Below are 240,190 nucleotides of genomic sequence, written 5' to 3' on the forward strand. Positions count from 1 at the left end.
GAGCCTCTCGAGCCTGTGAGAACACTCACGCTCATCCCGCAATCTTAACCTCCCTTTATGCTCTCCTACTGTCTTTGCTATGGTATGAATCAAAGGTTCGGATGTGAGTGAAATGACTTCCGCTAAAGTGTGGTGAGTGTCTGGAATTGCTGCGCCGTCTCTCTTCTTGGAGAGCTGCACACACAGGCGTGGGCCCTGGCCCGATCAATGGGATCTACAGTGCCTGCTTCTGTTCTGCTATGTACAGAATTGCTCTTGCTGCACCGACGTCTCGAGCCTCGTTCGCTTTCGCCTAGGTTCTCTTGCAGCCCAGCCCATTCATCTTTCTCTCCCTCACACACTCTTATTCATATCCCTACCTTCATCATCACCGTCTCCGACCAATCGGTGCCCTTCACAGCAGACATCGCTGGGCGAACAACACACCTTTCCTGCAGCCACCACGCAATCTCAGAGCTATCCGGCTTAGTTCGACCACCGATAAGGAAACGTAACGTCAACTTTCTTTCGAGATCCGCTGCACTGACTCGGCCATCAGCTTCGTCCATCTCGCTTGCTCTTTAGCAACAGGCCTTGCGTAGCTCGACATGACCACCTTGCAGCAGTCCTCAAATGGTGCCTACTCGGGCGGCAGCGGAGCTGGCTCTCCAATGTCGTCTTCTTTGGCTGAGGGCAGCGGTAGTCGCGACCGGAACAACATGATGGGCAAGAGGCTTACCGCTGCCAGTATGAGCAACCGCAACACCAACCGTTACTCTGTCACTGCACTCTATTCCATGGCGGCAGAGCAGGACGTCGAAGTCGAGGATGACCTTGCTCGCGCACAGAAGCGATTACGAGAACTCAAGGGTCGCATCTCGGCTCAGTCCAAGAAGAACTTCGTCCTTGAACGTGATGTCCGATACCTTGACAGCCGTATTGCCCTTCTCATCGCCAATCGCATGGCTCTCGACGAGCAAAGCGAAGTCGCATCTACACTCGAGGAGACTGACTCTACCGCCATCGGCACCACACTGGACGACCGCAAAATGCAACAGTACGGCAACCTCTTCTTCCTCCTTCAATCCGAGCCAAGGCATATCGCAGCGCTCTGTCGTCTCGTCAGTCTGGCAGAGATCGACACTCTCCTTCAGACCGTCATGTTCACCCTCTACGGTAACCAGTACGAAAGTCGCGAAGAGCATCTCCTCCTTACCATGTTCCAGTCCGTCCTTTCCGCCCAGTTCGAGACCGCCACTGAGTTTGGTTCACTGCTCCGTGCCAACACACCGGTATCACGCATGATGACCACATACACTCGACGCGGTCCCGGTCAATCTTATCTCAAGAGCGTCCTTGCCGAACGCATCAACAGCCTCATCGAGCACAAGGACCTCAACTTGGAGGTTAACCCGCTCAAAGTGTACGAGCAGATGATCAATCAGATCGAGGAGGACACCGGAAGCTTGCCCGCAAACCTTCCGCGTGGTGTCCCAGCCGAGGTCGCAGCTGAAAACGCCGACGTTCAGGCCATCATCGCTCCCAGGCTAACCATGCTCATGGAGATTGCGAACAGTTTCCTCCTCACCATCATCAACTCCATCGATGAGGTGCCCTATGGTATCCGATGGATTTGCAAGCAGATTCGCAGTCTCACCAAGCGCAAGTACCCTGATGCCACCGATTTCGCCATTTGCTCTCTCATTGGCGGTTTCTTCTTCCTCCGTTTCATCAACCCTGCCATCGTGACACCACAAGCCTACATGCTCGTCGACGGCCCACCGGCTAAGCACCCCCGCCGTACGCTTACGCTCATCGCAAAGATGCTTCAGAATCTTGCCAACAAGCCCTCGTACGCCAAGGAGCAATACATGATGTCTCTCAACCCCTTCGTTGAGAACAACAAGACCCGCATGAACGCTTTCCTCAATGCGCTCTGCGATGTCGGAGACTTCTACGAGACTCTCGAGATGGACCAGTACATGGCGCTCTCCAAGAAGGACCTGCAGATCCAGATCACTCTCAATGAGCTGTACAACACCCATTCGCTCGTAGCTCAGCACCTCGACATCCTCGCACCGAACGACAAGCACCACCTTCGCATCCTCATTGACGAGCTAGGAGGCTCTCCGGGTCAGGTGCCCCGCAAAGAGAACCGCACCCTCGACCTTCCGCTCTTCTCACGATGGGAGACGCCCATTCAAGACCTCACAACGGCCTTCATGTCTGAGAACAATGTCACGCAGAACGACATCTTGTACATGGAGACCAAGTCGATCTTTGTCCAGCTTCTACGATCCATTCCAGCACTCGCCGAGAAGCGACCCATCAACCTTCCGCAGATCGCAGAAAAGGCTGCCACAACCAAAGATGCCACGCTGGTCCGTAAGGGTATCAAGGTCAAAGAGATGCTCCGCGAACTCGAGGAGCTCAAGGTCGTCGACCGAAGGGATGGCTACAGTCTCATGACGGATGAAGTCGCAACAGAGTTGACGCATCTCGGCAACATGCGCGAGAAGGTCATGCAAGAGATGCGCAGCTTGGAGGCTGTCTACAAAACCATTTGCGAGCACAACAACTACATGCGCAGCCAGCTCGACACCTACAAGAGCTACCTGCAGAATGTACGAATGACCAGTGGCAGTGCCAAGGACAAGAGCGCCGGTGGTGTTGGTGTCATCTCGGTTGGAGGCAAGGAGAAGAAGACTCCCAAGTCCCAAGCACTCGGTCCTTACCGCTTCACACACGCCCAGATGGAGAAGGACGGCATCATTGTTGAAAGCAACGTGCCCGAGAACCGACGTGCCAACATCTTCTTTAACATCACTTCGCCTTCGCCAGGTACCTTCATCATCGCGCTCCATTACAAGGGTCGTGAGAAGGCCATTTTGGAGATGGACCTCAAGCTTGACGATTTGCTCGAAAAGCAGAAGGACGATGTCCAGCTTCTCGATCTCGAATACGTGCAGCTCAACGTCTCTAAAATTCTTCAGTTGCTCAACAAGACCTTCACCAAGCGACGATGATTTGTGGCCTCTTCGAGCACGCAATCGATCATATGTTTACCCGTTCTGGATATACCCAATGTTTCCGCCCTAATCTCTTCCAACATACTTCCCTACATCTTCATCTACTTGCCTTGACTGTCGCGATCCCGTGTATTCGAGATCTCGCTCATTCTCCCTTCATGTTGTAGCTTTTAGCTTCTATCTCTGCTTTGAACCAATTGTACTCGATACGGAAAATCGATGCTGTTTCATCTCAGCCTGTGGTGCAATCATCTACCAAGCTGCAGTCGAGATGTGGATTGAGACGAACTGTTATACAAAACGAGAACAAGGTGGCATCATGATCCAGAGCGAGCTCGTTGAATCAGTGTGAGCAACAAACAAAGCCTATGATCGCTCCTCTGTCTTGACCGAAGTGGATGCGCCGTTGCTTGCATCCTGCGTCATCGTTGAAGAGTCTGCTGCGCTAGCGTTTTGCGCTGTACTCGACGCATCACCTTCCACCGCTGCGACCGAACCATAACGCTCGCCCGCGCCCTTATTCGGACTATTCATAGCCGCAGCAATGCGCTGTTTCGTAATCCTCAGTTCGGCATTGACCCTCTCCAATTGCTTTCTCAACTCCAAACTCGTCGTTACGGCACCAATCAGGTTTTCCCACTTCTCAACATTCTTGCTGGTGGGGAAGATGAGACGTGGTCCAACGGGTGGTTCTGACTCGGCAAGCATCTGGGTTGTCTTGAGGACCAAGTTGGGTCGCGGTGCGAGCATGCGTGATGAACGAAGGTAGACGCCGTGTCCTGAAGAGGGGTTCGAAGGGTTTGTGGTGACAGGCGGTAAAGTTGAGGCTGTGCCGACAAGGTGAGCGTACGGTGGACGGGTGGAGCCGGTTGCTGTGGCAGCCGCTGCTGTAGCACCTGTGACGGCACCCATGACTGGATCTGTTGAAGCAGCAGAGACGTTGGATGCGAAGCGTGTGATGCATTGCATCTCGTCGAATTGCGCCTGCCGCAACTCGGCACGCTGTTTCGAGGTGAGATTCGCCGAAGGACGTGCGTTTGTCGGTACAGCGCCAGTCGAGCTAGCTGCATCCTCAGCACCGGGGGTACCGCCATCTTCGATCTGTTGCAACTTGCGCTTCTTGGTGCTACTAGCTCGACCTTTGGCCGTTTGGTCATCGTCGGCACCCAGCAAGCTCGCAATACCCGAACCAGCTGCTGCCACAGCATGTGGGCTTGAGCTGGGTAAACTCTCCCATCCGCCCAGAAGCCGCAGCAATTCTTCGCGTTCTGATGCGTATTTGGCCTCGTTCTGTTCGATACGTCGAATCTCGACGTATAGCGCCTCTTCTTCTGCCAATTGCTCTGGTGTGCGGGTGTAGAGGCGCACTACGGCCTTCTTGCGTTCAATCTCACGCTGCTTGTCGAAGGCGTAGGTGCTGAGCAGCATTTGCCGTGTTTCGACATCATCACTCGAGATGCGCGAGCGAATGAGTCGACGACAAATGGAATAGTAGCGTGCCTTAAGATCCTCCATGCTACGCTCTTTGACCGTTGTGGAAGCAGCTGAGGTCGTGCCAGCGAGATATGATGATTGTGCAGATGCCCAGTCGTAACGATCGTGGATGACAACAAAGCGGAGGTCGTAGGCGGCACAAAGATCCATCAAGTAGTCGGTTTCTTCTTTCGTCCAGTCGTCATCGCGCAGATGCTGGATGTACTCGTCATTTGAGTAGCTGTAGACGCCAGAGTTGGTGTTGAAATCTGCATACTGATACTTTGTTTCCAAATCTGAATTTGCTGAAGTAGAGCCTTCTGCTGAAGACTGTGTTGGTGCCCAGTGGTACAATACTAGACCAGTGTTGATCTCTGGTGTGTCATAGTCGATATGGGTGTCATCGCGTGCCGAATTGAGGAACGGCGTCCATCTCCATTGTTTGGCCTTCTCCTTTCTCTTCTTGAACTTGGGTTTGAAGAGACCTCCAACGCCGAGTCCGTGTTTTCCTTCGGCGTCAAGGCCCTGTGCCATGGCGAGAGTAGGCGCGTTGTCGCCAAGCAGGGCGAAGAGCTCACGAGTCATGCCATCGTACTTCGGTTTTTGCCGTGACGCCGCTGCAACTGAGGAAGGATGAGGGTTGCTGTTGTGAGAGCTGGACGACTTGCGATTGCGGGATGAGGAGCCGGATGCCTGCGCTGAGGACGAAGGTCGAGAGCCGGACCTCTCAGGAAGCGAGAAAATGTCTCGCACATCGTTCGACGTCATATTGGCCGGACTGGTCTCGATGATAGGATGATGCGGATGGGGTTGAGAGATGAGAGCTGCAGATGTTCGCGTTGACCCTTGAACCTTTTGAGAGCAATAGATGGGAATCCTGAATTTTGTGACTTAAACGAGAATCTCACACACTCGATGTGGAGGACGAACGCTCAATTGAGCCTCGCGTGTCTTCCAGGGTCCATGCTCTGTGCAGCTTTCGCACTCTGACTGTCCCCCTAACACTTGGCTCGTTCCGCTCCTTCTTCCACACAGCGACACAGTCTTCAACGACTCCCAGCGCCTCGGCATAGGTGTAGCCATCGTCTGGACTTCTGCTGTAATTTGCCGACTCCGTCACCGATCGCATAGCAGGAAGAAGAACTTCGCAAGGGGAGATGGTGGGCTTGATCGAAGCCCAAACGTGATCATGTCGCTACTGGTGGACCCCGACCACCTCATACATTCGCTGAGACTGGCCTACCTGAAGCGAATCGACGATCACTACGGAACGAGGATCATCACCTTCCCATCGGTCGCGACCAATCAGCAAGATGGGACTTTGGCAACCGCGAGCCAAAGAGATGCGGTACCCTCACTGACCACATCAGCATCTTCGACATCATTGTTCGGGCCCTCGTCCACCTCTGCTACGAGAGAGGACCCCTCGAGTCGTGCTGCAGCCTCAATGTCGCACTACAGCCCTTTCAGCACAGATTCGCATGTGGTCGTCGCAGGGTTGACCGACCCTTCGCGTCACCCAGAGCTTGCAACTGTGTACTCGCCAGTCCCGACAGTAGGAGAGCTTGGCCCGTTTGGAGGCTTCGCGCACAAGAATGCAAGGAACAACTCATCAGACGCTGGCGCGCTTGAAGACAAGTCTGGTGCTTTCCATGATGGACACAAAACAAGCAATCTATCTTATACCCAGACCATCTACGGCGCAGGGCGAAGCGGTGCTCTAGGGATGCGAGTCAATGGTCGTAGAGCAAGCAAACGCGTCAGCATCAGTACTGCCAACTCGCCCGCGCCACCAATGGACGAAAAGGAAGCTGTTGAGGAAGACGCCAACCGGACTTTGCAGGCGGCGGACTCTACGGCCTCTGCTACAACCGTTCCAGGAAGCGCAGAAGAGTCGTCAACAGGTCTGCCTCGTCCGGGCCCAACTCTCTCGTGTTCTCCTCGGGATGCAAACGAAGAGCATGACACCTTGTCAGCAATCGAGAAGGAAGACGGGCGAGGGCTTGTCATGGGCAAGCGGGTCAACTTCGCTGAGCCAGACGACCGTGCTGAACTCGGCAACTACAGATCATCTCTCGAGACGGCAGCGCTATCAGAAGCACAGTCCATCTCACCACAACCATCAGCCCAGGCAACTGGTCGACATGGGTCCATCTATGCCGAAAGCTCAACGGAGTCCAACAATGCACTCTCCAGTCTTGACTCAGTTGGCTCTCTGCAGGATGGCAGTCTGGGCTTGACAACGATCAATGCAGCGATTACTGGTGGGCCGCACTCGCCACACTCGTCAGCAAGTCAAAGCATGGACCCCGCGCTCACCGCTCGATCCTCTCCAGTGCTTTCGCGACCGACTGTTCCGACGCTTGCAAATGAGTCTCCGATGCCAGCGCCGCCCAAGATGATCATCTCGGGCAGCGATGATGACAGCGTCTCCAACAAACAAACATGTGTACACAGCAGATCCAAGCGTCGTAACAGCCGTAGGATGAACCAACCACATAGTTCACGAGTCACAGCTCAGTCAGACTACTTTGCGTCGATCAAGGCAAGCCGTGCCCAGGTAGAAGCGCAGCACGCAAATCGCCCCAAGGGGTCTATACTCAGCTCAATGCTGCAGAAGCAGGATTTCGGGCCCGAGAATCCGTTCGCTGCCTTCTACGCTAGCATCGCTGGTCGAGCAGCCACGGTGCCGAGCATGACGGTGGACATTTACTTCCCATGGGCCGACAGCCGACGGGTATCGCCATCGTCACCTCCATCAAGTGGTGCTGTATCCGTTCATCCAAAGACCAAATCGATGAAGCTCAACATCCGCAAGGATGCTACAATGGAGGAAGTCATCGGCTACGGTCTCTACTGCTATGTCGAAGAGAAATGGAAGCCAGAGCTTGACCCAGCAGATTCATCACGCTCGGAAACAGAACGGGAAGCCAGGACTACAACGATAGGCTGGACGCTGATGATCGTGGAGGATGGCGAAGTGGACGACGACTTCCCTGCCATTGATCAGACACTGCAACTCGGCAAGTTTGGTGGAGATGAATTTGCTATCTGCGAAGCATCGCCGAATCAGATTCGACAGCATAGAGACGCATATGCCAATATTGCGAGACGCACCGTCCGCGCACCGACAGTGAACAAGACGGCAGCAAAGGGTGGAGCTGGTGCGGGAGAGTCGGTGGCTGTTGGCACCAGTGCGTTGGATGCAGGTCAGAGCACACTTGGTCCAGGAGCAAAAAGTGGCGGAGCCGCCATCTCGGGCAACCCTGCACTTACAAGCCGGCTTGGAGCTCCTGGCACAGGTACGCAGGGCCCAGCTGGATCTGTGAACAACATCCAAGGAACACCCATCTTTGCCTCCGGCGCATTGTCTCGTAATGCACTCGGCTCTTCATCACAGTCGATCTTCTTGCGAGTGCTTGTAACGCCGAACCCAGAGGTGCGATACAAGACAACACTGCAAGTGCCATCAGATATGTATCTAGCCGACGTGCTCGAGATGATCTGTCGAAAGCGTCATCTATCCAATGTCGATGAATGGGCGCTGATCGTTCCGGACAAGAGCATCGTTGTACCCCTGGACAGAACAGTCGAGTCTTTGCAAGGCAACCACGATCTTGCCCTCGTGCGAAGATCGAGTCTCGGTGCATTGGGAGGTGCGGGTGCTCTGAGCAGCTCCTCGACCAACCCGCATGCTTCCATCTTCAAACGATACTCGGCCGCCTCGGATAGGAACGCTCCATCGGGCCAGCCGAAGTACACCAAGGCGCTCGACATTGCTGCGGCATACAAGAGCTACACGGTGTATCGAAAATCGCCCATGTTTGGTGGCCGACACAACGAACGGAGTCTCACTTTGGACGGTGACTGGCTGCACATTATGCCCACGGACATGAAGACGTTCGGTAAGGCGGCGTCGTTCCACGTGTCTAGCGTGGTGGCATGCAAGCTTTCAAGCAAGCTGGCTAGCGGATTCAAGCTGGTGGTTTGGAGAGAAAGTCCGCGAGACACCAAGAGGTATGACTTTGAAGCCGACTCTGCTAGGATAGCGGCAGAGATTGTGCGCGAAATCAATTTGCTTCGCAGTCAGAATTCGTAGCCTAGCAGCAGTAAGAGCTTCCTGTGGCAACGAAAGAGTAGCTAGTCGAGCATGTCCACGCATCCTTGGAGCGAAAAAAATTCACAGTCCGCAACGCTTTTTTCCCACACGAGGCCCCTATCTCTGTTTCAAATTTTTATTTTTATTTTTTATTTTTATTTTTTATTTTTATTTTTTGATTTGAGGCTGGTGTGCCGTAAATCATCACTTTGGTTTGGGTCAAATCTCACATTGATGCTGACCAAGGTCTTGCAACAGTCGCTTCGTCAGCCTGTCTTTGTTACTAAGTTAACGCAGGCGGCGAGCGGCATTCGAAGTTTAACACACAGCGGCAGCCATAGCATTCTGTGCTGAGTTTGGGGTTTTCAGATGAGATCGAGCATGGAACGGATCGCTAGCCCGGCTAGATGCCAAATTGAGCCAAGTTTTCCAGAGCTACAAACCTCTCACGGGATCGGGAAGAGTGATCAATGGACGGGAAGAGTGATCAATGGACGGTAAAAATGAATGTCAGGTTGGATGCTGGTTGGCAGCGATTGAGGGTCTGCGACCGTGCGCGATCGTGAACGGAAAGCTTTGTTGCTCGTACTTTCCAGATGCAACCGAAGGAACTTGTGTGCGCAACACAAGCTAGCTATTTGTCCAAAATTTCCTCCAATATTAACTAATTGGTCACACTATGAGCCGACAATGGGCAGCCTTTGCCTGTGCCTTGAATAGTACACCGCAGTACAGCACAGCTTCGAACGTGAACTCTTCCCTGCAAGGCCTCTCTGATGTCTGGCTGCAAAAGACAATCGCGGTGATCTGCCCTGGATCCGCCGGAAGAGGTCAGCTCTGTTTGACTCAATTCTCCTCATGTTTCTGCCAGGTGGAGAGCGGTTGAACCGAAAGTTCCTGGCCCCCTTTGCCTTGACCTCCTTCTCGTATCGGCCGGTGCTCCGATGCTTCGAGACGAAACCGCTCTTCTGCAAGACGGTGCCTGGACAGAGCCGATACAGTGTCGAGAGCTGAGAGCCAAAGCTGCGGCTTGGGCGAGTCGAGAGGATCTCGCAGTCTGATAGTGCTGCGACAATGCAAATCTGTCGAAGGAATGCCATATTCGACATTTGGACAGACAAGACGCATTGTCAGATTGACGTGATGCAATTTTTAATTTTTAGTTTTATTTTGCTTCCCTTTCAACTCTGTCGAGCTCGAACGTGGGAAGAAGGATGGATGCACTGGTTGAGCCGCCGCGGAAGCTTGATTCCGAAGACCGGGCCCACTTCTACTCTCTTTCTCTAGTGTTGCTGAACTGAAGCATGTTCGGACCGGTCTGTGCGTCACAAGTGGCGGTGGGCGAAAAGTTGAGCTGTCACTCGCTGTTCAATTGGCCGTGGAATGAAGTTTGGATGTGACTATAGACCAGGTCACAGCAACAAGACGATCCAGGTTGCTCTTTGCCCACACACCGGGATGCAGACTGGATGAGGCTTTGACCAATCGGTTTACTTCATTTAGTACCCACTCCGATCCCGCATTGTTTTGTACACAGCAAAGGTGGGAACTTGATCGGAATCGCCGAGGCCGGTCAGGTTGTGTGCTGTGTGCCATGACCGTCGTTGATGAAGCTTGATGAGATCGGTATCGTGGCTGACAAAAACGTTGAGGAGAGGAAGAATCGTTTCATGGGCCGAGCGACAGCGTTTCTAGACTCTTTTGGCTGGTTGCATGATCTCACATTGGCAACGGTTTGCATCCTTGGCTGCAGCAAAGGCTGCTTCCCTGGTATTCACGTGACAGAAGTCATGTGATGTGATCCGTGATCCGAGATTCTGCCAAGTCAACGCGCAGCTACAGAATGCTCTCTCTCCAATCACCACCTTTCTCGCAGCTGCTCGCTTAGCAGAAACTCGCCGTTTTTTTTATTTTTTATTTTTTTTATTTTATTTTTTTTTCAGGTGTTTTTTTCCCACTCTGTATTCCCCCCCTTGTCTTCATGTTCTCTTGCGCTCATCCGGCCCCCCTTAACGGCGGTCCGGGAGCCTCTCGAGCCTGTGAGCACACTCAAGCTCATCCCGCAATCCTAATCTTCCTTATGCTCTCGTATTGTCTATGCTATGGTATGAATTGATGGTTCGGACGAAACGATGTTTCAAGGCCGAAACCTGGAATGCATGCTGGATTGACCGACCCCGACCTAAGCGCTGACCCGGCGAAAAAGCATCTATCACGCTCACTTCAAGATCTCGAGTCCTTCCGCGGCTGTCTCTTCAACATCGACCGGTGGTAACAAAGGACTGTGGCGTCAACGAGGCCTTTGTGTTCTGTTCAAAAGCGTCTGAACAGCATAGCTATCATTTCTCGGATACGAGGTTCGTCTAGGTAGTTAACAATTTCAACCGATATGGTGTAGCGCGAGGTTGCAGCTGCTTTGCAGCAACTCGATTAGCACCTTGAAGGGTTGCAAAGCTGACAGGTCCATATAGTCGTTGTCACAGTCGAGGGTCGAAGAGGATACTGGCTGTCGGTGTGCGTGTGCGTGTGCGTGTGCGTGTGTGTGTGTGTGCGTGTGCGTGCTGCAGTGCGATTCACGATTCTGTGGGAACGTGATTCTGCGGGAAAAAATGGGCTGGAGGCGAGCAGCGTGCATGCTGGACAAGCGCATACAGGAAAAGACGGAGGGAAGCAGACAAACGCAAGCGAGACAGGTCAAGTGCTAGGGTCCGCAAACCGACAAGTCTAAGCGAGACGAAAAAGGTCTCGATCCCCGATGTCAGTCGGTTGTCGTTTTTCGATCTTTTCTTTATTTCCACACAATATCAACTCGACGACAAAAGCCACCTCCATCGTATCTCAGCCTTTCCCTTTCTCCCTCTCCGTTGAAATGAAGCTTGACGAATCCTGATGCGATCGACAGCAGCCTCCAGCATGTCGTCATCGTCATATTTTGACAATCGCTGCATATGCTTCCTGTTCACTTGCCATCAGGAACTACAGGGAATGTGCCATTCGAGGTGTCAAGTGAACTTGGATCTCGTTCGATCCCGCGACTGCCAGCCACATGCTTGAGTCTGTAGAGCTAGCTTGTCGACCCTTCGGTGTTCTTGAGTTCTGTGTGAATGTGCTTGTGAGCGCAGGCTTGAACTTGGTTCACCCTCTCGATCAGGTTCTTTGGTTCTTGTAGTCATGCCATGCCGAATAATGCTGCTGCCACCCACTCACACTGCGTGGCACTGTCGGGTTCGGCCACCAAATTCCACCACCGCTCAAAGCAGCCTACTGTAGCGTTTGCCTATTTTGTTTGACCCCGTTCGCTTTGATGGCGACCCGTTCTCTCGCTTATCTATTCTAGCCGACGCTATGCTACGACGGCCATGTCACGGTCCTCCTTGTCCTAGTGACTTTGCCAAGCGTCTCCGCTCCGCTCTCCGCTGCGCCATCCTTTTCCAATTTGGCACATGCATTGCCCTTTGAGGCAGGTCATTCGCTATTCGCTTTGCCTTTGAGGAAATATCCGTAGTCAGCCTGCTATCCAACTAATATCAGCAAGCGAGAAGAGGTTTTGCACATTGCCGCCATTGTTTGCAAGCGCTTCATTAGACGCATGCACACACACATCGACCTCTCGAACCTCGGAAGTTGAGATGAAGCCAAAAGCTGTTGAAAACAGCTGCTACAGCCGCGGCAGCAGCATCAGCAGTCATGGTGATGAGAGAGCAGCAAGAGCATCCAGCTTCCGGGTTCGAGAAGCACGCCTTGCCTTGCGCGTTCAATGATAGAAGCGCTTCCCCTGATGCGACTTGCATGGGAAACAGAACACTACACTACTGAGCTGTCCTTTTGTCCAGCTGAAGCGCGGGACGGTAAAAGGAGAGCCAAGCGACTCTGGGAAGGTCTAGCAACCTTTCGGCTCTACCGAATGTGTGTGTGAGCATTTTGCGTTTGACTCTTCGATCGATGCAACTCATCCGTCGGATTTTGCACAATGACGATTTTATTGATTTTATTTCCTCACTTTCCTTTTTCAGCTCTGCAGAGACTGACTGACTGACTGACTGATTGACTCTGTCACTGCTCTGAACTGAGAAAGAGGACTTGCCCCTTACGGCAGCTGACTGACAGAGACCGGTCCCTTGTCCGCTCTCTCTGCTTGGCTATGCGATTTGCCTGATTTGGGTGCTCGTCGTGATCAAATCTTTCTCTTCTACCATCATCTACACAACCACTATCTCGTCGAGTCTCCTCCTCATCTATCATATTCCGTTCGGTTAGATCTTAACACGCCTTTTTAGGCTAACGACCTTTTGTGAGTACTCGCTCAACACGAGCCTAGCTCGCCTAGCCTTCGCGCTCATAGCGTCTCGCAAGTTCCAACGCAGGGGCCGCCTTTGACATGGCTGCGCCAAGGCAAGCACAATGATTTGACATACTGTAGCACCATAGCTCACTTGGCTTGCAAGTGTGCCTGGTGGTCCAGCCCACACAACCATGTTGCCGAGTGTTGGGTCCTCCAGCCAACAGTCCGTTCGCCATTTAGATCTGGACTATATTGTATGCAGGGTACCTCGAGACATCCATCGACTGCTTCGCCCTTCAATGCATCCCAAAACTGTGGCTCTCGCATCTGTCTACATGGTCGATGGTCTTGGAGTCACTCGGATTGCCGACAAGCGCCCTCTTGGGACCTGCCTGTGCATCTATAGGTCATCATTCTCTCTTTCGCATTGACCTTCATTTGTTGGTCTCTCTGCGCGGTTCAAACGATCCAAATTTCTGACCATCGCTTCTTCTCCCGCCTCTTTCATCTCCTTCTTTCATCTCCTTTCATCTCGTTTTGCGATCCGTTCAGTTAACGACCCTTTAACGACCCAGCTCTCAATCAATCAACCCGCTAACACCATCACCGCCCTCTAACACATCACACCCCACCTGACGCCACGCTCTGTCACAGATCCTCAAATCATTCCATTGACTCGCAACTCCTTGCAGCGCCGGCAAGCACTTTTTTGTTCTCCACGTGCAAAAGAGCCGCTTTTTCCCTTGTCTACCTTGCCAATCGGCATCGCGACAGCCCAACACTCTGCTTCTGCATGCCATTTTTTTCTTGACGTGCACCGCTTCCCTTGTAACGACCTTTTAACGACCTCCAGCTAGCCTTATCGAGAGCCTTTTTTACGACCTTCACGCCAAACGATCCGGCGAATCTTACCCTCCCCTACGTCTTGTTGACCTCCCCCTCTCGCCTCTCTCGACCATCTCAGTGACGACCATATCTCGCGTCATTCTCACGACAACTAGCCACTCTGCCCTGTCAATCCCTTCTTCATCACCACAATGGAGGAACAACTTTTCAGCCCCAACGCCGCCGCTCAACTCTTCGACCTGCCTCTCTCTTCCGGCGGTCCCATCGGCTTCTCCCCCTCCATCGACATGGCCAGCTCTCTGCCGCTCACCTTTGGTGATGGTCTCGAGACGCCTGCTTTCATGCTGGAGGTTCAGCGCAAGCGCGCCGACACTATCACCACCCTCAAGCCCGACTTTGAGTTCAGGGACAACTTCAGCCTCGAGGATACTACCTTCCCCAATGACCTTCCTCAACGCTCGCGTGCTGTTCAGCGTCTTTCCCTCACTCCCTCTATGTCCAGCTCTGCTGCTTCCACCGCTGATGAGTTCGACTACAACAGCGGCTTCGACAGCGAGGCCGACCACAGCAATGTTGCTTCCCCCGCCACTGACGACGCCAATCACGGTCCCTGGAGCGATGCCTCCTTCACTTCCTTCGACGCCTCCGACTCGATCCAGTCTGCCTTTGACCGCATCGACTTCAACTCCCCCGACAACTCAGACAGGTTTGCCACGTTGAAACAAGAGCACTTCACCTCGGTCGACTTCAGCATCCACGACTTCATCGACGACTCTGCACAGGCCGCCGACGCCGAACACTTTGCCCCTCGGTTCCCAGCTTCCGCTAGCATGGACTCCATCGCGACTGCCACCAGCACCATGACCCCACAGGTGCCCCTCTCGCCTCTCAGCCACAGCGAAACGTCGAGCGAGTACGGCTACGGTCACATGAGGTGCAGTGCTAGCGAGTCGAGCCTTGGTCTCTTTGGAGGTTCGCACGCTGGTCCCATGCCCATGCCCATGCCCGTGCCTATGCATGCCTTCCCTAGCAACTCTTTCTTCGGCAATGCTGGACACTGTCCCATGGTTTTCTCGCAGAGCGCCCCCGACAATGCGTGCTTTCACCCGCACGGCTCGCCCTGCCCTTCGTCGCCCAACAGCGCTCGCAGCACCTCTCCTTACCCCACCTTTGCCATGGCTGGCGACATTCCCTCGGTCCTCGCCTCGCCTTCCTCGCGCCAGATCCAGATCCACCACATCCCTGCTCAGGCGCCTGGCCTCGCCATGCTTCCCAAGGGCATGAGCCTCTACAATCACTTTGCTCACCTCGCCAACCCTTACGCAGGCCTCATCACCAAGCGATCGCGCGGTCGTCGTGTGCCCAACAAGCCGGAGGAGATGAACAACCTCGGCAAGAGCGGCAAGGTCTACACGTGCAAGGTGCCTGGCTGTGGCAAGTGCTTCAAGCGCAGTGAGCATCTCAAGCGCCACGTCCGCTCTATTCACACGGATGACAAGCCCTTCCTGTGCCCTTACCCTTCGTGCAACAAGCGCTTCAGTCGACACGACAACCTTAATCAACACGCTCGCGTTCACACATCCATGGGCGGCGTCTCTGGTATCGCTGGTGGAGAATTCGATGCATCTTCGGTCCACCCCATATCGCACCTCAACATGCCTCTGGCTCACCCGATGGTTCTGACCGCGGGACCACAGGTCGGTATTCCTCTCGCATCCGGCTCGAGCCACCAGATCAAGCAAGAGTAGGCAGTTATAGCCTTCCTTCCCTTATGGACACAATCTTTCCATCCGTGATGAAGCCAGCCTTCATCTACAGTCTCTTCTTGCTTCTTTCTGGATCCGTCTCTCACATGCGATACCCAGGTGTCCTCCGCTCTCATTGCGGTGGACTACCACCTCAACGATACCACTTGCCTCGTTTTCGCTTCCGATATTGATTACCACCTTCCTCTCCTCAAAGGTTCAGGATTGTGGCGCAGGAGGCCTTCTGCTGCTTTGGCGACGCTGTCTGACCTCAGTCGTCGGAAGAACTCTCTTTCTTTGACTTTGACGGTCAAGCGTCGCGCGAACTGCTGATCCGGCCGCTGTCACGTCGGCTGGGAACCGCTCAGGCTTCTTGTGCTCCTCAACGGACTTTACCTTTTCTCTTTCAACGTCAGCCCCAGCAGTGAATTAGGAGCCTTGACTCTCTGTTCCTGCTGGACTCACATGGACACTGCCTCTCAGCATTCTCATCCTTTCCTATCCTTCATTCTGTAAGCTTCTTGCATCGTTCAGGGCAGACATTCGATCCCTTCTGCCAATGATGCCTGAAGCACCTTTCCGTTCCTGTATGTAATTTGCGCACCTGTTTTCAGATCCCCGTCCTCTAATTTTGCTCCTATGATGTCGAAATTCAAGATCATACTCTGTGCATCACTGCGTGCTTTTGTGCTGGTTGTGCAGCGATGTCGTGTTGTCGTCGTTGCAAGAGAGGTTATGCAAAGACAAGCAGGAGTTCCACATAAACTTTTGGAAGGTGTTGAGACACTTAAAACGGTCAACGTGTTTGTTGAAGCGATCGCTGTCCATTGTTCCAGCAATGCACGGAGACGCACGATCATAAGCTTGGAAGCTGAGACACATACATGGCAAGGTGAATTGACTTTGATCAGGTGAATAAAATGATGAATAGAATGTACACAAACCAAGATGATGAAGAAGAAGTTCAGGAGCTGTACGGAGGAGCCATGTCAAGTTGCTACAAGACTCTACTTGAGATCTGGAATACCAGCAGTCTCCTCATACCCCAGCGCGATGTTGAGGTTCTGCAAACACTGAGTAGCGGCGCCCTTTAACAAATTATCGATAACACCAACCACAACTACCCTTTTACTCTCTGAGTGAACTTGGAAGCCACCAATTTTCAACCCGTGTTGGAGTTCGATATCCTTAATCTCTGGAACCTTATCTTGCACCTTAACCAGTTTCTCGTTTGCGAAAAACTCTTCATAGAGAGCCTTGACCTCTTTACTGCTCATCTTCTTGTTCAGCGGAGCAGAAAGTGTTGAAATGATGCCTTGGAACCAATGTGCGACATGAGGAATGAATGCCACTTTCACTTCACCTTCTTGGCCGTTGGCTTTGAGGAGCTTGGTAAGTTGATGTCCGGCTTCACGTTCGTGAATGTGATCTGTAAGAGAGTAGGGTCGAATTCCACCAGCAAGGTCTTGAGGAGTGATCTTTGGGACCGTCTTGCGCTCTCCACTAGGTGTTTCGGATGCTTTTGTTCCAGCACCGGAATATCCGGAAACACCGAAAAGGGTAGGTCCAGCGGAAAGATCAAGAACAGGAAGAAGTGGTGCAATGAGTGCTTGGTTGTTGGTTGCATAGCATCCAGGGTTGGAGATTAGCTTTGCGCCTTGCACTTGCTTGCGGCCGTAAATCTCTGCAAGGTCGCAAAGGAGAGAAAGGTGTCAGCGGCGACGATCCAAATGACAAAGTGAACGACACAGCTTCCGAATGGGTCTTTGACGCTTCTCAGTCTCATAGAGAGGACTCAACAGGATTCGGGGTAGGGAGGCTTGCTGCTAATGCTGCACACAGACCTCCGAAAGACGTGGTGGATATCGATTTGGTGTTATTGATTTCCATTTATTCTTCTTCGGGTTCTGTTACATGCATGCATGCATTGCTCCTTCACCCTCCCCTCACTCCTGGGAAACGCGCGCAAAGACAGATTGGTAAGCTACTTCCGTGAGGATTTACTGACCTGGCAAACCATAAGTCCACTCATTCTGGAAACGGTAATCGGCAGAAAGGTCGACAATAGTACCATGACCGTTGGGCTTGTTCTTACCACCTTCCTGAACAGCCTCAACGAAAGGCTTGCAGATCCCGTTGGGGAGCGCCATGACGTAAGCGTCAGGAGGAGCACCAGGACCTTCACCACGCTCGAGCTTCTTGAGGTCCTCGACGCCAATGTTGGTGTACTTGACCTGCGACTTGGTATACTCCTTAAGTGGGAGACCGGCGAGCTCTCGCGACGAGACATGAGATAGCTCAATGTGAGGGTGGTTGTTGAGAAGTGCGATCAGCGACTGACCGGTGTAGCCACGAGCGCCAATAAGGGCAACACGCTTCTTGTCGGTGGTAGAGCCAGGAATTGGACCGCTGCGCTCAACAGCAGTGGCGTAACCACGGCGAGCACCGCCCATCATGCGAGAGGAAGTGAGACCGGGACGAGCCATGGTCGAGTAAGCGCGGGTACCGCTCGGTGCGGTGGGCTTAGCAGGCTTGAGGGGCAAGTAAGCACGCTCGATGCGGTTTTTCTCTTCAAGGTTGCGAACAATGGTCTCAACCTCGGCAACGTCATGGATGCCGTAGTAGAAGAGCGAACGGCCGTTTCGGGTGAAGGAGCCGTCAGCGCGCTCGTAGTGCCAAGCTCGCTGGTCATCGTCAGCACGCGAAGTCCAGACGAGACGCTTGTGGTCCTTGCGGATCTGCTTCCAGATGTTGTCGTTGACGCCGTTGAGCACCCCGTTGCGGGTGGTGACGAGCTTCTGGAGAATAGGAACCTCGCGCTGGGGCTGCGAAACAAAAGCAACGCAGTCGAAGGGCTCGTCACCGTAGACAGTGTAAGGATGCTGGGAGATCTCGGAGAAGAACTCGGCAACCGACTTGCGGCCGTCCTTGATCTCTTCGTCGTTCTCCTTGAGCACCTGACGGATGCGCTCAGCACCGACCTCTTCGATGCTGTTCTTGCGGTAAAGCTTGTAACCACGTCGAATGAGCGTACCGGCACCGCTGTCGGTGAAGAGCTCCTTCTGGAGCTGGTCGACTGAGATGATAGCAACGGACGAGGAGCGGGGGAGGTGGTCGAGCAACTCCTTCATCTCGCGCAGCTTGAGCTTGGTGCCGTACTTGACCCACTCCTCCTTCATAAGATCGTCGTACTCCTCATCGAGGTTGATGACTTCCATCAGCTCCTTGGTCTTGCCGTGGTAGAGACCGCCCTTTTCGTTGAGGTAGACGATCTTGAGCGGCTCGAGCGTCTTAGAAAGCTCTGAAGCAGCCACATCGGCGTTGACGTTGAGGATCTGGCCGTCGTTAGTGATAGCGAGAGAAGTGAGAATGGGCAAGCAGCCGGCTCGGATAGCACTCTCGATGGGCTCCTTGTCGACCTTGTTGATCTTGCCGACAAGACCATACTTGTCCTTGTCGAGGTATTCGGCGGTGAAGGTACCGATGGGAATGGGTCGAGCACGGCTTCCCAACGACTCAAGCTTCTCAACGAGACGCATGTTCTCCTCGAAGAAAATGCGACGAGCCACCTTGAGGGTCTTGGCATCGGTGATTCGGATACCGTCAATGTAGTCTGGCTCGACACCCTCCTTCTCGAGAAGCTCGTTCAGCTGAGGCCCAGCACCGTGCAGAAGAATAGGGTAGAGGCCGATCCTGTGAAGGAAGGACAAGCTGAGAGCAAGTTCTTCGAGCTGGTGGGTGAGAATAGCACCACCAACCTTGATGACGGCGAACTTGTCAGCAGCCGAGAAGATGCGGAGGTAACGCTCGACCTCTTTGCGCGAGGCGAGCGAGTACAATAGCCTGGTGATGGTCTCCCTGTCGTAAACGTTCTCGCGAGCAGCGGCGCTCGAGTAGGTGCGTCGAGCTGGAACAGAGGCAGTACGAGCCTTACTAGACTCGACCTTGGTTGCGGCAGTGGAAGCAGTCGCAACGCGGGAGGTGGTGCTCAACCATCGCTGAGCGACGGCAGCGCGAGCAAGACCGCGAGAAGACGATCGCTGGGCTGCAAGCACACCCATTGTAGCGGCGATTTTGTGTGGAAGGACGAGGCGGAAGTAGTAGGAGCTCGGTGTCTTGATACAGCTGCCCAACGAGATTGAGTCGACGGCAGAGGTTGATGAAAGGGGATGATGGCTACCCTTCAAAGCAGCTGGACGGCGAGTTCCACGTCTAGATGAAGGATGGGAGAAGTGTTTCCAAGCAGACAGAACAAGGGCGTCGATGGTGAGAGGAGAGAGATGGTCCAAGCTGCAACCCAATCGCCTAGCGTCAAGCAACCCAAAGTGAAACCCTGATCCCTTCACCCTGGCGATTAAGCACGTACGGCCAAGCTCCGAGAGAAAATCGCCAAGATTCCATGATTGACTCGCATTGGCCTTCCCTTCTTATCAGTTTGACGGCTGATCTTTTCGTAAAATTTAATCTCTTGAATAGAAAAGCTGCATGAGACATTCAAATCCTCGACTTCAATTGTATTGCCCCCCCATCTTCCACGCATTTCAATCCCAAGGTGACAGACAGTGCGAGCTCGGCGGTTGGTTGCTTCTGACTCGACTCATCTTTGCTCACTTCTTCCTTGCTAAGGCTTCGAATCGAGGCGCAGCTTCTCTTTGCCATGAGACTGTTCTTCGTGTCCTGGCCGATGTGAGGGAGCAGCATTGACATGCTGACAGGATGCTCTCTAACGTCGAAGCCAGCACGGTCACTTCACAGTCGTTTGGTTTCGGAACTTAGTACATTGAGCAAAGGAGCGACAGGTGAGAGAGTCAGACGATTGTCGAAGCAACCGTACTGCTACAGAATACATGCGATGACAGAAAATAGAGACGATCGAACAGAAAAGAAGGAGCCAAACCGGCAATCGAGTCGATGTAAGAAAGGCATCAACGAGAGAGAGAAAGAGAGAGACAGATAGAGACAAGCTCCAAGCGATCTGACCTGAGACCTGGCTTCGAATAATGATCATCTGTTATGAGATGTATGTGGACGGGCAGTAGTGGAAGATGCCGCGCAGCATGCTAACTGAGGTGCAAGGCATCATCAGGAGGAGTTTCCAAGTGCCTTCGCCGCTTCCATCCTGCTGCTGATCGACAGTCAGAGCTGAATTGAGATCCGTGAGCTGCTCATGAGCCAGGAGGAAAACGGCGCAGAGAAGCGTTAGAGCTACCGAACTCGCGCTCATACTGCAGTCAAGAAGTTAGCAGACTGCAGCGGCGCAGGTTCAAAAAAAGAGGACGGGTTGTACTGCGCATAGGTGGCAGCTTGCTGCTGCTGCTGCTGCTGCTGCTGTTGTTGTTGTTGTTGTTGTTGTTGTTGTTGTTGTTGGTGGTGATGGTGGTGCTGCAATTGAAGCTGGAACTGGACATGCTGCTGCTCAAGCTGCTGCGTGTTACGAAAGGTCATGTAGTTGCTGGCGTCCATCGAGAACATGTTGGACTCTCCGTTCTGAGCGAGCACTGCAGGAACAGAAGATATGTCAGAGTTGCCAACTGAATGAGAAGGCGACGATTGAGCCATCAGAGCATTGTTTGTTCCGGCCGATGAAAAGGCGAGGCCAGCGTAGGTGAGGTGCTCGGTAGAGGCAGCTCCGTTCGTGCCATGAGCAGAGCCTGGGACATAGGCTTGGGGGTGAATCCAGTGACTCGCAGCGTCTTCAAAGCCAGCGCTGCGTTCCCTGGATCCGAGGTCGCCAGAGTTCGAAGAGGTGCCAGGCGAGGTGCCGCTAGCAGCAACAGAGCTTGCAGGTGCAGCCAAGAAGTTGGTCTGTTGGCCGAAGTTGTCGTTCTGCGAGATGGGGGTGAAACTGGCAACACCTGTGGGCATCGAGCTGGCGAGCGAGGCGTGGATGCTGGAAGCGCCAGAAGTGGTTGATGTAGGACTAGTCTTTCCACCCTCTCCCTCGCTGCCGGCAGCGAAGAGTCCGTCATCGTCGTCGAGATCGTACATGTCAACGAGGGGTCTGGGCGCATTGAAGCTATTCTGGCGCTTCTTGTTGCGCATCTCGGCAAGAGGGACAGGCAACTCGTCCACGGGAGGTTGAGCAAGCGGTTCGAGGCCTTCCTGAGTCAAGAACTTGTTGAGCTGCTCACGCAGCTGCATGTTTTCCTGACGCATGTTGTCGATCTTGAGGCGGTAGATGACCTCACGGTTCATGGCATCGGCGACAAAGTCAAGCGACTTGTTGACAATGATCGACTTGCTTGGCCTACGCATATCCGAGATCGAGGGCAGCGTGGCGGCAAGCTGAAGGAAGCGACCGTTGAGGGACTTGCGACGAGCTCTTTCAATGGCATTGTGCGTGGCTCGGCGCTCGGCGCTGGTGCCCTTCTTGTTGCCTCCTCCACTTCCGGAGGGGCGTTGGAAGGCGGGGGCGGTGGTAGGCTGAGTGCCGGCGGTGGCGGTGTTGGCTGACTGCATGGTGAAAAGCGGGTGATAGGAAGTCTGAGCAGTAAGGAATGCTCGATGTGTCAAGAAGAAGTAGGAGCGGCTGACAGCTAAGGCAGGCTCCGAGTTGGCTAAAGACACGAATACGAGTGCAGCGACCAATGGCGCGCGATGTATCAATGACTCTTCTAGCGGGGGATGACGGACGGTGAGGATGGGCTTCGAGCGTTGTGAGACGAGGTCGAGGGCGTGATCTTGATTCGAGGTCGAGGAAAAGATGGCGAAGAGGCGTGGAAGGTAGAAGGCGGTAAGGCGGAGGACGAGGTGATGCGAGCTGGCTGTTTCGCGAGTAAAACTCAAGCGGACTAAGCTGTTGGGTCGGAAACATCACAGAGAATGTTTGGTCGAGACAGAGAAAGGATAGGTTGTCAGTAAGGAGAGTGTGTCACAGTATGGCTAAAGGCGTATACAGATTCGAGGCTTGGCTAGCCAAAAATCGACCGCGGCCTTGTTGCAAGTAGCGAAGCGAAGATTAACCAGGCCCGGCAGACATCGAGGCTGGCGGCTCTCCAAGTGCGAGAAAAGTGGGACATTGAGAGGGGATGAAGCCGAGAGCCTTAAAAGGTTGTCTTCCATGTGCGACCTATGGCTGCGCCCCACCGATAGCTACCTCTCTTGGCCAACCGTCTGCTTTGTTTCACCAAAAGAAACACCACTTCGAGACTCTTGTTTGCGAGAATGACAGCGACATCGAGAAAGCGTTCCGGACAGCTCGACAACCGTTTGCAAACCTATGCAGTGGAGGCAGGCGGCTTCCAAGCCGCACGTCGATGACGAACACTTGGGCAATCCGTCAACGGTTGCGCGAAGGTTCGGATGAGATTCGAGCGTTCGAACTTGAAAATGCTGAAAGGGCGAGCGAGGACAAGGCTTTTGGGCAGTATCTCGACATTGCGAACGAGTCCGCCGGACCGGGCTTTGGCGCTTTAGCAACTTGTCTTCTGCGAGCTAAATGTTGTCCCTCGGTTGGATTAAGGACCTCCAAGTCTCAAGTTGCGATTCATCATGTCGAAGATGCTAGGTACTTACCACAAGCTCTAAGGAAGGAAAATGGCGGGGAGGGAGGGAGTCAGCAGCAGCAGCGGAGGGAAAGGCGAGGACGGTGGTGGGAAGAGATGGTTTGGTGGGTCAACTTTCGGTTAGCATAGCAGCAACAGCAAATCCGAATTCATCGTGCACACCAGACAGGGCACATTTTTCGCATCACTGCTCGCTCATGTCACCGTGATACAATTGACCCGACAGAACTTGCTGTACTGTAGGGCATGCTTCTGTTGGCTACACGTCTGCAGCAATGTTTGGTTTTTCGATACCTACCGACGGCGGAGCATAGCGCCACGATATTGTGTGTAAGAGGCATCGTTCACGAAGAGCCTTGACTTGGTTTCTCACGAATTCGACAGCAACAATCGAGGGCACAGTCGTATCGAGGGCACTGTCATATCGAGGGCACTGTCGTATGGAGGGCACTGGTCGTATCAGTCACTCAGCGCTTCAGGCACGGCGACAGCAAGAGTTGAGCGGACTACTTTGCTTGGGCGAGGTGCCCGTGCAACTGTGCTTTAATCGGAAATACCGAGGTGTTCTTAGATCCGTTGCGTGAGGGGGAAAGCAACTTCACCTCCAGGTTTCCGCCGAGGGCGGTGCAGCTCGACTCGAACACTGGCGCAATCCCTGTTGGTTCTGCAGTTTGCTCTCCACACACTGTCTGAAAGTGATACACAAGCGAACGCTTACTCCAACGTTTGCTCCTCTAGGCGAGCAAGTTTGACACCCGAACCTGAAATTGAAATGACCAGTGTCAGAGCTCTCTGTCTTGTGCCTGACCAGATGCGAACGACCCTTGACTTGTCCAGCCGCGCTGCCCAAGCAGCAAACAAATTTGGCTCACCCTCAACACCGAACCTCATTTCCGTTCCAAGGCCACGGCAAAGCCGAACGAATGGATAAAAGACATTCCGCGACAGACTGAGGAGCTCTGGTGCAACCAGTCTCGTAAGTTCCGGCCTCTCCCTGACGAGATGGCTCAAATTTTTAAGGTGGGAGCTTTTCTCGATTTCAGGGTTGCCAACGGTGTTCCGTGGCGGGTCGGAGCCTTTCTCACATGGATGAAGGGGTCCAAGACTCGACATGATCGAGTGCAAGGAAGAGCGCGAACACGATGGACGTTATCAGATCTCTTGGTCCTTTGCATAAATGAGAGCAACGTCGTCGCTGCTGCGATGGACTTGCTGCCTGCCTCCGTTGAAAAGGCCGAGTAGCAAAGGCTCTTTAAACTTGTCGCAGATGCTTTCTCCGCCGGACACAGCCTCGACTCCATGTGGTCGATTGCTATCACACTTCCCATTCGTGAGCTCTTTTGCACTGCCATCGTTATCAAGGACGCCGAGGACCGCTTCATGTGGTTGCTCCTGCAGCTCGACGATGCGCTATCCCCACGAGGTCAGAAGGCATGTTCCAAACCGCCGAATTGCTCCCTGACATCTGGGCAGGTGCGATATTAATCCATCTCAAGGCTCGCCGATCAACAGCATGTTTGTGAATTCCAGCTTTGCCTGCAAAGCAAAGCCTGTCTACAGTACTATCTGCCCTCCAGTTGCATCGGGATTGCTGGAAACACTGGAAGAAGAGAGGTGCTCAGATTGTTGTTCCAATTTCATGGCTGTTAGACCTACAATATACGCACAGCAAAGTCTCTGATCTGAGAAAAGATCGAGGCCGGCCGAGGTGGCTGAATCACGTGCTCAAACTTCTTTTTTATTTTTATTTTTGGGCTTGGAAGCCTCATCTTGAATCGCACGACTGCCCCGCTCTCTGACAACCTCACCGATTCGAGGTCTAGAAACCGTTGGAGTGCGTCGTCGCTATCGAGACTCGCTGGTACTCCTGCTCCCTGTCGACCAACTTCAAGATCATCCATACATACCGTCAAGGTAAGAATATCGACAGACACTAGCCTGGAGCATCGACAATATCAGCAAGCTCCAAGCGGCAGCCACATCAGCATCTTTACATCTGACCAGAAACGCTCACCAATTCCAACACACGTCACGTTTATTACCTCCAACTTATTACACCACAACCATCACCATATTACCACTGCACAGATGAAGGTCGAGATTTGCGCATTCTCCCAGAGGAAGATCTACCCGTAAGTTTACAAGCCGTTGCTTGTTCGTCATCCCATGGGCCGCTACTTTCAGACAAATGCTGCAAAAATGCATAGACAAGTACACTTTCGGCAGCACCAGCACACGACACATGAAAGGATTCGCTGGATGCTGTACTACCCTTACGGGTAGGCACTGGACGTGCAAAGATTGGAAAGATTGGAAAGATTGGAAGGAGCAGGCAGGATTAATGACAACGAAGAAAGATCATACAGCGTTGGCGTGGACACGGACGTTTACCAAGTCCAGGCGGTCGAGTCATTGCTCAGGACTTTTGAACATGGACGATTGTCATATCTACAGTATTCAGCATGGCTTCAGCATCAGCACCTATCGGGCATTATCGAAGACGCACAGGTCACTCATCCAACAACATCAAAGGCTGTCAGCACGGGAAGATTGCAACGAAGTTGAGGCATCCAGGAAAAGTCAATACCGGAGGTGAAGCGGGGCCTACTGTAGAGTCGCATCCAGTTTCTTGTTTCTGGAAGAGTGATCCGTGTCAACTAGGTCCAATAAGAACTGTCCGAAAGCAAGGTTGGATTATCACGAAAGTAACTTGTTTTGGGGTCTGTTTGTCGGGACGGTGTTTGACAGCCGGTGACGACACTGTCGAGGATGCTGCATTTGGAAGATTTGTCCGGTCAATGAGTCCAGGACGACATCAGGAAGGGCCTTTAGGCCGGACGACACACATGCAGAGGAGATCTCGACGACATTGTTTCAGCAGCCCATGGGAACCCATAACCTATGTGCGTTCAGTTTATACTAACCCTCCAGCACGCATCATTTCGACATCTTGATCATGCCGCATTTACATCCTACAGTGGCAAGGGTCGTCTTTACGTCCGTGGTGACAACAAGGTACGTTTTCACGAAATGGTTGGGCCGGAAGAATGCAAGGCAAGCTTCCGTCGTACAGATGGTTAGAGACGCATAGATCGTTGCTCAGCAGGTTGTGATAGTCAGCGACAAAGTCGACTTGCCTCATATCTTTGTCTTGGAGACGTTCGCCTTGCCTTCCTTCGTTGCTCGACCGCACAACATCGTTGCTGCCTGAACAGCTCCTGACTGAATCGAGTCTTGAATCACCACTACAACCCAACAGGTCTTCCGCTTTGTGAGCTCCAAGAACGAGTCTCTCTTCTTGCAGCGCAAGAACCCCCGTAAGATTGCCTGGACTGTTGTCTACCGTCGTCTTCACAAGAAGGGTGTCACCGAGGAGGTCGCCAAGAAGCGCTCGCGCAAGACGGTCAAGCACCAGCGTGGTATCGTCGGTGCTTCGCTCGACCAGATCAACGCCCGCCGAAACCAGAAGCCCGAGGTCCGTGCTGCCGCCCGCCAGGCCGCCATCACCAAGAGCAAGGAGGACAAGAAGGCCAAGGCCGAGGTTCGCAAGGCCAACAAGATCAAGTCGGTTGGTGCCGGTGGTGCTGGTCCCCAGGTTTCGCGACAGCAGATGAAGGGTGGGGCCGGTAAGGTCCGTGTCTAAATGCACGTCCTTCCATTCCCCGCACACACCATCTTTGGACCGTACATGCTGTCTCTTAGCCACCCCGCATTTGTTACATTAGCCCTATGGAACGCATTTCGATCGCGGCTTCATCATGCACGTTGACGATCTGCATCCTACGCAACCCATCACACGCTCACATACACACACATGTACATGACCATCGTCGATTGCGGCGGTGGTCTTGATCGACTTTGAGTGCCCACAGCGCTCATGCAAGCCAACCAAAAAGCAATCCTATGCACAATCGTGTTGATCCGATATGCCCCCTGTTTTGAAAGCGTTGGTGATTGTGCTGCAGTCAGATGGTGAGAGGATAGACGGGCCCAGTACTGGGCAGGTGTTCTTCCACGACCTGCAATGGATGCACAGCGAGGCCAGGATCAGCAATTTCCGTTTGCGAGGCAACTCAGTGAGAAGTCAAGATTGCAGGAGGGAAAGATTGCACTTCCATGGCCACCTGTTTCCGTCACGGAGTGTTTTGTCACTGAGGCTTCGAGTTGTCAGCAGCTTCGAAGCCAAGGTTCGACGTGCTCATATCTAAGATGTGTCAGATCGGGACACTTAGACAATGCTCTTCCTGCCGGCCGACTGAGCAGTGCCTCATGTAGGAGCTTCAGATTGGCTGATTATGTTAGGGTTTTCCAAATCGAGGAGCGCGTCACCATGCTGTGTGAGTTGGAAAGCTTACTTCCGATTTGCCGTCGACTTTCGAAATTCATCGTCGGCTCAACAAAAATCAGAGAAATATTGCCGCGGTGTTGAATGCGAGTGTGCTGCTCTAGAGCCTCTTGTCCTCGGAAATCGAACCGTGTTTCTTTCGCGAGGCTGTGTCTGTCATCAAGATGATCATCCCCGAGGATACGATTTGCAACGAGCGTGTGCTGACAGCGCGGACTTTTGAACGAGCTTCGGAGCCACTTTCCCGTGATCTTGGTGGCTCGCTTTGCTAGTTTTCCACCATAAACAGCATAGGCCAGCTTCAACGTCCTTGCCATCAACAAAGATGCGAGAAAGTCTATTTGGATGGCTCGAAAGGAAAGGTCAGAATTGGTATCTTGGAGATGGAGGTGCTTTGCAAATCTTTGAACCATGATAGCGCTTAGCCGTCAGCTTGTACACTGTACGTGATTGTCGACCCTAGCACGAATCAAGATGAAAGCGCCTGTTGTGCTGTTGTTGCTGATTGTTGAATCGCTGGCGGTGATGCAGGCGCGTATATGTGTGTGTGTGTGTGTGCAGCAAGTTTTCTTTTAGGAAGCGCGTGTGGGTTTCGAGTTTGCGAGATAGTGGATTTGCAACTGCGTTCGAAAGCGTGTTTCCCTAAGCGTCAGTGCAACTTTAACGAATTTTGGCTCGGAATTCGCCCCAGCACGACGCTCGACCTTCAGGAAGCAGTAACCGGAAAAGGATCACCGTTGTGTCTCTCGCTCGCCTCATTTTGACCCTGGAGCTGAAAACCGTGACTTCGATCCGGCTCAAGCCTATCTCACGCCAGCTTCTTTCACCTCCAACACCACCAACGTTGACACCAACATCAAAAACCTTATCAACCTTTTCGATCAAGACACGCACTTGACCTTATTCCTTGTCGTCGAAAAGCTCTCTTTTTTGCCGTCGCTCGCACAAATCTCACCCCGCTCGCACCAACTCTATCCCTGACGAACTGGGTACGGTTTGATAGTGTCATAGAGGAGCCGCTTGACTCTCGTATCAAGCTTTTCCGCTTCGCTTGGGCACGCTTCGTGTATCCTTCTTGTTCAACTATCTTTCAGTTGCTGGCTTCGACCGAAACATTTCCCGTACCACGACTGTCGACCTACTCGATTGTCGTTGACGATCCCTAGTCGACCTTCGCGGCTTCGTACACTTGGTGGCACTAACAGATCATGGCGCCTGCCCTCACAGAGATCGATCCTCGTCACATCGCGCCAAACCACAGCAATAAGAGGTCTAGCCTCTCCGCCAAATCACCACTTGCGTCTTCGCCGTCACTCTCTGCCTTTCTGAAAAAGGGCGTACCTATCGTTGCCATCTCGCCACCCGCTCATTCAACCCACAACATGGCGCCCAACAAGCTCGATTTGCCTGCGCACCAAAATGGCTGGTCTGGCTACTCGTCCAGTCCAGACAGTTCGCCTGATGTCGAGTCGCAAGCACCAAGTCTCACAACAGGCTCCACCTCTGCTTCCGTGGAGAGCCTAGAGTCTGTTCAGGACGCTCACCACCGCAGTCTCAGCGCTCGATTCCAGAATGGCAAGCGCGACGTTGCTTACGGCGCTGATGGAACCCTTGTCTACGGCTCAGCTCACGAACAAGCTCCCACTAGCTTCGACAGTAGCCAAGATGGCGCAAAGCTCATTCATTCCGAGTTTGGCTACTGCGCCAACCCCGACTACCGTTACACATCCGAACACCGTCGTGGCGATCCACTTCCCAACCCAGTTGAGGAGGAACCAAGCTATTTCACCGTCTTGACCACATACATCAGCTACATCATCCTCATCCTTATCGGTCACATGCGTGACTTCGCCGGAAAGCGCCTCTTCCCTAAAAGCTACCACCACCTCATGGAGCGCGATGGCTACGCTGCCCTCAACTCGGACTTTGACAGTTTTTACACTCGTCGTCTCAAGGCTCGTATGGACGACTGCTTCAGCCGTCCCGTTACCGGTGTTTGCGGCAGGACTGTCGTCTGCCTCGACCGTGTCGCGCTCGACTACTACCAGACCTTCCGTTTGACCGGCGAGAAGACGCGTGCCCTCAACATCAGTGCTTACAATTACCTCGGTTTCGCCCAGTCCCACGGTGGCTGCGCTGACGCAGTCGAGACTTGCTTGCGAAAATACGGTGTTAGCAGTTACGGTAGCCGTCTCGGCGCGGGTCACCTTGATTTGCAGCAACAGACCGAGAGACTTGTGGCCAAGTTTGTTGGCAAGGAAGAGGCTGTTGTCATCAGTATGGGCTTTGCTACCAACAGCACCACTATCCCTGCCATTGCCGGTCCCGGTACTCTGATCATCTCCGACGAATACAACCACAGCTCGATCCGGTTCGGTGCCCGTCTCAGTGGCGCTCACATCCGACAGTACCAGCACAACGACATGAAGAAGCTCGAGTCACTGCTTCGCGAGTGCATCAGTCAGGGTATGCCACGAACCCACCGACCTTGGAAGAAGATTCTCTTGATTGTCGAGGGTCTCTACTCTATGGAAGGCACTCTGGTCAACTTGCCTGAAGTGATGCGTCTCAAGGAAAAGTACAAGTTCCACCTGTACATTGACGAGGCTCACTCCGTCGGCGCTATCGGCCCCAAGGGTCGTGGTGTATGCGACTACTTCGGTGTCGACCCGGCCAAGGTCGAAATCTTGATGGGCACTTTCACCAAGTCGTTCGGTGCTGCTGGTGGTTACATCGCCGCTGACAAGAGCATCATTGACCGCATCCGATTGACCAACCACGCAAACGTCTACGGTGAAACTCTCTCGCCTCCCGTTCTTACCCAGATTGTTGCCTCTATGGCCTCGATTATGGGTGTCGGACGTGACCCGGAAGAGCTCGCCCTTCTCCCAAGCTGGGTTCAGCTCCCTCACAACCTCCTTGACGGCAGTGAAGGTCGCGAACGATTGCGTCGTCTTGCATTTAACGCACGATATCTTAGCAGCGGTCTGCGCAAGCTCGGGTTCATCATCTATGGTCACAGAGACTCTCCCATCGTTCCTTTGCTCATCTTCCACCCTGCCAAGATGTCGCTCTTTTCACGTATGATGCTCGATCGATCTTCGGTACTGCCTCCATCGCAACGCTTTGCAGTTCAAGAATCGGATCTGTCACCAGAGCAGAGGAAGGAGATCGAAGACCCAGCATCGCCCGCCAACATCGACCGTCCCGCACGACCACCCATTGTTGTGGTGGTGGTTGCGTACCCTGCAACGCCTTTGATCTCTTCGCGTGTGCGATTCTGCGTCAGTGCTTCGCATACAAAGAAGGACATCGACGATGTATTGAGGGCTTGTGACGAGGTTGGTACCTTGTTGCATCTCAAGTACGGCTCAGGTGGTCCAGGTGGCAGATGGAACGTTGAGAAGGTAATCGACCGATGCTTGGATTTGGTTCACTGGAACGGTGAGGACCCTATCAACTAGATTGTCACGAAAGACTGTCATACACATGTAGGCACTTGCTAGCTTTCACTCCATACACACAAATATCTCCCGACTAGTAAAGCTGTGATGCTTGCTTCTGTTCGCGGTTTGTCGTTCGTTTCTTGCTTTCCCTTGCAATGTATCATTTGGTTTCATGTCAGCACACGCATCCCCCCCCCCCCCCCACCGACGAAGATGAGCAAGGTATAGTGCAACGGGGTGGAGCGGAGAAGGGAGAAGTGGTTGTTAGAGAAGCAAAACAAAAACGAACTTGGCTATGCTATACAGTGAGAAACGATTCTTTCATCCATTACCTCTCCCTTCCTCTTTCCGCCGACTGCGACACGGCTCCCGACTTATACACTACTCCAACCGCCACCAGGCGCACCCCAGACTTGACAGTGGTTAGCTTGAACACCAACCCAAACGCTCTCGATCTCCACGTCTCGTACTCGCTGCTCTCCCTATCTCTCCACCCCTCTGGTCTCTATATCTGCATCCAAACCGGCGACCACACCTGGCCTACATGGCGCGCGTCCACGTCATCAAACACGGCTGGCTCACTATCTCGGCTGCTGCTTCTCCCGCCACTAAGCGGGAAAAGAGCAGCAACGGTGTGGACTGGCGTTGCAACCAGCTCCTACGCCGTACCTAGGCATAGCTGGCTACCAAGTGGAAGAGCAGTTTGGTTGAACGGCGAAGATGGAGTTGTCAGTCTCGTGGATGTCAAGGGTCGAACATGAGCTCGCGTTGCTGCGCACGGAATCGCATCAAATCCCGATCGAGGCGAGAGACAAGCAGCTACCAGTTGGACTAGAGGCGGAAATACAATTGTCAAGGACTTGGTTGTGTTGGGCGAAGGAGAGGTAGCTAGTTGTGGTTTCGACCGTACTGTTCGAGTTGTCGCTATTGATTCTGGTGTTTTAGCATAACCTCTCTCGTACAGTACAGTACATTCATCACGAACGGTCTGGTGTAAGAAATGTCGTTGTAAGCAAATTTTTACAAGTCGTGAGCTGAGGAGCGAGGGGGGGGGTTGGGTTTAAAGCTTGTTAGAAGGTTCTCCAGGCATCCCAACGGCAGTGTGCAATTTCTCATAGATCTGATGACCATGGCTAGGGGGAGTAAAGTTGACATGTGTAGCCAAGGCTCTAGCATCGACCATTTCGGGGACTACATCCTTGAGTGTCGCAGCTCCCAACAATCTCATATTCATCTCCATTTCGGCTTTGAGCAATTGAATCGCATGAACGACGCCATCACTAGCGTATGCTGAGTAGGCATACAAAAAAGGCCTTCCAATTCCGACGGCGGTAGCACCGATAGCTAGAGCCTTCAACACGTCGGATGCACGCCTGATACCGCCATCGACAAAGATCTGGAACATGGGATTTGGGAACAACCCCCTTGCCTTGAAAGCCTCTACGACCTCGGCTAATACTTCGATTCCGGAGCGGGCGAAATCGAGTTGTCGACCACCATGGTTGGAGAGTACAACACCGGAAAGACCAAGTTGGGCGGCTCGAAGCGCGTCTTGCCATGTCTGAACGCCTTTGAGCACGATAGGCATTCGAGTTAGGCTTCGAAGCCAAGTCAGGTCGTCCCAGGAGAGAGATGGGTCGATGAAAGAAGAGATGGCGCGGGCAGCACCTTGGGAGCGATCGACGTTGTCTTTGTTCTTGTTTTGCATGTCGCTTCCTACGTCGTCGAACTTCATCCTCATATCCTTTTCTCGACGACCGAGCTGGGGAGCGTCGACGGTAACGAATAAAGCTTTTACACCTGCAGCTTCGGCTTTGGCGATGATCTTTTCAGTGATGGAACGGTTCGAGTTGACGTAGAGTTGCATGAATTGAACTTGCTGCTCGTTGACTCGTGCACCGATGATTTCGTCCAAGCTGCAGGAAGCGAGGGTGGGGATCATTTGAATGATTCCTTGCTTACCAGCGGCAACGGTTAAGTTTTTCTCTCCGTCCGGATGACCGAGCTTACCGAGGGCAGTGGCTGTGATGTAGACGGGAAGAGTAGATTTGTGACCGAGGATGGAAGTGGAGTAATCGATCTTGGACACATCTCTCAAGATACGAGGTCGAAACCAGATGCGAGCGAAAGCAGAAGTATTCTCTCGCATCGTAACCTCATCATCGGCACCTGAAGAGTAGTATGCCCAAGCAGTGGGCTTTAATACGCGCTTAGCAATCACCTCAAAGTCGTAGAGGTTGAGGCATTGAGAGAGTGGAGGGATTGCACCATGGTCCTTTTGCTTGGCGAGTTGTTTGGCGGGATCAGATTCGTTCTTGATCTCTTTGGTGATCGTGGAAGGGTCTACGGGACCAAGACACTTTTCTTTGGCAAGGTTTTCTTCGAGTGTACCGGGTGGATGGATTGGGTCATATTCTTCAGTGGCGTCCTTGCCAGCGTATTTGAGAATGATACCTGCTCCCCCGGGATGGTCGGGAAGGAACTCGGTAAGGTCGTATGCCTTACCGTGAACAACAACCCAGCAAGAGTCTTTGGAGTTGTGCTGCTGCACTTCGGAGAACTTTAACATTGTGAGTGGGGAGTAAGGCAGAGGTGAGGGTGAGAATGAGGGTGAGAATGGGGGTGAGGGTGAGAATGGGGGTGAGGGTAAGGGTGAGGGTTGTGTATATATTGGTGAGATGGGAGGAGGGTAAAGGTAGAGGTCGAAGCGGTGCTTGCTGTAGCCAATCCGAGTTGGAGCAATTCCAAAAGAAATCCACAAAGAGAGTCGGCGAGCGGCAACACAAGATGGTTAGTAAGACACTCTTTTCTCACACAGTACCGTTGTCGTTCAGTCGTTCAGAAGAGTGTCGGCGACTTAGAACATCAACTTTCAAGAGAGAAGTGTGGGGAATCGGCTATCCAACCGCCAAGCTTGAGCCAATCCTCTGCCACTTGTCCCCTTGCTGCTTCTCCCACTTCTTCCACTTGTCCCCGCTTAAGAAGTGACGGATGACGACGGAAAAGGAGATTTCGGACGAAACTTTTTTCTTTTTCTTTTTCTTTTTTCATTTCATTTCATTTCATTTTTTATTTTTTATTTTTTATTTTTTTATTTTATTTTATCCTGTGTCTATACTTGCAATGCTAAGCACTACCAAGCACTACCAGACATAACAGCTTCGTTAGCGTAGTTCGATTATCGCATCCGTCTAATAGGAGATGCCTCAGAATGACTTGTCTGAGATCGTTACAACGGAAGGTCACTGGTTCGAGCCCAGTACGGAGCATTCTTTTTTGGCGAGGCTCAAGGTGCGATATCAATGAAAGGAGAGTTACTGCTGCTATTGCACCTGGATGCTATCCTTCAGCAGACTACATCTTGGGCAACAGCCGAGGGTCAAGATAGGCGATGTGGGAGAGTTCAACTCTGCGGCGTCAGGTGAAGCAAAGGTAGATCTCTCTATCTGTAGTTTTCGTTTTTGGTTTGGTTTCATTCACAGTACCATACAAACATAAAACCCCACACATCCTGTGTTGTGACACTTGTCTTCCTCTCGAGCATGTAATAATACAATCCAGGCGATGATCCGATACATCAACGTCGCTGGTCACTTGACTGATACACAATGTCAGAGATGGGAAAGAGAATTGATTGCCTAACTCGGGTGAGTCGCTTACGAGCTCCCAACCGTGGCCGTAAGGGCTACAGATGGTCGAGCGTCGTGTGAGAGTGAGGCGGAACGCGCGTGAGACCTAAGTAACAAAGAAAGTGGGTGGGCGTGGTGGGTGAGACAGAAAGCGCTGCCTGTGGCCAGCGCGAAGAGAGATGATGGTCGTAAAGGAAAAGAGATGTTTGAGCGAGCGTGCGCTGAAGTTGCGCTCCCGCTGGGTGACACGTGTACCGATCACATGCCTGATCGCGAATGCATTTGAAGTCAGTGTCCGAGACCCGACACTATATCAGACACTGTTGCAAATGACGGCGAATGTGAACTTAGAAAGCCTTGGTGAAATCATACAAATCCGCCATCTGAGAGTTGACCGACATGTTCCCACCTCCTCCTCCTTGCTGTTGTTCCACTACTTCTCCTGCCTCAACTTGAGCCTTTGCCTTTTTGGCAGCAAACTGTTGTCTAGCTCTCCTAATGTGACCTAACCTCGAAACCCAATTACTCGAATACGGCTGCATCGCCTCTCCTGTATCCAAATAGATCTGACTAGCCATATTACTGTGCAGCGCTAAGATCCTAACAAAGCTCGCCAATGCATCTGCACTCAGTAGCTGCCCATCACCAACGGGCGAAAACTCTGGCATACCAGGTCGACGTTGTAATGTGACCTGATAAAAGATCGCATCGTCCGGATTGGCCGATCCGAGGTTAACTCCGCCACGGGTCGTGGGGCTGATGCAGACATTGACGTAGTTAAACTGACCAGCGATAGTGCCGAACTTGTAATCACGGCCTGACTCGTTGAATACGATATGAACAAAGTCGTTACCGATGAGTGCCTTTTTGGAGCGTCGGATAGGATCACGTTCGTCGTTAGGCATCAAAGTGGCCGTGTGGTAGACAATCTGACAGATCTCGTCGGTCCAAACGTAGGCGTGCTTGCCATGTTCGTCGTTGTTGCGGTCTAACCCACCGGTGTAGACATCTTCCTGACCTTTGAGGGCGACCAGATGTCCCAGGCCCTGTAAGAAGCGGGTGTAGGCTCGAGAGCCATGTCGATTGCTGAGGATCTCGACCTCATCTTCCTGGCCTGGTCCAACGTACAGGACGCCAATCTTGTGGAAGTCGACCACTGGAGTCAGGTCCACAGTGCGAATTAGCCTATCGGTTGCTGGCTCATCGGGAAGCAAGATTGGCGCAGTGTCGTGCAGCATATCAGGATACGTCGAAAGTTGGAGCGCAAAGAAGCTCGGATCAACCTCTGCTTCCTTCGACGTTGCTTTTGGCTTGGTCGTCGCTGTTGAGTCTTCGGTCAATGTCTTGTCCGTGCCAAGAATGTCGCGCATGACCTGGCGCATAGCAAGCGAGCTACCTGCATGTTCATCACTCAGTGCACCTTTCTGCAAGTTCGAACTCTGAGAAAGAGCTCCTGAGAAGGACGAAGATCGCGGGCGCGCAGCCAAGCCGAAGTGTGCAGGACCAAGGGGTCGACGAGCACGCAAACGTTCGCTGATCTCGAGTCGTTCCTCAACACGTCGGCGAAGGCTGCTGCCGCCCTCCTTGCTTTCTCCGTCGCCTTGTTCGCGCTGACCTTCTATCAGCATCTCTGCGGGGTCTTCTGCAGGTGCAGGTGCAGGTAGCGTTGGCGAAGCCATCGTGTCCGGGTGGCGGTTCATCATCAGCATGGCCGGCAAATGGTCCTTCTCTCCGTTCTCATCCGGGAAGATGCCCGTTGGCATGTTCTCCAACTTGCAAAGCATCGTCGCCGTACCAGAGGGACGACGGATGACAATCTCAGCCCATCCTGCCTTCTTTGCCGTCGAGACTGTGAGAAGACCGTTACCCATGAGCCAAGTCTTCGAATGTCGACCTGCATCTTTGCCCTTGACGGGGCCTGCAGATGGAGCACCCATGATCAGCTGATTGACAAACGACTTTTTCGGCTTGCTGTCGGCATTCGAGTGAGTGAAGCGAGCTAAGAAATCGAAGCAGACTTGAGTCTGATCTGACAGAGCTTCCATTCCTTCATTGGCTTTCAGCAAGCCACGCGAGATGTAGGGAAGGTACTTGGGTCGGTCACCGATCTTGAGAATGACAAACCAGAGTGAGATGTTGTAGAACGCCATGAGCATAACGTACTGGTGCAGCGAGAAGGTTGCCGGGCTAGCGCGGTAGTCGTCACGCGTCGCAGCTTCAGGACTCTGGTGATACTCGATGTACTGCAGCACGATACTGAAGACGCGCTTGTAGTCGGTCTCGGTGAAGTTGGCATAGCAAGCCGGATGCTCAGCAACCGTCGCAATGAGCTCGAGAATGTGGACACTCATCGTCATGTGCGAGCGAACAGCAGTGAGAGTAAGTAGCATATTGGAGAAAAAGCGCGTGAAGCTCTTCTGCATCTCGTAGCATGCAATCGATAGAGCCTTGATGCAGGATCTTGCTGTCGTATGGGACTTCTTCAGACCACGGATGAAAGCATCTACCATCTCGTCCTGCTCTGCTCGCGAGAAAAGTGTACGATAGCTGATGAGCGTGACAAGTGTGTCGTAGACGACGGCTGTCACGTCGGTCTTCTTCAAGTCTTCTGGTAGAAGCACTTTAGGCAAGAGTGCGTCGTCCAAAATGCCTTGGCAGATCTCTTTGCGCAGGTGCAGCACCTCTAGCTGCGCCTTGGGACCGCAGAAAAGATGCTTGTTACTGAGCTGGTGCGGCAAGTGGCAGAGCAAATACGACACCACCTCCCAGTCTTGTTCGGAACGCAAGATGTCGATCGCAACAGCCAAGAACTCCGACACAGGGATGGGGGCAGGTTTGTTGTCCTTGTCGCTATGCAGATAGGTGTTGCCAGCACAGCACTCCATGTCGTTTCGCTGATGGATATACGTGTAGATGATGTCACTGCGGAGCGAGATAGTTGGCATCTCGAACGAGATCGTCTGAGGCAGACGCCAGAGATGCTCATACACCGCAGGTCGAGCAGACCTTTGCTGGCTGCTACTGCGATCGCGTTCACCTGCTGGACGCTTCGAGGTATCTGTGCTGCGCTCTGACCTTCCTCGCTCACGAGACAGTTCGCGGAGGCGAGACTTGGATCTGGCAGTGGCGTCGGCACTGCGCTGAGCATCGCGTCCCGCGCGCTCCGTGCGAGCAGTGACTGGAGCCGCCTTCGAGGCAGCGCGGGAGCGTGTGTCGGTACTGTGAGATGCTTGGCTCGCCTGTCGTCCAAGAGGCGCTTGTTCTCCTTCGGGCTCCTTGGGCCCTTTCATGAGGATGGCAGCGCTTGCGTGCACAAGCTCATCGAGGTCTCCGGCGAGATACACGCGATGCTGGCGATCTGTACGGAAGCGTAGTAGCCATTCAAGGACAGCAAGCCTTGTCGACGTGCAAGCCGAGCCACTGGACGACGATGCGGAAGACCCTGCCGCAAAGCCTGAGACTGATGGAGGCTTGACTTTAAGCAGCTCAAGGAGATCGCGGAAGATGGCGATGCAGCCTGCACGCGTTTTCTTTTCCCAGCGCTGTCGAATCGACAAGTCAACTTCTCGGTCGACCGAGTTTGCGATCCAGGGAGTGCTGAAGGCCATACGGTTGAAGATAGCAATCATGTCGAGCGCTGCATTTCGTGCTTTGTTCTCGGTAGCAGTGATACCACGACGAGCATGCGGCGTGGCATGAGCTTGCTGATTTTCTGGCTCGTCTGCCGACACGTCAAAGGTGACAGCCTTGTGCGAGGGACCAGAGCGGGCAAGCCTGCACAGCAGCTTGCGAATCTCCACGAAGACCTCTTCGAACTCCGAACCCGACTGATCCTTCTGAACATCATCCACGTTTTCGGCTTCTGGGTCGACTGGGCCTGGGATCTGAGACCCACTGAGGACGGCGGCGTGCACCAGGACAGAGCGCAGCATTGTTTCAGTTCTGACGTCTGTTTCGGACGAGAGCGTCGAGTTTGCCAATGGCAACACGATCTCTGTCATGAAAAGGTCACGCTCTGTGTTGAGGTCCTGTACAGCGTTATAGACGTGGTCGAATACGAGCGAGACGAGATCGCGTCGTCTCCTCTCTTCCTCCAGACTGTCCTGAGTATGAGACACGTTGCGGTAGAAGAAGGCTTGCAATAGGGCTCGAATGTTGAGAAGCCAGTCCGGATTGCTCGGCAGACAGAGGTGCTGGGTCCAGTAGTATTGCACCAACTTCGAAACTGTTGCATCTGGTAAAATAGGCGAAAGAGTGAGGAGGAAGGAGGCCAGCTTGGGCGTCCACGGAGGTGAGGGTGACAAGGCAGAGTCGGTGGTTTCCGTGGCGCGCTGCTTCTGCTCCGCGTCTTTGAGGTCCGATGGAGCCCTCGGTGGGTGCGAGATGCTGAGCTTGTCTAGCAGCTTGAGCATAGCAGAGATGGGCGAAGTCTGACCCGTGCTGAGATTAGGCAAAGCTTGCGAAGCTTCAGCCTTGGCATGCAAAGACGTGGTGCCTTTGCTTGAGGATGAGCTGAGGAAGGAGCTGCTGAGCTTGAGACCGTCGAGATGTCTCTTCGCATCGATGGTAAGATCAAGCAGTGCGTCCCAGTCTGACTGAGCAAAGATCTTGTCGCGGGCTGTTTTGTTGTGCAACGAGGCTGCGTGCTCGGTAGAGCTCTGCTTCTCGCCTACTGTACGCTTGGCTAGTGGTGCTGGTTCGGCAGCAGATAAGGCGGAAGGAAGAAGATTTGAGATAAGGAGAAGGACTTCGAGATCGAGCACATCGCATTGGCGTTTCAAGGCGGCTCGCAAAGCTGGCGTGATGAGTGCCAGCGTCAGAGAAGGAGCAAGGGCGTCCTCCTTTTGGGCCTTGCTCAAGGCGGTAGAGCTGGATCCTTGACCGTTTTGAGCTTCCTGCTCTGCAACGTGATCTAGTGCAAGGTGGAAGAAGTTGACAGCGCCAACCAGAACCGCTGGATCTTCGAGTTGGGAGACCTTGGCAGTGTCGGGAGCGCCTGTGAGTATGATTCGAGCCGAGCGAATGGCGGCATTGGCGCAGTGGCTGCGAAGGATGTTGGACAGAATGGGCAAGACCTCTGGATGCCAATCATCTTGGCGGTCTTCGGTCTTTGTTCGCATGAAGCCGGCTGAACTGTAGTCGATGCGACAGTAACCAAGAAGTCGACAGAGCATCTTAATGACGACATCAATGCAAGCAGGCGGGAGATGACCGTATCGAAGAGTAGCGTCGAGCAGCTTGAGGCAGCTGCGCACTTCGTCCAAGTGCAGTTCTGGTCCAGCCCAATAGCTTGCGTGATCATCGGGTGCAGTACCACTCAGAGCCGACTCGCGGCTGGGCACCAAGGTGGCCAAGGTCATGGGAGCGGCGTTGGAGGGTTTAGCTGATGCTGCTGCTGCGTGAAGTTGGGAGGTGACCGCATCGATCGAGATTGGCTTGATGGAGGAGCGAGGCGTGACAGAAGGTGATGTCTCATTGCTCCCTCGTGAGGGGCTGATGGTCTCCAAGCCATAGTACGAGTAGCCAGTCTCCAAAGGTCGAGCGTCACGAGAGCGAGATCGGCGTGACGCTGGTGTCAGAACAGCTGAGGTACGCTGTGTACCCAGCAGAGGAGTGCTTTTCAGAGGCGGCGAGTTGATGGTCGAGCCGGGGAGTGTGATCGCACTGGCGGTAGCTTCACCAATGACAAGCTCAGCGGCGCTACGGATCGCCATCTCGGCATGCGAAAGACGGATTCTTGCAAAGCTGTACTTGAGAATACCAGTAAGCAGCTGCAAGCAAACTTGTACGTTTCGTTCTGCAGAGGAAAGCTGAGAGATGGCGGCTGTCTGCGGCGTGATAGCCTCTTCGACCTGATCGCCAGATCCTGCACGGCCGATCCTGCCGGCGTCGTCGACGAAAGGATGGAGTTGTGCACGAAGGCGCTGAACTTCTGCCCAAGCCACATCGAGCCATCGAGTCAAAGTGACAATCAGCCCGGGGAAGCCAATGACATCTCGGCCATCTTTGGTGAGCACCTCGAGGGCACAAAGCTGGACTGGCAAACCTGCTAGGATCACATGTGTGTTGTCTTGGGCACCTCGGTCGTCGATCTCACTGGCGGATAGGCTGAGGACAAGTCGGTAGAAGAGAGCGCGGTCGATCGAAGAGAGTGGTTGGTCACTGTCGGGGATTTTGGATGAGAGGGAGCCAGGAGCACCATTGCGAAGCTCGGTGAGTGCGGGAGATGCGCTTGCTGCACGCTTGTCAGCCAGCTTGACAGACAAGGTGAGAAGATGGCACGTCTCGATGCGGAGTTTTTGAGGTTGCTCGGCGGTGAGGAGGAGGGTGCAAAGACGAAAGACGTCGGCCAGAGGTACGTCATCTGTGAAGATGGGTTTGGAGCCGCTTTGACGCTCGACAGCAGCTGCTAGAGCACGAATCTTGGGTATACGCTGTCTTACAGCTTCATCGCGTGCTCTGGAGGTAGCTGGAAGAGGTCTTCGCAGATCTTGGATCAAGGCATCATATGCTCCGCCTTCGGGAGGCTCAACCTTGTTGAAGTCGTAAGGAGAGAGGGGTTCCAGGGTTGCAGATGCGCTGGTGTCATGAGGGTTGCGGGAAGTAGGAAGGGCAGTGGTAATTGGAGCCAAAGGTGTACTAGGAAGGAGACCATTGCCAGATGTGGATGACGATGCTGAAGATGAGGGACGTCCGCCACCTCGAATGGTGCGAAGAATGTGATTGAAACCACTGGTTGCTTTTGATGTGGACGCATTTGAGGGAGAGGAAGAGGAGCCGGCAACAGCAGCTGTTGATGGTAGCGGCTGCTGTGCCGACGACGGCGACCGCAGTCGATTGGGGTCCATATTGGAGGTTTTGTCAACAAAATGGCTGTCGCTCTTTATCAATGCAGACTGCCACTTCGGATGCAGTGCGACGAAGAGTGATGTGCCAGGCGCCGTGGCTGGGAGTGGTGATAGTTGATGGAGTTGAGACACGGAAGGTCTGGGTGGGATGCGTTCAGAGCATAGCGGCAACGTGATTCGTGGCAAGTTCGGTTTGGATCGTGAGCGTGATGAAAGAAGGTGAGCAATGGGGGGGAAGCAAGTTGCCCCTCTCAGAAATAAAACAAGAAAGGGTCTTTCTCTGCTCTGCTCTGCTCTGCTCTGCTCTGCTCTGCTCTGGCTATCGTCATGGTCCATGCATATTTATAGCTGGGCCCTTGATTTCGGTTGGTTCCGATGAGAAGAGTCATCTTTCGGCTTGAATGCCGACTCAGCTTGTGCTACCCTTTGAGTGCGCTTAGTCAATTTCGGCTTGGCTTCCGTCTTCCTTGGTGTGGAGGGGAATCGGGCCATCTGCTCCTATTGCAAGCCGATACGGTCGTGATCGGATCGATTCGTTTCGCCTCTCGTACGTCTTCGAAAATTGGCTTTCGTTTCCGCTCGTTTCCGGTTCGAGGCGCGCTCAATTGGCAAATTGCACATTACAAATCCAAAAGAAGAAAAAAAAAAAAAACCAGCAGCTCGCACTGCCCTGAAATTTGAATTCTCCAGGAAAGTGCGGATCGCTTTGGCCGGAGAAAGGCAGAGAGAGAGCATGGAACTTCTTCTTGGCTCGCATCGCTCCGTTGTGCTGAGCTGTCTATCGGCCGTCTGCTCGAAGTGACCGACACCTCCTGCTCGTCACCGAAAGTCTGGAAGAAGTCAATATCGATATCGCGCTTGATCGTCTCTCTACACCTTTCTCCACGTCTTCCCCTACCTTGTTCGACCCGTCCACACACCACACATTCGCCATGCCATCCTCATCCCCATCCGTCACAGTCTTGTTCCCCGCCGCGGGTGACGATTCGGTCTTCAGCTCCGTTTCCAGCTTCTTCTCGTCGCTTCTGCCAGTCGTCTACGCCGAAGAGGTAAGTTGACACTCTTTTGATTCGTGTCCCTGCCAGCCACAACAACAATATGCAATGCACCACCCATCGCCGCCTACCCACTTCGAAGCCGCTCCAGCGAAGCAATCCAACTGCTTCGCCTTGCAATGCCACCGAGCAAACAATCGACACACGTCTGGAACCCATTTGGATGCTTGAAAGCAACTTTGACACTACAACCCGCATATCAACCAATATGCCATCGATGTCCCACTCGCCTTCGTCTCTGTATGACACAACGCGAGCACCTGCAGCATACTTGCCAACCAAAAAAAGCATCGTCTATCTTGCACATTCTTGGGAACAAATTGAACACGTACAACTCGACGTTCGCATCGCGACAAAGTTGCGCTGCTTGTTGTTGTTGTGGCTGTCACTCTCCGGAAGTTATCGCTTGTTTTGAACCGACCTCTGACCTTGCCAATCAACCAAATCTCATTTGCTCGCTTCAATCTCAAACCGCGCACACTTGACATTCTTGCAGGCGCCTTCCGAAGACAACGAGTCCCAAGATAACGAGTCCCAAGACAACGAGTCCCAAGACAACGAGTCCCAAGACAACGAGTCCGAGGAAGAGTCCGAGGAGGCAGAGGAGGAGGAAGACGAGGAAGACGAGGCAAGTAGACGACCCAAAGGCCTCAGACTGCCTTGCTTCACGTCACTCGGAACAGCCGAAGACTGATCACAGACCCATCTCTTGACGTTTTATGTTCTTTCTTCAACCGTCATCAGGATGAGCCTGAGGACGTAAGTAAACAGCACCAACGCACACACTGCTCCACATCGCTACAAACACGAATGTCCTGACCAACATCTTTCCGATTCGACTCCCTAATTCTGCTATGTTCCCGATACGATTCACCATCTTCAGCCCGCGCCTGCCATCTATGAAGGTTCGTACACTTCATCCTACAGCGACACGCCGACATACTTTATAGAGCAATTACGACTGACACCAATATCTTCTCATATCGATATACGAATTGCTACCTACAGAATGCGAGAAGTCGAAGGCCTGCGCTCCATTCAAGCACCACTTTGACGAGTGCACCAAGCGTGTAGAGGAGGGCAAGGGTTTCGAGGGCGAGAACTGTATCGAAGAGTTCTTCCACCTCGCTCACTGCGCACAAGAGTGCACCGCACCCAAGCTTTTTGCCAAGCTCGTCTAAATAATCCATCATCCTTTCTTTGTCGCTTCTGCAACTGCGCATATCCTAACCAGTTGCAGGAGATGACTCGGTACGCTCGCATGCTGAAAGCAGAAATCAGAGCATGTGGGTTTGATGCCGTATAGCAGTTAGCAGATCACTTTTTTTTTTAGATCTCTTGCCCAATTGCGAACTCTTCTCTGATCCAACCGGGATATCATTGCAGTTTGTTTCGCATGTGTGTTGCCAAGCTTCGGTCATTGGTTATGTCGACCACGTTCTGCTCAAGGGCTTGTCTGTGCTTGTCAACGAGAGACTTGTCGATGGAGTTTTCCGATACAGCTTCGGATCTCGTACACGTGCATTGAACATCGAGAGCTGAGGTCTTCACAGTCAAAAACCTTTCAGGCACGGTAGGGGGAAGCACGGATGAAAAGGATGCTTTCCGGGTTGGTTTGCGTTTCCTTTTCCCACACTTTCACATATCGTTCTCCTTGCAACTCCTCCGGCTCTTGCTCTTGCTCCTCTTGCTCCTCTTGCTCCTCTTGCTCTCCTTGCGAGGCAGCAAAAGCGGTACGTTTCGTCCGTCGGTACACAACTACTTTCTTATCATAACCAATACTAGCCAAGTACCCTCCACTACCACTAAACGCCACTTTAACAACAAATCTACCATGCTCCCTCAACACCTGCACAACTCTTCTCCTCACAACATCCCACACCACCACCCTCGCATCCAATCCTACTGATGGTCTGTATGTGCGTATGTGGAATGAAGTGACACATGTAATCATAAGCAATCGCAGTAGGGGTGAGGAGTGTTGGTGGGTGATGAGCAGCGTTGGTGCCGATGATCAACGATCGGCGATAGTCAGAGCACAGTACCGCTGCTATTTTGGGCAGAAACACTTGTACTCAATTGACTGATCGAGCGTGGTGAGAGCCTAGAACTATCAGCTGGATATACAGTACATGCATAAACTGTCCCAAGATTTTACATGTCACCATACATCACTCTAATGCTCAATAGCTATAAGTTGTATTGCCACACTGTCTGATATTGTCTGAAAGTGCTGCTTCTTCTCTCCAAGACTGTGGAATTGATATTGACATTGACTAAAAAAATTGTGCTATGAAGAAGAGCCAAATTTTTTTTTATTGTGGGACAGTTTATGGAGCACTCCTCAAGAACACCTTAGTACTTTGTATTCCCTCCTTTGGCCTTCAGAACCACCTTGATGCAGTCTGGCATGCTCTCTATTAGTATCCTACATGTCTCTGGAGTGATTGCTTTCCATTCAGCTTCACATCTCTTGAGCAGTTCATCCCTGGACTTTGCAATTGTACTATACTGTGAAAGTCACAATTTGAGATGGTGCCAGAGGTGTTCAATTGGGTTCAAGTCTGGCGACTGCCCCAGCCATTGCATAACCTTAATGCTATTGCTTTCCAACCATGTTTTTGTCTTCTTCGACATGTGTTTCAGGTCATTGTCTTGCTGAAACATGATGTTGGTGTATGCATGCTGAAGCCACAAATCTGAGATTGTTTTCAAAAGCTTGTCATTCAGGATATCAATGTATTGGTCTGAATTCATTGATCCCAGCACCAAGCATATACCTCCAACCCCTTCCCATGTCATACAGCCCCAGATCATGATGGAGCCACTGCTGAACTTGACTGTTGGCCTGACAAGCTTGCTGTTGAAGCCAGCATTCTTAATCCAACAGAACTGCTTCCCATCCAGTCCAAAGAAGTTGATCTTTGTCTCATCAGACCATACCACATTCTTCCAATCCTCAACAGTCATGTCCTTGTGCTCATTAGCAAATTTGAAATGGGCTTTGTAATGTCTCTTGAGTAGCTGTGGTTTTTTCACTAACCTTCATGCTTTGTAATGACAGTAATGAAGTGCTTTTCTTACTGTCATTGGGCATGCTTTGATGTGAAATGTCTCCTGCAGTGCATGACATGCTTTCCTGACTGTGGACATTGAATTGAGCTTGAAATAGTGGTCCAGGAAGTGAACATGACAAGGCTGGAGTTTTCTTGGCTGGCCCCCCTTTGACTTTGGAGCATTGGTGGAGGCACTTTTGCTGATGTGAGACACCATAGACTTGCTCAGACTGAGTTTCTCAGCAACTGAATGGGTAGATTCTCCATTTTGGAGGTGAAAGAGTGCTGATTGGCACTTCTCAGGAGTGGTTTTCATCATGATGGTATAGATATGATGGTGTCAGACTGGAAGTGCTGCCAGATTGCTCACAGTCATCTGATTGAGCTGAAACTTTCCACATCACTACTTTCAATGTGTATGAAGGTGCCCACCAAGTTACATTACAAGTTTCATTGTAGTCAAAAGCCCACAAGGTCAGGAATGGAGTGGTGTCACTATTTGGGAGCATGCTCCATAAACTGTCCCACAATAAAAAAAAAATTGGCTCTTCTTCATAGCACAATTTTTTTAGTCAATGTCAATATCAATTCCACAGTCTTGGAGAGAAGAAGCAGCACTTTCAGACAATATCAGACAGTGTGGCAATACAACTTATAGCTATTGAGCATTAGAGTGATGTATGGTGACATGTAAAATCTTGAGACAGTTTATGCATGTACTGTATATATATCTGGGTGGCACATGCCGAATGTGGGTGTATCCTACTTAATCACCAAGTCTGGCAACGAGGGGGACTAGGTTGTACCCGATCTCTGATCAAATCGACTTTGCCCGATCCCTTTCGTATCCGCTTACGTCATCCAATATCATCATATTGGATCGTTATCTTGAGTAGAAACACACACGATCTGTGTCTGTCCGCCCGTCTGGGCTTCCCTCATGATTACCTCGAACATCGATACACTGATTCAGGGCATGGTTGAGCCAGCATACGAACCCATCTATACCTATCAAACAACTAGAGCAGCTGCGAACGGTAATCAGGCTACTGTTCGTCTTGTTGCTCTGCTTTTCTCTGTTGCCGTCTCTTCAGTCGTCTTGCTTTCGCTGAGGGACTACGTTCACTGGTTGCAAGTTCGACCTCTCTCGCACGCCATCTCTACACCTTCTGCAACGCAAAAGGCGCCCAATATGTCAACATATCCCACCCTGGACGACTTCCTAGTGCAAGCAAAGCAAAATGCAATCACTCACCTCAAAGCCGGCTCTAGCTCGCAAGGCAAAGTCACGCTGATCATGGGCAACGAAGCCGGCGATCTCGATTCGGCCTCGTGTGCTATCGCTCTTTCTTACCTTCTGACTCGATTCGGCTCACCTCCTGGATACCAGCTTTCACCTTCCAACTACGTCCCATTGATCCAGAGTATGCACGCTGACAAAGTCTTGCGAGCGGAAAACACAGCTGCCTACCATGCATCCGGTGTCAACCCCAACAAGGTTCTCTTTCTCGACGATCTCCAGCAATACTTGGGCTTACAGTTGGATTCCGAATCGTTCTCACCCTCGTCCAACGTCGCACTTGGTCTGGTCGACCACGCTTCGTTGACAGGACCATGGGGCGGGGCAAAAGCACAGAACAGACAGGTCGAAATCATACTAGACCATCACCAAGATACTGGCGCTCACCCCAACGCAGCGCTAAGGATCGTAAAGTCACCAAGTAAAGAAGCAGTGGGAAGCTGTAGTAGTATCGTTGCTCAACTCTTTGCTGAGTCCTTCGCAAAGGCACCAAGTAACGATGTGGCTTTGCGACAAGTTTCGGATCTCTTACTCAGTGCGATTGTGATTGATACGGACAACTTGAAGGGCGCACCGAGGGGTAAAGCAACAAAAACCGACTTTGAAGCGGTAAAGATTCTCTTGCCTACCTCGTCGTTTGGCAAGCCAAGCACTTCGGAAGAGATCAAAGAAACTGCATTCTCCTTTTCCCCCCTTAAAGCAAGCCAAAGGCAAGATGCGGCAGTGGAAGCAATCGAAGCCATCAACCCGTCCGGATCCGAAGAAACGGATTCAGCCAGAGAAAGCGCAAAAACCATCCTGGCGCCATATTGGACCATCCTCATGCGTTCCAAGTTGGCCGTCTCACATCTTTCCGGACGAGACTTGCTCCGACGTGATTACAAACAAGTTGACTTGTCCGCCCACGATTCTTCCAACAGGGACATCTCTCTCAAACTCGGCTTTGCTTCAGTGCCCATCTCACTGGTCGAATGGCTACACAAGGACCGACGCTACGCTCGAATCTCGGACGCGCCGCATGCGAAACAAGAAGTGCAAGAGGCATGGAGTGCATGGTGGAAAACTCTCGACTTGTTCATGACGGAACGCAAACTCGATATTGCAGTTATGACCGGCAGCTTTCGTGTCCCAGAGGGCCAAGTTGATGCAGGAAAGCACAAACGTGAACTAGTACTAGCTTTCGCCCCGAGGGGGATGGGGCAAAGTCAAGCGGAAAAATTGTGGCAAGAACTGACAAGAGGCTTGGAGAACGATGCGCACGTAGAAAAAGATGATGTAGATAGCAGGTTGATGTTGCAAGAGCCGTGGAAGGGGCAGAGGATGCCAGAGATGGAGGGTGGGAAGAGGGAGAGGGTGAAGGGGGTCCGAGTTGATGGCAGGAGGGAAGAGGATGAGTGGAAGTGGGGGAAAGTGTATAAACAGGCAAATGCTAGGGCGAATAGGAAGATTGTTTTGCCTGCCGTGACGACGGTTTTGAAGGCGGCGGTTAGGAAGCTTTAGCTACACATTCCCTCGCTTGCGTCCTGACCGTTACAGCATCGATTACATCTTGAAACAGAACAAGGTGGACACCGAGTGTCGAGAGTTGAGTTGGAGCGGAGTGATGACATGGACATTCTACATCGAGTCATGGTCTCATTGCCGGGTTGCGAGAGGTGGGTGGGGGGGGGGGGGGGAGTCTGGTCAGCGCTCCCTTTCTTTTCCCGCATCACTTCCAGTGTACACATGTAAGTGTTGAAGTTTGGTCCCGATAACTGGCGATCGGGTAGAGTCTGAGTACGATGTCACTGCTAGATTTAGACAGAAACAAATATACTCAATTGACTGAAAGAACATGGTGAGAGCCTAATACAAAATCTGAGATGGGAAAGGAAGCAAGGCGAGCAGAGAGAAAGGTCCATCCGGATAACAATGCGTGTATGAGGTATGCAGATGGTGGATAGAGTGGTGGTGAAAAGCAGAATGTTGATCGCGGTTTACTGAGCGTGTATGGAGTAAGCCGAAGGTTGTTATGATGGTGATATAAAAGCCAAGTAGAAAGATTGTGCGAATCCTAAGTTGCGATGAAAGTGGAAGGTGAATACGATGAGGTACTGCGGTGCCGTTACATGTGATAGAATGGAGTAGAATATGGAAAGGGGTTGAGGCGAGAGTGGAGCTGAGGATAGGAAGACAGCTGAGAGTAGGAAGGGACAGTTGAGGGAGCGTAAGATAGAAGCGGAGGCAAGGGAGATCAGGGGGCCGAGATGAGGTAGGAGAACGAGGAGCCGATAACCAAAGTGGGCAAGCGAAGAGGCTGAGAAGACGACAGAGTGCAACTACTGCACGAACAAGTTCTTAACGTGAACCATTTCTTTGGCCTTACGCTTAGCGACCCTGTTCTCGTATTCGCGGTTCTGCATATTAGCGAACCATATCCCGAGTTTCTTGACGAGCAGCACAAGCCTCTCTAACATCGGGACAGGATGAGTTGCGTTGACGAAGCACGACATTGTAAGCTACATCCCTACCCAAGGTCTCGTCATCCCGGCCGCCAAGAGGGCAGCTAGGCCCAGCCTCTTCCTGGCTTTAAACTTGACTCAGCAGGTTGAGATCGGAAGTAACAGTCTCGACAGCTCTGAAGGGGCAGGAATAGGTCGGTGGGTAGGAGCGAAGCGAGGTTGAGGTCTCCAGACTCGATTGCCGTATTGTTCTTGAATGTTAATGGTGGGCTCACTAGTGGCAGAAGTGACCCAGTGAGGGGAACAGTGGCAGTCGGGGGACAAGTATCCACAGCCGTGGCAAAGAATACGAGGGTGGTGCGTGATGGGGGAAGCAAGATGAGTTTCATCGCACATGTCGACGGATGGGGGACATTCGTTTGCGCGGTAACCAAGAGCGCGTGTGCCACGTCCCTTCAAGCGGAGAGCCTCTCGCTGGTCATCTACATCGTCGACGGTGATGCCGGGAATGGTAACGGTGTTGACGATGAGAGGAGCCATGTTCGCGTGGGTGGCAAGGACAGCATTAGCCACGGTCTCGATCATGCCTTGAACAATGGAGTTCACGGGCTCGAGAGTGCCCTCGGGAGTGGTAGCGCTGGTGTTGCAGACAGCGTTGTTCTCAAGGAGAGAAGAAGTGACGGTGGCTGCACTAGTGGCCAAACTAGCAATAGTAGCGTTGCAGCTCTTGATAGAGTCCGTATCGCCACGAGCCTCAGCTTCAGCTTGGAACTTAGCATTGCGATCAGCGATAACGCGGTAGGGTTCGTTAAGGCTAGTGTACTTTGCATCAAATTCGCGCACACGCTGTTCCTGCTGCTCTCGCTCCAGCTTGGCCGTCTTGCCAGTGATACGATTGAGGATGGTCACGAAGCCGGCAGTTCAGATGCGCCAGAAGGTGAGAGTGGCAACGACAGGAGTAGGCTGAGCGTAGAGATGGCTGAGGAAGACCTCGGAGGGCATGCCAAAAGGGAATAGGCTCTCGAGGCTTGCCTTGCGAGCTGCTTCCAGGTCCTGTAGACCACGAATACGGAGGAAGCATTCAGCGCAAGCTGAACTCATGTGCTCAGGGCTGCCGAGGTATCCTTCGAGGATGGCATGGCAAGAGAGTTCGCTGTCGATGGACTCAACCGAGGCGGGAGGGAGCGGCAGAAATGACGCGGTAACCCCTGTTGATGATAGCCATGGTAGAGCTTGTTAAACTGGAGCTTGTTGAACTGGAGCCGGTAGAATAGATGATGAGCAGAAGATAGGTTATGAGGTAGAGGAAGACGAAAAGCGTTACAGTACGATAGCAAAGAAGAAGCAAGAAGTGGAGTGTGTAGACGATGATGATTAGTGTGAGACTTCATGGTCCTAAACTCGCTGTATATGTACTGATAAGGGCTCGTATGAGCGAGTGAGGAAGTTGCGTTGCTTCTGTTGCTGCTGAAGGTACAGAAGTAAGAGGAAGGCTAGCGTAGTGCGGCAGAGTAAGGAAGAGAATCATGGTGGTGGAGATGCTGAGGAGGAGGAGGACAACGAGGTGCCAGAGGAGGCTGCTGCTGCTGTAGGCTGTATCTTCTGGTAGGCTGCCTCTTTCTCCTGGTTGATTTGGAGGTCAAGCAGTCGTTTACGCTTCTTCTCTGCCTGACGTTCCTCGTCGCGTTCCACGCCTCGGTACATGACTTCACGCTCCCTCTCCTGCATATAGTGGACCCCCCACACGGTCAGTCCCGAGACCAGGACAGAAGCGGCTAACGTGAACTTTGCAGGTCTTGACATTATCGATAAGGGCGAAATCTTTCTGTCGAGTTTTGCGCTAAAGAAAACTCCGTGCCAAGAGAAAGTGCCGAGAAGAGAAAGGCCAGACGAGGATTCGAGGAGGACGAAGAAGAGGCGTCGTGACGTGCGGTCGCGTAAAGCTGTGCAAGCAGGTCGCGAGGAGGAGGAAGGCTGTTGGGCAGAATGCCTGTCTTTCAGATCTTGGCTTTCGTATTCTGGTCGTCTGAGGCCTCACAAGGGGAATCTTTCGAGCTCGAGGTGGCTTGAAGCGGAGGAGGAAGCGAAGGATGCGAGCGAGCTCCTGCGTCTGTGTCTGAGGCGTCTAGCGTGGGAGACCGTGTAGCTAAGGAGCTGTGAGAAGGCACCTAATATGCAGTTGGACAGCCAGCTTCGTTGCGGAGCGAGGGTCGATGTTCTTGTAGCAGTTAACTATACGATTAGACGAAGTGGGTGTCATTTTGTAGATGATGGCCACAAAGATAAAGTCGGAACTCGGAAAGTGTTACTTTTTGGTAACCCTTCTCGAAAATCGATCACGCCAAGTCTGAAAATAATGCAACTGCAGACAGCGATTCCCGAGACGCGAGCTCTGGGTGTCAAAATAAGTATAAAAAAAAATCAAGGCAGCAGAGCAGCAGTACCGGAAAAAATCGATTATCGCGTAAAGTGGAACGCGCTTAGGTCCCGTGCGCAGAGCGAGGTCAACCACATGAGTTGCAGCAATTGCAACTATACCTCACCTTTGTATTCGTCGCCAAAAAAGAAAGCTGGGTAGCGAGCATACATCCTCCTGACCACCAACACCTTCCCCAAAACATCGAAAGAAGCCCAGACAGTCACACTCAGTCTGCAAGCTTGAATCTACGCAAACCACTTACACACGAGCTCAAACAGCAATCAGCCTGTCTCCAAGCTCAGCTCTGGATTGAATCGTCTGCACAAACACACACAATCATGTCGTCAACACAGGCGCAACAGCAGCCAAAAACAGGCAGCCCTAATGACTTCCTCAAAGGCGTGATTGGAAAGAACGTCAACGTCCGTCTCAATTCCGGTATCGACTACCGCGGTGTCCTTTCCTGCCTCGACGGCTACATGAACATTGCCCTTGAACAGACGGTCGAGTACGTCGACGGCGTGCAAAAGAACTCGTATGGTGACGCTTTTATTCGTGGAAACAATGGTGCGTAAGATGCCCTCGATCTCAAAACTAGTTAGGAGGTTGACTATATGCTGATGATCCAACTTTTCCTTCCTTTCACTTCGCGCTCTGCTGCTGCAACAAACCTGGTCCTCCTTCGTGTGACCCCTAAACGGATCTTGTCAATTCAAACCTCGCTCCTCTCTTCCTTATCGTCGACTCTTGGCTGGCTATTTGCCTCCAACTTGATGTTGTCGCGCTGTCAATCTGCAATCGCCTGATCCACTGCCCCGAATCGCTGGCATACCACTGCCTTGGTCCAACGCCTCCTCGTGCTACTGTCCCACCTCCTTCCGGCAACTCGATCGATCAACTGCATTCCTTCACCGCCTGCCGCACCGCACCGATGCTCGCCTATCGCTTGCACTCTTCCGCTCCCTCTTCCTCCGACAATACAGTAATGTACATCACCGCACTAGAAAAGTAAATCACAAAGACGCAAACTGCATAATCACTACCCCCGCCGCTTCGCTTTCATCACCGACATCGCCGCCACCTTTTCGCCTGCTCTCTCCTTCCTTGGCGCCAGGCGACCCAACCTCGCCTTCCTTGTCACCTTCGATCGAGCTGGAGCCTTGATTGCTGTACGTGCCTCGCTCCACGCTGCCCGCCTCCCACGCCGCTGTATGCAACGCCACTCCGCTTCCTCTTCCTCATGCCTTGCACTTGCATACGATGTCAGCCTCCCGTTCTCACCTTCCTGATTCGGCTCTTGATCTGATGATGATATCGAAAACGACGTTTTGATTCTCCGGACGTTGATCTCTTCACTGGCTATGATCGCTGCCGATGGAGTTGTCGGTTCCGCTGAGAAGGAGGCAAGATTTGACGAGCAGGCAGCAGTGGCAGCAGAGCTAGCAAAGCCAGCAGAGCACGAAGTTTCTTGTCTGCCTTTCCCCTTCCTCCTCAGCCGAAACGCGACAGCGACAGACGCTCCCTCTGTACCGCGTAGCGCGCTGGCCAGGCAAGCAACCGGTGCATCTGGCTCCCTAGTTCGACCTCTGCGGTTGCGACTTTGATCTGATTACTGATTCAGAACGGAGTTTCCTCATCCTTTGCTACTAAACCTATATTGCTTTCCGTTCCGATGTCTAGCTGTGCAACCTGTCAAACCGTGCAATGGAAGGTAAGTTTGCAGTCAAGCTTGTCTTCTCTCGCGAGACAGAGCGTTTCACCCGCTTCCTCGGTGCTCTCTCAGCGGTTGTTCGTGAGCTTTGCGGAGTGATTTCCTTTCCCCGCACCTTCCTCCTCAACACTTATCGTACAATCCAGCTGTCCACTTATATACACCCCCGCAATCGTCGTCATGAGTAACCTCGACCCATCATTCTCGACATCTCGCTCTACTCTCCTTTCTCGCTACTCTGAACATTTCAGCCCTTCATAACCACTCCCATCTACATCCACCATCATGCCAACTCCTGACTGGTACTACCAAAAGAAAACCCCCACCATCCGTATTTACCCCATGGAACGTACCTATTCCAACCCCAATCCCGGATACGTCTGGGTCGAAGAAGGGTCTAAACTCCACTCGTTACTTTTATCTTGGTTGGATTGTTCAGTATCTGAGCAGACATTTCAAGGAATGGTGGAGGGAGAGGACGATGCGGAAGCCTTGTTATTGTTGCGAACAGAGAGAGTGGAGGAGGGCAGAGAGAGAGTTGAGGAGGGCAGAGAGGAATAGGGCATTTAATTCGAGCGGGTCGTTCTAAGAGCTTGCAGGAAGCATCGACTTTGAACGAGCAAACATTCATCCAGCTCGGTACATTCAAGGGTGACTATCACTCAATCAGACTTTCGCACTCTACTACTCACGTGTCACATTTACGACCTTCACGATTCACACATCACACTTTGTACTTGTCGCATATTACACATGTTCGTACTTCACATCCACACATCACACACTTGGCTTTTCACTACTGCACATCGTATCTTGTATGCTTTTGATTTGGATCAAGTGATAATGAGCACAAGCAAGTTGAGCCAGCGCCTTAGCTTCTAATAAAACCACTTGCTTCAACCTGCTCCCTCTCTATCTCTTTGCATTTGTGTGATAGTTGTCAATGAGGTCTAGACTGAGAGGCACCGCTGCTTCTTCCCGAGGCTGGGTTGGGTCCAGTCGATGGAGGTCTTCGAGGATTCCATTCTTGCTGCTGCGGAGGAGGAGGTGGAGGACCACCACCCTGCGACCGCATCTGCATTCTCTCTCTTTCCCATTCACGTTCTCTTGCCCTTTCTCGGTCGGCTATCTCTGCATCGCTAGCTCGAGACATGTACCCTGAGGGTAGCATGCGGTCGTAAGGTGGACCTACCGAGTCGCGGTCACGGGAAGCAGCCATCTGTGCTTCTCGCTCGCGTTGCTCTCGCTGACCCAAAAAGGGAGAAGCAGAGAGTGGTGGCAGCACGGGTCTCATCCCATGACCAAATCTGTCGGGTGGAGGAAGATCGCTTGGTCTGGACGCGTCCTCTCTTGCATACGGGTCTGACATGGTCGAAGAGGGAGGAGCACGCATGGTGCGGCGTGAAGCATCTGGACCACTGCCGTTGTTCGGGTCCATATCATACCGGGGTCCGTGCTCGGAAGGAGGGTAGCCTCGACGATGAGGATGGTCAGCGCCGATGAAGGCTGCTGGTGGAGTGGCGATGTTGCGATGCGGTGGTGGGAGAGAGGGCGACCTTCGAGTCATGAAGTCTCGATCAATCGCAGAGGCTGTTGCAGAAGGATAGTCGTTTGGACCTCTGCGCGGGCTTGGCGGGCCGGATCGCCAAGGCTGTGAGCCCGGCGGTGGTGGAGGAGGGAACGCCACTCTACGACTGCCGTATTCGACATTTCTGCTAGGTGGGGAAGGAGTACTTCGGCTTCCTGACGGTGCAGCTTCACGCTGATCATAAGGCGCGCTGTATCGAGGTGCGCGTCTGGCTGCTGCAGCATAGTCGTCGTATTCGTAGTTGCGAGCGGACTCGTGTTGCGGAAGATGATCCGGCGGTCCATACGGTCGGGAGTGGACACGTGGAGGGCGGGAAGGTATGCCTGCCGCCGCCTCCGCCGGCTGGGGCTGATGGTCCATCCACGGACGGTTGTGAGTCGGCAGTGCGGGCAGGTTGCCAGACGGATCTGCGTGGCGGTATCCTGTGCTGGATGGATGCGATGATCGCGATGGTGGCCGTGGTGGCGGCGTTGCTGATGGGTGTCCAGGTGCAAACATGGGACCTCGAGAAGGTTCCTCGCCGCGATAATAAGCTGGCCTTCCATACTCGGGATAGTCCGCCGGACCTCGGTTAGGGGGTACGCCGTGATGTGGCGGCACGGGACGGTCGTGTGGCAGGGGCGGGGGTAGCGGATGGTCGTCCATGTACCGTCCTTCAGAATACTCGCGCGATAGCTGCTGCGTCCGCCCTTGTGTCATTCTGTTGTCTCTTGGATGGCGGGCGTAGAGACCCGAATCAAAGCCAGTCTCCCTAGTGCGCGCTTGCCTAATGCGCATCGCTTCCTCTTCCTCCCAAGCAGCGTATCGATGCGGTTGATCCTGAGGCGCAGAAGCAGTCATTGCTGGAGGTTTTCGATCGAACACGGCGCGTTCGAAACGCGCATCGAGGGAACGCGGCATTTGGGATGTCGGCTGCTGCGGTTGCTGAGACGGCACCGGAAGGCCCGATGAAGGAAGAATGTCGGAAGCTCGTGCACGTTTGGGACTGCGGTCTCGTGCGAGAGGAACATCTGCATCGGATCCATCGCTCTCGTCCTTGGTACGCTTTGAGCTTCTGCGTCGCGACCTGGGGTGTTTGCGAACACGCACTTTGAGACCTTGCTCGGCGAAAGACTTGGACAGCTTGGTAGACTCCTCCATACCTGGGAAGCGCTTGGCGGTGTAGACGTGGAAGGGGTCTGAGTAGATCGACTTGCAGTGGTGTACGGAGTGACCAATGGTCTCGAACAGGCAAAGCTTGAGACGGTATCGTCCTTCAACACGGATGCTGAGGTCGGGAAAGACAAAGAAGCCTTGGTGGGAGCCATCGATGTCTTTGAGGTGATAGAGGCAGGAGACGCACGAGCCGCTGGTGTACCTCGTCTTTCCATCGTTGAGCAGGTGAAGCTCTTCATCAGTTTCGGCGTGGCAGAGCATGGCGTACATGAAGAAGTACGGATTCTCGAGATACCAAGCTTTGTCTTCCCAGCCATCTCCAAGGGCAGTGCTGACGGGCAGGCCGCTTCGTACCGCCGGCGTCCTTGGTACTTTGGGGCCATGACCCGATCTCCTTTCCACGGGTGGTGTTACGGACGCGCTCTCGACGGTATTGGATTGACGGATGGGCTGATCGTGAGTGATGACGCGGAGCTGGACGATGGGAGCAGGGTCGATAGGACGTCGATCAGCTTTTTCGCCAACTCCGCACATTCTTGATTGTTTGGGCTGCTCGCGAACGGTGAGCTGGTATTCGATGTGGTCGCGGCAACTGGCCATCTGTTGCACAGCGACATACTGGTAGGCAACACTGTTTTCGGGAGCGCCTCCAGGCGTTTTGCTCGAGCCACTGTCGTCGGTCTTGGACATAGAGAGCGCACTTGCGCTGCTGTGCAACGGCGGTATTGATGCACCACGACCATCTGGGCGGCTCATCTTCGATATCCTGTGTCTAGATTGTTCACGCCAATGTTTTGCGATGGATTTGAGCGATGCGAGTATTCAAGCCCGTGCGAATACTTGGGATGGCTCGAGGCAGGCGCGCGAGGCCGATAGGGAAAGGCGGGAAAGCGACACGTCGACGACCGGTGCCGTAACAAGAGCTTATGTTTTCATGCTAGTTGAGCTGTGGTGGGCGCTGGGATCAGCCAGAGGGGGTTGAGGTCCAACGCTGTGGGACCGTCGAATCAAATGACTGCAAAAAGCTGATGCTGTAGGAGGCAATCGCTCCGCAAGCAAGGGTGACTGGGTATTTTACCGCTGCCAGGAGCTCAAGGCTCGAGAAGCTTTAGAGGTGGGGGATGTAGTGTTCCCTCCAAGGTGTGCTTTGCCAGGCGAGGCGACAAGTTGGCCTCGGTCCGAATCAGTAAGAAGCGGGATGGGAGAGCATCGACGAGTGAGACAGATGAAACGACTTCGGAAAGTAAGTTGGTCTCCTACGGAAGAATCCAAGTGAGGTCAAGGTCAAGAAGGTCGATGGAGGATGTTCACGGCTTGATGGTGTGGAGGGACCACGATACGCAACTCGAAGCCATCCAAGACGTCGGTGTCGATAAGGCTCGGTTGTGAAAACGCAGGCAACGGTGCTGACGGGAGGAAGGCAATGTCAATGGATTCGGAGCGTAGGGACGGATGTAGGAGGAGGGAAAGATGATGGCAAGTGAAGGGAAAGAAAGTGTGGGAAAGAAGGTCTCGGAACGGGAGATGTTGGCCTCTGCACGAATGGGTAGGTAAACTAGAATAATGAAACACTCGGCCAGTTTGGGGTGGGGTTTCGACACGCTCATGAGAGAGGAGAGATGAGAGAGGAAAAGAGCGCTGGTTGACAGGCTCCGGAAAAGAAGAAAAGGGAAAGCAAGGAAAAAGCTGAGAGGACGAGTTCGGTATTCCAAGCATCAATTCCAATTTGAATGAAGCGATGCTGGAGATCTGGAAGCTGGAAGCTGAATAGAACAAATGTCGCAAGATTGAGTGGGAGTTGGATCGACCATCAGGCGGGAAAGTCAACGGAAGAATTGGGAGCACAGGTACTGTTGTACAGTAGAGGAACGAGAAAGCCACATGCAAAAAGCCAAATCCAAAGCCAGAGTTAGGGCGGAATGCTGGGAACTGAGCAGTGACTGCAGTTGGCCTTGACGCGGTCGTTGATGGCGTAGCAGTGGATAAAACCGATGCAGCCCCGTTCTCGCTTCCGTCAATTTGGCTCAACTGTTCCTCCTGCTCTTGTTTGTGATTCTTCCCAGAGACTATGCTACGTCGGTCCAAAGTCACGTCTCGGGTACTGGACTTGTGATTGTTCAGACAGTTGCACATGTATTTGCGATTGCTTTTGCTCTCGAGAAGGCAAGAACAGCTCCATTTTCAGGCGGTGGACCTCAACTCAAAAAAATAAATAGATTAGAATTGTAAAGAAAAAAAAAAATAAAAAAGAAGAAAAAAAAAAATCCACCCGTGAAGCCTCTGCTCTAAGTCCGCCTAGAAGAAAAAGAAAACTGTGAAAAATAAATAAATAAAGAAATTTAGTACATGTTGGAGAACCCTGCCCCAACGTCGGCATGGGTCCTTAGCCTCGTATCGCCCAAAGTCAACCAAAGCCAAGTTACCAGACTCCTGGACATTCAACCACAGTTGGGGACCAAAAAGAAAGGTGTATTTCCAGTCGTCTGCTGCCCATTGCTTTTTCTTTTTCTTTTTTTTCTTCTTTTTTCTTTCTTTCTTTTTTTTCTTTTTCTTTTTCTTTTTCTTTTTTTTTTTTTTTTTTTTTTTGGCTCCCGCCGCGCACCTCCGCTTCTTTTTGGCTGTCCTCGACCCAGAAATTTCAATCTCTGCACCTTGCTTGCAACGACGAGCTGATACACACGCTCATATGATTCGAACAGCGCGATACTGTGCTGGGGAGCGTGATTGCTGTTCATTCGAACTTCACATGACGTGCTCACACCTCTGAACATTATGTTCAAAATGTTGCATCCATTGATTAGAAGGAGCAACCGAGAAGACAAGGCGGATTGAACGACTCTGAACAGATGCGACAAACACGGTGTTGAGTTGGGGCTCCTTGTCCTAGTGTCAAGGGCTGTTTGTACTATACTGCGGTTCATGCATGGCGTTCCATCTGGTGGGCTTGACTTCAAAGATAACCAAGACTCGCTTGGTATTCATTTTTGCATCGGCCTGGTGTGAAAGCCTGTTGATTGGCGCTCTGCTGAGCAACACGTGGACGATGAACAAGTCATTTGATTCTCCCGACCATGAATTGTGGCGGCAGATTCGATAAGGTTTGGTGGGGACGCTCTTCAACTATCAGCCTACTACTCACAACTGACAAAGCCCTGAGTCCAATTGTCGGAAACTAGACGACCTTTCCCACGCCAGATATTGCTCAAGATCGATGATCGGAAGTTGCCACATGCTTGTCATTGTTGTCTCCGAAGCACTGTAGAACCGAACATCCGTGTTCTATACAAATTTGCCGAGGCCGTTTGAGTGCAAGCCTGAAGTAGGCTAGCTACGGTACATAGCAGACAGTCCATGAACCAAGACAGTCCATGAACCAAGACAGAAATCACCGAACGGACTTCGAGTAAAGACATATGCATCGACCGGCTTGTGATGTTCCGACCGGTCAGAGAGGGTGGATCAGCCAGAACCTTGAACCATTCTGTTGGGCTTGTGTCGTGTGTAAATGGCTGAGAGTGTGAGAAAATGCACGTCCAACTATCTGGATAAGAACGGGGTTCCAGGTTTTGGGAGGCGCTATAACCGGGTTCGCCGAGTCTGCACGCTTTAAGTTAAGCAGCAAAGGTCCTTTCGATTCGTCAGATTCGATCATTTAAAAAGAGGTGCTCCGATCCGAGAGAGGCTTGCAGATAGAAAGAGTCTCTCCAACGCCAGGGCCGTTCCAAAACACAGCTGAAATGCAAGCCGAGCCAAACACCGAAACAAAACCCCGCAGCCAGCCTCGCAAACTCCGACAAACATCAGCAAGTGTCATTACAATGAATGACACCCGTGACAGCCCCTTCATTCGTTCCAACGTTGCGATCACTCTCTTAGTGCGTTTGTCCGTCAAGCCCAAACGCAAGCCGCTATTCTACGTTCCAGATTCTGTGTTCCACGTTCCATACCGTCTTAAAACGTGGCCGCTTTCCCCAAAAGTCGGTCCGATACGACGAAATGTGGAACACACGATAGCTGAAAAGGCGCAGGCATGCAATCCTTTTTGGGGATTGTCTAGCTGAGCTTGTGCCAGACTACAGGCGGAGTTGGAGGGAAACAAACCGTTCTTGACCAAGCCGAGGACGAGTGAGATTGACAATCGAAAAGACACTGTTGTGCCAAATCGTCAGTCAACCGGATGAGGCATACTTGGCATTCCAACCTCACTCAACCACATGCCGCTGCACCAGAGCGGTCCTTAGATCGTCTCCAGTCCGAACCATCCTCGAAGAAAGGCGCACCATCGATGAGCCTCTCTGCTACAATATTATCACAATAGAAACCATGTATCCTGAAACTCAGCTGCTTCCCGAACAGACCCTCACACACTTTCCCTCACTTTTCACAAGAAGCCCAACCAACCTGTCGGACCGTAAAGCGGATAAGTGAAACTCGGCTCTGTACCCTGGTATCGTTGTGTGTGATTCTTGGCTCGATTTTCAAATTCGCCGGTCAATTGAAGTTCGAGGTGGCCTTCACTGAATCGCAGGCAAATGAAATAGTTCAACGAGAGGCTCGTACGTGCGTTGGTCTCATCGTAGAAGACGACAATCACATGCACAAGCTGGGGCAAAGCTAAGCAAATGACTGTAACCTGAAACTAGGTTCTTTGGTTAGACTTAAAGCCCGCCGATCATATCACGTGGCAGCAGTGTCGCAAAAGTAAGGTAGCTGGTGTGACCTCTCATCTGCAACCGTTGACAGAAGCAAAACAAATATGCAAGTCAGTACGTCATCCTAGTCGGTAAGGGTCTGGGATCTGGATGAAGATGGTGAACACACCTCGTAGTAGGGCCTTGAGTAGACGCTAGCTGCCTGCATAGGTTGGCTTTGTTGTGTCTGTTGCTTCAGCATTCGAGCCTTCTTCTTGGTGACAGCGATACCTTCTTGTACACCACGTTGGTACGTGCCGTTTGCCACTTCCTTGGCTTGCGAAGGATCATTGCCCTGATTCCCTTCTTGCTCATCTTCATCATTATCAAGCTTACGTTTCCGTGCGTTGCCAGCAGCGTTGTGAGAGTTGGAAGCCATGCTTGTATCACCCTCATCATTGCCATTTGCAATGGCTGCCTCCGCAGTCTTTCCAGCCGCACCTGCTGCTTGCGCTTTTGCGCTTTTCGCCTTCTCGATCTGAATCAACCTCCTTGTCTCCTTCCTCTTCTCTACCATCCGAATGCGGTCGATGGCTTCGTCAATGCTAGCTTCCGATCCTGCAGCCGAGTGACTTTCGTGGGTGCGCACCAGCGATTCGAATGTCTCGACATCCGTAAAGCCATGTTCAGTGAGCGCGGTGACAGTCTTGAGCACCTGCTCGATGCATGGTGAGAAGCAGCAGATTCGCGTGACTCTGTCCCTTCGCAGTGCTTTGGTAGCATGGTCGACGGCTTCCCATGGTGCAGGCAGATCGAGGAACACAGAGTCGGCTGCATCGTTAAGGCCGAAACCTTCCTTGCATACGTTGCGGTGGTTGAGAACAATGACCTTGTCCATGCCGTGAGCGGCAAACTCGGCTCGTGCCTTTTCAGCACGGGGTTCGTGGAACTCGAAACTCCACAGTCGACCATGCTCGGAGGGTACGTGAGGGTCTGTGTCGGGTTTCGTGGATGAGCTCGCCTCGGCCTCTGGTGTGTTGCTCTTGGTGGCATCATCATTGGACTTTGTGGAATCGTTGCCATCCTCCAAATCGCGTGGTTGGCCTCTGCCTCTGGACAGGTTCTGCTGAAGGTGGTTCGGCAGGCCTCCCCAATTTCTTGGCACTTGCAACCCGCTCTTCTCTCGATCCTCCTTGACATCAGCTCGTCCAACCGTGCGAGCAATAACGTGACTGAAACTGCCTGATCCAGTTCCTGCCTCAATAACACGGCTCCCTGGTCCCATGCTCAACTTCATCGAGATGAACGACATATCCGGCGCATATAAGATCTGCGTTCGGTGGGGCAGCGCCAATGTCCAGAGCTCAGGTGTTGGTCGAAGAAGGTAGACGTAACCTCGTCCATTCTTGGAAACCATCTTGCTGCCGTATGGCATACCGACCATGTCGTCGTGAGGAAAGTGACCAAACATGTTGGAGACGTGCTCTCCGGGAGTGACTGTGAGAGGTAGAGGTGTCTTATCGCGAGAAGCAAAGACAATGATAAGGTCTCCGGGCTGAATGTATGTGTCTCTGTTGTGGGTCTTGCGAGAGCTCGAGCCTTGAGTTGAAGTTGAAGCTGACGGCATGGCGGTGGCCGAAGTGGAGGCGGAGCTGACGGTCGACATTATTCAAGTACGTCTCTTCTCGTGTTGCTGCTTGCGACCGTGTACAAAGCAGCTGCGGGCTCTAGTTGTGATCTTTCGCTGCCAATCTGAGCGGCCAAGAAGCCTTGTTGGTGGATAGATGAGGATGCTGAGAACAAGGGTAGCTGGTAGGTTTCTTCTTTTGCGAAGCAAGCCAAGAGTTCCAACTTTCTCACTTTTTGTATAGCTACAACTCGCGACTTCCGAGATTATTTTCCTATCGCCGATACTCAGCTTGCCCAGCAAGATTGCGATCTCAACTGTGTAAGGTCGCACTTTTCAGGGTCGCGTTGAGCTGTTCTCAACTTTCTTTTCGCTTCAAATCCTGAGTGACAGGGCAGGCCGCGCCAGCCTTTTGGCGGTAACAATCCGAGGCCAAGAAGAAAATTCATTGAGAACTCGTTCTGCTGTGTCTGCTGCATACTGTACTCCAAATCTTCCCAAAGCTTTCGACCAAAATTCGGCCTGGTATCCTTGATCACAGTTCCTTGTCTAATTCGATCTCTCGTCACGATCACTCCCCCGCATTTCTTCAAAAAGCGCCATCCCCACGCTAGCTAAGCACAGGTCAGATCTTGGATCAACGGAACTCGGCGTACTGGTCAATCAGGGCAGCGCAAACTGCGTTGCAAGGTCGTGCTTGCAGAAGGCCGAACCCCGTCCTCCTTTCCTCCCCTTCTCTTCTCCTCGCCGTTGGCAGGCGAGCCAGGCCAGCGGCGGCCTAATCGTCATCGTCGTCTTCGACCCGGTCAGTAGGACGTAGGACTGTCCTCATACCCTTCCGCGCCGGCACCCCACGCTCAAAGCCGCCGTTTGCCGGGCAACCCGAGGAACCCAACAACTTTAACACCTCGAGCAGCGTCCTTGGCCTGCGACATCATCACGTCAATATCCTCGCTACCGACCACCGGCCATCATCCAGTCTGTCGATACATAGACTTGTTGGTCGTACCAAACCTTGCACTACGTCGCCGATCATTGTGCATAGTCCGATCTCACTAGCTTCGAATGCGTTGTCAAGCAACGTTGTTCATCGTCTTTTCCCTACATCGATCGACATAGTTTCACCAGGGTTGACGGACCCGTACAAACACCGTTACCACGTCGGTATCATCATGTCGACCGATATAGCAGATGCCATGCTGCTGGATGCATCTTCCTCAACCTCTCCGATGCAGTCAGCATTACCAACAACCAACAGGACACAAGATACTGGCCTGAGTCCTGCGCCGCAAACGCCGTCGATGGATTCCACAGCGCAGCCAGAGGCTTCAGGAGATGATGAGCTGGCCAGTACAGTGGACAATGACGTCGTGATGCCTGACGAGGCAGCACTGGCCGCAGCTGCAGCAGCAATGGCAGCTGCCGCTCAAGGTCATGGCCAATATATCGACCAGCATCAACCAACAGAAGAAGCCATGCCCGGAGCGGATGACCTCGATGCGTACCTTCTTGCAGCAGCAGCAGCTTCCGTTCACGCGCAACAACAGATCAATGGCGAAGATCAGCAAAAGGCCCAATCGGAGGAGAGCTTTGACTCCAGCGCAACGCCTGTGCACAATAGCGTACACACCAATGGCGCTTCAGTCAACGGATCCGACGAAGACGATGCACGAGCTGCCGTCCATGAGCAGTGTCGCAAATACACAGGTGACAGTGCACCGTATCCCCTGGCCATCGGCAAGCGCACACCTGGCGGATCTGCTGAACTTCTCGCAGACTGCGACATTGCAGCAAAAGAGCTCGACCATCTACCTTTGATCGAATCGCACGTCGAACTTGGCAAGACTCGATGCTACTGGGCACTTCTCTCTGCCGACCACTCCAAAGGCAATGGGGCAACGGGCGAGAAGCTTCACTTTGTCTACCTCGATCCTGTCTTGCAACAACACATGGCTGAACAGGCTCGAGGAATGATCGGATCTGACTTTTACGACTATGTTCATCCGGAAGAACGAGACCGCGTCTCGGACGACATGCAGAAGATTGTCGAGAGTCGAACACTTTTTGGAAGCGTCACACGGTGCCGATACTCGCGAGTTCCACGCATTCGTGAGCTGCTCGGTGCGGTCAACCCACCACGAGACCCCGACGCAGACCGGTATGTGGAGGACGAAAGCTTCGTAGCCATCGACATTGTTATCAACTGGATCGGCGACGGCATGCTTCTCTGCTTCTTCCATGCCATCATCGACAAAGGTGCCGAAGACAACGATGAGGAGCACAAGTCAGACTGGACCAACTGGTGCGGCACTCCGCCAGGCAGCTTCACGTTACGGCAGTGTGATACCATCTGGAAGCAGGTCAAGGCTAGTCCACGCGAAATAGTGCCAGAGAGTGGACCAGTTCACGTGTTCCAAGTCATCGAAGCAGGTGGTGATGGAAGATTATTGCTTAGCTGGCCACCTCCTCGGCTCTTCTCGAACGACCCAGAGGCTCAGTTGATGACGCAGTCCGATACGACCGTCTTCCGAGACGGCTCGTACTTTGCGGATGACTTTGCAAGGCTTGCGCAAGGTGTCTCAATTGCTCCTGGGTCGTCTACGCTATCGGATGCCAACACGAGTTGTACTCGACGCTTCAGGGCCAAACATACACTGACGACTGAGGGCAAGGTCCGAAGCATCGAAAGCGTTCTCATTCCTTATGGCGGTGTGATCTTGGCTTGCTTCCACACGACGTTCCAGCAGCAATTGCCGCAACCTGATCCGAAGATGGTGTTGCAGGCACGTACGACGTTGCAAGCTCAAACCGAAAGACGCAAGGCCGTGGACGATGCGCCGCAGGGCTCGCCGAACAAGCGAGTTAAAACAGACGGCAGTGCAGAGCAAGTCAAGCCGAATGGCAACGCTTATCAAGCGCCAGCAAGCCCCACAACGCCTTCGGCTCCGACACCACCGACGGCTTCCCTACCCAAAGCTGCCACTTCAGCTTCGCCTCAAATGCCCTTGTCGACGACCAAAGCACCCGCAGTCAATGGATTTCAGCCGCCCTCAAGCCATCACTCTGCCAAGGCCGCGAACGGTCACACCCCGAAACCGCCAGCAGCTAGGTACGTCAAGCCTGCCGTCAAGTCTGAATCCAGCGGCCTCTCAGCGCTTGCCAACCCCAGTCTCTTGTATGCCAATGCGCCCACCAAGCCCTCCTCCAACCCCGCTAACTCCGCTCGCCCAGCAACCACCGAGCGCACCACTCCCTCAACACCGTCCGCCGCAACCAACGGTCAATCAGCCCCTACCCTAGCCGGCGATTCACCAGGAGCGCACAACCCCAACAAAGCCTGTACAGGCTGTGGCAAGGTTAACTCGCCCGAATGGCGACGTGGACCCTCAGGCCACAAGACACTCTGCAATGCGTGCGGTTTGCGCTATGCTCGCTCGCTCACACGCCGAAAGAAAAAAAAGGGCAAAGATGGCGCAGTCGAGTTCATCGAGCCTACTGGTGATCCAAGTATTGTGCCAAAGAGTCGAGGTGGTGGAGGAGGAAGCTTGCCTGGTGTGCATAGGAAGAATAGCAAGAAGAGGAAGGAGGAGGAAGCTGCGAAGGCTGCTGCGGCGGGTGGAGTAGCCGCTACACAGGCGTCGTCCACTGCAAGTCCTAGCTCGACCTCTGCTACACAGAGTCCCACGCCGGCTGCAATGTCTGCCTCTCCGGCTAAGGAAGAGGCTGCGAATTCGACGCCTGCGAGGGACACACCTGCTGTGGTGAAAGCCGAACCAGTCGAGCCGAAGACAGAAGCTGTCAGCGGCGCTCTTCCTACTACCACACCGGCGTCGGCTGACGCAGCAGCCTCAGCAGATCCAGCACAATCACTTGCCGTCTCTATCGCTCTTGGTGCTATCTCCTCCACCATCCCGGCTGCGGTCAGTGCTGACGCTGAAACACTCCCGCTCCCTGTCTCGAACGCCATTTCCCGCGCCATCGCCGCTACAATCGGCAGCACTAGCACGGAACCGACCGAAGACGCTACCGCGGGCAGCTTGCTCACATCCCTACCCTCGGCTGCAGCAACTGACGTCGACAGTGCAGGCGAGTTGGACTCAGCAGTCAGCGCAGCAGCACTCAAGACCATCGAGTCGGTGGTCTCCGAGGCGCTGTTCAAGGACTTTGTCTCCGATTCAGCTGAGGGCAAGACTGATGCTGTAGCTGAACCAGCCGCAGTCCCCGATGCTTCAGCAGACAGTATGGATCTGTCCCATGAACTGACAGCAGACGCGATCAGAGCTGCTGCTCAAGCTGCCATCGCTCAGGGAGACGCGGCTGTCGAAGATCCAGCTGAGGCGTAAAACTCACTCAGTTCATCTCAACAGATGAACCACAAAAGGAAGCAGACGACCGTATGCTCTCCACCTAAAGTACGCACGGTCTACTATTGGCTATGTTATGCTGTTGTACGACCACCTGTACTCTATTCTTCCTTTTCGCTTTCCCCAACGCTCCCGTTTCGGGTAGCTTGTACTTTATCCCTATTCCCCGCTTCTTGCGCCTGCAATGATGCTTGTTTGCTTGTATTACTTATTTCACCCTGTTTGTATCCTATCTCTCCGTCTTTATGCTGAAAGAGTTGCTTCCTATCCCGTCTTCCGCTGTGATTCCAGCCTGTGTCCTCAATCTACGCCAATACATATTATTGACAAACACTCTCTTCTGCAGTAAATAATATTGAGACAAATGCAAAAGACCAACAAAGCAAAAACAGACAGGGGTGACTAAATGTAGTAGGCAGAAGCAGCAGTGCCTCTACGCTTTGTCGGAGTATCTTGTGTCCTAGACCCAGCGGTTAGAGCATCTAGATCGAACTTGGTCTTGTTACTTTCCACTCTAGGACTGGATTTGAGCAATTTTAGATCCATCTCGATGGTTTTTCTCGGCTTTCTCTTCGATGGAGACTCGTTCCCTGATGGCAAGGGTAGGGGGGAGGGAGAGGAGGCGGACCAAGTGTTCGCCGAAAACCCTGCTTTGTGTGGCGAGCCAGGCATCACACCGTATGTAAGAGTCGGTGGGGGACGGTTGTATGTATGCGCTCCATAGTACGGTTCGTTCATCGCTTGATGCTGGGATAGCGAGAGATGCGTGGTTCTGGGTAAAGTGTTGCTTCCTTCTTCTTGGTGACTGAAGTTTGCCTTTCGTCGAGGGGAGGAGAGTGAGGAAAAGGTTTCTTCATTCTCACCATCCGAAGTAGGAGGCGATTGAGTGGAAGGGATGTTTTCAAGGACCAACTTTTGAATCAGCTCTGCTTGGGCTTTCATACGAGTCTTCCAGCTAGCGACGGATTTCTCGAGATCGGCCATGATCGCGCGCTGTGAGTTGATGACAGAGTTTAGTCGTTCGATCTCTTCCTTTTCAGCTTTGTTGGTCGCAGCTGATCCGCTGTTGAGTGTGGCAGATCGACCTCCACTGAAAGTTTCTTGACTGAGGAAGGCGCTTCTGCTCCCCGATGCGGCCGGTGAGGGTGAGGCTTGGGAAGAGGGATCTGCCGCACCTGGTTGATACCTTCTGTATTCTTTGACCGATCCTGCTCTGTTCAACCCCGTACCAGCACCACTCGTTTCCGGAGTCAAACCACGCAATTTGGACCCAGCAAAAGCCTTGATCGGAGAAGTAGGGACAGATTGCACCGCCGCACCAGCATCTTGCGCCACCGAAGCAGGCACAGGAAGTGGCCGTGCAACAGTCTTCAGTGCTTCAGCAGTCCTAGCTTTCTCTGCTAGGATCTCTTTCTCCAGTTCGGCAATCTTGGCGTTCGCACGAGCGAGTTGCGAGTCGAAAGCAGCGAGTTTCGAGGCATCCTGTTCGCGACTAGAAGCAGTAGCACGGAGTTTCGCCACTTCAACTTGAAGGAGTTGGCGCTCCTCTTCGGATGCGGAGAGATGGTCGCGTAGCGATGCGAGTTCGCGTGTTGCTGTTGGTGAGGGCTGGGATGCAGCGAGGTCGAGACGTGTCTGCTCAAGCTCGGTGCGAAGCTGTTCGAGTTGTCTTTCTCGCTCGTCAAGTTCGGTTGAACGTTGGTCGAGACGTGCTGCTGCTTCGGTGTCTTGTGCTGCTTTACCTCGGACCAAGTTTTGGAACTCGGCATTGACATCTTCCTCGTCTTCGTTGGAGCTGTTCTCCGCTGCAGCAAGCTTCTCCTTCAACTCGTCCGCATTGGCAGTCGCAGCTTCCAACTCGCCCTGCACCACCATCTTTGCCTCCCTCGCCTCCTCACTCTCCCTCTCCGCCATCTCCCTCGCCTTCCTCTCCCGCTCAACCTCATTCCTAGCCTCCCTCAACTGAATCTCCAATCTTTCCTTCACATCCGCCACTTGAGCCTCTTTCAACTTCAACTGCTCTCTCAACCTCTCAATCTGCTCTTCCATCGCTTTATCCTCATCCCCAGCTCTAGCCTTCGCCACCAACTTCAACAACCGATTCGCCTCCTGTTCCTCCAACAACTTCTTCTTGTTCTCTCTCGCCTTCTCTTGTTCCTTTAGTGCGATCTTTCTTGCTTCGTCACGTTCTTCTTTGAGCTTGTCGTATGCAACTTCGGCTTCGTCGAGTTCTTGTTCGTTAAGTCGGATAGCTTCTTGTAAATCGGCAGCGCGTGCGTCGCGAGCGGCAAGTTCGGCTGTATGGGCTGCAATGAGGGTTTGACGCGACTCGATTTGGGTGCGGAGCTGACGACGAAGTGCTGCAAGCTCGGATTCGAGTTCGAAGGGTTTTACCCCACTCAACGTCTCTTCGCCGGTTGGAGCAAAGACGGAAGAGGATATGGGAGAGTTGTAGAGGGAACCAGCAAAGTCGCTCATCCTCGGTCCTCTCCTTGCTAGTGCGGACGCATGAGCATGAGCAGGTCGGCTTCGGACGGGTGTACTAGGACCAGCAACAGCATTCCCGCTTTCCGAAGCAGCTACACTCTGACTTGTCAAAATCAGCTTTGTCAGATGCTCGATCTGCCCTTTAAGATCGCTCCGCTTCTTTTGCATGTCCTCAACCTCCTTCTTCGCTGCCTCTCTCTGCTGGTTCAACTCGTCCAACTTTTGCTGCGACTCGAGTGATGCCGCAGGATCAACCTTGTCGACCACCACAACATTGTCTGGGTTGGGACTTGGCCCATTCGCCTCTAGTTTTGCTCTCAACACATCCAACTCTTTCCTATACTTCTGCAACAACGCCTTATCATCCATAGCAGTTCCCTTTTTCGCTGTCGTGACTACCAACTTACATCTCTTACCGAATTTGAGAGTGGATAGCGTTTCGTTTGCATGCTCTGAATCGGGACTGAGCGTGCAGATGACTGCAATCCTCGCATTGCCCGACAACGAGGTCTGCAGGATGCGGGTCAGCTTCGAGTCTCGATAAGGCACATGAGCATCGCCACCCTCGGACGGCTCTGTGAGCTTTCCAATAACAGTACCCAGAGTGAGAAGGGACTTGTTGATGAATGCTCCTTCCTTTCGTCTTTCTGCTTGGCTAGCTGCACGTTCCGATCCCGCCAAATCAATCAGGTTGAGTTGACTGATCCTAACTTCTTTACCCGAAGAACTTGTAGTGTGCAGCGGTCGAGATTCGATAGTGAGAGTGAAAACGCAGTGCGATCTCGAACTGCGCTCGTTCCAATCTGTTGCACCTACATGCCTTTCTTCTTGACCGCGATTGATCAAGTCCAACACAGCGTCCGAGTTAGTGACGATTTCCTCGCTCAACCCTGTGATTAGCACCCGGTTCTGTTTTTGATCCTCGATAATCCTCAATGTCGAAGATTGAGATTGACCAGCAGCGTGACTAGACCCCCCTTTTGTCGGCGAAGCGGGTCTTTCGCCCCCACCGGCGGCAAAGGAGCCAAAAGATCCTTCAACATCTCGTTATAGATCTCCAAATAACTCACTCTTAACAGAAACTCTCTATCACTCTGTTCTTCCTTAATCGCACTGAAAACCTGTTCTACAGCACGAGGAATTACACCTGGCTCATCATCACTTCCCGACATAGTATGCGTCTTACCAGACCCAGTCTGACCATATGCAAACACCGTTCCGTTGTAGCCCTCCACCGTGGCTCGGACAACAGGGGCGATGTGGGAGTGGTACATATCATCAGTGGTCTGAGGGGCGGTAATGAGTTTGTCGAATTGGAAATGGTAGGTTGATTGATCTTCGTCTGTTTGGGGAGTGGAGTGGTTGGCAATGGAGGTGGAGGCGCCGGCACGTTCGGATGAGGTGGTGCGTTTAGCGATTGCGGGATGGTGTTCGGTGGGGAGGATGGAATTTTTGGTTGGGTCGCAGGTCCAGACTGCTGCTTCAGTGGAGGTGGAACGGGTGGGTCGCATGCGTACGCAAACGACAACATTCTGCTTGGTCTCCAAAGTCGAGGATGATGCTACGTCTGCTGACTTGGACTGTGACGTAACTGGGGTGCCGAGGGCAGGGGTACCTTCATCTTCGGTCACGATTGCGAGGGGTGCATCAGCATCTGCTGCGGCAGTGTTCGAGTCGGTCTGCTCTGCTGCGTTGCTAGCCTTGGTGAAGGGGGAGCTCTTAGCAGCAGACCCCACCTTGGCCTTCTTGGCCATGTTTACGACCTTTGCGCTGCTGCGATCCGTGCTAGTATGTACGATAGTAGAACGGCGGGTTGCCGATTTATTCGGTGAAGGAGATGACTGGGCGTTGAGGGTAGTGGCAGCCCTGGAAGTGCGTGGTGAAGTTAAGAGTGTAGCTCTGCGAGGCGAGATAGCAGCATGTGAGGGTGGTGATTGCTGCTTGCGAGGGGTGATGGTAGTTGTGGAGGCGCGAGGTACTCTGGTGGTTGCTTTGGTCGGTTCGGGAGTAGGTAAGGGTTCTGAGGTGAGATTGGCACATTCAGAGGGAAGGGAAGAGAGAGACGTAGCTGGAGAGAGCGCAGAGATTGAAGAAGTGGAGGTTGAAGCGGAAGAGTGGGCTTGGAGAAGGGACAAGATGCTGCTGCTGGAGCTGGAGCTTGAAGGGATCAAATCAGCAGTTGCTGAGCTAGTCATGGAGGAAGTCGAAGTGCTGGTGGGTAGGCTTGGCTGACTTGGTTTTGCGGGTGAGGCAAAGGGAGATAAGGTGGGGTTGGCGGGAGGGCCAACAGATGAAGTTGATGCTCGGAAACGGAACATGATGCAAGACAGTGATGCAGTTGAGCTCGCGTGATACAGCTACAAGAGACAATGGTACGGCGCAGTACAGCTAACACTAGCGAACACCCTGCTGACGCTACGAGATGCTATAGTGAAAGAGCGCTAGACAGCAAAATGAAGTGCAGTGTGAGCAGCACAATGCTCGACCCGACGACAGAGCAGCTAGCCAGTGCAATGGGGATCGAGAGATTGTATGCAGAAATGGTATGAGATAGAGCTTGGTGCGGTGTAGTGCAGTGATGCTTGATCGTTGGTTGGTTGGTTTAGTGTGGGATGAGAAAGGGGCTGCTTGCGTCAAGAGTGTGGGGCCATAGATATGGTGTGGTAGAAGTATGTGTCAACTCCAAACGAGCCGGAGTGTAGCATAGGATGCAACAGGTCGTTCCATTTGACACTGAGCAAGCCTTGACAGGAGCCGGATAAGAAGCATTGTGCAGCTAGTGCAGGTAGGACAAGGGTAGTTGGGGTAGTTGAGCAGTCAAAGTGTTGTCAGTGTTGATGTTGAGTCAACGTCCAATAGCGCAGACATTTGGGTGCTTTGTTATGTCGGCACTGCAGCAGTGACGCGCGCTCCGCGTATGCTCGCGTGGCAGTTTTCCTCGCCAGGCAAACATGTTTTCTCTTCAGATTTAACATACTTCATTTCGGGCCTGGTCTGCCCTCTAGACTCGCTATCCGCCAAGTCTTCCTGCCTTGGCCATTGTTCTACGCCATCTGCAGGTCATGTATGCTTCAGCCTCACATCCTCGATCGGAGAGCACAGACGATTGCCAGTACAGCCGATATACGCTCAGAAGTGAGGATGTTGAGAAGGTGGATTGCACGTGATGAAATTGGCGCGAGACACGTCTTTCGCGAAGCGTAGAAATGAGTGTCACTTTACCGCAAGAGAGTTGTCTGACTTGGCGCAGAAAAGTCGCAGTTCAAAAGTCACACCCTCGTGCAACACTGCTGCCTTAACTGGAGTCGAATTGGAGATGTTGGTCAGAGCGTTGTTGGAGTTGCGAGAAGACCCAGCTGCTGTTTGAGAGACATCGATGCACAGATAGCTTGTTGCTGCGCACTCGTCCCGGCAGAACCCTGCTTTTGCGTACAGTAAGCTGCTGCATTTTCGCTGGAGGCCTTCCTAATCTGGTCAAGCAACTTTGAGGTCGTCCAACTCCACGCAACAAGTGGGCCCTCGTATCTTTGTTTTCTTCTTCTCTATCCATCTTTGGACCTGCACCGCTCCTCATTAGCTGTAGTTCTTCTCTCTCACATCTCGCTATCGGCCTGTAGCATCACAGGCAACGTTGGCCGACATGGCCGCCGCCATCCCAATCGAATCGAGTCGCATTCGACCCGGTCAATACTCTCGACACCATTCTGGCTGTTCCTCGTCCGGCCCCGGAAAGCAGTATGGCAAGGAGAATCAGCCTCTCTCGCCTCAGCACCAACAACATGAACGGGGCCGATCCCAGGGTACCTCTTCTTCTGCAGCCCAGCCTATCGCTATAGACCCAAAGTACCGTCTTCGTGGCAACTCACCCGAAGATGCAGAGCGAACTTCTCGATCCAAGCTCAGCTCCTCATCTAGCCCCACAAAGAAGGGTCTGCGAAGCCGTAGTCGCAGCCGAAGCCGCCTTTTCGGCAAAGACAAGGCTGATACGCTCAACAACCAAGCTGCCGCTGCACCTGCTTACGATGCTTCGACTCGCACTCCCGAGCAGATCGATGCTGACTTTGTCAACATGCTCGATGAGCTCCAGGTGCAACCAGACTTGCGACGAAAGCTCCTTCTCCTCACTTCAACAGTGAAAGCCTCGATGCTGCAAGGTCAGGCTACGCTCAGTCTAGCTTCGTTCAGTCTGGACGACACTTTGTCGTCTTCCCCAACCAAAACCTCTCGCATGCCCATCCCAGAACTCCTCAATGGACGCCCTGCCGACGCCGGCAATCGTCCCGCATCCACGATATACCAATCTTCTTCTCTCCTCGATCAAGCCAATGCAGACGATGCCGAGCTGATGGCACCCCCCGACACAGCCCAGCTGTTTGGTGCCGGGTCCCCTCGACAAGTCTCTACTGGTTCTATCGATTCTTCCTCCTCCCATTCCGGTTCTAACTCTGGTGGTGGCTTACGGGGTGGTCATAACAAACAATCCTCCGGTTCTGCCTCTCGCAGTGCTCTTCGCGAAGCATTCAAAAAGTCGACCCCCAACCTTGGTCAAGGAGGCTCGTTCATCTCCCTCGCTAACTCTGTCACCGGCGGTAGCACTCTCACCTCCACCACGAACACTCGACCTCGATCGATGTCGTTTGGCAAGGAAATTGCCACCGCATTCGGCAAAGAAACTCCCGAAAGCTTCGGTACGATGCTCAAATGTACCGATGCAAGCCATATCGATATTGCCCGCATCAAACGTATGCGTGCTGTTCTCGCAGCAGAGTCGCCTGCTTGGATCTCTACTTTCATCGGTCCGGAATGCGGTGGGTACGATGCGATGCTGACCAGGCTCGACGAGCTTCTGGCCATGGAATGGAGGGATGAACAACACGATGATATGCTTCTACACGAACTTTTGCGCTGCTTTGTTGCCCTATCCACCACTGAAGTTGGTAGGCAAGCACTTGCGTCCCAAGCTCCCAGACCTTTCCGAGAACTAGTTGATCTATTGTTTTCGGAGAAAAGACCTGGTGATCTTTCCACGAGAAAACTCATGATTGAGCTGCTAGCAATCCTATTGGATCTGCAGCTGCCGGCATCGCAATCGCACACGCAATCTTCGCTCAACTATCTCCTGCAGCTCCTCCAAAATCCTTGCGATCCAGCAAAAGAAAGTGTTGTGGACTTCATCAAGCAAACTCACACCTCTCGACCGTTCAAAACCTACGTTGTGGAATTGGGCACTATCTGTAGGGATTATTTCTGGATCTTTTGTCATTCTCAAAACCGTTTTTGGCGGTTTGAAGAACTTCAAGATCGCATCGACTCCATCCGCGGTCCTAAGGTTCCAGGTGGAATGACAGGAGGGGTCGAGTTCGAAGCTATGTCCTACATCACCGTTCATCTTGGGCTTATCAACGCTATTGCGACGATTTTGGGTCAAGTGAAAGCCCATCAATTGCCCAAACCAGTAATGACGGCGGTAGAGTTCCATGAAGCACTCTTTACATCGGGAATAGAAAAGGTGCTGGGAACGTTGAGGAGAGCAAGTCAAAGTTATTACTCGAATACGCATTTGGAGGTTAGTAGATATATGTGGTTGGCGAGAGGTGCGGGAGTAGAGTTGCCCTATCATTTGACGGATTGGATAGAGAGTCCCAAGTTGAAGCAGGTGCCCCTGTTGCCGCCGTTGGATTTGGCTTATTTGAGCGCTCCAAGTCAGTTGCCCCCTGTGAATGCTGCGATGCCAGCTGCTAGTGGTGCGACTGGGGGTTACGGCATAGCGGGGGCTTTTATTGCTCCTTCTGCTCCTGCCACACAGAGTTCGTTCAAAGACAGGGCTGCGAAAGCAGCCACTGGTACGCCGTGGACAATTTCGAGATCTAACGCAATGCGTTCTTCTCAATCACCCACAAAAGGCAGATCTTCACCTAAAACACAAGCCAGCACAGACGAGGCTGGTGGGTATTGGGACTTCGACTCGGCCCCGGTCGCTTCTAGCGCCCATGCCAAGTTCCAACCTGCTACACAGGAGCCGCAGCAGCAGCGACGGGAGGTAGAGGTAGTAGGGTTTGAGAGAAGACTAGACTCGCAGTTCTCACTTTACTCTCCTACCTTCCCTTCCGAACTAGAGGCAGCACCTGGAGTGGGCATGCCTTCCTCTTCAACCTCCAAACGAATCCTCGGTTTGAATGAGGCGGTCTCTCAGGACCTCACAAACACCATCCATCACCACAATAAATCCGCTGCAGCAGGAAACAAGATCCTAGGGGAAGCTTCGGTCGTAGGCTCAGCCGTAAAGAAGTGGGAGAGTATGAGCATTTGTCACCGCCCCCAAGCTTCGCCACGGGACCAGGGTCGAGGTAAAGCGTCTCATCTTCGCTGATGTCGGCCCCTTGAATTCATCGCTAGAAGTTGATTTGTCTGTATGCTCTATCACGCATCCTATGTCTTTCATCATTCATCGTTTCGCTTCATCTTGTTTGTTCTTCCGTCACATGCTTTCGTGTTGCTTTTTTCGTATCTCGGTCTTCGATTTGGTGCAATACATTTCTGTCTCTCCCTCTGAATCTGTGTGTATGTTCCAAAAACTGCATTGTCATGTTGGAAATTGAAACCCGAAACTTTATAAGAATACAGGGAGACAGCAATGAGTGAGGAAGAATGGTGGCGCGGATACTACGACGAAACCGTTGTGCTGAAGAGAGGTGATCTAAAGCTTATCCTCGACCTTTTTACTAGCAAGCCCGGGAGTAGGAAAATCCTCAGGCGGCGGAGGAGGAGCACTGATCTCACCCTTCCTCTTCAACCTGCCCTTCTTATCCAGATATTGATCCGCCTCATCTGCATGACTGAAAGGTCTAGGACCCAACAAGTTCCTCATATCCTCTCTCGTAATCACTTCTTTCTCCAACAAGAGCTTTGCCACCTTCTCAACATCGGCCTTGCGATCAGTAAGCAGCTGGGTGGTACGCTTGTGAGCTTCGGCGACCATCTTGCGCACTTCAAAGTCGAGCATTTCACCAGTTCGTTCAGAGTAAGGCTTGTGCATCGACTCCTGTTCGGTGCGATAGGAGATAGGGCCGAGTTCTTTGTTCATACCGTAAGAAGCGCAAATTTCGAAGGCCATACGGGTGATCTTGGAAAGATCGTCCTGAGCACCGGTGGTGATGGTGGTGAAAAAGATTTCTTCGGAAACACGACCACCGAGGGTCATGCACATACGGTCGATGAGCTGCTCGGTAGAGAAGAGGTAACGTTCCTTGGGAAGGTACTGGGCGTATCCGAGGGCACCGACACCACGAGGGATGATGGAAACCTTGAGCAAAGGATCAGCATGCTCGAGGAACCAACCGCAGACAGCATGACCGGCTTCGTGGTATGCGACCGTCTTCTTCTCTTCGGGAGAGAGAACACGGGACTTCTTCTCGAGACCAGCAATGACACGCTCGATAGCCTGCTCGAAGTGGTGCTCCTCGATCGACTCGGCGCCACCACGAGCAGCGATGAGCGCAGCCTCATTACAGACGTTGGCAACATCAGCACCACTGAAACCAGGGGTAAGGGTACTGAGCTTCTCGGCAAGCAAGTCGCAATCGGTCGACGAGTGAAGCGTCAAAGGCTTGAGGTGGACAAGGAAGATATCCTTACGACCCGAAATGTCAGGACGGTCAATGGCAATGTGTCGATCGAAACGACCAGGACGCATCAAAGCAGCATCAAGTACATCCGGTCGGTTAGTACCAGCAAGCACAACGACGTGCTCCTCGGTGCCGAAGCCGTCCATCTGCACCAACAACTCGTTCAGCGTCGACTCTCGCTCATCGTTACCACCAAAGTTGCCTCCCTTTCCACGGCTCTTACCAATAGCATCGATCTCATCAATGAAGATGATGCAAGGAGCGTGCTTCTTGGCGTTGGCAAACATGTCTCGGACACGGCTTGGACCGACACCGACAAACATCTCTACAAACTCGGACCCAGAAACGGACAAGAATGGCACACCAGCCTCACCGGCAGTAGCCTTGGCTAGCAAGGTCTTACCGGTACCGGGAGGACCGGAGAGAATGGCACCACGAGGAATCTTGGCGCCGAGCTTCTTGTACTTTTCGGGCTTCTTGAGGAAGTTGACAAACTCCATGATCTCTTCCTTGGCCTCGTCCATACCTGCGACGTTGTTAAACTTAGTCTTGACATCTGTCTCCTGGTTGAACATCTTTGCTCTGCTCTTGCCGATACCAAAGATGCCGCCTGGACCACCGCCGCCACCGCCACCCATGGCACCTCCGACAGCTCGTCGAGACATCCAGAAGAGGAAACCGGCGATGAGCAAGGTGGGTGCAAAGTGAAGAAGTGTTTGAGCAGTCGAGATCTCTTCGTGGTACGAGACTGGGATCCTCTCGTTGCCAGGAATGTCAAGCTCACGCTGTGCCTCGTCGAGACGTCGCTCGAAAGCCTCAACGGAGCCGAGGCTGAACCAGTAGGCGGCGTAGCCACTACCGCTTGCCGAAGAGGTGGAACCATTGCCAGAGGAGGGGTACATGGAGCCAGTGGCGTTCGAGTGGAGGTAAACCTTGACCTTGGAGCGGTTGACAACAACGAGGCGGTCAACGAGACCCTTGTCAAGGAAGGCGGTGCGGAACTCTTGCCAAGTAATCTCTCGACTTGGCTGATCAGGTGATGTGAAACGGTAGAAAAGGTAGGTGGAAATAATGGTGGCAAGGATGGTGCTGGCGTTGATGCGGATCTCGGCGTACTGGCCATTGGGTCCTCCGCCTGCCGAGCCATTAGCGCCTGAAGACTTGCCTGCCTTGTTCTTCTTTTGCTCTGCAACATCGTTCTCCTCCTCGCGTGCTTTGGGGTCCTTGTTGCTCTTGTTTGATGTTGATTTCTTGTCATCACTCTCAAAAAACCGCTTGAGGTTCTCTGGGAGACTACCGCGAGCCTTGCCCTGACGTGCTTCCTTGAGACCACGCTCTACTGACTCTTCAAAGTCCTTCTTCTTTTTCTTGTCATCATCATCCTGCTCCTTGGGGTTACGGTTCTTCTTGTCACCACCCTCAGCAGGAGTGGCATAGTGCCGCGAGTGAAGGTTCAAAGCATGCTGAGGGAGTGCGAGCTTGAAAGAGGAAACAAGCTGCGATCTTGACCGGGCAAAGTTGGTCAAGGTGCGAGATGGTAGCAAGCTAGAGGCCTGTGCGGAGCGAGACGATGCGAGACCAAGACGGCCTGCCGCGGCTACCGACGATCGTGATGTGATGGAGCGCAGCATTGCTGGCTATGTGTGTATGTTGAGCTGGCTTGGCGATAGCTCTGAGGTGGGCTAGAGAGCAATGCAGGCTGCTGGAAATAGGAGGAACAGGTAGCGGGGGTACTTGACGGTGTCGATGCGAATGCAAACACTAGGTAAGGATGTTTTACGTGGTTGATGACGAGAAGAAAGAAGATGTGAGTGGTGGCGGCCTTTGCCATTTGCTCGTTGGACAATTGTACTCGCTTGACTCACGCAGCCGGGATGTTTTGCGCGCTGCCAAGTCAGGTCAGCAAAATTGCGCCTAAAACTCGCGTCATATCGCCAGATCGATCAAAAAGATCGGGATGGCCGCTGTGCTGATCAAGATCGGTGATCGGGACCCAGCATCACTGTCTGGCATAGCTCACATGAGGCAGAAGGCCCATTTCCATGGCCTCTCCAACCTTGTCATTGGCGGGAATTTGGGAGCATTGTAGCTGCAAGCTGTCCCTAGCATTCGATAGCTAAAGTATCAGGAAGCACGCCGAAGAAGCGAGCTGATTGTCCGCTTGGAACGATATCTCTTGTTGGCTGTTACCCGGCAGAGCTGGGACAGCAGGCTGCCACCTTGGTACACGTTGGCCTTTCTCGTCATTGGCAGTTTCGGACAAGCGGAACTTAGACTTAGGCAGGACGAGAAGGGAAGACATTGACGGACGATGAAAAAGAGGCCAGAGGAACGACGGAAAAGACAGGGTTTCTGCGGAAGGCATTAAACTTGAGCGTTTGGGTCGTCTTGCGCTTGGGCGTGACTGTGTCATTATGGCAGATGCGCAACTGCGATTGGCTTGGAAAGCAGGCGCCGGCCCAGTTGACCCGTAACGCCGCCTGAGATTGCCCCCTGCCCCCTGCCCCCTGCCCCCTGGCCCCTATCAGTTAGCCTCCGAAGTTGCCAATGGAGCCGGATCTTTGACGGCTTTCAGACTGGCATGGGAACAAAGGAGGATGTAGGTTTGATTCCTTTCACCGAACCTCTTTCCGCAAAATTCGGTGACACTCGCCTGCGCAGTCCACAAGGCAAAAATTCGCTCATTCTCTCTCCTCTGGCCCTGTTCTTTTCTGCACAAACGCAGACGTGGACGAGAAGGATCGAGATTGGTCGCCATCTCAAACTGCTTCTCTGTTCTCTCACACTCCCGAACTTGTTTCTCATCACAAGATCCGGTATCTATCATCGCAAGCCAAAAACCATCCGCCGTCCCTCTCTCCGTTGGTGGGATTCTGCTTCGGCAATTCTGGCTGCCCCCCCCCCTCTTTCCGGTACGTATCTTTCCCTCAACCAAACAGCTTTTGCTTTGGCTCGCTTGCTTGCACTTCCCAGATCATCCCTCCACTCCCTCCATCCCCTGCATCTCATTTCGTTGCCATCGTCATGTTTGTCCCTCTGTCCGCACCTCCTTCCTTCCTGCCTGCTGCCTGTTTCTCTCCCTCCGCCACGAGTCCTCCGCCACGAGTCAGCTTTGCCGGCCGTGCAACCCACTTGCGCCGCTGCATCTCATGGTGGCGTCACCATCCTTGTCCACGCATCTCTTGCACGTGCTCCTCGTGTTCAGTTTCTTCTTATCCTCCTGGCTCTTGTTTGTCCCTTTCCTTGACGCCGTTTCCGCGCCCTGAGCTTCTAGACGTCATCATGCCATCCCGTCTCTCGACCGCCGCTTCGGCTACTGCTGTTGTTGCGTCCTTTTTTGTATGTGCATGTGCGCATGCAAGCTTCCTTGGCATCCAAGGTTGCTTTGGTTAGGACGCTTTGGTTCGGTCTCTTACCCCACATTCCCTTGTCCCTTACTCATCCTGCCCGGCTTCGAAGAAACTCGCCGCGATAGCCATCCCTGCTTTCGGCTCCGCCGTAGCCCATTCGCTTCTATGCATTGCGTGGGATCGCATGTTGTTAGCTCCTCTCGTCCCTTCTCCTTCTTGCTTGTTGTTGCCATCATTGATCTCGTCTTGCACATCCTCCCTTCGTCTCGAGAAGCATCCCGAACGCAGCCTTCGACGATCGAGATAGAGAGCGTCGTGCATTGTCTTTCTTTCCTTGCTTGTCCCTCGAGCTCATTCCTTCTCGCCGGCCGCCATGCTCAAGCTCACGATGACGACAGCTTGCCCTGACACATTCTTCTCATGCTCTTCGCAATCCATAGCTGCCCTTCCGGCACAGCCGAGGCTTCGACATCTGAGAAACGTGTCTCATCCATTACTGACAGCACTGCACCATGAACCCGCAGAGCTTGCAGTTCCCGCTTGGCTTGCCACAAGGCCAGCAGCAGCAGAACTTCAATGCCGGCATCCAGCCCAATACCCTTTCTGCTTCCGCTGTTCCCGCTGCTCCCGCTGGTCAGGTGGCTATGCCAGCTGTCGGCGACTCGAACAACATGGGCGCTCGAATGCAGAACGCAGCTCAAGTGCTACAGGTGAGTCTCAATAGAATTGCATCCCACCATATATCATTAGGCTTTCAGGTCAGGTCCCAGAGAGAGGTTGGCGAAGAGGACTTCGATCGGGCCAATCGGCCAGTCCGATTTTGGTCGATTGGGTATCAGTCGCGACGCTGAACGACCGACCGAATGCGGATCTCGAATCGACCCTTTTCTCTGGCAATTCCAATCAAATCTGCTCGTCCACAGACAGAGAGACAGTGGCAATTCGAGAGAAAGAATCGCGGGTCGGCTTGGACGGCCGTCGCGCGTCTCGAATGTCCGTGGCTCGGTCATTCTCACTTTCGCCAATTCGCTCTTGCACCCCATCATATCCCTAAACGATTCTTCGGTCTTCTAATCGCCGGCGCCTTCTTCACACACATTGGCAGCTCCTTCCCCTCCTCCAACTTCCGCCCCTGCCTTTGCCCGCGCCTTGGCCTGACACACGACCGTCAGCGTCGCGCTCCACCGATACGATAGGGCACGCAGCTGTTAGGCTTCCTTCTCCACCTTCCTACTCATCTCGAGCGATCGCGACGACTCCAGCACTTCCGTTCCCGTCGTTCTTTCACTCGCTCGGGCCAGTTCGAGAAGACGTCGACAAGCTGCTTTCGTATCAGTACACATGGAGCGTGCCCTTCAACAGACTTGAAGCATCACTACCTACCTCAGCACTCTCATGCCAACCATCCCTGGAGGACCTATGACCTGACCTACTTCTTCGATTCCGACCCATAGCTAGACGCTGACCTTCATCCCCCCCCCCCGGCATTCTTTCGCTTTGATCGCCAAATCCATTCAACACCTCAACGCGCCATTGCGTCTCTGGATACTCTGTGATGGACGTCCTGCAGTCAATACGTGGCAATATCGCCGCGCTACAGCGACAATGGGCCGTCATCTCAAGTCAGCCCGACGGGCCGACCAAGACGAATGCACAACAACATCTGGCGTCGCAGCTGAAGCGTTTGCAGATGATGGAACAGTCGGCGATCCAGTCGATGGGTGCACACATTCCACCAGGCGCCCAACTCAACCAGCAACAGCAGCCCGGACAGATGGGCATGGTGCCACAACAGCCACAACAACAACAACAGCAGCAGCAGAACCCTATGTTGCAAGGCTTGAATCCAGCTCAACTCGGTCAGATGCAACCGCAACAAGGCATGAATGGTATCGGTATGGATCCGAACAAGTTTGGCACGTCATCCAATGACCTGAATCAGCTTCAACAACAACAACAACAACAACAACAACAACAGCAGCCGCCATTCGGTCAACCCAACATGCAGTCGCAACAGGCACAACCGACACAAGCACAAACATCACAACCAAGCTTCAACCCAGCACAGATGGCAGCGCCTAGTTCGGCCACTGGTGGAGGTCCGCCTGGCGCCAAACGAGACTTCGTCGGCACTGTTCGCAACTTCATGCAACAACGCGGAACGCCTTTCCCACCGCAATTGTCTCTCAGCTTTGTCGGCCCCGCATCTTCCAACTTGCCAGGCGACACCAAGACGATCGAGCTGCAGGCGCTCTTTGCTGCAGTCATTCACTCGGGAGGATCTCAACGTGCGGCACAGATCCCTGGCTTCTGGGCTGTCATCGCGAGTCGACTCGGCTTGAAAGTTGGCCCACCAGACGGAACGCAATCGGCACCAGACGCTGTACCCAGCCCTGGTGAGGTTCCGGATCGTCTCTCGTCCTTCTACCGTGACCGTCTTTCAGCATTCGAGCAGTTCTGGATGTCACGAATGCCACAACGTCAGCCCAGCGGTCAGAGTGTTGCTGCCGGCTCGCCGGCTGCTGCTGCTCCAAGTCCATCAGTACAGGACCCGAACATACAGGCAACGCAGCAGAACAACCCACAGGCTCAGCAGATGCAACAACAACAGCAGCAGCCAGGACAGCCGGGGCAGACACCGCAACAGCAACAGCAGCAGCAACAGCAACAGCAGCAACAGCAGCAACAGCAACAGCAACAGCAACAGCCACCACAGCCACTACAGCCACTACAGCCACTACAGCCACCACAGCCGCAGCAACAACAACAACAACAGCAGCAGCAGCAGCCGGGAGCACAGTCAGGGCAAGCTCCAGGTCAGAACCGACCCGTTGCACCAGGCCAGATGACACCGCAAAACCTGCCAGCCAACTTGCATTCGCAGATGGTCCAATTGCAGCAGCTCGTAGCTTCAGGTCGCATCACTTCTCAGCAGGCAAGAGAGCGTTTCGTTGCTATGCAGCAAGCCACACGGCAGATGATGGTCAAGCAGCAGCAACAACAACAACAACAACAACAACAACAACAACAACAACAACAACAACAGCAGCAGCAGCAGCAACCAGGTGCGCCGACTGATCTGACACAACAGCAACAGCAGCAAGGTCAGTTCCAGCAACCGCAACAACAGCAGACTCCACAAGATTTCGCCGGCATGGCACCTGCACCAGGCTCAGCACAAGCAGGCATGTCAGGAGCGCAACGAGGCGTGCCTGGTCAGGCATCACCGGCACCAGGTCAAGATCATCCTGGCACGATGCCCGGAGCGCATCCAGGACTGTTCAACGACCCTGCTGCAATGCTTACGCAACAGCAGCAATCTCCTGCGGGTCAGCCTGGAGCGGAGGGTGTGCCCCAATGGCCTTCGCAGCCGCCAGCGGGGATACCTGCATCACCAACAAAGATGCAAGCAGGTGTCAACGGTGCAGGTCCCAAGACGCCCACCGCTATCTCGAAACCTGAAGCCAAACCATCAAAAAAGAAACGCAAGAAGACCGAAAGCAACGTCTCGACACCTTTGCCTTTGCAAGCAGCTACAGGTCTGGATGTGAAGCCACCGATGCCTCAGCTTGGCGATCCGATGGCTGGTCCTGGAGCTATGGTTCAGCCTCCCGTCGGTGTTCCTCCAGCAGCTCCAGCCGCAGTCCCACCGAAACCCCAACCAGAGAAGCAGTTGGTTCCGGGTACACAACAGCCTGTTGGCCCCCCTGCACCACCGCAGAAGCACAAGATCGTGTACCTACCTATTCGTCGCGACGTTCACACACATGGTGGATGGGACTTGTCGCTCGTCGAATCCCAGTATACACCAGCGATGCTTTCGCGTGGTCGACCAAGGACCTTGCGCGAGCTGGGTTTGGTGGATGTGCAAGGGTTGATCATGTCCCTGCGTTCGCGACTGGATTTCGAGGTGTCGTATGCGCTCAACACGCTTTTGATCCTGTCAGCCGGTGTTGGTGCAGCGCCTAATTTCCAGTTCGGTCTGCAGTCTTGTGAGGATCTGCTGGAGGAGTTGTTGGACTTGTTGGAGGCTTCTGCTTTCCAGACCCATAGCGGTGATGAGGATCCTAGCGCGTCGCAAGGTCTGGATCAGCTTCTGTTCGGTAACGGCGCGAATGGCCATTCGAGCTCTTCTCGTCGACCCTCGAACCGGTTGCGAAGGGAGAGTGGTCTCGATGGGTTACCGACGTATCGCGACTGGATCGCAGCTGCAGCCGAAGAAGAAGCGGAACTCAAGATCTGGACACGAAGGAAAGCTACCCGCTCGCGATCTGCTGCAGGGAGCATTCTCAATGGTGGCGTTGGAAGCGACATTGACTCGCTCGCTTCTTCCTCCGCTCTTTCTGTTGGCACCGACGTTGCGCTTGATGGCACGATTTCCACCAATGGAGTGCTGTGCGAGCAGGAGAGGTCGACGGAGAAGAAAGCAGTTCTGGCACTGACGATTTTAACGATTGTCAAGAACTTCAGCGCCATGCCGGAGAACATTTACTTTTTCAACAACACTCCGAGACTTTTGCAGGTTCTGGCGAGGTTATGTTCGATCGATGCTGAAAGGGTTCGTTCAGCAGCACAGGGTGATGACGAGGAGGATGAGGATGCGGAGGATCGAGCTGCAGCAGCAGCGGTGCAAGAGGGGTTAGGCGCGACAGTGTTCACCACCCTCGAAGCACTTCGTGTTCGCAAGGAAGTCCTAGTAATAGTCTCAAATCTCGCAGGAGAAACACTTTCGCTCGGCACCCAAGACCGAGAGACAGTGCTGACAATATTCCACCTCCTCGCATCCTTTATCCTGGAAGCCGCAGAAGTGGAAGAAATGGATCATGCAGCCGAACTCGCCGAACTCGCTGCAACCCTCCCACCCGGTGGGCCAACCCCTCCAGTAATCCGTCGTATCCCATACCATGCAGACCTAGCCCTTGACGCGCTCTCAAAGTTGGCTTTGCCAGATGACAACCGTGAAATTCTCTCGCACATCCTTCCAGGCTCCGACATCGAAACGCTCGTAAGCGAAATGATTCGAATGCTTCCCATGACAGAATCGGATTTCAAAGTTCTCAATACCGAACATCGGTTAGGGTACAACGAGAGATTGGCGATGTCACTTTACAATCTTGCCTTCCTTGCTCCACCTCCGGTCAAACTTCAACTCGGAAAGATTCCGGGTTTGGCAGGAATTGTGCTAAGGATAGTAAAGAAATTGGCGAGAGCTACGCCGGAGTTTAGTAGAAATCCGTTCAGTGTTTTGTGTAGGAGATTGGTGGAGGCGCTGAGATTGATTAGTGATGGGGAAGATATGTTTGGTGCTCCTGCCCTGTTAGGGTTTGGCTTTGGGGATGCGGGGAGTGCGGGGGTGGGGAAGAAGCAAGTTGGGTTGTTGTTGGGGGAAGAGGAGGGGGTGAGAGAGATTCTTGCGGGGACGAACGAGTTGGATGGTGTACTGGGGGAGGAGCTTTTTGCGCTCATTGCTAGTGGGTGATCACCATATCGCCATGTAAACTTACGAGTCTATATGGCAGTAGGAAGTTGGGTGCACAACCTCGTTTTTCTGATGTTCTTGTGCTTTTAAGATTGGTGTGACTGAATGTCGTAAGAGTCTGGACAGCTGAGATGTGAATGAGACACAGCAACGAGTGAAATGGAGAAAGGCACAAGAAGCCTGCCTTGCTTGCACATGAATCTGCTTTCAACCTTCTTAACCGCCCATTGCGGCTTTGCTCAAGCCACAAAGAACTCATACGTTTGCTGAAGTGATCACACCACACAAACAAACACAAAAAGCGAGATGCGGATGAAAGCATGCATTACGAAACATCAACCACGAACAAAAGACAGAACAAACTCACGCTCGACCTTACTTTGCACCAATAGCCTGTCCTCCGGCACCGGCACCACCCTGTGGCGCTGTCTTGCCCGTAGCCTCAATAATACTCACAACATACGATTTCTCATCAACAAACTGTTCATCATCCTTATCATTATGAAAATCGGCCAAGAATTTAACCAGCCTTTCCCTATTCCTCCTCAAAATACTCTCTATGCCCGGCGGCTTCTTGGGATTAGCAACGAACACCTTAAACACATGAAAGGCTTCGAATTGGATGTTCTTGCTTCTGTCCCTAAGGAGGTTCATCATCATTTTAAGATTCTCCTCGCTGGAAATGTAGCGGGTCATGACGGTAAAGTTTGTCCTATCCAGCAGGATCTCGCCGAGAAGTTTGAGGGATTGTCGTTTGGTAACGTAGTTAGGTGATTGGAGTAAGGTGGTGTATGTTGCGAAGAATCGGTCGTAGTTGGATTCGAGATAAGCTGCTACCATGGGTTTGTGTCGGGTTAGCGTCTCTTTGAAATTGGAAAAGGCGTCACAAGAGATGCCAAAGGTGGTCGTTTCGATGTAGTCTGGGAACGTATAGAACTTTTCGGAGTAGAGGAGGATTTTGGCTAGTTGTTCGTGACGTAGCATTTCGCGAAGGATCATTCCTGTGTTCAGTGCTACTTCGGGGTTTTCATACCCTTTGAGAGCGAGGAAGATCACTTCTGGTCGTGTGGCAAGGTATTCCACTGTCGGCGAGCGAGACCCGATCTGTCGACGGAGTAAAACGTTAAAGATCTGAGAAACATCCTTCTTCGCTTCGAATTCGAACTTTGCAATATGTGCGACTAACAACTGCAGCACATGGTGCGAATAGACCTCCTGTGCCAGTTGCGCAACCAGCTCTGGTTGCGGGTCCGAATCTCCATCTCCGAACAAAATCGTTTTCACCTGGCAAAGGGTTTTCGAGATTTCATCTACCGCTTTCTTTCTCGCTTCCGAGCTAGAAGAGGAAGACGAGGTGATAGAAGAAGAACCAGCCGAAGTGGAGGATCCGTTAGAGGTGTAGTTCGAATGAAGCGAGTTAGAAGATGTAGATCCGCCAAGGGGAGAGGAGGTGGAGTCGAGACGAAGGATTGTGTCTCGGAGATGACGGACGAGTTCCTGGGGTGTGCGTGGTTTCGATTTGAAGATGAAGTTCATTGGTGGCATCAGTTACTGGAGATAAAGCGGGATGGTGATGGAGGGCGCCTCCAGCCGAAGAAGGTTGGAAGCGGTCTGGAGGTCGGATGCGGCAAAGGTTGGGAGTCGAGGCTTGAGAAGGAGCCTGAGTTGAACCGTTTCTGTCAGCGAGGGGTGTAGTTTGATGTTGTTGCGGCGAGAAGAAGAGCTTGCTCGAGGTGATCAGCCGAATGCGCAATGCAGTGGACTAGTGACGCTCGTTATTGCCGAGTGTTATCCGGATTGGCGGCTGCAAAGTCTTGCAAGATCCAATGATGTACCTGCTGCGAATGCTTGAAGGTGTGAGTGGCGAGAAGAAGTCGAAATGCCAAGAGAGGAATGCTAGAACAGACAGATGGAGGTGGATGAGAGTCAAAACGAAACAAGTGTCGGCTCAGCTGTGAGAGTGTAGGTTTCGGCTGTATAAAACAATAGAGACAAGGGGCTGGCCGCAGAACTGCATCTGCGCTTCAGTCAGGGGCGGGAGAGCGCACTTGCGCCAAAATAGGAGTCTCTCAAGTATTGCCGCACTGTTCAACTCGAATCCACTGCGCTTCATAAACACGGCGTAAATGTGCAGCCTGAATGCACACCCTCGCACTCGCACCCCCTTCCTCTCTTTCACACTTATTTGGTTTCAATCTCTTCATCGTTCGGCAGAAAGTACGTCTCAGCGGGGTATCATGGATGAATGATGAGGCACAAGCATGTGGGGGCGATGAGAATGAGCTGGCACTGGAAATCACAACTACTGGCGTCGTTGTTAATCGAGTGTTGCTGAACTTGCCTATTCTAGCGCGCTTTTCTCAATAGAATGTGAGATCGTAAGATACGACACTTGCCAAAGGGGGAAAAAAAAAAAAAAAAAAAAAAAAAAAAAAAAAAAAAAAAAAAAGGAAAAAAATGTTGGCCTCCAGTTGAAGTTTATCATACGGTGCACTGCTTTGTCCAAGCTACAGTCTAGCTCCTTACACACAGGTGAATGGTGTAGATAATGCATGGTCATTTCTCAATGTATTGGTGTAACTACATGTCTATATATACCTTATGATCACTCCTAGCACTTGTTTTGGTCCAGTCAAAACAGTCATGTGTTTCAAATGCTATCTTTCCAATGGAACTCTTAACTAGTTGCTGGTCCAATTAGCATGCATCCCACATGTATGTTGCTTGGCCTATCATGTGGCTCAGCCTCCATCACTCAGCCTTCATGCACCTCATTTGCCAACCCTTGGCTTGCTCAATGCTCAGATAATCCTTCTGTTAATTCCATCACATCTTCAACTCCCCCCTTTGACAGCATTACCAGTCCTATGGATCAGGCTAATCAGGATGTGTCCACTCCCTTCAATGGCTTTGTTAGGATGTCTGCTATGTTGTTGATTGTGCCCATGAATTCAATCAATATGTTTCCTTCTTGCATATGGTCCCTTACAAAGTGATACCACATGTCAATGTGCTTGAGTTTCCAGTGTTTGGCTGGATCTTTGCTGACTTGGATGCATCCTTGACTATCTGTTCAAAGCACTGGTTTGACATCTTCTATTCCTAGATCCCTTAACAGGTAGGAGTAGAAGAGGGCTTCTCATGCTGCCTTGGATGCTGCCACAAATTCTGCTTCTACTGCTGATAGTGCCACACATTTCTGCACATGCAATCTCCAACTCACCAGACATCTGTAAATGTATGTGATCACCCCAGACATACTTCTCCCTCCATTGGTGGCATCTGATGCCCAATTTGTGTCTGTGTACATCATCACTGCCTCATCTGTGTGATCACCTGACTTCCTTCCCAAGTATAGTCAGTACTCACTTGTTTGGTTTAGATACTTGAGCACATGGATTGCCACCTTCCATGCCCTGTCTGTCAGTGTCAACATGTGTCATGCCAAAATTCCCACTGTGAAAGTGATATCTGGTCATATGGTGTTGGATACCCACAGTAGTTGTCCAACAAGCTCCTGATACTTCTTGCTCTGTGATGGCAAGCAGTTATCTCCTTTCATGGTGTCAGCTATGTTCTGCAGAGGTACCCAGGACTTATCATTAGACTGCTCTAGCCATTTGCTTACCATCACCTGTATATATGCCATTAGATCCAGTGATATGCTACCCTGCTTTCTGTCTCGAGTGATCTTGATGCCCAGAAATTCCTTGATTGATCCATTATCTTGTGTCCCCCACTTTCTCATAATCTCTCCTTTGGTGCAATCCACTTCATTTTGGCTTGGTGACACTATAAGCATGTCATCTATGTATGCTGTAATGATTGTGATATCATCTGCCATTCCCCTAGTGTACAGACAAGGGGCACTTGGCATACAATGAAAACCAATGCTCCTAAGATGCGAGTCTAACTCAGCATTCCATTCTCACCCTGATTGTTTCAAACCATATAGTCCCTTCATGAGCTTAAGCACTTTTCCTGGTGGTACTGTGGTTCCTACCAGTGGCTGCAAGTAAACATCATGATGCAAGCTTGAGTTTAAGTATGCTTGTTTAACATCAATTGTATCCACTTCCCAATTTTGTACCACAGCAAGCACCAATACTCCTCTGATCAACTGAATTGGGGCTACTGGGGCAAATATCTCTGTGTAATCCACACCTGCCTTCTGGGTAAATCTTTGTGCTACCAGTCTAGCTTTGAATTTCATTGGCACTAAATTTGCATCAGTCTTGATCTTGAGTACCCATCTGGTGTCAATGGTATTTACTCCAGCTGGAAGATCTGTGACCACCCATGTGTCCATTGCTTCTAATCCATCTAACTCCTTTCACATTGCTTCTTTCTATAATCTTTTGTCCAGTCTGGCCAATGCTTTGCTAATGGTTGGGTCAAGGTTTATCCTTCCTTTGTTGGCACTTGTTGCCATTAATCCAAATGTATTGTTGTTTGTCCAAGCCTTGTGACTTGTCTGATTGTCAGCCTCTTGGTCTGGATCCATGTTTGTGTATTCATCCAATGACTCTTGATTGCTTTTGTCAAACAGGTTTTCTTCTGAGTACCATAGATCATTGGGGTCTTCTTCATCTGTTAAAGTCAGTGGTGGTGACACATTCATTGGTCGCCACTCAGTCCAGTCTGTCCAGTGTTTGGGTTCCAAGAATTTTGCCAAGTTACTCCAGAATATGTTAGGTCTATAATCTGGGCTATAGAACAACCATCCTTTTCTTTCTAAACTATATCCTATGAATATAGCAGCAGTTGTGTGTTGATCTAACTTCACATTGTCTCGCTTGGCCTTTGGTATGACTTCTATTCATTCTTTCTACCTGGCCGTTCTGTTTGCTGTTGTACCCCACAGTCGCTTGCCACTCTATTCCTTTGTCTAGCAACCATTCCAGAGCTTCATTACTTTTCCATTTGGTCCCTTGATTGGATCGGATTGCTTTCAAGTTTCTTCCCATCTATGTTTCAAGGAAGGAGACTATTCTCTTGAGTTGTGTAAAGGCTTGATTCTTATGCAACAGTGGCTGTACATACACATACTTGCTATGATCATCCACTAACACCAGCATGCATGTGTGTTCTGTGGCATGCAACAAGTCAATGATCAAGTCTATGTGTACAAGATCAAGTGGAGCAGTGGCCCTTTCCCCACTCCCTTGCCCCATTTGTGCAATTGTGCTTTTGGACTGTATACACTGCTCACATGTCAGAGCTGTATCTGGGTCCATTTCCATTGTCATTTGATCAGCTAACTTCTTAACAATCACTCTAGCCTTGTCTTGACCTGGATGTCCTAGATGTTCATGCCAGAGTTGCTGTATGAAAGTTCTGGGTTTTGTATTGATTTGCTCATGGTTCTTGCTGACACCTTTGAATGGTTGGGTTGATGTTACCATGACTCTCTGTCACCATGTGTCTCCTTGCAATTCTAGTAGTCTGCAGTCACCATCCTTTGATATTTTGAGTAGTGTTCCATTTGCTAGATGTATTTGTCCACCCATGTGGTCTAAAATCACTCATGCTCCTTCATCCATTAGGGAGTTGGTTGATAATAGATTAACATTGAGATTTCTAACATACAAAATGTTCTGGAGGAAAATGTCTCCATGTTCAGTTGATATGTTGACATCTCCTACAGCTGTTGCCTCCAAAATTTCGCTTCCCGCAGTGAAAACACACTTCTGGCAAGTCTTTGGATTAATGATGATGCTGTAGTCATTAGCCATGTGAAAGCTAGCTCCAGAATCTAGGATCCAGTGAGCTGTATCCTTTTGATTTTGGGGCCTCTTCCAACCGGGAGTGAGAGAGTACCAGATTTCCTAATCTGATTTGGTAAGAGGGGAGTTCTTGGGAATGCTAATGGAGGCATCACACTGTTTGGCTCCATGTCTGATTTGCTTGCATACATAGCAACAGATCTTGCAGTTTTTGCTCCATGTTGCCCTGGTATCATTGGCATCTGCTTCTTTGGCTGAATTGCCTTTCTTGGTGCTGCCAGCAATTCTAGCATTGGCTTGCCAGGGGTCCCACTTCTGTGCAGGTACACTTTCAATTGCCAACTGGCACATGCTGAGTGCAATGGCAAGGGCATCAAAGTTGAGATGGTGGACTGTGGCAATGGTGTCTTTATACATGGGGTGCCAGATCATGCATTTCTGGAGAGTGGAGAACAGAGTGTCTTCTGCAAATGGCTTACCCAGGATGCTGCTTTCCACCTGTATAGTCCTGATCTCCTGGATGAGTTTCTGAGCATCAGAGTTAAACATCTTGACATCACCCAGCTGAGTGATGAGGGTGAGTTGACAGGAGTTCCTGGTGGCTTTGCTGCCCAAACCATTTTTGATTCTCTTCCAAACTTGATTGAAGGTTAAATATTCCTTGATGGTGTCAAGGAGGATGTAATTGACATTGTATTCTCCTGTGGCATCAATGGTGCCTCAGGTGGTGTTGGTCAGGGCATCATCAAAGGCATGGCTCCATCTTGGGTGACTTGTGTTGTATGTTCCTTCGAGGTGCTCCATGGTGTGTGGCACTGATTGGAGGAAAGACCTGATGTGTGCACTCCAGCTATGGTAGTTCTGGGTGGTCAACTTGGGTATGGGTTTGAGGAGCTTCACCAGAGTGTGGAAGTTGTATCAGTCACCAACATTGTCATTGTCAGAGTTGGAGCCTAGTTCTTCATTGGCTATGCCTTCATTGGCTATGTTCTCGGCTTGGGCTTGTCATATGGTGATTGTTTTCTTTCCACCTCACTTTGATCTCTTGGCAATCTCACTGGCACCAGCTTGAGGATCATTCTCTTCAACCATGGTTAGTTGATTTGTTGTCTAGCTATGACTTCAGACTCTTAATCAGTTGAAGTTTATTATACAGTGCACCACTTTGTCCAAGCTACAGTCTAGCTCCTTACACACAGGTGAATGGTGTAGATAATGCATGGTCATTTCTCAATGTATTGGTGTAACTACATGTCTATATATACCTTATGATCACTCCTAGCACTTGTTTTGGTCCAGTCAAAACAGTCATGTGTTTTGCATGCTATCTTTCCAATGGAACTCTCAACTAGTTGCTGGTCCAATTAGCATGCATCCCACATGCATGTTGCTTGGCCTATCATGTGGCTCAGCCTCCATCACTCAGCCTTCATGCACCTCATTTGCCAACCCTCAGCTTGCTCGATGCTCGGATAATCCTTCTGTTAATTCTGTCGCATCTTCAACTCCTCCACAAGGGTTTCCCGACATCCGAAACTTGTAGTTGTCACTTTTCTACTCTTCTTCTCGTGACACTTCTTTCTCTTCAGTCCAGTCCTTCCCTACACCAGCTTTTGCGAGATAGCATCATCCACAGAGGGTGTCAGAAAAGCTGTTGAAGATGGCAAAGAAGCGTAAACTAACCTCAATCGCAGCCCATGCCCGCCACCTCAAACCAGCTTCACCCTCCCCCTCCTCCGCTCACTCCACCCACAACAAGGCCAAGAGCAAACAGCTAAACCTCTCAGCATACCACCCAGACCTGGACCCAACCCACCTCACCGACCCTTCCTACCTCTTCCTTCTCCCCCACTCCCTCGTTCACCCCTCACAAATCCCCGCACCACTCCTCAAATACTGGCGACACCGGTTCGACCTCTTCTCCCTCTACTCATCCGGCTGTCTGTTGGATGAACAATCATGGTACTCTATCACACCCGAATCCGTCGCTTTCCGAATCGCAAAACGCTGCGCAACAGATCACATCATTATCGACCTATTCGCTGGTGCTGGGGGAAACGCGATCCAATTCGCGATGACGTGTGGGAAGGTGATCGCGGTAGAAATCGATGAGGTCAAATTGAGGTTGGCCAGGTGGAATGCCAGGGTGTATGGCGTTGAGGAGAGGATATGGTTTGTGAGAGGGGATAGTATGGAGTTGCTGGATAGACTGGAGGAGTGGAGGAGTGGGAAGGGAAAAGGCAAGGGAAAAGAGGGCGAGGTATGGAATGGGTTGACAGCCGAAGATCTCGAGGCAGTGGAGGCGGTTTTCTTGTCTCCGCCTTGGGGTGGTGTTAATTATGCCTCTGCAGCAGCAGTACCCACCTCTACCACCGACTCACCAGCATTTGCGGCGGCAACAGAGGGAAACGAATACTCCCTCAGCGCAATTAAGCCGATTCACGGCCGTGAGCTGTTCCGACGCGTATCTTTATCCTTCCGCACATCAAACATCGCCTACTATCTTCCACGAAACACTTCCCTCGCCCAGCTATCCGAGCTCGCTTCCCTGCTACCCGCTTCAGATGCCTCTGAGAGAGACGAGAAGGTCAAGGTGGAGTATCAGTACGTGAATAAGGGCACAAAGCTCTCTAGCTTAACTGCTTACTACGGCGCTTTGGCCACAGAATGGGATGAAGAGATAGATGATTGGAAATCATCTCCTCCTGCCGTGTCTTTAGATTGGTCATCCTCACCTTAGTCCTCACTGTACAACAAAGACACACCGTACCACTGTACACTACACAACCCACGATACCCAGCACAGAGCATACAGCCGCAATCAAATCACCATCTTGACAAGATTGAGCATTGAAGAAAGTGCTGTGTTTCTACTGCTGGGGAGAGGCTAAGGACCTTCATCAATCCACCGCGCAATCCTCCTCCAAGTCCCCGATCTCTCCGGTTCGAACCATTTGAACAACAAATAGTCATGAACTGCATCCTTAACCTCATCAAAGATCACCTCTCTATCTTCCCTATCCTCCGGCTCAGGGGGTGGGTTAGCTACCGGTCTCTTCCCTTTACCCTCTCCATTACCCTCTCCTCCATTTTGGGGTCCATTCTGCTGTTTTACAGTGGAGTGGTTTGGCTCACCATCAATCACACCCTCCGCAACACCCTCCGCAACCCCCTCCGTTACACCCTGCGGAGACTGAGTAAGCTTCAAATCATACCCTTGCGGTTTGACCCCGATCTCCCCTTGTTCAGAGTCCAACATTTCCTTTGGTCTGGGTCTGTTCCTTCGTTCGGCCATCTCGCGCGCATTGCAACCAGCGGAGAGTTTGTCTCCTGTGTAAGTTGGCCTTCCCTTTTTCGTACCACTTGCGAGTCGATGTGCGAGAGTTAAGTGCTGATCATAAGAGATTTCAGCTGATCCAGAGGTGATATAGATCCGTTTGGGGAACCCGTGGAATCCGTAATGCGGTCCTTTACCCCCTCGTTCCAGCGGAAGTTGCAGCGAAACTGGAGAGATATAAGGGTTCCTATAGGTTTCTCTGGCCGGAAGATCGCCGAGAAAGGCCGAAACAGCAGTGTTTCTGAAGGCTAACATGCTACTGATAATATCCGACTTCTGATTGGTGTAAACGGTGGAGTCGAGGTTGGGTGCACCGGTGGGACCGGAGTGCGAACGAGATACGTCTACCCATGGTGACATCAGCAACAAACTTCCTGGTTGTTTTGCGATAGATTCACGTTCGTCGCGAAGGTAACGACAGAGAGCAAGGGCGAGGTTCCCACCGGCAGAATCACCAGCAACAATGATGTTCTCTTCCTTAAACCCTAGTTGGCGAACTAAGTAAAGATAGCCGGAAAGCGCATCGAGGAGTGCAGCTGGGTAAGACCCTGCCCGAGGTCGACCAGGAACGCAGAGTCGATAGTCCAAACTGAACGATCGCAAGAGCTTGCCTTGGTAGGGAGTAGAGCCGGAGGACGAGGAGGAAGATGAAGACGAAGCAACATTCGCCTGTGCCTCTTTCGCCCTGTAAATCTCTGCCATGTATCGTAGAGGCTCAGTATTAACCGCAGCAGTCACATCCTTCTCATGCGCAGTTCCAATCCAATATGCTCCACCATGAAGATGAAACAGTACTTTCTCCCCTGGTTCGGCCGGTCTTCCAACCCCTCCCTTCGCCTCTCCTAGTTCTCCTTCTGATCCTGCACCGAAACTAGCACTCGATTCAACCCCCGGACTGACTCCATTCTCCTGCATCGGAGTATCACTCGCCCCGGTCTGGTTACTTCCATGTCTGTGTCTACTCATAAACCCATGCCTATGCCTATGCTTAGCCTGCTCAGCCACATCCCCATACCAAAATCCACACGTCCTCTGCGGCTGTACCTTTTGCATAACCATCGCCCTCCTCAACTCACCCCTAACGTCCTCCTCCCCCACGGGATCAACCCATGTAAACTTACACCTCACAGTCTTGCTATGCGGCACCTCCTTCTGCAGATCCCTCCCCAAACTTGTTCTCGTTCTGAACGTTAATTGCGTCCCATGCCGATACAGTTTGACCATTGTCGCTTTCTTCCAGCTCCAATCTTTCCTTCCTCTATGCGACGGGAAGGCGGAGGTAATAGCCCATCGCGGGAGGTAGAAGAAGCCGACGCTGAGACCAAAGTAAGAAAAGTAGAGGTACTTCCACGGTTGACGTGCCCAAAGGGGGCATTCTTGGTTGAATTCGGATTCTGCACCGCTTCCTTGAAGTGGGAATTCTTTGATAGGGATTTTAGTGCGGAGTTTCGAGGTCCAGGTGGTGGAGTTGCGTTGAGGTGGTTCGAGTTTTCCGCTACCGCGACGACGAGGTGTTCCATCTTCGCGAGGGCGGCTCCTGCTGCGAGCTGCTCGTGAGGCAGAAGCCGATCGACCATGGCTTTGCGACCGATTGATTGTGCTTTTGAGCTTTTCGGAATTGGCTCGATGTGGAGTATCACTTCGTCCTCGAGAACCTTCTTCACCTGCATCCGCACTCTCGTCTTTGGCTTTGCCATGCTTATTACCAAACAACGGCAAAGCAACCGGCCAAGACGGCTTTGCAGTGGGAGAAGAAGGCGACCCAGGCGGTTCAATCCCTCCTTCCTGCTGAGTACGTAACAACCCCATCGTCTGTGCCTCATCCAAATCCTCCAATCGCTTCTGTTGATCCTTAATTCTCTGCCTCACAATCCCTTCATCTTCCTCCTCTTCCTCCTCCCTCAACCGGTTCCCTTGTCCCTGCTCTCCATCGCCCTCCTCCAAGACACCGCTTCCCTTGCGACGCGGCGAAAGCGCACTGTCAGGCCTCGCACTAGACTCTGACTTCCTCGGTCCTCTCTGCATCAGCACCGAAACTGGATTGGACTTCTTGTTCTTACCCCCCAACAACGAGCTGAACGAACTCGACTTTGCCGGTTTGCCATCCTTCTCCGCATCCCCCACCTTCGCTGCAGGGGAGGTAGGAGACTTGATCGGACTCAAATTACCCGGCGCTTCTTGGTTGCACCGCAAATCATGCTCGATCTGAGCTATCGAGCTAGGAATATCACTCTTACTCTTCTGCCCCGTGCTAGGTGCCTGAAGTTTTGCTTTGATCGTGTCGAGAGTGCGGCCGGGAGCGGTGATGGTGGTATTGAGGGCATCGGGCAAATTCTTGATCAAAGTCACAGGCGATCCAGCGGATGAAGCAAGCGAGGGCCGAGGATTAGGATCAAAGTCAGAGTCAAAGTTGCCATGCTTGTCCAGGTTGCGGCCCCGGACTGCTGCGGCGGCGGTGTAGGTTGCTACTTCTCGTTCCCGTGATGGCCCTGTGGGCCGCAGGGTTGAGGATGCCTCCTGTGCGATGGGTGATTGCGGCGGTGGTGAGAGCTCATCTTTCTTCAGAGATGGTGGAACAGCATCGCCGTCGGCGTGTTCATGTACTGCAGCTGCGACATGTAAGGGGTCATTCGAAGAGGTGGAGGAAGAGGAGTTGGGAGGCTCGGAGGCCGAATGTGGAATGGCGTGGGTAGAGTGCAAAGAGCTGTGGTCGGTATCCTTGGGCCCGGGAAGAGGCTGTCGCTGAGCGTCCATATTTGTCTATTGAGTCAAGAAGCGGGTCATGCAAGGCGATGAGACGGTGTCTTGAGAGCAATCGCGTGTTCGTTTTAAGAAGACACTGGCTGCTTTGTTGTGTGCCCTAGCTCGCAGGGTTACTGAGCGATGCAGATGTCGAGATACCGGGTTCTATGCTGTTCAACCTATATATGCTCGTGTGGCTGAGTCTAGTGTCGAACTTCGGATGATACGTGAGCGTGAGGCAGATGAAACAATTGAGATGTGTGATGCGCTTAAAAGTCGGCGGTTGATTCGGTCACGAAGTAGAATGAAGATAGGTTTGATCGAGATGTCGTTGTATGATGGTGTCGATGATGACTAGCCGGTCTGACGAAGCAGTGAAGTGGATAGTGAATGGTGGGAAGGGTGTGATGAAGGATCCCCTCTTCCCTTCGCTCAGGTGATTCCGTGCGTGTGTGTGTGTGTTTGCGGAGAAATAACGTCTGTGCTCTGTCGTCATTTTGCTTTGAATAAGCTCGTGAATAAGCGGCATATTCTTTCACGAGCTTCGCCCTGTCGGCATCCCGGATAAACCCTGGAAATTCCAACGTATCTTCAACTTTTTTGCTTCGGTTGTTTGTAACCCTCGTCACAAGAGCCGATCCCGATTCTGTTCTACAGCCCCTAATATGGTGTGGGCCCCGCCATCGTCCAACCCAAAAGCTTCTGACGTGCGCGTTGTATGCTTCAAGAGAAGGCGTGGGAATCAACTACGCATAGCAAGTCACCGCGCCTTGTACACACACCAGAGCTCGCAAGTCTATATCAGGTTCAGGAAACACAAAACATCAGCTAGCCTCACGAGTCAGAGTATATTGAAGTGTTGCACAGAGTCTGATGTCCACTTCTACTTTGGGATCGCAGCTTCCCTTGATGTAGCATCGTCTAGGTGTGAGACTGCGACCTCGAACTAACAACATTTTTCAACACCCTCCTCCTATAACACAGTTGATACGCCCTTGCCCCAAGCACAACCCCTTCCGTCGTCGGTGTCACCTTATCATCGTCAAATTTGTACCAGCTGCCTCTCCACTTGCTGAAATTCGTATAATGACCCGTATTCATCGATCCTTCGTGTACGACCACCGTGAACAGATCATAAAGATATGCATCTGGGTCTGGGATCGCCGCCAACCCACTATTACTGCTGCCATTGCTCGTTTGTACTGGGGGATTGGTAGCTTGGCGTATTTCCGCAGTCGAGAATTGCCGTAGGTCCAAAACAAGAGGGAAGCGCACTTTGGTGTCAATCTTAGCAGCTGAAGAGGTATGTTCGAATCGTTTCAGTTGGATGCAGAGTACGGGGGGTAGACGGTAGAGAGAGAGTTGCTTGGTGGCGGTTGCAGCAGAGCCACAGCTTGTGCATGTGTAGTCGTTGTTCCCTAGTTTTTCTTCTGAACAGTAGCGTTGGAGACAGATGGTGAGATGTTGTTCCTCTTCCCCTTCCCCATTCACTCCATTGCTGCTACCTATGGAATCGGAAATTTTGCCGTTGGGAACTTTCGCCTTTGAAGTCAACCCGCCATTGGTCAAAGAAGAATCCTTTCGGCGAAGAGATTCAGGTCGAACGTCCAAACTAACATCCAGCATTGGATCTCTTGTGGTATTCACCTTTCCACATCTCTGACACGTAACATCGGACTGCAATTGCCCAGCAAAAGTACGATGGACAACACAAGGACATCCCGCTACACCGCCACTACCACCATTTCCAAGACCCATAGGCGTACCCCCTCCACCACCCATCCCTTCATCTTCCGACTGATTCCCCGATCCTCCACCGCCTTCATAATGATCATACAGCAAATTGAGGGCATCCGAATGCTCGTACCCAAAAGTCGGGAGCGACGATCTTTCGAGTGCTCGACTGGTGAGCGCGGTATGGATAGAGTTGAGAGCAGAGATAAACAGTTCGTGCGCATCGTGTTGCCCCGCTTGACCAAGCTCGCTGCTTGCCTGGTCTATCCATAGACAGTAGAGGAACGATGTTGGGCCGTGTGGACCTTTCGCTACCGTTTGTTGTGTCGAGCCGTTCTCACCGACTACCGCACCAGGAGGGTTACCCGCCTGAGTCCCCGCCGCTACTGATCCATCGGCGCCAGCCGCAATCGCACCAGGATCAGAAGAATAAAACTCGCTAAAAATCTTGTCCATCTCACAAGCCAAACAGACCTTTCCCCCCTGGCACAACGCCGGGTTATGCCGATCTGATAAGAAATAGTTTCTTAATAGCGGATTGTGCAAGAACGCTTGAATGATAACATTCATAAAGCACGTGGCACCCATGTTTCGTAGACCGCGAGGGACGCGGCAAGTGACGCTGGTCGTGTCGGTCTCGTAGAACTTGCTCATCACCGTCGTTGCATCCAGGGCTGGGGGAAACAGAGCCTCGATGGTGGTTTTGGACGGTCCAAATTGCTGTCCAACGACGTTCTGATTGACTCTGCAAGTCTCATGACGCTGAACCGATTCGAAGAGCGCATCGTGGATAAAGTCTTTACACTCAGCGCAGTAGACGTGGCCATAAAGCAGATCAATCGCTAGCATGTGTTTCTTACTGCGGAGATGCTGTATCATGTGACTATCCTTCAGTGTCCGTGTTACTGCGGTCGGATCATCGGCGATAGGGGGAGAGAAACACGCCGTGTATGCGCATTCAAGGCAGATAAATGGTCGCAGCATATCCACTTGACAGGTGTGACACTGTGGATAGTCAAGCTTTCGACGCTTTTTGACCTGTTTTCCCTGCTTGGCGGCTTTCGCTGCTTCGTCGTTGTATCGTTGTTGTTCGGCTACTTTTTCTTCTTCGTCCATCATTTTGACGTATCCTGTGCGAATTTGTGCTCCCCAGCGGAGACCAGCGATGTAGCGTTTGAGGTAGGAACGGGTGATGGCGGGGAGAGTGTCGAAGCCGGTGGTTTTCGTTTCATCGCCTTCTTCTGATTTGATCTTAGGGATTGAAGGGGCTGGTTTCGATGTTGAGGAGGAGGAAGAGGATGGTGCGCCGAGATGGAGAAAAGAAGCGACGTGCGAGCATCCTGGTGGAATCTGGCGGACAGGCAGGGCCGTGCTTATGGTAGGTTTGATCGAGATGGGCGTGCCAGCACGCGAAGCAGCAGCCGAGGATGGTTTTGTGGGGGAGACAGAGCCACCGTTGGAGCGCTGGGATGAGTTCCAGCTGGCGACCTTGGTCAGTGATGTGATGGTGGATGATGGCATTGTGATGGCGGTCCAGGGATTGCGGAGGCGTAAGGCTGGTTTGTTGCAATGGCGAAGCTGGTCCTTGTCGAGCGGCACCGATCTCTAAGAGGAGCTCTACGACCCGATCTCCCAGCACGAATGTATTCAGCTGAAGCCACTCAGTTCGTGATTGGGGTCGAGATGGTGTGCGGGAACGAGACTATCGTCGATTGCTCTACTTCCGCAGCGCTGCGCTGTCGGTGTTCCTTCCAGGTGCCGGATTAGCGAGCTGCGCTGCTGGCGGAATTGTTTGCCCGCTTTACCTGCGTCTGTGTGTGCGCCGTGTGTGAGGATCGTGTCTAGATGGCTGTGTTCCAATTGCTCGAGAGCGCGAAGGAGAAGTCAGCGTGAGTTACAGAGTTGTTGAGCTCGATCAAGAAGGTGTTATGTTTGGCGAATGTGTTCTTCTCAACAGCCGTCTAACACTTGTGCGTCCGTGTGCAACCAGCCAACGCTCGAAATTTAGACCCTTTCCGACGCTTAGTTGCTGCACAAACAGAGATAAGTCCATTACGCTGAGATACAGACAGCTCGCAAACTCAAAACCCTTCACTTGGATAATGAAGGTGAATGGGTCTCAGCAGCAGCTATCAGTTGGCAGAATGAGGCAGGTTTTCACTGGCAAAAGACTTTGGCTTATACCATCAAACAGAATGGTAAGGCAGAGTACACCATTAGGACAATCAGGGAAATGATGATTGCCATGATGCACACACATCACCTGCTGCAAACATTCTGGCCTTTTGCCACTGAAGCCACTGTATTCACAAAAACCTCTTGCCAAATGTCAACAACTGGATACCTTACCATATCTTCTATGGTAAAGATCCACAAAAGCCATTCAATCTGCTCCAGACCTTTGGATGTCTTGCCTGGGTCAACATACTGAAGGCAAAATGCAAGAAACTGGATGAACCAGCCATTCCTGCTATCTTTGTCAGATATGATGAAGAGCACAAAGGATGGAAGTTCTTAGCTCCCAGCCACAACCAGCTGATCTTCTGGTCCAACTCTGCACAGTTCTTGCAAGACAATTCATGGAACAATTGCACAGATGCAATTCCAATCCAGGACACAGACACTCTATATTACAAGGACACAACTGTCATGGGCCTGAATGCTCAGGAAGCAGGAGGGTCACTGGTTCATATGGAAGGAGCATAGGTATCAGAGATCTAGTCGATACCAGTGATGAGCATGGTTGTAGTGCAGTCTCCATGGAGATTATGGACTCTCCTATGGACTCACATGCAAAGGAGGACTGGGCCCATATGTGAAGAGGACCAAGCTCAAGGAGCAGGCACAGCCATGAAGAGGACCAAGCTCAAGGAGCATGCAGACAGTTACCACTCAGGGGCTCAAGAGACAAGAGTCAAAGGAACCGTCACTGGTCAAAGGAGAAGGAGCAGTGTATAGGGAACCAGCAAGCAGGTCCTGAGGAGGAGGAGCAGTGTCAAAGGAGTCGACACCACTCAGGAGGCACAGGGGTGCCAAACAAGCAGGATAGCAAGGAGGAGGAGCAGTGTCGAAGGAGTCGACACAGCTCAAGAGGACAGGAGTGGTGCTAGAGGGGCCCTCTGTACAAGTACTTGATGAAGAAGGTACTCTCTGGAGAGAGAGCAGGAGCAGCATCGCTGGCGATGCTGTGAAGAGGTATATAACCATGCTTTCTCATCATCAAAGGTCGAGTGGATCCTCATCCACTCTACACACATCATAACTAGTTATCACTTCAGCATAAGTATATATTAGTTTCAGTCAGCATAGTAGCAATCTATCAAGGTTGCTCCTCATCATAGTGTGTGTGTTGTATCACCACTACCTGACATCCGAAGGTGCCCCATAGCAGGTTAGTGGTCCAGATCAAGATAGAACTGAAGGCAGTAGTCCACTGCGGTCCAGGGATCACCTCAAGCATCAGTCAACACACTGGACACTTGTGTTGATGCCACCAACCTTATCACCAACACCATCAACCTCATTATCATCAACACCCACCAACCTTATCACCAATGTCATCAACCTCATCATCATCAGCACTCACACCAGACCTTGGTGTCATCATAAACTATGCATTGATATTGATTGTGCCAAGCTACCCCTGAACAGAGTGTCCACTGAGGTCAGCCGAAACCTACAATAGTATATACAACGAATGCCACCTGCTGTCATCATGCAACTTGATAGTCACCAAATGACTAGCTCATCGAGACTGATACCGAGACAATTGCTGTTGCACAGTTTGATAGTCACCAAGTATCTCGACAGACCGACCTGGGTTTCAGGCGCGAGACCCCTGACAACAACCAACATTGAAAACTTTGGATACAACGACATTGACAAGCATGACAAAGAGCTACAGCAACCCATCAACAACATCTACCAGCTGCCTTTGGAGCCAGACATGGCACTTGAGGGGGACATCATATTCCCTGAACCCACAGATGCCGTCTTTGATTAATTGGCCAATGAAATCAATGATGCATCCAAGTCCGACCTGCCAACCACACCATCAGCTCAGGCATCCGATGGCTCGACAGACAATTTGTAAGCAGTTGTGCGCCTGAAACCAGATTGGGTGCTTCCGGTTGATTTCGGTGAGATCAACTGAGTAAGCCTTATTTGTTATATTTTGGGTGAAAGTAACCAGACAGATGAGTTCTGGTAGGTTTTGGCTGACCGCCTTGAACACTCTGTCAGAGGTTGTGTGGTGTCATGGGGCCAGATGCGCAGGAGGCGGGAAGAAGTGAAGTCATATGAAGGAGTGCAGAAATCACAGGATAGGGATAAGCAAGAGCTTAAAGAAGAGTTTGCTGAGATCAGTAGTAGAAGTGACCTGTCATGGGCCTGGATGCTCAAGAAGCAGGAGGGTCACTGGTTCATATGGACGGAGCACAGGTATCGAAGACCTAGTCGATACCAGTAGAGAGCATGGTCGTAGTGCAGTCTCCATGGAGACCATGGACTCCTATGGATTCACATGCAAAGGAGCACTGAGCCCATATGCGAGGAGGACCAGGCACAGCCACGAGGAGGACCAAGCTCAAAGAGCAGGCGCAGCCACGAGGAGGACCAAGCTCAGATGGTTACCACTCAGGGGCTCGAGAGACAGGAAGTCGACACAGGTCATGAGGAGGAGGAGCAGTGTCGAAGGAGTCGACACCACTCAAGAGGCACAGGGGTGCCAAGCAGGAGAGGCCCCTGAGCAGTACTCGATGAAGAAGGTACTCTCTGGAGAGAGAGCAGGAGCAGCATCGCTGGCAATGCTGTGAAGAGGTATATAACCATGCTTTCTCATCATCATAGGTTGAGTGGATCCCCATCCACTCTACTCACCATAACTAGTTATCACTTCAGCATAAGTATACATTAGTTTCAGTCAGCATAGCAGCAATCTATCAAGGTTGCTCCTCATCGTAGTGTGTGTGTTGTATCACCACTACCTGACATCCGAAGGCGCCCATAGCAGGTTAGCGGTCCGGATATAGATAGAACCGAAGGCAGTAGTCCACTGCGGTCCGGGGATCACTTCAAGCATCAAGTCAACACACTGGACACTCGTGTTGACGCCACCAACCTTATCACCAATACCATCAACCTCATTATCATCGACGCCACCAACCTTATCACCAACACCATCAACCTCATTATCATCGACATCACCAATCTCATCACCAACACCATCAACCTCATCATCATCAACACTCACACCAGACCTTGGTGTCATCATAACATTGATATTGATCGTGCCGAGCTACCCCTGAACGGAGTGTCCACAGAGGTCAGCCGAAACCTACAATAGTATATACAACAAACGCCACCTGCTGTCACTGCACAACTTGATAGTCACCGAGTATCTCGAGACAATAGCTGTCGCACAGTTTGATAGTCACCGAGTATCTCGACAGACTGACCTGGGTTTCAGGCGCGAGACCCCTGACATTAGAGTGGATCGTTCAAGCAGCTCCTCACGATCACCATGACGGACCCAGACCTCAACAATAAGCTCGATAGACTACTCACTCTATTGGAAGCTCAGCTAGAGCTTACTAGGCAGGGTCATCGAGAGGAACAACTACAACGAGCTCAGCTGGGTAGGGAGGAGACAATGGACCTCTCTCACTCGGAAGACCAAGCAGGAGGAGGAGACGAGTCTATGATAGGAGACCCACATACTCCTACTCCGGCTCCACGACCAAGACGATCAGTCTCATTCAACCTGGATGAGCAGGAGGACATCAACTACGAGAAGTATGCTTCACCTACTGGGCCAAGATATGTCAAGACTAAGCTGGACCCCTACAGCAGGACTAGGACGGATCCTTACCCCCTGGACCACGAGGAGGATACCAGCATCATGGCTGAGCTTAACCGGTCAAAGCCCATTGCCACCCCCTTTCCAAAGTTCAATCCCCGAGACATGGAGATCTTCATTCTAGAAGCCGAAGCATGGTTTAAGTTCAACCAGGTGTATGAGCAGTCTAGGATGATCAATCACATGGGTGCTCAACTGGAAGGGACAGCAAGAGAGTGGTGGACCTCCAAGCTCCGCATTGATAGAGCTAGAGAAGGAAGGTTGTTCAATGATTGGCACTACTTCACAGAGCGACTGTCAGAGCAGTTCAACCCACGCAATGCTAGGATGGAGGCATACAACAAGCTGTTGGCTCTCAGACTCACAAGTGATGCTCCTGGTGCCGCCACACGTCATGTAGAGCGGTTCAGAGACTTGGAGGGACAGGTCAACCTAGATGACAACGAGCTAGTGATTGATCTCTTCAGAGGAAGTCTCACTCGCAGCATACAGGAGAAGTTTGAGAGGAATCCACCTGGGAAGAGATGGGAGTGGTATCGAGAGGTTGAGGAGATCGATCGACAGAGGATGCTACTACAGCAGTCCTCGGCTAGACACTCACTCCCAAATGCCATGTCACCTCCACTAAGAACTGGGTCTCGGCCAAATCAAAGTTCGATCCCCATCCGACAACCCACTCAACCTTATCCAGCTCGATCACCATCACAAGCAACTACACAAGCAACTATACAAAACCTAAACCGACCCCTTCCTCATCATCCCACCCAACCCTCGAAGCAAGGAAGCCCTGCTCCATCAGGTATCAACACCTGTCATGTATGCAAGGGTATCGGCCATTGGGCCAGAGACTGCCCCAGCAGGAGGGTAAACCCTCTTAGCTCTCGACCCATGGGACCAAAGGTTATGGTCACCACAGCAGACCCCTTCGAGGAGGCCACCGACTCAGGAGATGGCCACACAGGCAGCACTGAGACGGGTGACCCCGAGGCCATGGACCTCAGCTCATACCAGCAACCCATGGACCCCGATCATGAGGAGGAGCATGATGATGATGACGACGAGGGAAACATCAGTGGGGTGATGCACTGATGGCATGCATTGCTCTACAAACCTCCTCGCCATCACTCTGTATATATCAAGATTGTCAAGTATGTTTCTCTACCAGTGGAGGCAAAGCAGTACTGGAGCTCTCTGGAATGGTTCAAGACCATCCTGCTCGGATACTAGCTGATACCGGTGCTGGTTTGTCCATAGTCTCAGATTCTTTCATTAGTAAGTACCAAATACCCACAAAACCCATAAAAACAAGATCGATCCATGGTGTCACCGGGCACCAACTCTCCATCAATAGTTCTGCGAGCATGCAGGTATCTATTGGTACACACAATCTGGGTGTGGTCGAAGCTTCAGTGGCCGACACTGCGGACTATGACCTCATCCTGGGGTTCACTGAGCTACGGAGGCTCAAACCCACCATACAATGGGATACGGGCCAGCTGGAGTTCAAGACTCAGGAGCAGGACCGACCCCCTAGGAGACCCCCTGAAGCAGCAAGAGCAGGGGACCTAACCATGAGGAGACCAACCCTTCATGGTAACGAGTTTGTCTCAGCAGAGCGCATACTACGAGCAGCTCTGGAAGATGGACCCATAGGGTTCATGCTGTTAGAGGAGCCACCATCATCACTCCCGGCCTTTGGTTTTGTACCTACAGGCGCAGACAAAGGAGTCGAGATGGAGGTGGAGGTAGATAAGGTGGTGACGGCTGCAGACATACCAAAGCCATATCAACACCTGCGAGATGTGTTTGATGAGGTGGAAGCAGACAAGCTGCCCCATCATACCGAGCATGATCTCCACCTCGAGTTGATAGAAGGAGGTAAGCCACCTCAAGGGCCCCTATACCTTAAGGGACCCAAGGAGATGTCCGAGTTGAGGAGATACTTGGATGAGAACCTCGAGAAGGGGTTCATAAGACCATCGAAGAGCCCGGCACGATCACCAGTGCTCTTCGTACCAAAGAAGGATGGAGGTCTCAGACTCTGTGTGGACTACAGAGGTCTCAACGAGATCACTGTCAAGAACAGGGCACCATTGCCCCTCATCGAGGAGCAGCTGTTCTTACTCAGGAAGGCAAGGATCTATACCAAGCTAGACCTTAGAGCAGCATACAACCTCATCCGGATTGCTAAAGGAGATGAATGGAAGACAGCTTTTGGCACTCAGTTGGGACTCTATGAGTACCTAGTGATGCCCTTTGGCCTAGCCAATGCTCCGGCTCACTTCCAGTCATTCATCAATGACATCTTCCGAGACATCATTGGAGTATATGTAGTGGTATACTTAGATGACTTCCTGATCTTCAGTGACACTGAAGAGGTACATGTGAAGCATGTCACCGAGGTCCTCACTCGCTTAAGGAGCAACAGGCTCTTTGCTAAGCTGTCGAAGTGTGAGTTCCACACCAAGACAGTCGAGTTCCTGGGGTACATCATCAAGCCAACGGGCATAGAGATGGACCCAGAAAAGGTGCGCACTGTCAAGGAGTGGCCAATGCCAGAGTCAATCCATGACATCCAGAGGTTCCTGGGTTTTGCCAACTTCTATCGAAGGTTCATAGCCCACTTTGCTCGCATAGCCAAGCCCTTGACAGCACTGGTAAAGCCTATAGAACAGTTCAAGAAGTTCGAGCTACCAGAGGAGGCCCAACAGGCCTTCCACAAGCTCATCCAGGCCTTCACATCAGCAGGAGTGCTTCAGCACTTCGACTACCACCTTCCAACAAGGTTGGAGACTGATGCAAGTGACTTTGCTATAGCAGGAGTGCTCAAGCAGGAGCATGAAGGACGATGGCATCCAGTGGCCTTCTACTCTAGGAAGATGTCTTCTGCCGAGAAGAACTATGAGATCCATGATAAGGAGCTCCTAGCTGTGGTCGCCTGCCTCACTCAGTGGCGACACATGCTAGCTGGACTACCGAACCAACTGGTCATCCTCACTGACCATGAAGCCCTCAAGTACTTCAAGTCACAGAGACGCATCACAGGTCGACAGGCTCGATGGGCCATACTACTAGCAGACTTCGACTTCATATTGCAGTATCGACCAGGAGACAAAGGTGGTGAACCCGATGCTCTCACCAGAAGGACAGACATGCAACCAGCTGGTGAAGAGCAGGATCACAACGTGAGGCAACTACTGCCTCCTCGAGTGTTCAAGGAGACAGCAGACCATGACTCGCTCCTAGTGGCCCCCATGATCTCGATGGAGTCCATAGCATCAAAAGGTCTCAAAGACCTGGTCAAGATCTTCCAGCCCTTAGACCAAGAGCTACAGGAGATACATAGGAAGAAGCCCTTCGAGGTCAGGGATGACCTATGGTACAGTGGAGGAAGGTTGGTTATCCCCAAAGTGATCATGCCAGGGAGGACCAACAACCGACACTCAAGGAGTGCCAAAGAGGTAGATGGACAGTCTCTCTCTGTAGAGCATCTGCGATTCATGGTGATGACCCAATGCCATGATGGTATCACTGCTGGACATGTGGGAAGAGATGCTACCATCAAGGCAGCTCAACGACATTACTGGTGGCCAAACATGACAGCTTGGATTGCAGACTATGTAGCAAGTTGTCCTGTATGTGCTAGGTACAAAGCCCCTCGTCATCGTCCATATGGTTTGCTACAGCCACTAGCAACCCCAGACAGGCCCTGGGGCTCCATATCCCTCGACTTCATCGAAGGACTACCAACATCGAAGAAGTATGACTCCAAGACCTATGACTCTGTCTTAGTCATTGTCGACAGGCTAACCAAGTTTGCCATACTAGCTCCAACCCATAAGACAGTCACGGCCAAACAGACTGCAGTATTGCTATATGGACACATGGTTAGACTCTTTGGATATCCAGATCACATGGTCTCGGACCGAGGCAGGCAGTTCATATCAGGAGCATGGAAGGCATTTGCAGAGCAAATGGGTGTGAAGCACTCACTTAGCACGGCTTACCATCCTCAAACTGATGGTCAGACAGAGAGAGTCAATCAGGTCATAGAGCAATATCTCAGGATGTACTGCAACTATGAGCAGAATGACTGGGCTGACCTGCTGGACACTGCGGCCTTTGTATACAACAACACGGTCCACAACAGCATTGGTGTCTCACCATTCTTTGCATGCTATGGATGGAACCCCAAAGCTCATCCTGACATCCCTCAACGACTAGGAGTCAATGATCCAGGTCGCTTCGAGTACCTCATGGATGGAAAGGAGCGTTGCAAGTACCTCCAGGAGCAGATCAGAGAGGCACAACGTAGATCAGTAGACCAGTATAACAGGAAGCACAAGGACATTGAGTTTAAGGTGGGTGATATGGTCTATATCAACCGCCGAAACTGGAAGACACGGAGACCCACACCCAAGTTGGATACCCGGTTTGCAGGACCCTACCCAGTTCAGGAACGGGTAGGACGCCGAGCTTATCGGATCACATTGCCAGCAAACCTTAGGGTGCATGATGTGTTCCATGTCTCCATGCTCGAGCCAGCAAGAACAAGTTCTCTTCCTCAACGTGCTGAACAGCCCACCATGCCACCACTTCCAGATGAGGACCTCGACTTCGAAGTCGAAGCACTCATCGACAAGCGTTCACACAATGGGACTACAGAGTACAAGGTGTTGTGGAGAGGGTACTCAGAAGAAGCTGCTTCATGGGAACCAGTAGAGAACCTCAACTGTCCCGACCTCATCCAGGAGTATGAGGTATCGGAGGGGGGACGAGTGAGTAGACAAAGTAGAGAAAGGAGGAGAGAACAGGAGGAGTAGAGAGAGGAGGATGACGTTGAGAGAAGGAGGAAGGATGACGGGGGCGATGTTGTCAAGGAAGAGGAGGAGTCAGCATGAACCAGACCAGAGCATGCCTCGACGGAGCTCGGCTCTTAAGAGGGGGGTAGTGTCATGGGCCTGGATGCTCAAGAAGCAGGAGGGTCACTGGTTCATATGGATGGAGCACAGGTATCGAAGACCTAGTCGATACCAGTAGAGAGCATGGTCGTAGTGCAGTCTCCATGGAGACCATGGACTCCTATGGATTCACATGCAAAGGAGCACTGAGCCCATATGCGAGGAGGACCAGGCACAGCCACGAGGAGGACCAAGCTCAGATGGTTACCACTCAGGGGCTCGAGAGACAGGAAGTCGACACAGGTCATGAGGAGGAGGAGCAGTGTCGAAGGAGTCGACACAGGTCATGAGGAGGAGGAGCAGTGTCGAAGGAGTCGACACCACTCAAGAGGCACAGGGGTGCCAAGCAGGAGAGGCCCCTGAGCAGTACTCGATGAAGAAGGTACTCTCTGGAGAGAGAGCAGGAGCAGCATCGCTGGCAATGCTGTGAAGAGGTATATAACCATGCTTTCTCATCATCATAGGTTGAGTGGATCCCCATCCACTCTACTCACCATAACTAGTTATCACTTCAGCATAAGTATACATTAGTTTCAGTCAGCATAGCAGCAATCTATCAAGGTTGCTCCTCATCGTAGTGTGTGTGTTGTATCACCACTACCTGACGTCCGAAGGCGCCCATAGCAGGTTAGCGGTCCGGATATAGATAGAACCGAAGGCAGTAGTCCACTGCGGTCCGGGGATCACTTCAAGCATCAAGTCAACACACTGGACACTCGTGTTGACGCCACCAACCTTATCACCAATACCATCAACCTCATTATCATCGACGCCACCAACCTTATCACCAACACCATCAACCTCATTATCATCGACATCACCAATCTCATCACCAACACCATCAACCTCATCATCATCAACACTCACACCAGACCTTGGTGTCATCATAACATTGATATTGATCGTGCCGAGCTACCCCTGAACGGAGTGTCCACAGAGGTCAGCCGAAACCTACGATAGTATATACAACAAACGCCACCTGCTGTCACTGCACAACTTGATAGTCACCGAGTATCTCGAGACAATAGCTGTCGCACAGTTTGATAGTCACCGAGTATCTCGACAGACCGACCTGGGTTTCAGGCGCGAGACCCCTGACACCGATCTTGCTGATACCTGTCAGACCTCTACTTTCCTGCTGGTTCTGCTCCTGTAACAAGACCCATGCTCCTACCGATCATGATGAGTTATGTCATAGGGCCATTGTTCCTACTGATCTCACTGAACTCTGTCAGGACTCTACTTTTGCCCGATCCACAATGGTTGCGCCAGATCTCTTCATATGAGTTCTGTTCTTCCTGCGCATCCATCCAGTCCCATGACACCTTCTACGACAGATCTCGACCAGAATAATAATACACGGCATTTTACCACATATCTCGACAGGATCTGTAATAGACGCGTTTCTACTACAGATATCAGGTTTCAGACGCTAGACCCCTGACAACATCTACCTTAAACCGCCAGAGGGTGCAGAGGTCCCAGCCAGCAAGGTATACAAGCTCATCAAGAGCTTATACAGACTCAAACAGCTGGGCAGGGAATGGCATCAAGGACTTGACACACATCTACAGTGCTTGGGTTTCTTCCTGCTCCCCAATGTACCTTGCGTATATCTACGAGGCTTGGGAGAAACACAGGCAATCTTTGTGGTTTACGCGATGATTGCTCATCATCTCCCTGCGCAGGACCCAGATCGACCCAGCCATCTGTTTACCATGGCCTTTGTCAGAGGTTGTGTGCCCAAAACCTGATATCTGTAATAGGAACACATCTATTATGAATCCTGTCAAGATATGCAACAATGCTTGAAGTATTATGATTCTTGCTGAGATATGTAGTAGAGATGTCTCTATTGCTTTTCTTGCCTGAAGATGTAGTAATGGTTTTTCTATTGCAGGTTTTGACTAACTGCTGTGGACACTCTGTCCAGAGGTAGCTCAGCATGATCAATAACTGCTATGAACTGATGTTAACACCAAGGTCTGGTGTGATTGTGATTGCTGTCATTGACATGAGTGTCCAGTGTGTCAACTGAGTGTTTGAGGCAATCCCCAGACTGCAGCAGACAACTGCCTTCAGTTCTATTGTTATCTGGACTGCTGGTTTGCTATGAACTGCCTTTGGACATCAGTGAGCAGTGATACAACACACATGCTACTATGGAAGCAATCTACTTGATTGCGACTTTGCTGACTGTAAACTAATGTATACTTAGGTGAAGTGATAACTAGTTATGTATGGTGTAGAGTGGATGGTGATCCACTCACCTACTATGATGGGGAGCATGGTTATATACCTTTCTTGTAGTGTTGCCCACAACACTGCTCCTCCTCCTCCTCCTTACTATCCTCCCCATCCATTCTTGTGATGCCACTCGTTGGCACCACTTCCCTCGCCTCCTGCAGATGGATGGGCCTCTTGCCATCTCATCTTCACTAGGGACCAGTCCCACTTCATCTGAGTGGCGACTCACACCCCCTTTCATCACCCTCTTATCGTCGATGCCCACCTGTTGGCACCGACTTCATCATCGTGCCAGACCCCTGCTTCATCTGGTGGTGTCCTCCCCTCATCGTATCGGTGATGAGGTGCCTCTCTGACCGATTCTCGTGAGATCTGTCATACTCTGCATGATATTATGATTCCCACTGAACTCTGTAGTAACAACTTCATTCCTATGGATCCTGATGAGTTATGCCATAGGATCATTTCTACTACTGATCTCAGTGAACTCTTCCTTAAGCTCTCGTTTAGCCCAATCCTGTGATTCCTGTGCTCCTTCATATGACTTCAACTTCTTCCTGCCTCCTGCGCATCTGGCTCCTATGACAGCCTTCACATATGCTGCCAGATCCAATGACATGCTCCTTTTACTCCTATCCCAAATGATTTTTATACCAAGAAACTCTTTAATTGGGCTGTTGTCTTCTGTTCCCCACTTATTCATGATCTCATGCTTGGTGTGATCCACTTCCCTGCAGCTTGGCAATGCTATCAGCATGTCATCCATATAGGCCATGATGACTGTGATGCTATTTCCTGTTCCCCTCATGTACAAACATGGTGCACTCAGCATGCAATAGAACCCAATCCTTCTAAGATGTGAGTCAAGTTTGATGTTCCATTCTTGCCCTGATTGTTTGAGCCCATATAGTCCCTTTATGAGTTTGAATACCTTCCCTGGGTGTACCTTCGTGCTGATTGGTGGCTTCAGATAAATGTTGTGGTGTAAGTTCAAATTAAGGTATGCCTGTTTAACATCAATTGAGTCTGCCTCCCAGTCTTGGACTGCTGCAAAGGCAAGTATTCCTCAGATTGACTGGATCAGCACTACTGGTGCAAAGATCTCTGTATAGTTGGTGCCTTCTTTCTGGGTGAAGCCCCAGGCTACCAGTCTCACCTTAAACTTTGTTGGTATGAGATTTGAGCCTGCCTTGACTTTGAGCACCCAATGAGTGTCAACCATGTGCTTACCAGGTGGGAGATCTGTAACCTCCCACATGCTCATGGCTTCTAAGCCATCCAATTCCTTTTGCCTGGCTTCCTCCCAGAGGCCCCTGTTCTCCCCAGCAAGTGCTTCTTGGATGGTTGGGTCTAGGTTTATCCCTGCTTTGACATCCATAGCCACCAGTCCAAATGCTTTGTCATCAATCCATGTTTTGGTGCCATAGTGTTTGTCCAGACCCAATGTTATCTCCATGTCATCATATTCACATAGTGGGTCCAGATCTCTTTCATCAAATAAGTTCTGCTCTGTATATCCTAAGTTTATTGGACTTTCTTCATTGGTTGATGTCAGTGGTGGGTGTATGTCCACTGGGTGCCATTGAGTGTGGTCTGCCCAGCATTCATGCTCTAAGAACTTCACTGAGTTGCTCCAGAACACATTGGGTCTGTAGTCTGGACTGTAAAAGAGCCAACCTTTGTGTTCCAAACTGTATCCTATGAAGATAGTGGTGATTGCTCATTGATCTAACTTTGCATTGTCTCGCTTGGTCTTTGGGATGTTTACCCAAGCAAGACACCCGAAAACACGTAGGAGTCATATGAGCCGTGTCAGCGGTCATGCGCCTGAAACCTGAGATCTGTAGTAGTGTCGATACTATTACTGATCCTGTCGAGTTATGCAACAACACTAGTGGTATTGCGATTTTCAGTGAAATATGTGATAGAGCCATCTCTATCACTTTTCTCGCTCAAATCTGTAGTTGTAGTAATGCTATTGCAGATTTCAACTAACTGCTGTGGACACTCCATCCAGAGGTAGCTCAGCATGATCAATATCAATATGTGAGTTGTGGTAACACCAAGGTCTGGTGTGAGTACTTGCTGGGTGGTGCCAACACGAGTGTCCAGTGTGTTGACTATTGCTTGAGGTGATCCCTGGACTGCAGTGTGTCATGGGCCTGGATGCTCAAGAAGCAGGAGGGTCACTGGTTCATATGGAAGGAGCACAGGTATCGAAGATCTAGTCGATACCAGTAGAAGAGCAAGGTCGTAGTGCAGTCTCCATGGAGACCATGGACTCCTATGGACTCACATGCAAAGGAGGACACGAGCCACATGCAAAGGAGGACACGAGCCACATGCGAGGAGGGCCAGGCACAGCCACGAGGAGGACCAAGCTCAAGGAGCAGGCACAGCCACGAAGAGGACCAAGCTCAGATGGTTACCACTCAGGGGCTCGAGAGACAAGAGTCAAAGGAACTGTCACCAGTCAAAGGAAGAGGAGCAGTGTCGAAGGAGTTGACACCAGGTCATGAGGAGGAGGAGCAGTGTCGAAGGAGTCGACACCACTCAAGAGGCACAGGGGTGCCAAGCAGGAGAGGCCCCTGAGCAGTACTCGATGAAGAAGGTACTCTCTGGAGAGAGAGCAGGAGCAGCATCGCTGGCGATGCTGTGGAGAGGTATATAACCATGCTTTCTCATCATCATAGGTCGAGTGGATCCTCATCCACTCTACTCACCATACAACTAGTCAATACTTTAGAAACATAAGTACTCATTAGTTACAGTCAGCATAGCAGCAATCTATCAAGGTTGCTCCTCATCATAGTGTGTGTGTTGTATCACCACTACCTGACATCCATAGGCGCCCCATAGCAGGTTAGTGGTCTGGATATAGATAGAACCGAAGGCAGTAGTCCACTGCAGTCTGGGGATCACTTCAAGCATCAAAGTCAACACACTGGACACTTGTGTTGATGCCACCAACCTTATCACCAACACCACCAACCTCATTATCATCAACACTCACCAACCTTATCACCAACGTCATCAACCTCATCATCATCAACACTCACACCAGACCTTGGTGTCATCATAACTGAAGCATTGATATTGATCATGCCGAGCTACCCCTGAATGGAGTGTCCACAGAGGTCAGCCGAAACCTACGATAGTATATACAACAAATGCCACCTGCTGTCACTGCACAACTTGATAGTCACTGATACTGAGACAATAGCTGTCGCACAGTTTGATAGTCACCAAGTATCTCGACAGACCGACCTGGGTTTCAGGCGCGAGACCCCTGACACAGTGGACTACTGCCTTTGGTTCTATCTTTATCTGGACCACTGGTTTGCTAGGAACCGCCTTCAGACGTCAGTGAGTGGTGATACAACACATGTGCTACGATGAGAGGCAATCTACTTGATTGTGACTATGCTGACTGAAACTAATGATTACTGATGCTTCTGCAGTAATACTAGTTTATATGGTGTGTAGAGTGGATGGGGATCCACTTGACCACTTATGGCGAGAAGGTATGGTTATATACATCTTCACAGTGTCACCAGTGACACTGCTCCAGCTCTCTCTCCAGAGAGTACCTTCTTCGCCAAGCACTGTGCAAGAGTCCCTGATGAGGTGCCTCCTCCTCCTCAAGCCCTGCTTGCTTATCATTCCTGTCTGTCCTTCTTGAGCTGTGTGTCGACTCCTTCGACACTGCTCCTCCTCCTCATGACCCGCTTGCCAGTGTCCATAACACAGCTCTTCTTCCTTTGACTGGTGACAGTTCGCCAGGTCTTTACCCTATGGCCCCTGAGTGGTAACCCACTGCATGCTCCTGAGCTTGGTCCCCATCTTGGCAGTGCTTGATCCTTGTCACATGCGAGCTTGGTCCTCTTTGCATGTGAATTCATCATACAAACATCCCTGTCACTGATCTCCATGGAATCTGTCATATGATCATGCTTACTACAGATTCTGGTGGGATTCGTGATATTGACTTCATTCATACAGATTTTGATGAGATCTGTCATAGAACTGTGTCTACTACCAATCTCACTGAATTCTTCTGTAAATCCCACAATCTACCCAATTCCTTGATTCCTGCACTCCCTTCATATGAACTAATGGGTCTTCCTGCTTCCTGCGCATTCAGGCCCATGACAAGCCGTTCTGGCGATTTCTTGAACATCGCCTCGTATGGAAGCTCACCATCAGTGTTTGGGGTGAGGTTGATCTTGAATGCTGTGGCCTGGATTGCATATGGCCAGAAGCTCTTTGGTAGCCTTCTCTGCATCAATAAGGTCTGCATCTTCTCACTTAGGCTTCTATTCATTCTCTCCACCCTTCCATTCTGTTTGCTGTTGTAACCCACAGTTGTTTGCCATTCTATTCCTTTGTCCTGCGACCATTCTATAGCTTTGTTGCTTCACCACTCAGTTCCTTGATCAGATTGAATCACTTTTAGATTCCTTCCTGTCTGTGTCTCAAGGAATGTGACCATTCTTCTGAGCTGCACAAATGCCTGACTCTTTTGTAGCAACAGTTGTGCATAGACATACTTGCTATGATTGTCAACCAACACCAGTGTGCATGTGTATTCTGTCATGTGGGATGCATCATTGATCAAGTCCATGTGTATGAGATCTAGCAGGGTGCAAGCTCTGTTGCTGCTCCCCTTTCCCATTCTTGCCATGGTGCTTTTGGACCGTATACACTGTGTCAGAGGTTGCGTGCCCAAAACCTGATATCTGTAATAGAAACTCATCTATCACAAATCCTGTTGAGTTATGCAACAATGCTTGAAGTATTGTGATTCTTGTTGAGATATGTAGTAGAGATGTCTCTATTACTTTTCTTGCCCAAAGATGTAGTAATGATTTTGCTATTGCAGGTTTTGACTAACTGCTGTGGACACTCTGTCCAGAGGTAGCTCAGCATGATCAATAACTGCTATGAACTGATGTTAACACCAAGGTCTGGTGTGATTGTGATTGCTGTTGTCAACATGAGTGTCCAGTGTGTCAACTGAGTGCTTGAGGTGATCTCTGGACTGCAGTGGATGACTGCCTTCAGTTCTATTGTTATCTGGACTGCTGGTTTGCTATGAACTGCCTTTGGACATCAGTGAGCAGTGATACAACACACATGCTACTATGGAAGCACTCTTCTTGATTGTGACTTTGCTGACTGTAAACTAATGTATACTTAGGTGAAGTGATAACTAGTTATGTATGGTGTAGAGTGGATGGTGATCCACTCCCTTGTTATGATGAGGGGCATGGTTATATACCTATCTTACAGTGTCACCTGCAACACTGCTCCCTCTCCTTGTGCCTCCTTCGCTCTCCATCCACCTTGTGATGCTACTCATTGGCACCACCCCCTTGTTCCCTGTGGATGGATGGGCCCCAATGTCTCATCTCTGTCAGGGGCCAGTCCCACTTCATCTGAATGGCAATGCATGCTCCTACTTATCTTGCCCACCAGTCTGCCTTAAGTTCATTGTCTGGTTGGGCCCCTCCTTCATCCAGTGGTGACCTCCCCTTGTTCATCATCATCCTCTTGCCCTATCGGCAATAGAGGCCTCTCCCAAACCAAACCCTGTGAGATCTTATGTTGCGAGCATGATATTACTAGTTCTACCAACTCCTGTAGGAAGACCCACATTCCTACTGATCACAATGAATTATGCCATAGAGTCATTACTACTACCAACTTCAGCAAACTCTGCCATAAACTCCTGTCTAGCCTGATCCTGCGATTTCTGCACTCCTCTTCATATGAAATTAGTTCTTCCTGCGCATCCCTCTGGTCCCATGACACACTGCTCACATGTCAGAGCTGTATCTGGGTCTACCTCTATTGCAAGCTTGTCTCCCAACTTCCTGATTATCGCCCTGGCTTTGTCTTGACCTGGATGTCCTAAATGCTCATGCCAGAGTTGCTGTGTTGAAGCCCTGGGTTTCTTCTTGATTGGTGTCAGCGGTCATGCGCCTGAAACCTGAGATCTGTGGTAGTATTGATACTATCACCGATTCTGTCGAGTAATGTGACAGCGCTAATGGTATTTCGATTCCTAGTGAAATATGTGACAGAGCCTTCTCTGTCACCTTTCTCGTTGGAATCTGTAGTTGTATTATCGTTATGACAGATTTTGACTAACCACTGTGGACACTCTGTCCAGAGGTAGCTCAGCATGATCAAACTATGATACGACTCTAAGTGAGCTTGATGTTGACACCAATGGACTGGTGTGAGTATGGATTGATGATGCTGACACGAGTGTCCAGTGTGTCGGCTAACACTTGAAGTGATCCCTGGGCCGCAGTGGACATCTGCCTTCAGTTCTATTGTTATCTGGACCACTGGTTTGCTACGAACCACCTTCAGACGTCAGGAAACGGTGATACAACACATGCGCTTCGATGAGGAGCAATCTGTTGATTACTACTATGCTGACTGAACTAATGATACTTATTGCTTGAAGTAATACTAGTTTGTTTTGTGAGTGAGTAGAGTGGATGAGGATCCACTCGACCATTTGTGATGAGGAGGTAGGACTATATACCTCTTTGCAGCATTGCCAGCAACACTGCTCCTGCTCCCTCTCTCCAGAGAGTACCCTCTTCGTTGAGTACTGCACAGGGATCTCCAAGGAGGCACCTCCTCCATATCAAGCCTTGTCCCTCCTGTCTTTCCTGAGCTGTGTCGACTTCATCGACACTGCTCCTCCTCTTCATATCCCTTTTACCAGTGTCCTATACACAGATCTCCTTCCTTTGACCAGTGACAGTTCTCTTCTACTCCTGTCCTGTGGGCCCCTGAGTGGTAACCAACTGTGTGTCACTGAGCTTGGTCCCTCTTGCATGTGAATCGTCATATGGACATCCTTACTACCGATCTCTGTGGAATCTGCCACACGATCTCGCTTGCTGCAGATTCTGGTGGGATCCGTGATATCAACGATGTGTCACGGGAGCCGGTCGGCCGAAATGGAGTCTGCGCCATCTGCGCAGACAGAGAGGTTAAATCGGTTGAAGGGCGGCATAAGAACCTGACTCGGCAGTTCCCAAGGAGATCCAGTAGGAGACCATAACTCGCTGGACATCGAGGACTACTGGCGGCGGGAACAGATAGGAGGGTTGTTGAGTAACGCCACTCTGTGGTACACATGGAGGTTGTTGTCGTCGATCGACGATGATCAGACACGTGATGAATTGCTAGGGAACAATCACTCTGGAAGTGTGGTTGGTTTGGCAGCTCGGGAAGGTGCTGAAGTCAGCCTTACCAAGCAAGCCCTGAGTGGTGCCACATGCAGGTTGTGTGGTGGCGCTAGATCGTGTCCTTGATGCAGCATGGTATATATACTATCTCCCCATGCTATTGGATGAGCAGGGACTCATCCACTCTACAACAGAAAACCTTCACAGTTATCATAGCTGTACGTTCTACTACATGGACAGTAACATTCTTTCTACGTCACACAATGCAATATCATCTATTGCGACCATTGCAAGTCTGAGCCTTCGTCATCAAATGAAGAGTATTGTAAACGACGTCGTCGACAACTACATCGGCGCTGTAGCACCTCAACTACAGGCGGAACCTCCACTGCGGGCCTGGAACCTCCACCAGTCCCTATAGCGACTGCTGACATTCCCGGCTGAGCACTAGCTCCATCACTCGCAGTACTACGCCGACGTCTTGACACTCGCGCCAGCATTGTACTACTCCATCGTTAGGAGCTGACCTTGCCGTGTTACCTCTGTATGGAGTGCCAACAGCAGTCAGTTGATATCTGTTCCTCAGGCCTCACTCATTGGGTATCACGGATAACCATTCAAGAGAACTTCCTCACCAGTTCTCCGAGAAGTACACTCAGGCTACCCTCTCTATTGGAACTCACTGAGTTCCGCTGAGACGACCCATTCTGCAGAGAGTCGGGTGTTAGGCACACGACCGCTGACACGATGCTCATGCCAATTTCGCTGTGGTCTGCCATAGAGCTGATTCTACTGCCAATCTCGGTGAACTCTGTTGCAGCTCCTACGATCTACCCGATTCCACGATTCCTGCACTACCTTCATATGAACTTCGGTCTTTCCTCGTTCTGTGCACCCAGGCCCATGACATTACCCCCTGTCAGGGGTCTCGCGCCTGAAACCCAGGTCGGTCTGTCGAGATACTTGGTGACTATCAAACTGTGTGACAGCTATTGTCTCCATATCAGTCTTGACAAGCTAGTTGCTTGGTGACTATCAAGTTGTGTGATGACAGCAGGTGGCATTCATTGTATATACTATCGTAGGTTTCGGCTGACCTCTGTGGACACTCCATTCAGGGGTAGCTCGGCATGATCAATATCAATACATAGGTTATGATGACACCAAGGTCTGGTGTGAGTGTTGATGATGATGAGGTTGATGGTGTTGATGATGAGATTGGTGGTGTCAATGATAATGAGGTTGATGGTGTTGGTGATAAGGTTGGTGGTGTCAACACGAGTGTCCAGTGTGTTGACTTTGATGCTTGAAGTGATCCCCGGACCGCAGTGGACTACTGCCTTTGGTTCTATCTTGATCCGGACCACTGACCTGCTATGGGGCACCTTCGGACATCAGGTAGTGGTGATACAACACACACACTATGATGAGGAGCAACCTTGATAGATTGCTACTATGCTGACTGAAACTAATATATACTTATGCTGAAGTGATAACTAGTTATGATGTGTGTAGAGTGGATGAGGATCCACTCGACCTTTGATGATGAGAAAGCATGGTTTTATACCTCTTCACAGTGTCACCAGCGATGCTGCTCCTGCTCTCTCTTCATCAAGTACTGTACAGGGGGCCCCTCTGGCACCACTCCTGTCCTCCTTGAGCTATCAACTCCTTCAACACTGCTCCTCCTCCTTGCTATCCTGCTTGCTTGGCACCCCTGTGCCTCTTGAGCTGTGTCAACTCCTTCGACACTGCTCCTCCTCCTTGCTATCCTGCTTGTTTGGCACCTTTGTGCCTCCTGAGTGGTGTCGACTCCTTCGACACTGCTCCTCCTCCTCAGGACCTGCTTGCCGGTTCCCTATACACTGCTCCTTCCCTTTGACCAGTGACAGTTCTTTTGACTCTTGTCTCTCAAGCCCCCTGAGTGGTAACCATCTGCATGCTCCTTGAGCTTGGTCCTCTTCGTGGCTGTGCCTGCTCCTTGAGCTTGGTCCTCCTTGTGGCTGTGCCTGGCCCTCCTCGCATATGGCTCAGTCCTCCTTTGCATGTGAGTCCATAGGAGTCCATGGTCTCCATGGAGACTGCACTATGACCATGCTCTCTACTGGTATCGACTAGATCTTCAATACCTGTGCTCCTTCCATATGAACCAGTGACCCTCCTGCTTCTTGAGCATCCAGGCCCATGACACTACCCCCCTCTTAAGAGCCGAGCTCCGTCGAGGCATGCTCTGGTCTGGTTCATGCTGACTCCTCCTCCTCCTCCTCCTCCTCCTCCTCCTCGACAACCTCGCCAACATAACCCTTCCTCCTTCTCTCAACATCATTCTCCTTCCTCCTTCTCTCTCTATTCCTCCTGTTCTCTCCTCCTCTCTCTACTCTGTCTACTCGCTCGTCCCCCCTCCGACACCTCATACTCCTGGATGAGGTCGGGGCAGTTGAGATTCTCTACTGGTTCCCATGAAGCAGCTTCTTCTGAGTACCCTCTCCACAACACTTTGTACTCTGTAGTCCCATTATGTGAATGCTTGTCAATGAGTGCTTTGACTTTGAAATTGAGGTCCTCATCAGGAAGTGATGGTATGGTGGGCTGTTCAGCTCGTTGAGGAAGAGAACTTGTTCTTGCTGGTTCGAGCATGGAGACATGGAACACATCATGCACCCTAAGGTTTGCTGGCAATGTGATCCGATAAGCTCGGCGTCCTACCCGTTCCTGAACTGGGTAGGGTCCTGCAAACCGGGTATCCAACTTGGGTGTGGGTCTCCGTGTCTTCCAGTTTCGACGGTTGATATAGACCATATCACCCACCTTGAACTCGATGTCCTTGTGCTTCCTGTTATACTGGTCTACTGATCTATGTTGTGCCTCTCTGATCTGCTCCTGGAGGTACTTGCAATGCTCCTTTCCATCCATGAGGTACTCGAAGCAACCTGGATCATTGACTCCTAGTTGTTGAGGGATGTCAGGATGAGCTTTGGGGTTCCATCCATAGCATGCAAAGAATGGTGAGACACCAATGCTGTTGTGGACTGTGTTGTTGTATACAAAGGCTGCAGTGTCCAGCAGGTCAGCCCAGTCATTCTGCTCATAGTTGCAGTACATCCTTAGGTACTGCTCTATGACCTGATTGACCCTCTCTGTCTGACCATCAGTTTGAGGAAGGTAGGCTGTGCTAAGTGAGTGCTTCACACCCATTTGTTCTGTGAATGCCTTCCATGCTCCTGATATGAACTGCCTGCCTCGGTCCAAGACCATGTGATCTGGGTATCCAAAAAGTCTAACCATGTGTCTGTATAGCAACACTGCAGTCTGTTTGGCTGTGACTGTCTTATGGGTTGGAGCTAGTATGGCAAACTTGGTTAACCTGTCAACAATGACTAAGATAGAGTCATAGGTCTTGAAGTCATACTTCTTTGATGGTGGTAGTCCTTCGATGAAGTCGAGGGATATGGAGCCCCAGGGCCTGTCTGGTGTTGCTAATGGCTGTAGCAAACCATATGGATGGTGACGAGGAGCTTTGTACCTAGCACATACAGGACAACTTGCTACATAGTCTGCAATCCAAGCTGTCATGTTTGGCCACCAGTAATGTCGTTGGGCTGCCTTGATGGTAGCATCTCTCCCCACATGTCCAGCAGTGATGCCATCATGGCATTGAGTCATCACCATGAATCGCAGGTGCTCTACAGAGAGAGACTGTCCATCTACCTCTTTGGCACTCCTTGAGTGTCAGTTGTTGGTCCTCCCTGGCATGATCACTTTGGGGATAACCAACCTTCCTCCACTGTACCATAGGTCGTCCTTGAGCTCGAAGGGCTTCTTCATATGTATCTCCTGTAGCTCTTGGTCTAAGGGCTGGAAGATCTTGACCAGGTCTCTGAGACCCTTTGATGCTATGGACTCCATCAAGAGCATAGGGGCCACTAGGGTCGAGTCATGGTCTGCTGTCTCCTTGAACACTCGAGGAGGCAGTAGTTGCCTCACATTGTGATCCTGCTCTTCACCAGCTGGTTGCATGTCCATCCTTCTGGTGAGAGCATCAGGTTCACCACCTTTGTCTCCTGGTCGGTACTGCAATATGAAGTCGAATTCTGCTAGTAGTATTGCCCATTGAGCCTGTCGACCTGTGATGCATCTCTGTGACTTGAAGTACTTGAGGGCTTCATGGTCAGTGAGGATGACCAGTTGACTTGGTAGTCCAGCTAGCATGTGTTGCCACTGAGTAAGGCAAGCGACCACAGCTAGGAGCTCCTTGTCATGGATCTCATAGTTCTTCTCAGCAGAAGACATCTTCCTAGAGTAGAAGGCCACTGGGTGCTATTGTCCTTCATGCTCCTGCTTGAGTACTCCTGCTATAGCAAAGTCACTTGCATCAGTCTCCAACCTTGTTGGAAGGTGGTAGTTGAAGTGCTGAAGCACTCCTGCTGATGTGAATGCCTGGATGAGCTTGTGGAAGGCCTGCTGGGCCTCCTCTGGTAGCTCAAACTTCTTGAATCGTTCTGTAGGCTTTACCAGTGATGTCAAGGGCTTGGCTATGCAAGCAAAGTGGGCTATGAACCTTCGATAGAAGTTGGCAAAACCCAGGAACCTCTGGATGTCATGGATTGACTCTGGCATTGGCCACTCCTTGACAGTGCGCACCTTTTCTGGGTCCATCTCTATACCTGTTGGCTTGATGATGTACCCCAGGAACTTGACTATCTTGGTGTGAAACTCACACTTCGACAGCTTAGCAAAGAGCCTGTTGCTCCTTAAGTGAGTGAGGACCTTGGTGACATGCTTCACATGTGCCTCTTCAGTGTCACTGAAGATCAGGAAGTCATCTAGGTATACCACTACATATACTCCAATGATGTCTCGGAAGATGTCATTGATGAATGACTGGAAGTGAGCTGGAGCATTGGCTAGGCCAAAGGGTATCACTAGGTACTCATAGAGTCCCAACTGAGTGCCAAAAGCTGTCTTCCATTCATCTCCTTTAGCAATCTGGATGAGGTTGTATGCTGCTCTAAGGTCTAGCTTGGTATAGATCCTTGCCTTCCTGAGTAAGAACAGCTGCTCCTCGATGAGGGGCAGTGGTGCCCTGTTCTTGACAGTGATCTCATTGAGACCTTGGTAGTCCACACAGAGTCTGAGACCTCCATCCTTCTTTGGTACAAAGAGCACTGGTGATCATGCTGGGCTCTTCGATGGTCTTATGAGCCCCTTCTCAAGGTTCTCATCCAAGTACCTCCTCAACTCGGACATCTCCTTGGGTCCCTTAAGGTACAGGGGCCCTTGAGGTGGCTTACCTCCTTCTATCAACTCAAGGTGGAGATTGTGATTGGTATGATAGGGCAGCTTGTCTGCTTCCACTTCATTGAACACATCTCACAGGTGTTGGTATGGCTTTGGTATGTCTGCAGCTGTCACCACCTTGTCCACCTCTACCTCCATCTCTACTCCTTTGTCTGTGCCTGTAGGTACAAAACCAAAGGCTGGGAGTGATGATGGTGGCTCCTCCAACAGCATGAACCCTATGGGTCCATCTTCTAGAGCTGCTTGTAGTATGTGCTCTGCTGAGACAAACTCATTTCCATGAAGGGTTGGTCTCCTCATGGTTAGGTCCCCTGTGTCACAGGGACGGCTGGCCTGCGCAAGAGAGTGCGCCAAATGATCAGCGGCAGTTATGGTAATGTCGTGTAACGGAGCAGTATATGAAGGGTGTGCAGAAGATCAACATATGAAGGGTGCACCAGATTGATCAGAGCCAAAAACCATCGGGGATCAATGAGATTAATCAGGTTGGCAGTGCACAGGAATTACGAGATCAATCAAACCCCGGGAATCCAGATCGATCTCATGGGATCGGTTGGAGTCAGCCGGATCAGCACGCCTCAACTAGTTGGCAGATCCAAACAAGTAATCGGAGCTGTGCCAATGTCAGAGTCAGTCAGATCAGCACGCTTCAACTAGTCAGCCGATCCAAACAAGTAATCGGAGCTGTGCCAATGTCAGAGTCAGTCAGATCAGCACGCTTCAACTAGTCAGCCGATCTGAACAAGTATTCGGAGCTGTGCCGATGTTGGAGTCAGTCAGATCAGCATGCTTCAACTAGTCAGCCGATCCGAACAAGTATTCAGAGCTGTGCCGATGTTGGAGTCAGTCAGATCAGCATGCTTCAACTAGTCGGCCGATCCAAACAAGTCGAGACGGAACTGTGCCGACATGACCACATGACCAGGGGGTATGGTCACAAGGTTCAAAGGGAATTCACAAGACTAAGTCAAAAGGGAGCTGTGATGAAAGGGGGCATCACACACCAGACAGAAGGAGAGCATGTAGGCGAGAGGGCCATGTTGCATAACCCTTATGCTGAGCAAACAGTAGGAGCACAGTATCGAAGGGGTTGGTGCCAGCAGGGCAAGGCAGTGCCTAACAGGGGACAAAGGCCCCTCAAGAGGAGCAGGATAGGTGTCGAGGGAAAACACTGACTGGACATATAAATACTCTCATTCTACCATAGCATACAAGTGGAGGGGCATCCACTCTGAACTCAACTTACTTACTCTATACTTACTTGGTTACATATCATCGCAATAGCAGTGCTCTTGCAACGACTCTCAATGTGTGTGTTGTATCACCGTTAGTCGACAACTGTAGGCGGTGTTCTTCACACTAGCAGTCCAGTTCATTACTGTAGGCAGTGTTCTTCAACACCTGTGGTCCAGTCCCTTGCTGAAGGCAGTGTTGCTTGACACCAGCAGTCCAGTTGGTTATTGTAGGCAGTGATTCACACCAGTGGTCCAGTAACTCCCATCCTCTGTAGGCAATTAGCACATCGTGGTCCAGACGACATCCAAGAGCATTATCAACAGTACTATGAACACTCGTACTGTAGGGGAGGGTGTATCACCCACTCACTGACAAACAACATTCATGCTGTGCAACCTCTGAACGGAGTGTTCAAGGCGGTCAGTCAAGACTTACTAGGTGACAATGCTTGGTTACGTTTAGGCGAATCATATCAAGTAGTCCTTACTCAATCAACCTCAGTTAGTCTCTGGTGCGCGATCGCTTACACCCTGCTCTTGCTGCTTCAGGGGGTCTCCTTGGGGGTCGGTCCTGCTCCTGAGTCTTGAACTCCAGCTGGCCCGTATCCCATTGTATGGTGGGTTTGAGCCTCTGTAGCTCAGTGAACCCCAGGATGAGGTCGTAGTCAGCAGTGTCAGCCACTGAAGCTTTGACCACACCCAGATTGTGTGTACCAATAGATACCTGCATGCTCACAGAACTATTGATGGAGAGTTGGTGTCCGGTGACACCATGGATCGATCTTGTTTTTATGGGTTTTGTGGGTATTTGGTACTTACTAATGAAAGAATCTGAGACTATGGACAAACCAGCACCAGTATCAGCTAGTATCCGAGCAGGATGGTCTTGAACCATTCCAGAGAGCTCCAGTACTGCTTTGCCTCCACTGGTAGAGAAACATACTTGACAATCTTGATATATACAGAGTGATGGCAAGGAGGTTTGTAGGGCAATGCATGCCATCAGTGCATCACCCCACTGATGTTTCCCTCGTCGTCATCATCATTGTGCTCCTTGTCCTCATGATCGGGGTCCATGGATTGCTGGTATGAGCTGAGGTCCATGGCCTCGGGGTCACCCATCTCAGTGCTGCCTGTGTGGCCATCTCCTGAGTTGGTGGCCTCCTTGAAGGGGTCTGTTGTGGTGACCATGACCTTTGGACCCATGGGTCGAGAGCTAAGAGGATCTACCCTCCTGCTGGGGCAGTCTCTGGCCCAATGTCTGATACCCTTGCATACATGACAGGTGTTGGTACCTGATGGAGCAGGGCTTCCTTGCTTCGAGGTTTGGGTGGGTTGATTAGTTGGTCAGTTTAGGTTTTGTGTAGTTGCTTGTGTAGTTGCTTGTGCTGGTGATCGAGCTGGATAAGATTGAGTGGGTTGATCTATGGGGATTGAACTTTGAATTGGCTGAGACCCAGTTCTTAGTGGAGGTGATGTGGCATTTGGGAGTGAGTGTCTAGCTGAGGACTGCTGTAGTAGCATCCTCTGTTGATCGATCTCCTCAACCTCTCAATACCACTCCCATCTCTTCCCAGGTGGGTTCCTCTTGAACTTCTCCTGTATGCTGCAAGTGAGACTACCTCTGAAGAGATCAATCACTAGCTCGTTGTCATCTAAGTTGACCTGTCCTTCCAAGTCTCTGAACTGCTCTACATGACATGTGGTGGCACCAGGAGCATCACTTGTGAGCCTGAGAGCTAACAGCTTGTTGTATGCCTCCATCCTAGCATTGCGTGGGTTGAACTGTTCTGACAGTCACTCTGTGAAGTAGTGCCAATCATTGAACAACCTTCCTTCTCTAGCTCTATCAATATGGAGCTTTGAAGTCCACCACTCTCATGCTGTCCCTTCCAGTTGAGCACCCATGTGATTGATCATCCTAGACTGCTCATACACCTGGTTGAACTTAAACCATGCTTCAGCTTCTAGAATGAAGATCTCCACATCTTGGGGATTAAACTTTGGAAATGGGGTGGCAATGGGCTTCGACCTCTCCATCATGATGCTGGTGTCCTCCTCTTGGTCCAGGGGGTAAGGGTCCATCCTGGTCCTGCTGTAGGGGTCCACCTTAGTCTTGACATATCTTGGCCCAGTAGGTGAAGCATACTTCTCATAGTTGATGTCATCCTGCTCATCCAGGTTGACGAATGAGACTGATCGTCTTGGTCATGGAGCTGGAGTAGGAGTATGTGGGTCTCCTATCATAGACTCATCTCCTCCTCCTGCTTGTTCCTCTGAGTGAGAGAGGTCAATTGTCTCCTCTCTGCTCAGATGAGCTTGTTGTAATTGTTCTTCTCATTGACCCTGCCTGGTAAGCTCTAGCTGGGCTTCCAATAGAGTGAGTAGTCTATCAAGCTTATTGTTGAGGTCTGGGTCCATCATGGTGATCGTGAGGAGCTGCTTGAATGATCCACTCTAATGTCAGGGGTCTCACACCTGAAACCCAGGTCAGTCTGTCAAGATACTCAGTGACTATCGAACTGTGCAACAGCTATTGTCTCCATATCAGTCTTGACAAGCTAGTTGCTTGGTGACTATCAAGTTGTGTGATGACAGCAGGTGGCATTCATTGTATATACTATTGTAGGTTTCAGCTGACCTCTGTGGACACTCCATTCAGGGGTAGCTCGGCACAATCAATATCAATACATAGGTTATGATGACACCAAGGTCTGGTGTGAGTGTTGATGATGATGAGGTTGCTGGTGTCGGTGATAAGGTTGGTGAGTGTTGATGGTAATGAGGTTGATGGTGTTGGTGATAAGGTTGGTGACATCAACACGAGTGTCCAGTGTGTTGACTTGATGCTTGAAGTGATCCCCGGACCGCAGTGGACTACTGCCTTCGGTTCTATCTTAATCTGGACTGCTGACCTGCTATGGGTTGCCTTCGGATGTCAGGTAGTGGTGATACAACACACACACTATGATGAGGAGCAACCTTGATAGATTGCTGCTATGCTGACTGAAACTAATATATACTTATGCTGAAGTGATAACTAGTTATGATGGTTGTGTAGAGTGGATGAGGATCCACTCGACCTTTGATGATGAGAAAGCATGGTTTTATACCTCTTCACAGTGTCACCAGCGATGCTGCTCCTGCTCTCTCTTCATCAAGTACTGTACAGGGGGCCCCTCTGGCACCACTCCTGTCCTCCTTGAGCTATCGACTCCTTCGACACTGCTCCTTCTCCTTGCTATCCTGCTTGTTTGGCACCCCTGTGCCTCCTGAGTGGTGTCGACTCCTTCAACACTGCTCCTCCTCCTCAGGACCTGCTTGCCGGTTTCCTATACACTGCTCCTTCTCCTTTGACTGGTGATGGTTCCTTTGACTCTTGTCTCTCGAGCCCCTGAGTGGTAACCATCTGCATGCTCCTTGAGCTTGGTCCTCTTTGTGGCTGTGCCTGGCCCTCCTTGCATATGGGCTCAGTCCTCCTTTGCATGTGAGTCCATAGGAGTCCATGGTCTCCATGGAGACTGCACTACGACCATGCTCTTCTACTGGTATTGACTAGATCTCTGATACCTGTGCTCCTTCCATATGAACCAGTGACCCTCCTGCTTCCTGAGCATTCAGGCCCATGACACTTGTTCGCTTTTCGTTCGTTTTGAGGTATGCTCTTCTATCACACAAATTTGACAGTCGACATCAACACAGGGCATTAGCGGTCTGATGGTCTAAATGTATTGGGACAGAATAAGCGACTAGTAAGCAAGATAGATCCTCAGAGCTCTTCATGACGAGGAGACTCCTCTTCCTTCTTCTCTTCCTTTTTCTCTTCCTTCTTCTCTTCCTTTTTCTCTTCCTTCTTCTCGTTCTTTGGTTTCTTCTGAGGCCTAGTCTTAGCAATCCTCCTCTTCTTAATCTTATTGATCGTCTCCGCAACCTTCCTCCTCCTTGCATCCACCTCCGTGCTCAACAATGCCGGATCATCACTGGGCCCTTTCTCCTCCTGCAAAGCCTTACCCTTCTTGAACCACTCCCCATCCTTCTCGATCGTTGCACTCAACGAATCCAACTCGGTAACGCTGTACTTGCTCGACTCGTTCTTCTCGATGGCTGCTGTCAGATTCGTCTTCGCCTCGGCAACAAACTGTTTCGCCTCTTCAAGTGCTACTTCGAACTCAGCAAATGCTGTGTCACGCAGCCTGTTCTGCTCCAAACGCGTTTCGAGAGGCTTGATGAGAGATTCGAGCGAAGCACGTTTGAGTTTGAGAGTGGAAGTGTCGGCTGTTTCCCCATCGTCGGAGAGCCAAGCTGAGAGCTCTTCTGTTTTGGCAGAGATGGCTTTGCGTTCGGCGTCTTTGGAGACAGAAGCGAAAGTTGGGTCGTCGACGAGATCGCGTACGCGGTAGAGGTAAGATTCGATGGCGTTGCGCGCTTCTTCGCGTTGAGCTTTACGAGAGGCGGCTTGGGACATGATCCAAAGCTTGTCTTTGCTCTTTTTGATCTCGTCGCCGGAGAGGGGCCGGACGTGGTCGTTTTGAGGGATGGTGCGAGCGGTGAGTTTGACGATCTTGTCCTTGGCTGGGACGGAGGTGAGGGTCTCATCTCCCTTTGCATCGGCATCGGCGGCGGCGGATTCGGCATCAGCTGCATCACCAGCAGTACCGTTGGTCGTTGAGGTGGTGCTGTTCGTAGATGTACCATTCGCAGCCTTCTTGGGAGTCGAAACACCAAAGAACGACTTGAGTGCACCAGCAATCCCACCAGCCTTGGGCTTGATCACCATCACCACGTTCTCCACCGCATACGTTCCCAATGGCTTGCTAGACACTGTCAAGTTGACCTGTGTGTCAATATGATCTAGCTGTCCACTCGCCTTGATGTCCTTGAGCAAGTCATCGATACCCGTGATCTCGACCATCGAGATAGCCCGATCCGTGTTGGCACCCAGCGCCTTTTGCGAAGCAGCATCGTACTCCAACTCAAATATAAAGTCTTCCTTGACGTTTTCGTACTGACGCAGCACCTGTTCGACCTCGTACGAAGTGGCGGGGAAGATGGTCTCGGTCTTGTCGTCGGCTTTCTTGAGGTTGACGGCGTAAGGGACGAGGTCGTAAGCCCGAATCTCCTTCATGCGGAATTGAGGGTTGAAGCTGGCACCGTAGAAAGCAGCACCCATTACTGCAGCCTCATCAGCGTTGACGTTCTGGGCGAGCTTCGAGTCCGGAATACCTGCCTCCCGCAGTGCGTTCTGAACGAGAGGCACACGAGTACTTCCACCAACAAGAACGATCGAGTTGATATCGCTCAACTTCAATCCTGCATTCGACAAAGCCTGGTTGATGGGCGAAGTGAACTTGGGCACCATCCCAGCTGCTGCTACAGCATCCTCGAAGTCTTGACGCTGAATCATAGTTCGGAAGTCGATCTCGTCAACAAGGCTCTCGACGCTGCTAGAAGCCATGTCGTTGGCACTGAGAATGTGCTTGACACGGTTCGCCTCTTTAAGCAACCTGGCCATAGCTCGGTGGTTGTTGTGGATCGAACCGCCAATCTGACTGCTGTACTTGGCGTCGAAGTCAACGGCAAGCTTGTCGCGCAAGATAAGATCGAGCTTGAGTCCACCAACGTTGCGTTCCCAGCCAACACCCTTGACATCGACGATGGTGGCTTCCTTCTGTGCCTTGCCCAACGAGAGGACCGAGTCAATGGTGATGGGCTTGGTGCTGAACTCGACCACAGTGGCGCGGACAGAACCAGAGCCGACGTCAAAGAAGAGATGCTTCTCAGGCAGAGGGAAAGATCGAGTCTGAGCGTAGTTGACAGCCGCCGCTGCGCCGTCCGACACAAGGCGGGGACGGAAGCCAGCGAGAATAGCCGAGTCGACAATCGCCTGACGCTCCTGTGCGTTGAAGAAGGCCGGCACAGTTACAACAGCATCAAGACCGCCGAACGAGCCAATGTTGAATCCTGCGGGCAGCGAAGGGTTGACGCGCTCACCAGCCGTTTCCTCCGCCAGCTTCTTTGCGTACTCCAACTGCATACCGACCAACTCCTCCACTGTCAACACCGGCAATGAAGAAAGCTTGGGATCAGGCTTGTAAGGTCTTTGCAGTGAGCAAGTGCCGCGCTCTGAGCTGATGACATTGTTGCCAAAGATTGAAGTGTAGAGATTGACGTATTCCTTGTCCTCCTCGTTTGTTGTACGGCCGAGCAGTGTCTTGAGGCCGTAGAAGGACTGCTTGGGTTCGCGTGTAGCGTGGTTGTAAGCGTTGGTACCGAACAGGATCTCTTCGTCAAGACCCCACTTTTTGAAAGAGACAGCGGACTGGATCTTGCGCTTCGAGTCGCGGTCCAATACCACGTCGAAGGGTAAACCTGGTTTGACGAGGGACACCTTCATCCATTCTGTGCCGTAGTCGAATGCCACTACTCCCATCGCACTTGTTGGTGCGGAGAGCAGGGTGATGGTGAGGAGTGCGAGAACAAAGAGCATGCCGAAAGCCGCGCTAACGCGGCCGGGGCCGGTTGAGTGCCTCATTGTTGGAGTAGGCGCCCGATCGCTTGCCTGTAACGAAGGGGAGCCTTGAGCACGGTACGGAGAGAGGGGCTGAGGCGGGTAGCTCTCGTAGCTAAGCGACTGTATTATCCACAAAGCCTACAGGTCCTTCCTCCTTAATTTTCGATAGGGGAGGTGATGGATGATGGTGAAATAAGGAAAGAAGCTGTTCTTCCCTGACTGAGGCGTGTTGGGTTCGAGGTGTTACTCTTTTCTGTGTCGTGCTGGAAGAAATGCATGGAAGCAGCTTGTCTGTCTTGAGCTTTCCTTGCTACGTGTCCACTTGAAGGAAGTGACGTGCACTTTATCGAGGGTTCGTGCGAGCGGAATTTCGCAGAAACGCCGCTTGCATGGCCGAATCTCAGTTTTGTTCACGTTCCCGGCCTAACAGCAGTAGCCAAACCTTGCGTTTGACTCTCTTCACTCGCTGGCCAACCCTCACACACTTGCACCCTGAAATTTGATCCAAGCATCAGGAATAGACGAGGTTGCGACAAGAAGAGACATACAGTAACTACTAAGCGAGAATCAGAGGGGCAAGAGGGAGATGGTTTATGTACAGAGAGCGAGAGACCTTGGAATGGGGCTTCACTGTCGAGAAGCTTCAGCGCTGGTGTGCAAACGCTGAGCCGTTTCTAGTCAATCGAGACAAGACTATGCGCAAAGTTATGTGCAAAGCGAAAGGGTCCTAACAGTTTTGGGAGCTTAGCAATTGCAAGCATCCTTCCTGTTACCCTGCTGTCCACCTTGCAAATCGACACCACCACCAGCCTGATTCCCACTCGCCTGTCTACCACCGTTACCTGCACCACCAGCCGCGGCACCAGCCGCAGCGTTCCTTGCAAAATGCAAGTCAATTGGAATCTTCTTTGCGATCTCGGTGAACACCTCTACAACTCCCTCACCAGTCTTTGCCGAAGTCTCGAAGAACAACAAACCAGCTTCCTTGGCATATGCCTCAGCCTCGTCCTTGGGCACGGCTCGCAACGACTCTCCACTAGCAGCAGCCTCGCCTGTTGCAGTGACAGTCTCATCGTCATCGTCATTCTCCTCCGCGGCAGTTGAGGTAGAAGAGGAGGTCTCGCTCAGGAGATCGATCTTGTTACCGACCAAAGCGATGACGATGTTGGGGTTAGCCTGACGTTGGAGTTCCTTGACCCAAGACTTGGCTTTTTCAAAGGAGCTAGCTTTGGTGACGTCATAGATGACGGCGGAGGCTTGGGCGTTGCGGTAGTACATGGGTGCGAGCGAGTGGAAGCGTTCCTGTCCTGCAGTATCCCAGATCTCGAACTTGATCAGGCGGTCTTCGAGGCGGCATTTTTGCTGCAGATCGGCGAGTGTCGCGGAAAAGAGAGGGTGCAAGTGTCAGCTAATGCTGTATCATGAGCGAACCAACAGGCTCGTCTTCCCCGCTGTCATGCACCAGATCACAAGCGCGGAGGTGTTGAAACTCACAGTCAAGAAAGCAGCGCCGATAGTAGGTTCCTTGTTCTCCTGGAAGTCGTTCTGCACGAAACGAAGGACGACTGAAGACTTGCCGACTGCGGCTTCACCTACAGCCGGCAAAAAAGGGCGGCGTGCGTGAGATCGGAGTGAGATGCGATGTGATGTGATGAGATGGGTGGCAGATGATACGAAATTCATTGTTCCAAAAGCATGGGAATTGGAAAGCAAGTGAAAGAGAATGTCAAATGTCAGTAACATAGATCTGCCATATACTAGGCTGCATGCGAGCCACAGGATGAGGGCAGAGCTGAATGCGTACCAAGAAGGACAAGCTTGGTCTGGAAAGGCTTTTGTGGGGCAGCCGCAGCAGCTGCATCGCCAGCAGCATTGACATTGGAAGCAGCAGGGACGGACATGGTGTGCAGTTCCAACAGGCGCGGAACAGGTGGTGCTTTGTGTCGATGACTGAGGGTGTTGCTGTGATCAGAGTCGTGATAGTCGAAGATAGATTAGGCAATTGACAACCGTCTTGTCGTGAATCGAAGTGTGCTGATTGTCCTTCGGATAATGGTTGTTCAGCGTGGTTCCGTATGTCGACGCGAGAAAAGTGATAGATGCTGCTCGAAGTGTGTCGATTGGAAGCAGGATGTCGTAGGGAATGATGAAGATGGGCGAAGATGATGGTTGACAGCAAGAGGCGGTGCGTGAGTTGAAGATGCAACGAAAGTGTCAGTTTTACTGTGCAGCGTGTGGAGTCGCCGCGCGGGAACAACGAGAGAGGGCACAAGGGTGGCGCAGCAGCAGTCTAAGCACAAGGCGAGACACACACACACACACAGGCCTCCCTAAATTTGGCTGGGACAAGGATCACTCTCTCCTCTTGTGCCTTACTTTTGGCCCACGTTTCGGCAGTGACGAACTCATATGTTTTCTTTGCCGACCTAACAGCGTCCATCCGAGCACTTAGTATGCTCTCCAAACAACACACCCACTCTATCAGATAATGACAGCCCAAGACTCGGCGTGAATGTCATGAATGCGGTTGCGAATGCGAACAGTATAAAGCTTAGAGTACAATGCACCGCCTCGAGGCAGTTACGATTACAGATTGAAGATGGAACCGGCCAGGGGAAAACCTTAAATGCCGGCTAATTGGTGAGGATCTTAATCAGACTCCTCAGCATTCTTAGCGGTCTTTCGTCGCTTTCCACCTCTGTTGTCGCCTGCTGCTGCTCCAGAACCTGCGACGCTGCTATCTGTTTCGACCGGATCGGGAATTTTGGCGACAATGTCTTTGAGGAAGTCGAAGGTTTCGTTTGTGTGCACTGTTCGCTTGCTGTACGTTCGCAGTTCAACCACCGAGACGATAAGTGGTGTATCGAGGAACACAATGTCAGTACAGACGTCTTGACGGGTAGGGCGGCACTTGAGGTAGAGGGGATAAGTGGTGGGACTTACACATGATAAGGAGTCATCTTCTTCGCTCCACAACTGCGCGTTTCTTTCACTGTCTCTTCCACGATGCTCGCCATGAACAGCTCTAGTGCTTTTGCTGCATCCACGTTAAGCAGTCAGAGACCTACGTCAATACCTATGTTCTAGCAGTGGACGCTCTATGTAGATGGGAGGCGATGGTGAGGACTTACAAATGAGAACAGGCGTAGCTTGCGCAACTTTTCCAACATCTTCGTCGGCTTGCATGATCTTTTTGATCCTCGCAACGGGGAACTTGCATTGTGCGGAGCGTTTGACCATCTTGCTGGCGGCTTGTGTATCGAGAGGAGAACGTATCTGACGGATAGCTAATGGATGAGGAGGCTGGGGAAGATGCGCGATGGAAAGGGTGCATTGAAACAGGGTTCACGCTTCAGCTTGGGCTTTGATAATTTTGTCGGCCGGGAAAATAGCATGCTACCTCTTACAGCTGGCAACTTTACGGCTCACTCGTCAATGGGACCCAATAGCATTCAGATCTCAGCAGCACAAGACTTTGTGGCACATATCATGTTCTCACACATCAGGTCATGCTGTGCTGTGAATAGCTGACATTGATTTTCGCAGCTACAAAGTGAAATCTGCTATATTGAGACAGCCCTTCAGTAATCAGCATCGTCAAAATCATCAGCACCCGCATAGGCATCTGCTCCCGCTGTTCTCGCATCACGAATCTTGAGACCCTGCATACAACCAAGTCACATTCAAGAACAGTGTGAGTAATATGCACCTGCGCATCTATACACCGTCATCAGAGCCTGTACTTACCCGCGTGAGATAGGCGTGACTCTTCTCGATATCTCGATCTCTCTGCTGCAGCAGCGTCTGGTATTGTTTTGCTGTCTTGATTTTGCCCTCAAGCAGTGAAATAGAGGTGGCGGAGGTATATGCATCACCACCGAAGGGGTCAAAGTTGACGACCCAGTCGCCGGTCACTGTGTTGGAAGAAGAGGAGCCTCCGGGTGGTGGGGAGAGCGTTGCGTGGACCCAACCATTGCGAACCTGTGATTGCAAATACGAGGAGGAAGCATTGATCAGCCGCATATCAATGAGTAGACTTGTGATGAAGGATGGGGAAGACTTGCGATATCCTGCACATCAGCATAAACAGCCTGAACCACATCGCCACTCTCCAATCCCACCATGCTAGCGATCTCCGAAAGTGCTAGCGCGCTATACACTTTACCTAGCCTTTGAATCCTTCTCTGCCTGTGCAGTGCCAAACATCGTCTCACTAGCCCCAGATTGCGATCCTGTTCATCCCACCGACAAAAGCAAGAGCACGTCAGTATAGACCAAAATGAAGAAGGGCTACTCCAAGGGGCGGGCGGGGACTTACCTTTTCAAACGTATCTCGTTTCTCCTCAACCAGCTGCTGAACTTGCTGCGTGCTATGAGCGTCTCTGCTCTCGTATGCGGCGACAAAAGCGAGATAGGGCTGTGCGATCTGCTTGAACGTTCGTGTGATAGTCTGCGGGGTGTACTTGGGTACTGGCAAGGTCTTGCCATGGGCGAGGAGCTGGACGAGAAGAAGCTTTTTGTACGCATCCATGTGGATGGCGCTAACCGCTACTGCCGGGCTTGAGATGCACTATCGAGACCAGAGTCACAAAAGCAAGGCTGTATCAGCATAGCGTAGCGATGGGAGGCCTGAGATGTAGGGCAACTTACAGTTTCAAGCGCGTCAATCGCATCTTCCAAGCGGTCGAGCTTGATATAGATCAGACCGGCGTAGTAGAAGTATTGCAGAATATCAGAGTGGGCGAGTGGTGTGACGGATGCGTCTGCGTCGATCAAGGGCAGATCGAGTAGCATGGTTGCTGCTTCTGCGTATCGTGCTGTCTTGAGATATTGCTGTTGCCAAAACGCACACCACCGAGATTGGAGTCCTGTCAGTAAGATACGTCAGTGCACCTTTTCGCCGACTAGTACAGACAGTTGCTTTGAGACTTACGTATGCTAGCAGCGGATGGAGCGTTGTGATACTCTCCGGTCTGGTAATGAACCTGGACGCCAACGCTTGCAACAGCTGCAAAGCCGATTCCGGATTCGTGATCCTATCCGCCAATCCTGAAAAGCTCGCTGCGAGCTGCGTCACCTTGTCCCCTGCTAATTGCACCTGTGCAGCATCGAATCGCTGAACAAATGCCGATATATGTGGCAGCAAGGTGGTCGCGTCGTCTGCCAAGGCAGAAGCATGCGTTGCTCGGGCAGCGAGGATGTAAAGCACCCCCACTGAGTGCGTTGCAGGGTTGAGCACTGTGAGAGGATCAATATTGCCCTGGATAGGTTGACAGAGAACGAGTTCGGAAGCTCCAGTATTCTCTCGTGTTCGGCTTGAGCTTGCGGCAGCGTTGCGAGTGGACTCGCCTTCGGAGGTGTTGCTGGCGCAGAGCTTCCGCAGAGCAAGAAGGAGTGTGGACTCAATTCGGGCGAGGTTAGCACCGCATTCATGGATGAGGGCGAGGGTGTCCTCGATTCCGGTAAGGATTGTGATCGCCATCTTGCCTATCAGTAGAGAGGCGCCCAAGTGTGTCCAGGCGTGATCTTTGAGGAGAGGTGAGGTGGTAATGATGGACGAAAGAAGGTTCGATGAGTTGAGTTGAGGAGTGTCACTTTCTGCGACTTGACCCGAGCGCGAGCTGCTGTTGGAAACTGCGCTTCCTTGCTCCACATGCTCAGCCAGCAGTTATGTCGCGCAACGATGTGAGACCGGTCAAATGCAACAATTTCTTTTTTTTTCGTGTTCGAAATGCGAAATTGGAGAGCCGGACTTAAGCTGGAACTGTGAATCGCCGGCGTGTGTTGGGAGATTTTGGTTGGTGTGTGTGTGTGTGTTCTCGTGTGTGTGTTGCAGAATCTGAACCCTTTCCTTCTCTGTGTTCGTGGCATCTTCTTGTCCTCGACACCACCACCGCTTCCACCCAACACACACTTTCGTAGAAGCACTTCTCAAAGATGCCAGCCAAGACAAAAGGGGGTTCCAATACAACCGTCGTCTCATCTCCAGACCATCTTCACCCATCCTCCGCCGCCGCTTCTCCCAAAACCAAGTCCAACACCGCCGCTGGCTCCTCCTCCTCCTCAACCACTTCCACCGTCAATGGCAGCACTCACATCCCAGTCAAAGTTTCTCACCCAGTCAGCCCCTTCGACACCTCTCACAATGCCTGGACATGGAACCCGATCCGTATCATTGAGCGTAAACTTTTCCGTGCGTATTGGAACGTTGAAGCCACCTTCGTTTTGTCCATGTTAGAAGCATGGGAGGTGTTTCTCGTCATCATGGTCTTCCTCACCTTAACGCTTCTCCTTTGGTACTCGGCCTACCATTACTTCCCCCGACACGCGAGAGAGGTGGCAACAAGAGCATTGTACTATGTCTACGGTAACTCGCCTCCGCCTCAACTAGCTGCTGCTGTCACCACCAATGCGACATCTGTTTCGGCAGCAGCAGGGAGCACGGCATCGGCAGCAGTAGCGGCGGGTGAGGGAGTGTTGGAAAAGTTGATCGCACAGAGTAACCAGCTGTGGGCAAGTCTGAACGCGGAAAAGTCAGCAAAGGAACCCAACTCGGAGGTGGTCGATACTCTGATCAACAACTTGAACAAGGTCAAGCAGATGATTTCCAATGCTGGGGCAACGGGGAAGGCTGAGCTCTAGTCCCACTACTAGGATTGAGCAGGACTAGAGGTGGTCGTATGCTGGGTGGAATGCAAACACACATCACACACTTCTCGGAACGATGACACAACGTGGCTGTGTGGCACGACATCGTGCAAGAAGAGTGAGAACAAACGCGAAGGCACACACATCGACACATCGAAAGCGGTCGTCGGAGGAGACATCTGAGACGAGATTGCCAGAAGATACAAGCAGAAAGGAGAAGCGATGCAGAAGAGTGCCGTCTTAGAACCCAAGACCGCCCTTCGAAGTCTTGACAGTAGCCGAAACAGGATTTGCCATACCCTGTGAACTACCGATACCGCTTCCTTCTCTCCAACCCATCGCAGCCAACAACTTGTGGCCGATATTATCAGCTCCAATCTTATCCGCACCGAATCCAACCTCCTCGCCCTCTCTATTCTTCGGTACAGTTCCGCCACCCACACCGTAGACCCCACCTCCGCCACCACCACCTCTCTTACCCTTCTTACCCCTCGACTTGTCCTTGAAATCGCTCCTGCCAAGATCGCTACCAAACGTCGCACCAGCATTTGACCAGACAATCCTCTTCACCTTCCTATAATCCACATTCAGCCCGCTCTTGCTCGTCTTGATCAACGTCGGGAACCTTTCACGCCCCTTGCCCTTCGACTTGGACGCAAGATTGTACGCTGCAGCAAGCGCGTGTACTTCGGCACGTGCAAACTTGTCCATTGGCTGACAGCGCATCGTGTTTCTCCCCTTCTCTGAGAGGAACATCTGAATCTGCTGGTTAAGCTCGTCCATGTTGAATGCAAACCGCTTCTCCAAGCCCAAGGACATGACATCTCCAGGCACAGAGTTGCCTCCGAACATGAGGATGTTCTGATCAACATCATCGATAGATCCAGCAACATTGATGGCAGATACGACGTTGTTCGAGTGGGCTTTGAGGCTGGCTCGCATTTCACGCTTTCCTGCCTTACGAGCGAGCTTGGATTGTTTTTTGGTCGACTTGGTCTTGCCAGCGCTGCCTGCTTTGCCGTGCGTGTTGGGGAAAGGGTTGAGTGAGGCAGCCTGACGTTCCATGAGACGCTGCTGCTTCTTTGATGCTTTGCTGGCACGGTCCTTGTCCCATTGCTGCTGAAGTTCTTCAGCCCAGAGATCTTCGGCTGTGAACTTGCGACCTTTGCGCTTGCCGTTGCGTGCAGTGGGGATGGATCCGAGACCGTAGGCAGGATCGTCAGAGTCGATCTCGTTCTCATCGGCAACAAGGTCCATAAGGTCGTTGAAGTCGCCACGAGAGTTGGCATTAAAGAGCTTCTTCTGTGCACGTTTGGAGGAAGGCGCTGCACCAAGGCGACTGCCGGTGCCGGCACCGCCGACTTGCGACGAGAGGGCACGAATGAACTCTTCGTCCTCGTCAGCCCAGGAGTTCTTGCCTCGGAACATACCATCGTCGTCATCATCCGAGTCCGAGTCAGAGTCGGAATCGTCGGAGTCATCGTATTCGGCTTGGCGGGTATCATCGCCCTCAGAATCAGAGCTAGAGTCTTCGCTGAAGACCTCACTACTCTCCTCGTCATCGTCGTCCTCGAGGATGATGCGGAGCTGCTCGGCAAGGTCTTCATCCTCTGAACCTGAGGCATCTTGCTTGTCAGCTTTCTTGGACGATTTGACTTCCGCAGGATGACCATTGACGTCGGCGGTAGCGGCATCTTCAACATCGTCATCGTCGCTGTCAGCCTCGCTCTCCGTGAGCCACTCCTTGACCTCATCCATGTGGATCTCGTCGTCGATGTCACCGAACCCTAGCTGACGGCCGCCCTTCTGTGGATCCATGCCATTCATGAAGCGGATCATCGCATCCACGTCGGTCTTGTCGTCGAGCTGGTTCGATAGTCGACGAGCCTTAGCCTTGCCCTTATCTGATATGCCAGCTGGAAGATCGCCATCGACGGTCTCGACGACCATATCGTCAGTCTCGAACAACCCTTCCTTGTCATCATCAGATGAGTCGTTGCCCTGAATGAGAATGTTCTCCATATAATCAGCGATGATCGCATCCTGATCAGCTTTGCGACTGCGTGCGTTCTGAGCAGCGGTGCGCGAGGCAGCAGCACGGTTGGCGGTCGAACGTTTGGCGCGTTGTCCTCTGCCACGCTTCTTAGGCTGGACCATGTCCATGGTGATGTCGTTATCATTGTCGTCGGCTGACTCCCATTCGTGACGGTCGGCGCGGATAGCTTTGGCTAGGATGGGATCAGTAATAACCTCCGCTTCGTTGCTGTTGCGTGTGATGGAGATGCCGGCAGCTGCTGCTGTGAGGCCTTCCTCCTTGCCCATCACGTCTCCGGAACCGCCAGGGGGTCCATCGTTGCCCCAATCCAGATCAGAATCGCCCTCGCGTGGGATGCGACGGGGCTTGCCTCGCGTTGCTGACTGCTTCTTGCGAGAGGAGGCGTTGGATTTCGAGGCTGAACGTGCAGCATCGCCCAGCACTACTCGGTGCGACGTTGAAGTAGCAATGCTCTTCGGCGGCGACTCGATAGGAGCTGCTGGATCTTCGCCTTCGAGATCGATGACGAAGCCCAGATCGGTCTCTTCGACGACCTCGACTCCTGCTGTGGGAGCTGCCTCAACCTCGTCTTGCATTTCTGTTGGCGCTGGTGCTGGGGATGGCTTAGCGGCTGTGCCACGAGGTGTCTGCCCTTGCAAGGGAACGAGAATGATCTCTTCGTCGTCGTCTGACGATGTCGCCGAGATACGAGACAAAGGCTTGTTGGCATCGACTGCAGGCTGAGCAGCCGACTTCGCTGGTGCAGAGGCAGCAAATACGGGGTTCTCTGCGTTGCGCTGGCTGGTGTTGGTGGGTAGCTGAATCGGCTTCACGGCCTCGGGCTGGAAAGCAGGCAAAGTCCAGGAGGATGCGGCATCATCTTCAAACATGGACTCGCCAGGCGCAAGCTCCTTGGATCCAGGGAAGGCAGCAAGCAGCGCGTTGACTTCATCTTGGTCATCCGCGTTGATGGCATCATGGTTAAAGTCGAAAGCATTGACTGTCATGTCTGTAAACTGCAGAACAGCACGAGGCGGCACATACGGCGTCGCAGTAGTCTGTGGAGCAGGAGTGGACATGGTAACAGGCGCCTCAGCATTGCTGACCTGCGCAGGTGCTGCCGGCTTGATAGCGGGGCGATTGGAGAATCCGAGACAAGCATGGCGACGCTGAGCAGGAGGATTGTTCAGCTGTTGTTGGCGCGCTTCTTCCAACTGCTTGGCTGCTGGGTCAATAGAAGTATCTTCGGGATCTCTTGGCGGGAGATTGCCCTTGAGCGGATCGCCGTACTCACCGGTCGACTTGACGAATGCAAGAGGAACTCGGAACGGGCTTTGAACCTGGTCAGCAGGATCACCAAGTTGAGGTGCGTTGCGCTGCTGTCGTCGTTCGGGTCTGCGCAGGCCAGGAATACCGGCAAGGTACTTTGAATCCTCCGTCTCTTCTGGTGGACGAAACTTGGCGCCACTTGCACTGCCTCTGCTCGTGTAGAATTCTGGGAACTGAACTGGCGCGGTAGATCGTGGAGTGAAGCGTGGCATGGATGAGCTGCCATGGTTATTGATAGTGATGCTGAAGGCGCACTGATGCGTTGAAGAGCCTGATGGTACGTTTGGAGTCTGGAAGGAGGATTGCAGTTTGGCTGTATCACTTTCGATATCAGAGTGCGCGCTTTTCTCGAGATGCGGCTTGATCTTGTGCTTGTAGCCTGCTGGTGGATCTATCGCAAAGTCAGCCTCGTCCTCATCGTCCTCATCTTTGTTGTCTTGATCGTCGTTGTAGTCGCGGCGACTGCCTCTAGACAGAGCAGAGTAGTCGAAGCCAACGCGGTTCTGACCCGACACTGAGAGATGTCCTCCTCGTCCTCGACCGCGGAAGGGTCTGCCGTTGGCTGCACCACCTCGTGGCGACCCATGACCTGAGCCAGAGCCGGAGCCAGAAGCTCCGCCGAGAACGTGACCAGCCTCCGCAAAAGGTTGGAAGCCACCTCGGCCACCCAGACCTCCACCTCGTCCGCGACCGCCTCGAATGGGGACACGTCCTTTAGTCGGGACGCCGCCGCCGTTGCCTTTGTTCTTGCCCATACTCGCGTTGGAGATCTATCTGTGCCCCTTTTCTTGCGGAGGGCTGGGCTGAATTGTGTTGTAGGAGTGTAAGAGCGTGAAACAGGAGCCTGCACGTGTGTGTAACGAGGGTAGCCCTTGACTAGATGCTGAAACCTTGGGTCTAGTGAAAGCCGATCGATCTATGGAGCCACAGTATGTACGGGCTCGATATTGAACCCTGGTGATAAGATCTTGAGAGAAGATCGAATTGAAAGCGCAGACTTCGACTAAGCCTTTCAAAGTGACAGATTGTTGAACAGAGATCCGAGCGTGCCTTCGACGTTGCTCAGCCAACAACGTGCCGATTCGCCACCTCTGAATTCAAGCGGCAAGGAAGCGAGAAAAGTGGAGCTTTCAAGAAATGAGTCAAGTCAGCACGCAGCGCAGCGCCCACAGAGCACAACTCAGCGTCAAACCGAAAAGTCGCCAATCAAGCTTTTTTTTGGCAGATTGTGAGATCCAAAGATCCAACACTTTCATATTCTCTGCGCTGCGCTCAGAGACGCGTCTCTTCTCAAGCAAGCCCAGCCAGAAGAAGATCGAAGAGAGAGGCGCGTAAAGAGCATCTTCGCAGAAGCTTCGAGCTTCGAGAAGCGCGCCACGCTCGCCTGTGACCAAAAAGTGTTGGTCTCTTCGAGCTGAAGCTTTCCTGCTGCCGAAATAAAAGAGACAAGTTGCAGAGTCACTTTCCAACCTTATCTGTGCGTCTCACCTTTCCGTCTCCCCAACCTTGCCCCTCCTTCCCATCGCCACCCTCATCATCTGTCTCGCTGCATCTTCACCATGTCGCTCTACACCCCATCATCAAAAGCAGCCAAACGCAGGGCAGCCAATCTAGGCGCCTCCACCAGCAACCACACTTCCACACCCAACCATCTCTCAGCTTCTTCTTCCTCACGCAACGTCAACTCGCACCACCGCATCGATACGGCAGCCCTCACCGACGAACAGCGACAAGAGATCAAAGAAGCATTCGAACTCTTCGATACCGACAAAGATGGAGCTATCGACTATCACGAGTTGAAGGTTGCTATGCGAGCGCTTGGGTTTGATTTGAAGAAGGCGGAGGTGTTGAAGTTGCTAAGAGATCACGATAAAACCAATTCTGGCTTGTTGGAGTGGGAAGATTTCAATCAGATCAGTAAGTGCTCTCCTTATACTTCTATGAGTAGCGCAGCGTCGTAACGATGAATTTAACCTCGTTCTTTGGTTTGTGCAGTGTCGGAGAAGATCGCATCAAGAGATCCGATGGAAGAAATCCGCAAAGCATTCGCGCTGTTCGACAACGATGCCACTGGAAAGATTTCCTTGCGCAACCTCAAGCGTGTAGCAAAGGAGCTAGGAGAGACATTGGACGATGACGAGTTGCAAGCTATGATCGACGAATTCGATCTCGACCAGGATGGCGAGATCAACGAAAACGAATTCATTCAAATCATGATGGATGATTCGTAGAAGATACCCTCCCATGTTGATGCTTGACGCATGGGCTCATCGTTTGACTCGCCAATCCCAGAACAGGCAGGTCTCGTCTTGTTTCAACAACGGCCTTTTGCATCATACCGCCCTCGTCCTCGCTCGCATCTTCTGTACTTGTATTGTTGTGTTCACTCGGGCAAATCCTTTCACTTTGTCGTCTGTTGCGCTGAGCGTATCTATGCTGATTTTCGTTACTGGTACATATCCTTTGCTGCCGGGTATTGTGAGTTTGTGCAAATGCATAGTGCTACTCTCTGATACCCTTTCTGCCGCCTCTTGGGGTTTCAAAACTGACTGCTGTCCGGCAACGCATCCGATCCCGAATCATACACGATCTCCTCCTCATCATTCACCACAAACGAGTCCTCGGAGTACATATCCTCCGACCCCATCCCTCCTCCCCTCCTGGACTCACTCGAAGGAGCCTGCTGTATCGCCCTCCGCACCTCTGCTCTCCTTTTTGGTGTCACCGGCTCCCCAAACCTCCCACCCACTCCTGGGAACGGCGCGTGTCGCAACCGCTGAAACTCCGGCGGCGCACGTTGCGACATCATCGACTGCAAATAAATACTCTGCTGATGATAACCCCTCGGCGCTTGGGTCGGCATGAAATCTCCCACAGCTTCTCGATCCGAATCGTCTTCATCAGATGATCCAAGTCCAGAATCGTGCTCGTCTCGCTCCCCGTGCACTTCTTCGTCCGTAGACCGATCCGCCTCGTACTGGAAGAGAGCTCGCGAAGTGGGTGAGTTGGTAATCTTACGCTTTTTCTTACCTCCTTCTATTGCAGCTCGGGAACTTTTCTTACCTGTCTTGCTGCCTTTCTTGGTCTTCTTGGGGCTTGCTGCGTCTTTGCTTCCCACTGTGGGGTTTTCCTCGTCTTCGTCATCTTCGGCAATGCGTACCCGCGCTCGAGCTCGACCTTTGCCTTTGGCTGCTGTGGGACTCGTGTCTGCATCTGTAGCAGCAGCCTCGGAGGGGATGGAAGAAGCTTTCTGTAGTCGACCTTTGCGTTTGGTGGGTGCCTTGACTGGCGAAGACGATGATGGGTCCTGTTCGACTTCCATCTTGAGATGCGATGCGGGTCGGAATCCGACTGGATCATCGTCAGACGATTCAGGGATGATACGCTTGGCCCGAGCACCGCCCGCACGACGTGGAATAGAGTCGGGAGGACCCATCGAGCTCTTCATCGGTGACTCGAGCAGCTTTTGTATGGTTCGAGGCTGGTCTGCTTTGATGTCGGCGGATTCGCCTTCTTCCCTCTTTCGCTTTCCTTGCTTCTCGGCCTCTTCCGCCATGAGCTGAGCCATGATCGGATGAGGTTTGCCCCGAGCTCGTGTCTGCGGAGGAGGTGTCGGGGGTGACAGCAGCATCGGCTCGAGGTTGTTTGCAGCAGCCACCTCTTCATCGACATCCATTTTGATCAAAGGAGGATTGAGCAGATTTTTGTCGATGTGCGACTTTGCAGCTACTTGGGCTTTGGCTGCTGCCTCGGCCTCAGCGCGTGATAGCTCTCTCTCGAATGACATGTCCATCGGCAAGTCGTCGTCGAACTCGTCAAAGTCATCGTCGTCGCTGGTCGGCACTGCAGTTGCGATACCTCTTGTGCTTGGCGATCGTGCTTCGACGAGGCTCTTGTTTATGCTGCTGCTGGTGCTAGGACCATTGCTGTTGGAGGGGTCAATATCGCTGCTCTTGCGCAACGCGAGTGTGCCTGAAATTGTCGAGGTGCGGCCGGAACTACGCAGTCCCACACCAAGCTTTCGACCTCGTGTGCTAGGTATAGCAGCTGCAAGAGGTCGCGAAGAAGACGAGGTGCTAGAAACGGGTGGTGTCTCTATGCCGTCAGACAGCACCACTGGAGTCCTAACACCTGAGCTGCCAGTAGAACGCGAGAGTGTACTGCGTAGTCTGAGCGGAGGCGACAACTCTGGCGAGCTAGGTGGCGACGGAGCGATACGTTTCGGTGTCGATTTGTCTCTACCTTTGTCGGAGCGTAGCCTGAGTGAGAGGTTCTCCTTCTCGTACTCTTCAAAGTCGTCGTCCGGCAGAGTGAGGAGACGTCGCACCCTCTGGCTGTGCGTCTCGTTCGAAGGTGGGACGCCCAGATCGCTCTGATCCAAATTGTCGCTATCAGTACGTTGCTTGCGTTTAGTGAGAGTCGAGGCTTTGCGGAACCCTTCAATGATGCTTATGCCTTCTGGCATGTTGCGTTTGGGATCCTTTTTAGGCTTCGGGTCTTTCTTTGCCCGAGTGGTCCTGGCGGTGGTCTTGCCATCGCTGACCATTGAAGGGTCGAACTCGGGCTGTTCGACTTCTTTGAGGACAGGCTGAGGCAAAATGCCCTCCGGCACCATTCGGTCAACATCGTCGAAGAGCTCGACGTAGAGACGCGAGTCGACTTCCTTCTGCACTGCTTTGTAGTTATCCTTTGAATGCTGCCAATTGTGCTGTTCGCGACCTTCCGACATCAGCACCACGATCTTTCCTTCTCGCTTTCGCCCTGTTCGACCGATGCGCTGCAGCATACGGATCGAGTCCTTGACCGCCTCGTAACACGCCGTCAGATCCACTGAACCAATATCAAGACCCTCTTCGCCAATAGACGTGGCTACAAGCACGTTGTACTTGCCCACCTTGAAATCGGCAATCACTCGCTCCTGATCCTTTTGCGACATGCCCTTCTTGCCACTCTTGCCCTTGCTTTGTCCAACAAACTCGGTCGCCTTGAAGCCCGAATCGTTGAGATAGCTGACGATCTCGTCCACACACTCGCGATACGAGCAGAAGACCATCACCCTAGTGTCAGCCTGTGAGGAGTTGGTGAAGTTGGCCAACTCGCCCGACTTGGGCGTGTTACCAAACACGTCATGTCCGCTCTCGGCGTAAGCTTCTGCATTCTGCAACTGTTCCGCTTTGAAGCTGTCGAAGTGTTCGATGAGCACATTGCGCAATTTAATCATCTTAGGATGGAGGATGCGACCCTTGTTGTCTTGCATGAGCTCGAGTTCGCGCATGATCTCCTTGAAGGTCGTGTTGATGTTTGCGTAGATCTGCTGCTTGGTGCTGGACGTCTTCTTGCCCTTGTCGTTCATCCCCATGGAGCGCTCCTTGAGACGGCTATAGAACATGGTGGGGGACTGTTCCATGAGATATTGCATGGAGAGGGCCATCGCAGCGAGCTCGGAGATATTGGCTCGCAGATAGGGTTTGCTAGCGATGATGGCGGCACGATTTGGGTCCTTGTAGATCCGATTGACCGCGAAGGGGTGGAGGAAGACCGGGTCCTGGTTGCGGATGAGACCGGCTTTCATGAGCGGATCCATCTGGGTCATCATGAGTTTGGCCCAGTTGTCTTTGACCTTGTTGAGGTCTCTGCCGAGGGTGACATTGACGATCTCTTCGCGCTTGCGGAACATGTAGCGTTGAACATCGATGGCTTCTTCGGTACGAATCTCGATCTGGTTGATATGAAGCTGATCAACCACCTCTTGTACACTGACCGAGTCTTTGCCTGGAGTGGCGGAAAGAGCCAACACGCGGAAGTGCGGGTTGACTTCCATCAGCATGCCGATGGCGTTACCGTAGGCGTACTTGCCGCGAGCCCTGTGCGCCTCGTCAACAACCACACAGACAACGTCAAGTGGATCGCATCTGTCGTAGTGGATGTCGTTCTCCAACGTCTGCGGAGTCATATAGAAGATACGCTTGCTCTGCCAGAAGTACCCTCGTCTTTTGATAGAGGTTTGACCGGTCAAGTCGATCGCACAATCCCAAGGTAGACCGCAGATCTTGTGACAAGCGACCTTTTGCTGGTCCACCAGCGGACGCGAGGGGGCAAGGAAGAGGATCTTGCCCTCTGGGAACCAGCGGAAGAAGTTGAGGATCACCACGGCAGCGATGAACGTCTTACCTAGACCGGTGGGCAACGCGACAAGCACATTGTTGAAGAGCGCTTTCTGAACGATGTTGTACTGATAGTCTCGCTTCTCCATGTTGGTAGGATAGATCCATGTCTTGGCAGCTTCGACGTCGATTTTGCACTTCTGCGGCTGCGGAAGCGGACGATTACGTCGAGCATTCTTAGGTGAGGGTGGAAGCACGTTCTCGTACTTGCTGTCCTTGTCCCAGTCGGCTTTGCCTTTGCCCTTGCCTGATCCACTGGGCAGACTCCCAAATTCACCATCCTCAAACTCGAGCGCATCAACATCAGTGGCTCTGCCAAACTCGTCCTTCACCTTGCTCTTAGCACTCTCGCGGTGGAGATAAGCCTCTCTGTCCCATGTCTTGGTGCCAACCTTGTTTTGCCATGGTGGTCGCACGCTTTGTGTTGTACTCGTATTGTCATTTCCACCATTGGCTGGAGTGGGTGCGAACTGTGAGGAGATGGTGATGTGGCCCGGGCTGGATGTGACCACTTTGGAGGCGACTTTGGATTGGGTAGGGTTGGTGGGATTTCCGAAGAGGGTCATCTGTCGAGCGGCTCCGGAAGATGCGGGTTGAGTTGATGTAGTTGAACTTGCGGAAGCTACCCGCTGCATCGGTCGTGCGGAAGTGGATGCAGCTGCTGACGGACCTGCCTTGTTCATCCACGAGGAAGAAGAGCCATTGGCGGCGGTAGGTTGTAGGCCCGCACCACCTGCTCTGCCATTCGATGCATCGGAGGTGGAAAGGTTGCGTGACGATGATGCAGCCGCATTGATTGCGGACTTGAAATGCTGAGCGGAACCATTGCTGAAGAGCGTCGTCTCGATCTGGTCGAGCTGGAGCAAGGCTGAGTCGTCCAAGTCATCGATGCCAAAGTCGTCGAACTCGTCGATGTCATCCAACTCATCCGATGGCTCGGCCATCTTGACGACGATGCAGAATGCTTAGCTGTGGTGATGGAAGAGGTATCAGGTTGGTGGGGGTGATGCTAGTGTTGGTGTAATGCTGGAAGGTATGATGAGTGCGGAGCTATGGGTTGGAAGAGGTAGTGCAGAAGTGGATGGTGGAGGAGAGGAGAAGAGACATGTTCGTGCTGTGTTCCCGCAATAAGCAATAGCAAGTGCGGAAGCTCCGTGCTCTCGAGCAGCGTCAGAAAGGACGAAGGACGAAAGGGCTTAAGCTTCGGAAGAGCTCCACTCAAATGAGAGAACTGTGACTGAGTGTGTGTTATTGTGTTCCGCTCTCCGCTTCGAAACGGACCGTGATTATGGAGAGGAAGCCGCACCCTTCCTCTCTGTGCTTCTGCCAAGTAATGTCGAGTGATGATAGAGAGCCAGAAGAGTGAGTCTGCCAAAGGCAATGCAATCGGAAGCTATCCAAATCTTCTGGTGTGTGTCTGGTGGCGAAGCGCAGCATCAGCATCAGCACAAGACTCAGCCTGCCGAAAGACCAACACCTCCACGCTGCGTAATTTGCTGTACCCGTCAGCCGGAAAATTAACGCGCCTTTCTGTCGCGTAAAATGGCTGCGAAGAAGCAAGACAGGTAGCATCAGATCGGTGATCTGCTAAATGCAACATCACCGATGGCTGCCAGGAAGAAAAAGTGGAATGAAAGCGAAGCCTCTATACGCTTAGCTGCAAGCTCGTCACAACGTCAAGCTGCCGCATCAACATCCTTTGCACTCCATCCAACTTGCAAGAACGGGAAGGGTGGTTAAATAAGAGCCATCATCATCAAAGCCCCAAGAACCCGGCAGAACCGAAACGAGGGAAAGGCCGTCACCGCACAGCATGAGGTCAACAGATGTGTTCCACATTGCTGTTGCTGGCATGCGTACAAGAGCATCAGCATTACCAGTCCTGCCACGAATTCAGCCCTCATATCAACGTGCGCCGCAAACCTATCGAGGCTTCGCATCATCCTCAATAGCCGCATCTGCTGCTCCTTCTTCATCATTACCCTCCAATGAGGCAGCGACCTCGTCAACAAGCTCAGCGGTCAACACAGCTACAGACTCCGTTGCCGACACTGATGTCGCATCAGCAGGCTTCGAGTTCCTGGAACCATGGGTACCCACCATTCACAACCTTGCAGACACCTTGCACCTCAGCGGACCTTACGCACACGCACTATCCATCTTTGTACTCGCCTTTTCCGTCCGAACTCTGGTCACGCTACCTGTCACAATATGGCAGAGGAGCAAGACAAGGAAGTTGACCGAACATGTGCTGCCCGAATGGGAGATCATGAAGGAGCAGATCCCACTGGTGGTTCGTGCCAAGTGCAGAAGAGCAGGCATGTCGTATGAAGCATTCGAGGTGGAAGTCAAGAAAGAGGTAAGTTGAATCAGCCGGGATGCAAGGAAGACTCAACAGTTCAGATATGCTGACCCTACCACTTGTCTCGCGCCTGCATCTTATACCGACAGCTCAAAGCAAAGCTAGCAGAGCTACTGCGAAAGCACAACGTCTCACCTTTACCCGCCTTCATCGGCCCAGCAACACTTAACATCCCTGTCTTCCTTCTCATGACCGCTCTCCTCCGTCAATCAGCACTCGATCTCACCTCACCTTTCGCCTCGGAAGTCTTGCCCTGGTGGTCGCCCTCTCCTGAGCTAGCACAGCAATTCAAAGCCAGCACAGCCATTCTTGCTGACCGCGGGTTTGACGAAGCAGCCATCGCCAAGTTGAAAGGCACCATGGGTGGACCAACACTTGTCGACAAAGACTCGACTATGCTTGGTCCCGTCACATTCGGTATCCTTACTCTAGCGAACACCGAACTGAACAGTTGGAGTAGGACGAGTATCGCCAAGATCAGAGCGGTGAGTTCGGGTAAGGAAGATGGAGCTTCGAGAACGGCGGATAAGTTGTTGGCTGAGAAAGGCAAGGAAGGGGCAGAGGTGAAGGCCGAGGAAGAGCCAAGAAGGATGAGGATCATTACCAATGCTTTGAGGGTGATGGCAATTGCCTTTATTCCCATTGCTTGTCAGGCTCCTGGTGTAAGTTCCCAGTCAAGCCACTCTCGTAGATCGACTCAGAAAGTATACTGACCTTTCCGTCTCGTGGCTCTCGTTTGATCCTGCAGGTATTGGTGATCTACTGGCTCTCATCGGGTATCTATACCATGATTCAGAACTCCGTCTTTGCTGTGCTGGATCGTCGCTCAGAAGCGATCAAAGTTGCTCGCAAGCAGCACCTTTTACAGCAGCAACTACAACATCGAAGGTAGTGCTCTGCCGTCATTCGAAAGCTACCAACCGGCCAATAATCCATGCAATGCACAACCCATGAACATGCTTTTTGTTGGTTCCTCATCGTGTGAATTGCGTATGTCTGAGATATTGGTACAAATGAGAGTGCTGGTTGGAATCGAATTTGGTAGAGGGTAAGAGAGCTCTACTTCTCTCCGGACCTCCTTACACCACGCACACGAATGCGTTCAGCCGTCTGTACTCTTGGCCCCCATCTGTATCGAACAAGCAACAAATGTGTCAAAAGAGGAACTGCCAGCCCTTCATCTTCGCCGAAACAACCTTAGTCTAGTCTGCGTGCAATACTTACCCTCGAACCTTCTTCTTCGGCTTCGCATCTGTGATGAACAGCTCTGGGTTTGCTCCTTGACGAAACTTTTCTCTTGCCCAGAGGAAAAATCTTCTGTTCTTTACCGTGACTCCTGCCTCCTTTAGCTGTTCAGAGCGGATGGTGAAGATGTTGGACCATTTCTTTCCGATGGCAGAGGTGAGGGAAGAGTTGGATGCGAGGTCGCGGCGTGTGCGTGAAATTGCGGTGAGGAATGATTCTGGGTCCGGAATCGTACCTGTGTGCGCAATTGAGATGATAAATAGAAGGGGATAGGAAAGATGACTGTCAGTGATGCTCGAACTAAAGATGATGGAAGATCGGGGTGGGAGCTTACCTCGAGGTTGTGGGATGGGTTTAGCTGCTGCTGCAGTGGCTGTTGTTGTGATCATTCGTGATGTAGAGGCCTTAGATAGGGCCAGCGTGGCCGTTGTGAGTCGAGAGAGCATCTTGTTTACCTGTTTGTATATTGTAAGAGGGTGCGAGGAACGATGGACGACGAGGATGATGGTTGGGATCGTGTCAGAAAAGGTGGAATGGAAGGTAAAAAGTATCTCGGAACTGTTCCAGACTGCCTGTCTGAGCACGTGTCGGAAGCCCCTACGGACCCTTTGATTCTCTCGCACGAATCCTCACTACCTTTTGTTCGTTATCACCCTTTGATCACCATCGCTTCCCTTTGATCACTATCGCTCCCCTTTGTATTTAGGAGCGCCCCTCGGGCGCTCAGCAGGACACAGTTAGAACACAGCCAGACATGTAAGGTATATATAGAGGGGATTCGCACCCCTTCACGTCTTAATTCCAAGCTTCCCTTCTAACGTACTTGAAGGCCCTAGGAAACAGAACTCGCTTTCACTTACCTGCAGCTCTGTTTCTTCTCAGCCAAAGCATCACGTGTGAAAATCACCCTATTTTGTTAGAGACTCGTCTCTCACATTTCAATTTCGCGCTCACTCATGCTCTGTTTGACAGCTCACGGCCCTCTGCGCGACAGTTTCTTCTTAACGACTAAACGACGTAAGTTGGACCACAAAGATTAAATATGAAGGTATGGCTTCATCAAGCGAAGCGGAAACTAACAATCATCGAACTCTTGTTCAGACATCCGTGCTGTCGATCCCATTCTCCCGCACCCATACTGTCTGCCTTTCGCTGCGACATGCTGTGGGCTTTGCCGTTGGGTGGACCGAGAGCCGTTTTTCACCCACGATGTCACGCCTGGGTACTCTCTCGTGCGAATACGTGCCGCACGAGAACGTTCGATCGATATCTTCTCGCGCGTATACACGCCGCACAAGAAAGTTCGATACCTCGCACAAGAAGTTCGATACCTATCTTTGCTTTGTACGGAGCTAGTACTTAAACTAGCTTCCGTCTAGATCCTCCTTCCCGCAATACTACTTCGTCACACCGTTACAACGCGCATATAGCCCGCGCATGTAACACACGATATGTTGTGTTCGAAATTTCGATTCTGCAAATGGTATCGGTCAATCGCGGGCTTTCCATATGATGACGAGCGGTCTCAATCAGTTGAACGACAATCAACGAAGCTGCATCCGACTACAGTCTGGTTTACTTGACGTTCCTTGGATTGATCAGCTTCGTTTCGACTCGAGCTTCGAGCATGCAATGTGGTTTACTCATTGCTCGTTGCTCAGGTGCTGTGTGCATGAAGGAGGCTCTCAAAGGCAGGAAATAGCTCAAGCAAATAAACGCGGGGAGAACGGTATGTGATTTGTCTCCCTGAGGATCAGCATTCAAGATCTGCACCCGCACCACTGATCGTTTCACCAACCACCCACTCACTCAACCAGTCCGTCAAAGAGTGTTCACTTCACTCAGCTCCCTCTCCTGAAAAGAGCATTCGCAAGCATTGAACCGAAAGGCCGAAGAGAGGGGTAAGGAGCAGCACGGAGAACGAGATGCGTTGCAAGAAATGTTCTTGTGCATAGCCGACCACAGCGCCTCAAGAGATCCTTTTGACATTCCCATGCACACTCATACACTAGGCCCAGACGCCTGTTCCTGCGCTTCGCACTGCGTGACCTCACAGACCTCGACCACCTTTGAGCGGCTCAGTGCGCTATTCACTTTCACAGCCAACGTCCAGCTAAGGACCCTGGCCTAGCGAGAACAAATGTGCCAGAGCGGTTGCGATCAACTCCCCGCACAAGACCAGCGAGAAACCGGGCCACAAAGGTGTCTCGACGTTGTAATCGCTGCTAGCTGGTTTCCATCCCGATAGAGGCTAGGTTGCTCTCTCTTCTCTCCCTGTGAGCGTCGATCAATCCGTGTTCGTGCAGATCATCCCTGTGACGATCATTGACAACGGAGTGTGACAGCTGGCATAGGCAGCAGTAGAGAGAAGAGCGCGCGTGCATGGTTCATTCCTCGTAGATTGATCTCCTCGCATATCTTCCATCCGCCACTTTGGCTCGCTTGTCCACTCTTCGCCTTCCGTTCCGTTGTTCCTGGTATTGCACTCTTTTGTTCAGATTTTGCGCGTTCCTCAGCATCTGTAGTCGTTAGTTAGCCTATTTCTTGTTTAATTTGTTCGGCTCTGCATCTCGTCTTTCTCCGCTTGAATCAGAACCAGAGATTTGGGTGCTGCAAACGTTGACGCATCCCGATCCGTATGAACCGATACCTCCACTCATCACCCGATGCAAACCTTTCCGCAGGTCTGACTTGCAATAGACATGTTCTCGACTTCCTCGAGCTTGTCTGATACAGGGAAGCACATTACCATCTTCTTCGATTGCTTTTTTGTGCAGCAGGACATAAGCTGGTGAGCAACCAACTGCCATCGTCGGAGTTCAATCAAGTATCGCAGTGACATCCATACCTGCCGTCAACTCGAGCTCCTTCTCGTACCTGCCCAGTGTGTCTTTGGGGAATTTAGACCTGCATGTCAGACAGAACGGCCTCGGCTGACAGAATAAGCTCAAGCAGACGCTGCAGATATATCCGATATCTACAATCTTCCTGTGACAGAAGCATGCCGCTCTGAAGTCAATCTCTTCCAGCGTCGGCAGGTTCATAACTCCTCGCATCGACCTCGACGGCAGGTATGTCGTCAATAGCGTCTGCACCAAACTCGACCGCATATCTGTTATACCCTCCTTTCCGTTGACCTTCAGAGCGTCCGAATCGTCGGAAAGGCGGAAGTACGTCCCCGATGTGAGGTAAGATGCTTGCTGAAGGAACACCGTATCGCTACCGAAGAGCTTGCAGACGTCAATGGTGATGCCTTTCTTCTGAGCTGCAAAGATGCAGTTCATCATCGGGATGTATTGCGTCGACGCATCGGGCGTGACACTGAGGATTAGGATACGAGACTTGAAGCTTCCGATGCCAGCAGTACCACCACCTCCGCCGCCACCTGAAGAGTTCCCGCTGCCTGCTCTTGTCTGTGCCGTTGCAGCGATACTGCCACCAGTGTTGGCTGCATCCGAAGCATCGCTCAAGCCAAGCCGATTAAGATGGCACAGTGCTTGTGATAGGGCGGAGACAACACCGACGTTGACAGACCGTGCAAGAGCTGCATGTTTCGCCGCTTCGTTGCCCGCATTAGCCTCGATTGTTTCTTGCGCTTGTCGAGCTCGATCGAACATCGACCTGCATGTATCACGAATGCCTTGCTCAAGGTTGTCGTCCACCAGCTTGAAGTGCTGATATGTATTCGCATCGGGCTTGTGAGCACTCGAAGATGCCGAAGCGCTCGCTGAGCCTGAGAGTGAAGCTTTCGCAGAGAATGACGCGGTCGAGTAGAGAAGCTGTGCGGTGCCCATTCCTGCAGCAGCGTAGATTGCCAGTCCGTTCTCATGTTGCATCGCCATGTGCGCGTTGAGCAGGATCATGATTGCTGAGAGTGCATCTTCCAAAGCTACATCGCTTAACACTTCCTTTCCTTTTCCCTTCCCGAGTGCTTCGGACCGTCGCGTCCATGACAGTGGGTTGATGTCGAGTACAAGCACGAGGAAGTCCGGAGAGGTGCGTGCTGCGCTTGTCTTGGTGGACTGGATGTGTGAGAAACCCGCATTGGCAATCTCAGTTGTCGACTTAGCCTGCGTTGTCGGCGCCGGCATCTTGACGTTCTCCCTCTGCGCTGTATTGAAGCGCTCGACTCTGAGGCTGATGCTGGAGATGGTGATGTTCCCAAGTGAGTCTCGAATGGGAAGGTCGTGCTGAGTGTGTCTTCAAGTTGAATGTGGAGAAGGCTGGCTGAGCCAGATGACAAACAACAAGTCAGCTGCATGATGGCCGATTTCCGAACAAATTATGGGAATTTTTCTTGAGTCGGCGCTTTTTGATTCGGGTTGGCGCTTTGGAAGGCCATTCTTGCTCCACACTTTCAAGGCATTGCGGACGGCTTCTGCTTCTTGACCAAGCCATACATCAACATCCGCCTCCGCCCTTACAGGCTCGTCCAACATGTTCTCTATCAAGCGCTTTGACGCTTTCGGCGGACCCTCCGATGGAGAGAAGGCTGACTCGGTTGATACGGCCAAGCTCGATGCTCTCAACGAGCGCATCCTCAAGAAGCGCAAGCTCGTTCAGGGCGAAGAGTCATCAACCCCAAGCGCTCCTGCAAATGTGACTACCTCGTCAGCAGCATCAACGTCCTCCACAAACGCTGGCCCATCATCAACAGCAGCAAGACCAGCGCTCAACATTCACCCATCACGACTCAACGCTGCACCATTGCTCCGGCAATCCGTCAACAAGGCACGAATAGGCCCAAAAGAGAAGACGAAAGCCAAGCAGAGATACCTAAAATCAAAGAAGGAACGTCGCAAGGCTAGGATTCGTGCTGCGCCAAAGAAGTCAAAAGACGAAGCGCAGCAAGCGGCTGCTAGAGAGGACAACTCCATCATCTCGCACTTGCCAGAGGAGGAGGCATTGCACCGTTCTGAGGAGGCTGCAAAGAGGAAGTTATCGAAGGCGAAAGAACACAAGCCAGCAAAGTCAGAAGCGTTTTCAAGCGTAGACGCCAATTCAGAATCTGATTTGGACTCGGATTCGTCGGATGATGACGATGATGACTCCGCATCGACGTCTTCATCAAGCTCGCCGGCTCCAGCGGAACAGAATCGTGCTGGAGCTCGTAAGGGCGCAGATGGCTCTGAGGACGAAGAATCAGGCACTGCCAATGGCAAAGAGGTGAAAACATTGGAGCGCTTCCCGCTGGCAGGAGTCAAGAAGGTTGTCGACCCAAAGCTCATCGGCTCGCTCGGCTTGCCAGAAGGTCTTTCAAATCGTACTGTCGTCAACCCCACCCTTTCTCGGCCTCTGTCGCAACATGCGTCGACCATCAAAGCCATGTTTTCGAGCAAGGCAGTCCCTTCCACAGCAAAAGCAGACGAAGCGGTGACAGACGAGGAGATGCCAGACAACCACTCGGGTGATGAGGACTTGGAGACAATCTCGTCTCGCACCACCACCACCACCGACGACTTTGGAAAAGTAACTCTCAGCGACACTGTCCGCTCTCGTCTTGAAGCTCTAGGTGTCAGCGAGTGGTTCGCTGTCCAAATTTCCGTCATTCCATGTCTGCTGGCCCAGCCACAGAGCCGATCTCTGTACCGGCCATTCGCACCACCTCGCGACCTATGTGTCTCAGCACCGACGGGAAGTGGCAAGACGCTTGCCTACACAGTACCCATTGTCGAAGTGCTTCGAACACGCCAGATCGTTCGTCTTCGTGCGCTGATCGTACTTCCCACTCGCGATCTCGTGTCTCAGGTACGCAGCACGTTAGAGCTAGTAGCGAAGGGTTCCGGTCTGAGGATTGGCACAGCGACTGGTCAGCACAGCTTTGCGCACGAACAAAGCCAGCTGGTATGGTCGCTTAGTGTGGGTGATGATTATGAGGAACAGAATGCATTGAAGGAGTCCAAGGTTGACGTCTTGATCGCAACACCAGGTCGACTGATCGATCACCTTGACTCAACTCCAGGCTTCACACTCGCTCATCTTCGCTTCTTGGTCATTGACGAAGCAGATCGTTTGCTTAATCAGTCGTTTCAGGAATGGCTGCGTCGTGTGCTTGCTGCTACGGAAGGGAAGGGAACTGATGCCGTTCCACAATGGAAAGGAGAGGCTGCGGCCCAAGCGCCGCACGAGCTGTTGTCGGGCAATGCGTCAGGACTAGGAGGAGCGGCTTGGTCGACATTGCAAGAAGAAGCTGTACCCTCCGTCCAGAAGCTCCTGTTCTCTGCAACACTCACGAGCGATCCAGCGAAGATTGCAGCTCTTGGTTTGAGGAATCCGCACTACATCACGGTTCAGGACAGTCACTCGGCCGGAGACGAAGAGGACGGACGATCGAATGGCTCACAGCAACACGAACGCTTCTCGCTCCCTCACTCGCTTCACGAGCACATGCTTGTCACGACATCAGCAGACAAGCCCTTTCACCTTCTGTATCTCCTTCACCGACCGGACGATGTCGAGCAGAATAGCAGCAGGATTCGCAAAGCTTTGTGCTTCACCAAATCTGTCGATTCAGCAGCAAGACTAGTCAAGCTCATCGAGATTTTCGAGCAGGTGCGAAGCGAAAGTGGGCTGATTCAGCGCGGCAGCAGACCATTCGTCGTCAAGAACTACTCGTCTGAACTTAAACCTTCCGAACGCCAACGGATTCTCACGCAATTCGGACAAGGTGAAATCGACCTCCTTGTCTGTTCGGACCTCATTTCGCGAGGTATCGACTTGCCGACAGTCGAACATGTCGTGTCGTATGATGCTCCCATTGATCCTGCTAAGTACGTTCATCGTGTTGGTCGAACAGCTCGTGCCGGTAAACACGGTGATGCTTGGACGCTGGTGGAAGAACAGGAGGCAAGGCATTTCAAGAAGATGGTTCGCTCGATTGTAAGGCAGACTGCGATTGCCAAGATCAAGCCGAGGAAGTTGAAGGAGAGTGGTGAGGATGCTGTCGATTATGTTACTGACGATCCCACGACAAGAGAGTTGAGGAAGATGCGGGAGGCCTATGAAGAGGCTCTTGACAGGATGGCTAATTTCTATCGCAATCAGTGAACCTCCGTGTATGTCGTGAACCTCATTTTCAATCATCTTCGGCAGGATAAGGTTTGCGTGCAGGTGTCAGTGCATTTTGTCGGTTGTGTTGGCAGCTGCAAAACGCAGAGACTTCTTGTCTTAGCAATCATGGACCGCTTCCGTCTATGAACACGGACAATCCTCATCCTGCTACTGTGTCGAGTCTCCTGATGCAAGCGGAAATACTCAATCGTAGCGCTTTAGAACTCACCGAGCAGAGCTTTGACATGAGCTTCAAGCCGGCACTTCGCGGAGAATGCTTTGACAACGCTGTTTGTCATCGTGTCAATCTCCTCATCACACAATCGTCTCGACTCGATGCTTGTGCTTCCCAGAAAGACTGTGCTGTTGCCTTTCTCTGCGAGCGCGAGTTAGAAAGTGGATTTGAGCGGAGCGGAACGATATTGACAAGCTGTCCGCTCTTGACAGCAGTCGAGGTCAACAGCATTGTCTACATAGTACGAGTATGAGTGGTCCGCAAAGCTTCTCTCTCCCTCTTCCGTAGCATCAACCGGCACTCCGCCTTTGTTCGCCCTTCAGCTCTCTAACACAAAGCATTCGATCAACTTCAACACCTGTTGCCGTTTAAAGTCCCTCCCCCTTGTTTCGGGTGCCCATGGCCATCTTTAAAGGAGGTCCCGCACTACCTAAAAGAGCAAACACTATGTCGTCCACCTCATCCCCCTCCACACCCGCCAAGCACAAGCGTCGTTCCACGCACCTCCTAGCCAACCTACCCCAAGCCGAACCAGCCGACGTGCAACAAGACGATCTCTTCTCCGGCATCGCTTCCTCCTCCCGTGCTTTCGATACCGAACGAGGCGTCAAACCCCAAATGGTAGTCGCAGGCGGAGAAATAGCTTCCCCTGTCTCTGATATGAGATCTACAGTGCGCAAGGCAGAGATGATGGATGAAGATATGGATGCTGATGAGATGCAACCCGACACTCCTCGTAAAGTCAGCAAGATCGGAGGTGAGATGAAAAATGTCAAGCCTGATACTGCTGCTCTTGTGCAGCCGACTACGCCGAAGAAAGGTAGACCATCTAAAGCAATCGCTTTGTCAAGCAAGGACGTGTTGAAGACTCCGACGAAGAAGGAACCTGGTAGTGGTCCGAATACTCCTAGGACTCCTGAACATGCTCCTCTTGCTTCTGTAACTATCACGCACATACCCAAGCACATTGGAAGACGATACTGACATCCGCAATCACAACTCTATTCAATGCTGGGACTGGATGACAGACTTGGTCACCCGACCGCTGGAACGATCTCAACTTTGCCATTCTCAAGGTCGTACACGAACACGTAAGTCGCCTCATCACGCCAACCCATCTACTCCCGCAGTTATGCTAATCTCGATATCATGAAACATCGAACTGACCACGACATATCTTTCCGCACTCCGCTGGGGTACATGCAGGCATCCGAAATCTACGACGCAAGCCCAAGCCTCCTTCCTTGGAAAGTCAAGGGTCGTTTGCTCGTAAAGGTATGTCATTAATCTCGCCCCTCCACTGATTTGCTGACCACTGACACCCCTTCCCCTGCTTTGTGATTTAAACGCACAGCTCCGACAACTTTTGAAGGAAGCCTCGGGCGGCGATGTAGCAAGCAAGCGTTGGGATACCGAGCTCAAGCCGTTGCGCACTAAGGGTGGATCGCCGAAAAGGCAGCCTCAGCAGTGAAAGGAGAACCTCGGGCACCAGGACAGGGATAGTGTCGAGTTATGGTGAATCAAAAACGGCTGCCAAGTAAGACAGGACGGTCGAACAGAAGCATGCAAAGTGGCGAAAGCAGAGACGTTGGACAGACGAGCATGTTAGCACGGTGTGATCGAGATAGGCAGATTTTCTATCAACACCAGCGACAGCAAAGAAGGTATCAAAGCGATGTATTACCCAGAGGCCAGAAATGAATCAATGCTACATTCCCCCCACCACTGTGAACTGTGAGACATCTAATCATCCCAAGCCATCCCCAACAAGAAGCTCTTCTGGATATGCATCACTGCCGCCACAAACGCTTCCAGATGGAAGATCATCTTACTACCCGTCCGTGTCCTCAACTCGTAGAATGCCGCCTTCTGAACAATCGCCGCCTTGACCTGTGCATCGACCTTCTTGACCAAGTTATCTACCAAATGTTTCAAAATGAGTGTTGGTGGAATCGCGTGTACGAGCAGCTCATACAACTTTGATCGAACCGCAAGAAGATTCTGTGGCGAAGGGTCTGAGAGGATCAAGTCGGCGGTTTTGGAGATGTAAATCTCCCAATCTGGTTTAGCGATGGCGATGCCAGCGGAGAGATCGGGAGATTGCATGCGGAGTGCTTCGAGGACGAGTATTGCTTTGCGTAGGTTGCCGCTGCAGTCGTCACAGATTTGATTTTGGACTGTGTCGGGGATGCTGAATCGTTCTTTCTTCGCTACGTGGGAGAGGACGGTCTTGATCTGTTTGAGTCAAGGGACAGGAGAGATATCAGCATCAAGTATGCTCATCAGGATTTGACGCAGAGATAGAAGATAGAGTGCGTTGGACATACCTCTTCATCAGATGGCGCTCCCACCCGCAACAGCAGACAACGCGATCGAATAGGACCGATGATCTTGCTCGTACTTGTTGCGCACAGCACCAATCTCAAGTTGCCCATATATTTCTCCATCGTCCTACGCAGCGCACTCTGTGCATCTCGACTCAATGAGTCCGCCTCGTTGATGACTACCACCTTGAAGCGATGCTTAGCGTTCAAGTCGACATTCTGAGTCTGCGCGATCTCCTTCAAGATGTCCTGGATGACGAGTCGATCGTAGTTGCCTGCATCTGAAGGTGTCAATTCGATATGGTAGTTGGATGAGACGATGTTGACATCGATTTTACGATTTGAGGGTGTTACAAAGACTCGTTGGTCGATCTTGAGCTTGTATGTTCCTGGACCGTAGAGTTCGCGAAGTAGGCATGCTATGCGGGTCTTCTTGCCGGCTCCTGAGGGGCCGTACATGAGAATGTGTGGGAAGTCTTCATGGTCTGCGAGTGATGACAGGCGCTTGGAGAGGTCTTGATGGTAGTGCAGCTCTGAGAGCGCTTTTGGTCGGTACTTGTCGACGAAGAGCATGGTGTGTATGTTATGGTGAGAGTGTTGGATAGCAAGGTGTAGGAGCAAGGTGTGTCATTCGAGTTGGAAGCTTTAGCCAATTTCGAATAGCGCAACGCAGCGCAGGCGCGAAAGATGTACGCACAAACAGACGAGACGCGCCTGCTGCCACTTTACGCGTGTGTGGAGGGAAATGAATAAATGACTGATTCGGAACTCAGCCTCAAGCGTGCGTTGTCTTTCTTGCTGAGCATCATCCGCCACGCCGCATTAACATCATATCAAAAACCGACACGATGTCGATGCAAGCTATCCTCGACGATTGACAGAAATATCGCGACAAAACCCCTGCAATCTACCAGTGGGGCGACCACTTCCTTCGCTTCGTGCAAAGTCTAGCGCATGAAGGTGTGTTTCGCGACCAACTTCCTGTCGTTGAAGATGGCTCCAAGAATCTCTTCGAAACGGTCCCTCGACCTCGTCATGCAATGGCAGAACTGGGAATTCGCGCTGGGCACGAGTGTACAAACACCAAGGACTTCACGATTGAACTCGAGGTTGACGCGAACACATTGAAGGAAAACATGTGGGCACCAGTGCTTGACAAAGACTACATTGCATACTACGTTCGAATCTATATCGGAAAGAACTCTGACCATAAAGGCATGAATGCCTGAAAGCCTAGGGGCGTCGAGAGCATCCATCTTCCAAGGATGGGCCTGGACGTCGATGCATCACTCGACCAGCCTTATTCTTCGTTGCTCTTGAATGGCATCGGGACAATCGAGGCGGACCCATTCGACATCAGCCTTCTTGGAAGCTGTTCGACTATGATGTCTGGTCACAAGCTCATTGTGTCTTGGCCGCCGACCAAAAAGAACATGATTTATGGACCTCTTTAGCGATGTTTACGGGCTTCATTTGGTCTGGGATCGCATCTTTTTCGCCATGCATGTGATGGAACAGCCTTATGTCAACATTCTCACGCCGGGACAGACGCTCTACATGCCCGCCGGCCAACTGCATGTCTCCTTCTCTCCGGAGGCCAGCATCATGCACCGTTTCGCCGTAGCAAATTGGCACGCCTCCGAGTCCGATCGAAGCGAGGAGCTTTTCTTGTGGATGCGAAAGCAGATCATCAGGCTGATGTGCCGCGGCATTTACGAAGCTGATTACTGTCTCGATACAATAGAATCGCAGCTCAAAGGGTGGAAGAGGGTCTCAAGAATTGACCGTCGGAGCGATTACGAATTCCAGGCCGTCATTGAAGAACACCACGACTGGGCGAGGGTCATGCGTAAAATCTTGGACGAGAAGAAAGCTAACGACGGTGATGCTTCCCAATCTCCCGCGAGCGACAAAGCGAACCAGTCGGCAGAGGCGTCATCGTCTTCAACCAGCAAGAGGAAGGAGCCTCCCGAGTGATCCAGTACATATCTTCGACAACCATTTGGTAGTTAGCGAGCACGGCCAATTCACGCGGTCGTCGGATTCGGAGTGTGCTGTCATGTTTCGATTCATGGAATGCTGTTTGTGCTATGCCTCGGCGGTGAGTGTGTCCCGCTTCAGACGTAGAGCTACAAGGTCGATGTCTTCAGAAGAGGATGAGCCGTCTGTCTTGCTGGTGCCAACAGACGAAGTAGGGCTAAGTGTCGCGTCGCCAGCCGCCATCGCTTGAGCCGCAAATTTCTCGGGCGACTTAGCTACGCTGAAGGTAAACGGGATCGGCGTCGGCTTCTGGACTGTACCATTGTTGCTGTTGTCGGCCCTCAAGCGCCATATCTCATGTCGATCATCCCCCGTCATCATTCCAGTGATCCGGCCAGTCTCGATGCCATCAATCATATCCTCCACCATGGCTGCCTCTTTTTGCAACAGTCGAGCGTTGTGACTCCTGGCTCTCCTTGCATTCTTCTTCTTCTCTTTGCGCAATGCTTCAGCCGCTTGCCGAGCGATTTTCTTCTCTGCGGCTGCTGTTTCTTCTTCGATGCGCCAAGGCTCATTTGGAGCTGCTGCTGATGATGTAACCTCGTTCGCTTGTTGTCGTCCGGTAGCTTCCAAGTCGTCTAGCACTGTCTGCGGGATGCAAAGGTCGAGAACCAGCGGGATTTTGACCGACTGCACAGTCGCTTCCTTGTCGAACCTGTCGAGACCCAGCAAGTGAATAGCACGCTTCATCTCGCCTTGCCATCTCTCGATGGAATTAGCCTTGATGTTTCGCGAAGTGTTGCGGTCGGTGATAAATGGATCTTGGACAACCAATTCATCGCCCTCCCACACATCTGCCTGTTCGGCACGCACAGCCGCACGTCCTTCGGCATCTCTAGACGCGCTCTGGTGAGACTCGAAAGCAACCTCTTCCTCTCGCTCGTTCCCGTTGATCTCAGCTTCGTCCTCGCTAGCAGAGTCGAAAAGTACGTGGTGCCCTTGCGAGCTGCGTTTGCGTTGTGACGGTGCGCCATTGACCACTGAGATGACTTGCGAGCGACGATCCAGAGTTGCATAGAAGCGCACGAAGGAGGCAAGCGCCTTACCAAGAACTCGGTCTGTGCTTGATGCCTGCGTACCTTCAGTTGTCGCCAAAGCGTCGCTGTTGGAAATCTCGATCGCCCTTTTCCTGTATTGCTCGACGTCGATCTGGCTGGACGCGAATGCGACATTGTACTTCTGTGGTGGTGTAACTGTCTCCTGTATTAGGTCGTGTCGACCATTCCCGCGCCGCCTGGGTCGCTTTGGTCGGGAATAGAGGAAGTTGGGTCGGACATTTATTCGGTTGAGTAGATCTGTACTTTGCAAGTTGGGCAGCAGTCCTTCGATCTGAAGCACCTGCAACGCCATAAGTGCGATAGTGTAGCTGCTGAACGTCATCGAGCCGCGCTTTCCGGCTGGATCGTTCAACTCGCGTTGAGAGTACCAGTGCTTCAAAAAGAAGATCAGTGGACGTACGATGTCGGGTTGCAGGTCGGCGTAGGCGCAGATAAGCTGAGAGTTGAAGAGACCGAAGCGCTCATTGATGTTGATATCGGAAGGAATGTCATACTTTCCATGGATCATCTTGACAATAGGAACGCTGGCACCGCTAATGGAGACAACGTTGCGGAACTTGCTGGAAGCTTTGATCGCGCTAGCAACTTGGTGAGTGTTGTACCATTCTGGCATCCCGCTGGAATGACGGACAAAGCTGTTGGGTTGACGGCACAGCTCGGAAGGGGCACCGACCCCGTAAGGACGCGTAGGGTCGAGCAAGACCAGGTCCAAATCAGACGACTCGGTGGCGAGGCCCGTCACGCTGGAACCGAACGCTGCCACTCTGAGCCCCTGGCCAGGCCACTTGCGATTGATCGCACGCTGAACGTCGACAATCACCTCGTCGCGCTGTGTTTGCCGTGATGGGGATGGTCTTGAGTCCCGCCAGAAACCTCGAAGCTGACGCCCAAGGGCCGCATATACGTCCACAGCTTCACCTGAAGGTTCGGCAGACGAGGTTGTCTGAGAAGGCTGTGGTTCAGACAGCCACTTTCGGCAAGCATCGCGATACGTTTCTAAGCGGGCCGTTTCGCGTTCCTTCTCGAGCTTGAAAGCTTTGATGCCATCATCGACTTGCTTCTGTATTGCCACCTTTCTGCGCTCCTTCTCCTCTCCCCTTAGTCTGTTGCGACGCTCTACCTCGGCGCTTCGGTGGGCTGCATCATCTTTCCGCTGCTGAGTTTCGGATGGACTGCTGCGGGATTGACGGTGATGTGAATTCTCGGGAGACTGTGATGTGGATGCTGCGTATGAATGGCTAGACGAATGGTGTTGCGGCATGCCAGGATACCACGGCGGAGACTGATACAATTCTGCGTCGCTGAAGCCGTTGACATCGTGCTGGTTGCGGTTGTAGCTGCTGCTGGATGCGAAGCCGAAGTCGCTGACTGGATCTAGACCAGACACGCTGGTTTCTGAAGGTCTTGGACTTGCGTGATTCTGATGGGCGTTAGCGTTCAATGAGCAAGCTGCACCCGAACTTTCAAACCGATTCGGTGAGCACGAGCTCCCGGCTACTGCAAAGTAAGCTTGAGGACATCCTCCGAAGGAGGTTTGCGACGATCCGTTAAAGTAGCCTTGCGGTGATCCGCCAAAATAAGCTTGCGGCGATCCATCAAAGTGGTTCTGGTGGGATCCACTGGGCTGGGTTTCTGTAACACCGCTGAAGTAGGCTTGCCAAGCGCTGAAGTCAATCGATGGCAGGGAGTGTTGTTCGTCTGAGTAGGTGTATGCTGATGCTGGGTGTGGTTGGAATCCGTTGAAATGATGGCCGCCGCCGGGATGGAACTGGTCGGTCATGCTGTCTGGTGTTTGATCCTGCGCAGAGGTGCTACAAGAGCCCTGTCAAAGGTCTGATATAAACTCCGTGAATGATGTTGCATATATGCGCTATAGACACGATTTAGTCTAATCGAGTCACCCGGGACGTCGCCTCGTGTTCGTCCAGTCCTTAATGCAGCTTCGAGTTCAAGCGCTGGAGTTGGAGAGCTTAGCGGTGAAAGAGAATCTGTGTGAATAGGCCTTGCACCTGTCAGACTTGCTGTCGTCTCACCCTGATGCTCGTCGCAGTCGACCGAGACTGCTCAGATTCTCCCGATCGAGATAATTCGTTGCGACGATGATGATGAAGGGGGTTGATAGCAGACCTGTTGGTGTGTGTGTTGAGCGAAAAGGTGGCGCGGTCTGGGCGCATTTGGGAAGCGCAGTCACCTTGAGCTCAGCCTGCAGCCTCCACACTCAGACTTGAGTTCAGCCCACGCCAGAAATCAGAGGGGGAAAGAAAAAAAAGAAAGAAAGAAAGAAAAAAAAAAAGAAGAGGAAAAATGAGCCTAAAATGCGAGACTGAAATAGAGGCGCAAAAAGTCGAATTTCCAAAACAATACTTCAAACCAATTCGGAACTCGGAGTTCAGGGTCTCTCTCGCATCTAGGGTTGTCGCCTCCTCCCCTCGCACCTTAAAACCTCTGTTTGGCGACCGACCCTCCAGACAGACGAAAAGCGGCACAAATAGCAACACGAAAAGCGACCTTCAACGAACGTCGAAGTGTGCGACAAGGTGCATCGCATGGCCAATGCTCGAATTGTAGGCTTCGGCGAGTAACCTTTGAACGAGCAACGACAACACGAGCGAGCGCCTCAGGAAGCGTGAGAGGTTGGACGTTATCGAGAGACACCGCGGTATCCTCGAACTGCAACAGGATCCAGTTACAGATGGTTTCCTCAGTAGGTGAAGATGAGATCGTTGCCACGATCAAGTTCAAGCCGTCCAAACCAGGTGTCGTAGCTCGTCAACGCCAACAGGAGGACGATGTGCTCGATGACTGGGATGCTGAAAGCAGCGATGACGACGATGTCTCTGACTCGAACAAGCCAGATATGAAGCAAGTAGACGTTTTCCGAACAACCAAGGATCAATGGACGGAAGCGTGAGTATCGGCTCAACCTCTAATTTGACACTGAAACACTCCCACGCTGACGCTGTATCACTCGTCTCACCTTCTCGAACGATGGAAATGGACGACGATTGCAGCAATTTGCAAGCCCCAGCAGCCATCCCAGTCGTAGCGTCTGGTCATGGTCGTAGCTTACCGGGCGCAGCGTATGGATCACGTCTGCACACTAACAACAACCAGCAAACATCTGCTTCTTCTTCACGACCACAGGCAGGTGTGACAATAGCAGCGGCACCACCTCGCATACTTCAGCGACCCAAGGAGGCGATGCCAGGTATGCGCAGTGACGGATCTTCAACTCATATGTCCAACTCGGCATCCCAAGAGCGTAAGACGGTCGAGCAACGTCAGGAAGAGTACCGCTTAGCGCGCGAGAGAATCTTTGGTTCCTCATTGAATGCCTCTTCGTCTAATAGCGGCTCTTCGAAGAGATGACTTGACCCTGCAGCCTGTCGACACGTCCCGCTCTGTGACTTCAAAGCGAAGCCAGCCAAAGATGTCAGTTTTGGGATAGGAAACGCTAATCGAGATACCCTGGGGAGCACTCTTCCCGATATTAAAGATCGGTCCTAGCCTTGTATGTGTGTGTGTTTCGGACCCGAACGAGAAAGCCGCAAAGCAACACTGCTGCTCTGTCTACCATACAGTACGGAAGGAATGGACCGGAAGACTGCGCTTGGATCCAAAATGACTTGAATCTTTCAATTTGAGTTCCAACCTCTTTCTCGTCAACTTGAATTCAGTTCCGCAAAATCTGTATTCACCTTGGCTTTGGCTGTCTTCTCGCGCCAGGTCTTCGATTTCTTCCGAAGAGGCCGGTGCAGCAGCAGCAGCAGCAACAGTGGAAGAAATCACTGTGGGCGCGTGGAAAAGCCTCTCCCATGCTCTCTCTCTCTCTCTCTCTCTCTCTCTCTTCGCTGCATCTCGTGGATTCACGCCAGGACCCCACAACACCAAAGACACACACAGGCGAGCGGCAGGGAAAAAGTTTTTCTTCTCGCTTCAGTGGGCTTGACCCTTGTCGGTCGGTCGGTGCACCGTGCAGGATTGTGGTACCGGTCAGTGCGGCCTTGGGCTGTTCACAGCATAATGGTAATGGTACAACACTCTATAGGCAAGCTCACGAACGACTCAAGGCTAACAATGCAAAATTAACGGAAACATCAGTGACGGCAAAAGAGAACGAACTCTTCCCTTGACCAGGGTCTCAATTGAGAGCTGCCACATGCCCGACAGCAACTCTACTTCTTTCAGATTGGAAGCTGGAAGTTGTCGACGACAACGATGGCCAGCTTGGCAACACGCAGCGCCAGCTGCAAATCGAACTTTTGGCTTGCTCCGGTCTCTTCCTTACTCGGCGCGATCTGGTTGGGTTTTCGGCGCATCGCCAGTCTGTTGGAATTCGAAATTTTGCTTTTTCTTTCTTCTTGGTGTTTCTTCCTTTTTGGCTGGCCTGAGAACAAATTCACGCTTGGACGCTCCTCTGCGTGAGAGAGAAGAGAGAGAGAAAGAGAGAGAAAGAGAGAGGTAGAGATAGGTGTGTGTGTGTGTGTGCCTGTCGCTATCGCGCAATTCAAACAGAGTCTGAACGCCCAATCAACCGTCGCTTCTTCGTTGTTCGCTCTTCTGGCTGGAATCTCGCCTTCATCTCGTCTTCGCCCTCGCGCTAGCCCTTCAAAAATACCTTTCTTCGGTCCCCTTCCTCCTTCCTCCCCACCTACCTACCACCTCTCATACCGTAGTCAAGGTAAGCATCAGCTGCAGCCCCTTTTTCAATCCGCAATCCTTCTCGGTTTGGAGCATCAACGGTTGATCGTCGATAGCATCGCTGCATCGAGCTGCTTCGTCGTCGTCGTCGTCGTCATCGTCGAGATCATCGACCTGGCGTTAGCCAGGCTCTGTAGACAAGTGCCAACAATCATGGTCCATGTCCACTAGCACGCTCAGGACAAGGGCAAGCCTTTCTTCTCCTGATCACTCCTCTGGCTTTGCGCATGATTGATTGCCGCTCTTGTGCTTATCGTAGTTGGCCTTGATCCTTCGTCGTGTCATGATCTACACTTTCGATCGTCCTCGATCGAGGTTGAGCTCAGGACGTGGCTTTGATCTGCTACCAGCACTGTGCTCTGTCTGTTCCGAGAAATGTGGTTCGAGAATTGTGGCACTAGTTTGTCTCGACGTTAACAGCAGCTAACCTGCTTTCCCTTCTCTACTTGCTTTCACTCCTTACCCCCACCAGTCAAAATGGGTACCGTTGCCGACCCCGCTAAGACCAAAAAGACCGTCAGTGGTTTCGCCACTGACTTCCTCATGGGTGGTGTCTCCGCCGCTGTCTCCAAGACCGCTGCCGCCCCCATTGAGCGAATCAAGCTCCTTATCCAGAATCAGGATGAGATGATCAAGCAGGGCCGTCTTGCCGCCCCTTACAAGGGTATCGGCGACTGCTTCGTTCGCACCTACCAGCAGGAGGGTCTGGTTTCGCTCTGGCGTGGTAACACTGCTAACGTCATTCGTTACTTCCCCACCCAGGCTCTTAACTTCGCCTTCAAGGACTTCTTCAAGTCCCTCTTCGCTGTCCCCAAGACTGCTCCTTACTGGAAGTCGCTCACCGCCAACCTTGCCTCTGGTGGTGCTGCCGGTGCCTCGTCCCTTCTCTTCGTCTACTCCCTCGATTACGCCCGTACCCGTCTTGCCAACGACGCCAAGTCCGCTGCCAAGGGCGGAGGAGACCGTCAGTTCAACGGTCTCGTCGACGTCTACCGCAAGACGATCGCCTCGGACGGTATCGCCGGTCTCTACCGTGGTTTCGTTCCCTCGGTCGTCGGTATCATTGTCTACCGTGGTCTCTACTTCGGAATGTACGACTCGCTTAAGCCCGTCCTCCTCACTGGTAACCTCTCGAACAACTTCCTTGCCTCGTTCTTGCTCGGTTGGGGTGTTACCACTGGTGCTGGTCTTGCTTCTTACCCTCTCGACACCATCCGACGACGAATGATGATGACCTCCGGTGGCAAGGTTCACTACAAGAACATGTTCGACGCTGGTCGCTCCATTGTTGCCGTCGAGGGCGTCTCGTCGCTCTTCAAGGGTGCCGGTGCCAACATTCTCCGTGGTATCGCTGGTGCCGGTGTGCTCTCCGGTTACGACAAGCTCCAGGAGATCATGTTCGGCAAGGTCTACAAGGGCGGCTCTGGCTAAACAGCCCCTTTGATTTCTCTTTCCTACCGTCTATCTCTTTTACCTACCCCTTCTGTGCATGTCCCTCAGCATGGAATAAAATTCAGCCTTTTAGATCTGCTCCCCGTTGATGTGTGCCGCCAACATCTGTGCCAACCAAATGTGAAAGTATCATAGTCCAAGATGAGAAGTGAGCGAGATATCAGGATGTCGGGCAAGGAAATGGCATCGAAGTTCTTACTTTCTTGCCACCATCAAGCCGTCAACTCGGGCCATGTCAAAGCATCGGCTGCTCGAGAGTGAGGCGGTCGTTGAGCTGGCCCAACACATCTCGGTGGTGGCCTTCCAGTCGGCGTCAGGTCGGAGAAAGGTCAAGCCACCTCGTTCAGGATGCAGCCAGATCGCATTGCAGGTGCTTTTGGTCGGGCATGGGCTTCGAAGAGCTGCTCTGGTGGACGCGCTCAGCTTGTCCGCGGCTCAAGCATCTGCCATCAGTGAGGCGCTCGACTCTCTCAGCAAGCAGGCTCATGACGAGAGCGAGGCCCTGCGAGAGGTTCGGCTTCTATATCATGCAGCGACATCGCAAACGTTCATTGTCAGCACAAGAGACAGCCTCTGGAACGACGTTGCAAGTCTGAAGGAGAGATCTCTACAACAGAGCCAGAGCTATCCCGTCTTATGGGTGGACGCAAGATCTACTCCCCAACACAACGCACCGACCGCTACAACTCCTGATACCCACACAACCCAGCTCATCGAGGCAATATCCGAAGCTGTTCAGAGGGAGGGCCCCGGGAATGCGCTCGTCATTTTTCAACCAGACCAGGCTCGGATCGACACCGAAGAGTTTCAGCTAGTCGGTGTGGCGCTTGCCGGCCTGCTGCTCGAATACGGTGCTGTATATTGTCTCCATAAAGTCTCGCCCAGCCAAGATGTAGAGGAATACCACAACGAAGTGAGACCGCTGAAGCTCAAGGGAAAGCCGACTGAAGAGGCTAGCTTTTCAGCTTCACCAACGAATTGCCTCGGCTCGCAGCCGCTGATGCTGTACAGAGTCACGTGGTCTCATCACACTGACAAGATGGAGCTGCTTGCATTCTCAGTGCCTGAACGCCTCAGCAGCGAAGGAGGTGTCGAGCATCTTCGTGAAGCATTGACCAAGACTTTCCGAAGCCGACTCACTCGAATTGACTCAGTCAAGCCATCAGCCTTCGCGAGAGAACTCAGTTCCGGCAGCATCAGTGTGGATTTGACGACGGTCACTCTGCCGCAAGTAGCCTTATGACACAGAGTGGACACACTGTATACTACAACGCTTCAAAGAAATGATTATGATTTCGATGGGTATCGAAATGTTCAAGCATACTTGTCGCTGTTGACGTGAGAGTGGTCGCAAACGGAGGCGGAAGGTGTGTGATGGTTAGTCACAGTTGGAAAGTCAGTGTTGCACGTCCTTCTCGCGTTGTGCTTACCTTTTCATCTTACTGCGCCGATCGAGCATCTCTTCGGCGAGTCGACCTTTTTTCTGCGCTTTCCGGAGTGCTCTTCTCTCTTCCTTTGACAAGCTTGATGCATAGTCAGAGGGAAGATACTGCGAGCCCGCTCGAGAACGGAAGGTCTCGAGCTCTTGAACCAAGACTTGATCGCGTGCATTGAGTGCGACCACCGTTGGATCGTTTGCTTTTGAGCGATATGAGCCCGTCGACTGAGCCGAGTGACGAGCAGCATGTCGATGCTTCCATTGTACCCGAAGAGCCCATTGAGCTGTCTCATCTTGCGTGCTATCAGCATCTGCTCTAACCACCGTCTTGCCTCCAGCCACCTGATCTAAAGCGAGATATCGATTATGTACAGACCGCAGCGACCACTTTACTTGGCCCGATGCATCCAGCGACCTTTCCAGCGTCCACTCCTCCTGCGGACCTCTCGCCGCCATTGATGCTTGCAGCGAGCCGATTTTGTCAGCTCCCAAGAACTTGCCCTCGGCGCTCTTGAAAGTGAAGTGTGCTGGGGAAGAGCTGCCTGGCACCTTGGTAGCTACCCATACTTGATACACTGACTGCGGCGTTATTGTAGCAGTGTCGATGCCAGACGATTCAGCTGATGGTACAATCTCAGCATCCTCGAGCTCCTCCGCGAGTTTTGGGTTGGAAGCCAATAGCGTCACTCGATCCTCATCGGTCGTAATTGCGTCGGACCCTGGAAGGATCGTAGCTGCTTCGACACTTTGCAGGCTTGGTTGAAAGGCGACGCAATGAAAAGGAGCAGTCAGCTCCCTCAACGCCTTCCGAAAGATGAAACATGGACCAGTGAGGTCAAGCTCTGACTCGACAGCGACCCATGCTTGCTCGTCTCCACCGACCTCTTCGACATCCGAAGTTACGTCTCGGCCAGCTTTACGCTTTTGAGAGCTCGATGAAGATTCGCCGTTGCTGTACTTTTCTCCGCTTCGCTTGCGCTTCTTTGGTTTGTCGCCTTTGAAGCTGAGTCGAAGACTCTTGCCGCTTGGTCCGCTCATTTAGGGCATGTGAAGGTGTGTGTATGTGTGTGTGTGTGTTGTGACGCAGTGATGAAGCAGAGTCAAGAACGGAGAAGAAGTGAGTCAATGAACTCCACATGACTCCGAAAAGCTGTCCAATGTGTTACAGTTGCGCTTAAGCCAAAAAAAGAAAAAGAAAAAGAAAAAAGAAAAAGAAAAAAGAAAAAGAAAAAAGAAAAAGAAAAAAGAAAAAGAAAAAAGAAAAAGAAAAAGAAAAGTGAGTTCCAGAAGCGCTTGTTGAGCTTTCCGGCAAAGCAGCCGAGTCAGGGTCGACTGACACTCAACTGTTCCGGCTTCTCCGGATCGGAACTGCATCATTTCATTTGGTACGATGACGAGACATCAAGCAACTGCATCGTCCTTGCTTCATCACGGCACCATGTCATACAGCTGATCTGCTCGCCTAGCTTCTTTCGACTATTCTCCCACCCTGCCAACAATCAAGGTTCTCGGGCTTGGCAGCCGTTCTCTCTCTTCATCGTGCGTCTCCTGTTCGCTAGCGGTGAACAATGCCGCCCAAAACTAAAGCGTCAGCATCGCGCTTGGATTCTGCACAATCGACATCACCCGCTTCCGCTGCATCACCGGCCAAATACATTGACCCTCCTGGCTCATCAAGCTCTGTCAACGTCAATCGAGATGCTTCCTTCTCCTCACTATCATCACTGCCACCCATCGAAGTGAAGCCTCAAAAGGCCTGCGTACTGTGTCGACGTTCCAAGGTCAAGTGCATCCACGATGGCGCTCCTCCTTGCAAGCGGTGCAAGGACACCAATCAGGAAGCTCAGTGCAAGTTCCGACTTCGAGCAGATGATGAGACCTGGCGAGAACGTACTGATGAGGTTCTTAGCAAGCTCGGCGAAAGCGTGGAATGGCTCGTACAACAGCAGCAGCAGCAGCTGGACCAAAGGCGATCAGACACAACGGCCTCGACCAGCTCTCCCATATCCGCTCCTTCACCGCGCAAGTCACATCATCCTGCTAGTCTCTACCGGCCGCCTCTGCCATCTGCAAGAGGGACTCTAAGGCATCCCTGGCAAGCACATCCATATCAGTCTGCACCGAATGCCGAACATGTTTCCCCACCACCGCCAGAGCCCATACTACCTCACCACGCATCTGGATCACACGGAAGACCTTCGTCCACCACGTATTTGGGCTTCGATGGTGCTGCTGGCCTTCTCAGTCCGGGTGATCCCCATCTTCGCTCCGCCTCCTCACCTTCGTCATCCGGTCCGATGTCGGCCCATCGTCCTTACCGGTCTCCGTCTTCGGCCTCACAATCCTTCCGACCGTTGCACAATTCTCATCTACCACCGCCGCCACTGCCTCCGTCTTCGGTACATTACGATCAGTTTTCCGAAGCCGTGGCTTTCCCGCCGTCGGCCCACGCCCCCGCCCCTCATCTTGCAACCTCGCACCGCAATCCCGCTGTTGCGTCTCGGACCGCCTCGGGCCCTCGTCGCCCACCGCAGCCACCACCCCATCAACCTGCGCCTATTTTGGAGCCCGGGCAGAGCCGTCCGTCCTCCATGATCTATGCTGCTCACCAACCCTACAACAACCTTGCAGACGCCAAGTCACGGTCGCTAGCATCACGTGCTCACTCCGCGTCACCCTATGCGAAACCATCTCACTACATCGGACGCAACGACCCTCGACTCACAGTCATTTCTATGGGCCTTGTGTCTATGGATCAAGCTCGTCACCTCTTCAAGTTCTTTGCACGGTACTTGCAGCCTCATTGCTTTGGCTTCCCCGCCTATCCAGCATCAGAAGAGATGACACCGCTCATCATCGCATGCATTCTTATGGTCTCATCCATGCACGAGCCCAACTCACGCCAACTCTTCGAGCGCATTCGCCACGAAGCTTTCTCTTCGCCCTTGCTTCTGGACCAGTCGATCGATCGCCACGCTCCTCTCGATCCAGAACTCGGCATCGGTGTCGAAGAAATTACAGGCGCCTGCATCGCAGCGTCGTGGCTTGGTGGCCAGACCGCACTCTCGATTGCGCGCTTGGCTCGCTATTGGGCCATAGGCTACCTCGAGCACTTTGAAGTCCGCTCTGCACAGACCCTTGGAGAGTGGATGACCATCCTCCCGCCGTTCCGACAGATTGACCTCGTCGGCAAGCTGCGGATCTGGCTTATGTCGTACATCACAGAAGCGCAACAGGCCGTCATCAACGACAAGCCCAGCTTGTTCCCTGAGAGTCAGCCGGCTCACTACTGTCTGGGTCTGCTCAATGCAAGCAGCCATAGCGCAGAGCTGGCTAGCAATCTCGCCAATGGAGACGGAGCAGCAAAGAGGGAAGCATTCAGTGCTGTCGATGGCACACCCGGCTCAACACTGTCCACTTCTTCAACCGCGCTGCCGGCTTCAAGCGACCCAGCAGGCGGTATTGGCTCTGTCGCTTCAGACCGGCAGCTGGTTGCGCATGCACGCATGATGTCGATCCTGCTTGCTGCTCAAGACCTGCACCGCTCAGCACGTGCTACCGTGGCTTCCAACAAGTCAACACCCTCCGAACAACAGCCAGCAAACTCGGGATCCAAGGACTCCAGGCTGTTCGATGCATCTCATCTGGCAGAGCGTTGGCGAGAGTGGTTGGAAGAGCTGAATCGATGGCGTTTGCTGACTTCACAGTACTCTGACCTGTCAGACAGCTCACTTGAGTCGATCGACCTGTCTCTGCTCTATCATCTCTCTCGTACCTTCCTTGCTTCCCACCCTCTGGATCCGGAGCTCGACATCTTGAACGAGACTCAGCATGCACTCAAGGTCGCCTCCAACGCCAATTCGCCCAAATTCTCCCGTCTGGCCATTGCTCAGCTTCGTACGATCTCCACCGCCAAACATTCAGCCCTTTTCGCGTTAAAGCTTGCAACCACTGAGTTTGGCGAAAAGCTCTTGTATCTGCCACAGTTCTATCACTGGTTGCTTGGCCATGCTGCTGGATTGCTTCTGCTGCTGATTCAGCGTAGGGAGACGTTCCTCATGGCCAAAGAAGCAGAGTCATTGTTGGAGACGACGGAGAAGTTTGTACAGCTTTACATGTTCCGTATCACCAGTCACTCTTTCCACTCGGCTGCTGGAGAGTATGGCATCAGCCAGAACCCTCAGCGATCTGTCGGGATCAAGCGAACTGCCTCGGATGCCCAACTGCAAGAGACAGCTGGAGAAGATGCAGAGCGAAGAAGGCATCAGGGTAGCCCGGGTGGAGAGAATGATCGTGGACCAAATAGAAATGGCAATGGAGATCCTTTGAATTTTCAGTGGCCATTCATGTCTGGATTTCCAACAACGCAAGCGCAGGGATCCAATGCGACCTCGTCCGGCTCTACTGCGGCAAGTGCAGCAGTGGTTCATCCCATCGCACAGCAACAGCTTGCTCACGGCAACCCAGCAGAGAAGCATCCCGCACTAGCAAATGCACAGGCGCTTGCCCGAGCTCTGTATCTTGTCAAAATGCAAGTCCAATCACTCGAGGTTGATATTTAATCCCACTAAGATAGTCTAAGCACACACTGATATGGGAAGTTGTCCATGTCCTGCACTGTTGGCAGCCATCTCTAATTGCAATCGTAGCGCTTACAAACCGCGCGTAGAAGTTGATAATAAAGAGTGAAGAGATGTTCCAGGTCTTTCAGCCGAGTCATCCACTGAAGGAGGACGAGCCGGATAGTTATGACAAGGTTGATGCAACGACGATATGCCGTGATGATTCGCTGCTGTAGCCCAGGTTGTCCCGTCACATAAGATGTGGATGCCATCGAATGGACTCTATTATAAGGGCAGCTGAAGCTGAGGGATCGGAAGGAGAGAGGGGAAGAAACAGAGACAGATCGACGTGGTGGTGTGATGGGTGCGAGAGAATGTTGACGGCGCAGAAGGCTGAACAAGGAATAGCCACAAACAATCAGGTCGACGATGAAGGCATTCGATAAGAATGGTTGCTTGATGGACTGGACGGTGATGGTGGAAGGAAGATATAGAGTGATCAAGAGAGACAGCTGTCTTGACATCCGGAAAAAAGGAAAAAGAAGAAGAAAAATAAAAAATAAAAAATAAAAATAAAAATAAAAATAAAAATAAATAAAAATAAAACAAAGAAGCACAAGAGAAGCAAAAAATCTTTTAGACCTGCAAGCCTCTTCTTTTGCTGCTTCCGACACCATAGTCTACCGTGCGAAGAAAACGTATATAAATATATAATTATAATTTGCTCTTAAAGGTCCAAGAAAGGGTCTTTAGCTCAGCAGTAGAGCGGCAGACTTCGGTTCTCTAATTCGAAGATGCCTTGAGGGTATTCTGCAGGTCGCGGGTTCAATCCCCGTAGGACTCTTTTTTTATATGAAATTTTTGCACTTGTTCTGTTACTTATGGTGAAAAACCCTGCTTCCACAGGGAACAACTCAACGCGCGTGTGACTTCGAAAGTGACACTTCTCGGAAATCACATGCGAGTTGCATAGAAAGAGACAAAGACACACACACACGTTCAGGTGAACACACGCATGCACAGTCCTGTGTCTCGGAACAAGCAACAGCTTGGGCTTAAACCTCTTGTCTCCCTCCCTGCGCGGTCCCTTGAGTCCCTACACCATCATCAGTACCCTTCTCATCCCTTCTCCTCAACAGCAATTGGCATCTTCAAGCATGTCGGACGCCGAAGAGTACAACAACGACATCGACGGCGCTGAACACATTGACGACACCATGCCCGAGGAACACGAAGGCAGTGATCAGCTAGAGCAATCACCTGCTGACGGCGAGGTGTCCTTAGACGGCGCTGTTGCCGAGAGTGACCACACATCCTCTGAAAAGGAAGGTGGGGAGCTTGTAGCAGACGAAGAAGCCGTAGAACAAGCTGACGAGCCCGAAGATGACATCAAGAACAACCAAGAAGATGCAGCAGAGGTCGAGGAAGCGAAGGGCACAGCCCAATCGACGCCTACCGCAACACCTACACGTCCTGCTGCTGGCAAAGTCGGCGCGACGCCAATCACTGCACGTCGTCCTGTTGGTGCAGCCGCTACCTCTGCAACCGCAGCTCGTCGAGCCGTGCCCGGAACCCGACCCTCCGTGATAGGCGCCCCTACCGCCAGACCATCGACCACCACCACTGCTGCGACGGGTGCAGCTCGTCCAGGTGATGCAGCACGACCAAGTGTGACCGCACCCAGAAGCTCCTCTGCTGCCACAACCGCCTCCAGACCCGGCACGACCACGGCAGGCACGGTCACCGCTCGCCCAGGAGTCACTGCCCGAGCCAGCTTGGCTCCAAGCAGTACAACCGCAACCAGTGGCATAGCACGAGCAGGCACCACCGCAGCTAGACCTTCCACAGCAGGTACAGCCGCTAGAACCGCAGCGACCGGAATCGCAGCCACAGCAGCAGCTCGACGAGTTTCTATGGTGCCTGCCTCGCCTGCTCGCTCAACGGTGAGCGCAACTGGCGCTACTACTGCACGCAGGCCGGTTGGAGCCGCTTCAACTACCGCATCGACCGCTTCCACTGGCACTGCCGCCGTGCGTAGGCCTGTTGGAGCTGCCTCTGCTGCCGCGACCACAACCGCGGCCGCTGCCCGAAGGCCGCCCGTGTCGTCGAGTGCTGCTGCGCCCGCCACTTCCCTTGCAGCAAAGGGGGCTTCGGTGGCTGGCTCAAGCGCCTCATCGGGTGGTGCTGCCACCTCCACTACCGCTGCTGCTCGACGTGCCTCTATAACGAGCAACGGCACAAGCAACACGGGAGCAGCTGCTCGACCCGCGTCGGTGGCACGATCCAGCTTGGCTCCCACAGCACGGGCAGGTGCGACCACCGCCGCTGCTTCCTCCGCCACTGCTGCTGCCGCCGCTCGTAGAAGCCTTGCGCCGGGCGGAGCTTCCGCGATGTCTGCGGTGAAGGACCTGCAAGACAAGGTGGCCAAGCTCGAGGCCGAACTTGCTGAGCAGAGCGACCAGCTTGACCAACTCAAGAGCGACCTGGAGACTAAGGACGAAGAGCTGCAGGCCAAGACTGTCAGTCTCTCTGCTGCAGAAGCCAAGTTGGCCGAGGCCAAGGACGACGCTGAACCGACCGCAGACTCCTCAGATCGCATCCAAGAGCTTGAAGCTGAGATCGAGCAACTCAAGGCCCAAATTGGCTCGAAGGATAAGCAGCGCTCCGACCAAGCATCCCAGCAAGATTCGGCTTTGGCTGAGAAGGAGGAAGCCATCGCAGCTGCGCAGAGCAAGATCGACGACCTGGAGTCGAAGCTGACAGAGGCACGTTCGGCACTGGATAGCGCCTCGGCTGCTCAAAATAAAAGCACCAAGGAGGGCGATCAAATTCAGGCTGCAGCCCTCGCAGACTTGAAACAGCAGCTCGACGCAAGTCTCAACAAGATCGAAGAACACGAGCTCAACTCCAAGCAAGCTCGCGAGGAAGCCGAGGCCGCAAAGAGCAGCATGGCCGAGCTCCAGAAGCAGATCGAGAAATTGTCTTTCCAGCATGAGCAGAAGGTCAGCGATGGCGATATTGCATCGGAGGAGCTCGCTGAACAGCGCCAGGCTCACGAGTCCGCGATTGCTGCCGCTACTGCTGCTGCCAAAGAGGCCAGCGACAAGGAAGCAGCGTTGGTTTCCCAGAGCGACAAGCTGCAGGCTGAGCTCGACGAAATCAAGGCACAGTTGCAGGATGCGCAGAAGAAGGCCTCTGAAGCAAGCGCAGCTGGTGAACAAGGTGATTCGAGCTTGGCCGACAAGGAGGCCGAGCTCATTGCGCTGAAGAAGAGCAACGAGGAGTTGCAAGAGCAGGCTGAAGAGCTTGTCGCCTTGAAGAAGGAGAACGAGGAGCTGAAGAAGCAGGCAGACGAACTCATCTCCCTCAAACAGCAGAACGGCGAGCTTCAGGAGCAGGCTTCTGAGCTGAAGACTCTCAAGAAACAGAATGAGGAACTCCAAAAGCAGGTTTCGGAACTCGCCGAGCTGCAACAACGCAACCAGGAGCTCCAAGACCAGATCAAGAGCAATGCAACCACCTTCGAATCGAAGCTAGCTGAAGCTGTGGCATCGGCAGAGGCGGCGGCTCTCGCGAAGGCCAAGCAAGACCAGCAGCAAGAGCGAGCCGCGAGCGAGACCCAGCACGGCGAGTTGCTCACCCAGGCGATCGAACAAGCCCGTGCTGAAGCGGAGCAGAAGCATGCAGCCGTTCTGGAAGATGCTGTCAGCAACGCACGTTGTGAGCTCTCGGTGGAGCACGCTAAGGCACTCGAGCGCGCACTGGAAGAAGCCAAGTCCAAGCACGATGAGGAGAAGGCAAGTGAACTCGATGCGGTCCGACGTGAGGTCGAGGAGAAGACCCGCGCTGCGTTGCAAAAGGAGCACGAGTCTGCTCTTGAAGAGGCTCGAGCTGCGGACGCGTCGCGACATGCTCAAGAGCTGTCCACCCTGGCAACTGCACACGAGACTACGCTTTCGCAGACGCGTGACGAGCACGCTTCTGAACTTGCTTCTCGCAACGATGCCGCTGAAAAGCGTGTCAAGGAGTTGCAGCAGACTCTCGAACAGGTCAAGGCACAACTTGCAGGTCAGGAAGCCAAATATGCTGCTCAAGTTGCCGAGGTCAAAGCGGAGCACGACCAGAAGGTCATGGACGCTTTCGAGAAGGCACGAGCCGAAGCTGGTGACAATCACTCGACCGATCTGCAGAGCCTCAAGGAGCAGTCGTCCAAGACGGTCGAGCAGATGCGCAAATCTCACGCTGATGAATTGGAGGCAGTCAAGGTAAGTCATGCCACAGCGTTGTCCGAAGCTGACCAGCGACACGCTGGTAACCTCAAGCGCGTTCAAATGGAGCTTAGCGCCGCACAAGGCGATCTCAAGAAGATCAAGGATACGTGTGCTCAGTTGCAAACCGAGAAAGAGGCTAGCGAAGCACGTGTCAAAGCGCTTGAAGCAGAGCTCGCCTCAGCCAAGGATGAAGTCAAGCGAGCTGTCTCGGACTCAGCTGCTGCCAGCTCGACCGAGACTGCTTCTCTGCGAACGAAGATCGAACAATTGGAGCAGGAGCTGGAAGAAGTCCGCAACGCGCACAATCAATCACAGACTGCATTCGCCGAGCAGCTTGACGCCATCTCGTTGCAACACACGGCTGACAAGGAGGCTCTGATGCAGAAGCACGTCGAAGAGGTCGGTCAGCTCACACAAAAGCATGAGGAGGCACTCGTTCCCTTCCGCGAGAAGGGTCTGCAGGATCTCAAAAAGCTCATGGATCTTCAAGACAAGCTAGACGAGGCGGAACGAGCCCTCGAAGCTGCCAACAAGGAGCTGGCGCTCAATGCTTCCAAGCTTGCCGCCAACACTGCTACCACCGCTGCCAGCTTGCTCGACGGGCAAGGCAAGGAGAACCAGGAGATGAGCGATCTGGAACGTCTTCACGCTGCTCACACTGAGAAGGTGGCTTTCCTAACCAACCAGTATCATGAGCTCTTGGCCGAATGTCGTGCTGAACGTGATGAGCTCGAGAACACCCGTCGCGACCTGCAAAATTCCAAGATGGAGAACCGGTTCCTCACTCAGAACCAGGAAGATGTCAACAAGCTTAAGCAGGAGATTGAACAGCTGGAGGATCGTCACCGCGAAGTCTCCGCTTCTGCGACTGCGACATGAACTTCGATTCCTCAACGTATCTGTCACAGATTTTTCCGAGTCGTCTGTCTTGTCGGCTTCGATGTTCTGTTTAAGATTGGCTAGAATACAAGTACAATGATAGATGAATGCGAACAACATTTTCCACAGCATCCTTAGCGAGCGGTTTGACAGTTGCGATGTTGCGGAATGTGCACCAAGTACCTGAACATGTCTGGTTGTAAGTTGCGATGTAGTCTGCGTCAGACTTGGTGAGGCCGTGCTCGCGGACTAGCAGAGTGTGAACGATCTTCTTGATGATGTTGCGGTTCGTTTTTTCGACGCTTTCATCTCGCTGAATATTGGAATCGACCAGGAAGGGCTTTGGCGAAACAGACTCCGTTTTGACCGGCTTGACGTCGAGTAGCTGAGTTCCGCTTCGAGCCGGAGCAACAATGGCTCTCATTGGCTGCTTGCCGAGATTCAGTCGAGGCAATTCGGATAGAATGCAATCGGCTCGTTGCTTGATAGCTTTTGTTGGCGAGAGGAGAGGCTTGACGTCTTCTTCGTCGTCTAGAGCCTCTTTGAGACTTGGACTGCCTGCAATCTTTCGATCTGAGTTCAAGCGACGCTTCTCGCCTCTTCGACCTGGCGTATGTGTGCCTGCTGAAGCGATTGGTGTCAAGCTAGCTGTCGGGGCGGGCTCAGCACCTCGGTGACGTTCCGTGTGCGAAGGTTTACGTTTCGATCGAGCTTGTAGGAGCGCTGATATCGAGCCACGTGGAAGTGGGTCATCCGGGCGAGGTGCTGTGTTCGATGCCAGAGTGGGAACACCGCCGAACGCTGGAAGCGACAAGCCTGCTTGACTGAATACATCATGGAGACTTTGCGAGCCGATGCTCTGCTGTCTGTGAAAGCTGCGCGATCGCGAAAGCTCTTTGCTAGCGATACCTGCGGCTATCCTTCTTGCATGAACGGTGATTTTGCGGCCGAGAACGAGACGAATGGGCATGGAAGTATTGCCGTCATGATCTGACGTGGGCATTGGTTGGGCAAAGATGGCGAACTCGGAGTGAGAAGCAGTGGGTGTGTTGACAATGGCGAAAGGGTCCGATGCGGCAGAGTCGACCAGAGGGGCTAGCAAAGACGGTTGAAGGGAGACCATAACCACCTGCGCGGATCGCTTCGCGCCCAAATCCTCGACAAAGTCAGCATCGAAGCAAAAGATGCGCTGGAAGAAGCTCGAAGTGACGGGCTCGTGCGGATCGATGTACATGTGAACATCTCCGCTTGCGACCCAGTGCGTCTGAGTCTGCTTGTGACTGTAGGCGACAGACGTTGGCTCCGTTACGAGTCCACGATCAGTGATCAAGGATGAGATCCGTAAAGGCTGGTTGCGCAGCATCTCCAACGCCAGGCAAAGGTCGGCCTCATCCTCGTGGATCTTGCTGTTGCCCGCGCCATCGTTGCTGCTTGGACCGCCAAATGGATTGGCGTAGGAGACGATAGCTAGTCCTGGTAGGCGGGTGCCATCGAGGAGGACCAGATCGCTACGCCATAGCAGTCGCGCCTTGCGTCTGCTTGAAGGCGGGGCGGGATCGTCCATCACCGCATGTTGGATAGGTTTGTGATGGTGTTGGGAAGCGTCGCGTTAATGAGCAGTTTCTCAGGGGTCACGCGTAGCACCAGCAATATTGTTTTTGGCAACAGCTGTTAGAGTTTGTGTTTGCTGAGCTGAACCAGAAAACTCCACATGGCCTTTGTCGGGGAAGCGGGAGCTCAGTGAAGGATGCGTGGACTGCGCAGTTCACAGTCAAAGCGGATCTTGCGTTCTTCCCGCGATCATCCAAGTCATCCGACAAGATCGTCATCAATCCTACACCTACATACTCGCAACAACACAGGCCAACAGCAAACATGGCAGACTCGAATGACTCGGCGTCACCGCTCAAGATCAACATCAAGGGTCCCTCGGAGCTAAGGCTCAGCATTGACATCACCTCGGATCAGACGGTTCGACAGCTCAAAGAGGCGATCGAGAAGCAGAAGCCTGACGTCCCTGCCGATTCGCAGCGACTAATCTATGCCGGTAAAGTGCTCAAGGATGAGGAGACCCTCTCGGTCTACAAGATCAAGGACGGCAACACTGTGCATATGGTCAAGTCAGCCGCTCGTTCCGCACCCACAACTGGTAATCCATCGGTACCTGGAACAGCACCATCAAGCACTGGCAGTTCCAACAACGCTGCCTCGTCACAGTCGCATGGTGTTCCTTCCAACTTCTCTGCAGGTCAGAACTTCACCAACAATCCGCTTTCTGCGCTTAACCGGGCTGATTATGCAGGCCCTCACATGGCTAGACTGCTCAACGAGAGCGGAGGCGCATTTGGTGGCATGGGCCTCAACCCGCGCGATCCAAACATGATGATGGGGTTGATGCAGAATCCCGAGGTGCAACGTCAGATGCAGGATATGATGTCTCGTCCCGAGTTCATCGACCAGATGCTTGCCATGAACCCGCAGCTTCAAGGCATGGCACCACAGATGCGCGAGATGATGCACTCAGAACAGTTCCGCGAGATGATCACCAACCCCGAAACCATGCAGAGGATGGCTCAGATGTCGCAGCTGATGGAGAGCGCTGGTATGGGCGGCATGGCTGGTTTGGGAGGCTTGGGCGGATTCGGAGCCGGCGGTGGAGGCAACGGCGGTAATCGCCAATGGCCCCCTCCTGGTGCTTTCGGTGAAAGCGGCGGCAACAACGAAGGCAACGCTAATAACAGTAACGACAATGGCAACGACAATACTAGTGGACGCAACAACGGCCAGGGCAACACCGGCAACTTCAGCGGCAATTTCAGCGGGCTCCGAAACACGGGCGGCGACGGTGCAGCCCCGCCAAACCCCTTTGCAGATCCTTCGTTCCTTCAACAGATGTTCGGTGGTGGTGGTGGAGGAGCAGGTGGGTTCGGTGGTCTTGGGGGCCTTGGTGGTCTTGGCGGTCTTGGTGGATTTGAGGCTGGAGCAGGAGGCGCGGCTTCGCGCGACACAAGGCCACCCGAGGAGCGTTTCTCTTCTCAACTAGAGCAGATGCAGTCGATGGGCTTTTACGATGGTCAAGCCAATGTGAGAGCGCTGCTCATGGCTGGCGGTAGTGTCGAGGGTGCTATCGGTATCTTGCTGGACAACCCGAACCCTCCGCCGCAGGGTAACTGAAGATGACACCAAACAAGGTGATGATTGAGGATCCTCTCCCTGTCCAGTATACAGCCGTATTTCAGCCTTCTCCTTCGGTCGTGTGTGCTTTTTGCAAGGGACACAAAAGGCCTGCGTATTGCTGTATTAACTTAGTGCTCTTTAATGACAGACTTACTCTGAGCTTCACAGCCTTCGATCGAGACCAATTGCTTCCCGAGAACTTTGTCAGCATTAACCTTCTTCGGCCATGACAGCCGACGTGTGAGGTGAGGTGACGTCTCCACATGTCCTAATTTTTCCCGGAGCTTGATTGTGGTTTCAGATGCACAGACGCCGGCAGGGACTGAAAGCACAGCCTTGATAGCATTGCTCTCTTGGCTTCATCGCTTGACATCCTCGTGATCCTCGGGTCCATCTTTCTCTGACTCACATCGACACTGCCGCTTCGTGGCGGAGACGACTCGGAACTGCAAAACCGACGACACTTTTGTCAATCATTCACATCACTAGCCATTCCATGCCGGACTGCTGATTATCGAAGTGCTCAATTCCGCCAAGCAACGGAACTGGCACAATACTGGCATACATCATACACGAATTCCACGACTTCCAAGGCCATGTTGAAGAGGTTGCAATAATACCGATAAGATAAAGATGAGGCCTACAACACAGCCCCAGCAGCGAAGTTACCGCCAAGAAGGCTGGCAGTCGGATGATCCGTACACATTAGCTGGTGTAGCATCCTCCTCGTCAGCTTCGCACGCCAACATTGCGTTCATACCACTGCCTACGGCTGCACCAGCACTGCCCCCACCTCAGCTCAACCGCCTGCAACAATCTTTGGCCTCACCAACACCATCATCGATCTCATTCCCTTATATACACGTTGCTCCAACCTCTTCCAGAGGACCAGCCATCTTCCAAGCCCGACCGCAGAGCCCCAGTGTTCCACTCAGTCCACAACCACAAGAGCCGTTGAATCACATGTCAGCGCATCGGCCCCAGTCACCTCTACCGCAACGACTAGTAAATCCTTACGAGCAGAGGGACCTGCCAAATCCGCATGAACAGACGCAGCTAGTGAACCCACACGAACGGAGAGAGCAATCCCTAGCTTCGCCGGCACCGTCTGTCGCTCAAAACTCGAACCGCAACAATGCTTCCAGGCTCAGCTTTGGGCCAGGAGATCCGCTGTTCTCAGGTGCCCGTGCACCATCGGCCGCATACCCTTCTGATCGCAGTCCTCAACTGTCTTCATCACGGAGGCCCACATCCATGATCAGCCCAGTCCCGCAGCCTCTTCATTCTGCAACACCACCGATACCTGCAGAGCGAACCATGTCGAGCGCATCTACGTATCTTGTTGCACCGAATAAACCAATGAGCACCAGTCCGGCAATACTCCAGCACCGAATAGCTGGTCACAATTCGTCACCAACAGCATCACATGGACCAGCACACGAATTTGACGATTGTCCAGGCTGTCGTGCCGAAATCGAAGATGCAATCCAGGCTTCCTTGCAATCTGCTCAGCAGGAAGAGGAGCTCCGACAACGTCAACTTCGCGAGCAAGCTGAGCTCGATCGCATTGCTGCATTGAAAGCAGAAGAGAACGAACGTCAACGCCGTCTCGCACAGGAGGAAGAGCAGCTCTTGCAACAAGCCATCGAGGACAGCCGACGCGAAGCGGAGATGCAACTGCAGCGCAAGACGCAGGAGGAAAACTTGCTCCTTGAAGAGTCACGACAATATGCTCTACGTCAGCGCGAACAGGACGCACGGCTCGAAGCTGAAATGCTTGAAGCTGCCAAGCTTGCTTCCGTTTCACAGGAGAAGAAGAGACGCCAGGAGTTCGATGCGATGCAGGAAGCTGAACGAGGAGCGCTGCAGCTCAGTTTGCGAGAACAGCAAGAAGAGTGGGAACGCCGTGAAAGTGCGGAGCGCTCTTTGCTCGAGTTCCTTGATCAAAGAAATGCAATTAGCCGCCCTACAACGCCATCGTCTACGGCAGGTCCTTCCGCGGCAGCAATGGCATCGCAGCCACCAGCAGAACTAGCGCCGTCGCTGCAGCAAGCTTCGTCATTATCGTCCAAGGCTGGCTTGTTTGGCAACCTCGACGCGGAGTACTGGCGATTTGCAGGCCATGACGAGGCTTACCAGCTTGCGCTACAGATGCACCAAGCTTCGTTCGACGATGCTCAAACCAACAACTCGCCAGGTCCTTCCAGCTACCGAGTTCGAAGGCCATTGCCGCAAGCTCCGTCTGCGAGCGGCAGCACTGATCCGCCTACCATTTCACCGTCCAAGCTCGACCCACGTCCCATTGCGATCCAGCCCGTCAACCTGTACACTGTCGAGGAGGCTCCTCCTCCTGCGTATACGCAGTCCTCTGAGCAAGGGCATGGACAAGCAGCTGGTTCGACGTCGCAGTTTGATGAGAGTGAGGCTGGCCCATCCACACGAGCCAGTAACGTATCCGAAGGTCGTTACGACGCATATCCACCGGAGAAAGTCTCGTCGCAGCGGTACGATTCACACGCATTGCAGAGCCTCAACCAACCGGTTCTTCGGCAGCGGTCATCCTCCTCAAGCTCGGGTCACAGCCAGAGATTTGGACGTCTTTCAGAAACCCCTTCTCTTTCGAACGAACCAACCTCCCCTCTTGCATCTCCATTGCCTACAAGCTGGGATGATTCTTCCCCCGCCCCACCGACGGGCTTGGTCTCGCCGTCGATTCCTGATCGTGGAAGTTCGCAGTTCACTCCCGCATCTAAGCGGTTCAGCCAGTCTAGTGTCTCGCTGAATTCAGAACAACGAGGTCAGCGCGCACTTGCAGGCATCGAGTTTGGCCACAGCGACTTGCCCTTTGCGCCCAAGCTCGATAAGAGTCGCTTGCCTTTTGCTCAGTCTGCATCAAAAACAGCATCGAGCTCCTCCTGTTCTACCACTGCCTCGCCGTCCACAGGCAAGGTCCTCTTTCCGGCTTCCATTGAGCTGGCCAACATCATGAAAGCGTCGTCCGGGTCTACTGGCAGTGACATGCAAAACAGCTCCCCTAGCTGCTTCTTCACCATCCGAGCTCGGTCCTGGAAGAGCTTGCTTCGGGCCCTCGCTTGGTACGGCAACAGTCGAGTCGAAGCCGCGCCAGAAGAAGTTGCTACGGCAAGCGATCGACGAGCACGTTGCTTGTTGCGGGTGGAAGTGGAGTTCATCACGCCCACACGGACGGACTTGGGGTATGGTGTGGCCGAGTACGCGAAAGCTGCTCAGAATGGTGTCATGCCCAAGCATCCTTGTCCAGCCCATGTGGCATTGTGCCTCTCACTGCTGCCTATTTCGTCGTCCAAGTCCTCATCCTCTGGTGAAGCTAACGCGTGGCTCAAGTCGGACGAATACCAAACGATCAAACGCGAGTCGAGACGGCTGGATGCCTGGTACGCCAGTAGAGGCTCTATCAGGAGGCTTGTGCAGCTCCCACGCCAACCCCCCATGTTGCCAGTAGCGCTAGTTCAGGTCGCACAGCTTCTTCATGCATCACACACCTTCAGTGCTGCTTGTCCTTCCACTGGTTCGACGGCTCGTCACTCGCCTCGCGATCTTCACCACGCCATCGAGAGACACGACGAGGGCTTTGTGTGCAAGCAAAAGGCCATGCTAGCTGCTGGAACCGCTTTAGCTACCCAGTCTGGCGCTCTGGCTTCTACTACGTCGCTCACCTTGGCAAACCCTTGCTCGAGTACGCAGGGTGGAGGTCGGAACTCTAGCTCGACCGACCTCCATCGGGATCCGGACGAAGATGATGATCTAGATGATGACGACGAAGAGCTTGACTTCAATGATTACAACATGCTCGAGAACGGTTTGGCTGCCAACGGATCGTTTGATGCGCAGGACAGGATTCTCATGGGCAGACGTCAGCGGCTCAAAGCGAAAGTCAAACGTCGTCTTGCCAAGCGCAACTCGGACGGCAGGGTCGTTGACGAAGACCTAGCCACCTGGATCACACCTTTCGACCTGTCGCAACATGGCTAGTTTCCCCCAGATGCCTTTGTACACTTGATCGTTACGAAAGCTTCAATTCTGGTTCTTCAAAACCTCGATGGCACGCAATTTGTACACACGCGAAGTGAGAGTTTCGTTTGATCATCTGATGCTTGCAGTGGGTGTTTTTGAGTCCTGTGATGCAATAAAAGGACTTTGGGATGGTGTGGTCGTTCATGTGTTGAACGGTAACAGGGGAGAGTATGAAATACACAGTGGCGGAAGTGAAGTGTGAACTTTGGACCTGATGTATGTCCAGGTTTGTCGAGAGAGATGGGATGGACTGTTGTGCAGAGTGCTAAACCTGCATGCAGCCTTGTGAATCACAAGACTCGCCCTCCTCGAAAGCAGCGAATGGAAACTGTATCCGAAAGAGAAGTGAGACGTGCAAAGCAGGAAACCAAGAAAGCTTGATCGACCAAAGAAATGAGCCGGGAAAGAGACCTTGGTGGTATCGTCAAAGGGGCCAGCGCTGACGTCGCGAATGAAAGGGGAATCGATCCTTCGCCACGTCTGACACTGGTGACGCCTCTATTGGGGTAGCGCAACCGCTTAGTAACCGTAAGAAGCAAGCTGGGCGTTGACGTCCTTGAGCTTGTCGGCGGTGGCAGTCTGAGCGGCAGCGCGCTTCTTGGAAGCAGCCACCTGGCGCTCGTGGTAAGCCTGCTGCTTGACCTTGCGCTTGGCCTCGAGCTTGTCGACGGTCTCCATGTGGTTCCAGCCGACCTCGTGCGAGATACGCTTGATGGTGGCGAACTTGCGGCCGGGCTTAAGGCGGAGGACACGGAGAGCGGCGGGGATGACCATGAGCTTCTTGCGGTCGTAAGGAGGGGGGACACCCTCGTAGACCTTCAATCGCTGGAGGGCGGCGGCACCACGAGCGGTCTTGTGGGGAAGCATGCCGCGGATGGCCTTGTAGAGGATGCGCGAGGGAGCACGGTGGTGGAAGGGACCGGCTTTCTTGGGGTTAACCAAGTGGCGCTTGTGGAGGTAGGCGTGGTATTTCAACTGTGGTCGAGGAGAGCGTGACGAATAGGGACGGAATCAGATGTTAGATGGTTGGTTGATGTGTGTGGTGACGACTGCGATGGGGAAATCAGCCGAAAACGAAGCGAAATGCTCGGTGCTCGATTCCGGCTCTAGTTGTGGATGCTTACCTTGTTGCGGAAGAACGAGCCGGAGACGTTGATGAGCTCGGATCGAACGACAATGACCTTCTGGCCGGAGAGGAGCTCCTTGGCCAGGGTAGCGGCGAGACGACCGAGGAGGTGTCCCTTGCCGTCAACGATGTATGGGTTTGCCTGCTGGAGGGACATCTGTGCGATCGAAAGGTGATAAGACAGGTTGTAAAGAAACCAAGAAAACAACACAGGGTCAGACTGGTTGTTCTTCCCTTTGCCAAAAAAAAAAAACCCGCTGCTGCACCCGACCGAGACCAGAACTTTGAGCTGAATTCTTTACCAAAACCCAGAACCAATCTGAAAGACATCCAAGATGAGCCTTTAACACTTATTCTGAATATTCCACGTCCTTCTGAATGGTCTATACTGGTTGTGTCGACAAGCAAGACATATTGATCATCTGCTTCCCGGTGTTCCTGCAAAACTGTCTGACTTGGGTCATGGGTCGATTTCAAGTCAATTGTCTGTTGATGCTGACAACGATTATGATGTGCGTGGCTCTGCCTTCTGTCGCAGAGGTGAGCAGCGGTGGATCGATCCTGATGGCGAAGCGACCTGTATAATGCATCATCTGCGGCGGAACGTCAATGCATCTATGCCCAAACTGATGCTGTGTTGTTTCCCACAAGCCTTTGGTTGGTCCTATCCATGATACATCCTGATCGTGATGATGACCTGCGGATTGCTGCTACAATGTGTCGTCCATACACTCCCTCCTTATCAAGCCGTCTGCGGTTCTGCGATGTTGGTACTTTAATAGTCGGGCATGCAATGAATCGTACCGTGTCGAATGCGGCTGCTTTGAAATGCTTGGACGCTGTGTGTATGTCGGTGTGGTTGAGCGACAGCAGGTAAAGTTAGCATATACTAACCTTGACAATATGATTCTTGACGGGTGTGGTGGTGTCGAAGGTGATGATGAGGAGCTCGAACTGCAATACTCAGCCAGCCAGCAGCCAGCTTCAGCTCCAACTTTGACAAGGTCTTCTCTGGCTCAGCAGACCTGAAGTTTCCAAGCCTCTCAGCCTCCAAACTCGCGACTAACATTCAAAATCTCGACATTATCCAGTCCTCAGCTCTTTCGCCTGCTTGAAATAAATGGAAAAAAAAAATGACCAAACGCATGACCTCGGCCGACCTTAGCTCCAGGCCAAAAGAGAAAAAATGGACCAAAGATGTTAGAAGTTTCGTGGCCAGGCGTTTGGGATTTACAGAGAGAGTCAGAGGCGGACATCCGAAACATTGCCTACACAGCGCTCAGTGGAAGGTCAGACAGAGGATCAGACCAGAGCAGCCAGTGTGAGCGCTGAGTGGGTCTGGAGTGTGAGAAGTGAAGGCTGTTCATCATCATCTCGAATCACCACCATCCTCACCCATTAAGAAAGGTAAGTTTTGCTGCAAAAAGCAGATTACGACGTCTTTCGCAACCACATCTCGTCCACGTATACACCGCCAAGTTTGCAACATCAGTCAACAGCGACAAACGTCCAGCAACGCAGAAGGCAGGACGAATCGCATATCTGCCTCAATTCACGCATCCAGCCTACCGCCTTCGCCAATATCACATAGTATTGTCATCGATCGCCGCACCAACTGGACGACGAAGCACAGTATGTCAGGACGATGCATCATTATGGCCCTTCAGAGAAACTACTGTGTAACTGAAAATGCATAGAGAGGTACAACACGGAACCGGGCAACGCAGATAGATCGGAGATACGAGGAGGAACATCGTCTCAAGCATCTGTATCAGCAGAGCTGTTGTGTGGTTGGCCTTGACGTCTCGAACATCCGCGCCGCGATCGATCTTTGAGGCCGCGCGACTTGTCTGTCAGACGGTTCATTGCAGCCGAATCAGGATGTTTGGCTCAGGGAGTGGACAAGATAGGGGACCTTGATCTTGCGAGCGCACCTTTGCCATACCCTGTCTACTTGCATCAGCGAGTCTTCATTTTAGCATTTCGAGAGAGCATTCGTCCTCACACACAACTTAAAGCAACTCGCAGACGCAGGTGAGCCACCTATAATGACTAGAACAACTCATTTGCAACCATCCATGCGGCACTTTTTTTTTTTTCTTTCGTACTCGACACGCAGCGTCCATCACCTTCATTGACCTCATCCGCCCATCACCTCGCAGGAGATCCTCGCTCTTTCACCAGATATCGCCAAACGACTCTGGTTGCGAAAGACTAGACATCTGCCTCTCCCAAAGTTCATAACTTTGACTACAAGTACTGACTTGCCCCCGCTCTTCGTCCTCCATCACCTTCTCCATTCGCATCAGATTGTCAAGATGGCTGCCACCTCCATCCCCATCGTCAAGAAGCGCACCAAGGCCTTCAAGCGCCACCACTCTGACCGATACCACCGTGTCGGTGAGTCGTGGCGCAAGCCCAAGGGTATCGACAGTGCTGTCCGCCGTCGTTTCCGCGGCACTGTCCGCATGCCCAAGATCGGTTACGGTTCCAACAAGAAGACCCGTCACCTCATGCCCAACGGCTACCGCCGCCTCGTGGTCTCCAACGTCCGTGACGTCGAGCTCCTCCTCATGCACAACGGCTCTTACGCTGCCGAGATCGCCCACAACGTCTCGTCCAAGAAGCGCATCGACATCCTCGAGAAGGCTAAGGTTCTCGGGGTCAAGGTCACCAACGCCAACGCCCGCATTCGTGCTCAGGAGGCATAAATCATTCCCACTCTTCATCATCACACAGGATCCGTAGTCACGTTTTAGCAATACTGGACGATCTGAACCCAATTCAGTTTGTCGTGATCGTGATGTCTTTGTCCACCCTACGCTCGCACCTTCATGTACAATCACCAATCACACTTTCTTGCGGATGTTTTAGCCGACCTCCGCGCAAAATATCAATCGCCCCCTAGTGCGGGCCCGATCGATCGACCATTTTGACTTGACTGTGCAAAGTGATGTGTTTTGGCTCGTCGATGACCATGAGCTGACAGTTTCGTGATAAGAATGTTTACCACGAGCTCCAGCTGTACCAAAGTCAATAAGTTACAGACTAGCAAGTCTTTTCCTCGCTGTTGCAGACTCAACAGTTCAGTGTTCATGCTGACCGTTTCAATCTGGATTGCATTGACGATGCGACAATTTGATAGCTGAGAGAGACTGCTCATAGCGCAGCACGCTACAAATCGTGGCAAGCCGCCGCGCTGATCACGAACTGCGTTCGGCAACGAAGAGCTTGAAGTTGAGCGTTTCATCAGCTGCCGACACACTGGGAATGGCAGGCCATTTTTGATAGTCGAACAGAGACGACCATGTATCCGAAATCTGAGCTTGGACGCGTCAATTGTGTGGAGTAGAGCGCGGTGTCAAAGTCACAAATTGCTGTTCCGAGCAGAGACACTGTCTCGACTCAGCACCCACACTTCTCCCGCCATGATCTCCGCAACTCGCAACCAACAGTAGCACGTCAAGCTGCACGACATCGAAGCCGCCTGCCTAGGCGAGGACGATCAACGGAAGCCTGCTCTTGGCTCAGAACGAAAAACGCAAGCCGTCCCGTTACGACACAACTGTCCGCCATCGAGGTCGCATCCACGACCTAGCTAACAGGACACATAGCTCCACCATGAGCGAAGCTAGCGGCTCTGCATCTCCAGCGCCACTCGACGAAGCGGGTGCTGCAAGACCCAAGCGAGCTGTCCGTCCAACAGCCAAAGCTTTGCTAGCGAGGGAACAGTCTCCGGATGGCTGGGAACATGGCGGATCGAGGAGATCACAGCCTTCACGGCCCATCCGCACCTCATCGGGAGCACGTCCGCAGATCAAGCTCAAGATGAAGGCATCAGGAGGAGGCACTGCTGCCGGAGCAGGTCAAGGCCCAAAGACACAAGCATACATGCAGGGCTACGACCGAGAGCTTGACTCAGAAGACGACGAGACCGGCAAAGGTCTCGCCTTTGAGGAACAGCTCATTTTCCGCATGCCAGAAGGACCGGAATGTGACAAGCTCAGAGAGGCGATTCAGAAGCGACAACTAGGCGACGACGTGTGGTTCAAATTCAAGGACTCGAGAAGAGCCGTGGTTCATGTTGGTGACTCGCTATTCTCGGCTAAGCTTGTCGATCTGCCAACGATCACAGAGTCACACAAGACACTCGACAATCGACAGTTCTTCAAAGTGGGAGATATTGCGCAGATGCTCGTCGTCGAAGGCAAGATCGCCGACGAATCGCAAGCCTCGGCAAGTGGAGGAGGGAAAGGGTTCAACATTGATGACTTCATCTATCCTCACGGCATCACACCACCTATGCACTGGGCTAGAAAACGTCGATTCCGCAAGCGCGCTGCACGTCGAGCCATCGAGACGGTGGAGAAGGAAGTGGAACGGCTGCTCAAAGCCGACAAGAAAGCGGACCAGGTGGAATACGAGCTAATCGATGCTGCGGAAGAAGGCGGTTCAGAAGATGATGAAGTCGACCAGCGAGGTCACCAGCATCGACGAGGCGCAACATCTCCAGGAGGCTCGCAAGCTGAGACGCCGATGCCTGACGGTTCCGACGCCGGGTCGCAAGACGAAGATGGAGATGAAGGCGACGATGATGGAGAGGAAGGCGGTCGAGCCAGTCGACATCGTGCCGGCGTAGGAGACACGGATGAAGACGGAGGCGAAGGGGGCTATGACGATCAAGATGAGGACGATGTCGACGAGGATCTCGCAGCAGAACTGGACGCCGCGCTCGAAGAGGAGGAAGATGACGATGATGATGTTGGGTCTACGCGAGGAGTAGGCAGCGAGGCGCAAAGTCGTGCCAGCGATCAGGAAGATCTCTGGGATGACGACGACGACGATGAAGCAGATGATGGCGATGAAGATGACGAGGATGAGGAGGGTGAAAATGATGAAGAGAAGGAGCAGCGCGTGCGAGAAGCACAGCTGGAGGCTGAGTGTCGAGAGCTCGAGACGCTGGTTCGCAGAAAGCAGGCCGATGTGGACGGAACGATGAACCTGATCATCAAGAACCGCCATCAGCAAGCGCTGCGCAAGCTCACCACTGAGCGCGACATGAAGCGCAACCAGCTCGCGGATCTCAAGCAGACACGAAAAGAACGCAGGGAAGCCAACTTGGCCGCAGCAAAGGCAGCGCAGCAGGCTGCCGCCAATGAAGCTGAGATGGAAGCTAATCAAAACGGAGAAGAGAAGACAAGTCCTCCACTGGAGCGGCAAGCTAGCAGCTCGCAAGGTCAGCATCAGCAGCAGCCTCCTTCTGCAGAACCTTCCGCAAGCAATCTCGCAACTGGCTCTGGTGGTCAAGATCCGAAGTCTTCTACACCGGTTCAATCAATGCCACCGCCCGCTTTACCAGCACGTCGAACCGTGCCGCAGTCATCATCGCATGCAGCTGACACAGGAGCTTCCGCCGCAAGCTCGTATCAACCTGGTACGCAAGCCGATCAAGGCGACAGCGACCTGTGGGATGACGATGACGACGAGGAGGAGTCGTGAAGCTTCCTTGCTTTTCCAACAACATCCGCGAAGGCTTGGCTGCCTCGCTCTCGCTTGACTGCCGCGTACTCAGCTCACAGCAATATCAGTTCGACTGCCATGTCCGTCCCTTTCTCGTTCAAGTGTATTTGTATCACTAATCAGCATCACCAACGATGTGTACAATCAGTTCAACTGCCAGCTTGTGCAAATAGATCCCAAATCCAATGAGCCATCGGGAACACAGCAGCGACATCGGCCTCGGTAGGAACGTCTGCAGGCTTCCAGATCGGGAATGGCGAGAGCACTTCAAATCTCGATATTCCGATAGGCCACCCGCTCAGCCCTGGGTCGAGGAAGTGGAATTGAAGACCGTCACATCCGAGAAGGCACCGCTTTCGGCTCTGCATCTCATACCAAAACACTGCACACAGCGGTCGAGAGTTTCCTCCTGATTGCTTGCTTGCCTCTTTCTGCCCAACAGATCTGGAGCTTCCGGAATTCGAAAAAAAAAAAAGAAAAAAAAAAATCGCCGTAAAATTTCACAATTGTAAGCGAGGACGGGCCATCCAACTGAATTGAATTGCAACCGCGAATCTTCCTCGTATTTTAGAATTTTGCCGCTTGCATTGCTGTCATTGTGACTGACCCGATTGCATGGGCCTATTTTCAGTTTTCAGGCAGCAATATTTTTTTCCATTGCCGCAGTCAGTCAAAGATCGACGGCATAGCAAAATTGGCCGTGCCCTCTCGTCTTCTCCCTCAATCTGCCCTCACCCCCTGTGGTACGAAAGTCATCCCCCGCTCATGGGAGTGCCGCCAACTGTCAGGTTGTGCACTCGATGAAGTTCAGCTGATCATCAGATCGACAAGAAGGGTGGAAGATCGACGAGACGGGACGAAAGAATATACGTGAATGAGACTTCTAGCGCTGCCTGATTGCTTGGAAGAGGAACGTGCGTAATCTTCCTTGCTGGTTTCAAAGGGTTGTATGCTGGTCCGATTGACTGGCTGTGGGAACTGCTCAGCCCTACGAAGCTCCTTGAACGCATACAGCCAGTATGCTAGGATGTGGCTGTTTGCTACGAATTTCATTTGAGCCGGGAGACCTCTGGAAATATTACAATTTTTTGAAACTCCATCCTCAGACCTTAATACAAGGTCAAAGCAGAGAATCTCTGACGGCACCTCCACAGTGTCTTCTTGCTAGACAGTTTGTATTTTGTCACGATGCCCTGCTATTCTTGTAACTGAATTTGTATAGGCTCCTTGCGCTTCTTCCAGTTTCACTCGTCCTTGCGCCAACCACTCGACCAATGATCATCGAGGCTCTAGAGCAGAGCGCGATGGAAGTTGGAAGAGCAAGAAAAATTTTCTTCGTTGCGCGCGGCAACATGGCCCAATTTCCCTCTTTTTTCTCCCTTTGTCCAACGTCGCCCCATTGCAGCTCCCTCTACGCAGAGCGGGCCAACTGAATAAAGGTCGTGAGTGTCTCGTCACTACCCTCCTTCCTTTCCCCATACATCGTATCATAACATACACCAAAAACATCATCCAAAATGGGTAAAGAAAAAGCTCACGTAAGTACTCAACATTCAGCACCATGATTGCAATGACTTTTATAGTTTCTGCTCGCCGTCGCTGTTCATCTCGCCATCATCAGGTTTCAGTGGGATTGTGGCGGGCGTTACTTTTAGAAGTTGCAAGCCCATGAGCAAGTCACTAACCTGATTACCTTCCTCTTACTGCATCATCACCAAACACTACAATAGGTTAACGTTGTCGTCATTGGACACGTCGACTCCGGTAAGTCGACCACCACCGGTCACTTGATCTACAAGTGCGGTGGTATCGACAAGCGTACCGTCGAGAAGTTCGAGAAGGAAGCCGCCGAGCTCGGTAAGGGTTCCTTCAAGTACGCTTGGGTTCTTGACAAGCTCAAGGCTGAGCGTGAGCGTGGTATCACTATCGACATCGCTCTATGGAAGTTCGAGACCCCCAAGTACATGGTTACCGTCATCGACGCCCCTGGTCACCGTGACTTCATCAAGAACATGATCACTGGTACCTCGCAGGCCGATTGCGCCATTCTCATCATCGCCGGTGGTACTGGTGAGTTCGAGGCTGGTATCTCCAAGGACGGACAGACCCGTGAGCACGCCCTCCTTGCCTTTACCCTCGGTGTTCGTCAGCTCGTCGTCGCTGTCAACAAGATGGACACCACCAAGTACTCTGAGGACCGATTCAACGAGATTGTCAAGGAGACCTCCAACTTCATCAAGAAGGTCGGTTACCACCCCAAGCAAGTTGCCTTCGTCCCCATCTCCGGCTGGCACGGTGACAACATGATCGAGCCCACCAAGGAGATGCCCTGGTACAAGGGATGGGAGCGTGAGACCAAGGCCGGTAAAGTCTCTGGTAAGACCCTCCTTGACGCTATCGACGCCATCGAGCCCCCTTCCCGCCCCACCGACAAGCCCCTCCGTCTCCCCCTCCAGGATGTCTACAAGATCGGCGGTATCGGAACTGTGCCCGTCGGCCGTGTCGAGACCGGTGTCATCAAGGGTGGTATGGTCGTCACCTTCGCCCCCTCCAACGTCACCACCGAGGTTAAGTCCGTTGAGATGCACCACGAGACTCTCTCTGAGGGTCTCCCCGGTGACAACGTCGGCTTCAACGTCAAGAACGTTTCCGTCAAGGACATTCGCCGTGGTAACGTCTGCTCTGACTCCAAGAACGACCCCGCGATGGAGGCCGCTTCTTTCCTTGCTCAGGTCATCGTCATGAACCACCCCGGTCAGATTGGTAACGGTTACGCCCCCGTCCTCGACTGCCACACCGCCCACATTGCCTGCAAGTTCGCCGAGATCACCGAGAAGATCGACCGCCGTACCGGCAAGTCCATCGAGAACAACCCCAAGTTCATCAAGAGCGGTGATGCAGCTTTGGTTAAGATGGTCCCCACCAAGCCCATGTGTGTCGAGTCGTTCTCTGTCTACCCCCCTCTTGGCCGCTTTGCAGTCAGAGATATGCGTCAGACAGTTGCTGTTGGAGGTAAGGCATCGACATCCCTATCGCTGTTTTCGTTGTATCTGAGCGATTTACTGACATCTATTATGCTCGTTTCTCGTTCTTTTACCACATTCGTTACTTATGCACCACAGTTATCAAGGAGGGTAAGTGTTTTAACTGGTTTTGGTTTTTTTTTGGTTTTTTTACCATAGCATCTCGAATGTCCATTCACTAACACCATTCTCTTTGCTTTCATTTACTTGCGATTCACAGTCGAGAAGACCGCCGGTAAGAGTGGTAAGGTAACAAAGGCCGCCGAGAAGAAGAAGTAATCTGATGGCTTGTTGTCATCATGATCTCCTTCGACCCGACAGTACCTCGTGTACCTACAGTCAAAAACCCCCTCTTGCCCGCGTTTTTCTCTCAGGTTTCAACGCGGAGTCAAATGTAAACCCCCCCTGTTTTCAAGTTTGTTTGTCTGTAGTTTTTTCTGTTCGAATTGCAGACTCAAAATCATCCCCCACTCTGCTCGTTTGTGATGTCTGTAGACAAGGTTGGTCAAAGATTGGCTTCGTTGTGATGATATGAGTGTGAACGACGAAATCTTGTTAGACATTTTATGTTTCAAGAAAATTACAGTATAGATTCGAGAAGACGCGCCTCGCGCGTGCGTCGAAAGTGTTATGTCCACGAGTGCCCGTTGTTAAAACGGAAGACTCGAACGTCTGCTTCATCCCTCTCATTCCCTTCATTCATACCCCTCATACGGCCATTCGAGAGATCTAATGGACGAACACCGAAGTCATGCAGGCCACAGGCCAAATGAAAAGAGCATCGAGACGCAGCACTGCTCGTCAAGAGACACCCCGTGATTCAGCGGAACCCAACACGGTTGATTCCGATAGTAGCAGTCATTGTAGCAAAGAAGGGAGCGATGGTGACGAAGATGATCAAGGTGATGAGGATGAAGAGGAGGAGGACGAGGACGAAGATGGAGAAGAGGACGAGCATGATGCAGAAGATGCAGACAACTCTCCTTTCAAACTCTTGGAGCGGCAAGCTGGTGCTGGAGTTGACGATACTGAGTTCTACAGCTCGATGATCCAAATGCTCACGCATGTTCTGGGCTCTTCGGAAGCTGCCATCTCCTGGCCATACCAAGCAACACCCGGCTCGCAGCTTGCTCCGTCACCCTTCGGACACTACGGAAGCAGTCCAGCACACACACCGAGCCAGAGTCAAAGATCAGCTGTCAGGAACATCGCTGGCAGCAAAGCAGAGCTGTCAACGCTTCAGCCATTGATACAGGCACTCCTTGCTCGTCTAGGCAAGGATCAGCCATTCCTTCGTCGACCAGTGGGCGAGAAAGATCTCACAGCTCTACTGCAAACCTTGATGGAGCAGCAGCAGCGACAGCAACAGCTACAGCAAGGGCAGCAAAACTTGAATCAAGGACCAGGACCAGGACAACAAGCCAACACTTGCTCAGGAACGGGCCTCGCTTATGCTCCGCATGCAGCATCCACTCATACACCTTCAAGTCGCTCATCCTTCCAAGACAGCTTTGTCACTGGACACACGGCACAGAACGGCTATCAGTCGCTCCAATTTGCTGATTTGGACTTCGAGGACGAGGATGAGGACGACCCAGACTTTAATCCGGACCTCAACCCTGATCTTCCTTTGCCCTCAGCGTGGTCACTTGCGGTTCAAGATGTTGTTGCTTCAGAGGAATCTAGAGCAGCAGCATCAGCTGCAGCTGCAGCTGCTGCAACATCGCATTCAGGCACGCCATCAGGGGCACAGACACCAGCGGAACACCTTCGACTTGACAAAGACACGACGACACGCTCGCACACGGGCTCGACAAGCCGTTCACCAAGGAGGCAGGCGACCATACGTGCCTCGGCTTCAACGCTTGGTCTAGGAGACACTCCGTTCTCCGTCCCTGATATCTTGTTCTCACCTTCCGGCCGACCTGTGAGGGCATCACGCAAACCACAAGGCTCACCAACACCTGCGTCTCACACGAGACAAACGCGTACAGCTGGCCGTGATCTACAGTTCACCAGCATCGAGGACGCAGGCCTCGACCGAAGGTACAGTACTGAGTTGCTCCAGCAAGGTCAGCAACAGGGTTCAACACCGTCTACTCATCCACATTCGCAGCTCATAGCTCGAGAAGAAAACTCCGTCCCCTCACGGGCGTTATCCGCTCCAGTTCAACGCGCGCAAGCAGCAACAACAACAGCACAGTACACCGACACAGATTCCCGTACTCCTCGCAAGCGAGGTCGCAAGCCTGTTCTCGAGCCAGGAGAGGCTCAACGTCGTCGTGCTCAGCGGAACGTTGAGTATCAGCGGATACGTCGTCAGGTCAAGAAGGTGGAAGAGTCCGAGCAGAGCGAAACCGTTCTCGAATTGAAAGCAGAGGTCAAGATGCTCCGTGCTGAGGTGGAGCGCCTGCGGGACGAGAACGCTATGCTTCGTGCACAGCGTGAACTCGATCGTTTGCAACGTTCTGGTTCGAAGTGAAATGATTGCCTGGTCACCAAGTGGTCTGAATCCCTCTCAAGGTTGCCCATCGCACCTCCCCCATGATACCCCATTCTTCCAATCGCAATCGCATTTATGTACTACAGCACGCCCCTTGATTCTGTGCAAGTTGTTTCTTGAATGTGATGAAGTCTAAATACAAGTATGCGTTGTAAGCCTGTGATCCTCAGTCGTCCAGCGCTCCGCAGCGTGCAAGAATAGCAGACAGCTTATCGACTTCGTGCAACTCGAAGTGGCTAAAAATGATATCAGACACGTTAATGTTCTCCATGCCCGGTACATCGTCGATTGCACGACTGCCGGCGACTCGTGGCAGTTTGCCTGACCTTAGCTCCTCTACGGAAATGCCGGAGCCCAGCCAGGCGGCGATACCGCAGACCATATCTTTGGAAGAAAAGACGTTGACGAAGCGACGCTGTACGATTGTTCGTACCTTGCGCAGCGTGGATGGAGAGGGTGTGATGGGCGCTGAGATCAGGATGACCGAGTCAACTAGATGTGAGGTACGTTCGGGATCCTTTGCCAGCTCCGTGAGCGCAGTCAAGATCGTCGCAGCACCTAAAGATGTTCCGATGAGCACAACGGGTCGATGGCCTTGGACCTCATTCCTCAGCGTCTCTGCGAGGATGAGACCAGCCTTGTACGACTTGGTCTTTGCACGCACAAAGACACCATCGAGTGTGGCTGAAGCTGCATTGAAGACGGTCATGGGCAATGTGATCGCAGCGATACCAGCTAGTGCGGTCTTCTTGACCACTTCTTCGGCGGCCTTGGTGCCTCCAGTCCGAATCAAGTTGTCAAGCATGTATGAGCGAAGCCCCTGGCCTGCTTTCTTCATCATGTTTGCCTCGCATTCAATAGCAAATGCATCCCGACCGTCTTTGGCACCTTCGAAGATCTGCATCCACGGCTTGATCTGCTGCTCCGTTTCGAGGATCAGACCGCTGCAGCAGATGGTTGCATGTAGACTTGGAATGGCAACGCCGGCTTTGCGCGCCTCGGTGACCAGCTCTGCGAAGGAGAATGAGGACACCCCTCTCAGGCGTCGCTCAACACGGTAGCCAGCAAGACCACCGCCGCCAAGGCCGAAGAGCGTTCCCAGCATGATGATACCTCCGGACGTGGCCAGGAATGAGGCACCGGTGAGACCGACGAGGGCTGGAGCGATGAGTGGAGCTGCCAATCCTCCTGTGAGACCGATGATCAGGCCACCGGCAAGGAAGCCGCCTCCCATCGCTGCCCACTTACCCCAGGTCACCTTCTCGCGTTCGCGCTGAACAACCGATCCTGAATGCTGGTTCATGTACTCTGAGCGCTGTGAAGCTTGTGTGATCGAGCCGGTACGTGCATCAAGCGAAGCTCCTGCTGGAAGTTGCTCGACGATGCTCTTGCCGTTCTCGGAGACCGAAGCTTTGTCTCCTTCGCTCATGATGAAGAATATTGTTTGAGCCATAACCTTTTCTGCCATCCATACTTGCCTTGCAGAGATGCCCATGGCAGAGACAGCGACGAAGATCAGCGAGCGTGCACGTGCGTCGTAGTGGCATACTTCGTTCGGTTTGACTGGCTGCTTGGCGTCATTCTTTGCTGAGTTGTCAGCATGCTTCGCTTGACTCTGCGGGTCCACCAGCTCCTTTCTTGCGGATGACAGCTTGCTCCAACCAGACAAAGTGCCTGCTTTAAGTGACGTAAATGCATTCTTGGGCACGTCTCCAATCTTTCTTCCTGCTTCGGTCATAGTTGTCATTGAATCGTCCGTGTTACTTCCAGAGCTGGCTGCGGAAGCCGCTTCTACCATGGAGGGCGCTCTGTCAGAAGTCGATCCTGACTGTCGAGGACGTGGAGGTAAGGGCGGGCCTTCTGGGTCTTTTGCATCCTCAGCATTATGTTGCTCGGAGCGAGGCAAGTCAAGCCCTGTCTCTCCGAAAAGGATGTCTTGCTCAAAGAGGGTGGAAGCCCCGTCCTGAGCACGATACTGTCCTAGACCGAGAGCGACAAGTAGCAGCTCATGAGGGACTTCGATCTCTTGACCAGACTCTGCATCAAGTGCGCCTTGCATGCGCTTTGGTGGGCCCAAGGCCTGCGTATCCTGCGACCAGGTTCGAACCCTTCGTTGGCGATTGCGCTCCGCGTTGTCGGCATTGGAGATGGCTGTCGAGTCAGCCTGGCTGTGAAAGTAGTCGGGCAATTCCTGGGCGTCTTGATCGTAGGAGAAGCCATCTGACAGGTGTTCGGATGCAGGCGAAGCCGTGGTAGCAGACGGACTGAGTCGCAGGCTCTCGAGAGTTGCGGCAGGTTCAAAGCTTGCAGACCTTTCAGCTGTTGCAGATGATGAGAGCCCTTCACTATCATGTGATCTCTCTTTGTTGCCTTGAGCATTTTCGGAATCGTCGATGCCTTTGATGGGAAGGTCGAGGTTCGGGAAACGGCGAGAGTGGTCTGAGCCCGACTCGTACTGAGGTTCAAGCTTGCAGATGGGGTCGGAAGTATCTGCGTGTTCCAACCGGCCTCGTGCAGCAGACAGAACGTCCTCTAGACTGATCGGATTCGGTGGCAATGAGTTCTCTTGTATGCCGAGATGCTGACATGTTGCTGACAAGAATTTTTCGCCGTAGTCGGACCATTCTTGTTCGAGTGAATAGACCGGAGAACCCAACGAGGATGTTGTTGGAGCCGACGGACCTACATTCTGGGTCAGAGCAACAGCGCGTTCCGCATGCCTCCTTACAGCGTACTTGATCGAGGTGCAGACGGCCAGTCGAAGGTGAGGTGACCAATTTGGCGAGTATGATTGCAGCGAGGATAGGTCTAATGAGGAGGGCGTCGGTTGGGTGCGTTCTTTCTTTGAGAACATTATGGGTGCTCGCTTTCACCTCCAGGAGCTACTCTTTCCTCTGCCCGAAAAGTAGGATGGTGGTGAGGACTCGAGTGAAACGGGACAAGATAAGATCAAACGCCGTGTGAGAGGTCCATGCGGCGATCCGTGAACCGTTGTGCTAAATGTAGAACCTCCACATCGATGATTGCAAGAAGATCCCCCTGCCGATCCGATTTCCTTGTTTCAACGTCCTCGCTGGTCACTTGGCCGATACACAAGAAATGGCAGTCATGAGAGATCATGAGAAAAGAATTGATTGCCTAACTCGGGTGAGTCGCTTGCGAGCTCTCAGCCGTGGCCGTAAGGGCCACAGATGGTCGAGCGTCGCGTGAGAGCGAGGTGGAATGCGTGTGAGACCTATGTAACAAAAAAAGGGGATGGGAGTGGTGGGTGAGACGAAAACGCTGCCTGTGGCCAGCGCAAAGAGAGATAATGGATGTGAAGGAAGAGAGATGTTGGGTGAGCCTGCGCTAAAGTTGCGCTCCCGATGGGTGACACGTGTACCGGTCACGTGCCTGATCGCAAATGCGTTGAAGTCAGTGTCCAAGACCCAACACTGTATCAGTAGCACCGCCAGCGGAACCTCAGCAAGCTTTCTCGCCAAATCTCGAGTTCAGGTTTGCTTTCGTGTCACCGTCAGTGAGCCGGCACCGCCAGCCGTTTAGTTGACAGCCAGAGAAGCTGCTTGTTTTTGGTTTTTATGATTTCATCTTACTGTTTTCTAACCTTATCGAATGTTAGTTGCAGCGAGAAGCCTGCATAGATGCGTCTTTCCACAGGTCGATCAATCTTTTTCTGTGCATGGATAAAGCGATCCATTTTGTGTAACCAGATACATGCGATTAGGGGTGCGATGAAGGTAGGTTTGAGGTGGCCGTGAGGAGGCTAGTGGTGGCTGAGGGCTGCAGCGAGGACGGCGACGATCGACTAAGTACTTAGTGAACTTGCCAAGGGGACGATGACCAGCAGCACCGGCGTTATGGGAGTTGGAGAGGCCGCCAGCTGGAGCAGCTGACTTCCCTGACGTCTTGACAGAAGCAGGCTTGACCCTGGGCACAGCCTAGACACGGACAGCTTTGTTGATGTTGTTGCAGTTGGCCCGCTTGAAGTTGTCGAGAAGTCGATTCGCTTGTGAGGTGTCAATGTACGTAGAGCAAAAGCACATCGTTGGCCTTTCGAACTAGTCGTTTGCAGTTGCAGGACGACAAACTTACTGTTGAAAGCGTAAACGTTGAGTTTGTCGTTGAAGTGGTGGATGAAGGCGTGGTGTTACGGAACCAACCCAACTTCGGCGGGCACACTTTCGATCAAACTTTCGCTCACTTGTTCGCCCACTTTTGGCTCAAGCTTGTCGCTTTTGAGCCTCAATCATCACTCAAAGTCCACCGACGACCGCAGCAAGCAAAAATTTCGTTTCCATGCACAGTGCATATAGTCGGAAACATCGTTTTGGCAAGAGATTCTCTTTGCGGGGTATGGGGTCGTACAAACAACAAATTCAGACTGTCCACGTGCTTGTCAAATTGTGCATGCATGCATGATCGGAAAATTTCACGCGTCTCGCCGAAAGTCAAGATCTCTCGCGTGTCTCGAAAAAAAAAAAGAAAGAAAAACTCAGTATCGCGACCGCCTTCGCCATCTCTCTTCGCCACACTCGGTCTCGCTTGCGTGTTGCTCTCAGAGATGATGCGGACTGTGTCGGCTTCAATTCATGGCGTTATCAAGCGACACGATAGAAAAACACCCATGTTGAAATGCTGGAATTAAGACAGGATCATGTTGAATGCTTTTTGGAGCGGGATATCATGTTGAATGTGTACGAAATACAGAAGGCGACGGAGACGCCATTTAGGAGGAACAAGATGCGAAGAGAACAATGACGACAATGGAGGACCAAAGATGTATAGGGAAGCAGATAGAAACAGAGAGAGAAGAGAGAGAGCCAAGACTACTTCAGACCCGGACTCAAGCAGTTGATGCTAGATGGGCAAGCAGAGCTCAAAGAAAGAGAGAAAGAGCCTCGCGCTTAGGCAAGGGTCTTGCGGCACTCTTCAGCAGCAGCAACCATGTTGGTGAGCTGGGCAGTGCACTCCTCCCAGGTACGGGTCTTAAGACCGCAGTCTGGGTTGACCCAGATCGAGTCCTTGGGGAGAACCTCGGCCATGGCCTTGATGCGGCCGACCATCTCGTCTTTGCTGGGAACACGAGGAGAGTGGATGTCAAAGACACCAGGACCGATGTGCGAGGGGTAGCCGACCTTCTTGAAGGCGCCAAGGAGGTGCTCACCGGACTTGGAGTGCTCGATCGAAATCATGTCGGCGTCAAGCTCGATGATCGACTTCATAATGAGCGAGAAGTCAGAGTAGCAGAAGTGCGAGGCGATGTTCATGGCGTCCGAGCAGCCCGAGGTCGAGAGACGGAAAGAGTCGACGGCCCATCGGAGGTAGCCGGCCCAGTCCTTCTGGCGGAGAGGAAGACCCTCACGAATGGCAGGCTCGTCGACCTGGACGGCGCGAACACCAGCCTTCTCGAGGTCGATGACCTCGTCACGGAGAGCGAGGGCAATCTGCTTGGACTGGACCTCCTTGCTGATATCAGCACGGGGGAACGACCAGTTGAGGATGGTGACGGGACCAGTAAGCATACCCTTCATGGGCTTCTTGGTGAGGCTCTGGGCGTACGAAGACCAGCGGACGGTCATAGGGGCGGGTCGGCTGACGTCCGAGACGACAACGGGAGGGCGGACGTAACGCGAACCGAAGGACTGAACCCAAGCGTTCTGGGTGAAGACGAAGCCGTCAAGGAGCTCACCAAAGTACTGAACCATGTCGTTACGCTCGGGCTCACCGTGGACGAGAACGTCAAGGTTGAGAGCCTCCTGCTTCTCGACGACCATCTTGATCTCGTCCTCGAGGAACTTCTCGTACTCCTCCTTGGTGATCTCGGACTTGGTGAAGCGAGCACGGTACTGACGGATCTCCTTGGTCTGGGGGAAGGAACCGATGGTGGTGGTGGGGAAGACGGGAAGGTTGAGGTGCTCCTTCTGGACCTCCTTACGGGTGCTGAAGGGCGACTTGCGGGCAAGGTCCTCAGGCTTAATGTTGGCGACGCGCTCACGGACGGCTGGGTCAGAGTTCTTCTCAAAGTCACGACGAGCCTTGATGCTCTTCTCGTTGGTGGCGAGAGCGTCAGCGACAGAGCTGGGGTCGCGGAGAGCAGCGGCAAGGGTGGCAATCTCGGCACACTTCTCATTGGCGAACGAGAACCAGTCGAGAACCTCGGGCTTGAGCTTCTTCTCGTTGGAAATGGTGATGGGGGTGTGGAGGAGCGACGAGGACGAAGCAATCTGGACACGGGCAGCGTCACCGCTGAGGGCATCGACGGCCTTCTGGGCAGTCTTGAGAGCGGCGCTGAGGTCGGTCTTCCAGATGTTTCGGCCAGAGACGAGACCGAGCGATACAACGTGCTTGGTGTTGGCAAAGGCAGAAAGAACCTCGTCGAGCTGCTCAGGAGCACGGTCAAGGTCAACGTGGAGACCGGCGACGGGGAGGGTCTTGACAATTTCGAGGTTGGACTCGAGCTTGTTGAAGTAGGTGGCGATCATGATCTTGACCGAGGGAGCGGCCTTGGCAATGGTCTCGTAGGCAGCCTTGAACTCGGAGGCGTACTGCTGAGCACGGTCGAGAACGAGAACGGGCTCGTCGATCTGAACCCACTCGGCACCGGCTTCGCCGAGCTTGGCAAGCATCTCACCGTAGACGGGAGCGAGCTTCTCGAGAAGCGAGACAGGGTCAAACTCAGCGTTCTTGGCATCCTTGCCAGGCTTACCGAGGGCAAGGAGGGTGACGGGACCGACGAGGACGGGGCGGGCGTTGTAGCCGGCCTCCTTGGCCTCGACAAAGTCGTCGATGGGCTTAGTGTTGTTGATCTTGAACTCGGTGGACTCGCTCAACTCAGGGACGAGGTAGTGGTAGTTAGAGTCGAACCACTTCTGCATTTCGGTAGCGGGGAGATCGACGCCGTTCTTCTGGTGGCCACGGGCCATGGCGAAGTAGGTGTCGAGGGCATCGAGACCAGACTTGGCGTAGTTCTCGGGGATGAGGTTGAAGGTGTTGGAGGCATCGAGAACGTGGTCGTAGAGCGAAAAGGTACCGGTGGGGACGACGTCAACGCCAGCATCTTTGATGAATTTGTAGGTCTGGAGACGCTGCTCCTTGGCGACCTTGAGGAGCTCCTCCTGGGAGGTCTTGCCAGCCCAGTAGGCCTCGAGGGCCTTCTTGACCTCACGCTGAGGGCCGATGCGGGGGTAACCGAGGACGGTGGAAGTACTGCAATGTCGAGGAAACGAAGCATGAGACATGGGTCAGCAACTTGGTCGTGGGCGGTGAGTAAAGCGCCAATAATTGGTGCCTTGCGAAGCAGTGACGAAGCTGACCAGGCTACATCCGCAAATGCAGCAAGAGTCAAGCAAATCAGAAGGGTACTTACGCCATTTTGTATGTGTGAAAGGGGCGGAGAAGAGGAGGAAGGTGAATGATAAAGAGAGAAAAAAGCCTGGATCAAAGGGTCGAGGCTATGCGTGTACGTAGATACGAGCAAGAAGGTGGAGATGTGTTTGTGATGTGCGACGAAGCGCGAAGAAATTACTGTGAGGGAAGGGATGAAGGATGGAAGGGATGGTTGGTGTGGGAAGAACAGAGGGAAAGATTCTAAGCTGCAAGAAGTGGGATCATATAGTTTAAGCGATCTAGAAGCTTGGCCTCTTGTCGATGGGCTGCGCTGCGCTAGGGCCAGGTGTAAGACGGTTGGGTGAAGCGTGAAGCAGGCTGAGGACGACACTCGCCACTTGACACCTGGCCCAAGCGAAGAAGAAGCAGAAGGAGAGCGAAAGAGGGCACTTTGGGAGTGTTACCTTCATCCAATTGAAAACGAGCAGATTTTTTGATTTTTGATTTTTTTTTTTCCCTCTTCTTCTCCTCTTGCATTTCTTGCTGGGCTGCATTCCTTCTTGACGAGCGTTTCAGTCGCTGCGTCCCACCAATCAATCCACAACAAATCAGCATCGAATGAGACGTTTCCCCCAGTGTCGTCTGCCAATTTGTTTTCTTTCCTGCCCATCCGCCCGCATCATTGATGAAGGCATGATGGCGTCTGTCAATCCGCAGATCAACAAGGCGACTTTCGAGGAAAGAACTGAGTGCAAGACAATGACTAGTATATATATGTTCCAGCGTTCTGTGCATACGTGTATGATACAGGGATGTGCTGCCCTGATGAATGTGAAACATGACGGGGCAACTATCCCGAGTGAGAAAAGTTGGCGTCAATGTGAGATCGTACTAGAAGTCACATACCTTTCACTCTGAGCCTAAGGGACTTCTTCTTCTTTATGCATTTTGTTAGACCTACAGGACTGTGTTTCGGGTTGTTGCAGAGAAGAAAAAGAAAAAGAAAAGAAAAAAAAGAAACAAAAAAAAAGGGCTCAGGAATGTCCGTGCGGCCTGAGCTCGCCAACGTCACGCACTCACAACTGCTTGCAGCCTTTAACATGCTTCTGACCATTAGCACACGCACTTGATTGGGCAGTACAACTAACATCATATCAAGCAAGGCACAACGCTGATCACAAGCTGTCCTTCGTAAGGTGCAGAACCACATCAAAGCGTGATGTCAACGATTGCGCACTCGTTGCGCGACTATCGCTCGCCGACTCGACCTCAGCTGTTCGCCAACGCTTTCTCCTTGCCAACAGGCGAGTCACCTATCACAGATGCAGAGATCACATCGACCATCTTATCGCTCTCAGCGGCTACCAAGGATGGACTCCAAGAGGATCAGGTCTATGCGGGCCGCTTAACGCTTACGCAGTCCTTCCTCTGCTTTGCAAGCCAAGGTGACCGCGGCCGCAGTTGTCGAATGAATCTGCCGCTGTGGTGCGTCCGCCGGGTCGAGCGGCTCAACACCAAGGGCACTGTCTTTGCCCTCAGCATCGTCGTATGGCACGGACTGAAGATTATCTTGCAACTCAACGCTCTTCGACCCACGTGCGAGCACTTCTGTGCCGTGCTCCGAGATCAGCTTCGTGCCCAGCTCGGCAACATGAAGCTTCTCAAACCCTTCCTCGCAGGCTGCTACAGTGAGTTCCTCATCGCGGACGACTTGTCGGATCCCAAAGGCAAGCGCGCTGTCACAGATGCCTCCCTAACACCAGCATCGGAAAAGGATGATCCAACAAAATCTGCCTCAGCCGATGAACCTGCCGCCACCTCCGGGAACGCCGAGGCAGATGCATCCGCCGACACCAAGGAGCCCGCCAAGTATCAAGCTGGACTTGGTGCTACTTTTGGCTTCCCCGGCGATGCACGAAAGCTAAGAGAGAAGAGCAAACTCAAACTGTGGCGCGACTACTTCCTTGCCCATGGACGCAACCTCACACTACTACGATATCCGCAATTCCTCCGACTTGTCCAGGTTGGTCTTCCAAATCGACTGCGCGGTGAGATTTGGGAGCTCACCTGTGGCTCGATCTACAATCGCTTCGCACACGCTGGCGAATACCAAGCGATCTTGAAACGCTACGAAGGCGTCACCAGTACGAGCACGGAAGAAATTGAGAAGGATCTCAATCGTAGTCTGCCGGAGTACCCCGCCTATCAAACTGCGGAAGGCATCGAAACGCTGCGCAGAGTACTTGTAGCATACAGCTGGAAGAATCCAGAACTAGGCTACTGTCAGGCGATGAACATTGTCGTGGCGGCCATTTTGATCTACATGAGCGAGGAGCAATGCTTCTGGTTGCTCGATACCCTTTGCGAAAGGCTACTTCCTGGCTACTACACACAGTCTATGTCAGGCACACTACTTGATCAAAAAGTGTTTGAGAATTTGGTTCAGCGCACACTGCCTATGATCCACGAGCACTTTGTCAAGACCGACATCCAGCTGAGTGTCGCATCACTGCCATGGTTTCTGTCACTCTACATCAACTCGATGCCGATGATCTTTGCGTTTCGTATCGTCGATTGCTTCATGGCTATGGGACCCAAAGTGCTCTTCCAAGTGGGTCTTGCTATCCTCAAGATCAATGGCGAAGAGCTCTTGCAGGTCACCGACGATGGTGCATTCATCAACCTGATCAAGGGCTACTTCCGATCGTTGGGTGACAGCGCACATCCCAACAGCACCAACCCTCGTCATCGCCAGATCACCAACTTCCAAGAGCTGCTGGTGGTTGCTTTTCGCGAGTTTGGTATCATTACGGACGAGACAATCGCAAGCGAGCGTCGACGATTTCGTCAAGAGATTGTGCAAGAGATCGAGCTGTTTGCCAAGCGCAGCGCCATCCGCAACCTTAAGAATCACGGCCGTTTCTCCAAGGAGCAGATCGGGCTGATTTACGATCAGGTCGTCGAATCCATCTATCGAGCCAGGCACGCGCCGGGGGCAATCACTGATGTCAAGGCGGATCCGAATGCAGGTATTGTTGCCAACGATCCCAAGGAGGTGATGGAGAAGGCGTTGGCACGAGAGCACAACAAGGACAGCAACGAGGAGGAGACACTGAACGACTACAAGGAGATGCGAATCGACCTCAAGACGTTCCGGCTCTTCTTGGGCGAGGTAGCGACATGGGCGCGCGACGAATATGTCGTCTCGAACGGCTTCCAAGAGAGAGTGGAGAGACGTGTGCCAGAGCACGAGACTGTAGCTCGGCTCTTCCGATTCTGGGACAAAGAGAAGCGCGGGACGCTCTCGTTGCAAGACATGGTGACAGGACTGGACGCGATCATGTTCAACCAGGACGATGTGATGGCTAACATCCAGTGGTTCTTCGAGCTTCATTCGGATGGACGACCATCATTGACCAAAGACGAGGTCTTGCGGCTGAGCGAGTCGCTACTCTTCTTCTTCCGCAATGAGCCGAACGATGGCTACTTGGGCGCAGTGTCCCAGCTGATTGCCCAAGCCTTTGAGCATGGTGGGGAAGGGAGCTACGAGAACAAGGCGACAGCAGCAGAAGCAGCCATAGCAGCACCGGAAGCATTCACATGAACGTTTCAGCATTCTCCGATTCAAGTTGCCCAGCGTAGCATGACATGACATGAACACTTGGTATTTCCTTTTTCTCAACTAATATTGCTCGCTTGTGTGTTAGGCCAGCTCAACGTTGCGCCACAAAAAAAAAAAATGGACAAGTTGTAGAGGCAGCGCGGTTCGACGAGTCTGCGTGTGTCTGTGTGTCTGTGTCTCTCAGATGAGCAGCGCACGCGCCTCCGGTAAAGCTTCCTGAAACCAACCTCACCTCACGAGGGTCTCTGTAGGGGGTTTCAGTTTTCTCTGAGTTTTCAAAACTCCGAGTTTTCATGGTTTTTTTGGATTTTGAAAGCTCACTGCTTAAGTAAGCTCTGCCAGGAAAGAAAAGCTCAGAAGTTTTGAAAACCCCTACTTATTTTTGCCATGAGCCCAGGTTTCTGAATATTTGAGTTTTCAGCAGGAGTTTTTGTCATGTGCTGATATCACGTGATTCTAACACAATTCTGTGCACAACCCTTGACCTCCACTTTCTGCACTGTCTACACTTTCTCATGCTTTGAGTTACATCTGTCCTTGCTTCACTTCTATCACCATCTCCAGTAGCATTTCCTCCCTGTCAGTGCCAGGACATGGACATGCCATCCCCTCACAACCATATCAACAACATTACACTATTCACAGCTTTGCAGCAAGCCTCTGGATTGGCTCCAGCATCAGAGCAGTCTTCAACTGCTTCGCAGCACAACACAATAATGTCAGCTCAGTCCAACCTTGATTGCTCTCATCAGCACCACCCTTCTGCAACTTCCAGCACCTTGGCTGGGGCTGAGTTGACTCAGCCAGCAACCTCTCCCACTTCCCCTTTGTCCTCCTCCACTCCTTCTGGTTCCAATGCCACCACATCTGCCGGTTCTTTGCCTCGCCAAACCTCTACCTGGCCAACTCAAATCTCTGCAACTTGCAGACATCAAGCCAGTACTCGTGGCAGCAGGTTCAACAAAACAGATTGTATTGCCTACTTCAATTGGTCGCCTAGCGACATAAATAACCTTGTTGATATCATCTACAATAATGATCATTACCAACGTGTTCTATTGCCAGGACGTTTGACTGCAGAACAGGAAAAGGGTCTGAAGACAAACAAAGATGTTATCTGTGGGCAGATATGGCAGGAGCTGTTCCCAGACGAGTCTACTGTTGGTGGTGCTGGTCAAGTAAAGACTAAGATTCACTGGCTCACTGAACAATACAACAACATCAAGAAGACCATCTCGCAGCAGACCGGTGCTGGAGTACTTCTTCAAGACATGGATCACAACAGCTCGGTAAGTACAACTTAGTTGATTCATGTTAAGTGTGCCAATGTTCTTATACTTTATATCTCTGTCTATGCTTCTTTATCAACTTGCAGGACTATGCCACATGTGAATCGATTGCTTGAAGCCACCCTTGGTTTGAGCACTGGCACAAGATGATGACCAACTGTGCACAGACTGGTCCAGTTGTTCTTCTCACTGGTCACCCATATGATGCCACCCCTGCCTCCTCTCAGAATAACTCGGTTGATGCCGATGTGAACATGGATGATGCCAGCGATGCTCACTACCCTCAGCGACACAACATTCCTGGCATGGAATCCATTCTTGAGGAGTCGCAAAATGATCCCATTGGAGCAAGAGTTATCTCATCTTTTTCTTCTTCAGTTGCAGCCACCCCAGCTGCTGCTTCATCTTCATCCTGCTCACCCTTCTCTTCCTCATCCAACCCATCTTTGATTGGCCCCACCCCCTTCACCATTACCCCTATAGACACTCCAACCCACCAGCGCTCATCCAGCACCGCTTTTGAGGCTGATGAAGTGGATGATGGTGATGGTGACTCTGTTTACCATTCTCCAGCCACAGGTACAACACCCAAGAAGTCTCGACCCTTCACTTCCAAGAGCAAGTGAGAAGAGCTGTTGGAAATTGTGCGGGCCTGCACCCAAGACATGCTTCAGGCACGAATCAAGGTTGAGGAGGAATGCACGAAGAGGGAGGAAATGTGCATTCAATTTGCCAGGGAAGAAAGTGAGAGACAAGAGCACATGCAAACTGAAGAGCATGGTTGGCTCATGGAGATGGTGCAGATGATGAACCCTAATCTACCCTTTGGCAACATCACTGGAAGTAGTCAAAGCAATCTTGATCTTGACCCACTGGTTCTTGCCATGGATCAGCAGGACAATAGCGATTCAGCTCATGAGTAGACCATTTGGCAAGAATGGTGTTCCTTTTGAGTTCTCCAAGTTCTGTTCCTGTGTTTCCAACTTGTTGTACCATTGCTCTCTGTAAAGCTAGCTCTCAATATGTATGACTAGCATACCCCATACCCAGTCTTCCGTGTAATCTCTCAAATGTAGATTGCTTCAATGTGATGAATTGTTCCACATACAAGATGCTGATCGGTGTAGCCCCGGTTCCGAGCATGTGTGTTGCGCAGAAATCAGCTGCGCAGAACCCAGCTGTGCAGAACCCAGCTGCGCAGAACTCAGCTGCGTTGTGTTTGTAGCTTTGGACTCTCTTTCAGACCACATCATCCTCTCCTATTTCTGGCCCTCTACTTCAACCATGGTGCACACTTCCGACAAACAGCACCTCCTGGATGACATTGAGACCACCATCATGCACTCATTGATGGTGGAATCCAAGATGCAACTTGATCTGATGGATGTCGATGCCACTTGGCACCCTAATGATGACCTTGAAGATTCTGATGATGACATGTTCGATCATGCTATCTCATTCGCACTCATCAGGACTTACGACATCATCAGCCAGTCTTGATACACAGTTGAACGCCTTCAACTGCCGCAACGAAAGGATCCCCTCATCAACATGCTTGATCGATATGCTGTCATCAACCACAAGCTCTTTCGAGGGGCTGTTCGCATGACCCCAGATGCATTCCAAGCTCTCACTTACAGACTCAGCACAACCAATGCCTTCAGATCAATATCAAGCTTTCGGCATGTTCAGCAGCAAGTGGCAGTTGGTCTATATCGGCTTGGATGGTCAGGAAATGGTGGTGGAGTTCGTGATGTTGCATTTGCCTGCAGTTGCAGTCGGGGCTCAGTTCATGTGTGGACAGATAGGACTATTGCAGGCCTATACGAGCTGAACAGCAAGGTAGTAACCTTTGCAACTGAAGATGAGCATGCTAAGGCAAAAGCATGGGTTGCTGATAAGAGTGGAGTCAAGGAATGGTCTAGAGGATGGTTGGTGGTAGATGGTACACACATCAATCTTGCTTGGAAGCCAGCACTCAATGCTCATGAGCATTACTCATACAAGGGTGATTATACATTCAACATTGCCCTTGTCTTCCTCCCTCATTCCTTGCACATTGTCGAGTTGGTGGTTGGACATCCTGGGTCATCACATGATGTGCAAGTCTGGGCTTCAGGCAGTGGTATTGTTGTGAAGCCTCGTTTGCATCTTGATGAAGGCGAGTTTGTCTGGGTTGATGCTGGTTATGGCTACTCCAGCTACACAGTTGGACCATACAGCAACACTGCAGCTGCAAAGAGCAGAGATCTCCACTACTTCAACTATTCACTCTCCTGCATTCGTGTCAAGGCCGAACATGGCATTGCCTACCTCAAGAACCGCTTCCAATGTCTCATGGGATTTCAAGGCAACCTGTATCGAGAAGAGGACCACGAGAAAGCTGCACATACGGTCCAGGCTTGTATCATTGCACATACATTCGCAAGCCATTATGATCAACCAGATGAGGTGGCAGAATACCTTAAGGCATCAGAAACTCTATCTGAAGCTGAGGTGCTGGAGACCACATCAGGGATGGAAGCATATCAGCAGGCTACCGAAGATGCAAGGATACAATGAAGGGAAAACCAGCAGCAATATGAACAGGAACAGGCTGCTGCCATGGAGGGCATGTCTCAGAACTGAGTCCAGAAGTTCAGGCAGGAGAAAGCACTGGATCTTAGGGAGGAGATGCTCACTGCACTCTTTGCTTCTCATGGCTGCCCTTTTGAGGACACAACAGCAGAATCTCAAAGGATGGGAATGACAACATTGGCCTTTGCCAAATGGCAGGAGAGACAAAACCGATGGCATGAGGCTCGCAGAAGACAGCGATCAGAACAGGTGTGATGTAAGCTATTTGCTTTAGCTTTTCAATCAAAGGTTTTGGCATTGTTCAGTATAGTGTTCAACAACATCTGATATGATCACTTTGATCTTGACCTGGTGTAGGGAATCAGAGATTGTTTTTACCAGGCGAGTCAAGTGAAACTCCAAGATGCACGTGTCACAGGCCTGTGCAGTTTCTTGGGGTGTCAAAAATTGGGCCCAAACATATTTTCAAAGTATTGTGTTTTCAAAACTCAGAGATAACTGAAACCCCCTTGTGTGTGTGTCTCTCTCTCTCTCTTTTTCGACTCTTTTTTTTTTTTTTTTTTTTTTTTTTTTAAACCCGCCTGCACGCTGCAGCGCGCCAAACTCTGAGAGGCAGAGACAGCTGGGACACTCCAACACTCAACCCAGCCCACACACACGCAACAAGGCCAAAAGCAAAGCAAAAGTCTCGAACCACACGAACGCTGTCACGCTTGCCTAGCAAGACTTGATTGACTGTGTCGTGCAGTGTCAGTCCAACTCGAATTCGTCGTGCATCTTCTGCTTAGAGGTCGCTTTCTTCGCGTCGTTCTGCTTTTGCCATTCACCTTTGCTTCACACCGTAAGGCATCTAACGACCAACACGGTAGCATCATCATCAAGCTCAGCAGAGAGACGTTCCATAATCTCTGCGACACAGCTCCCTCACTTGCCGTGTTGCCACTCTCAAGAAGCTAGGTCTGAACCATTCCCGGCTGAGTCGATCAACCCCTTCTTTGTGATCTCAGCCTCTTCGGAAGCTCTCCGGCGTCCCGTCTCGTTCATACAACGACAAAGCGCCCGCTTGGCTCCTTGCTCACTGCTCCGGCATATTTCGCCGTCGTACAATAGGTAAGCAGCCCTCTCAAAGATCCACATCACATCAAGCCGTATGCTCTTGCCATTCTTGCCAACGTTTGCTGCAGATGCTGACTTTTGTCCTTCCTCAATTTCTATCTTTGTTCGTTTGTACACGCCTCCTCACGACCTATCATCCTCCCACCACGACTCGTTTGGCATCATCTTTCACTCTGAATGGCGCACCTAATCAAACAGGCATAATTGGACCAACAGTACCTCTAACCCTGCTCAACGCTTTCTGAGAGCTGCTCAAACACTGGTGTCCACAATTCGCCATGTCAAATCCCAACCGGGTCGAGAGGCAGCAGAGGCTAGTCAAAGCCATTGGCCAGATGGTCAACAAGCCCGCACCTCCCGAGATCGACTTCACTGTTCACACCACTGACGATGGAACCCAAGTCAGCACTCAGGAACGCGTCATCAAGGATGTACAAGCACCAGCATTCCACAAGCCTACAGACGAGCAGTTCTTCAGTCAGAAGGATCCCACCAAGCCCGACATCGCCTTCTTGAAGAACCACTTCTACCGCGAAGGCCGCCTCACCGACGATCAAGCTCGCTTCATTCTCACAAGAGCCACCGAAATCCTCCGACAGGAACCCAACTTGCTCGAGGTCGACGCTCCCATCACCGTCTGCGGTGATATTCACGGCCAGTACTATGACTTGATGAAGCTATTCGAAGTCGGCGGCAACCCTGCGGACACCCGCTACCTCTTCTTGGGAGACTATGTCGACCGTGGCTACTTTTCCATCGAGTGCGTTCTCTACCTCTGGTCCCTCAAGATCTGGTATCCCGACACCCTCTTCCTTCTCCGTGGCAATCACGAATGTCGTCATTTGACCGACTACTTCACCTTCAAGCTCGAATGCAAACACAAGTATTCAGAAGAGATCTACGACCTTGTCATGGAGAGTTTCTGCACCTTGCCGCTTGCCGCTGTCATGAACAAGCAGTTCCTCTGCATTCATGGTGGCCTTTCTCCCGAGCTCCAAACTCTTGACGACCTTCGCAGCATTGATCGCTTCCGCGAGCCTCCGACACATGGCATCATGTGCGACATCCTCTGGGCCGACCCCTTGGAAGACTTTGGTTCAGAAAAGACCAACGAGAGCTTCATCCACAATCACGTCCGAGGTTGCTCCTATTTCTTCACCTACAATGCAGCATGTCAGTTCCTCGAGCGCAATCAGCTTCTCTCCATCATTCGAGCGCACGAAGCGCAAGATGCCGGCTATCGAATGTACCGCAAAACAAAGACCACCGGCTTCCCTTCCGTCATGACAATCTTCTCGGCACCCAACTATCTCGACGTCTACAACAACAAGGCTGCCGTTCTCAAGTACGAGAACAACGTCATGAACATTCGGCAATTCAATTGCACACCACATCCATACTGGCTTCCTAACTTCATGGACGTCTTCACATGGAGTTTGCCCTTCGTCGGGGAAAAGATCACGGACATGCTCATCGCCATTCTCAACGTCTGCAGCAAGGAGGAGCTCGAAGAGGAGGAGGAAGAGGACGAGATCCCAACCACACCCACCTCATCGGGCGAAGAGGAGACCGCAGAGCGCAGGACAATGATCAAGAACAAGATTCTTGCTGTCGGCAGAATGTCTCGTGTTTTTGCCCTGTTGCGAGAAGAAGCCGAGCGTGTTTCCGAACTCAAATCATCAGCGACTAGCGCAAAGCTGCCGTATGGAACGCTCGTGCTTGGTTCTGAAGGAGTCAAGGAAGGCATTGCCAACTTCGACGACGCCCGAAAGGTAGATATCGAGAACGAGCGTCTCCCTCCCGACCTGATCGATGCCGACGAGGCTGGACCCGCTTCACCTGCCGATGGCGCCCGTGTCTCTTCCCCCGCATTCGAGGATATGGCCTCGCCTGGCAGTCCAGCGTCGCCTGCGACGCCGAGTTCGCCCATCGCAGGTGGTCACCGTCGCGGACACTCTAGGACGAGCAGTCTTGGCACGACCATGTCCAGTCCCTCGAACCGTCGTCGTTCACTAGAGTCGACCGTCAGCATGATTCGTGAGGCGCTCGAAGGTACCGATGCAGCTGACGACAAGCACTTGGAAAAGCTTGCAAACGACATCACATCACCTGTTTCGCCTAAGAGTGTCGACTCGCCAGCGCAAGCCAGCTCTTCCGCGAGCAAGTGAGCGGACAGTATACGGCATACAAGTGCATCATTCCCTCATCATTCCAAATCACCTTCTTGATCGTTCAGATTTCCGATCGCATTTGTTCCTTGTTCCGTGTCAAACTTTTGCAAATCATACACATTGACCGCGCAGAGGATCAGCTCAAGGCATGGTGTGTGATCTTTGTGCGCGCCGAAAGCACTCTACGAGAGTTTGGGTTGAATGAATGCTCCAAGGGACGTGGTGAGAATCAGAAGAATAGTGACAAGAAAATGGACACAGCTATTCGAGAGCGGCGATAGTGATTGCAAGTGTTGCAGCACTTTTTCAGCGCAGACCACGTTCTCGCTGATCGAAGTACTGTTGTCGAAGAGCAAATCGGTGATGAGCAACAGAATCTGAGTCAGTAAAATGCAACACACATAATCTTCAATTGCAACGGAGAATACTCACTTCATCAAGAAGCTCAAAGAAGGCAGCCTTGTCTTGTCTCGTGAAGCGCGAGAACTCGATATGACCTGCGCCCTCGCTAGTCGGATACACATGCTGGGCCGGAGGATAAGGTGGGGGTGGATTGCTCGTCCCATCCTCGTTTTGCATGCGTGGAGGCAACGACGGGGCATGTCCAGACGCAGAGCCCACCGATCCGATCGACCCTGTGGCTGAGTGTCTAGCTGGAGGAGGAGGTGGACGACCCTTGTTCAATGCGGATGGTGGTGCAGGTGGCACTCGACTTCTCTCTGGTACAACTGTCGGATTATAGTCTGACCCGGTTCCCCCTCCTGCTGCCGACGTTCGAGAATCCACATCTCGATTCCATCTAGGGTTTTCGCCTTTGAGCATGCTCATTCGATCCTGAAGTCCTACTCTACCTCCACCAGCAGAGCTACCGCCAGCATTTGCCTCGCGCTGCTGTCGAACCTTTTTCATCGCATCTTCGCCAAAGTTGTCCAGCTTCTTGTTGAAGTTCTTTCGCCAGTCGTCCAACGGCATGGTGTATTAGATCTGCTGTGATGGTATTGCTGGATCTGCGAACTGTGATATGTCAGGATGCAAAGGCAAGGCGGAGCGCTGACTTCCTGTGTGGATAACTTGTGTTACTGCGGCGCGCCCTCTTCAGGCCGTGTCTGGAGTCGAGCTGCGACGGAATGAGGGGTGAAATGATTAGCTTTGATATGGCGAAGCGGATTGCCAACAACATACGGAGCAGTGAAGTGATGAGGCGGTGACCTGTGCGGGCAGTATCACGCGTTTTACAGGTGGAGGTGCTTTGTAATTTTGGCAAAAATTTATACATTAACATGTATGCAACGTATAATGCTTTTCTCTTGAGAGGGGCCAATCGTATAGTGGCTTATTATGCTGTCTTAGGGTTACGAGGTTGCAACCACGATCCTAAGTTGACAGAGGTCCCCGGTTCGATTCCGGGTTGGCCCCCCCCCCTTTTTTGCCATTTTTCTAGCAAAAAAACATAATTTTGTATATATTTATTATTATTGCTTTTTTTTCCATGAATTTCCTTGCATTTCCTGCTCAATGTGTAAGAGGTGTCAACGGTCTACAGCCAAGCTGTCTGCTAGACAAGACCATGTTGAATGTCAATCAATAGAGGAGAACTTTTGAAGCAAATCAGCTTCTCAATACCGCCAGCCTCCCTGGCTTGACTGTCATCCTGATGGCGGGCTTGGCCCTGAAGAATGATCAAAGCACCTATGCCGATGTCAACAGCTGGATGCGACGATGGAGGAAGAAGCGATGGACGAGAGCTCTCGACGCTCCGTCAGCCGACCTGCGACGCGTGCAGCTGGACCTGCCAACAGTGAAAATATGTGACTTGTAGTCCGATCTCACATTGCCACCAACTTCGCTCACTCGGATATGTATCACATTGCCCGGATCGACTATCGCGACAGGCATTGGCATACTGGCTATCTGATATCCGGTATAGTTGGCCCGTCATATTTCAGCTTCAACATCCCTGTATCATACACGTATACACAGAACGCCGGAAGAGACATATATAGATTTGTATCGTCTTGTACTTAGTTGATGATCATAATCGCAATCGATACTTGTGATCAACGCCATTTGCTGCAGGTCCTTCAACAACTCTCGCGGTCACTCGTACACAGAAGCAGCACAACAAGAAGAAGACTACGATGAACGCGATGCCCACCGATATGAGGCAGCAGATGACTACTACAGCACACCTTTCTCTAGCCCACTGAAGAGACCTGTCGACATGTCACAGAGGTACGCACAAGTGGACATAGGGGACAACTCCTTCGAGGCCTGTCAGTTGAGTTCACCACAAAGAAGGGCGACAAAGACGAGCGTCACCTTTAACGCCGTACAGTCCCAACTATGAGACCCAGGTTGCGGCGCCGGTGGTAAAGGACCTTCTGGAAGGATATATGACACGCCGAATGCCAACTATTATCCAACACGGACGGATGATGGTACAGAGTGAAGGCTATTATGCATTGCCTCAGCGGCCGATCGCATCACCATTTGCCGCTGTACCAGATCAGCACACCACGTATGCGCCCATGCCTCGTGGCGCCGGCTAGAGCAGCGGAGGCTATATTCTTAGCCCATCCCCTCGTCGTCATTACTGAGCAGAAGTAGAACGATCATGTAGCATAACTATTGGAAATGGACAATTGCATTCTCTATCTGGAAGCGTGACTGAGTGAGGAGAAGCTTTTGTGTGTGACAGGCTGGAACGCGATTCAAATCTCTCTCTTGCCGGCAACGGCCTCATCCTGCGACCTGCTTGATTGATGCTTTTGTGGACTTGATGTTGCTGCATGAGTTCATCTTGAGCTTCGAAGCGTCTGGTATGTTGCTCAAAAACCAAGTCACAGCAAGAACGACTGGATCAGATTAGTCGAATTCGTCTGCATGCAGGAAGAAAGTAACGGAGAGACAGGAGCAACAGGCGCCCGTCGCAGCGCGCTGTCTCACCAAGGAGTCTCAGGCAGCAGCCCCTGTCTCACGCTTTTGGGAACTGACAAAGATCTGCTCTCGTTGTATATGCTATGAGCTCATATAATCAAAAGGTCTCGACTCTGCGGCTCTCCAGCCCAGAGAACCCGAGTCACTGGTACACACTCAAGGTACAGACAAGCAAGCGTAGCATCTGGCGTGACTAGCTTCTTAGTAGACAAGGAGACGTATGACAAGACCGGCTCTGTACAGCGAGGGACAAAGAAAGAAAGGCTTCTCAAAGCGTGTCAAAAGATATGGAAGGTATCAACCTCATGATGCAAGTTCCCATATTGACGTTGAGTTGTCGTTACAGGAAGATCAGGGTCAAGAGGGAAAAGGTCTGGCGATAGAAGCAGGCGTCCTCGGCTAAGTCAGATTCGACGCGGACCCTGCAAGTTCGGCTTGCTTCTTGTGTGACAGTGTTGTGTTCTCTGGATCTTGCTTGTACAGCTCGTTGTACGAGATGCTCGCAAATCCTTGTTTGCGTTCAAGTTGCTGACGGAGTGTGAGCAAGATGCGAGCAAATCGAGTGTTCTCTGATTCAGACACCAACTCTCATCACTTGGAGAGCAAAGCGACGCACCTTACCAATGCTGCTCCCAGGCTCGTGCACAGAGGCGGGAAGCCCACTTTAACGTTTAGAGCGCGCCACAGCTTTGATGAGACGCTTTGTCCGCTCGAGCTCCGACTCAAAAGAACGAAACAGGCGGAGAGAGGCTTGTCATGACTAATCAAGAGAGTCGTGACCAGGGAGAAAAGAGAGCCCTTTTTTTTTTTCTTTTTCTTTTTTTTTTTTTTTTTTTTTTTTTTTCTTTTTCTTGGAAAACCTTGTTGCTCGATTCGGCGTCGAACGAGAGGGTCTCTCAGCCACAATATTTGCACGCGCTCGGGGCGACGCTCGGATGTTCCGCATCTCGGGCAAGACTGTTCTTCTGCGGCAACAGATGCTTTTAGCGGCAACAGTCTCGATAAAGGTAAAGCCAATCTTGATGCCACTTCTCTCCTCACACGCACTGATCCAAAGGCCATACTTGTACCTCAACACAAGGCTGGCTTGATGAGATTGCAGTTGAGCTTCATCGAGAGACCAAAGAAAGTGGCTGACTGCGTTGAGAACTGGCCTCTTTGCAATTAGAATTTGGGCTTCCGCCCGTTGTTCGACGGGAAGGCGGATGGCCTGTGTCGTTGGGCTCTCCCCGTGTCAACAGCGAGTTGTGCAGGGTGCTCCAACCAACTCTGGGAGGGTCCTATTGCCCTTTTACGCGTTGTTGCGCCCTCACCGAGCTGCTCTGCAACTCACACTCGGCTTTCCCTTCAGTCCAAAATAATAATAATAAAAATTCAACATTTTCGCAGTCACACGCTCACTTGACTCCCACACCGCTCGGATCCACTCAATTTGACCCCTCAGAGCTCTTCCTCCTGCTTCTCATCTCCCTTTCTCCCCTTCTTCCCTTCTCCCCTTCTTGCTTCTTCGCACCTTTGCTTGCCCATGCAGTCGATCCTGGCTATTTGCATTGGTCGTCTTCTTCTAAGCCATCTTCCTTCCGTCTCACACCCATCATCTAACTTCTTCACTGTCTCCTTCCGCCAGCCTAGACGCACTAAGCCACTGGATCACCGACTCTCCTTCAAGCTTTTGATACACTTCAACGCCTCACCACCGGGAAGCTTGCGCATCTCCTACTCGCTACCACACTTGGCGAGCTGCGTTCTCGTCCCTTTTTCACCGCGCCATCACTTGTAACCAACCATCCTGGTCTGTTTTCATCACCTCGCTACTTCAAGTCCGCCTTTTCCTAACCATCCTAACCATTTGGCCGACGCCATCCATTAGGACTATTTACTCGCAATTAACGCCGTTGGCCAACACACCCCGACCGCATTGCAATTCGCATTTGAAGAGCAGCCTCGAAAGTACCGCCATCCTAAGTCCTGCTTATCGCTCCAACATCACGCTTCTCCCCAGGCCTCTACCCACGACCTCAACCTGCTCTCCGACAACTCGAAGAGCATGCACGAAGAGCCCATCGACCGCTCCCGCGACCTCTGGATCGAGAGAAAACGCAGATACGAGCAAGAAGAGGCTGCCCGTAGAGAAGATTTGATTGACACCCGCTATCGCTCCGCTCAAGACGGTCCCAGCCGATACAGTCCACCCCCTCAGCCCCTACAAGATCCACGCTACGGACAATCGCTACCTTCCAACGGTCAGCTTTCCTCCAACGCCCGTCCTGCTGCGAGCCCTCAACTACAACTCCCTCTCAAGCCTTCCGCTGCCGAAGAAGACGCTGCCGCCATGCGCGGAGATCCAGCAACCACCGCTCTCAAGCGCAGGCGGATCGCCGATGGTCTCGACCGCGACGACCGACGACGCGACGAATCAGGCAACGGCGGCCGTTCACCTCCTTTTCGAAGAGGTGACGGTCCGCCGCAGCGCTTCCTGGACGAGAGCCACGCCTACGCCGACGACCTCCGTTCTCCTCACAACGCTCCTTACCAAAACAGACCCAACGGACGTCTCTCACCCCTAGACAGACCAGCACACAGTCCAGCTTCGGCAGGCGGTCCATTGCCGCCCATGCAGGAATCCCATCGACCCTCCGTGCTTTCCGCGTCCAGCTACGACGATGGCCATGACCATGGTCCCTCCATGCCCGGTCTCGCTCGCAGGAGAGGCGATGCTGCTCAAGCAAAAGCCAGTCGCCTACACATCAACACAGGCTCTGAATCCACTTTTGAAGCAGCCGCCCTCGTCAAGTCTTCTTCCGGTATTGCTAAGAGCGCACCGCCGCAGAAGCTCTCCTTTGGCTTTGACAGTCGAGACCACCCGATGCCTCAGGATCAAGCTCCCCGCGAATCTGTCCTCCGACCCAACAATCACTCCATGCAAGTCTCTCAGCCTCTCGGACACCCTCGCAACGAGCAGCAGCGTCTTGTCTCTGGCTCGCGGCCACATGAATCTTCCGAACCGTTCCGTCGTGACGAGCGAGAAGACGTACTCGGTCTTCGTGAAGGCCGCATGCCTGACATGCCTCATACTGCCAACCCCCTCGCTCGACAAGGACCATCCACACGCTTGCCTGGCGGTCACATTCCTCAGACAGCCACTCTTCCTTCTCCAGCATATCACACCACCCAGTTTGCTCGTGGCCACCCTGCAGGACGTCAGGCCTACAACCCTCCTCTCACAGCGCGCTTGCCTGACCACCTTCGTTCCCCGCCCTCATCCAAAGCCCACTTCCTCTCACTCTTTTCCGACTTCTACGACTCTCTCTATGACAGCAGGACACTTAAAGCTACGCTCGAGGACCAAATTAAGCGTTCCAACACTTTGCTACAGACTCTGCAGTCCAGTCGTCGCGTACTTGAAGAGACAGTAGAGCGTCGCGTACGTGAGGAGCGTGTCTTGTGGGAAGGCCGTGTGCGAGGCTTGGAAGCACGTGTTCGCGAGCTGGAAGCTAAGACGGGCACTGCTGACTATGACGATGGTCTGCCTCAGTCTCGCAATGCTGCTGCTGGAGCTGGTGAAGGTGCAACATCCAAGCAGCCCGCTCATACTTTCAAGTCGGCAATGAACGCGGACGGAAAAGACGACAGCAGTGCCGACTCGCGTGAGCATTCACGTTCCGCCTCCTCGGCTCAAGGGGAGAGTAAGAAGCAGCAGCAGCAGCTTTCTTCGTCCAAGGATGATGAAGAGGGTGACCAGTTGCAAGACGATTAGATTCTTATCATCACCAAGTCCATCTTCGGCAGAGCAAAGAGCCCGTCCTTTATTTCTGTCATGTCGTTCTGTAGTAGCCAGTTTCCATTATCCAATTGTGTCACTCGTGTCACACGTTCATATCCTCGCTCTCTTGTTGTGTTTGTGCGTGTCAATTGTGACTGACAGCCCTGAGACATGACCTCCTCCGGCATGCGGAAGGCACATTGTGCTGCTCACGAGCGGAAGCAATGAAATGTTGAAGTTTGAAGACGTTTGGTCCCGATAACTGGCGATCGGGGAGAGTCTGAGTACAATGTCACTACTACTTTTAGGGCAGAAACACATATAATCAATTGACTAATGAACATGGTGAGAACCTAGTGTTCTCAGCTTGATATACAGCTTGCACATAAACTGTCCCCTGATTTTACATGTCACCACACATCACTCCAATGCTCAATAGCCATATGTTGTATTGCCACACTGTCTGATATTGTCTGAAAGCCCTGCTTCTTCTCTCCAAGACTGTGTAATTGATATTGACATTGCCTGAGAAAATTGTGCTTTGAAGAAAAGCTGAGAATTTTTTTTATTGTGGGACAGTTTATGGAGTGCTCCTTGACAACACCTTAGTACTTTGTATTCCCTCCTTTGGCCTTCAGAACTGCCTTGATGCAGTCTGGCATGCTCTCTATTAGCATCCTACATGTCTCTGGAGTGATTGCTGTCCATTCAGCTTCACATCTCTTGAGCAGTTCATCCCTGGACTTTGCATTTGTACTATACTGTGAAAGTTGCATTTTGAGATGGTGCCAGAGGTGTTCAATCAGGTTTAAGTCAGGCAACTGTGCCAGCCATTGCATAACCTTAATGCTATTGCTTGCCAACCATGTTGTTGTCTTCTTCGACATGTGTTTTGGGTCATTGTCTTGCTGAAAAGTGATGTTGGTATATGCATGCTGAAGCTGCAAATCTGACATTGTTTTCACAAGCTTGTCATTCAAGATTTCAATATACTGGTCTGAATTCATTGTACCCAGCACCAAGTGCATACTGTCATGGGCCTGGATGCTCAAGAAGCAGGAGGGTCACTGGTTCATATGGACGGAGCACAGGTATCGAAGATCTAGTCGATACCAGTAGAGAGCATGGTCGTAGTGCAGTCTCCATGGAGACCATGGACTCCTATGGATTCACATGCAAAGGAGCACTGAGCCCATATGCGAGGAGGACCAGGCACAGCCACGAGGAGGACCAAGCTCAAAGAGCAGGCGCAGCCATGAGGAGGACCAAGCTCAGATGGTTACCACTCAGGGGCTCGAGAGACAGGAGGTCGACACAGGTCATGAGGAGGAGGAGCAGTGTCGAAGGAGTCGACACAGGTCATGAGGAGGAGGAGCAGTGTCGAAGGAGTCGACACCACTCAAGAGGCACAGGGGTGCCAAGCAGGAGAGGCCCCTGAGCAGTACTCGATGAAGAAAGTACTCTCTGGAGAGAGAGCAGGAGCAGCATCGCTGGCGATGCTGTGAAGAGGTATATAACCATGCTTTCTCATCATCATAGGTCGAGTGGATCCCCATCCACTCTACTCACCATAACTAGTTATCACTTCAGCATAAGTATACATTAGTTTCAGTCAGCATAGCAGCAATCTATCAAGGTTGCTCCTCATCGTAGTGTGTGTGTTGTATCACCACTACCTGACGTCCGAAGGCGCCCATAGCAGGTTAGCGGTCCGGATATAGATAGAACCGAAGGCAGTAGTCCACTGCGGTCCGGGGATCACTTCAAGCATCAAGTCAACACACTGGACACTCGTGTTGACGCCACCAACCTTATCACCAACACCATCAACCTCATTATCATCGACGCCACCAACCTTATCATCAACACCATCAACCTCATTATCATCGACATCACCAATCTCATCACCAACACCATCAACCTCATCATCATCAACACCCACACCAGACCTTGGTGTCATCATAACATTGATATTGATCGTGCCGAGCTACCCCTGAACGGAGTGTCCACAGAGGTCAGCCGAAACCTACGATAGTATATACAACGAACGCCACCTGCTGTCACTGCACAACTTGATAGTCACCGATACCGAGACAATAGCTGTCACACAGTTTAATAGTCACCGAGTATCTCGACAGACCGACCTGGGTTTCAGGCGCGAGACCCCTGACATTAGAGTGGATCGTTCAAGCAGCTCCTCACGATCACCATGACGGACCCAGACCTCAACAATAAGCTCGATAGACTACTCACTCTATTGGAAGCTCAGCTAGAGCTTACTAGGCAGGGTCATCGAGAGGAACGACTACAACGAGCTCAGCTGGGTAGGGAGGAGACAATGGACCTCTCTCACTCAGAAGACCAAGCAGGAGGAGGAGATGAGTCTATGATAGGAGACCCACATACTCCTACTCTGGCTCCACGACCAAGACGATCAGTCTCATTCAACCTGGATGAGCAGGAGGACATCAACTATGAGAAGTATGCTTCACCTACTGGGCCAAGATATGTCAAGACTAAGCTGGACCCCTACAGCAGGACTAGGACGGACCCTTACCCCCTGGACCATGAGGAGGATACCAGCATCATGGCAGAGCTTAACCGGTCAAAGCCCATCGCCACCCCCTTTCCAAAGTTCAATCCCCGAGACATGGAGATCTTCATTCTAGAAGCCGAAGCATGGTTTAAGTTCAACCAGGTGTATGAGCAGTCTAGGATGATCAATCACATGGGTGCTCAACTGGAAGGGACAGCAAGAGAGTGGTGGACCTCCAAGCTCCGTATTGATAGAGCTAGAGAAGGAAGGTTGTTCAATGATTGGCACTACTTCACAGAGCGACTGTCAGAGCAGTTCAACCCACGCAATGCTAGGATGGAGGCATACAACAAGCTGTTGGCTCTCAGACTCACAAGTGATGCTCCTGGTGCTGCCACACGTCATGTAGAGCGGTTCAGAGACTTGGAAGGACAGGTCAACCTAGATGACAATGAGCTAGTGATTGATCTCTTCAGAGGTAGTCTCACTCGTAGCATACAGGAGAAGTTCGAGAGGAATCCACCTGGGAAGAGATGGGAGTGGTATCGAGAGGTCGAGGAGATCGATCGACAGAGGATGCTACTACAGCAGTCCTCGGCTAGACACTCACTTCCAAATGCCATGTCACCTCCACTAAGAACTGGGTCTCGGCCAAATCAAAGTTCGATCCCCACCCGACAACCCACTCAACCTTATCCAGCTCGATCACCATCACAAGCAACTACACAAGCAACTATACAAAACCTAAACCGACCCCTTCCTCATCATCCCACCCAACCCTTGAAGCAAGGAAGCCCTGCTCCATCAGGTATCAACACCTGTCATGTATGCAAAGGTATCGGCCATTGGGCCAGAGACTGCCCCAGCAGGAGGGTAAACCCTCTTAGCTCTCGACCCATGGGACCAAAGGTTATGGTCACCACAGCAGACCCCTTCGAGGAGGCCACCGACTCAGGAGATGGCCACACAGGCAGTACTGAGACGGGTGACCCCGAGGCCATGGACCTCAGCTCATACCAGCAACCCATGGACCCCGATCACGAGGAGGAGCACGATGATGATGACGACGAGGGAAACGTCAGTGGGGTGATGCACTGATGGCATGCATTGCTCTACAAACCTCCTCGCCATCACTCTGTATATATCAAGATTGTCAAGTATGTTTCTCTACCAGTGGAGGCAAAGCAGTACTGGAGCTCTCTGGAATGGTTCAAGACCATCCTGCTCGGATACTAGCTGATACCGGTGCTGGTTTGTCCATAGTCTCAGATTCTTTCATTAGTAAGTACCAAATACCCACAAAACCCATAAAAACAAGATCGATCCATGGTGTCACCGGGCACCAACTCTCCATCAATAGTTCTGCGAGCATGCAGGTATCTATTGGTACACACAATCTGGGTGTGGTCGAAGCTTCAGTGGCCGACACTGCAGACTATGACCTCATCCTGGGGTTCACTGAGCTACGGAGGCTCAAACCCACCATACAATGGGATACGGGCCAGCTGGAGTTCAAGACTCAGGAGCAGGACCGAACCCCTAGGAGACCCCCTGAAGCAGCAAGAGCAGGGGACCTAACCATGAGGAGACCAACCCTTCATGGTAACGAGTTTGTCTCAGCAGAGCGCATACTACGAGCAGCTCTGGAAGATGGACCCATAGGGTTCATGCTGTTAGAGGAGCCACCATCATCACTCCCGGCCTTTGGTTTTGTACCTACAGGCGCAGACAAAGGAGTCGAGATGGAGGTGGAGGTAGATAAGGTGGTGACGGCTGCAGACATACCAAAGCCATACCAACACCTGCGAGATGTGTTTGATGAGGTGGAAGCAGACAAGCTGCCCCATCATACCGAGCATGATCTCCACCTCGAGTTGATAGAAGGAGGTAAGCCACCTCAAGGGCCCCTATACCTTAAGGGACCCAAGGAGATGTCCGAGTTGAGGAGATACTTGGATGAGAACCTCGAGAAGGGGTTCATAAGACCATCAAAGAGCCCGGCACGATCACCAGTGCTCTTTGTACCAAAGAAGGATGGAGGTCTCAGACTCTGTGTGGACTACAGAGGTCTCAACGAGATCACTGTCAAGAACAGGGCACCATTGCCCCTCATCGAGGAGCAGCTGTTCTTACTCAGGAAGGCAAGGATCTATACCAAGCTAGACCTTAGAGCAGCATACAACCTCATCCGGATTGCTAAAGGAGATGAATGGAAGACAGCTTTTGGCACTCAGTTGGGACTCTATGAGTACCTAGTGATGCCCTTTGGCCTAGCCAATGCTCCGGCTCACTTCCAGTCATTCATCAATGACATCTTCCGAGACATCATTGGAGTATATGTAGTGGTATACTTAGATGATTTCCTGATCTTCAGTGACACTGAAGAGGTACATGTGAAGCATGTCACCGAGGTCCTCACTCGCTTAAGGAGCAACAGGCTCTTTGCTAAGCTGTCGAAGTGTGAGTTCCACACCAAGACAGTCGAGTTCCTGGGGTACATCATCAAGCCAACGGGCATAGAGATGGACCCAGAAAAGGTGCGCACTGTCAAGGAGTGGCCAATGCCAGAGTCAATCCATGACATCCAGAGGTTCCTGGGTTTTGCCAACTTCTATCGAAGGTTCATAGCCCACTTTGCTCGCATAGCCAAGCCCTTGACAGCACTGGTAAAGCCTATAGAACGGTTCAAGAAGTTCGAGCTACCAGAGGAGGCCCAACAGGCCTTCCACAAGCTCATCCAGGCCTTCACATCAGCAGGAGTGCTTCAGCACTTCGACTACCACCTTCCAACAAGGTTGGAGACTGATGCAAGTGACTTTGCTATAGCAGGAGTGCTCAAGCAGGAGCATGAAGGACGATGGCATCCAGTGGCCTTCTACTCTAGGAAGATGTCTTCTGCCGAGAAGAACTATGAGATCCATGATAAGGAGCTCCTAGCTGTGGTCGCCTGCCTCACTCAGTGGCGACACATGCTAGCTGGACTACCGAACCAACTGGTCATCCTCACTGACCATGAAGCCCTCAAGTACTTCAAGTCACAGAGACGCATCACAGGTCGACAGGCTCGATGGGCCATACTACTAGCAGACTTCGACTTCATATTGCAGTATCGACCAGGAGACAAAGGTGGTGAACCCGATGCTCTCACCAGAAGGACAGACATGCAACCAGCTGGTGAAGAGCAGGATCACAATGTGAGGCAACTACTGCCCCCTCGAGTGTTCAAGGAGACAGCAGACCATGACTCGCTCCTAGTGGCCCCCATGATCTCGATGGAGTCCATAGCATCAAAAGGTCTCAAAGACCTGGTCAAGATCTTCCAGCCTTTAGACCAAGAGCTACAGGAGATACATAGGAAGAAGCCTTTCGAACTCAAGGATGACCTATGGTACAGTGGAGGAAGGTTGGTTATCCCCAAGGTGATCATGCCAGGGAGGACCAACAACCGACACTCAAGGAGTGCCAAAGAGGTAGATGGACAGTCTCTCTCTGTAGAGCATCTGCGATTCATGGTGATGACCCAATGCCATGATGGTATCACTGCTGGACACGTAGGAAGAGATGCTACCATCAAGGCAGCTCAACGACATTACTGGTGGCCAAACATGACAGCTTGGATTGCAGACTATGTAGCAAGTTGTCCTGTATGTGCTAGGTACAAAGCTCCTCGTCATCATCCATATGGTTTGCTACAGCCACTAGCAACCCCAGACAGGCCCTGGGGCTCCATATCCCTCGACTTCATCGAAGGACTACCAACATCGAAGAAGTATGACTCCAAGACCTATGACTCTATCTTAGTCATTGTCGACAGGCTAACCAAGTTTGCCATACTAGCTCCAACCCATAAGACAGTCACGGCCAAACAGACTGCAGTATTGCTATATGGACACATGGTTAGACTCTTTGGATATCCAGATCACATGGTCTCGGACCGAGGCAGGCAGTTCATATCAGGAGCATGGAAGGCATTTGCAGAGCAAATGGGTGTGAAGCACTCACTTAGCACGGCTTACCATCCTCAAACTGATGGTCAGACAGAGAGAGTCAATCAGGTCATAGAGCAATATCTCAGGATGTACTGCAACTATGAGCAGAATGACTGGGCCAACCTGCTGGACACTGCGGCCTTTGTATACAACAACACGGTCCACAACAGCATTGGTGTCTCACCATTCTTTGCATGCTATGGATGGAACCCCAAAGCTCATCCTGACATCCCTCAACGACTAGGAGTCAATGATCCAGGTCGCTTCGAGTACCTCATGGATGGAAAGGAGCGTTGCAAGTACCTCCAGGAGCAGATCAGAGAGGCACAACGTAGATCAGTAGACCAGTATAACAGGAAGCACAAGGACATTGAGTTTAAGGTGGGTGATATGGTCTATATCAACCGCCGAAACTGGAAGACACGGAGACCCACACCCAAGTTGGATACCCGGTTTGCAGGACCCTACCCAGTTCAGGAACGGGTAGGACGTCGAGCTTACCGAATCACATTGCCAGCAAACTGTCAGGGGTCTCGCGCCTGAAACCCAGGTCGGTCTGTCGAGATACTCGGTGACTATTAAACTGTGTGACAGCTATTGTCTCGGTATCGGTGACTATCAAGTTGTGCAGTGACAGCAGGTGGCGTTCGTTGTATATACTATCGTAGGTTTCGGCTGACCTCTGTGGACACTCCGTTCAGGGGTAGCTCGGCACGATCAATATCAATGTTATGATGACACCAAGGTCTGGTGTGGGTGTTGATGATGATGAGGTTGATGGTGTTGGTGATGAGATTGGTGATGTCGATGATAATGAGGTTGATGGTGTTGATGATAAGGTTGGTGGCGTCGATGATAATGAGGTTGATGGTGTTGGTGATAAGGTTGGTGGCGTCAACACGAGTGTCCAGTGTGTTGACTTGATGCTTGAAGTGATCCCCGGACCGCAGTGGACTACTGCCTTCGGTTCTATCTATATCCGGACCGCTAACCTGCTATGGGCGCCTTCGGACGTCAGGTAGTGGTGATACAACACACACACTACGATGAGGAGCAACCTTGATAGATTGCTGCTATGCTGACTGAAACTAATGTATACTTATGCTGAAGTGATAACTAGTTATGGTGAGTAGAGTGGATGGGGATCCACTCGACCTATGATGATGAGAAAGCATGGTTATATACCTCTTCACAGCATCGCCAGCGATGCTGCTCCTGCTCTCTCTCCAGAGAGTACTTTCTTCATCGAGTACTGCTCAGGGGCCTCTCCTGCTTGGCACCCCTGTGCCTCTTGAGTGGTGTCGACTCCTTCGACACTGCTCCTCCTCCTCATGACCTGTGTCGACTCCTTCGACACTGCTCCTCCTCCTCATGACCTGTGTCGACTCCTTCGACACTGCTCCTCCTCCTCATGACCTGTGTCGACTTCCTGTCTCTCGAGCCCCTGAGTGGTAACCATCTGAGCTTGGTCCTCCTCATGGCTGCGCCTGCTCTTTGAGCTTGGTCCTCCTCGTGGCTGTGCCTGGTCCTCCTCGCATATGGGCTCAGTGCTCCTTTGCATGTGAATCCATAGGAGTCCATGGTCTCCATGGAGACTGCACTACGACCATGCTCTCTACTGGTATCGACTAGGTCTTCGATACCTGTGCTCCATCCATATGAACCAGTGACCCTCCTGCTTCTTGAGCATCCAGGCCCATGACACTACCCCCCTCTTAAGAGCCGAGCTCCGTCGAGGCATGCTCTGGTCTGGTTCATGCTGACTCCTCCTCTTCCTTGACAACATCGCCCCCGTCATCCTTCCTCCTTCTCTCAACGTCATCCTCCTCTCTCTACTCCTCCTGTTCTCTCTTCCTCTCTCTACTCCTCCTGTTCTCTCCTCCTTTCCCTACTTTGTCTACTCACTTGTCCCCCCTCCGACACCTCATACTCCTGGATGAGGTCGGGACAGTTGAGGTTCTCTACTGGTTCCCATGAAGCAGCTTCTTCTGAGTACCCTCTCCACAACACCTTGTACTCTGTAGTCCCATTGTGTGAACGCTTGTCGATGAGTGCTTCGACTTCGAAGTCGAGGTCCTCATCTGGAAGTGGTGGCATGGTGGGCTGTTCAGCACGTTGAGGAAGAGAACTTGTTCTTGCTGGCTCGAGCATGGAGACATGGAACACATCATGCACCCTAAGGTTTGCTGGCAATGTGATTCGGTAAGCTCGGCGTCCTACCCGTTCCTGAACTGGGTAGGGTCCTGCAAACCGGGTATCCAACTTGGGTGTGGGTCTCCGTGTCTTCCAGTTTCGGCGGTTGATATAGACCATATCACCCACCTTAAACTCAATGTCCTTGTGCTTCCTGTTATACTGGTCTACTGATCTACGTTGTGCCTCTCTGATCTGCTCCTGGAGGTACTTGCAACGCTCCTTTCCATCCATGAGGTACTCGAAGCGACCTGGATCATTGACTCCTAGTCGTTGAGGGATGTCAGGATGAGCTTTGGGGTTCCATCCATAGCATGCAAAGAATGGTGAGACACCAATGCTGTTGTGGACCGTGTTGTTGTATACAAAGGCCGCAGTGTCCAGCAGGTTGGCCCAGTCATTCTGCTCATAGTTGCAGTACATCCTGAGATATTGCTCTATGACCTGATTGACTCTCTCTGTCTGACCATCAGTTTGAGGATGGTAAGCCGTGCTAAGTGAGTGCTTCACACCCATTTGCTCTGCAAATGCCTTCCATGCTCCTGATATGAACTGCCTGCCTCGGTCCGAGACCATGTGATCTGGATATCCAAAGAGTCTAACCATGTGTCCATATAGCAATACTGCAGTCTGTTTGGCCGTGACTGTCTTATGGGTTGGAGCTAGTATGGCAAACTTGGTTAGCCTGTCGACAATGACTAAGATAGAGTCATAGGTCTTGGAGTCATACTTCTTCGATGTTGGTAGTCCTTCGATGAAGTCGAGGGATATGGAGCCCCAGGGCCTGTCTGGGGTTGCTAGTGGCTGTAGCAAACCATATGGATGATGACGAGGAGCTTTGTACCTAGCACATACAGGACAACTTGCTACATAGTCTGCAATCCAAGCTGTCATGTTTGGCCACCAGTAATGTCGTTGAGCTGCCTTGATGGTAGCATCTCTTCCTACGTGTCCAGCAGTGATACCATCATGGCATTGGGTCATCACCATGAATCGCAGATGCTCTACAGAGAGAGACTGTCCATCTACCTCTTTGGCACTCCTTGAGTGTCGGTTGTTGGTCCTCCCTGGCATGATCACCTTGGGGATAACCAACCTTCCTCCACTGTACCATAGGTCATCCTTGAGTTCGAAAGGCTTCTTCCTATGTATCTCCTGTAGCTCTTGGTCTAAAGGCTGGAAGATCTTGACCAGGTCTTTGAGACCTTTTGATGCTATGGACTCCATCGAGATCATGGGGGCCACTAGGAGCGAGTCATGGTCTGCTGTCTCCTTGAACACTCGAGGGGGCAGTAGTTGCCTCACATTGTGATCCTGCTCTTCACCAGCTGGTTGCATGTCTGTCCTTCTGGTGAGAGCATCGGGTTCACCACCTTTGTCTCCTGGTCGATACTGCAATATGAAGTCGAAGTCTGCTAGTAGTATGGCCCATCGAGCCTGTCGACCTGTGATGCGTCTCTGTGACTTGAAGTACTTGAGGGCTTCATGGTCAGTGAGGATGACCAGTTGGTTCGGTAGTCCAGCTAGCATGTGTCGCCACTGAGTGAGGCAGGCGACCACAGCTAGGAGCTCCTTATCATGGATCTCATAGTTCTTCTCGGCAGAAGACATCTTCCTAGAGTAGAAGGCCACTGGATGCCATCGTCCTTCATGCTCCTGCTTGAGCACTCCTGCTATAGCAAAGTCACTTGCATCAGTCTCCAACCTTGTTGGAAGGTGGTAGTCGAAGTGCTGAAGCACTCCTGCTGATGTGAAGGCCTGGATGAGCTTGTGGAAGGCCTGTTGGGCCTCCTCTGGTAGCTCGAACTTCTTGAACCGTTCTATAGGCTTTACCAGTGCTGTCAAGGGCTTGGCTATGCGAGCAAAGTGGGCTATGAACCTTCGATAGAAGTTGGCAAAACCCAGGAACCTCTGGATGTCATGGATTGACTCTGGCATTGGCCACTCCTTGACAGTGCGCACCTTTTCTGGGTCCATCTCTATGCCCGTTGGCTTGATGATGTACCCCAGGAACTCGACTGTCTTGGTGTGGAACTCACACTTCGACAGCTTAGCAAAGAGCCTGTTGCTCCTTAAGCGAGTGAGGACCTCGGTGACATGCTTCACATGTACCTCTTCAGTGTCACTGAAGATCAGGAAGTCATCTAAGTATACCACTACATATACTCCAATGATGTCTCGGAAGATGTCATTGATGAATGACTGGAAGTGAGCCGGAGCATTGGCTAGGCCAAAGGGCATCACTAGGTACTCATAGAGTCCCAACTGAGTGCCAAAAGCTGTCTTCCATTCATCTCCTTTAGCAATCCGGATGAGGTTGTATGCTGCTCTAAGGTCCAGCTTGGTATAGATCCTTGCCTTCCTGAGTAAGAACAGCTGCTCCTCGATGAGGGGCAATGGTGCCCTGTTCTTGACAGTGATCTCGTTGAGACCTCTGTAGTCCACACAGAGTCTGAGACCTCCATCCTTCTTTGGTACGAAGAGCACTGGTGATCGTGCCGGGCTCTTCGATGGTCTTATGAACCCCTTCTCGAGGTTCTCATCCAAGTATCTCCTCAACTCGGACATCTCCTTGGGTCCCTTAAGGTATAGGGGCCCTTGAGGTGGCTTCCCTCCTTCTATCAACTCGAGGTGGAGATCATGCTCGGTATGATGGGGCAGCTTGTCTGCTTCCACCTCATCAAACACATCTTGCAGGTGTTGGTATGGCTTTGGTATGTCTGCAGCCGTCACCACCTTATCTACCTCCACCTCCATCTCGACTCCTTTGTCTGCGCCTGTAGGTACAAAACCAAAGGCCGGAAGTGATGATGGTGGCTCCTCTAACAGCATGAACCCTATGGGTCCATCTTCCAGAGCTGCTCGTAGTATGCGCTCTGCTGAGACAAACTCGTTACCATGGAGGGTTGGTCTCCTCATGGTTAGGTCCCCTGCTCTTGCTGCTTCAGGGGGTCTCCTAGGGGGTCGGTCCTGCTCCTGAGTCTTGAACTCCAGCTGGCCCGTATCCCATTGTATGGTGGGTTTGAGCCTCCGTAGCTCAGTGAACCCCAGGATGAGGTCATAGTCTGCAGTGTCGGCCACTGAAGCTTCGACCACACCCAGATTGTGTGTACCAATAGATACCTGCATGCTCGCAGAACTATTGATGGAGAGTTGGTGCCCGGTGACACCATGGATCGATCTTGTTTTTATGGGTTTTGTGGGTATTTGGTACTTACTAATGAAAGAATCTGAGACTATGGACAAACCAGCACCGGTATCAGCTAGTATCCGAGCAGGATGGTCTTGAACCATTCCAGAGAGCTCCAGTACTGCTTTGCCTCCACTGGTAGAGAAACATACTTGACAATCTTGATATATACAGAGTGATGGCGAGGAGGTTTGTAGAGCAATGCATGCCATCAGTGCATCACCCCACTGACGTTTCCCTCGTCGTCATCATCATCGTGCTCCTCCTCGTGATCGGGGTCCATGGGTTGCTGGTATGAGCTGAGGTCCATGGCCTCGGGGTCACCCATCTCAGTGCTGCCTGTGTGGCCATCTCCTGAGTCGGTGGCCTCCTCGAAGGGGTCTGCTGTGGTGACCATAACCTTTGGTCCCATGGGTCGAGAGCTAAGAGGGTCTACCCTCCTGCTGGGGCAGTCTCTGGCCCAATGGCCAATACCTTTGCATACATGACAGGTGTTGATACCTGATGGAGCAGGGCTTCCTTGCTTCGAGGGTTGGGTGGGATGATGAGGAAGGGGTCGGTTTAGGTTTTGTATAGTTGCTTGTGTAGTTGCTTGTGATGGTGATCGAGCTGGATAAGTTTGAGTGGGTTGTCGGATGGGGATCGAACTTTGATTTGGCCGAGACCCAGTTCTTAGTGGAGGTGATGTGGCGTTTGGGAGTGAGTGTCTAGCCGAGGACTGCTGTAGTAGCATCCTCTGTCGATCGATCTCCTCAACCTCTCGATACCACTCCCATCTCTTCCCAGGTGGATTCCTCTCGAACTTCTCCTGTATGCTACGAGTGAGACTACCTCTGAAGAGATCAATCACTAGCTCATTGTCATCTAGGTTGACCTGTCCTTCCAAGTCTCTGAACCGCTCTACATGACGTGTGGCAGCACCAGGAGCATCACTTGTGAGTCTGAGAGCCAACAGCTTGTTGTATGCCTCCATCCTAGCATTGCGTGGGTTGAACTGCTCTGACAGTCGCTCTGTGAAGTAGTGCCAATCATTGAACAACCTTCCTTCTCTAGCTCTATCAATACGGAGCTTGGAGGTCCACCACTCTCTTGCTGTCCCTTCCAGTTGAGCACCCATGTGATTGATCATCCTAGACTGCTCATACACCTGGTTGAACTTAAACCATGCTTCGGCTTCTAGAATGAAGATCTCCATGTCTCGGGGATTGAACTTTGGAAAGGGGGTGGCGATGGGCTTTGACCGGTTAAGCTCTGCCATGATGCTGGTATCCTCCTCATGGTCCAGGGGGTAAGGGTCCGTCCTAGTCCTGCTGTAGGGGTCCAGCTTAGTCTTGACATATCTTGGCCCAGTAGGTGAAGCATACTTCTCATAGTTGATGTCCTCCTGCTCATCCAGGTTGAATGAGACTGATCGTCTTGGTCGTGGAGCCAGAGTAGGAGTATGTGGGTCTCCTATCATAGACTCATCTCCTCCTCCTGCTTGGTCTTCTGAGTGAGAGAGGTCCATTGTCTCCTCCCTACCCAGCTGAGCTCGTTGTAGTCGTTCCTCTCGATGACCCTGCCTAGTAAGCTCTAGCTGAGCTTCCAATAGAGTGAGTAGTCTATCGAGCTTATTGTTGAGGTCTGGGTCCGTCATGGTGATCGTGAGGAGCTGCTTGAACGATCCACTCTAATGTCAGGGGTCTCGCGCCTGAAACCCAGGTCGGTCTGTCGAGATACTCGGTGACTATTAAACTGTGTGACAGCTATTGTCTCGGTATCGGTGACTATCAAGTTGTGCAGTGACAGCAGGTGGCGTTCGTTGTATATACTATCGTAGGTTTCGGCTGACCTCTGTGGACACTCCGTTCAGGGGTAGCTCGGCACGATCAATATCAATGTTATGATGACACCAAGGTCTGGTGTGGGTG

General features: G+C 52.1%; 73 protein-coding genes and 3 non-coding genes across 76 annotated transcripts; 43 read left to right on the forward strand and 33 right to left on the reverse strand.

Moving 5' to 3' along the window:
• Nucleotides 1-698: 698 nt before the first annotated feature.
• On the forward strand, nucleotides 699-3,005 carry UHO2_02178 (putative RAS GTPase-activating protein sar1; the record flags this gene model as incomplete). Its single annotated transcript, XM_041559615.1, has 1 exon — nucleotides 699-3,005. One exon carries the CDS (start codon nucleotides 699-701, stop codon nucleotides 3,003-3,005), a length of 2,307 nt encoding a protein of 768 aa, XP_041415549.1.
• Nucleotides 3,006-3,374: 369 nt separating this feature from the next.
• On the reverse strand, nucleotides 3,375-5,249 carry UHO2_02179 (uncharacterized protein; the record flags this gene model as incomplete). The annotated part of the gene is made up of 1 exon (XM_041559616.1): nucleotides 3,375-5,249. The coding sequence occupies one exon, from the start codon at nucleotides 5,247-5,249 to the stop codon at nucleotides 3,375-3,377; it is 1,875 nt and encodes a 624-aa protein (XP_041415550.1).
• Nucleotides 5,250-5,670: 421 nt separating this feature from the next.
• On the forward strand, nucleotides 5,671-8,580 carry UHO2_02180 (uncharacterized protein; the record flags this gene model as incomplete). The annotated part of the gene is made up of 1 exon (XM_041559617.1): nucleotides 5,671-8,580. One exon carries the CDS (start codon nucleotides 5,671-5,673, stop codon nucleotides 8,578-8,580), a length of 2,910 nt encoding a protein of 969 aa, XP_041415551.1.
• A 5,319-nt stretch (nucleotides 8,581-13,899) lies between these two features.
• On the forward strand, nucleotides 13,900-15,456 carry UHO2_02181 (uncharacterized protein; the record flags this gene model as incomplete). Its single annotated transcript, XM_041559618.1, has 1 exon — nucleotides 13,900-15,456. One exon carries the CDS (start codon nucleotides 13,900-13,902, stop codon nucleotides 15,454-15,456), a length of 1,557 nt encoding a protein of 518 aa, XP_041415552.1.
• A 1,004-nt stretch (nucleotides 15,457-16,460) lies between these two features.
• On the reverse strand, nucleotides 16,461-19,514 carry UHO2_02182 (putative ARG6 - n-acetyl-gamma-glutamyl-phosphate reductase; the record flags this gene model as incomplete). Its single annotated transcript, XM_041559619.1, has 2 exons — nucleotides 16,461-17,137; nucleotides 17,462-19,514. The coding sequence occupies 2 exons, from the start codon at nucleotides 19,512-19,514 to the stop codon at nucleotides 16,461-16,463; spliced, it is 2,730 nt and encodes a 909-aa protein (XP_041415553.1).
• A 1,159-nt stretch (nucleotides 19,515-20,673) lies between these two features.
• On the reverse strand, nucleotides 20,674-21,912 carry UHO2_02183 (uncharacterized protein; the record flags this gene model as incomplete). Its single annotated transcript, XM_041559620.1, has 1 exon — nucleotides 20,674-21,912. The coding sequence occupies one exon, from the start codon at nucleotides 21,910-21,912 to the stop codon at nucleotides 20,674-20,676; it is 1,239 nt and encodes a 412-aa protein (XP_041415554.1).
• A 6,599-nt stretch (nucleotides 21,913-28,511) lies between these two features.
• On the forward strand, nucleotides 28,512-30,767 carry UHO2_02184 (uncharacterized protein; the record flags this gene model as incomplete). The annotated part of the gene is made up of 1 exon (XM_041559621.1): nucleotides 28,512-30,767. The coding sequence occupies one exon, from the start codon at nucleotides 28,512-28,514 to the stop codon at nucleotides 30,765-30,767; it is 2,256 nt and encodes a 751-aa protein (XP_041415555.1).
• A 1,042-nt stretch (nucleotides 30,768-31,809) lies between these two features.
• Nucleotides 31,810-33,318, reverse strand: UHO2_02185 (putative CYB2 - L-lactate dehydrogenase (cytochrome b2); the record flags this gene model as incomplete). The annotated part of the gene is made up of 1 exon (XM_041559622.1): nucleotides 31,810-33,318. The coding sequence occupies one exon, from the start codon at nucleotides 33,316-33,318 to the stop codon at nucleotides 31,810-31,812; it is 1,509 nt and encodes a 502-aa protein (XP_041415556.1).
• A 589-nt stretch (nucleotides 33,319-33,907) lies between these two features.
• Nucleotides 33,908-34,018, forward strand: tRNA-Ile(AAT). The gene has a single exon. It is a non-coding gene; the product is annotated as a tRNA-Ile (tRNA).
• Nucleotides 34,019-34,725: 707 nt separating this feature from the next.
• Nucleotides 34,726-41,226, reverse strand: UHO2_02186 (uncharacterized protein; the record flags this gene model as incomplete). Its single annotated transcript, XM_041559623.1, has 1 exon — nucleotides 34,726-41,226. One exon carries the CDS (start codon nucleotides 41,224-41,226, stop codon nucleotides 34,726-34,728), a length of 6,501 nt encoding a protein of 2,166 aa, XP_041415557.1.
• Nucleotides 41,227-42,158: 932 nt separating this feature from the next.
• UHO2_02187 (uncharacterized protein) lies at nucleotides 42,159-43,462 on the forward strand (the record flags this gene model as incomplete). Its single annotated transcript, XM_041559624.1, has 5 exons — nucleotides 42,159-42,275; nucleotides 42,829-42,890; nucleotides 43,019-43,040; nucleotides 43,165-43,186; nucleotides 43,290-43,462. The coding sequence occupies 5 exons, from the start codon at nucleotides 42,159-42,161 to the stop codon at nucleotides 43,460-43,462; spliced, it is 396 nt and encodes a 131-aa protein (XP_041415558.1).
• A 383-nt stretch (nucleotides 43,463-43,845) lies between these two features.
• Nucleotides 43,846-44,235, reverse strand: UHO2_02188 (uncharacterized protein; the record flags this gene model as incomplete). Its single annotated transcript, XM_041559625.1, has 1 exon — nucleotides 43,846-44,235. The coding sequence occupies one exon, from the start codon at nucleotides 44,233-44,235 to the stop codon at nucleotides 43,846-43,848; it is 390 nt and encodes a 129-aa protein (XP_041415559.1).
• Nucleotides 44,236-46,277: 2,042 nt separating this feature from the next.
• UHO2_02189 (uncharacterized protein) lies at nucleotides 46,278-48,137 on the forward strand (the record flags this gene model as incomplete). The annotated part of the gene is made up of 1 exon (XM_041559626.1): nucleotides 46,278-48,137. One exon carries the CDS (start codon nucleotides 46,278-46,280, stop codon nucleotides 48,135-48,137), a length of 1,860 nt encoding a protein of 619 aa, XP_041415560.1.
• A 3,698-nt stretch (nucleotides 48,138-51,835) lies between these two features.
• UHO2_02190 (putative U6 snRNA-associated Sm-like protein LSm6) lies at nucleotides 51,836-52,509 on the forward strand (the record flags this gene model as incomplete). Its single annotated transcript, XM_041559627.1, has 2 exons — nucleotides 51,836-52,064; nucleotides 52,481-52,509. The coding sequence occupies 2 exons, from the start codon at nucleotides 51,836-51,838 to the stop codon at nucleotides 52,507-52,509; spliced, it is 258 nt and encodes an 85-aa protein (XP_041415561.1).
• Nucleotides 52,510-53,493: 984 nt separating this feature from the next.
• UHO2_02191 (uncharacterized protein) lies at nucleotides 53,494-53,769 on the forward strand (the record flags this gene model as incomplete). The annotated part of the gene is made up of 1 exon (XM_041559628.1): nucleotides 53,494-53,769. The coding sequence occupies one exon, from the start codon at nucleotides 53,494-53,496 to the stop codon at nucleotides 53,767-53,769; it is 276 nt and encodes a 91-aa protein (XP_041415562.1).
• Nucleotides 53,770-54,148: 379 nt separating this feature from the next.
• On the reverse strand, nucleotides 54,149-56,707 carry UHO2_02192 (uncharacterized protein; the record flags this gene model as incomplete). Its single annotated transcript, XM_041559629.1, has 1 exon — nucleotides 54,149-56,707. One exon carries the CDS (start codon nucleotides 56,705-56,707, stop codon nucleotides 54,149-54,151), a length of 2,559 nt encoding a protein of 852 aa, XP_041415563.1.
• Nucleotides 56,708-59,688: 2,981 nt separating this feature from the next.
• On the forward strand, nucleotides 59,689-60,012 carry UHO2_02193 (uncharacterized protein; the record flags this gene model as incomplete). Its single annotated transcript, XM_041559630.1, has 1 exon — nucleotides 59,689-60,012. The coding sequence occupies one exon, from the start codon at nucleotides 59,689-59,691 to the stop codon at nucleotides 60,010-60,012; it is 324 nt and encodes a 107-aa protein (XP_041415564.1).
• A 597-nt stretch (nucleotides 60,013-60,609) lies between these two features.
• Nucleotides 60,610-62,209, reverse strand: UHO2_02194 (uncharacterized protein; the record flags this gene model as incomplete). Its single annotated transcript, XM_041559631.1, has 2 exons — nucleotides 60,610-60,678; nucleotides 60,773-62,209. 2 exons carry the CDS (start codon nucleotides 62,207-62,209, stop codon nucleotides 60,610-60,612), a joined length of 1,506 nt encoding a protein of 501 aa, XP_041415565.1.
• Nucleotides 62,210-63,381: 1,172 nt separating this feature from the next.
• Nucleotides 63,382-66,552, forward strand: UHO2_02195 (uncharacterized protein; the record flags this gene model as incomplete). The annotated part of the gene is made up of 1 exon (XM_041559632.1): nucleotides 63,382-66,552. One exon carries the CDS (start codon nucleotides 63,382-63,384, stop codon nucleotides 66,550-66,552), a length of 3,171 nt encoding a protein of 1,056 aa, XP_041415566.1.
• Nucleotides 66,553-66,975: 423 nt separating this feature from the next.
• UHO2_02196 (putative Kinesin-7a motor protein) lies at nucleotides 66,976-71,378 on the reverse strand (the record flags this gene model as incomplete). Its single annotated transcript, XM_041559633.1, has 2 exons — nucleotides 66,976-70,094; nucleotides 70,154-71,378. 2 exons carry the CDS (start codon nucleotides 71,376-71,378, stop codon nucleotides 66,976-66,978), a joined length of 4,344 nt encoding a protein of 1,447 aa, XP_041415567.1.
• A 1,322-nt stretch (nucleotides 71,379-72,700) lies between these two features.
• Nucleotides 72,701-75,430, forward strand: UHO2_02197 (uncharacterized protein; the record flags this gene model as incomplete). The annotated part of the gene is made up of 1 exon (XM_041559634.1): nucleotides 72,701-75,430. One exon carries the CDS (start codon nucleotides 72,701-72,703, stop codon nucleotides 75,428-75,430), a length of 2,730 nt encoding a protein of 909 aa, XP_041415568.1.
• Nucleotides 75,431-75,757: 327 nt separating this feature from the next.
• UHO2_02198 (putative AFG3 - protease of the SEC18/CDC48/PAS1 family of ATPases (AAA)) lies at nucleotides 75,758-78,316 on the reverse strand (the record flags this gene model as incomplete). The annotated part of the gene is made up of 1 exon (XM_041559635.1): nucleotides 75,758-78,316. The coding sequence occupies one exon, from the start codon at nucleotides 78,314-78,316 to the stop codon at nucleotides 75,758-75,760; it is 2,559 nt and encodes an 852-aa protein (XP_041415569.1).
• Nucleotides 78,317-80,547: 2,231 nt separating this feature from the next.
• Nucleotides 80,548-85,514, forward strand: UHO2_02199 (uncharacterized protein; the record flags this gene model as incomplete). The annotated part of the gene is made up of 2 exons (XM_041559636.1): nucleotides 80,548-80,745; nucleotides 81,606-85,514. The coding sequence occupies 2 exons, from the start codon at nucleotides 80,548-80,550 to the stop codon at nucleotides 85,512-85,514; spliced, it is 4,107 nt and encodes a 1,368-aa protein (XP_041415570.1).
• A 375-nt stretch (nucleotides 85,515-85,889) lies between these two features.
• On the reverse strand, nucleotides 85,890-87,050 carry UHO2_02200 (uncharacterized protein; the record flags this gene model as incomplete). Its single annotated transcript, XM_041559637.1, has 1 exon — nucleotides 85,890-87,050. One exon carries the CDS (start codon nucleotides 87,048-87,050, stop codon nucleotides 85,890-85,892), a length of 1,161 nt encoding a protein of 386 aa, XP_041415571.1.
• A 1,449-nt stretch (nucleotides 87,051-88,499) lies between these two features.
• Nucleotides 88,500-92,332, reverse strand: UHO2_02201 (uncharacterized protein; the record flags this gene model as incomplete). Its single annotated transcript, XM_041559638.1, has 12 exons — nucleotides 88,500-88,595; nucleotides 88,738-88,858; nucleotides 88,884-88,970; nucleotides 89,012-89,046; nucleotides 89,143-89,362; nucleotides 89,447-89,801; nucleotides 89,937-90,260; nucleotides 90,347-90,402; nucleotides 90,564-90,851; nucleotides 91,104-91,342; nucleotides 91,430-91,959; nucleotides 92,299-92,332. 12 exons carry the CDS (start codon nucleotides 92,330-92,332, stop codon nucleotides 88,500-88,502), a joined length of 2,385 nt encoding a protein of 794 aa, XP_041415572.1.
• Nucleotides 92,333-92,900: 568 nt separating this feature from the next.
• UHO2_02202 (uncharacterized protein) lies at nucleotides 92,901-93,980 on the forward strand (the record flags this gene model as incomplete). The annotated part of the gene is made up of 1 exon (XM_041559639.1): nucleotides 92,901-93,980. The coding sequence occupies one exon, from the start codon at nucleotides 92,901-92,903 to the stop codon at nucleotides 93,978-93,980; it is 1,080 nt and encodes a 359-aa protein (XP_041415573.1).
• Nucleotides 93,981-94,127: 147 nt separating this feature from the next.
• Nucleotides 94,128-97,331, reverse strand: UHO2_02203 (uncharacterized protein; the record flags this gene model as incomplete). Its single annotated transcript, XM_041559640.1, has 1 exon — nucleotides 94,128-97,331. The coding sequence occupies one exon, from the start codon at nucleotides 97,329-97,331 to the stop codon at nucleotides 94,128-94,130; it is 3,204 nt and encodes a 1,067-aa protein (XP_041415574.1).
• Nucleotides 97,332-98,240: 909 nt separating this feature from the next.
• Nucleotides 98,241-100,574, reverse strand: UHO2_02204 (uncharacterized protein; the record flags this gene model as incomplete). The annotated part of the gene is made up of 1 exon (XM_041559641.1): nucleotides 98,241-100,574. The coding sequence occupies one exon, from the start codon at nucleotides 100,572-100,574 to the stop codon at nucleotides 98,241-98,243; it is 2,334 nt and encodes a 777-aa protein (XP_041415575.1).
• Nucleotides 100,575-104,574: 4,000 nt separating this feature from the next.
• Nucleotides 104,575-105,999, forward strand: UHO2_02205 (uncharacterized protein; the record flags this gene model as incomplete). Its single annotated transcript, XM_041559642.1, has 1 exon — nucleotides 104,575-105,999. One exon carries the CDS (start codon nucleotides 104,575-104,577, stop codon nucleotides 105,997-105,999), a length of 1,425 nt encoding a protein of 474 aa, XP_041415576.1.
• A 107-nt stretch (nucleotides 106,000-106,106) lies between these two features.
• Nucleotides 106,107-110,161, forward strand: UHO2_02206 (uncharacterized protein; the record flags this gene model as incomplete). The annotated part of the gene is made up of 2 exons (XM_041559643.1): nucleotides 106,107-109,688; nucleotides 109,862-110,161. 2 exons carry the CDS (start codon nucleotides 106,107-106,109, stop codon nucleotides 110,159-110,161), a joined length of 3,882 nt encoding a protein of 1,293 aa, XP_041415577.1.
• Nucleotides 110,162-121,678: 11,517 nt separating this feature from the next.
• Nucleotides 121,679-124,930, reverse strand: UHO2_02207 (uncharacterized protein; the record flags this gene model as incomplete). Its single annotated transcript, XM_041559644.1, has 4 exons — nucleotides 121,679-123,050; nucleotides 123,108-123,626; nucleotides 123,717-124,463; nucleotides 124,707-124,930. The coding sequence occupies 4 exons, from the start codon at nucleotides 124,928-124,930 to the stop codon at nucleotides 121,679-121,681; spliced, it is 2,862 nt and encodes a 953-aa protein (XP_041415578.1).
• Nucleotides 124,931-129,634: 4,704 nt separating this feature from the next.
• On the reverse strand, nucleotides 129,635-132,397 carry UHO2_02208 (uncharacterized protein; the record flags this gene model as incomplete). The annotated part of the gene is made up of 1 exon (XM_041559645.1): nucleotides 129,635-132,397. One exon carries the CDS (start codon nucleotides 132,395-132,397, stop codon nucleotides 129,635-129,637), a length of 2,763 nt encoding a protein of 920 aa, XP_041415579.1.
• A 723-nt stretch (nucleotides 132,398-133,120) lies between these two features.
• Nucleotides 133,121-134,277, reverse strand: UHO2_02209 (putative VPS21 - Rab5-like GTPase involved in vacuolar protein sorting; the record flags this gene model as incomplete). The annotated part of the gene is made up of 3 exons (XM_041559646.1): nucleotides 133,121-133,738; nucleotides 133,871-133,968; nucleotides 134,181-134,277. The coding sequence occupies 3 exons, from the start codon at nucleotides 134,275-134,277 to the stop codon at nucleotides 133,121-133,123; spliced, it is 813 nt and encodes a 270-aa protein (XP_041415580.1).
• Nucleotides 134,278-135,025: 748 nt separating this feature from the next.
• UHO2_02210 (uncharacterized protein) lies at nucleotides 135,026-135,616 on the reverse strand (the record flags this gene model as incomplete). The annotated part of the gene is made up of 3 exons (XM_041559647.1): nucleotides 135,026-135,197; nucleotides 135,320-135,413; nucleotides 135,508-135,616. 3 exons carry the CDS (start codon nucleotides 135,614-135,616, stop codon nucleotides 135,026-135,028), a joined length of 375 nt encoding a protein of 124 aa, XP_041415581.1.
• Nucleotides 135,617-135,957: 341 nt separating this feature from the next.
• UHO2_02211 (uncharacterized protein) lies at nucleotides 135,958-137,858 on the reverse strand (the record flags this gene model as incomplete). Its single annotated transcript, XM_041559648.1, has 6 exons — nucleotides 135,958-136,038; nucleotides 136,124-136,357; nucleotides 136,441-136,608; nucleotides 136,695-136,946; nucleotides 137,027-137,209; nucleotides 137,310-137,858. The coding sequence occupies 6 exons, from the start codon at nucleotides 137,856-137,858 to the stop codon at nucleotides 135,958-135,960; spliced, it is 1,467 nt and encodes a 488-aa protein (XP_041415582.1).
• Nucleotides 137,859-138,313: 455 nt separating this feature from the next.
• UHO2_02212 (uncharacterized protein) lies at nucleotides 138,314-139,018 on the forward strand (the record flags this gene model as incomplete). Its single annotated transcript, XM_041559649.1, has 1 exon — nucleotides 138,314-139,018. One exon carries the CDS (start codon nucleotides 138,314-138,316, stop codon nucleotides 139,016-139,018), a length of 705 nt encoding a protein of 234 aa, XP_041415583.1.
• A 246-nt stretch (nucleotides 139,019-139,264) lies between these two features.
• Nucleotides 139,265-143,143, reverse strand: UHO2_02213 (uncharacterized protein; the record flags this gene model as incomplete). The annotated part of the gene is made up of 1 exon (XM_041559650.1): nucleotides 139,265-143,143. One exon carries the CDS (start codon nucleotides 143,141-143,143, stop codon nucleotides 139,265-139,267), a length of 3,879 nt encoding a protein of 1,292 aa, XP_041415584.1.
• An 804-nt stretch (nucleotides 143,144-143,947) lies between these two features.
• UHO2_02214 (putative CDC31 - spindle pole body component, centrin) lies at nucleotides 143,948-144,619 on the forward strand (the record flags this gene model as incomplete). The annotated part of the gene is made up of 2 exons (XM_041559651.1): nucleotides 143,948-144,305; nucleotides 144,384-144,619. 2 exons carry the CDS (start codon nucleotides 143,948-143,950, stop codon nucleotides 144,617-144,619), a joined length of 594 nt encoding a protein of 197 aa, XP_041415585.1.
• A 308-nt stretch (nucleotides 144,620-144,927) lies between these two features.
• Nucleotides 144,928-149,496, reverse strand: UHO2_02215 (related to MPH1 - Member of the DEAH family of helicases; the record flags this gene model as incomplete). Its single annotated transcript, XM_041559652.1, has 1 exon — nucleotides 144,928-149,496. One exon carries the CDS (start codon nucleotides 149,494-149,496, stop codon nucleotides 144,928-144,930), a length of 4,569 nt encoding a protein of 1,522 aa, XP_041415586.1.
• An 869-nt stretch (nucleotides 149,497-150,365) lies between these two features.
• UHO2_02216 (uncharacterized protein) lies at nucleotides 150,366-151,806 on the forward strand (the record flags this gene model as incomplete). The annotated part of the gene is made up of 3 exons (XM_041559653.1): nucleotides 150,366-150,911; nucleotides 151,004-151,576; nucleotides 151,663-151,806. The coding sequence occupies 3 exons, from the start codon at nucleotides 150,366-150,368 to the stop codon at nucleotides 151,804-151,806; spliced, it is 1,263 nt and encodes a 420-aa protein (XP_041415587.1).
• Nucleotides 151,807-151,973: 167 nt separating this feature from the next.
• UHO2_02217 (uncharacterized protein) lies at nucleotides 151,974-152,605 on the reverse strand (the record flags this gene model as incomplete). Its single annotated transcript, XM_041559654.1, has 3 exons — nucleotides 151,974-152,043; nucleotides 152,139-152,394; nucleotides 152,494-152,605. The coding sequence occupies 3 exons, from the start codon at nucleotides 152,603-152,605 to the stop codon at nucleotides 151,974-151,976; spliced, it is 438 nt and encodes a 145-aa protein (XP_041415588.1).
• Nucleotides 152,606-154,978: 2,373 nt separating this feature from the next.
• UHO2_02218 (uncharacterized protein) lies at nucleotides 154,979-156,250 on the reverse strand (the record flags this gene model as incomplete). Its single annotated transcript, XM_041559655.1, has 1 exon — nucleotides 154,979-156,250. One exon carries the CDS (start codon nucleotides 156,248-156,250, stop codon nucleotides 154,979-154,981), a length of 1,272 nt encoding a protein of 423 aa, XP_041415589.1.
• A 346-nt stretch (nucleotides 156,251-156,596) lies between these two features.
• On the forward strand, nucleotides 156,597-159,206 carry UHO2_02219 (uncharacterized protein; the record flags this gene model as incomplete). The annotated part of the gene is made up of 1 exon (XM_041559656.1): nucleotides 156,597-159,206. One exon carries the CDS (start codon nucleotides 156,597-156,599, stop codon nucleotides 159,204-159,206), a length of 2,610 nt encoding a protein of 869 aa, XP_041415590.1.
• A 685-nt stretch (nucleotides 159,207-159,891) lies between these two features.
• UHO2_02220 (uncharacterized protein) lies at nucleotides 159,892-160,915 on the forward strand (the record flags this gene model as incomplete). The annotated part of the gene is made up of 4 exons (XM_041559657.1): nucleotides 159,892-160,383; nucleotides 160,473-160,535; nucleotides 160,651-160,719; nucleotides 160,799-160,915. 4 exons carry the CDS (start codon nucleotides 159,892-159,894, stop codon nucleotides 160,913-160,915), a joined length of 741 nt encoding a protein of 246 aa, XP_041415591.1.
• A 272-nt stretch (nucleotides 160,916-161,187) lies between these two features.
• On the reverse strand, nucleotides 161,188-162,341 carry UHO2_02221 (putative RFC5 - DNA replication factor C, 40 KD subunit; the record flags this gene model as incomplete). The annotated part of the gene is made up of 2 exons (XM_041559658.1): nucleotides 161,188-161,679; nucleotides 161,772-162,341. 2 exons carry the CDS (start codon nucleotides 162,339-162,341, stop codon nucleotides 161,188-161,190), a joined length of 1,062 nt encoding a protein of 353 aa, XP_041415592.1.
• Nucleotides 162,342-163,268: 927 nt separating this feature from the next.
• On the forward strand, nucleotides 163,269-163,745 carry UHO2_02222 (uncharacterized protein; the record flags this gene model as incomplete). The annotated part of the gene is made up of 1 exon (XM_041559659.1): nucleotides 163,269-163,745. The coding sequence occupies one exon, from the start codon at nucleotides 163,269-163,271 to the stop codon at nucleotides 163,743-163,745; it is 477 nt and encodes a 158-aa protein (XP_041415593.1).
• A 111-nt stretch (nucleotides 163,746-163,856) lies between these two features.
• Nucleotides 163,857-166,646, reverse strand: UHO2_02223 (uncharacterized protein; the record flags this gene model as incomplete). The annotated part of the gene is made up of 1 exon (XM_041559660.1): nucleotides 163,857-166,646. The coding sequence occupies one exon, from the start codon at nucleotides 166,644-166,646 to the stop codon at nucleotides 163,857-163,859; it is 2,790 nt and encodes a 929-aa protein (XP_041415594.1).
• A 912-nt stretch (nucleotides 166,647-167,558) lies between these two features.
• UHO2_02224 (uncharacterized protein) lies at nucleotides 167,559-168,235 on the forward strand (the record flags this gene model as incomplete). The annotated part of the gene is made up of 2 exons (XM_041559661.1): nucleotides 167,559-167,773; nucleotides 167,878-168,235. 2 exons carry the CDS (start codon nucleotides 167,559-167,561, stop codon nucleotides 168,233-168,235), a joined length of 573 nt encoding a protein of 190 aa, XP_041415595.1.
• Nucleotides 168,236-170,044: 1,809 nt separating this feature from the next.
• UHO2_02225 (putative ADP, ATP carrier protein (ADP/ATP translocase)) lies at nucleotides 170,045-170,998 on the forward strand (the record flags this gene model as incomplete). Its single annotated transcript, XM_041559662.1, has 1 exon — nucleotides 170,045-170,998. One exon carries the CDS (start codon nucleotides 170,045-170,047, stop codon nucleotides 170,996-170,998), a length of 954 nt encoding a protein of 317 aa, XP_041415596.1.
• A 253-nt stretch (nucleotides 170,999-171,251) lies between these two features.
• On the forward strand, nucleotides 171,252-172,262 carry UHO2_02226 (uncharacterized protein; the record flags this gene model as incomplete). The annotated part of the gene is made up of 1 exon (XM_041559663.1): nucleotides 171,252-172,262. The coding sequence occupies one exon, from the start codon at nucleotides 171,252-171,254 to the stop codon at nucleotides 172,260-172,262; it is 1,011 nt and encodes a 336-aa protein (XP_041415597.1).
• Nucleotides 172,263-172,445: 183 nt separating this feature from the next.
• UHO2_02227 (uncharacterized protein) lies at nucleotides 172,446-173,495 on the reverse strand (the record flags this gene model as incomplete). Its single annotated transcript, XM_041559664.1, has 1 exon — nucleotides 172,446-173,495. The coding sequence occupies one exon, from the start codon at nucleotides 173,493-173,495 to the stop codon at nucleotides 172,446-172,448; it is 1,050 nt and encodes a 349-aa protein (XP_041415598.1).
• Nucleotides 173,496-174,025: 530 nt separating this feature from the next.
• Nucleotides 174,026-177,019, forward strand: UHO2_02228 (uncharacterized protein; the record flags this gene model as incomplete). The annotated part of the gene is made up of 1 exon (XM_041559665.1): nucleotides 174,026-177,019. The coding sequence occupies one exon, from the start codon at nucleotides 174,026-174,028 to the stop codon at nucleotides 177,017-177,019; it is 2,994 nt and encodes a 997-aa protein (XP_041415599.1).
• Nucleotides 177,020-177,762: 743 nt separating this feature from the next.
• Nucleotides 177,763-177,863, forward strand: tRNA-Arg(TCG). Its single transcript has one exon. It is a non-coding gene; the product is annotated as a tRNA-Arg (tRNA).
• Nucleotides 177,864-178,176: 313 nt separating this feature from the next.
• On the forward strand, nucleotides 178,177-182,169 carry UHO2_02229 (uncharacterized protein; the record flags this gene model as incomplete). Its single annotated transcript, XM_041559666.1, has 1 exon — nucleotides 178,177-182,169. The coding sequence occupies one exon, from the start codon at nucleotides 178,177-178,179 to the stop codon at nucleotides 182,167-182,169; it is 3,993 nt and encodes a 1,330-aa protein (XP_041415600.1).
• A 70-nt stretch (nucleotides 182,170-182,239) lies between these two features.
• On the reverse strand, nucleotides 182,240-183,733 carry UHO2_02230 (uncharacterized protein; the record flags this gene model as incomplete). Its single annotated transcript, XM_041559667.1, has 1 exon — nucleotides 182,240-183,733. One exon carries the CDS (start codon nucleotides 183,731-183,733, stop codon nucleotides 182,240-182,242), a length of 1,494 nt encoding a protein of 497 aa, XP_041415601.1.
• A 311-nt stretch (nucleotides 183,734-184,044) lies between these two features.
• Nucleotides 184,045-185,343, forward strand: UHO2_02231 (uncharacterized protein; the record flags this gene model as incomplete). Its single annotated transcript, XM_041559668.1, has 1 exon — nucleotides 184,045-185,343. One exon carries the CDS (start codon nucleotides 184,045-184,047, stop codon nucleotides 185,341-185,343), a length of 1,299 nt encoding a protein of 432 aa, XP_041415602.1.
• Nucleotides 185,344-185,979: 636 nt separating this feature from the next.
• UHO2_02232 (uncharacterized protein) lies at nucleotides 185,980-189,357 on the forward strand (the record flags this gene model as incomplete). Its single annotated transcript, XM_041559669.1, has 1 exon — nucleotides 185,980-189,357. One exon carries the CDS (start codon nucleotides 185,980-185,982, stop codon nucleotides 189,355-189,357), a length of 3,378 nt encoding a protein of 1,125 aa, XP_041415603.1.
• Nucleotides 189,358-189,918: 561 nt separating this feature from the next.
• On the reverse strand, nucleotides 189,919-190,682 carry UHO2_02233 (putative ribosomal protein L13a; the record flags this gene model as incomplete). The annotated part of the gene is made up of 2 exons (XM_041559670.1): nucleotides 189,919-190,374; nucleotides 190,524-190,682. The coding sequence occupies 2 exons, from the start codon at nucleotides 190,680-190,682 to the stop codon at nucleotides 189,919-189,921; spliced, it is 615 nt and encodes a 204-aa protein (XP_041415604.1).
• A 2,161-nt stretch (nucleotides 190,683-192,843) lies between these two features.
• UHO2_02234 (putative 60S ribosomal protein L32) lies at nucleotides 192,844-193,236 on the forward strand (the record flags this gene model as incomplete). Its single annotated transcript, XM_041559671.1, has 1 exon — nucleotides 192,844-193,236. One exon carries the CDS (start codon nucleotides 192,844-192,846, stop codon nucleotides 193,234-193,236), a length of 393 nt encoding a protein of 130 aa, XP_041415605.1.
• A 910-nt stretch (nucleotides 193,237-194,146) lies between these two features.
• On the forward strand, nucleotides 194,147-196,024 carry UHO2_02235 (uncharacterized protein; the record flags this gene model as incomplete). The annotated part of the gene is made up of 1 exon (XM_041559672.1): nucleotides 194,147-196,024. The coding sequence occupies one exon, from the start codon at nucleotides 194,147-194,149 to the stop codon at nucleotides 196,022-196,024; it is 1,878 nt and encodes a 625-aa protein (XP_041415606.1).
• A 1,538-nt stretch (nucleotides 196,025-197,562) lies between these two features.
• UHO2_02236 (translation elongation factor EF-1 alpha) lies at nucleotides 197,563-199,347 on the forward strand (the record flags this gene model as incomplete). Its single annotated transcript, XM_041559673.1, has 3 exons — nucleotides 197,563-197,583; nucleotides 197,776-199,057; nucleotides 199,277-199,347. 3 exons carry the CDS (start codon nucleotides 197,563-197,565, stop codon nucleotides 199,345-199,347), a joined length of 1,374 nt encoding a protein of 457 aa, XP_041415607.1.
• A 766-nt stretch (nucleotides 199,348-200,113) lies between these two features.
• Nucleotides 200,114-201,550, forward strand: UHO2_02237 (uncharacterized protein; the record flags this gene model as incomplete). Its single annotated transcript, XM_041559674.1, has 1 exon — nucleotides 200,114-201,550. The coding sequence occupies one exon, from the start codon at nucleotides 200,114-200,116 to the stop codon at nucleotides 201,548-201,550; it is 1,437 nt and encodes a 478-aa protein (XP_041415608.1).
• Nucleotides 201,551-201,737: 187 nt separating this feature from the next.
• UHO2_02238 (uncharacterized protein) lies at nucleotides 201,738-204,425 on the reverse strand (the record flags this gene model as incomplete). Its single annotated transcript, XM_041559675.1, has 1 exon — nucleotides 201,738-204,425. One exon carries the CDS (start codon nucleotides 204,423-204,425, stop codon nucleotides 201,738-201,740), a length of 2,688 nt encoding a protein of 895 aa, XP_041415609.1.
• A 2,050-nt stretch (nucleotides 204,426-206,475) lies between these two features.
• UHO2_02239 (putative MET6 - methionine synthase) lies at nucleotides 206,476-208,942 on the reverse strand (the record flags this gene model as incomplete). Its single annotated transcript, XM_041559676.1, has 2 exons — nucleotides 206,476-208,777; nucleotides 208,938-208,942. The coding sequence occupies 2 exons, from the start codon at nucleotides 208,940-208,942 to the stop codon at nucleotides 206,476-206,478; spliced, it is 2,307 nt and encodes a 768-aa protein (XP_041415610.1).
• Nucleotides 208,943-210,116: 1,174 nt separating this feature from the next.
• UHO2_02240 (putative MDR1 - Mac1p interacting protein) lies at nucleotides 210,117-212,501 on the forward strand (the record flags this gene model as incomplete). Its single annotated transcript, XM_041559677.1, has 1 exon — nucleotides 210,117-212,501. The coding sequence occupies one exon, from the start codon at nucleotides 210,117-210,119 to the stop codon at nucleotides 212,499-212,501; it is 2,385 nt and encodes a 794-aa protein (XP_041415611.1).
• Nucleotides 212,502-213,112: 611 nt separating this feature from the next.
• UHO2_02241 (uncharacterized protein) lies at nucleotides 213,113-214,434 on the forward strand (the record flags this gene model as incomplete). The annotated part of the gene is made up of 2 exons (XM_041559678.1): nucleotides 213,113-213,808; nucleotides 213,976-214,434. 2 exons carry the CDS (start codon nucleotides 213,113-213,115, stop codon nucleotides 214,432-214,434), a joined length of 1,155 nt encoding a protein of 384 aa, XP_041415612.1.
• Nucleotides 214,435-215,359: 925 nt separating this feature from the next.
• Nucleotides 215,360-216,370, forward strand: UHO2_02242 (uncharacterized protein; the record flags this gene model as incomplete). Its single annotated transcript, XM_041559679.1, has 1 exon — nucleotides 215,360-216,370. One exon carries the CDS (start codon nucleotides 215,360-215,362, stop codon nucleotides 216,368-216,370), a length of 1,011 nt encoding a protein of 336 aa, XP_041415613.1.
• A 1,409-nt stretch (nucleotides 216,371-217,779) lies between these two features.
• UHO2_02243 (putative calcineurin catalytic subunit) lies at nucleotides 217,780-219,669 on the forward strand (the record flags this gene model as incomplete). Its single annotated transcript, XM_041559680.1, has 1 exon — nucleotides 217,780-219,669. The coding sequence occupies one exon, from the start codon at nucleotides 217,780-217,782 to the stop codon at nucleotides 219,667-219,669; it is 1,890 nt and encodes a 629-aa protein (XP_041415614.1).
• Nucleotides 219,670-219,978: 309 nt separating this feature from the next.
• UHO2_02244 (uncharacterized protein) lies at nucleotides 219,979-220,644 on the reverse strand (the record flags this gene model as incomplete). The annotated part of the gene is made up of 2 exons (XM_041559681.1): nucleotides 219,979-220,011; nucleotides 220,105-220,644. 2 exons carry the CDS (start codon nucleotides 220,642-220,644, stop codon nucleotides 219,979-219,981), a joined length of 573 nt encoding a protein of 190 aa, XP_041415615.1.
• Nucleotides 220,645-220,986: 342 nt separating this feature from the next.
• tRNA-Pro(AGG) lies at nucleotides 220,987-221,094 on the forward strand. The gene has a single exon. It is a non-coding gene; the product is annotated as a tRNA-Pro (tRNA).
• Nucleotides 221,095-221,391: 297 nt separating this feature from the next.
• Nucleotides 221,392-222,221, forward strand: UHO2_02245 (uncharacterized protein; the record flags this gene model as incomplete). The annotated part of the gene is made up of 3 exons (XM_041559682.1): nucleotides 221,392-221,480; nucleotides 221,749-221,904; nucleotides 222,008-222,221. The coding sequence occupies 3 exons, from the start codon at nucleotides 221,392-221,394 to the stop codon at nucleotides 222,219-222,221; spliced, it is 459 nt and encodes a 152-aa protein (XP_041415616.1).
• A 2,435-nt stretch (nucleotides 222,222-224,656) lies between these two features.
• Nucleotides 224,657-226,366, forward strand: UHO2_02246 (uncharacterized protein; the record flags this gene model as incomplete). The annotated part of the gene is made up of 1 exon (XM_041559683.1): nucleotides 224,657-226,366. One exon carries the CDS (start codon nucleotides 224,657-224,659, stop codon nucleotides 226,364-226,366), a length of 1,710 nt encoding a protein of 569 aa, XP_041415617.1.
• Nucleotides 226,367-228,581: 2,215 nt separating this feature from the next.
• On the forward strand, nucleotides 228,582-230,006 carry UHO2_02247 (uncharacterized protein; the record flags this gene model as incomplete). Its single annotated transcript, XM_041559684.1, has 1 exon — nucleotides 228,582-230,006. One exon carries the CDS (start codon nucleotides 228,582-228,584, stop codon nucleotides 230,004-230,006), a length of 1,425 nt encoding a protein of 474 aa, XP_041415618.1.
• A 107-nt stretch (nucleotides 230,007-230,113) lies between these two features.
• On the forward strand, nucleotides 230,114-233,440 carry UHO2_02248 (uncharacterized protein; the record flags this gene model as incomplete). Its single annotated transcript, XM_041559685.1, has 1 exon — nucleotides 230,114-233,440. One exon carries the CDS (start codon nucleotides 230,114-230,116, stop codon nucleotides 233,438-233,440), a length of 3,327 nt encoding a protein of 1,108 aa, XP_041415619.1.
• Nucleotides 233,441-234,757: 1,317 nt separating this feature from the next.
• UHO2_02249 (uncharacterized protein) lies at nucleotides 234,758-238,384 on the reverse strand (the record flags this gene model as incomplete). The annotated part of the gene is made up of 1 exon (XM_041559686.1): nucleotides 234,758-238,384. One exon carries the CDS (start codon nucleotides 238,382-238,384, stop codon nucleotides 234,758-234,760), a length of 3,627 nt encoding a protein of 1,208 aa, XP_041415620.1.
• Nucleotides 238,385-238,491: 107 nt separating this feature from the next.
• Nucleotides 238,492-239,916, reverse strand: UHO2_02250 (uncharacterized protein; the record flags this gene model as incomplete). Its single annotated transcript, XM_041559687.1, has 1 exon — nucleotides 238,492-239,916. The coding sequence occupies one exon, from the start codon at nucleotides 239,914-239,916 to the stop codon at nucleotides 238,492-238,494; it is 1,425 nt and encodes a 474-aa protein (XP_041415621.1).
• Nucleotides 239,917-240,190: the final 274 nt, after the last annotated feature.

This window comes from Ustilago hordei, assembly GCF_900519145.1.
Source record: "Ustilago hordei strain Uho2 genome assembly, contig: UHO2_contig_03, whole genome shotgun sequence".
Classification (NCBI taxonomy): Eukaryota; Fungi; Basidiomycota; class Ustilaginomycetes; order Ustilaginales; family Ustilaginaceae; genus Ustilago; species Ustilago hordei.